General features: G+C 40.6%; 27 protein-coding genes across 45 annotated transcripts in view; 11 read left to right on the forward strand and 16 right to left on the reverse strand.

Moving 5' to 3' along the window:
- The first annotated feature begins 3132 nt into the window (after positions 1–3132).
- LOC130690551 (putative transcription factor SOX-14) lies at positions 3133–17798 on the forward strand. The gene is made up of 4 exons (XM_059496387.1): positions 3133–3586; positions 3792–4398; positions 15893–16762; positions 16840–17798. The coding sequence occupies exons 2-4, from the start codon at positions 3795–3797 to the stop codon at positions 17214–17216; spliced, it is 1851 nt and encodes a 616-aa protein (XP_059352370.1). The 5' UTR covers positions 3133–3586; positions 3792–3794; the 3' UTR covers positions 17217–17798.
- A 177-nt stretch (positions 17799–17975) lies between these two features.
- LOC130690023 (metaxin-1-like) lies at positions 17976–19811 on the reverse strand. The gene is made up of 6 exons (XM_057513025.2): positions 19602–19811; positions 19378–19524; positions 19049–19318; positions 18724–18958; positions 18513–18661; positions 17976–18439 (listed from the first exon to the last, which is right to left on the reverse strand). The coding sequence occupies exons 1-6, from the start codon at positions 19686–19688 to the stop codon at positions 18404–18406; spliced, it is 924 nt and encodes a 307-aa protein (XP_057369008.1). The 5' UTR covers positions 19689–19811; the 3' UTR covers positions 17976–18403.
- A 573-nt stretch (positions 19812–20384) lies between these two features.
- On the forward strand, positions 20385–22556 carry LOC130690300 (protein shisa-5-like). 3 transcript variants are annotated; one of them, XM_059496403.1, is made up of 8 exons: positions 20385–20719; positions 20802–20890; positions 20951–21018; positions 21203–21226; positions 21589–21716; positions 21782–21982; positions 22019–22099; positions 22177–22556. In XM_059496403.1, exons 1-8 carry the CDS (start codon positions 20653–20655, stop codon positions 22245–22247), a joined length of 729 nt encoding a protein of 242 aa, XP_059352386.1. In that variant the 5' UTR covers positions 20385–20652; the 3' UTR covers positions 22248–22556. The 3 variants fall into 3 exon arrangements, with proteins under 3 accessions (XP_059352386.1, XP_057369328.1, XP_057369390.1); XM_057513345.2 differs by having other exon boundaries at positions 20391–20719; positions 21782–22099; XM_057513407.2 differs by lacking the exon at positions 21203–21226 and having other exon boundaries at positions 20393–20719; positions 21782–22099.
- Positions 22557–25791: 3235 nt separating this feature from the next.
- Positions 25792–27328, forward strand: LOC130691567 (uncharacterized). Of its 3 annotated transcripts, none has more exons than XR_009421421.1 (6): positions 25792–26073; positions 26132–26271; positions 26343–26526; positions 26589–26683; positions 26761–26934; positions 27037–27328. XR_009421421.1 is itself a non-coding variant. In XM_057514700.2 (6 exons), the coding sequence occupies exons 1-4, from the start codon at positions 26010–26012 to the stop codon at positions 26594–26596; spliced, it is 396 nt and encodes a 131-aa protein (XP_057370683.1). In that variant the 5' UTR covers positions 25792–26009; the 3' UTR covers positions 26597–26683; positions 26774–26934; positions 27037–27328. The 3 variants fall into 3 exon arrangements, 2 of the variants coding, with proteins under 2 accessions (XP_057370683.1, XP_057370619.1); XM_057514700.2 differs by having other exon boundaries at positions 26774–26934; XM_057514636.2 differs by having other exon boundaries at positions 26845–26934.
- A 1809-nt stretch (positions 27329–29137) lies between these two features.
- On the reverse strand, positions 29138–30601 carry LOC130691170 (uncharacterized). Of its 3 annotated transcripts, none has more exons than XM_057514177.2 (7): positions 30518–30601; positions 30393–30464; positions 30195–30334; positions 29940–30123; positions 29783–29877; positions 29532–29621; positions 29138–29429 (listed from the first exon to the last, which is right to left on the reverse strand). In XM_057514177.2, the coding sequence occupies exons 1-5, from the start codon at positions 30543–30545 to the stop codon at positions 29870–29872; spliced, it is 432 nt and encodes a 143-aa protein (XP_057370160.1). In that variant the 5' UTR covers positions 30546–30601; the 3' UTR covers positions 29138–29429; positions 29532–29621; positions 29783–29869. The 3 variants fall into 3 exon arrangements, with proteins under 3 accessions (XP_057370160.1, XP_057370308.1, XP_057370095.1); XM_057514325.2 differs by having other exon boundaries at positions 29532–29692; XM_057514112.2 differs by having other exon boundaries at positions 29532–29705.
- Positions 30602–30936: 335 nt separating this feature from the next.
- LOC130689934 (RAB6-interacting golgin-like) lies at positions 30937–32459 on the forward strand. Its single transcript, XM_057512912.2, has 6 exons — positions 30937–31075; positions 31131–31300; positions 31368–31693; positions 31757–31897; positions 31959–32157; positions 32241–32459. The coding sequence occupies exons 1-6, from the start codon at positions 30997–30999 to the stop codon at positions 32274–32276; spliced, it is 951 nt and encodes a 316-aa protein (XP_057368895.1). The 5' UTR covers positions 30937–30996; the 3' UTR covers positions 32277–32459.
- A 301-nt stretch (positions 32460–32760) lies between these two features.
- LOC130691928 (uncharacterized) lies at positions 32761–33727 on the forward strand. Its single transcript, XM_057515006.2, has 2 exons — positions 32761–33250; positions 33319–33727. The coding sequence occupies exons 1-2, from the start codon at positions 33113–33115 to the stop codon at positions 33487–33489; spliced, it is 309 nt and encodes a 102-aa protein (XP_057370989.1). The 5' UTR covers positions 32761–33112; the 3' UTR covers positions 33490–33727.
- A 1236-nt stretch (positions 33728–34963) lies between these two features.
- On the reverse strand, positions 34964–42578 carry LOC130692023 (chromodomain-helicase-DNA-binding protein Mi-2 homolog). 2 transcript variants are annotated; one of them, XM_059496384.1, is made up of 10 exons: positions 42424–42578; positions 41561–42045; positions 41072–41495; positions 40733–41005; positions 38297–40668; positions 37748–38233; positions 37425–37655; positions 37086–37177; positions 35821–37022; positions 34964–35755 (listed from the first exon to the last, which is right to left on the reverse strand). In XM_059496384.1, exons 1-10 carry the CDS (start codon positions 42458–42460, stop codon positions 35325–35327), a joined length of 6033 nt encoding a protein of 2010 aa, XP_059352367.1. In that variant the 5' UTR covers positions 42461–42578; the 3' UTR covers positions 34964–35324. The 2 variants fall into 2 exon arrangements, with proteins under 2 accessions (XP_059352367.1, XP_059352368.1); XM_059496385.1 differs by having other exon boundaries at positions 41561–42135; positions 42424–42559.
- An 84-nt stretch (positions 42579–42662) lies between these two features.
- LOC130690819 (uncharacterized) lies at positions 42663–44088 on the forward strand. 2 transcript variants are annotated; one of them, XM_057513720.1, is made up of 5 exons: positions 42663–42870; positions 42988–43067; positions 43281–43525; positions 43588–43722; positions 43790–44088. In XM_057513720.1, the coding sequence occupies exons 1-5, from the start codon at positions 42836–42838 to the stop codon at positions 43922–43924; spliced, it is 630 nt and encodes a 209-aa protein (XP_057369703.1). In that variant the 5' UTR covers positions 42663–42835; the 3' UTR covers positions 43925–44088. The 2 variants fall into 2 exon arrangements, with proteins under 2 accessions (XP_057369703.1, XP_057369773.1); XM_057513790.1 differs by having other exon boundaries at positions 42663–42848.
- Position 44089: 1 nt separating this feature from the next.
- On the reverse strand, positions 44090–49111 carry LOC130687592 (protein AF-10-like). 2 transcript variants are annotated; one of them, XM_057510859.2, is made up of 9 exons: positions 48878–49111; positions 48685–48764; positions 48450–48614; positions 48192–48389; positions 47914–48129; positions 46307–47852; positions 46036–46224; positions 45670–45901; positions 44090–45596 (listed from the first exon to the last, which is right to left on the reverse strand). In XM_057510859.2, exons 1-9 carry the CDS (start codon positions 48984–48986, stop codon positions 45236–45238), a joined length of 3096 nt encoding a protein of 1031 aa, XP_057366842.1. In that variant the 5' UTR covers positions 48987–49111; the 3' UTR covers positions 44090–45235. The 2 variants fall into 2 exon arrangements, with proteins under 2 accessions (XP_057366842.1, XP_057366777.1); XM_057510794.2 differs by having other exon boundaries at positions 48450–48617.
- Positions 49112–49920: 809 nt separating this feature from the next.
- Positions 49921–56157, reverse strand: LOC130686888 (probable chitinase 10). Its single transcript, XM_059496333.1, has 26 exons — positions 56009–56157; positions 55836–55926; positions 55510–55773; positions 55397–55428; positions 55197–55328; positions 55022–55123; positions 54930–54955; positions 54796–54859; positions 54671–54733; positions 54395–54580; positions 54069–54194; positions 53625–53966; positions 53290–53542; positions 52767–52786; positions 52340–52454; positions 51943–52235; positions 51721–51852; positions 51537–51633; positions 51445–51475; positions 51272–51347; positions 51149–51199; positions 50910–51058; positions 50800–50836; positions 50606–50734; positions 50314–50547; positions 49921–50243 (listed from the first exon to the last, which is right to left on the reverse strand). Exons 2-26 carry the CDS (start codon positions 55906–55908, stop codon positions 50001–50003), a joined length of 3270 nt encoding a protein of 1089 aa, XP_059352316.1. The 5' UTR covers positions 55909–55926; positions 56009–56157; the 3' UTR covers positions 49921–50000.
- Positions 56158–58010: 1853 nt separating this feature from the next.
- On the reverse strand, positions 58011–61088 carry LOC130689105 (acidic mammalian chitinase-like). Its single transcript, XM_057512156.2, has 13 exons — positions 60945–61088; positions 60512–60596; positions 60181–60439; positions 60066–60099; positions 59868–59999; positions 59648–59775; positions 59449–59578; positions 59223–59371; positions 59090–59126; positions 58901–59026; positions 58480–58815; positions 58232–58385; positions 58011–58160 (listed from the first exon to the last, which is right to left on the reverse strand). Exons 2-13 carry the CDS (start codon positions 60585–60587, stop codon positions 58090–58092), a joined length of 1632 nt encoding a protein of 543 aa, XP_057368139.1. The 5' UTR covers positions 60588–60596; positions 60945–61088; the 3' UTR covers positions 58011–58089.
- Positions 61089–62274: 1186 nt separating this feature from the next.
- LOC130688905 (acidic mammalian chitinase-like) lies at positions 62275–64939 on the reverse strand. Of its 2 annotated transcripts, none has more exons than XM_057511949.1 (10): positions 64798–64939; positions 64440–64704; positions 64335–64368; positions 64144–64275; positions 63952–64079; positions 63763–63889; positions 63517–63702; positions 63315–63440; positions 62662–63238; positions 62275–62556 (listed from the first exon to the last, which is right to left on the reverse strand). In XM_057511949.1, the coding sequence occupies exons 1-10, from the start codon at positions 64847–64849 to the stop codon at positions 62474–62476; spliced, it is 1710 nt and encodes a 569-aa protein (XP_057367932.1). In that variant the 5' UTR covers positions 64850–64939; the 3' UTR covers positions 62275–62473. The 2 variants fall into 2 exon arrangements, with proteins under 2 accessions (XP_057367932.1, XP_059352372.1); XM_059496389.1 differs by having other exon boundaries at positions 64440–64693; positions 64790–64891.
- A 1413-nt stretch (positions 64940–66352) lies between these two features.
- On the forward strand, positions 66353–129550 carry LOC130689668 (26S proteasome regulatory subunit 6A-B). The gene is made up of 9 exons (XM_057512639.2): positions 66353–66475; positions 66560–66874; positions 66968–67168; positions 67233–67335; positions 67405–67584; positions 67643–67749; positions 67818–68045; positions 68123–68243; positions 129540–129550. Exons 1-8 carry the CDS (start codon positions 66428–66430, stop codon positions 68231–68233), a joined length of 1293 nt encoding a protein of 430 aa, XP_057368622.1. The 5' UTR covers positions 66353–66427; the 3' UTR covers positions 68234–68243; positions 129540–129550.
- LOC130689002 (repulsive guidance molecule A-like) lies at positions 82649–89265 on the reverse strand. Its single transcript, XM_057512052.2, has 3 exons — positions 89088–89265; positions 87400–88091; positions 82649–83867 (listed from the first exon to the last, which is right to left on the reverse strand). The coding sequence occupies exons 1-3, from the start codon at positions 89206–89208 to the stop codon at positions 83016–83018; spliced, it is 1665 nt and encodes a 554-aa protein (XP_057368035.1). The 5' UTR covers positions 89209–89265; the 3' UTR covers positions 82649–83015.
- On the reverse strand, positions 124013–126037 carry LOC130690202 (ubiquinone biosynthesis protein COQ4 homolog, mitochondrial-like). The gene is made up of 7 exons (XM_057513239.2): positions 125798–126037; positions 125575–125715; positions 125399–125495; positions 125236–125338; positions 125033–125162; positions 124873–124966; positions 124013–124533 (listed from the first exon to the last, which is right to left on the reverse strand). The coding sequence occupies exons 1-7, from the start codon at positions 125889–125891 to the stop codon at positions 124374–124376; spliced, it is 819 nt and encodes a 272-aa protein (XP_057369222.1). The 5' UTR covers positions 125892–126037; the 3' UTR covers positions 124013–124373.
- LOC130688328 (G-protein-signaling modulator 2-like) lies at positions 126145–130653 on the forward strand. 3 transcript variants are annotated; one of them, XM_057511340.2, is made up of 13 exons: positions 126145–126631; positions 126783–126938; positions 127035–127170; positions 127241–127383; positions 127484–127607; positions 127794–127909; positions 128045–128211; positions 128339–128436; positions 128514–128717; positions 128986–129108; positions 129271–129424; positions 129553–129764; positions 129866–130653. In XM_057511340.2, the coding sequence occupies exons 1-13, from the start codon at positions 126555–126557 to the stop codon at positions 130055–130057; spliced, it is 1902 nt and encodes a 633-aa protein (XP_057367323.1). In that variant the 5' UTR covers positions 126145–126554; the 3' UTR covers positions 130058–130653. The 3 variants fall into 3 exon arrangements, with proteins under 3 accessions (XP_057367323.1, XP_057367460.1, XP_057367392.1); XM_057511477.2 differs by lacking the exon at positions 128986–129108 and having other exon boundaries at positions 126146–126631; positions 128514–128675; XM_057511409.2 differs by lacking the exon at positions 128986–129108 and having other exon boundaries at positions 126148–126631.
- A 4899-nt stretch (positions 130654–135552) lies between these two features.
- Positions 135553–138168, reverse strand: LOC130689769 (uncharacterized). Of its 3 annotated transcripts, none has more exons than XM_059496391.1 (8): positions 137724–138168; positions 137414–137541; positions 137021–137204; positions 136895–136946; positions 136703–136829; positions 136459–136633; positions 136245–136381; positions 135553–136180 (listed from the first exon to the last, which is right to left on the reverse strand). In XM_059496391.1, exons 1-8 carry the CDS (start codon positions 137737–137739, stop codon positions 135974–135976), a joined length of 1026 nt encoding a protein of 341 aa, XP_059352374.1. In that variant the 5' UTR covers positions 137740–138168; the 3' UTR covers positions 135553–135973. The 3 variants fall into 3 exon arrangements, with proteins under 3 accessions (XP_059352374.1, XP_057368788.1, XP_059352375.1); XM_057512805.2 differs by having other exon boundaries at positions 137924–138167; XM_059496392.1 differs by lacking the exon at positions 137724–138168 and adding an exon at positions 137607–137682.
- Positions 138169–143136: 4968 nt separating this feature from the next.
- On the reverse strand, positions 143137–147682 carry LOC130688561 (carboxypeptidase D-like). 3 transcript variants are annotated; one of them, XM_057511652.2, is made up of 9 exons: positions 146972–147681; positions 146755–146888; positions 145767–145907; positions 145484–145667; positions 145153–145329; positions 144926–145044; positions 144579–144758; positions 144288–144380; positions 143137–143525 (listed from the first exon to the last, which is right to left on the reverse strand). In XM_057511652.2, exons 1-9 carry the CDS (start codon positions 147297–147299, stop codon positions 143397–143399), a joined length of 1485 nt encoding a protein of 494 aa, XP_057367635.1. In that variant the 5' UTR covers positions 147300–147681; the 3' UTR covers positions 143137–143396. The 3 variants fall into 3 exon arrangements, with proteins under 3 accessions (XP_057367635.1, XP_059352371.1, XP_057367565.1); XM_059496388.1 differs by having other exon boundaries at positions 143137–144380; positions 145484–145671; positions 145771–145907; positions 146972–147682; XM_057511582.2 differs by having other exon boundaries at positions 143137–144380; positions 146972–147680.
- Positions 147683–152221: 4539 nt separating this feature from the next.
- Positions 152222–154903, reverse strand: LOC130688809 (uncharacterized). Its single transcript, XM_057511848.2, has 3 exons — positions 154275–154903; positions 153969–154199; positions 152222–153891 (listed from the first exon to the last, which is right to left on the reverse strand). Exons 1-3 carry the CDS (start codon positions 154278–154280, stop codon positions 152377–152379), a joined length of 1752 nt encoding a protein of 583 aa, XP_057367831.1. The 5' UTR covers positions 154281–154903; the 3' UTR covers positions 152222–152376.
- A 370-nt stretch (positions 154904–155273) lies between these two features.
- Positions 155274–159020, forward strand: LOC130688181 (uncharacterized). Of its 2 annotated transcripts, none has more exons than XM_057511179.1 (13): positions 155274–155400; positions 155530–155730; positions 155795–155847; positions 155928–155990; positions 156224–156684; positions 157086–157215; positions 157278–157379; positions 157441–157671; positions 157744–157845; positions 157910–158048; positions 158108–158322; positions 158389–158529; positions 158598–159020. In XM_057511179.1, the coding sequence occupies exons 2-13, from the start codon at positions 155532–155534 to the stop codon at positions 158709–158711; spliced, it is 1950 nt and encodes a 649-aa protein (XP_057367162.1). In that variant the 5' UTR covers positions 155274–155400; positions 155530–155531; the 3' UTR covers positions 158712–159020. The 2 variants fall into 2 exon arrangements, with proteins under 2 accessions (XP_057367162.1, XP_057367223.1); XM_057511240.2 differs by having other exon boundaries at positions 155315–155400; positions 155527–155730.
- Positions 159021–159038: 18 nt separating this feature from the next.
- On the reverse strand, positions 159039–160070 carry LOC130690977 (peptidyl-prolyl cis-trans isomerase-like 3). The gene is made up of 6 exons (XM_057513902.2): positions 159911–160070; positions 159807–159842; positions 159680–159718; positions 159335–159615; positions 159224–159269; positions 159039–159159 (listed from the first exon to the last, which is right to left on the reverse strand). The coding sequence occupies exons 1-6, from the start codon at positions 159911–159913 to the stop codon at positions 159079–159081; spliced, it is 486 nt and encodes a 161-aa protein (XP_057369885.1). The 5' UTR covers positions 159914–160070; the 3' UTR covers positions 159039–159078.
- An 11846-nt stretch (positions 160071–171916) lies between these two features.
- Positions 171917–187142, forward strand: LOC130687748 (uncharacterized). Of its 2 annotated transcripts, none has more exons than XM_057510959.2 (5): positions 171917–172285; positions 179094–180214; positions 180373–180485; positions 180704–180870; positions 185013–187142. In XM_057510959.2, exons 2-5 carry the CDS (start codon positions 179159–179161, stop codon positions 186446–186448), a joined length of 2772 nt encoding a protein of 923 aa, XP_057366942.1. In that variant the 5' UTR covers positions 171917–172285; positions 179094–179158; the 3' UTR covers positions 186449–187142. The 2 variants fall into 2 exon arrangements, with proteins under 2 accessions (XP_057366942.1, XP_057366988.1); XM_057511005.2 differs by having other exon boundaries at positions 179097–180214.
- A 3929-nt stretch (positions 187143–191071) lies between these two features.
- Positions 191072–194007, reverse strand: LOC130687962 (BDNF/NT-3 growth factors receptor-like). Its single transcript, XM_057511018.2, has 11 exons — positions 193843–194007; positions 193586–193747; positions 193222–193511; positions 192998–193158; positions 192588–192903; positions 192254–192432; positions 191958–192132; positions 191749–191862; positions 191511–191669; positions 191374–191409; positions 191072–191295 (listed from the first exon to the last, which is right to left on the reverse strand). The coding sequence occupies exons 1-11, from the start codon at positions 193913–193915 to the stop codon at positions 191134–191136; spliced, it is 1827 nt and encodes a 608-aa protein (XP_057367001.2). The 5' UTR covers positions 193916–194007; the 3' UTR covers positions 191072–191133.
- LOC132088180 (NT-3 growth factor receptor-like) lies at positions 193936–199830 on the reverse strand. The gene is made up of 7 exons (XM_059496334.1): positions 199569–199830; positions 195071–195145; positions 194928–194999; positions 194781–194849; positions 194513–194709; positions 194113–194224; positions 193936–194011 (listed from the first exon to the last, which is right to left on the reverse strand). Exons 1-7 carry the CDS (start codon positions 199823–199825, stop codon positions 193936–193938), a joined length of 858 nt encoding a protein of 285 aa, XP_059352317.1. The 5' UTR covers positions 199826–199830.
- A 47306-nt stretch (positions 199831–247136) lies between these two features.
- On the reverse strand, positions 247137–249864 carry LOC130688710 (forkhead box protein D1-like). The gene has a single exon (XM_057511760.2). It carries the CDS (start codon positions 249441–249443, stop codon positions 247635–247637), a length of 1809 nt encoding a protein of 602 aa, XP_057367743.1. The 5' UTR covers positions 249444–249864; the 3' UTR covers positions 247137–247634.
- Positions 249865–276045: 26181 nt separating this feature from the next.
- LOC130685503 (gamma-butyrobetaine dioxygenase-like) overlaps positions 276046–277449 on the forward strand; it is a 1902-nt gene continuing 498 nt past the window's right edge. The window contains exons 1-6 of the mRNA XM_057508806.2: positions 276046–276420; positions 276495–276692; positions 276764–276900; positions 276990–277095; positions 277158–277360; positions 277437–277449. The exon at positions 277437–277449 is cut by the window's right edge and continues 154 nt beyond it. Coding sequence (XP_057364789.1) covers positions 276103–276420; positions 276495–276692; positions 276764–276900; positions 276990–277095; positions 277158–277360; positions 277437–277449 — 975 coding nt within the window. The 5' untranslated portion in view covers positions 276046–276102. The remainder of the gene's footprint in view (positions 276421–276494; positions 276693–276763; positions 276901–276989; positions 277096–277157; positions 277361–277436) is intronic.

Here is a 277449-nt window from a genome sequence, read left to right on the forward strand (position 1 = left end):
ATATTATAGGCGAGACCTATAGGCTCACACCTACTGCCTCGTTTGTTTCGGATTTTCTTTTTTCATCTTTCCCTTTTTCTTTTTAAATAGCCAAATGAGGAAGGATGGCAGAGATGAAGGAAGCAAACCCCCCAACAAGAATACCAAAAAAAAAAAAAATAAATAAACGTTTATAAAAAAGAGTTTCTTCCTTAACGAACCCGAATTCCAGCCTTAAGCGATTGGCGGTTGCGCATACCATGCTCATTTCTGTCCATCACGAATTAAAGTGACAAAAAAAAAAAAAAATAATAATAATAGTTTTGCTCGTTCTCTGCTGTGTCGCACCCACTGACTCGCCATCCGGCAGTGTATTTCAGGGAACTGTTCCAAAACACCCGGCATATAAAGTACAGTATATACCACCAGGTATATAACGGTCGGGAATCGTCTGAACGGATACTGGAATAAATCCCAACAGAAAAAAAAAATTCTCTCCGGCATCAAGCAAACAAGCATAACAGCGATGATCACAGATTGTATAGGTGGGGCTTCCGAATTCGTTTCAGCTACTTAATGATGACGAACGTACGGATTGTATATATACCACGCTTGTTAGACATGTACTCTCCCCTCACCGTCCGTCAGTCCATCCATCCTATTTTTCTTTCTTTTTTTTTTTTTTCCTCTGTCTCGCACCTCACCCTGTCTTTTTTTTTTTCTAGCCAATGCATTTTACAATCCCCTAGTACACACACATAGCGCCAAGCATCCGCACGGTGTCGTTTTACAGCTGCAGTCGAGTTGCTACACATTTATTTTTCTTTTTTAAATGTACGTATGTTTAAAAAAAGAATAGAGTTGAAAATGAAGTTCTGGTGTATACGAGATATAGGAGAGTGTACTAGTGTGTGTATGCAGTAGTTCTCTTAAAACATAAAAAAAAAAAAAAAGTAAGTCTAACATCCAGCAACGGGCGGTGGCCCTTATTATGCATACAGCGCACCACATATATATGTACACTGTATGGAAAGAGAGAGTGGAGGGAGCTCGCGACTCTGCACGAGACTGGCGACCGGAAGTGCCATGTTGTCCGAAACCACCCTTCCCCCCCTCGTGTTCCATGCTCCGACATCACGATGGCTGGCCCTTCCATCCTTAGTGTTATGTTCTTCTAACGTCCATTCCCAATCACAGACAACAAAAATGGCTAGTTCTACTGTTCCAAGGGGAGACGCAACCAATTCATACGAAACTGCGTGTTTAAGAAAGAGAAAAAAAAAAAAAAAAACACAAAATGAATGAATGTTTCGACTGTTGGTACACTCCAAGAATTACGTGAGGAACTCAGAGAACTCGGAATAGAAGGAAAGATGGAGGGGGGAGCTACCTTCAAACGTGTCCATGAAAAGCTGGTAACGTATATTTCTTTAAAATACAACTGGCTTCAAGTTGAGATTAAGGAAGAAGGGGGCAGGAGGGTGAATATGTAAAATTAAAACGGAACCCCGTGTGTAATGGATTGCTAATTTGTCACTGGCTCTCCGAAATGCTAGCAACGTTTTGCTTCATTCCCTTTCAAAATGTAAAGGGGATAAATAATACAAATCAACTTCGTTCACGTGCTGTATACAGCCGTATCCGTTCAAAATTTCGTATTCGGAGTGAAGTTTCAAGACCATCACGATGTAAACCAAGCGATTAAACATTTTTGCGTTCGAATCCATTTTGAAACGAACGAAATTTTTCGACATTTTTTTGCTGAAAAGTGATGGATCGAAATGAAACATCCGGACATTTTTAATTCGTACTCACATGTTTTCTTACAACATTTTATTTTTTTCTTTGTGTTTTTTCTTTTTCTTTTTGGTCGTTGTGCCTGCGGAGTATTTTCGGCTTCCACCGCGTTACCGGAGCTGCCGTTTGTCTCCATTTTTAGGTTTCGATTGGATAATACGGCCAACTCATTTCAACGCAAGAATATCATTTCAGTAACTATTAGACCTACAATGACTATTTTCTCTTTGGCCTCGAGGGTAAGAAGGATTGCGGACGCGTACCGTATGTCCGCACATCAAATATAGGCAAACCAAACTATCAGGAAAAAACAAAACAACAACAAAAAAAAACGAACAAAACAGAATAGCTTTAACCCAATACAATTGTTTCGTGTCATTTGTTTTTTTTTTTGTGAAGGTTCGTTGTTAATTTTTTTTTTTTTTTTTAATCTTCCGTATATTAAAAGTATACGGTTTCCGTCTATACACCGCGACCAGGGGCGTTCCAGTAGAGATGCAACGACGTGATGTTGAATGTCTCTTCAGGAAAGTTTTCTTCTTTCGTAGAATGGATAGACGAATATAAAAATTGGGACAATTCACTACTGCGCATTGATTGGTCATGAAATTGATCTACTCGGTATCCCCGGTAATCCGTGCGATCCGATGGATATTCATGGCCTTTCACAAACATACGTGCACTTAAAAAGAAAAGCAAAAGAAGAGAAATGATAAAACAATAATAGGCCCAACGTCATTTTAGGGAAAACATCCACACCTTGATAACCAGTTTAACATAGAAATGCGTCCATTAGCATATTGATTTAGGCGAATGGCATAAACACCAAATTGAACTCTTCGGAAGTTTGGATATCACGCCAAGTTTTTCTTTTTTCTTGTATCCCAAGTCAATTGTCCCATTTCCCTATAAAAAAAAAAAAATAACTAAAATGCCGTGAATGAAAATCCTAGCGACCGGGCCGAAAACGGCCAGTTTATTTAGAAATGGTTGAAATAAGTGGCTCAACTTATTGCGTGTATTTATCTACGAAACGAACAAGTAGCGGTGCCTCTATTGCCGAACGGCAAGAGGAAAAAGAAAAATTGAAGTCCTTCGTACGGCCGAGTTTTTCTGACGGCGACGCCACTGCGTGCGAGTGGCAGCTTGTGCACAGTGTACCGAAAGCTATGCTCGCTTAACGAAGGGAGGGTTGTGGCCTATACGCGCCGCGAGTTGCGTGACGCCAGAGGCCATGAGCCCACCCGCCCGCACGTTTCGAACCCAGCAAGAGCTGGGACCCTGGGAGGTGGAACCACTTGTTGGTCAGTCGTCCTGTAGCTCTTGGCTGTGTTGCAAGTCGTCGCGCACCTAGCTCCTTATTCGTTTCAAAAACAATTTTTTTTTAAAACCACGTCCGTTCGTCAGCTTCTCCCGCCATTCAGAAAATCGAACAAAACTGTTTCGTGATTTTTCTTTATTGTTCTGAAACAGAGGCAACTCGGTACTTTTTTCGTTCAATCGCGGACTTCGCCCACATCTTGTACTGCACGATTCGCAAGTGTTTTCTGTTTTTTGTTTGCAAAAAAAAAAAAAAAAAAACACAAATCCAGTTAATGGTTACCAGTTGGGATTTTCAAATACCCTTAGTGAAAACGATATCCATAACTGAAGAGAGGGGGAGAGAGAGAAAAAACAAAAAAAACATTAAAGAAACAAGAAATAGTATACATATCATGTGCCGGACTCGTTAGGTTACAAAAGGTGCATTCGAACCGTTCAAACCAGTTTCGACAGTTAACTAACCGTGACGATCAGATATCGACTGAAGGTACGTCGATTTGTCATCGGATTTTTGCGTTTCCTCTTACTTTCACGATCGTTTTTCCTGTTTTTCTTTCCTTTGATTGTTTGATCGCATTTAATTGAAACTGAACCCAACTTGTTTCTATTTCTTATTTTCCCACCTTCTCGTGTTCATTTGAAAAATCTTCAAATCTTTCCGGAAAAAACAAAAAAAACAAAAAAACAAGAAGAAAATGGAAGAATTCGGAGCGGCTAGCATTGTCCATTACAACAACATCCAACAACATCATTCGGCTAGCCTCAGTAATAACAACATGCAAACCGGATTCGAGTTCAATTCACCGCCTTTACCACCGTCACCTTCGTCTTCGGCAGCCATGTCAGGTGGCAATTATCTCGGCCAGTCAAGATTGGCCGTCTATTACAACAACCGGCCCGTCAACCAACAACAGCAACAACAATCGCAATTCAACGGTTACGCGATGGGAGGGCGGAATCACGTCCAACAGCCGCAACATCACCCGAATCCTCAACAGCTTCAGCTTCATCACCACCAGCAAGGACCAGCCAGTTATCTCGGTCAACATCACCAGATGATGGGCCAGGATCAGATGTGCTGGAATCAAACAGCCGGACTGATGATGCCCAACGTGGCGGCCGTCAAAGGTGGCAGTGGCAATATCAGCAGCAAGCAAGCGGCCGCCAACGAGAAGAAGGCCCGAGAGCAGCGCGTCCGTCGGCCGATGAACGCGTTCATGGTCTGGGCCAAAGTCGAGCGCAAACGGCTGGCCGACGAGAATCCCGACCTACACAACGCCGACCTCAGCAAAATGCTCGGTAAGTTTGATTTTTGGAAATCGCAAAATTGTTTTGGGTGAGAGAGTCCCGCCTTGTTATTATGTTTGTCTGCCGTTGTTCGAAGCATTTGGCACGATCGTTAGATACTTCCGATGACCGCATTCCTTTCTCCCTATTTCTCTCCTTGAATTACTCGGAGATTAGCGCACCGCAACGTCGAAACGCGCTTGTTATATCGGCAAGGTATTTTACACATTTGCCGTATGTGTGTGTTGCGTGTGTGTAAAAACTTGTAATCGCGGTCAATTTCCAATGATGGCTCACATACTCCCCAGTCCAGCGATGTGGGCTTTTCTTGTCCGTTCTAATCGCCCGTATATAAAAATCGTCCGAATTTTACAAAGTGAAACGGAAAGAAAAGATAACGCAAGATAAATCGAATGTTTTCGTTATGCCTTTTGCTTTTTTTTTTTGCGATATCGCAGAACGTAGAATTAAATAGAAAAAAAAATAGAATAGATGTATATAGATAGAAAAAGATGGGGATAATGTAGTCCTGTCACAGAGGGGGTCTCTGCCCGGCTACCTAGTCCGTAATTATCCCGTATTTGGTAGGACAGCCGGTCTCTGATGGTGGCTGGTAAGAATTTAAAAATCCCACTCATTTTTTTTTTTTCAAGAATAAATGTAAATCATTTGATTCACTTGATCTTTAAACGGGCCACACGCTGCCTTAATATCACACGTTCTCTTAGCTCTTGCCCTAACGAGCTTGGCTCGTCTACAGACCCCCAAAAAAAAAAAAAAAATTTTAAATGCTGTTGTCAAACTGAATCTTACCGGGCGCCAGTTGTTGGATGCCATGACGACATACCAGCCCGAGAAAAAAAAAGTCGTGCTCACCTGGTAAACAAATCCATTCGCGTACGTTTCTGTACACACAACTGCGTGTGTGTTACATCATATGGTGGCATCATAATTGATGGAAGGGATAAGGTAAACGAATAGCGAGTTCCATATTACACCCAACGTGCGAAAGCAAGCCAATGGCCAGAGAGCCTAAAGGTAGAAGCAAAGGGTTCGAAGAAGAAAATAGAAACATAAAACAAAAAAATCCATTAGCAACTAGAGCTTCTCTGATAATTCGTCGGCTGATTGAGCATTTTGCTGCATATCCGAAACGCGCTCGCGCGGCCGCTTAGTGCGCTATGTTCACGTTGTTTCTTTCTTTATTTATTTGGACGGGAGTAAACGAAGACTAGGGGAGAGAAAAAGAGAGAGAGCAAACCTTTCTCATGGCCTAATTCGGATGCGATATAATGTTTGGCCTGAACGTTTTTGTTTTGTTTCTTTCTTTTTGGTTATGCTGCCTATATGCCTTAGCTTCGCTCGTTGCCGTTGTTGTGAAATCGTCGAGTCACGCCGACTTGGTCAATCTGGAACAGTTATATAGGGTGGTCCTCTCGTTAAGTGTGTTTATGTGCTTTTTATTTTTACGATTGCCTGCCCAACGAGCGGACAACACAGGGCTGTAGAGGAGTTTGCAGAAGCTATAGGCAACTTGATAGCAACTATTACTGCTACGCGGCTACCATCGTGCGTATAGCTGTGTACCACATCAGTGTTTGGTACTCAACGGCACCTGTTATTCTATAAAGAGGCGCTAGTCAGGTGACAATTCCCAGTCTGTCGTCGCGCTACATCTGCGCCGATATAGAAAACGTGGGAAACAAAAAAATAAAAAAAAAAAAAAAAAAAAAAAAAACTGAACGGGACGCTCTTATTTTTCCTCCCTAATGCCTTTTTCTTTTTGAAATCTTCCCGTTTTTTTTCTTTTTGCTTTCGGGGCCAGCGACAAGACCGAAAATTACTTCAAATCGGCGCAACTATCTGCAAACATCGTCGCTCATTTTTCCATTCACCTGTTCTTTGTTCATCGTTTTGCTATGTGGCTGTCGTTTGGCGTGCTGATTCAAACTTTGTCACATGCCGTTGTTAAGTAGTTATAGAGCTAGTCTTATAGACTGTTACTGGCAATGGCTTACCCTTGTGATGTAAATAAAAACGCAAAAACATCAAGTATTAGAATTAGGTTAGAATGCGAATTATTGCCAGGGATAATTCACAACTATAGCCGGTGAATATTTGTGTGTCTGTAGAAATATACTAAGTTGCTAAGTGCGTAATGCGCCGGGCAATTTGAATGTCTAGGCGGAGAGGCCACGTATTTTCTTTTCGCCCCCGAGACACACAACTCGACGGGGGCCCACCTGCTGGGTGCCCTCTATTCTCCATTAATTCATCCGGGGGAGTGGGAGGGGTTCCATTTTTATACATATACTGTATATTTCTTTTTCTTAAAAGAAAAGCCTCGAATCATAAAAATTTTATTTAAAAAATGAGAGACGGAATCGTATTTAAGCACTGCTTCGGCACCGAGAGACATGAAGCCTGAAAGAAATGGCATTTTGAATATATTTATACAAAATGATAAAGAATAGCCGCTAATATATCGTTCTCGAATCCGCCCAAACGCTGAAATATCTTCGTGTGATATGTGCTGCATAACTGAGGCACCTGGCTCTTTGGAACTCCCTTATTTCACCTCTTTTCCTTTCTCAGCGTATCGTTCAATTTGGGTCTTTTCACACACAGCCCTTGCGCAACTAGCAGTTGTGACGATTTGAGAATTAAAAAGAAAAACAACAACAACAAGAACCCCCCTCTCTTTCACCTTATATAGCAGTTGTCTTGTACGTCTGTCCCTGTCGTTGGCCTATAATGAAACGAGCGCATATGAAGACGTCGCTCTAGTCAAACTGCACACGAGCTGACGTGAAAAGATTTTTTTTCTACACAAACAAATTGTTACTGGAAGAGAAAATTTCTGCTATAATTTCCGTCCGTCGACGTCGTCGTACCGTAAAAAAATAAAGAAATAAAACACAGAGAAAAAAATAAGGTGATGACAAAGACTCTCTTTACAAGGTAGAAGAAAATCAGAGAACCAGAGAGAGATTAGTAGGAGAGTAAAGCTCCGACTGGGACGCCTGTTTTTTTTTTTCTTCTTTGACCTGTGCGACCTCTCCAGGAGACAGAAAAAAAAAAGAGAACCTGAAGGAAGCAGAAAAAAAAAAGAAAAAGGAACGGAAGAGGTGGATGTACTGTACTATCTACAGGACTGACGATAGGTAGATGGTGGCGTTTTCTTCCCCAGCGACTGACCTGGTTCCCATCGTCGATCATTACCGTTGCCATCGAGGGCGACCATTTAGGAAACACAGGGAGAAGAGAGAGAAGGGGACTCGTCGGTTGGAACCGGTGTGAAAATTCACAACACTAATCATCCCTATGCCTTCTACCTTTTTTTCTCTCTCTTCTTTCTTCATTCTTTTTCATGCAGGATCTCCAGCAAAAAAAAAAAAAATGAAATGAGGTAAAGAAATTTGCGTAGCTCTAAGAACAGGCCATGATGACGACGGTGCATATCCGTTCCAAAATGTGTCGGGTTGGCGAAAGCAGAAAATAAACACCAGTCAGTTATTTTGCTTTTTTTTTTTTAAGAGAAGGTTCGCAGCAGTCGGATACCGTTAGGCGTAGACGCTTCTTCATGTTCTTCGGTTTTGCCTTGATCATTCGATTCGATGCTGTACTTGCTTCGCCTTCTCCGTTTTTAATTTAATGAGCGGATCTGGATCGGATTGTGGCCGCCGTAAACTAAAGCCTCCCTGCCCTTAACGAGACAAGCCTGTTCGTGTATGTAACACGCGTACAATAAGTAGGCTAGATGTACCGAGGTGAGCGAGACGAGAAGGCCGAAACTATTAAAGGGAGTGAACTCGCATCTATAAGGTAATAAACACGTCGAAAAATGCCGAGAAGAAAAACAGGCAAGAAGGTCAAATAAGATTCAAAACAAATGTTTTCAGACGCCTCGAAATAATTAACACCCGTCTACACGGCGACTTGGACGGCTCCATGCGGGACTAACTCAATTCCGATGCCGATGCGCACACGTTCTTTACATACACACCGTACAGTTTGATGCCGTCCTTGAAGGAATGTTTTAGTTCGTCTATATTTGACCACCAAAGCAGCCATTTTTTTTCGTTTTGTAATTGTTATGATCTTTTTACAAATTGAAATCACGCGTGCTTACATCTTGAATGAAAGAATGACCAACGTTCGTACTGTTAAGTCGTTCATGCGCTTCGTTCTGCCGGTATTGTATTGTTTCCACTCATTTCAGATTGGAAGGCACGTGTGGTCTCGAAGTACAACTGATAGTAGCCATGCATTTACTCGCGTGCCACCGCCAGCAATCAAATCACGCACGTTGCACAAAAATTTCGATGCAGGAAAAATAAATGTTTAAATAGACTTTGTTCTCTATTCGAAACGAATGGCCGCATTGAAACTGGAATATCAAACGGGGGTGTATATATTTAGACGTATAAATAGACATAACGTGTCCTACTTTTCTCTCCCATCCGTTCGAATTCGATCCTTATTGGTGTGCTCTCGCTTTGTTATCAACTTCTATCCCGTAAGAGACGATGATGACGTAACTCATTGTCATATTTCGATGCCGTCATCTTCGGTGTTGTAAAGCTTTTTCATTTACGCACTGGGATTATTTACGCTTAAGATATGCAAAAGGCGCTATCCCTACACGACCTAAACGCTGTTTAAAAGAAAACCGGACGGACTTGTGTCAAGCCGTACAGGATTTATTGATTCACAGGTTAATTGAATGGCTCGAACCGAAATATCGAAAGGCAAACAGGAAAAATGTGTTACGTCCTGCAACGATTAAAAGTTTGGGCTCGGGGCTTTTCGTGATTACGTCGGCCCGTGCGTCAGTGGCCGCAATGCACTCATGGGGATAGAGAGAACATCACATCTATAACGTTTAAAAGGAAAAATAAAACCTAAACGAATACGAAAGAAGAGAGCGTCGAAGTCGGGTGATACATAAATGAGGATGGCCATGGATCGGCATTTTCTACACGCTTGATTGAAATGCACTGATCTTGGCCCAGCATACCATTGCCCTGCTTGTCTGCCGATCGCTTGCTTAATGAGAGCGCACGAAGCCGCCGAACACAGTCCACACACGCACTCTTGCTATCTTTCTCTATTTCAGATATTATTTACGCAGAACGCCTTTTTTTTCACGCTGGAATCGTTGAAATATTCGACGGGACGAATATATAAAGCCTTCAAATCCAGTAAATAGATTAGATATACATTTATTAACCGAAGATAAATCGTACGCGTCGCACATCCAGCAGATGAAATTTCATCAACCCGATCAAGGCGTCGTCACGCAAAGCTTGCGGATCCACAACAGTTCCCGGCGCACTTTCTGCTACTTCCAATTCACAACCATTGCACACACGCATACATAGAAACACATTTTTTTTTTCTTTCTAAACAAGGCTCGAAACTTAGCCCGTTACAATGACGGTGGGCAATTGCTAATTGAATGTAATTGCGGTACTGGCAATCGTTAACGAAAGGCAAAAGAAATTAGAAAAAGAGAGGCTTTTTTTTTTACACCCGTATAAAAACAACACACAAGTATCTATATAACACGGATCATTAGGGAGAATTAGAACGAAACCGAGGCTGAACGCAGACGTGATTAGAGCACCGATTCGCCCGAGAAACGAAGAGTTGCCAGAGACAACACCTATACCTCTACAACTGGACGTCTACGACACCTATGTACAACTAATTTTTTAAATAATTAGACACAGAAATAGCGGCAGGATTTCATTTTTTTGTTATTTAGTTCTTTTTTTCTTTCATCGGCCATGCAAGTGTAGGTTTCATTATTCCACGCGGCGGGATAATTTCACGTCACAGCGGCGTGTACGTTCAGATGAAAAAAAAAAAAAAAGATAAGATGCGCTTATGTGAAAGGTGAAAGGGGAGAAAAAGACCTGATTTCCATTTCATTAAAGACGAGTAATTCTAATTCATTTTGTTGCTGTTCTTGTTGGTTTTCTTATGGAGCATTGTGAAACACGCAACACACGCACTCTTGTCATGCCGAATTACCGAGTTGCATAAGTCCAGTGCGTGTGTGTGTGACTGACGACTCTGTATGAGATCGGTCTACTGGTTGATTGCTACCGGGGGGAAATTAAAGCTTGGGCGGGTTTCGTGAGGGAGCCCGCACGGTAAAGGGGACAAATTGGAGCCTCATTTGCGGTCAAGTTTTTCGTGATTACAGACCAGACCACAGCACCTCACTAGGGCTACCTTTTCCCCTTCTTATTTATTTATATTTTTCTTGTAATTTTTGTGGGATTTAAATTTATTTATCTTCCTCCTTTTTTTTTTTTTTTTTTGGTATTCGAAACACGGGATTTTTCTTTTTCACGCGGCGTGTCATTTCAAGCAAGTTTTCAGGCGATTTGCCGACGGCCCATTGCTGTGGTCTTCTCCACCTTCAACAAATATCTATAGATACACATTCGCGATATGTCGGCATCAGTTTTTTATTGTCATTTTTTTTAGTTTCTAAGCAGATTTCAATGTGTGCTTGCTAAATTAGTTAGCCGTTTGAGAAATTGAGCGATTGTACTCAATCGCGCGTGAGCATCGCCTGTTGCATCTCGTTTGTTGTTTCGCCCGTTCTTCTTCATTTGTCTCTTTGAGTCCATACGTTTTCGTGCTAAGGAATATTTAAAAAAGTCAAGCAGAAGACGAAAGAGGCAGAGATAACCTCGAAATACGAGAACGAGCCAAAAATGGGAAAAGTATGGAAGAAAGAAAACATGAAAATGAAATTTTTTTAACAAATAGGAAAGAAATAAAAAGGAAAAGGAAAAGTGAGAAAAATTTACGTGGACCCAAGTATTAGTTATAAGGACACGAGTATTGATGCGATACCCCGGCTGATTGCAATCTCGAAGCCATGGCCGTAACCATAACCCAAACCAGATTGGGACGCCGATACAGACGTGCTGGTGTGGCTTAAACTTGTGTGTGATGGAGCCGGCTCCGATACTCAACAAAACATTTTCCTCTTTTTTTTTTTTTCGTTCCCTTATTGACTTCGGTCGGTTTTTTAAAAGAAAGAAACAAATAAAACGCGTGTGAGGTTGATGCGTGTGGCCTCCCTCTTTCCCCCCTTTGACTCGCAGCCGTGCCAACGGGCTTTATGAAAGAGTTCGTTCGGTATTTAGATGTGTTCTTTCCCGTTCTTTACCGGGATCCCCTGCTGGCTAAACGGTCGTAACTTTGGCCTATATATCTAACCTGATGGTTATTTCACAATGACGAACGGCGCACCGTTGCGGCCGGGAGTATCGCAACTCGTCAAAAACGAAAAAAAAAAAAAAAAGGAAAATAATAATAGTAAAATAAATTTAAAAAACTGTTTCTTTTTTTCTTTAAGAAAAGAGTAAGATAGACGTGCTCACATCAAAAATCCTCCCTACTGTCAGTTTTTTGTTGGATCGTCAAAAGGAACAAACGTCATTGGAAGAATCGGAACGACGCTGCTTGGCGCTGTTGTGCAATTTAGATGAAGGGGCTTGCTCACGCTGGCGTGAATGCCACTTAACCTTATGCGCCGCCGTGCGGTCTTCTCTCTCTTTTTCCTGTTACGTGATTATTGCGATTTCTTTTCGCCTCTTTGATGAGTTTAATTAATCAAAACGTAAGAGCGCCTTTATGTATGTGTGCTTGCGTGTCTGCGAGTTGCGGCGATTGTCGTCTTCACCATTGGCTTTCTGGGAATTTCGGGATAAAGCGCATTCCTGCCGAACCGGAATGGCAGGTTTCTACCGGTTTCCATACTCTGTGGTTGTTCTCTCTCTTTCTTTTCTTCTCCCTCCGTTCCGTCTATAGCTGCTTTCGACTCTTAAAATTTTGTGTTTTCCCGTCCGTGTGACTCCGACGGATGGTGCCGAATAGAAAGACAGAGAGCGAAGCAAAGGCATAATCAAACGGTCAGCAAGTCATATCTACTGTATATAAAAGAAAAATATAAACATACTACGGGGGACATGCCAGAAATCAAATCAAAAAAGCGTACTTATATAAGAACCACAACATGATGGAAAATAGGCAGACAAGTGTAAAGAAAATCAGACGTGAATTGAAGAGAGAAGAAGAGAGGGAAAAAAAAAACCAGTCGTGTCGAAACGATCGATCAGATGATAATCGATCAAAGTGGTCGATGACAAAACACAGCGCGCAGCTTCCCTCCTCCCACCACCATCACCAACTCACTTGATGCTAAACAAAAAATAACATTTGAGAAGAATAAAGACGTCAACGAATCAACCAAAGGAAAAAAAAGTGGGGACGACGGCTAAAGAAAACAACGTGAATCTCGGCAAGATGAGAGAAATGCGTATTCAGTGAGGAAAGCTGAAGAAGAGGACGGCGTGTGAAATTTATAGTTGCTGGAATACTGATGAAGTGATGAGCGATTATTTGTTTCTCTTTCTCGCCGCACGGCTCACCTGAAATTCTCATCGGTGGGTTCCGGGGATTCGATAAAAATCTGGGCATTTTCTTTCTTCACATTGTGTTGTAAATGTATTTCAACTAATCAGCGATTCGACAAACTTGTGATTCCAAACTCGGATACGCCGAGTTGCTTTTTGTGATACTCAGTTTCGTTTGTCTCCCTCCATTTCTCACTGGCTTTTAAGGACAGGTTTTCCATCAGGTTCTTCTACAACTCCCGTACCATTTATTAAGATACCTCGTTACACTTTATTAAGATATGACGAAGCGGCAGACCTGGCAATAAAGAAGGCAGAAATGTCATTTTCATCTCGTTGGTTGAATGAACGAGTTAATAGTCACAGTTCGGTGGTGACGCTTTTCAACTCGTATCTCGCTTTCTCTCTTTTGACAGTTTAAAAGCTTGTCAAATTTAAAAGACCTGACGAATAGAAGAGAAAACTTGTAAAACAACAAACAAATTGAGGGAATGTTCGTTGTTTTTTTTTTTTTTTTTTTGTCTTTTATTTTTTCACATTAAGAAAAAAAAAAAAAAAGGACTCGTTCTCCCCGCCAGTCAAAAGATTGGAGTTGGCCGTTCGTGACGCCGCACCCCCGCGGAACCCTTTTTGCTCTCTACTCCCGGAGACACCGGTCACGTCCAATAACAACAGCACCAACAACAAAAGAGAGGCAAACAAAACAAAAGAGAGAAAAAGAGAGAGAAAGAAAGGAAATCAAGATGAAATACAAGAGAAGGTAACCGATTTGTGAGAGGGGTGGGGAGGTTGACGGCCATCGGCAGACGACACAAGAGCTCGTTGCTGTTAGTGTCAGCTGGCCTCGAGACGGGCGCGAACTGATAACCTCGGTCGGGGTCGCGAGCTCTAACTTAAGACTCGGACGTCGTGTTGGGCAACAAGTTGACGAGCTTTAATAGTAATGGCGACATGTCGCTGAGCGAATCTTGTCTTGCCAGTTGGTGGTTATGGATGTGTCGTGCATGTGGCGGACGAAAAAGAGCGTCCATAAGTGGCGTCAATGTGGCCATCGCCATCGCCTCATTCCCGAAGATTTCAATCGCTGTCAGGTGACGGAGGAAAGGAAAATGAGGACGATGAATACCCGTAGAAAAATGGAAAAGTGAATAGGGGCAAAAGGCAGAAAAGGCAAAAAGAGAGTGGCAGAAGATGAAAGAAAAGATGAAACTCTTGAGGGCGCATGAAAAGACGGCAAATAACAACAGTGCTAGGAAAATAGACAGAACTGAAAAAAAGAGAGAAAATAAGAGAAAGAAAGAGAGAGGGAGAGAGATCTTGACTCGATGATACAATACAAAAGGCTATAGGGAAGAATAGTATTGAAAAAAAAGACCGCGTACAGAACTCCCGCTGCTGCGAGTCGCGACATCGGAACTTTGTCCCGAAAAAACTCTCTCGTTCTTTTCAATTTTGAATTTTCTATTCGAAAAAGTAAAAACACAAAAAAAAAAAAAAATTAAAATTAAAAAAAAAAGCGTACAGAAGAAAAGATGACGCTAGGCTAAAAGAAAACTAAAAAAAGAAAAAAAAACATGAAAGGAATGAAATCGGAGAAGTGAGAAATTCTAAAGAAGATCGACCTGGATTTCAAACATTTTCCCGCGCCGTGGCGGGAACGCCAACGTTAATTTTAAAGAGTCCTTCGCCTTTTTTTTATTCGGTAGTCGTCGCGTAGGGCCATTAAAAGCAATAAAACGAAATAAAAGGGTTTTCTTATAGAGCTACTTGACATTAAAGCCGCTCGTAAATGATCCAACAGCAGCCACTTGACTTTGGATGGAGCGACGCAGGGTAGGAGGGGGTAGGGCGAAGTACTACCTAATGGTGGTTTGGCTCGATGGTTGCTCAACAGTATCAAACAGTCGCGCCAAAATACCCGGTGTACGCCTTGTAAGCATCCAAACGATTCCACGTCCTACTGCCGGGGGTAGTTTCATCTGCAAAACGTGTGCAGATAGACGTACGCATATACGTACACCATCCACAGATTATTATGACTCCGGAACACGAATATAACGAGTGTAATTAACGGTTTGCGTGATAACGACTACACATACACAGCCTATCTTGCAGCCCCCCAGCCGACACATGTAGGGAGACCGAAGCGAAAAAGAAAGAGAGAGAGAGGCCTCTGATTAAAAACCATAAAGAGCCGAGAAGAGGGAGAGAGTTAAGATCGTAAAAATAATCATGAATCTCTTTGCGGACAAACAATAGGAAATCTTTTCTATATACTTTTTTTTTTCTCTTGTTGTTGTTTTTGTTTTCGTTCTCTTTTTTTCTCTCTCCTTTTTATTATTTTTATTATTTTTTTCATTAAGAAAAAGTGCAAGAACCACCCCAAGCCTTGTTTATTTCGTCGACGGGTGTCTTATTTCGAGATATAAAACTAGCGCGAAAATATTCAGACTCCTATAAAAACTCTTGCGTCTGGCATTTTTCTTTTGTGTGTGCACCACCAGTTAAGTACCAAGTAATCGAACAAGGCCAAACGAGCTTGTCAAAACGATTCAGTTCATCGCACCGAATGTTTGATTATCGTCTTGCACGACAAACTAACATGTCAAACCGAGACGCATTTGTTAAACGTTGCCTAATCTTACATTTTTTTTTTGTTCTGTAATTTGCTTTTAAAAAATAATACGATGAGGTCATGTAATCTTGTGATAAAATCAAACGTCAAAAAACGAAGAGGTCGACATTAGTAGAAAGACTCTTTGTCGCTGTAGGAACTAAGCAGAGATATTTCTCCATCGATTCCTTAAATAGCCATGAAATAGCGTCTCCGAAACAGGAGACCCTCTCGATATGTTAGGTCACTTTAGCCATGAACAAAGGTTTATCAACTAATGATTATTTGAATTCCTTTTTTTAAATATCGAAGTAATGTCTTTGTAAACGAATTTCTGTTTTTATCGTCCTATTTTTGCTCCGAATATTGTCCAGCTTGTTCCATGTCAATGTTTTTTAACATGTGCAGTCGTACGACCTTAACTTATTCTTTGTTTTCTTAATTGCAGGTAAGAAATGGAAAGGCCTGACACCGCAAGACAGACGGCCGTACGTCGAGGAAGCGGAGAGACTGCGCGTGATCCACCTGCAGGAACACCCCAACTACAAGTACCGGCCAAGGAGACGCAAGCAGGTCAAGCGCGGCGGGACGGCGACGGCCACACCGGCAGTCACGGCGGGTGGCAAGAAGAGTGTCGAAGTGGAACTGAATTCTGTTGTCGATCGACCGTCCAGCACAACGGCAAAGATACCCCATGATGTCTGTTACGGTCGGCAGCCCGTTTCCTCCGGTAGCCACGCATTCCAGCCGCATCGCGAACTGTGCAATGGTGGACTCCAGACGCCGGACTCATCCCCACAGGGCAGTCCTGAACCTTACATGGTTATCTCCAAGATAGATGCCAAAGGTCATTCCAAATCCAACACTATCCATCCGTCCAATTGCCTGGGCTCTCTCCCGACTCCCGAGATGTCTCCGATGGAGCAAGATGAGTTGCAGCATCCTGAGGAACTTCAGCGACAGCATCAGCTTCAGCAACATCAACGCCAGCAACAACAGCAATCACAACAACAGCAAAACGGGGCTGTTTTCCAACTGGTGCACAAGTTCTCGTCGGCTTCGGCCTTCCTTCGGAGCGTGTCGCACCCCTACCGTCCGACCATGATGGGCGGAGGAGTCCATCCCCACCAGCAGCAACCGGAGAACAGCGGCGGAAACCATCCGTACGGTGGTGGGACGCAATTCTTTAACTCGAGCCAAGCAAGTCAGCCGACCGGTGGCTCTTTCTACAACCCCGCCCAGTCTTACATGACCAACAACGGTTACCCCAACGAACCCTGCTCCGATTACAACCGCGATTACCATCGATGCGAAAACGGTAGGCTTAGTTTTGAAAATGAATGTTTTTTTCTTTTCGGATTGGATTTTTTATTGAAACGTTTTTCTTTTTCACAGGATCAAATAATAACCAAGGGGGAATGGGCGAACATTATCTGCCCTCTGTGGTGCCAGAAGAGTTCATTGACGGGGATATTGATCGATCAGAGTTCGACAAATACCTCAGCGGGTACGGAGCGAATCACGCGACCAGTGTCAACTGCTCTTTCTACGGAGGTGTCGGCAACGTTGGCATGGGTCACGTTAGCAATAACATGAACGACGGCCAGTCGACAGCGGAACAATTTGACGGCCACAAAGAGAACGGCGCCGGCCTTCATACTAACGACTACATTTTGATGAAATCGGAGCCAATCTACGAAACCATTCCAGCAGCAGGCTCTAGTCTCAGTTCCGCTCTGGCTGACGTGCGCTCCGTCTATTACGATTGTTGAATTCCACCGAAATCTGCCGATTGTTGAGCAAAATCCTATCTTAGTTGTACAGTACGTGCAGCTAGGCACGAAAACAGTTCAATTTATACAGTACTTCAAATTTCCTAAACCACCTTTAAAGAGGTCCTTTGACGACGTCCCAGTTGTGCGCTGTTTGAGCGCTGTAATCCGTAGTTCGAGCAAATGTATTTGTTTAATGCACTTCTGTAACTTTACGAGGATGTGTAGCCCCTATTCGAATATTTTCTAGGATATGATTATACATCATTTGAGTTTGATGGCCGCCTTTCATCTTTATTTTTCACCCATTCATTCTGTCTTGTAACGTAATAATTAAAAAAAAAAGAACAAATATTGTTCAACTGTACATTTACTTCCTGCGTTTTTCAACATCGGTTTAAGACTCGCTGTAGAATCGTCTATTTTTCATTGGATTTGATTGAAGTCTTTGGTTGGGAAAGTTTCGGCGCTGTACAAGACAATGACGCAATGGCAATAGCATGATGGACGAAAAAATTTCCCCAATAAGATTTGAAGTGCATAATAAGAAAATGAAGAAATTGATCACCAACGGATTTAGTTATCGCCGATGACAAGAGCGTTTGTCTCGGGTTATTTCATATACAAAAATGCATGCACGTTCACTTTCAAGATTACGAATAGCAACAGACGAAAATGATATAGTTTCAGCTTTACAAGAAGCAATTCCCAGTTGGTGGCAGAACAGAGCCCCTCCTCCCTCCCTCCCCTCTCCCCTGATAAAAGGTATATGTATGAGATACACGAGTCATCTTGTAATACCTGCCGTATGCTACGCATGAGAACCTCATTCGGGCTGCAATCGAGAAAATCACGCAGCCGAACCCGCATCAAGAACGCTTTTCTCTTTGCGTAGATCTACCAAAGTCCAAATGTACGTATCCTATTCATTGCGTCTGTGTTTTCTTTTCCCAAAATTTGTAGACTATTTTTTCGGAGTTTTTTGTTTTCGACCCGGTAATCGCTCCCTTATGAACGAAGATGTTTTGATTTACTTGTTGGGCTTGATGACTAAATACACACAGATTTATTCAACTGATGGCATGGAACGGCTTTTCTTTTTCATTTTAAGCTGGACTTGATCACATTTGCCTACTAAAAAAAGCTGAATGAGTACGGGCGCTAGCCCTCCTATTGGTATCGTGCAATCAGTCTTCATCTTCGCCATCGTCTGCTGGCACCACCTGAATAAAAATAAACGATAACCAATATAGCAGGTGGTTTATCGACTCTGATCAAGCTGGGATTACAAATAACCTGTATAATGCCAGTAGACATCGCATATGCTGTCATGGCGACGAGCGAAATCAGTGCAGCAATGCTTATGTTCCGCAACTTGTTTGGAAATTCGGGATCTGAATATTCACTATCCTGCTTTGTAGTTTTGCGTTCTGCCTGTTCATGATCTATGATAGAAAGATAATCTGTAAAATGAAATCACACGTATATCTTTCAGACCACAGAATACCTTTGATTTCGTTAGGGAAATATCGTTGCAAAACACGCCCCACAAAACGAGTAAGATTTGTACATGCTTTAAGATGGTTTTGAAGTGCAGCGCTTGGCAATGGAGCTTTCAATAGGGGGGCAAGATGAGCAAATACTACAGCATCTAATGATGATGGAGACTGTCCAAAGAAAAACTCTTTTTCTCCAAGCTTAGTTGCTAGGAGACACAAACATTCATCAGCTTGCCTATACACCTGGAGAAACAAAGCAAAGATTGATTATAAAAATAAAACAAAAATAAAACAAAAATAAACTATTGAAATTCTATGGCAGTGATAACTTACAGCGGTTTCAATTACAGATAAATCATCCTCTTCAGGATACAATGACATTGCTAACTGTTTAGCATTTTTTTCATATTGCCCAGGATAGTAGAAATTCAATGGGAATGGCAAGAGTTTAGCATATAGTGGGCGACTGAACTCGACAAAGTTTTTTGCATCAATCCACCACACATACTGAAGTGCTGGGACTAGTTTCTCATAGATTAGATGTGTAAAGGCAAATGCTTCAGCACATTGCTTGGGAGAGAGTTCAAAATCGGCGCTATGATTCTATTTGAAAATTTAAGAAATCATAGATTAAAATGCAATGAATATGAATAAATGCCTACATTCTTTCTGAGGTACGCAGAAATTTCTCCAAATTTTGTCAGGCACTCATTTTGATGTTGAAAAACTGGTAAAGATCCATTAGGTGTTCTAAAGGGGTTATTGGTCGATCTAGTTTTCAGTGGTGTCCCTGAGAATTTTGCGTAAGTCTATAAGGCACAATAACATATTTCTGAGGTAGAATTTGATCAAATAGTTTCTAGTTCTAACGATAGTTCTCTCTCACCATGACTTCTAAGCAATGTACGTCAACTGAGGGTAACCCCCATTCACCTTTCCAAATTTCAAGTTCCATAACTGGGTTTGAAGCCATGGAATTTTTTGGATAGAGATACTTTAAACAACAATTGTAACCAGAGTTTTTAAAACAATATCAACAGACTTAACATGTTCGATCAATTTCAGCAAGTAGAATCGTCTGCTAGCTTCACATGCGAATGTCGGGTCTGCTAGTGGTAGTCGTGTCTCATGTATTATATTCCAACAAAACGATGCCTATCCGTCGTAAAAAACTCAAAGACAAACTCTAAAATTCCTTTTCACTACATACCACCTGCTTGTTAGTTTCATTCTACCGAAAATAATTTAAAGTTATTCATCAAGTAAAGTACTGAGTTCTTGATTTGTGTTTATAACTTAATAAAAAGGCCTAACATCGCTACCGCTAAAACTTAAATTTGCTTGTTAGGTATCATTTTCAAGGTTTTGCACGCTTTTGTATGAGCGATGATTGAACGACTGTTGTATGGTTCGTTTTCAGCGGAAAATGTTATTACTGATTTATTTCTGAACGAATACACTGTACGTTGGCTAATACGTAATTACCGTGATCAAATTCCAGTGGTAAACCGCGGAAACTAAGCCCATTATCCTCCCGAGAAAATGAAAAATACATACAAATTTCTGGTTTCTGCACTGAAACCCCGCACTTTACGTACTCCTCCTTCTCAACCTTCGGAAGTCTTGCATGCGTCTTCACGTCCCTACTGGCTATTATAGTATTCGTTCTCGTCATTGGCAGAACTTGTGCACAAACTCCATAACCGTCGTTCTCTAAGAATGAAATAAGTTTAAGGAACCTAGACAGAACAGGAAATTTCATCGAAACACAAAAGAATAATATTTCGATCATCATTACTGGTTCATTCGTCATTCATTCGTTCGTCATTCGTCATTCTTGGAATCTCAATTTGTTTACAAATAGTTTTCCCCTTAGTCTGACACCGTTAGAACCAAAAAATCACGTTGGATTGCCACTCCCAGATACTTCAGTGAAAATGGCAAACCTTCGGTTTGCATCAGTGTTAGCCTTCATGATTGTATTTATAGTCTGTGTACAAAATGGTAAGTCACCCCAAGAACGGAAATCATTTACAATGAAAGCTAATTTTCATAATGTATTCTTGTACAATTATTGTGATTACAGCTGATGGCTATAAAATGTGCAAAAGAAAAAGTATATTTGGAGTCAAAAGCTATTTTACCTGCCCAGAACCAGGACAAACTCCTGACATGGTAAGCTTTTGTAACTAAAATTTCAAGCTGGTGCCTGCTATTGCATATCATTCATCCTAGGTGTTCTGTTGTGGAGATGATGATGACCTTGGAGGGGAATTTTGCTGCCGAGGACTTACTATAGACAAGTTAGTATCTGTTCCGTTTTTGTTTTTTTTTGTCTAGCAAAATTTTATGATTGGGTTTTCTTGATCAAGTCCTAAATCGTAGCTCTAATATTTCATATAATTTGTTTTCATTAAATGATGGATAATGAAAAATATATATATATATAAATACATATCTATGTGTGTATATGTGGAATGGAACAAGTGCCCTGAGGAACCCTTTGAAAAGGTTAGCTTTCAAGTTTAGATTTTATTGCTAATGGTACAAAATGTGCTAAAGATATCCTGTGTAACCTCGTGGTAGCCTTGGTGTCTGTTGGGCAGCATGCATCTTTCCTACAGCATAATTTTAATACTTCATATTAACCTTGATATTTGGTACCAACAGTTCAGCTTGGTTAACATCTAAAAGGATCTGATGTCACATACTTTTACATGTTGTTTAAATTATGCGTGTTATGCTGCAAAACAGTTTTTTTTCTCGCTATTTCCCTGTTAATAATATTTAAGATTTGTTAATTTCTTATGTTCTTCCATAAATTATATGTTACGTAACTTGGATTAAATGTGCTCACGCCTATTTTTCTTTAGTATTGGTTCCATAATTGCTACTGTCGCTGGAGTTATTGGTTTCGTGATCATTCTCCTTGTAATATGCTGCTGCATCTGTCCCTGTTGCATTCTTTATAAGCGAAGAACAGGTGGAACTGTTTACCGATGTAATGTATTCTACATTTATATTATAAGTTCTGCTACCAATGATTCATGATCTTATCTTTCCCAGCCACTGCAATACCAAATTCAACAGGGCCTTCTAATGTTAATGTCACAGTCGTTCCTGCTCCTGGCGCAGGAATGGCACAAGGCCCCCCTTCTGTAGGATTTACAGCCCAACCGGGTGGCAATCAAGGAACTGGGTATCCGATGCAACCGAATTATGCACCCCAACCTGGCTATCCCATGCAGCCTAACTATCCAACACAACCTGGTTATCCTCCTCAGCCTGGTTATCCTCCCCAACCGGGCTATCCGTCCTATCCACAAAATGCTGGTCCAGCTAACCAAACACAATTTGGTCATCCTCAACCAGGGTACTATTCAGGTAACAATAAATAGTTCAAGTCCTGATTTCTTATCGCATGTATCTGTCGCAATGGTTATTTATTTTTTAAATTACAGATCAGCCGCCCCCATATCCTGGGTCTCAAGACGCATATCAAAAACAGGCTGCTTATAATCCTGGATATTAATTTCAATTTTGTTTTGGGTTAGCGTTGTTTTAAGGGTATTACTCTATTCTAGATTGGTTACACTGTAACTGCACGATTCAAGGAAACCCTTTTTTTTTTCTCTCTAACGTGTACATTACTGAGTCTCGAAAGAATCTCCTTTTTGTTGTGCGAATTTTTTTTCTGCCGTTGTAACTTCCATTATTCGACATTTCTCTTTTCCTGCCCTTTTCTCGCTTTATTCTGGTGTTTCAAAGTGACCATTTCAGGTTTCCTTGTTTCATGTGATGTCTATACAAGATTTCGCGTATAAATTTGTTACCAATTTCGTCATGTTCAAGTTATGCTATGCATGCTCTACGGTTTTTTTTTAAGCTAGGAAGCTTTAGTTGCTAACTATTGTTCATTCTGCAAAACTTCCACGCTTTACAAATTAAAAGATAGATAGTTGGTGAATCTCTTTTAAGCCACTAAAAGCGTTCAGTCGAAAACTGAATAAATATAGATGCCAATGGTAAATGGTGGTTTCCCTATTCGCCTGGGAGTCAACTGCTACTCGAAGGCCGTGGTTTGTTTCGTTGTTAAACGTCTTTCCAATTCACAAATTTATAAGGCACATAAATAAACCAAATAATTGATATAATGCTAGCGCAATGCAGCAGAAATTTTCGGTATATTATCAGAACGGTTGACTTAATAAAAAAAAGTAACACTGTTATCGGAATCAGCATTCGATTTGAGTACAATGTAATATTCAACGAATTCCGATGAGTTCCGGTTTTCGCAGAAAATTTTTTAGGCCGGACAAAATAAAACCGACTTTTCTTGTTTTTTGCACGAATATTCGGTGTAATTAAAAAACGGCTAACATGACAAGAATACAAGTGGCTTTTCCTGAATCAGCGTTAAATTTTGATTATACTGTGTGATGTTCATCGAATTCCAAGGGATGTCATTTTTGGCCAATTTTGGCAAAAGTGGTAAGGCTATTGCCTTCTCACTTTTTCAATTCTGACAAAATTTTAGATTTCGCTTTAAATACATGGTACTGATGCAGAATTAAGCGGGCATCACGAATATGAAATGGTATCAAAAAAACAAATGGTATTCTCTGAATCAGCGTTAAAATTGAATTATACTGTGAGATTTTCATCGCTTTCCGAAAGATTTCGAATTTTTCCGATTTTGACAAAAGTGGAAAGGCCTTCTCACTTTTTCAATTTTGGCAAAAATTTTAGATTTCGCTTTAAATACATGGTTCTGATGCAGAATTGAACGGGCATCACGAGTATGAGAGTTGTTTTCTCGTGGGACTCATGGTTTTTTAATAAAACGTAAAAAAACGGTATAAGTTGGGTTAAAAAGTAAGCCCTACTTTATCTTTCGGGCTTAAAAATCTTTCCTGTTAAAAAATAATATCATTAAATCTCGATAACTACACATGATTCTCATCCAAAATTAACCAAGGAACACGGAAATGGAATTTGTTTTTACGTAGGGTATATAGTTTTGGAGTAATCTAAAATATAAAATTAGTGTGTGTGCGAATCGAAATCATTACTAGCGCGCCAGTACGCTACAGCGCAAAAAACCATCAAAAACCATAAATCTAATAAAAAACAAATTTCATTTTCGTGTTTCTTGCTAAATTTTTAATCAGATACATGTATAGTTATCTAGATTTAATAATATTATTTTTTAATAGGAAAAAATGTTATGTCCGACAATCTAAGCCCGACTTTCTGCTGTATCGCGCTAACGCTGTAGCGTACTGGCGTGTAACACTGACTAGGATACACCACGAACTCCATTTGATCCTCCAAACGTCTGTGCCAAACATCGCACGCCGAATTTTTTAAGACAAGTCTCCGACTGAATTTCTGACAAGCACTTGACCCAATTGCAAAAGCTGGGGAGAGTTCCTAGAATATATACGTAGGAATTACGAATCTATTTTGTTCAACCATGATGAACAATTTGTTGTTGAGACATGATGAACCCGAGGCCTCTCACACAATTTTGTTATCTAGGTGAGCAACACACTGTTCATTGGGAAACGCTGTGATTCTCTTGAGGCTTTATAACGTTGAAAGTTCGATGACAATTATTTTTGGAAAAAAACATATCTTTATTGCTTAACTAAACAAATGTGATGGGGCAATCCGATGGTTTTATTTCCATAGCCAATTTAAATTTTTCTGGTAACTTGTTTGGCTTTGATGGGCACTGGTTAATTGCTTCAAAAATGTGTTCGATTTAATACTGTTCTAAAATAAATAAAATGGGTTATTTTATTTTTTTTATTTACATTTGTAAAAATAATAAAAAAATTTTTGAAGCAATGGCGTCTATAAGAACCGAACACGGACAGTCGACGTATGATCTCAGTGCTATACCACAACGCCCTACCATAGCACGACACCACTATTAGTCACATATTATATAGCTCCTTATTAGAACGAAGGTCGATGAAAAATAAATTTGTTTGAGATGTGCGGTCCTGGCACAGTGGTTACCACCTTCGCTTCGCATTCTGAAGGCCCCGGGTTCAAGTCCCGACACCGCCAATTTCCCCCTCCCTTTCCCTCCAAATCTTCATTCAAGATACGCAAGATACGCAAGATTCATCGGATTACGCAAGCTTCTACAACAGATCAAGACGCAAAATTCTACGCTTCTATTCAAGAAAGAAAAAAAGAAGAGAGAAAAAAGAAGAGTGAAAAAAAGAAGAGAAAAGAAAAGAGAAAAAAGAAGAGCCATGCCTACTATAAAAGGGGCTAAATGGCACACCAAAAAAAAGCCTTGCCAGGCTAAAAATGGCAAAAAAAGCCTTGCCAGGCTAAAAATCGATCTGTAGTTGTTCACTACCTTGAAGATCGAACCACAAGCTGAAAGGTAGAGAAGAGGTGATCGTTGAACGTAGGCTGTTCGTTAGCCTCCCCACGGCCTGAAAGACGGCTCGTGGATGCAGGCAGCTTATCATCGGGATATGTGACCCAATTCGCTACCCGTAAGTTTTGTTGTTCCTTTTTGTATCTAACACCATTAGGGTTATTGTTAGTGTTGCTGTTTGCTGCTGTGTTGTTGAAGTTCAAGCATGAAAGAGTGGTTAGCTAAGTAGCAGAATGTTTGGTAATATTATTTATTGGCGAGAAGAGAACAGCAGAGAACAGATTCCAAGCTATATATAAGCTATATAACAATATAACAATATAACAAGCTATATATAAGCTGGACCCGAGTTCGAATCTAGCCATTCATTTCTTTTTTCCCTTTCCTACCGTAAGCTGGCCACGCGCTAGGTTCCACTTTCCACTGTTTTTCCCACACATTTCAATTCTGCATTCGTTACCAAACAGTGGAAAGTGGAGCTCGGTTTGGGGTATTAAAATGATTTTGTTAATTTTTTTTTTGTTAAGAAGCGCATTTTTTTCCTCTGGCAATGCAGTTTTAGGCGCTGGAGGTATTGCGCGCTGACAGGCCGTTATTATAGTAGGCCATGTGAGTATGCCATGAAAGTACCAGGGATTTTTCTGGGGATTTTATTTTTTTAAAATAGGGATTTATGTCCCCAGTCTGGCAACGTTCTAGGGATACCACTTTGCGGAAAGTGGAAACACTGATTGGATGCCATTCGCAGTTAGTTCAGTAGCGTGGATGGAGAATAACGCGTGGCTGGAGGAACAATTGAAAAATGGATAAGATAATACAACAAAAGGATGTTAAGTATAAACATTATTATATTGGTTTTCAATTATTAATTATTGTTTATTAGATCAAATTATGAAGCTGCAGGCCCAATTATTGGAACAACACAAAATATTAGATAACAGCAAAGCTAAGGATGGTAAGGCCTAATAAGTAATGATTCTATTTATTTGCTTTTATTCATTTGTGTTTTGTAGCTCAAATTTTGAGTCTACAAGCTCAGCTAGGGGAAAAGAACAAATTGGAACGGAACAGTTTTCAAACAGTGAAGGAGGTTTTTCAAAACTCTTCCCTAACTGAACGTGAGGATGAGTTGGCATTAGGCGAACACAGTCAGGTACCAAAAACTTTTCAAATAAGAATTCAAAATAAGTATAGAATTAAAAAAAAAATTTATTTATTGTTTAGTTATTCAGTCCACCACCTGACAGTGTGTTAAATTTAAATTCTGTTAGTGCTGTACTAAAAGAATCGTTAATAATAAGTCCATGCAGCGAAGGAACTGAAGAATTGTGGGACTGTATTTGGGCCGAAAATGGGTGTGGTACGGAAACCCAGAAATGGCATGAATTCAACATAAAACATGGATTAGGTACTTTTCGGTTTTTTGTCTATCGAAAAAGTATTTTTAATGCTATTATTTTGCATTCACAGAATTTTAGCAGGGGATCAAGTCAAGTCTGGAAGTGTTACAGGATGGAAGAGTCAGCCTACAGTTGAAAAAACACTGAGAGTGCATTACCATTAAGGTATGAGGTAAAGTAATAGAGTATGCACATTGTCTAATGAGAAGTACCATCTTGTGTGAATGAATCCTGTATAACAGCAATCCTTTATAGTTCTGTCACAGCTAGAAGTCTCAAATAATTCTGCTTCTCTTGCTAAAGAACAACTTGTCCTTTACGCTCAGAGTGTTGGTGAAGCTGGGTACTTAAATGGCCATAAAGATGTTTCACTTCACTGGCATTGCAGCGATTAACATCATACATGGACTCTTTAGGTATAAAAGGAATTTTCTTGAAAAATTTTTGAATTTATGATGAAGCTTTTCTCCTCCTTTTTGCCAACCATGTCTAATCTATAAAAAAAATTTATCCAATAGGAAAGGATTTTCAGCATACTGGGAACACAACTATCAACAATGCAACATTCTACGGGTGTTATTTTATCATTCAAGAGCCTTATACAATGATTTTCATCTACAATTTGTATGGCCTTTCCCAAGCTTCTGTCAGAAGTTGAATCTATGAGTCATGTAAGTCACATGAGCAACAATTGAGATGCTTAATGGTGTTGTTTTTCTTTTCTCAGTGTAGGTTAATAGTAACATTGGATCTGAAAGAATTCTTGATTGGGGCATGACACTGAATAAATTGTAATGATTGGATGGATGACATGATATTTCTATACTTCATTCGGATTCCCGAGACGGTATCTTATATTTAAAAAATTGAAGTGCATATCTGGGCTCCCTTCCTTTCCGTAGCCCCGTTTCCCCTTGACTCGTAATAAGCCCGTAGGGGGTCATGCCCCTACTGTACGGTATATATAAAAACAACATATACCGAGGTTTGGAGGGCTCTAGCCGGAAAGGGGACGTGGGGTTCCGCTTAGTCCGATGATGTGTTCACGGAGGGCGACGTGGTTACCCACAAATCCGAACTAAAGGTTAATCGCTCCTGTAAAAATGTTCCAAATCTTCAGCTCTTCTTCCGGCTTCTCTTAGCCAATCACCGGGTAATCTCCCCGATGGGTCAACAAGGCAGTGTCTCCCCCTGCCTGGGTTGACGGCAACATTTGAAAGGGCTATTGTGCCTTTTTAAAGTTGCAAAAATAATTGTAATGTGCAGAGAATTGTCAATAAAAATTTTTTTATAAAATATTTTTTGCAAAATTTGTTTCTTTCATTGTCTGTGTTAGCTGTGTTCACACATTACATTTATCAACTTCTTTTTTTTTGTTATGCTTTACTTGCTTTTGTCACCTTTGATGGTAAGCATTGTTGCCATTGGTTTATCGTTCATTTGTAAGTATTCAATTATTATTTATTACACTCTCTGAATTCTTCAACTGAGTTTCAAGGAACAACGTGTTATATCTGGATATTTTTTGAAGTAATTTTGTATTTTGTCTTACTCGTATGGGAACCGATCCCCAGACTTTCAGCGTGCAACGCCGATGCTCTAACATTGAGCCACGAGATATATCTAAATATTTTATTATCGCATATCATATGTTATCGTCTAGGATGTTTATGCAGTCTTTCACAACTATATGTTTATCTTTCTATTGCTTTCATAAGGTCCATAGCTCTGTGGTAGAGTCTTTAGCTGCGATATATGTTACCTAGGGTTCAAACCTCAGCAGATGTTTAAAAATGAAGCAGAATAAATGTAGAAAACAATGTTGCAGTATTGCATTTCAGTTTTATTCTAAGTGAGAATGCAAGTCCACAAGTGACTAGAAAAAAGCCAACATGACATCATATGATTTATGGCTCATTGGTAGAGCATCGGCGCGGAATACCCAACATCCAGGGTTCGATCCCTGGATAATAATAGAATGTTTACAGATAAACAATAAACCAATGGCAACAATGCTTACCATCAAAGGTGACAAAAGCAAGTAAAGCATAACAAAAAAAAAAGAAGTTGCTAAATGTAATGTGTGAACACAGCTAACACAGACAATGAAAGAAACAAATTTTGCAAAAAATATTTTATAAAAAAATTTTTATTGACAATTCTCTGCACATTACAATTATTTTTGCAACTTTAAAAAGGCACAATAGCCCTTTCAAATGTTGCCGTCAACCCAGGCAGGGGGAGACACTGCCTTGTTGACCCACCGGGGAGATTACCCGGTGATTGGCTAAGAGAAGCCGGAAGAAGAGCTGAAGATTTGGAACATTTTTACAGGAGCGATTAACCTTTAGTTCGGATTTGTGGGTAACCACGTCGCCCTCCGTGAACACATCATCGGACTAAGCGGAACCCCACGTCCCCTTTCCGGCTAGAGCCCTCCAAACCTCGGTATATGTTGTTTTTATATATACCGTACAGTAGGGGCATGACCCCCTACGGGCTTATTACGAGTCAAGGGGAAACGGGGCTACGGAAAGGAAGGGAGCCCAGATATGCACTTCAATTTTTTAAATATAAGATACCGTCTCGGGAATCCGAATGAAGTATAGAAATATCATGTCATCCATCCAATCATTACAATTTATTCAGTGTCATGCCCCAATCAAGAATTCTTTCAGATCCAATGTTACTATTAACCTACACTGAGAAAAGAAAAACAACACCATTAAGCATCTCAATTGTTGCTCATGTGACTTACATGACTCATAGATTCAACTTCTGACAGAAGCTTGGGAAAGGCCATACAAATTGTAGATGAAAATCATTGTATAAGGCTCTTGAATGATAAAATAACACCCGTAGAATGTTGCATTGTTGATAGTTGTGTTCCCAGTATGCTGAAAATCCTTTCCTATTGGATAAATTTTTTTTATAGATTAGACATGGTTGGCAAAAAGGAGGAGAAAAGCTTCATCATAAATTCAAAAATTTTTCAAGAAAATTCCTTTTATACCTAAAGAGTCCATGTATGATGTTAATCGCTGCAATGCCAGTGAAGTGAAACATCTTTATGGCCATTTAAGTACCCAGCTTCACCAACACTCTGAGCGTAAAGGACAAGTTGTTCTTTAGCAAGAGAAGCAGAATTATTTGAGACTTCTAGCTGTGACAGAACTATAAAGGATTGCTGTTATACAGGATTCATTCACACAAGATGGTACTTCTCATTAGACAATGTGCATACTCTATTACTTTACCTCATACCTTAATGGTAATGCACTCTCAGTGTTTTTTCAACTGTAGGCTGACTCTTCCATCCTGTAACACTTCCAGACTTGACTTGATCCCCTGCTAAAATTCTGTGAATGCAAAATAATAGCATTAAAAATACTTTTTCGATAGACAAAAAACCGAAAAGTACCTAATCCATGTTTTATGTTGAATTCATGCCATTTCTGGGTTTCCGTACCACACCCATTTTCGGCCCAAATACAGTCCCACAATTCTTCAGTTCCTTCGCTGCATGGACTTATTATTAACGATTCTTTTAGTACAGCACTAACAGAATTTAAATTTAACACACTGTCAGGTGGTGGACTGAATAACTAAACAATAAATAATTTTTTTTTTTAATTCTATACTTATTTTGAATTCTTATTTGAAAAGTTTTTGGTACCTGACTGTGTTCGCCTAATGCCAACTCATCCTCACGTTCAGTTAGGGAAGAGTTTTGAAAAACCTCCTTCACTGTTTGAAAACTGTTCCGTTCCAATTTGTTCTTTTCCCCTAGCTGAGCTTGTAGACTCAAAATTTGAGCTACAAAACACAAATGAATAAAAGCAAATAAATAGAATCATTACTTATTAGGCCTTACCATCCTTAGCTTTGCTGTTATCTAATATTTTGTGTTGTTCCAATAATTGGGCCTGCAGCTTCATAATTTGATCTAATAAACAATAATTAATAATTGAAAACCAATATAATAATGTTTATACTTACCATCCTTTTGTTGTATTATCTTATCCATTTTTCAATTGTTCCTCCAGCCACGCGTTATTATCCATCCATGCTACTGAACTAACCGCGAATGGCATCCAATGGACTGAAATTGCCTACGCCAGTAATAATGAGTCTGAGCGGTAGATGGCTACGTGTCGGAAAAAAAGAAAAAAGTGCGATTTTTTTTTTTTTCCGCCAATTTTTTTTTTTTTATGTAAAACGGATTGCCATAGGTAAGTCTGATGCAATGTATGGCAATCCGTTTAACCCCTCCAAAAAACCAATATTTTTTATTTTTATTTTGGGTAAAACGGATTGCCATAGGTTTTAACCCTATTTACTTTTCCTTTTTCTGAAAGTCATCTAGCGACCAAATTTGCAATATAAGAGCTTCTACATTTCCCGGTAGAGGCATCAATAATACGTGTCAAAATAAAACAAAAGGTAAATAAACTTTCAAGTTGCAAAATTAAAGCTAAATGGAGACACCGTGGTCAGGTTTTTCGCCCGCAGATCAAGCAAAGATCAAATCCGAATTGGATAATTTCGACGTGCTAAGTAATAATTTCTTATTGAGCTTTGAAGAATTTTTATTAATTTAAAAGACCTGTAGAGAATGGCCTGCAAGATGCCAATATCACTGACAACAAGGAAGTAAAATCATTAGCTTTTTCAAAGAAACCTAAAGTAACTTCAAAGAAAACACTACATAGTTTTTACATGAATGCCCACCATACAGATGGCCTACCGGCTGAGGCATTACTCTCAACCATAACCAAACAGGTTTTTTTTTAATGTGAACTAATGCACCATAATAAATTTGAACTAATTTATCTTCTTATACTACCAGGAAAAGGGATCTGAATCTCCAGTTCATGTAAAGCTAAGAATCTTAGAAGATAGGCCTACATCATTTGAGATAATGGAAGCAATACCACAAGAAAATGATACTTTGTTTACACAAGAACAAGCTAACCTTAAGACACAGGATGTCAACCATCAAATTGATGAGTCACCTTGCTCACAGTCACCTAATGCTGTGATACCAGTTGATTTGCTACAGAATGGGGGAAAAAAGGATCTGGTTAACCTAGATGAATTTGAAAAGAAGCAAAAACTTATTGAGGAACAAAATCGACTGAAAAAACAAATGTTGGCAAAAGCTTTGGCACTAAGGTTTGTATTTGCATTATGTTCATCAAATATACTGCATTTCATTTTTTAGCCAAAATTATCTAGGAAAATGAAGACTCAAACTGAAGCGCTGAAGTTACAAAAAATTCAAGAAGAGCTTTCTAAACTTGATGCAAATCTGAGCAATGATGTTTGCATCCTGAGAAGCCATATTGAAATGGCAAGTGCGGAGCTTGCAGAAGCTGAGTAATAAATAAAAAAATTCGGTTAAACTTGATGATACACTGTCTACTCCATGTTCAATTAGGAAGCGCTACACAAAAGCGGAGCACGAGTTCGTGGAAGCTAAGCAACTACTTTTTAGCAAAAGAGAGCGCAAAGATCTGTTGACTGAGCATCTTTGCACTATTATCGAGCAAAATGAGATGAGAAAAGCACGTCGCCTGACAGATTTAATGATTCAGCTAGACGATGAAGAATATCGAGTAGAACCATCTGTGCAACAGGTAAGACTGTCCCAGCTCGCAAGCTTAATACAATTTGTAAGTTATAGTTATGAAGAATAATACTAATTCTGCAATTCTCTTAGCCTATAGATCCAATAAAACCAAGCGAGAATGTTTGAAATTATGTATGCAGCTTTAAGAATCTCTTCTCTACCTGTGCCTTACTTAAATTGCCTTTTTAACGAATCTTTGTCTTGCATTGCAACGACCAGAGGAATCATTGTTACCTAATAACTTTTGATTATATTTACATTTTTATTGCACATCTCGTTTAATAAGATACAGAATAAACCACCAAAGAATATGTGATTTTTCCCTCGCTGAAATTATTACGAATAAGCCCCATCACTTTCCTTCTGCGAAAGAATTTGAATTGCAACTTTACAGAAGAATGCAAGAACAGTTGCTTTGCATTTGTTACTACCAAGACCTTTAATGTTAATTTCACACACAATACGTCGTATATCCGGCATATCACACGGTTTTCCTAACTTCGGCTGGATTGCTGGTTTTTTGTTCGTTTCGAATGATTAAATCTTTTCCCAAAAATTCAGTTCCAATTAGATACTGTATGGGTTGGAGAGATTGAACTGAATCTTTGCTGATCGATACATTTCTAAGGATGATGTGGTATTATGTTTACCGCGTGGAAACCATGGTGACCGATCTTCCTGCTGTCAGGTTACGGAACAATACGTTGGTAACCTAACATAGTATTCCAAGTCTGTTTTTTAATTCACGAGTTCAGTGAATATGAAAGTTCCAGAGTAATGCATTCACCCATCTCCCCAACTAGCAGTCTTTGTTTTCCATTTTGTTGATGCTAGCCAATGTCCGTGTTTCCTCGGCAACCGAGTAAGAGTGGGCAGCTATATAATGAGTGCATGAGCGCAGCAACCAATAATCTTGAATCTATCTCCGCGTTAACTGTACGGTTTGTCCAACTTTGACTGAAATGGACCACGGTAAGGATCATCATGCGAGCCATAACGTTGCCACTCAACACGGTAAAAAAAACTATGAGCCAGCGGACTCGAAGCAGCATCAGGCCGAGGAGAACCAAGTTCCCCGTTCTGGTTTCCAGCTGGGGCAGGTAAATATGAATAACAAAGAAAACTTACTTCATTTTAATACTACACAAGGTATTGTTGAACGAAACAGACGGCCACAGGATACGGAACCAATAAAGCCTCTGAACTTTCGTCATTTGGAAACACCAAAGACTTTGAAGATCTAGAAGCCGAGTCCCGCAGCAACAGCGGTCACGACAATGAGGAGCACGCCGAACGTGACCTCGAAGATGATAAAGATCACCATCATACCAAGAAGTAAGAAAGATCAGTGAATGGTGATTTTTTGCCTAATCTTTTGACACGTCTCTGGTCGTCTCTGTCACATTTCGTTGAATATTTCTGTAGTCCATAGAAAGAGTTACATAAGCTTCTTTTCCTTATTATTGTTTGAAATCACACATGATTTGACTTACCAATGTAGGTTCCAGTGAATGTTAGAAGCACTACTCTTTGTAATTTCATTCATAATTGACAAATAAAAAGAGTAAAATAACTTAGCTAGAATTGAACTTGTTTATTCACTATGAGTTAGTTGATACTCAGACAAGCGTAGGCGAGCAAGGTCAAATTCTGACAGAATTTTCACATATTACAATACATTTTTGCGAAGGACTTGTGCTCGCTATTTCCCCAGTGAAAACCATTGTCAACTATTTCGTCTGCTTGTTGTGATTTGCAGATAAAATTATGCTTTTTAGCCAAAGCCAAATTCCAACGGACAAGATTCCAACAGCCATTAGTGCCTCCTTGTGCCATACTACGCAAACCATGGTTTCCATATAATTTCTCTATGTAATACGTTGTCTCGGTCGAGTTGTTTTCCTGGTCAGCCGTCCAAATTTCTTGATTTTCGGCGAAATTTTTCTGGACATCGCACCCGTTTTCTGCAAAGACCTGGATCGTCTTCAAAATTACCTCTTCTCTATTGTTGGAAAAAAACGAAGCAAGTCTTGCATACATTTGTGGCCCTCCAAATATAACTGTTTCGTTGAGCCATAAAGTGAGCTGCTCTTCTTCTACGTTATTTCGAACGTTTAAATAACAATCAATTTCCTTTTCCTCCTGACTGCTGTTGAACGTTAATAGTGATGTATTATGTAGTTCACAAATCCGATGAGCGTTCTCGTATGTTTCTTTTTCCTTGTAAAAATCATATCGATAACCTTTGCAAAGATAGTCGACAGAGAATTCCTTGTTCGGTGGCACGTAAGGAGCTGGTCTGTAATACTCCATTAGACCGGTTTGTGTAACAATGAGAGCCGCTATGCCACCTGCAATGATGCTAAAAGTAATAACGCCTACGAGGGCACATGTCCATGACCGGTCATCCATACAGCATGCACATCGAATATCATGGAATGAAATGTTGTTATTTTTCGCCATCACGAACACGATTCAGCTTCTACGAAAAGTTTTTATCTGGGCGACGGAACAGCGCTTGTTCTTAAACAAGAATATAGGGACATCACCTGAAAGTGAGTGATTTCCAATCTAGTAAACCTGTATACTTCGTGCATTATCAGCAGATTTGGCACTGCCTAGAACATTTCTTACGCACGCTGTATCAATATGAGATTTTTCGCTCTCATTTCAATAGCACGTTTCACTAAACTAATAGCACGTTAACGACTATTAACACTTCACTGAACAAATTTTGCAAAATACGCCGTCCCAATTCCTTTAAGACAGCTAAGGTTGAAGATCCATTAGTTTTATTATTACGTTCCGCAGATATGGAGGTTATCAAGGAAGTCAACACTTTGCCAACACAATGGAACACTCATAGTGTGAAACAGAGAACATGGTTTGAATGAATCGGGACACGATGGCAAAATTTTGAAAAAATGTAGTGAAAAGAATAAAAGTCATAAATACAGAGAAAGAAGCAGCGATTACGAGTGTCAAATGAAGAGACGTTGGTGAGGGAGGAGGGCGGGGTATTCAGCAGGAAAAGACAGCACAGTCGTCAGGATAGGGCAGGAATGTTTTGAGCAGCCAATCAACTCCTTACAGAAAAATGGAAGAAAGGGGGTGAAGTGGGAGAGTGAGTTATGCAAGTTATACTATTAAAAAAAAGAACTATTGAAGAAATCTCTATTTGCTGTCAGAGCCGGGAGGAGAGGTTCCAGGGAACGCTGCCTGAGGGACACCAGCAGCTGCTGCTGCAGCAGCGGCGGCCGCGGCGGCTGTCATCGCCAAATTGCTTGCTGAAGTCTGGCCAGGCAGTGTGAATTGCGGCCGGAAATTGGCCAGGTTAAGCCCTGTGAAAGGCATCTGACCACCGGTTAAGCCGGGAGGAAAGTGGTTCCCAAAAGCAGCTTGCGCTTGCTGTTGGGCGGCTTGTTGGCTGGCAGAGGTGGCCAGGCGAGACAGAATGGATCTTTCAGACATCTGAAGACGCTGCGCCACAGGTGGAATCCTTGCCAGAGTGGCAGGGAGACGCGAAACATCGGATTTCATGTCAGAAAGAAGTTCTTCTAGTTGATTGAGAACCTTATGCAGCACCGCATTGGCTGGCTTGTTACCTAAGAACGTAATGGTAATGTTATTAAAGCCCATGTTGAAAGGAATGTTGAATGATAATTCTCACCTGCAAGACTTTCCTTCGACAGATGTTGATGGGATTCAGCCAGACATTCTACTTCAGCGAAGCGGGCATTAAGTGCCATTGCAGGATGAGTCGAATCTTGCGTCAGATTAAGGTAAGCGGCCCTTCGTAGTTGCTCTTCAATGACCAAAGCCTGCTCTAACAACTTGAAGCGACGGGCCAAAAATTTGTTTTTGATCTCCAAGAAATTGCCTTTACCGACATCCATCTTGAAGGGCTCGTTAATGATGGCATAACGAACATCGTTTTGAATATCTTGCCATCTACCATAGCCATGAGTGACGATACCAGCCAAGAGCCAATAATCGTGACGTCTGTGCCAAATCTCGTACTCTCGACCTGGAACAGCGGCTTTCTCTTCGTTCTGCCACAAAGTGTGTAATTCGGTGAATCCTCCATCAGCGATGTTGAACATGAATTTGCGCTTGCTGCGCTCTTCTTTGGCAAGCTCCCGTTCCTTTGCCTTCTCTTCCGCCGACTTCTCGTCTTTGACAACGACTACCTTTTCGATTTCCACCTCGGGTGATTCAGCTTTTTCTTCCATTTTGGGTTCTTTCTTAATCTTTTCTTCAGTTTTGCTATCTTTTTTACTTTCGTCTTCTACTTTAATGGGCTTTGTGTTTTCTTCGTCAATTTCCATAGACTCGGTCTGCTCCGATTTGGGCGCTTCATCTTCTTTCTTTTCCCTTTCGGTAACATGATTTGGCTTTTCTTCGTTTTCTTTTTTTAAATCGATTTCTTTTTTGTCCTCCGAATCTGTTTTGCCTTCTCCATCCTTTTTCTTGGATTCTTCATTTGTGGCTGTAGTTGTGGGCGATGGGCACGCTGTGGATGGTGCTGAAACGGCTGGCGTAGCAGAACTACTTTCGCCCGATGGAGCATGAGCAGTAACCATTTTATCCTCTATGGCTTTATCTTTGGCAGCCACGAGCTCGGCGGCCCGAGCCGCGACTTCTGGCATACTATAGAAGCCGTTGATGTGTTCGAATTCGTGCACTTTCTTGCGAATAAGTGACATGACACCAATACGTGTCAAAACATGCTGCCGGTTGAGGCCCTCTCGCGGTACACCATCGGCAAAAGTTTCGGCATTATCAGCACCGGGCTCACAAAGATGGCGCATAAATAGTGAAACATAAGCCTTGAAGTTGCGTTCAGACTTTCCTCGTAAATCACGCACCAACCTACACAATATAACAATGGAAATTTATGGATGATGTTATTCGTAAATCTAACGAAAAAATTACCATTGCGTGTTGAATGCATCTTGCGGAGGCATTCCATAACGCATGACTGCATTCAAGAATGCCTTGCGCTGACGAGCGTTGAACCCTAGTACCTGTAATCGTAAAATATTAAATGTAATACCATGATCAAACACAGCTTGTAAATCGTGCGAAAGTGATGGCGAGAGCCTTTAGTGTTAATTATGACTCAAATACAACACTCCATGATCTCGCCAAATTATTTTTTATAGCCCTAAAATAGCTCGGCTGCAATTTTGTTCTTAACCACAACCGAGATATTTCTTTTTTTACATTCAAGGGCAAAATATTCATGACACCTAATAAAGGATGATTTGTTACCTCCATATTACCACCAACTCTGGCTAGGAGAGGTGGCAAAGGACGATCTTTCTCATCACGACGTTCGGTACCCTTGCGGCGACGACCACGACCAGGTTCATCTCCCCTATCGTCAAAATCGTCATCTTCTTTGTCATCATCGGACGCTCCCGAAAAATCCGAGTTGTAGTCAGACACATTTTCTTGCCAAGAAGTATCGTCGCGTCCCTCGACACCGTCATTGTAGTTGACCTTCGCACAAGATGAAGATAAACAATTAACATTTGAACATAATCCAACTTTGTTAAAATATTACGACGTAAAATACTACAAGATTTACTCACCTGCTTACGGACACGTTTTCCTTTGCCAAGAGACCTTGCCAAATCTTCTTGCTGTTGTTCGTAGTGGTGACGGAGAAGTTTCTCCCAGTAAGCAGGATCGGTATTTTCTGCTTCCTGTTTAATAATTTCAGTTTCTTGTTCTTCTTCATCGTCACCTTCTTTGGTGACATAAGACGCCACCTTGAAAGAGGACAAGTATTCGTTCGCCCAATTCTCTTTTTGCTCAATGCCCTCATTGGAACGATCGATCAGGCTGCTAATGGCTTCATCGTCATAATGAATGGCTTCGTCTTCTTTGCCTTCTTCCTCCTTAAACAGTTCTTCAGTACCAAAACGAAGAATATCATCCAATTCTTGTTTAGAGAAAGTTCCCTTGGCTCCCATTCCCGGTCGCACAACCAAATGAGTCAACATCATCTTCTTCTTGGCTACTTGGGTCACTCTTTCTTCAACCGAGTTGCGAGTCACGAAGCGGTAAATCATCACCTGTTAGAAAATATGGGGTAGGATTATTTTTTTGCACATTTGACGAAGAAATAATAAAGATACCTTGTTAGCTTGTCCAATACGATGAGCTCGAGAAAAGGCCTGGATATCGTTATGAGGATTCCAGTCTGAATCGTAGATTACGACAGTATCTGCTGTTGCCAAGTTGATACCCAAGCCACCTGCTCGGGTAGATAGTAAAAAGACAAATTGAGGGGCTCCCGGAGCGTTGAAACGATCGATAGCATCTTGACGCAAAGTACCAGTGATACCACCGTCAATGCGTTCATATTTGTACTGCTCTCCCTCTAAGAAATCTTCTAAAATATCCAACATTTTGGTCATCTGCGAGAAAATAAGGACACGATGTCCTTGTTCCTTGAGTTTACGAAGCATTTTTGACAGTAGGACGAGCTTTCCAGACGCTTTGACTAACGCTGTAGTCTCATACATGCCATTTTGTAAACAGGGAGCTTCTTGCGACGCAATTGGGAAGAGATAGGGATGGTTGCAACACTTTTTCAAGTCCATCATGATGTTAAGCAACGAGACTTGTTGGCCGCCAGTACGTGAGTTAAGAGCCTCAAAGTTGCGGGTGAGAACGTATTTATAGTACTTCTTCTGCATGGGCGAAAGTTCAACTCGAACGATGAATTCGGATTTCGTTGGCATATTTTTCAATACATCAGCCTTAAGACGACGCAACATGTGTGGACCAAGCATGTCGTGCAGGCGCTTAACTTGCTCCTCCTTGGCCAGATCAGCAAATTCGTTCGTGAAGGACAGCAGATCGTTGAATTTGTCTGGACAGAGGAAGTTGAGCAAGTGGAACAACTCCTCTAAATTGTTTTGCAATGGCGTTCCAGTCAGAAGAAGCTTGTAGCGAATGTTGTAGCTGTTAAGGATGCGGAAAAACTTGGACTGATTGTTCTTCAAACGATGGGCCTCGTCGACAACTAAAACGGCCCATTCAATCGAGTTCAAAAGAGCGGCGTCGATCGATACCAATTCATAGCTGGTCAGCAGGACATGGAACTTGACAGAGTTCGTTCGAATTTTGCACGCCTTGTTGCCTCCTCGGACAGCTCCTTCTTCAAAGGAAAGTTCGTGCTCTCGAATGACAATTCGGGAGTCTTTGTCGCCCACGTAGGTGACGACATAAAAGTCAGGAGCCCATGTTTCAAATTCACGTTCCCAGTTGATGATGGTCGACAGAGGTACACTGACCAAAAAGGGTCCACGGCAATGTCCTTCTTTGTATAACGAGTAGAGGAAAGTGATGGTTTGAATAGTTTTTCCAAGACCCATTTCATCAGCCAAAATGGTGTCTGTGCCTTGGCCCCATGAATAGCGCAACCAGTTCAAGCCTTCCATTTGGTAAGGATGCAGCGCCATCCCCGATGCATCGATGTACTCGGGCTGGCGTTCCCATTTTCGGCTTAAATTGCTTGTAGGTTTCTCAGGCGGTGGGATATAGCGGCGGGGAGTTTCGCGTTCCTCCTCGACGGCTGCCTCCTTGGATTTGCCCTTTTTGTGCGATTTTCCTTTGCTCTTTTTCTTGGCCGGAGCGTCCACTCCGCAGGCAACTCGTAAATCAAAGTACTCTTCGATTCCACGTTTAAGGCCAGGTATTTCGATTTCAGTGCCCTCTTCTTCCCAGGAGGCCATGTCGTAATTCAGCTCTCTCCATTTGACCAAATAGAGGGTACGATTGTCGCGAAGAGTGCGATGATTAATAACACGGTGGACAACAAGCCATTCCGGTCTGATTCCATAACGATAAAATCGGTTTTCCAAATCCATTTCTTCAAAGCCTTCAATACGTTTCTTCTGCCATTTGCGAGACGAGTTGACTGCTTCTTTCTCTTTTTCTCCTTCACCCTTTTCTTTCTCTTTTCCTTTCCTTACTTTCTGGGCGGCTGCTTCTTCTTCAGCTTCGAGAGCTTCGTCAAGATCCACTTCTTCACAATCTAACTTCGGTGGTTCTTCCATATCAACTTTCCTTATGTAATATCGATACATGGCTCCATGGAAGACCTCCAACTGTAGCTCAGAGATCCATGAACAATGCCAATACGACTTTTCATGCCATTTGACGAAAAATTCTCGTAGACGGGGCGGTGTCTTGCGTGGGGTAGCTTCAGTTGTTTCTTCTTTTTCTTTTGCTGGTTCATCCTTGGTCTCCACCCAGCGCCAAGTAAGGATCTTACTAACCTTGTATGGTAAAGCCTTAGCGGAACAACGTGGGCACTTCCAATCACCATCCGGAATTTCCGACAATGGAGGATTGAGGCAGAATGTGTGATAGGCTGAAGTGCAAGAGTCGCAACAGAGGAGTTCACCGCCATCTTTACAGACACGACAGAATTCCATGTGTTCGTCGTCATCTGCTGCATTCCTGCCAGCTTTCTCCGTGACGGTACTAGCCGTGATTCCTATGAATAGTGAAATACGAATAATCAACCACGAAAAACTAAGGTTTTTCATTGCCAATTATACCTTCTCCTTCACAGTGAGGACATGACCACCTTCCCTCTGGAGCTTCCTCCAGTTCGGGATCGAAGCAAACCAAATGGTAGGCTCTAGGACAAGTGTCGCACAATATGATTTCTCCTCCTTGTTGGCAGACCTCACAATAATCTTGGTGGTCTGTTTCGTAGCCGTCACCTTCTTCAGATGGGAATTTAGCTGTAGTTCGAGTCTTCTTCTTTTTCTTGTTTTTGTCACCAATTTTCGTCTTGGCCTTCTTACGAGGAACAGCGGCTACTTGGCCTGTAATGAAGATATTATTAAAGACCTAATCAACTCAGTACATTTAAAACATTATGTTAGCATTACCTTTCGACTCTTCAACAACTTTTGAGGCTTCTTCAGCCTCTTTCAACATTTGCTCGAACTCGGCATCTGAGTCCTTTTCATCAGCACTAACGTCATCCGAGCTAGTTCTCTTTCGTTTGCCCAACTTAATTTTGATGGTTGGAACTTTTCCTTTTTTCCCTGCAACCGCGTTACCGCCTTTAGTTGGCTTTCTGCTACGCTTTTTGCGGCCTTTCTCAGCAAATTCGTCGTCTTCATCTTCATCATCATCGGGAAGTTCAGGCTCTTCTCGGCCCGATACAGCACTGCGTGAACTACGCAATGGACGACTCGTGCTAGCTTCAACAGCTTCTTCTTCTGCTGGTGTATCATTGCCTTCAGGAATAGAGGCTGAAAATTCTCTCCACTTTGCAGCAACAAGCATCATGAGTTTTGACATGGGGACCTTCCAACAAATTATTGGTTTAAGAATTAAAATTTAAAAACAAAATAAGACTCATTCATAAATACCTTTGGGTTTTCTTTCTGGATCAATGGTCGAACATGCTGCTGGAAGAGTTTGCAATTGTTAAGATTTTGAAATTCTGGACTTTCATAATCAATCTCAACGTCTTGAAGCCCAAAGTTTGCACAGACTTCTTCTACACTTGGCATGTCTGTAGCTGCTGCTGCGTTTTGAGCAGGGGCTGCCTTTGAAGCTTTTGGTTTCTTTTTTGAAATGGGTTCATCGACAGGCTGTTCTTCTTCTGCCTCACTGGGATCAGCACTTTCAACTTTCTTCTTCTTCTTCTTCTTTTTGCTTTTCTTATCTTCATTGCGGGATTTGTGTTTTTTGGATTTTTTCTTTTTCTTGCCACCGCCAGTGTCTGGATCAAAGTCATCATCATCATCTTTTTCAGCACCATCTGAGTCCATCATGGACTGGTCTTCGTCTTCATAGCCGCCACCTTTGACAATCTCGTCTTCTTCGCCTTCTCCGCCTTCACTGTCTTCACCTGCAAAATGACGTGAAGCCATATTCACAACCGGCAATTCTCAAATCAGCACTCACTTCAACCGCTTGATCGATTCGAGAAGTCAAAACACTAACAAATGTAAAAAAAAAACTCGAATCAAAAGTTCTTCCACAATAGTTATCAAAAATAAATAAAACGCTCGATTTCCATGCAACGTACTACGAACTTCCCCTAAGCGGCGTTTCGCATGTGAAGACGAAGAATGGCTTACAAAGGCCAGTGCACCCCAAAAACGAAGCCCTCCCTCCCTCGGAAGTTTTTTTTTTTTTTTTTTTTTTTGATCTTTTCTTTTTAACAAATGATCGATTTCAAAATTGATACTCTACCACAGTTTAAAAAACAAAACATAATCTTTACCTGCTTTATGTGTTGATTCCCGATCGAAAGAGGCCATGGAAGGGTATATTTATAAAAATCCAACGACAATCAAGTTAAAGAAAAATAAAGTGGAAAACTCGAGCGGTGTACCAGCAAACCCCACCAGAATCACAAAACAAGCACTCTCTACACCGTTCGGGGGGCAAATCGACTACTAGCGCCACGATGCGCTTAGTGGAAATGTTTCTAACTGAAAACCACTCGCAGTTCCGGTGGTCTAGAAGACGAATTGGGGGAAGGGAAATTCGTTGCTAAGCAACGATTTTACTAATAAGACTTTTTCACGTTCTTTCTTTGCTTGTAAAGGAGAATTTTGCATTTCTCTTTGCAGTTACAAGAAAAGTCCAAGCGCTTCGAATGTGACGACAGATTTCCAAAAATACGGGGAGAAATGGCTGGACCAGGTGCGCTAAAAAATACTATGAGGTAAGTAATCCATACTGGCTACTCAGTAAATCATTCTTGCATAAATTTAACGCATTTCGTTTTTAATTCTCTGCGTATTTGCATTGCTTGCGTGTTGTGGCTACATATCTTTCTTAGGGAACGAGAATTTCAAGCCGAGGCTATGAAATCGGGTCGATCGATCAAAAAAAATCACATCGTCGCTGCTGAAAGAGAAGGTACTACGTATCGTGGGATGATGAGATACCTTTCTTCCCTTTTTCCATCTCCAGCCACATTCTGACGAGACCTCATGAGGTTGAAAAGGAAGGTTCAGGAATTTCGATTGTGCGCGGTTGATAACGGACGATGATGGAGAAGAAAAAGCAGACAATAATAATGATTTTCTTTAAAGCTAAAACTTGATTTTTAAAATATACCAAATCTTATAGGATACACCGGCAGGAGACAGAGGGCCAATCGTTGTTCGTGCCAACGGCTTCCGCCAGTTCCTAAGAGAAATGATCCGGCACCTGTTCCCTACCCTCCTGCCCACGACAATTATATCGTATTTAACGCTAAACATGTGGAGGGAACTCATTCTCATGAGCCGAAATCACAAATAGTTGATTCCAAAGATGGACATGTTATGGAACTGGAGAAATCGGGGCTTATTCCTCATTATACTACTAAATCGGTTAAACATTAGCGAACTGAATTGTCAAGTAGAGAAATTGCTTCAAACTAAAATTTGATTAGACTTTCGGCCGGATACCCAATTATCTGAAAAACGACCATTCCCAACATGCGGAAACGTCAAGCGAGTGTCAAATAGAACCAAAAACAGCACAAGAGCGCCCCAAAGCAGCGCGCCCTGTCAACAAGGAGATAGCGGTCTGGCAAAACTCGCTTGATGATCCGTTCGAGTATGTCTAACACGCCTGTGTTTCATATGATATAGAGACTTCAGCAGCGCTGGATCGAGCTCGAGAAACGTCTGGGATTAATTAGCTTTTCACGGCCGGATAAACGCGAGGCTATCGAGGACGAATTGCGTAGCATTGAGCTAACTCTTCGCATGGCCGCCTCCAGTTAACCGTCTATCCAGCTTCGCTGTTAGAGCTTGAGTTGCTGGTACAACACGAGAAATATCTTCCTTCCCTGTAGCATTATTGTACCACCTGTACATTGCGTTGGTGGCGTGTTAACTAGGAATTCAACTAAAGAAGAATAAAAACATGATTCAATTAAATAAAGAAAGTGACATATAATCTTTTATAGACAAATTTTTTTTGGAGAATTTCCTTAAAAAACTTTTTACCAGAACAAAAAAGGACGCCAACATGAGAAACAACTGTCAACATTTTGCAGATTGAAAAAGAAAACGCGCAGGTTTTATGGTAGAAAAACAATGGACAAGTCAAGACAAACGTTTAACTAATATGACATGAAGCTTGAAATGGGGACAGAGAAGGTGAAGGGGACGGGACCACAGGGACAGAAAGAAAACTGAAACAAAGTAAATGATCTTACCAGAACGACTGAGAATAGACGTTCAGCAAAACCGTTCGTACGTGGCAATTGTCTAGACGATGGGAGACTGCAGTAAAAACAACAAACAAATGAACAAACGACAAGCAGAAATAGGGGGATACCACTGAGATGGACTGGTCCGTGAGACGCGACCCGTAATGCTTTTCTTGATTATACGAGAACAAAACAGTATTCTAGACATTCGGTTCACGTTTACCATGACACGGACATACACTTTTTTTTGTTTAATTTGGTGGTAAATTTTTTTTGTTAACAAAGATTGAAGCAGCATCTTTTATGGCAAGAAAGGAAATTCAGACCGGCATGCAGATTTAGTGAATAATGATGAATAGACTGATGAAACGAGATCTGTCGGTACAGTGTTTTTCTTGTTTCACTGTAGTAGAAAAACGTGAAGAGTAAATGGTGCTGTGTTTTAAAGGCGTACGGAGGAGCAAAAATCGCGATCTTTCGTTTGACGTTTTCGTTCAAAAATAGCGGTGGTCGAGAAAACAGGAAATCGAAAAATTGCAGCAGGCAGCTTTGTTGGCATATTTAATCGTCGGAGGTGGTCGAGCAAGTTTTTGCGTAAACCTATTACTGTCGTTTCTTTACCTTTCTGTTTGCAACATAACCTAATTTTTCTAGCTAGACTCGTAATACTGCAGCCAACTAAATCCCAATTAACTGAACAGATTCCTTGCGCCATTACAAGTAAATACGAACTGACGAAAAACAACGGAACGTCTAAGTCGCGCGCACTACTTTAAAAGATAGGGAGGGAAAACGAATTACTGTGATAAGAAAATTTTAACCGGAACGTATCTGAATCGGTGGTTGTGAACAAAATGGTAGAGGTAAATGGATAACCCCATCATCGGCGTTCGATGGGACTCGGTCGACTTATAGCATGACGGGAATCAGAACCCTCGCGTCTAGCATTCGTGCTGTGGTGATTTTGCGAGTTCGAAGCAGTCATTGCAATGCCCGCGTAAGATCCTGTATGATGTGTGGGTAACGAAAGAGGTGGCGATACATACGTGTATTGTGGATGTTGCTGAGACGGTGTGCTTCGTGCTACTTCCGGTCGCATTTCTGGCGTGGAAGAAGGGCTACGAAGAACTGTCAAATTTCGACCTTCCGACATGAAGCCGGATGATCCCTGAACCGGTGACATGGTGGAAGGAAGACTTATAGCTCCGCCAGATGGAACCGGATGGTAAACATGATTCATTCTAGATCAAAATAACACCGTCAGCCAATGAAGATAAGCAATATATGGAAAAAAATTTATTTGGCAAGTTTTACCTAGAAGAAACTATGACAGGACTGGGTATGACGCGATCGCTTAGATGACTCGAGCTTGCGGGACTTCTATGATTACTGTGCGTAGTAGAAAACGCGTTTCCTATGGAAGCTGGTAAATGTTCGCTTATCCCAATACCATTATCCATCTGAGGCAAGTAAGGCGTTGCACGACTGTTTCGCTCACGATCTTGTGGTGAATAACGCAATCCATGACCGACTGCATGACCAGTACCTAGGAATTCCCAAACGTTTATAGTTTTGACTCTTTTGCTTAAAAAAGTGAAGTATCCAATACGGCGGTGACGGTTAGACAATGCTGAGCTAGGGTGACCGTAAAAAATACAAACACCGAAGCACTGGGATTACCTGGTGTGGACCTATCGGGGGTAGTGCCCACGTTGCTTGTATACGTCATTTGGTTTGATTGAAGTGGCACAGACAACCTAGCATTCACTGCCAATAAATGATCCCTTCTTCGATTCAGGTTGGCAACATGATCCTCCAGCCGCATGTTTTCTTCCTTGAGATTATGCAGGCACGACAGCAAAGATGCAACTGGAATAATAATGCATATGGCACGTGACACAATGCAATGTTAAAATAAAAAATGTATCAGAATATGTAGAATGAACTTTACTGTCAAAATGCTGAGCCTGTTCCATTAAAAATTGGCTTCCTTGCTCCCACTGACGTTCCAGAAGTTCTCCAAGACTATGCGGAAAAGCTGGAACGCTATTGCCTGATTGTGTGCTCGGTTTTAACGACGGTGAAACAGTTCGAAATGGGAAAGGCACCCCTACAAAGTTGGTATTTTTGCCGAGTGGTGAGGGCTGATCAGTGACACTGTGAGCTTCTACTTCAGCAACTAGGGTGTCCGTCATCTTCTGAGCAACACTTGAATTAAGATTCAATTGATTGCCTAACATGTGAGGTGCAGTAATCCCATTCCGGAGGTAGAGGCTGTTTTCTTTGCCGATTGAGGAACCCGCAATATCCTTGTAAGGGCTGAGATCTTTCGTTCCGGCATTACCGACCGGTAGGGTTGATGCAATGGGAAAAGTAGGGAGAACTACATGTTCCGGTGCCTTACTAACGTTAACGTTTTCTCTCGCCATTTGATTGACGCATGGGCTTTCTCTTCGCAGAGCACTTTCTGTTGTTTGTGATGCAGGTTGATTTACATGAGAAGGCTGGAAAATCTCTGCTCGATTAATTGCTGCCGAAAAATTGTGTTGATCATCGTTATGCACGCCAACAGGAACACTTTTCGTCGCTTTTTTCCTCCGTTTGGGCTGTTGTTCCACTCCTGCGGAATCAGGGCTACTTGGAGGTGATTCGGGCACTACAGGAGCACTAACTTTGGGTGTACGGCCTCTCCGAGGTTTCTTGGCCGGTGTCGCAGACGAGATTGGTCTGCTTAGCTCCTTTTCGGTATTTTGGTAGATGTCGCCATAATTTAACTTTGCTTGATCAGACGGAATTTGGTTGCTACTGCCCGAGCACGCAGAAATAACCAGAGGTGAAACAGCACGTTGAGGCACCGATTGTGATGACTGCATTTGAGTGCTTTCCTGCTGGGCTGCAGTTGCACTAGAAACTATAACACTATGAAGTGTTGACGGTTGGGTTTCAGGGATGCTAGGGGACTCAACTTTAACAATTGTGGGTCCTTTGGCACACTGCTCACTAGCCGCAAATTGTTCAACAGATGATGCGAGACCTTGATCAGACATACTCGACATGGTTGATTCTGTGTCATTACCCCCTTGGCTAGTAGGGCTAGTAGAACGAATGGAAATCTTTCGACGAGACGCTCGACTTTTATCCAGTTTTATATTGATACTAGGAGTTTCTGCTGGAGCAGAGACATTACCAGAAATAATGCTGCCTGAAGGTTTTGAGCTTTCATTGTACTTGTCATTTTTTTTCGCTCCGCTCGAGTTGATATTATCAGAAATGCGAGCATTTTCTTGTTTCGCGATTTCACTTGGTTCGTGCTTTTCTAAACCAATGTTATTTTGGTCGGTCATTGACACTCGCGGGCCGGGAACTAAACCTACTCCAGCCAATACGTTAGCGAAAGGAATCACTTCACTTTTTGAGGGTTTCATTTTAGAGTCATCACTTGTACTAGGTCCCTCAACGATTACGGAGGATGATGCGGAATCACGACTATTGCCAGCCTAAGATCCAATTAAGTTTAAGTTAACGAACATTACGATAATCCCACTTTTAAAAACTAACCTTGGGAGACACTTGAGTGCTAGATTTTCTGCCAGGTTTTTTACGCTGTTTTTCCTTTGACCCGTTGCAATTACTGGTTACAGAAGGCGGTTGTCCAGTCCACGTTGACCCACTGGAAATCGGGAGGGATTTTTCTGAGAAAGCGGGATCGGTGGACGCCCCAACCGGTGGTAACGGTTTAAATGCCGGTATAGTCTTCAGGTTCGCGCCTTTTTTCTAAGCAACAAAACTAGATATAGAGCAGTTTTTTCTTTTAAGGAATGCTGCAATTCACATACCAGTTTAGAGTAATGATGTTGGCAGTACCCACAGTACTTAACATTGTCCATATAGTTGCCAGCCTCTTCACACAATAAGCCCATGGCCTGAGCACATGTCACATGAAAATGGAGCTTGCACCCTTGCTTATTGCAATTCATGCAAGCACCGATTTTAGATTTTGACTCTCGTCCTTGATTTTCACATATATAGCAGCTCTGTGAAAAAACACAATTTATGGCAGGAATAGAAGCAAAATTATGTAAATATCAACCTACCTTGTTAAACCTTTCTGGGGGAACCATGCTCAAAATTATCGGTTCCATAGTTGAAACATTACCAAACCTCACTTCTGGTATGTACAGAGCACATACAACATGCGCCCAACCTGTATTATCAGTGCGTTTAAGGGCACCATCTTTGCTGGGACACAATTCACATCTCTGCTTAAAAAGTTAATAAACAATAAACTATTACTCCCGTGCTTTTTGTTTGTTCATAACATTAACTTACCACTCTTGCAGCCCTCTCCTGAGACTCACACTTTCTGCAAAACCAAGGTCCTGAGGGTACGGCGACAATGCCATAACAAGCTACATAAACAATCAAATAGGAAAATAGTTTAATTTGAATAATCAGAATACTATCAAAGACTAATAAATACAGTAGGTTCCTCTGCTTTGTTTTGTTTGCAGGCTATAAATACCTTGGTGAACAGCAACAGTACATCCTGCTCCGTCGCAATAAACTAATGGATTTTCTGTCCAGCCCCGATCATCAGAGCACACACAACACCCACCAACCATCTCCTTCATGTTGTGCACCAGCGATTTAATTGAAATTTCATCGGAAAAACACAGTTTCAACGAAATATGTCTAAATTACGGAATCAACATTCCTTCAAGGGTGTAGACTTTTGGGGTAGTTGCAGACGCGCCATATTTATCGATACTTAGTGGAGGCGATACATGATACTAGAGTCTCAATGGCTTTCGGCCATGTTTTTTGCATTTCTATTTCTTTTTCTACTTCCAATGAAATCAAAGTGCTTGCAATAATGTAGGAGACTCATAACTGAATATGTATTAAGCAAAAAAATCCCCAAATAATTTCGTAGAATTAGCCAATAAAGTATACCAAGAGCAGTAACGCCTGCATAACAACTTGAGCTCAGCACGTTAAGCTCCATAGATGACGCTGCGGCTGTTCAGCATCAAAGCGCCAGCACGTTCCGATATTTAACTGCTTTGGTCGCCAGAGTGCTCTGGGAACTGGGTCTTGGCTAGTAAACGTCACAAATACCGGAGCGTACTGGCGATTTGATAGTGAACCGCCTCAACGCCATCTATTGAGCTTAGCATGCGGAGCTCAAGCTCTTCCGTGCAAAGAGTTACTACATTACTAATCCTGGTATACTTCATGATTAGGCCATGATTAGATTCTCACTTAATTCCATAGTGGCAACTAGGGTTCTTTTAAGGCAAGTTACGACACCGTCTCACACGACACGGTTACACTAAATTTGTTTTTCCCAAGAGAAAATAGGAAATCACGGGAGGTATGGCTGGCATATCGGGAAGGTGGTTTGGTCGGAAGACCAAAAGATCTTACTAAACTTTTCTGTAAGCTATACTTATATACAGTGTACACCAATTTTTGTTGTTTATCCAATAATTAGTATAACCTACAAGAGTTTGATTTAGGTTGACTTGTTTTCAGAAACGGGAAAAATGGGGTGTCGATAAAAACTTTAGTTTTTCATTCTATTTATGGTTAACATTAACTACTGGTGGACATTGATTGCAGTACTATACGATAGGAGTTTCAAGCTAATGTTGCACATCGCGTTGTCCGGGATAGTTCTCGCATCCAGGAACGTTGTAAGGGAAATTGCAATTATTAGTTGAGGGATCGAAAACAGTTCCTGCTCCGCATTCGTAATAGTAAATGACCCATTCGCCTCCGCTTGGTACACAAAGATAATATTTTCCACAATCGTTCGGGTCAGGAAAGTAGCCTTCTGATTGGCACGTTTGACTTGGAGGAGGAGTAACAGTCGTCGGACGGGGATCCTGCACAAAGTTATAGTACATAACACATTTGGCAAATTAGCAACCTTAAAAAACTAGAACATGTGATTACTTTAGTGGTTGAATATCCCCCGGTGGTAAACTCTCCGGTAGGTGCCGGACCACTAACGGTGGATTGTGTTGGCTCACCAGTCGGCGGAGTCGGATACACGATAGGCCCATTCAGAGTCTCGTAAATGGTTTTTATCAATATAAAAGGTGTTCCGTGACAAGTGCCATGGAAATCGTCTGTTTCCACGGACCAAACCATAGCTCCTCCCAATCCTTTGGAAGCAGTATATTGGGCCTAGAAATCGATAGCGAATCGTAATCAACCAACGTATCAACAGCTTTTTCAGTTTTACTTTGGCTTTAAGAGAATCTTGGTCATCGTAGCCCATCCATTGGTTTCCTTTGTAAGTATGGGGAGACATGTAAAAGGGATCAACGACTACAGTCCAGGTGCCTGGTTCGGTCGCAAATTTCTCACAAATCTGCAATGCATTTGTACATAGATGGTAATGCACGTCATTTATTATTGTTGGTTATTTAAAGATACCTCATTATAGCCCCATATTCCAGGCTCCCTCGTGTATCTGTGTAGCCAAAAGGGGTTGTATTAGGCATGCATATACAGTAAGTATATAGTATTATTTTTAATTAACGTACGGTCCTGCAGAAATGGGTTGATTTGCGCTGGCGTAATACCCGTTGTTGGCTGGATCGCTCAAAATAAATCCTCGCCCGTATAGACCCATGCCTAGAACAAGTTTCGTAGGGTCAGCTCCTTTTTCGAGCCAATAGTTGACGGCATAATCCTGTAATAAAAGTTTTTTATATCATTTACTTGCACGTACAATTAACTCTTTCTCCGGAAACTCGCTATCACATTTTCCTAGGACGTCTACCTGGTTCAAGGTGGCAAAATCTCCGTTATCGATGCCTGGGTTGCTGTAGAGCTATGGAAATGAAATTAAGGAAAGGGTGAAAATAATAATAAGCGATGACAAAAACCGAGACTTTCAAAATACCGGTGAGTTATGACCGGTAAAATCCTCCCACGCACCGTGAAAATCATACGCCATTATATGAATGTGATCCAGAATTCTAAAATATGTTAACATAAAATCAAGTAAAAACTTTTCATTTCAGCAAGCAAATCGAGCATCTAGGGTAGAAATTTCAGCATTAGTAATCACTTTACCTGGACATCGCTGGTACATCATATGCAGTATCTGAAAAAAGAAATAGGTAAAATACCAACAAATTCCTACGTAGATCTATGCCTATGAATACCAATAGTTGTTTTTCCGGCCGAAACTGCAGCGGTCAGTAATAGCCCGTGTGGAGCAAATGCAGTTTTCAACTCTTCAATCATGTAAATAAAATTTTCCTATTCAAAGGGAAACAGGAACATGTCAGTTATGAGGCGGTCGAATAAACTCAATTAATCAACGCATCGATCTTGCAGTATCAATACCTTATCGGCTGAAACTCCACCACGATTAGCTGGGTACTCCCAATCAAAGTCTAAACCATCAAAGTTGTACTTGAGGAGAAAGTCGACCACTGAGTTTGTAAATTTGGCTCTCTCAGCTGGACTAGATACCATCTGTGAATTTAGATAAGAAATTTTAAACCTTTGGCAAAACAATTTTTGGATCAAGTCACTATATTTTTCGTTGCTTTAATCCGTCAAAACCTTGGAGTACTTTTCCGATCCTTCGTTCCATCCTCCAATTGCCAGAATAGCTTTCAGTTCAGGATTTTGGTTTTTGAGCCCGGTAAAACGAACCATAGCGCCTTTTCCCCAGTTTTCGGGCAAGTCGTTGTAAGGATCGAGCGAAATAATTGTGTTATCATACCCAAGTCCAGCGAATCCATAAATGATGTGAGTGCAAATAAATGGATCCAAATCTTCGACATCAAATTTCCCTGCTCCCGGGCGGTAAACAGCCCAGCTTCCGTAGTAACAGACCATCTTCTTCTTTTCAACTAGTAGACATAAACGAAATGCTCTTAAATGTAATATTACCTTTGGCGATACTCGCTTTTCAGCTCTTAACCATAACCTTGGTTTGCTAATTTGTCTATGGTACCTTTCGATCTCACGGATATGGAAGCAGATAAATTTAACAAGGATATAAGCACCAAAACCGCAATTGGCAGTTTCATTTTTAAGACGAATTCACTCTTCCGGAACTCTCGATAATCCTAAAGGAAAATTTTTTTTTTATTAATTTAAGTTTTGCTTGAACCAATCGTCAGTATAGTCTAAATGGTTTTCGATTGCCTTCTCGAACCAAGTGGAACTGACTGAGATGGCGAAATCATCTATTGCAGGTAGAAGTTGTAATCAAAACAATTACATGTAGGCTACATATGTTGAGTCAATGTTTTGTAATTGATAGGATTCCTTACTTATCTGAGATGGGTGTTAGCGTTGAGAACGACCAATTTTATGTAAACTAAGACGTTATGATACTTCACAAGAAATTATACTTAAAAGTGCAAGATGATGCTTACCGTATTATGAAAAGCTCTGCCTGTCGTTTACAGGTGCAAAAAGCGGATGAGCACGTCAATTGGTAAGGTTAATAAATCGGCAGCTGTATGTCGTCGAGCAACCTTGCACTTGTACAGTCCGAAAGATACTATCAATACGTCTCCAAACAGATGTGGTTCACCTGTCTCCTTATCACTTACATTGTTGCAAGTCATTCATTTACACTTCTACTCTCTCCTAATGTACGAGATCAGTAATCTGGCTATCAAGTGTGGAAACTTTGATTCACCGTCGGTGTAATACCTCTGCGCATTAACCTATAGTTTGCACACATCGTCCACCGGCTCAAACTAATTGTTTGCAATTACCTATTTATTTTCTATTTGAAACTGGAATCATGTGATTACAAATGATAGATTTAAAAAAAAATTTAATTCGCGGCAAACCTGTTAGGTTACCGGAACTTTTATTACCGCATTTCATTATTCAAAAAGATTTCCATTCGACCAATAATAGCAAACACAGTAGGATAGATTTGAATCTAACCGGTGTATGTTTCACAGCCAGGTACCTGATTGGGATAGGTACAGGTGTTAAGATCGTCACTGAACGCCGTTCCAGTTGCACATCTTTGCGTGTAAATCGTCCAGCCACCCAGGCCATTATCAAGGCATGTATAGAAAATTCCACAGTCGTATGGATCAGGATTAAGACCTTCCGATTTGCAAAGCGTATTCGGAGGAGGTGTTCCAGCTGTCGTCCTTATCGGTGGTACAGTGGTATACGCAGATGCAGTCTATGAATTATGAGGTAAAAGTTGCTTTGATATGCGCCTGGAAATATGACTCTGTTATAGAATAAGAGGTTTGATATGTTACCGTGGTAGGGTTTCCGCAAAGGGTGGTAGTTGCAGCAGGAACAGTAGTAATAGGGGCCGCAGTCGGAGGGGTTGTGACCGGAGCTGACGTGGTGGGGGTTTTTGTTGTAACCGGTGGGGCAGTTGTAGAGACTGGTGTCGTAACTGGTGGGGCAGTTGTAGGAGCTGGAGTTGTTACAGGACCAGAAGTACTACTTGTCGTGTTCGTTGTCGGCCAATTCATAGATTCAGTGATTGTTTTAATAAGTACAAAAGGCACGTTATGACAAAGGCCTCTAAAGTCGTCCGTTTCAATCGACCACACCATAGCTCCACCCAAATTCATTGACATGGCGTACTCTGTCTATTGAAACCAGACATACAGTTATTACGAGTTAAGGCAGGGGCAGTTTTGGTTAAAGGTTGAGTCTTAAAAGACAGTTTAACCAATTTCTGAAGATCATACTTTAAGCTTAAGTGATTGTTGATCGTCATAGCCAATCCATTGGTTTGATCTGTAAGCGTACGGTGCTTGGTAATAAGGATCACGGACGACAGTCCAAGATGGATCGGCCTTAAACTTCTCGCAAATCTAACGAAACAAAGAAAACCCTGATTAAGAAGAATAATTCAAACCCCAATTCAAATAGAATTTGAGCTTTAGTTTAATAGTGCGTATATAAGTATATAAGATATTTGCTACGCTTCTTTTAAGGCATGCAACTCTAGTGACAAAATGTTTCCATTGTGAACACATTTTCAAAGCTGAATTTGTTTGTGCCTTAAAGATACCTCGTTGTAACCCCATGTTCCACTTTCTCGGGTATACGGTCCAGCTTGGATAGGTTGGGGAGCGTTAGCGTAGAAGCCGTTTTGTGTGGATGAGGCCAACGTAAATCCACGGCCATAAAGACCCATGCCCAAAATGATTTTGGAAGGTGGAGCACCATTGGAGATCCAATAGTTGACGGTCCAGTTCTAAATAGCACACAATTTCGCAAAGAAGAACAGATCTGCTTAAGTGGTGATCGACAATGTTGGGTCATTATTGTTTTTCACTGTACAAACCACGTTCAAGAGTAAATTGCTTCCGGATTCGACTGTCGGGTTAGCATAAAGTGGCGCATTGAGCTATAAATAAGAGTACAGTAATTAAGTAGAGCTTCGTGGATAACACACGTTTGCAATTGTACCCCAGTAAAAGTTTCCCAGGCGCCGTGATAATCATATGCCATCACATGAATTTGGTCCAAAACGCTATATTTCCAAATAATATAGGGCGTCAAAGCTAAATATCGCACTATTCTTACTTAATTTTTTATATTACCTTGAAACAGCGGGGATGTCATATGCCTAGAAGGCACGATAAAATAAACGATAGGTAAATGTACCACAACAATAATCGAAGTCAAAACATACCGAATCAATTGTTGATTTGCCTTGGGACACGGCTGCGGTAAGGAGAAAGCCGTATGGAAGGAACGCCGCTTTCAGTTCTCGAAGAACGTGGACAAAGTTAATCTATCATCAACCAAAAATTGCAGCTTAAAACTTATAAAATACGCTTGAACGATATCGAATATTCCTTCAATACCTTGTCTGTTATGCTGCCGCCTCTGTTTGATGGGTATTCCCAATCGAAATCGAAACCATCAAAACCATAAGTTATAAGGAATTTGACAACCGAATTCACAAAAGCTGTTCGTTTGGTCGGATCGGCTGCCATCTAGAAAGAAATGGAAAATTATAGCGATCCTGTTTCAGCAAGTATTCAATAAAGCAATGGTAATTTACCTGCGAATATTTTTCAGACCCTTCGTTCCATCCTAATCAGTTGAATTAGAACGATAAAATAAGAGGAAGACATGAATTTTGTATACGACAGCTGAAAGAAACAAACTAATTACCGCCAATTGCAATAAGTGCCTTGAGATCAGGATTCTGCTTCTTCAACCCAGTAAATCGAAGATATGCCCCTTTGCCCCAGTTTTCTTTAAGGTCGTTGTACGGATCTAGAACCTTGATAGTATTATCCGATTCTAAACCAGCAAAGCCGTAGACTATGTGGGTACAGAGAAACGGATCGATGTTCTCGACATCGAACTTGCCATTTCCTGGTCGATATACAGCCCAGCTACCATAGTAACACACCATTTTCTTCTTTTCAGCGGCTAATTTGAAACAAAAAAAAGTTTACAATTATAAACCATAGAATAACGAACATTCTATTAACCTTTCGTTATCGCAAGTGATATGACTTGATGGACCATAGCCATCAAAAACACGGCTTTCCATAGTTGCTTCATCGGTTGTACGCTTGAACACTTTTCAAACGAGAAATTCGCAAAGATAAGGAATATTATAGTGTGGGTCAAGTTCAACACCCAAATAGACTTCTTTATTTACCTTATGTGTATGCGGAAAGGATAATAATCACTTTGGTTCAAAATGCGCTCAAGGCTTTCTGTTGTCTGATTCACTGTAAGACTGAAGAAATGTCCGATGCGTCCGTTTTTATATGCACCTGAGAAAGGAAGAGTAAATAAAGGCCAAGGTTTGATTTCACACTTGTTGGGCACAACAGCTTGTGCAACATGACGAATACAGGGTGACATATCTGTAAAACACCGTATACACAAGGAGATAGAATGAGCAACGTTCAAGCACACAACATATTATACAACTCTATGATAAAGAAGACCGCTAATTTGGGATTAATTGTGTACATTAGGCAATTTTTCTGGGTTTGAAAATAATGGCTCGCATATGACTTTTGGGCGACTCTTGACCTTTTTTCTACGGTGGTGCCATTCGGTACCGCGTGAAATTCGTTCGTCAAGTACGGCTACGACGGCTAAACAGCTCACAAACTACGTGTCTTATCTCAAGACGAGATTTGCTAACTAATTTCTGTTCTCTGGCGACAGCCTTTGTCGGACAATTACCTTTCTTTTACGCAATTGCTTCGTTTGCTCAAAGCAAGGATTTACGTGAAATTAAATCCACGTTCGGAAGAGATCCGCACGCTCGGTTGTAATAAACTAAGTAGAGCTACCAAAGAGATTAGCAATATTCAAGTGCATAGCTTTTTTACGAGCAGGCAGATTTTTTTATGTTCTAAGAGAAAGTTAATAATCGGAAAATCCAACTATTCTTTCATTACATTTCAACAAATATACCATTTTGTTGTCTTTGTTTGCGCTGCTTTGTGGCACCTTTACTAAATTCTTAATCACTCAAACATATTCACGATAAAACAAGCAGCCTTTGACAAACTATACGAAACACATTCCAACGAATCTTCTCACTTACTGAAAGTGGTTTCGATGAGAATTTGCAGAATACACTTTTTTCTCACCCAACCTCTTTGCGTAAGGTCGGAAATGGATATTTCTCAGAAATTCTGTGATTTTCGTTTTTACCTTGAGAAAAAAAGTAATGTAGACTTCCCGGAGTCAGGGTAAGGAATGGGGTTAGATGTTAGGGGAGAGAACGTTTTTTTTCCGTACGGTAGAATTCTCAGCTGGATAGCCTCAAGGAGCTTGAACTTAATGATACGGAAATTTTGAAAACTAGCCAGTTACCAATATGGTCGTATTGTAGAGTATATATGCTAATTCTATTGGCACGTGTCTTTAAGTGTAGCGTAAATTCCTTTTTTTTTTTAATATTACTCAATCGCGTTATATCCTAGCTTAGTAACCTTGGACACCCGTATATTGACACCTTAAAAACGATACCCTTGGCCACTTTGCAAAGTATAGTTTACATACCGGAAACTTTCAACATCCCGTTTTCACAATTTTCACACCTCATAATGAATTCCAAGCGTTCCGACTGGTCTTTACGTAAGCGGAAACAGATATCGATATCGATGACGATTAGAAATGGGAGTCAAGGTGTCACGAAGGCGCAAAATCTTTCTTCGACCGCCATTCAAGGTTAGTTAACGACGCTCTGTTGTGTAGATTATGGTAACCTGATTTACCAACCCTGTCGCAGGAGAAGCGCAACAGTTTTACGATGCTTAAGCTTCACCTTTTGTGCAATTTTTACGACCACTCTGATAAAAGCTTTCGTTTGGCGGTTAGCGCGTTTCATCAACCATTTCAATTTAAGACAAGAAGATTATGGATCCATAAACAATCTCATTTTTCTTCTCCATGAACTCTCTATTGATAAACGTACGAGCCATTTTCTATGTGGCAACTACTGCAAGGAATTTAACCTATACTAATGTTACCAAGTTGTGACCGTGTTATGACTAGCCTCAAGTCAAATTCGAGCTTCAACAATTTGATATCGTTTGATGACACCAGACTTGTATTGTTCAACATTTTCAATCAGCAGGCTTCAGAAATTAGTATATGAGTGTGAATATAATTAACGAAACAACATAAAATGCGACTTTATGCATCCTACTACAAATTCTATAGTTTATTTGAATCATGATACCAGCGAAAACAGTTAGTTTTTTGTCAATAAATTTATCCATAATAGTTCTCGCAGCCTGGAACATTTTGTGGATAATCGCAGTTGTTTACACTTGCGCTGAAAACTATGGAAAGAATAAAAAATTGGCGTTCGTTTGTTACGAAACGTACATTAAACATAAGTGTTTTTGTTTACCTGTTCCCTGTGCACAACGCTGAGTGTAAACAATCCACCCATTAGCTGCGTAACTCACGCATTGGTAAAAAATACCACAGTCATAAGGATCGGGATTGAGGCCTTCTTTCTTGCAGACGGCATTAGGTTCCGTGGCTATAGGGGTCGTTGATGTCTGCAATTGAAAGTAAAAGTATTTTGGTTTTAAATGCTGCATTTTTGCCATTGAATTATTTTTAGTTGCATCACGGCCGAAATGATCAGTATACCACGATTGGAGGGTTAGTTGAAATATCGGCCGGTGAACATGTCGTTCGTGTACAAGTGCAGGGATTTGTAAAAGTTGACGAAGCTATTGGCGTTGGCGTTGGTGTTGGCGTTGGTGTTGACGTTGGAGGTGTTTTCGTGGTAGTTGACGAAACATCAGATGGAGGAGGTACGGGAGCACAGAGGCTGCTCGGCATAAGGTCTGTAGGTCCGTTCATTGCATCGACAATAGTTTTCGTCAGGATAAATGGTATTCCGTGACAATAACCCCTGAAATCGTCGGTTTCGATCGACCAGGTAAGAGCACCGCCCAGATTCATGGCCGCAATGTAACGCCCCTAGTTTATTATGAAAACAAAAGTGAAAAAATCATGTGGCATTCGAAACTCGATTGCGAAATTCCTGCTGCTGTAAATATTGCACCTTATTTCTTAGAGATTGTTCGTCGTCGTAGCCGATCCATAAGTTGTTCTTGTAAGCATAGGGCGTCTGATAGCATCCATCTCTAACTACCGTCCATGTGGGTTCAGCTTTGAATTTCTCGCAAATCTAATTGATTATGCAACTATTAAAATCTATGTTTCTACAGCTCCGTTTCTGTTTATTGTTTACCTCATTGTAACCCCATGTTCCAGCTTGTTGAGTGTACCTGTGTAATTTCAAAGAAAAAACGGTCGTTATCATTAAATCTAGAATTTTTCTTTGCTTTCCTGGTGAATATGTGGAATAGTTTAATTATACGTACGGTCCAGCAGGAATAGGATTGCTGGCGCTAGCATAAAAGCCATTGTTAGCTGCATTATCGAGCTGGAATCCACGGCCGTAAAGCGGCGCACCCATAATAATCTTAGAAGCCGGAACTCCGTTTGATAGCCAATAGTGAACCGTCCAATTCTAAAAGTTAATATCCGATAAAATTTTTTTTTTAAGCTTCAGATCTCGTAAAGCGCGTCAAGATTTAGAGTTTGTACCGCGTTCAAAAAACTGTTGTCCACTGTGCGGTCGTAATTTGGGTTGCCGTACAAGGGCGCGTTCAATCCAGTAAACGTTTCCCAACTTCCATGGTAATCGTAGTTCATTACGTGAACTTGGTCTAGGGTGCTGCAATAAAAATGTGTAGCGTCACATACGTGCCGTTGGTTTGTGTTTATGTTTTAATTATTTTATTACCTTGCTAACGCTGGGATGTCGTACGCAGCGTCAATTGTAGATTTGCCAGGGGAAACGGCAGCAGTTAGTAACCAACCGTACGGGGCAAATGCATTTCTCAATTCCCGAATCATGCTGATATAATTTTGCTGAAAATCAGAGGGAAAAATGCAAATTTCAGGCGGTGTTTCGCGGTGGTGTCAGAGGGAGGGAAGTTGGAGAAAAGTGTTAGAAGACTCACCTTATCAGCTGGAACACCACCTCTACTGGCGGGATACTCCCAGTCAAAATCCAAGCCGTCAAAGTTGTATTTTTGAATGAAACTAACAACTGAGTTCACAAAAGTAGCTCTTTTTGCTGGATCAGACACCATCTGAGAAAAGACGAAACCAAAAGTTGAAAATCACGAAGTACACATTTACAACTACCAAAAACTTACCTTCGAGTATTTTTCAGACCCTTCGTTCCATCCACTGAAAATATGAAACGGTTACAGACATTAATATTTTTCGTTATCAATGTGTTACGTAATTGTAATTTTCAAAATAACTAACCCAATGGCAATCAGGGCTTTCAAGTTCGGGTTTTGTCTTTTCAATCCGGTGAACCTTAGAAAAGCTCCTTTGCCGTAGTTGTCGTAGAGGTCGTTCCATGGATCCAAAGGTATCATGGTATTGTCCGTTCCCAGGCCAGTGAACCCGTAAATGATGTGAGTGCAGAGAAATGGGTCAATTTGCTCGACATCGAATTTGCCGTTACCGGGTCGATAAACGGCCCAGCTACCATAGTAACAGACCATCTTCTTACCGCCGGCTTAAAAGGAAACGCAGAAAAATCGTGTCAACTTTATTTATTTAATTCATTTATAGCCTTTTTGAAGCATACCTCTGGGTTCAACAGCTGCGCTATGCGAGAAGTGAACCACAGTTGCCAATATCCAACACGATAGCAACAATTTCATCCTTGGAGTCTGTTAACAATGACAAGATCAACATCCAGTTGCGAGTATAAACAAGGATTAATGCTGCTTTTGTTAACTTATCGTCCAACCAACTAACTACCCAAACATGCTTAAAGCAATCCCATCTTGGCATCCTAGAAGACGACAGTGCCAAAGGAAATTGTTTCACTTTCTTCAGTCTTAATGCGACACTTTGCAAGTTATTTACGTGGTAATAAGTGAAAAACGGCGATTTGTGAGAACTTAATAACTTTAAAAATATAAATGTTGGACTGGAAACAAAACCAGTTTTGGAAACCAAAGTTATCCAAAATTAGCCGTTTCGAATTTTCGTAAAATGACGTTAACGTTACTTACTGCGCAATTGGCGATAACACGCGACCAGGCGATTTCAAAATAAACAATCAGAGTAGTCAAATGGTTGATTAACTGCACGATTTCTAGTTGTAGACTGTTGATTCAACAGTGAACAACAGGCCTTTTATCTCTGCCGAGATTCTACGCCAACACACCGGTGGTTTCAACAAAAACAATGCGAAAGGTAAAGACGGGATGGGAGCGATTTCAATTCCAGCGGCTTAGTAGAGAAAAATTTTGGCTGTCCCTCCCCTTCGTTTTGTTTATTGTTTCACCTCGTTTCATCATACGTGGTGTAAAAGTACCTTTATCTCTGTCAACTAAGCAGGATGTTTAGAGGACAACTGCAATTCTTTTGCCGGCGCCCAACCTTGATGACTCTATTTTATGACTTTAATTTACGCACTCAAATGGGTCAGCTGAAGATAGTGACGTCATAATCATACGCGTAACCAACAAAATAAAAAAACAAGTGACACCTTAGCTTTTAAGAGAAAGGTCACATCTAGGCGTTCTTGCATTTGGGCGTAAAAAAACCCATAAAGTGCGTGGACTTCCCCTTAATCGACTTACAAGCATACCATACGGAAAAGTCTGATCCAATATTAATAAATTCATCTGAGATCGTCCTTGGTGACTGTGCAACGGGATTGATAATAGGCTAATAATCCATTGGTAAACATTTCGTCAAGATAAGCAATAAAAGGACGCATACGAAATCCTTAGTGGTTCAGCGGCGAATGCAGATTTATTACACAGGAGAACTATAACGTTATTATGTATCGAGATTATATGATTATGCCAATCAAACATGGCCGGTACAACAATAAACATTGCGTTCAATAATGTTGCAACGAAACATCGCAATGGGGAAAATGAATCTTTAAGCTCAAGTGCTCAAAACCGGAATATACAGTTGCGGATTGCAATAAACAAAAAGTTAATGCTAAAATTCCTGCAGATATCCACGAAATCTTTACCTCTGGACTATAGTTTATCATATAGATACGATATTTCAAGGGGAGCTACCTGTGTCGAGGTATACACTGGGTACGACCACAGCTTAATCTGAGGACGGAAAACCGTTGACGACCGCAACAGTGGAAAATCCCAAGGTAACAGGAATGTACGTCCATGATTCCCCAACTTTCAGCAGTGATGTTTGTTTCGTGCAAAAGAAATTCCACACGAAAACGCAAAATTAATGTTGCAAGACATGAACGCAGGATTTGAAAGTTACACCTTAGTGTAACAGGTTGTGCATAGTGAAACCTGCAAAAAGGTTTCACCTTTTTTATCAGGTTCTGATTGAGAAGAAACATACACAAGATTTTCAATCTGCATTTCTTTATTGGTGTACATACGAGTATGATCCGTTTCACGCATTAATCCACCACCGCTATAGGATATACGGGTGTATTTTTCTAAAAAGCATCTGCAGTATAATCATAGTTGAAAGGAATGAAGAAAACGACCATAAAAAAATATTTAGCAACAGAATGGTTGTCTTAATTGTGATTGTTCGTTGACTATTTTGTTTTCGTTACGTAGTAGAATTCACATTCGGGAACCAATTCTGGTTGGGCGCACGTGTACAAGCTTTCGCTGAAAACTAAAAAAGGTGTTCACGAATTAATGATTGTCAAGTGTTTCTTATAGGTTAATTTTAGATAATAAAAGTGTCAAGATCTGAAATTTAAAATGTAAAAATGCTTACCTGTTCCGAGGGCACAAGGTCGAACAAAATCTTGCCATCCAGTTTCTTCATAATAAACGCATTGATGAAAGACGCCGCAATCATCCGGATCAGCATTATAGCCTTGTCTTTTGCAATAGTAGCTTGGAGGGTGCGTTGATACTGTTGATGGGGTTGTTGTGGGAGTCTTAGCAGTCGTCGTTGTTGTGCTGGTAGTTGTTGTAGATGTGGTTGTGATGGGTGTAGTTGTCGTAGATTTAGTTGTCGTAGATGTAGTTGTAGTTGGCGTAGTTGTAGTTGTGGTAGCTGTAGTTGTAGTCGTGGTAGGTGTAGTTGTGGTAGGTGTAGTCGTTGTGGTAGGTGTAGTCGTTGTGGTCGGTGTAGTCGTTGTGGTAGGTGTAGTTGTAGTTGTAGTTGTGGTGGTACTTGTGGTTGTGCCAGAGCATGAAACCGGCATAAGATTATCGGGTCCATTCATTCCTTCGATAATTGCCTTGGTTAAAATGAATGGTGTTCCATGACAAAGACCGCGGAAGTCGTCCGTGTCCATCTCCCAAATAAGTGCACCGCCAAGACCCATGGCAGCGACCATTTGACCCTTTATAGGAAAATGTAAAACCATAAATATACAGTACGTGTTACGATAATTCATGTAATATAGACTAGGCTTAAACCTTTGTCTTCAGTGACTGCTTATCGTCGTATCCTATCCAGAGGCTTCCTCTGTATGCATAGGGGGTCTGGTAACAAAGATCGCGTACAACTACCCATCCAGATTCGGATGCAAACTTCTCGCAAATCTTAAGCGGAATCGCGGAAACATTTAAGTTACGCAATGCAGTGATATAAATCGCAATTGAAATATCTTTAACTTACCTCGTTATATCCCCAAGTGCCATTTTGTCTTGTATACGGGCCCTCGGGAATGGGGAGAGCGGCTGGAGCGTAGAAACCATTCACGGCGGCATTATTCAAGACGAATCCGCGACCATAAAGCGGCATACCCATGATGATTTTCGATCGAGGTACACCATTCGAGATCCAGTAGTTGATAGTCCAATCCTGATACAGAATTAAATTTGAGATTAGTTGATAGGAAAGTGTTGTCCCACTAAAACATACCGCGTTCAAAAGAGTGTCATTGCCTTTGTCAAACGTAGGATTAGAGAAGAGTGGTGAATTTAAACCAGTGTAAGGTTCCCACGCTCCATGGTAATCATATGTCATGACGTGGACTTGATCCAATAGGCTGAAATTCGAGAGGAGCATTCACTTTATGTCTGCATGCAGATAACGTATGATTGATAATACTTTGCAACTGCTGGAATGTCGTATGCAGAATCGATTGTTGATTTTCCTGGAGACACAGCAGCTGTTAATATCCAGCCATATGGAGCAAAAGCCGTTTTCAGTTCTTGAATCATGCTAACAAAGTTTTGCTGTTTGTTTCAAATTTTGGGTATTTAATTGCGTGCTAAACTCAGTACAGCTTCAATGCTTTACCTTATCGGATGGGACGCCCCCTCGGTTAGCTGGATATTCCCAATCGAAGTCTAAGCCGTCAAAGTTGTACTTTCGAATAAAGTTTACCACCGAGTTGACAAAAATGGATCTTTTGGCAGGATCAGATACCATCTAAACATTCGAAATTCTGCATTTAGTAGAGTAGCGAAGCAAATGTGTTTCCCATTTACCTTTGAGTATTTTTCAGAGCCTTCATTCCATCCACTGATATAACAAAATCAACAAGCCTGATTTAGATCCAAACTACACTTTAAGTATTTGAATGTCAAACATACCCGACTGCAACTAGTGCTTTCATCGATGGATTTTTGCTTTTCAAACCGGTGAATCTCTTCAATGCTCCTCTTCCACCTCCCTCACTAGGATCAAAATCATTCCAAGGATCGAGGCACGTGATGGTGTTATCGGCACCGAGTCCAGTGAACCCGTAAATAATGTGCGTGCAGAGATTGGTGTCAATGTTCTCAACATCAAACATTCCGTTTCCTGGTCGATATACTGCCCATGTGCCATAGTAGCACACCATCTTCTTCTGGGAATCTGATTTTCCAAAAGAAAACATGATTAGAGATCAACGTTTGAAATAGAAAATTAATCAACAATTATAGTTAAGAGGAAAAACTACCGACTTACATGCAGCAACGAAGACACTGCCAAGAACTAAACCAAAAATGAGTAACTTCATTTTTGTTCAACTCGATTGAACACTCTGAGAGATTTTTTTGCGTGTAAAATTTCGGTTTTTCTAACTGAACTGGCTGTTAATGAGCTTGTGGTACTAAAAATGTTCTCGGCTTTTTATATGCACCCTAACCATTGAGAAGGGCATGTAGTAGTTCAATAAATAGCGATTTGCCTTATCACCGTTTTAAAGTATTTCTCATGCCAGGTCCAATTATTGCGAAATTATTTTTGTTATTCAAATGGTAGCTAATGAACTATATGATACAAATATAAAATTGTTGGGAACCTTACCCTTATCGCTTTAATAAATTGACGTACAAAACGGACACGAACGGACCTGTGGTAACTTTTATGCGAGTTACTATCGTGTGTTACTGGTGGAAGTTGCGTAATTTCGGGGCTTTTTTTCGTCTAACTTAATAGGTGATTAAATAAACTCCGTTTAACGTCTCTAATTTACAGGTAGGTGCCAACTATCGCACTTAGCTTTTCGGAAGCACGCGAAAAGAACTATCCTGCTTCCGAAAGAACCCCATCCACCTATCGGTCAATAAAAGGCTCGTGATAAATCTGGTTTCGGTAATAAAAGCACAGTTCTAAAATTACGACATTTTGGGTAGTGTTACGAGTTTTATAGAATTTGAGCCTCGTTTAAATTCTTGAGAAGCGCCCTCCGCAAGTATCGTTAAGTTTTATGAGATGGCAAACAAACACCATAGAGAACTTCGCACTTTTCTCAGCCAGCTTACCTTTCACCGCCTTAAATCCAGCGTGCGGGAAAGTGCGTTTGTTGTGCAAGGAAAGATTGCATATACGTCAAATAGATGATGTATTCATTATTTCGAAAAATGAGATCTGATAATAAACGCTTTGTTCGCATGCCGAGAAGGATAGAGGATCAGGTGGTTTCAGCTACTGGGAATTCAGCACATTTTCATCGAATCCCGAATTTAACAAGCAGAGAGAGGTAAACTTCCATAAATAACCGAATGACAGTAAAATTCCGCAACGGTGACTTTTGTCGTGATTCGCAGTTGCGACAAATCAAAAGCCACATTTCCATTGACTGATGAGAGAAAGTCATAAAGAAAGCAAGTTCTTATATCGATCTCGTCTCCCCGCAATAACCTGATGCTTTTCTTTCTATAATTCCCCCGGTTTTGTCGCGAAATGTAATAAAAAATGATGCTGAATGAGTGGAAGAATCCAGGTCTTGGTGCTACTGCCATTTACCTTTGAATTTCCTTACATTTCTGAACGCCGAAGGTTGAGCACGGTGACACTTGATGACTGCCGTTTACAGTGTGACCATAATATGATGACGTCATACTCGTTTAAATCCTGGTGTTGAAGCTTGTTATTTGAAACTAGTACTTGTTTTGGATTTTATTTTGTAGCTTATCTAAGCCAAGCGTTCCACTCCGGCGCGTTCACATTTTCACGGACAGCAGCACTAAAGCCATCTAGCGGTTCCTTAGAATGCTAAAACTAAGCCATCTTTCGGAACTGGGAAAAGAGTATAAGACAGTCGACGAATCTAGTTGTGTTAGCGATTGGGTTGTTAAACTTTCAAGTCATCATGGCCGCCACGAAAACTTTGGATGACAAAACTATCTGGGAAGGAGATGTAAGTATTGGAAGAAACAATAATTTCGATTTTTAAAAAAGGCATTTTTGTAATACCAACATGTTTTTCATTACGTTTCAAAAGGAGTCCTTGGGGGAGGAGGTCCTTAAGATGTCAACTGAAGAGGTTGTCAGTCGAACCCGGCTACTGGACAACGAAGTTAAAATCATGAAAAGCGAAGTAATGAGAATCTCTCACGAACTCCAAGCGCAAAAAGAAAAAATAAAGGAAAATGCCGAAAAGATTAAAGTTAACAAGACCTTGCCTTACTTGGTTTCCAATGTGATTGAGCTACTTGATGTTGATCCCCAAGACCTCGGTGAGGAGGATGGAGCAAACGTAGATCTTGATTCACAAAGAAAAGGAAAATGTGCTGTTATCAAAACATCAACAAGACAGGTAATGTTATCCGACAGTTTACTGTTGTGCATTATCAGCAATGGATCTCCTAGATCGTAAGACATCAATTTCAATTCCAAAACTTTTTTTTAGACCTACTTCCTTCCTGTTATCGGGTTGGTGGATGCTGAGAAGCTGAAGCCAGGAGATTTGGTTGGTGTTAACAAAGATTCTTATCTTATTCTTGAAACTCTTCCAGCTGAATATGACTCAAGAGTGAAGGCAATGGAAGTGGATGAAAGACCCACAGAACAGTATTCCGATGTTGGTGGGCTGGACAAACAAATCCAAGAGGTGAACAACCAAGTAAATGTATGCTCCCATTATCAACACCCATTAAACAGTTGCACTCTCTCAGCTAATTGAAGCAGTTGTCCTTCCGATGACTCACAAGGAAAGATTTGTGAACCTTGGCATCCAGCCACCCAAAGGTGTGCTTTTGTATGGACCTCCTGGAACAGGTAACAAGGGTTTTCTAAAGTTCTTTCCTTCCTTTATTTACGTTGGCTTGCGTTATCCTTTTTATGTAGGAAAAACACTGTTGGCTCGTGCCTGTGCTGCTCAGACAAAATCTACTTTTTTGAAGCTGGCTGGTCCGCAGTTAGTTCAAATGTTTATCGGCGATGGTGCCAAGTTGGTTCGTGATGCATTCGCTTTGGCAAAGGAAAAAGCACCAGCTATTATCTTTATCGATGAACTTGATGCTATAGGTAATATTGCATTGTTTTATCGTTAATGGTTGACTTTAGTACTATTCTCTCCGAATAGGTACTAAGCGTTTCGATTCAGAGAAAGCTGGAGATCGTGAAGTGCAGCGCACAATGTTGGAATTACTTAATCAGCTAGACGGTTTTAGTTCCACAACTGATATCAAGGTAGATTAATCAATAAGTTTACCAAACTTGCTGAACCATCGAAAAATATACGTCATTTCTGTTTCTAGGTAATTGCTGCTACAAACCGAGTAGATATTTTGGATCCTGCATTGCTCCGTTCCGGTCGTTTGGATCGTAAAATTGAATTTCCACACCCAAATGAAGAAGCCCGTGCTCGCATCATGCAAATCCATTCCCGCAAAATGAACGTCTCTCCCGACGTCAACTTTGAAGAACTGTCGCGCTCTACCGAAGATTTCAATGGCGCTCAGTGTAAAGCCGTTTGCGTTGAAGCTGTAAGTCTATTATTCTTTCCCACAAAATGATCATCGTTTCGTCGTTTTTTAAACATGGTATTTCTATCTTCTATCAGGGTATGATCGCCTTACGCCGCGAGGCAACTATGGTCACCCACGAAGACTTCATGGATGCGATTGTTGAAGTCCAGGCCAAGAAGAAGGCTAATTTGAATTATTATGCTTGAATAAATCGTCCCCCTTTTGTCACCAGAAGCGTATTTTTCAGAAAAGACTAAGAGAGCATTTAACCATCACAAGCGTTCAAACCAAAGCATTGAAAGAAAAGAAAACGTGCCAGACATTCGTAAAGAAATTCACGCCAGAAAAACTATTATGTTTTTGTATTTATATTGCTGTCCCACCAGGGATTCGCTTTCAGGTTTGCATGTGATGTTTAACTAGCTTGTATTGTAGTCGAGCTACGTCAGTTGTTTCTTTAAGAGGGGTCATATTTATACAGCGAGTTCAGAATCGACTTGGTAGGTGGTCCACCCTTGACATTCGAGAAATGGAATGGAATACCAATCCATTGGCCGGCTAATCGATGTAGCAGCCACCTCTCCTATTCCTTCTCTTCCTACGCCTCTAGGCTCTTCCGTCTTTTCTAGTACTACGGATTTCTTGCTATTGTCGAGCATAACGGGCTATTGATGTTGAGGAGGGGCGATTAAAGAAACATGACGTGATCTTTCAGAAGGGAAGGGCTGCATAGGAAAGATGAATAAAGTTGGGGTTCATCTGACAATTAGTATTCAAATATTCTCAAGTTCTTTTCAGGAACTCGGAAACATTCTCAGACGCTGCCATAGGAGAGGCTCCAGACTCCCAATTATTGGGAAACAGACTCACCGGGGATAGACTGAAAGAAAATAGCGATCAAAATAGTATTCGTTCGTGAACTTGATGATGCAAAAGGGATACGTAGTGTTCGCATCGCCCTCGATAGCTATAGGACGAGTCATCTCTAAAATAACGACAAAGTTGGCACAAGCGATTGAAAATTGGCCTCGGCGTTCTCTGTTTTAACACGTGTGATGTCCTACCCCTTGAGTTTCGCCTATGTTAACGAATACCGCGAACACAAAAAACTTTAAAAAGAAAAGCGGCGACGAAAAGAAATAAATATATCAAGTGAAGAAAACCCAAATATCATCTATAAACAGAGAAAAAAAAAATAAAAATAGGAGACAAGAAGTCAGTCCAATGTCGCGGCGAGTACCAGACGATGGGACTCGGTCGTTTGGTCACGGGGCACTATATGGCAGGTTATGTTTGCTTGCTGATGTTGACTCTAGTCGCCTTATCAAGTCGCCAGGCTCTCAAGTTACCCTACACACACACCTGCAAGTTGATATACGACGCTGTTCATATAGGACGGAGAAAAAAAAAGCTGTACGTCTGGTCAGAGGCGACGTTTCTCTTTTTTTCTGTGTTTCACAACACGAACCTTCTGGTGCTGATTATTCCTCTTCTTCTTTTTTCCTTATGCATTAGCTAACTGATGCCCTTTTGTTTCGATGGAAAACAAACAACAATACTGAGCTTGTGTAAACCTATCCGTCGTATTAAATGAACAAGAGGGAAAAACAACGAAGAAAACCTTACGTTTGCATATTTATTTTTTTCTTCTTCTTTTGGCTCCGTGTTCCTGCTGCAAACGTGGTAGCCAAGCGACAATGAAAAGCTGCAAATTCTGCCAGTCTCAGCAGATAGCACATGACTTTGGCCACCCAAACTGTTTTTACTATGGCGACTATGATTCGCTCGGAGAAAGAACAAAAAACGTCAGAGCAGAACGAGTGAAATAAATCGCAAAAACGAAGGCAAAAAAGAAATGACGATGACGTTTTTGCAGCGTCTGCTGTTTTTTTTTTTCCTCTTCTACACATAATGTGTTTGGCTCACGAGAAAAAGAAAACAATAACGAAGAAGGAAAATCGTGTCCGTGCCGTATGCAATTTATTTTAAAGGCCGTCCTATTGGAGACAAGGAACTGCGCGTTTCGCGATAGGAAGAAAGAAACTTGACCAAGCTCCGGCGTTCAGTGTGTTCACGGTATAGACTACAAAAGATTTGAATTCAAAAATGGTTATAGCGGCGCCTTCAAGTTTACGTACATTTCTACATATACAGAGGGGTATAGATTCGTTCGAACGTCGCATGGGGTTGCCACCATTTGCATATGCGCCTTATGAGGAGGGCCGGACCGACGGGCACCAACCGTCGATGGAGTCGATCCATCTTCTTGTTCTGCGTCGCTCATTCATCTACCTTGTTTTTCTTCTTTAATCCACGGAACCTTTTCTTTTTTTGGGAAGATACATAAAAAAGATGTGTGTCGCAAAAGACAACGTATAGATGAGTTGGGTCGGCTGGCCGTGTTCATTGGCCAAATTACGTATCCGGGCTCCGGTCAAATTCGAGAGTCGGAAGAAACTATAACACACAAACAAAAAAAAAAACCTTCAATATTATTATTCGCAAGAAAGAGACTCTCTGTCAGAAGAACTCGTTTTCGTGTCTCACAGCAACACCCACAAAACGACTTATATCTTTCCGCTACTCAATCTCTATGAAAAATGAAGTAAGAAAGATATGAGAAAAAGGAAAAGGAAAAAGAGAAAACAGAAATTATGCTAAGGCCTTTTATAGGATAGTTCGTTTACGAGCTTCCTAATTTCCCCGAGTCAACTGTCTGATTGGAACAAGATCATTTGCAACCGATCAAAACTTTCCCCATCTTATCTAGATTGGCTGTCTCGGCTCGAGCGCTATATATGGCGAGATGAATTGCGTATGGAGGGGGAAAACGAACGACGTGCACGATAACTGTTTAACGAGTTAAGCCATGGTAAATGTACTGTAGAGAACTTCGAGATAGAGCCGCATTTCCTTCTCCCTATACGCAGTCTCACGAAAAAGGAAAAAAAACCAACAAAAACAAGCATGTCCCATAAACGGTATATTCTTAGATGGCCCAGGACGTGCAGCAAAGTATGAAAAATAAATAAGAAAATAGTTACGATTTCGTCCTACGTGTATACTATCTTTATCCTATCCGCCGGGATTTATTTACGGCGGAAATGGACATTTTGAACGGCAAAATGTCCTTGGATGCCACAGAGTCAACGGAGTCGTTGGCTGGAATAATAAGCAAAGGGCAAAGGAGAAGAAGAAGAAGAAGAAAAGGAGAAATCCTGAAAATGTAAAATAGTAAACTGCGTAGCGGCTGATGTGTATCGCATAACAGTAACCAAATAAAGAATACGACAAAACTCGAAATAGGCGACTCGTTTGCGTCGTTGGAGTCGGCGGATAACATTTACATATGTAAATAATTGGCGCACTCCTCCTTTTGATCAACGAGACCAAGATACACAACTGATATTTTGACGACTCGTCTGTTCGTTTCTTTATTTGCCTTGTCATCTCGATGACGATGTGCTCCGTAACAGACAGTTTCCAGCTCCTATTGTTGGACGATGCAGCAGCAGCCAAACTTTTATAGTTCGAGGCAGACGCGCTTCATCAGACTGATGGACGTTTCTCGGCAGAAGGACAACCTCTTTAAATAAAAAAAAACGAAAATGACAGCCACTCAATTTATAATGAAATACAGGTCTGACCGGGTATGCTGTCGTAGAGATTTTTCTAATTTGTTTGCTTTTGTATTTCTGTTTTTTTTTGCATTTCAAAATGAGTTCTACTATCTGTGAGGGAAGAAGCCACACTACGAATTAGAAAGTCTAATTTACGACAGTCTTTTCTCGTACGAGTGTGCATACAAGAAAACACGTAGGCAATCGCGCTAGCAAACATATCAATCGCGTTTGATCGATTCCCTTATTCAATCAACTTCGTTATGCTATTTATTATAAGAGAAGATAGACATTAGTTGTGTACACGCAGTCCTTATACAAACTGGTTTTACTCTGATTGTTTTTTGTTTTGAACGTTGACGACCTCCAACTGGATCGTATATAAGAGATGCTTCAATTGACATGGCGGTCGGACGTGTTTTTGGCCGATCTCTTTACAATTGCTGAATTACAAACGAGCGTTTCTAATCGATGGGCAACTCGTCAAGAAAAGGTAATCGTGGAAACAAGGATTGGCCAAACTAATCTTGGAGCATGTTCTTATAAAACGCGATTACCTTCCTCCGTTTGATTGCGTTGCTGTCGTTTCAAGTCGACATTTTCTTGCTAAGCAAACATGGACAGACACACTTTGTTGTTGAAAATAGCCGATCAGTTATTTAAATTCTAAGTAATTGCGCTAAAAAGCATCAACATTGTAGGACAAGTCGGGCTTATTTCGCGTTTTGTTGAGATTTAAATTACAACAAAATACGTACGATTTCCATTCAAAATTAAACGAGTATCATGAACATCGAATTCGTTCTCACATGAAACTTATAGCACTATTCGAATTCAATTTGTTTTCATTCTTTCCTTGACTTTCGTTGTCGCAGTCGACCATGTGATGTATATTCATATCATTATTACTATTATACTCAATACATGGGCGGCACGTACGTTTGTTGTATAGCTTTGTGAGTTCTTTTTTGTTTGTTATCGGCGTGGACTATCGGGAAACATAAACGGGACCAGCCGGCGGCACCACACTCCCCGCACATAGGGGAATAAAGAAAAAAGACGATCCGATAAGAGTCATGTCAGTTGGAGAAGATAGACGCGGTGTTCTGTCCTCTGTTCTCCTTTTCTTTCCTTCTTTCTTCCAATGCGTCTCTCTCTTACTTTTCGTTCTCGGTGTAACTGTGTAACAGACAAAATCGAAAACCAACCACTTCTCTGTGTGACCCTCCATTTTTTTTTTTTAAACGGAAAAATCTTTTTTCCGCCCCTTCTTTAGCCCTCTCCTCCCGAGAATACTAAGCAGGTGTGTCGGATGCGCGTTTCCTACCTCACAGACGTGACACTGAACCGTTCTGTAATTTGTAAACATATTTACTCATATAAAGCGGAGTGAGGGGGGAGGGGTGAACAATGTATACTTTTTAAAAGACGTGGGTTGATGGACGAACACGGCAATTTATTCCCGAATAAAAACATTTAATTTTCTTTCTCTGCCATCTCTCAGGTACGCTCCGTTTTCTGACGTTGATGGACAACCCTTTACCAGCAGCGCTCGTCATTTAACATCCAAACGTAAAGTAATGTCAAATGTTATTAAACATCTTTGAAATTAATCATTTTTTTTTCTTATCGTTTTAACTCTGTAAACAGTTTTACATCCACCTTAGATTGAAATTTTTTTCTCGAATTTTGTAAAACCTCATATTGTTTGTCCTTTCTGTATTACAATACCACCAGGTGGCATGAAGATGCGGTAGATGTGAAATGGCTCATTCCTTCCGTCTTGAAGGAAAAACGAAACGGCTGGAAAGTTTTCCTTCTTTTTTTTTTTTTTACTGTAGAGGACAAAAGAAAAGTTGGGATGGAAAGGCAAAGGAAGAAGAGATGGGAGAAAGGGGAGTAGAGGAGGGCAAAAAACAGCAGAGAATTAAATGGTTCGAAATAGTTAGCTCGGTCTAACTGCCAAGGTACTCAATTTGTTGCTGAACCGCGCTATAATTACTTCTTAGCCGCTGGGCGTCCGTTCTGTTTTGGCTGTGCCCATCGAAGCCTCAACCAGTAGATTAGGTGTAGTACAGGCTCCCTCTTTGTGTGTGTGTGTGTGTGTGTGTGTGTAGGTATATCTTTTATTTTTCTACCTGATGCAGAGTTTGTATCGTCCTTTCTTTTCTTTGGAAACTCGAAGGTAGAAGGGACACAAAAAAAAAGGAGGGAGTGAAACTGAAATAAAAATTGGAAAGGTGGGCGGGTCGATAACTCGAGGCTCATCCGCAAAAAAAAAAAAAAAAACGTCCCCCCTTTTTTTTTATTGTTACTTTTTCGCCAAAATTGCTGGTCCAGCTTGTTCAGTTCCTCCGCTTTCTATAGACATTTTCTCTTTATTTTTTCTATCCTCCTCCCCCCAATCTTCTTTCGTACGCTATTTTTATAGCCGTTTTTCTTCCGCGGACAAACTCCTCCCAAATCCGTACGGTCTACTCGCGCATATATCCAACGAATAAAAACTGCACATTACCAAATGTTTCGCCTTCACTTCTCCTCCCATTCGAAGAAAAAAAAAATATACATACAGTATATATTTTGTTTTTGTTGTTTCTTTTTCAAAACTCGCTGTGCGACTTTGTACTGAAAAAAGAAACTGATCGTGAGATCCCCCCGATGGTCAGCCAGGCGAGTTCTCGGTTCACGGTAAGTTGCACATTAGGAATTGGGAAATCTTTTTTTTTTTTTTTTTTTTCAGAATTAGGAAAAAAAAAAAAAAAAAGACCAGAAAAATAGATTTAACATTCAAGTAATTCCTGTTCATCTGAACGATGATTGTGAAGGCCGACAGGAATCGGTCAGCGTAACTCTAAAACAGCAGCCAGTTATTCGTTTCGTTTCACTGAGCGAATGAACCGACTTTGTGCGTATTTTTGTCATATCTTTTTTTAAACAAAGAACTCAAAAATATAAAAAAGATAAAATGTAAAGAACTGAGGAGAATAAGAAGAAGATTGTGTTCCTTTTCGGTGAGAAAGAGAGAAAAACGAAACGTGTGTATCCTTGTTCATCAGCCAATGACACGGCCCATAACGACAAAATGACAGGTTACCAGGCGGCTATCACCTCAAGAAGAAAAAAATGTTTAAAAAAAGAAAAGAAAAAAAAAAAACCTGCCGGGCCTCTCGTGCCTGTCATTGAAAAGACAAGAGGAAAGAGATTGTGTGTGTGTGTCGCCTTTGTATTTATAATAAGAAAATGCGGCGAGAATAAGAAAAGAGAAGAAAAGGAGGGGTGGACAGGAAAAGAAAAAAAAAAAAGTTTACTTATTTATTTATATTTAAAAAATTAAAGTCTTTTTTACCTTTTGATTCTCGACAAAAAATAAAGTCCCCCAGGTAAGTAAAAAAGCTCGTTAAGAAAATCCTGTCCCAAATCATTTTGATTTGTATGTTATCTTGTTGCGCGCACAGCCCGGGATTTCTTCTCCTTTCTTCCTCTTTCCCTCCACCTTTTCATTTGATTTATGTGAGAATATATCAACAGAACCTGTTTTGAATTTCTCTCATCTACTATCCCTCCTTCCCCCCTTTTTTTGTTGTTGTGTTTTTTTTTTTACTCTTGTCCCGGAGAGGGACTGGATCTCGTCTTCTCTTCATTTAAAATTCAGATGTTGCATTATATATCTATTTATACATAAATGTGTGTGTGTATGTATACATGTATACCTTATAAATATCTCCCCTTTATTTTTGAATTTTTTTTTTTTTATACTTCTAACCCCTTTTGCATCGCATTCCGTTTGCATCATCGATTGGCGTGACCCGGTAGTTTGCCGTCAGTGAAACTGGACGCAGGTACAATCCTGCCCGGTAGCTCCAACTGGCCAATCGGACATATTTTGAAAGAAAAAAAAAAACACACACAACTTGAACGCAGTAGCATCTGGAAAGGCAAAACACGTTTAGTTGACCGACCTCTTCTAACTGTTGAAATAAAAAGTCCTTGTCCATCCATTGTCCAAATTGGGAAATGTAATGATTGACAGGTGTGCGAGATCAGCAATCAGAGTCGTCAGGGATTAATTTTTCTGCCTCCTGTATTTTTCCAAAAATATATTCAAATTTCTTCTTGATATTTTTGGAAAGGGTGTATATATTATGCGTTGGGTAACCTCCCACTTTCTTGAATATTAGCAACTCGACCCACATATATATACACACGCACGCCAGTTGACGTATAATTTATCGACGCAGATTGCAGGGCTTTTATTTCATATTTATTTCATTTTTTTTTTATTTCTACACGGCTCTTTCTATTGCCTCTCCGTGATTCGTCCGTTTTCTCTTTCCTACCTTTTTTTTTTTTTTTTTGAACGTACATAAGTTATACACACCTCTGACTGCTTGTACACCTGGTTCTTTACAGACTATTCCCGCAGGCATGATACTACAATAACGAAATAGTAGCACGCAAATATCATCCTTTCTTAAAAACCAGGGCTTACAAACGCACAAAAGCAATAACACGGAGGGAAAAAGAGAAAAAAAATAAGTAGAATACAAATAGTTAGATTCCCTTTTGCACAGATGGCATTTTTGCAATGGACTTACGGGAGTTTTTTCTTTGTTTGTAACAGAAAAATAAAATTTCAGACGGATCTAAAACGAGACAGTGCGTTTGGTATGTATGTAAAGGAGTACAACCAGACTTGGTTTCTCGTTTTTCCCGAAAAAAAAAGGCGGTTATTTTTATTTTTTTTTTTTGTTAAATGCTCATCGTCGCAAAGCGGCTTAATTACCCGTACGATTGTTTACGAGTGAAACAAAAGACAGTAACCAGTCCATATGTACACTGTCTCCGCATTTTCTGAGACGATGGCCGAATGTTGATAGCTATACCTGTCTCGTAAGGAGAAATGCGTACAACTCTTGGTTTATTTCATTGAAAGAAGCGACACGTGAAAACGAGTCCCTCCTGTTTTCTCTCGTCTGCCCAGCGCAAAAAAAAATATTGCAGACGCATCGATCAGTTGGCCGCCTGATTGTCTGCAAAGCAACGTGTATAAATGAGTGCTATTAAAAATGAAGTGACAATCAAGCTCGTAATTCTTCGTTAACTTAAAAAATAGAAGTGGCACACAGTTGGTAACATTTTTCTAGATGCCACGGAACATGGGGAATGGGGAAAAAAAATAAAAGCAGCCCAAGGAATTTAGTGAAGCAGGTGTCAAGACTTGCTGGAACACCGTAGAGGGGAGATAAAAAAAAAATAAAAGAAAAATAAAAGAAAATAAAATAAATAGACTTTATTTCTTGACTGAAGAAAGAGAGGCTCCTAGGGAGGCTCATCGAAAAGCTGCTGGAGGACAGACAAAGAGGAAGACGTCCCGCGGCTGCTGGCGCCATCGTGTCGGCCTTTTTCACGCCTCACCCTTCAGGAAACGATATTATTCCTTCCCTCCCCTTGTTAGATTTCTAACCATCTCCAGCTCATCGCGTACAACCCCCCTCCATGTTGATCGCCTCCGAGAAGGAAAAAAAAAAAATAAATAAAAGAAATGCCAGAAGAATAGAACAATTATTTTTAGTACGTATAAGAACATATAGCTTTCATAAATCTCAATCACGTGGATGGGAATTTCATTGGCACGCACTTGCAGTGCGCAGCCACGTCACCTTGCATTTTGAATTATTTCGACATTTATAGAACTGCCATCTAGACGCAATACAATGGCAATAATACTAATGACAATGACGGCGTTGCGCAACTTCTGTTCACCCTCCCCTCTTTCTGTTTATTTTTCAGTAGTCGTCTTTTCTGTTGTTTTTTTTTTTTTCTTAAAAATACACACAGGGCACGTAAAGGCGGCGAGCGTGTGATTACGGAACAAATGAGTTTCTCTCCCGCTTTTTTGAACGGGCCGACTTCCACCATTCACAGGCTCACTCGTACAGAGAGTTCTTTAAACATACACACACAAAAAAGACGTAAACAAACCCCCCCCCCCCCCCCCCAAAAAAAAAAAAAATGGCTTACATACATCTGGCGATTATATAGCTCTTTGTATGAATGTCTTTTAAAAGTTATGTGCGGCTATGTGCCATGTACACGAGTGTATTCGCATACACGAAAAACATTGCCCGCGTTTCTTCTATTTCTTTTGTTTCACTGTCAAGAATTTATCTTTTTTTTTTTTATTTCCTCGAGGAAAAAAAAATATATATATATTTCAATGACATCCACCAGTAGGAGGGCTGCCCCTTTTTTTTTTATTAAAAATGAAAATAAATTTTCCCGCGTCGCTTTAATAGCGTAAAAAAAAAAAAGGTTTTCTTGTAATCAGTAGACTGTACAAGTGTTGAGTGCAGTGTATCGTAGGTCCCGCAAAAGAGTTACGGGAGCTTGTTCAATTGGAAAAAAAAAACATGTGGAGACGTGTGGTTGGTTATAGTTTTGCTGCGATGAAAGAGAAGAAGTCGGCCATACTTACATGTATTGCGGGAGCCCGACCACAACCTTGAGGGAAGAAACTAACATGTGGTCGAGCTCATTTAAACTCGTGTGTCTAATTCATTTTTATTGCGGTTATTACAGTGTATTTATCTATCCCTATATACGAATGCTTATAGTACAAGAAGCCCAACTGCTTTTTCTTTTGTGTGTGTGTCTTCTTAAGCTACGCAATTTTTTTTAAATTTTTTTAAAGGACTTATATATGTCCACGTTACGGATATGCCTATTGCTAGTAACGAACGGCCTATATGGAAGCATCCAACATATTGGAATAGAAAGGAGAGAAATAAAAGAAGGTTACCTGGCCCGTTTTCTTTTTCTCAGCATACCTTTTCCCAGATTCCAACAAGTTGTTGGACAAGATAAAGGAGACGTGAAGTTTAAAAAAGGATAAAAAAAAAAACAGAAACAAATGTTGCGTCCATTTTTTTTTCTTCTAGTCTTTCAAATCGAGTTTAAGTTTCTACCAAAAATGGATGGTGGCTATTGCTCAAGTGTGGATATTGCAATATGTGGGTGTTTGGTCAAAAAAAAAAAAAAAAAAAAAAAAATGGTATTTCAAACTTCTCCATTTGTGTATATCTCTTGTTCGCTTGGGAAAGAAACAAGATTTACAATGGCCATATGCGAAAGTCTATAGAGAGAAATGAACGCCCAAATGACAGGGATCCCCCCAATAGCCCAAACAGATGAATGCCGTCAGTTATTTAAACAACCATATTTCCTTTTTTTTTTTTTTTTAATTTAGTTTTCTTGGTCGCTCTATTGTTGCCATTTTCATTGCCCCTCTACCATATACTACACCGTACAACTAGTCATCAATAATGGTGACCTGTTCTATCGCTGTTTTTCATCTGAAAAGCCCCTGGTCAATGAAGAGGCCCCATCTCTCAACGTTAAAATGCGAAGGGTCAAAAGCCAGAATTTCAGTTGGTCATAGAGGCAAAAAGACATTTGGCGTGTCGGCCATTGTCGGAAGTTGTATGGCAAAAGGTAAATGGAGGCAAAACTTGGCTCGGTCATTGGTGTCATGTCAGAGGACCGAGATTACACGCTCGACAGCACCTTAAGCCAAAACGACACAAGGGTTTCACAGACCTCACCTGAGCTAAGAACAAAGCCAATCGGTGAGGTGTCCGAGTGTCTATGTTTCCCTCTCATTAGCAAAAAGAGAGATACTTGGGGAAAAAACCAACAACAACAACAATGTAATCAAACAACCGGTTTGTTTTATACGATGTTCAGGTGTACCATTACTTTGTAACCTACCCGTGAATGTGCCTCTCGATAAGAATGAACTTGTTCTTCTGGTAAGAATTTTCAAAATAATTTTCAATAAGAAGCAAAATGAATTGGACGTTAAAACACGTCGGCACTTTGGTTAATAACGCATTACACATCTGTGTGATAGTAACGTCTACTAAGAGGCTAAGACTGTTCCAGTTCAAACACTTGAAAAAAAAAAAAAAGGAAACGTGAGTTTCACAGGCGTCAATGTATTTTTCAATGCTGTAGGTATTCTAACAATCTAGATTCGTTAGATTGTCGCTGTTGCATCAACAAGTTTTGTTCTTCTTTTTTTTTTTTTTGTCGGGTGGAGGGGAGAACAGATTCTTTTTGATAGGACAGGGTTTTCTTTTACCGAAAGGGACACGATGGAAAAACTCGGACTGTGTGAAACGCGTCGAGGGTATCGAAGAGCCAACGAAAGCGTGAGGGATCATACGAGTCGGCTCATGAATGAAGATGGATGACTTCAAGTCAACGGGTTGACCTTCCTCCCTGCGCTGCTGCTGCCTCAATGAGAACGTAAAAAACACGTCCGCTTGTGTAACAAAATACACCAAAGTTTTAATTTATTTACACCAAACTCCCCTCCATTTCATGCGGCTCTGGGCCGATGGCAACACCATTTTCAGTGCCTTTTTTTTTTTTATTTTACAGTCGAAAATGATTCGTTTACGCTGTGGCAATCGAGACATTGTTATTTGTTTGTGTGTGTGGCTGTTTATACACATCAATCTTTTATTGAGAAAATTTTTTTTTTTTTCTCAAATCGGGGGGAAAATGTAGCAGTTGGAGCGCAGTGGGAAACGTTGTGAGATAAAGAAGATAACAAGTTACAAACTCAACTCGTATGGCAGGCTCGGCAGGAGTCTTTGCAACCAAAGCGATCGACTTTAGATTGGAGTTGAACGACTGAACCCCAAAAGAAGGCATCCCATTTTTTTTTTTTCTGATGTTGTATATCGATAAAAAAAAAACGAAATAGAGAGAAATGTCCGGTATAACAAAAGAGCTCAGCGTTTTAAATTCGATGTTGTTTTCTTGTGGGTTGACGCGAGGCCTCCATTCGCACGTTGATAACGGCGAACGCCGTTCAAAGTTCCAAATGGGCAACGTTTCTATGCGAATGCATCGAGTCGTGTATGAGATATAAAACAAGAAAAAAAAAAATGCGTCCCGAAAAGAGAAAAAAAACGGGCGAATATAAGCAGAAAAAAAAAAAAAGAAAGTTACGCGAGACAACGGAGAAGAAGAAGAAGAAAAAAAGGAATCGGTTGGAAAATATTTACGACCTCTGAAAACTCAGCGGGGTGTCAAATTTGAAGGTAAAAAGAAAAAAAAGACGGTTGCTATTTGCCTGTGTGACCGTGAATATTCTTTTATTATACGAGAGACGAAGAAGGAACAAAGCACGAAGATGAACAAGAAAGAAGCACAAAGTTTTTTATCTGTTTTTTTTTTGTCCTCCTTGTTATGGTCGTGTAAAAAAAAAAAAAAGACAAGAAACACATCTCTGTACTTTTTGTTGTTCTTGTTCTTGTGCTACTCTCAACAACTTCTTCCCACCCCCCGTCAAACTCTCCTGTCGATGTTTTCTTTCAAAGGGGGTGAAAGTTCATTTGGAAAGTTTTGTGATTTATCGTTTGCGCCAATCGTAATGCAAATGTCTTGAAATCAGAAAGGATAAAGTCTTTGTTAACGGTCGCACAAAAACAAAAAATTTAAATCAATGCAACCGAGGCTGTACGTGTGGCATGTTGTATAACGTAGGGTGGGCCGTTCCATCAGACCTCAAGTTACTTCTTTTTTTTGTTCCCCTACACCGAACAAGTCCAAGCACCTTCAAATATTACACCACGTACGTGTAGCTTACATGTGTACACGTCGACACCGAATTCTCTTGAAAATGGGATGGAATAAAAAATTTAAAACAAAGCGGACGGACGGGGGGGCGGGATGAAGGAAAACAAATAGAGAGGGAGGATACACGGCGTCGACTTACCAACTATACAATACCACCTCATTTAAAAAAAAAAAAAAAAAATAAAATAAAATATAAAAAAATAGTTGAAGCCTGACGTTTGTCCTCCTTCGTTCGCTTAATCAATGCCAAGACGCGGAGTAAAAAGAATAAAGAGGGGAGGGCGGATGAAATTCGAGTTGGTTCCTTTTTGGAGCGAGGGTCGACAACGATCACATTCATCCGTGGCTTGGCATTTGATTTGCCCTTCACCAAACGGCAACAAAACATTTTTTATTTTTTTTATTTAAAAGGACATTTTAATGGTATTAAAAAAAAAAAATGTAAATACGCTGTTTTGAATATTCTAAAGTTAGCCGCGTATCAACGAGATCCTTTTTTTTTTAGCAGAACAAAAAAAAAATGATGCAAGTTTGTTTAGTTTTTTTATCGTTGAAATTTTCCCAACTTGTCTTGATAGGCTTCTGTGATGGTTCGTCATCAAAAGACTCGGCGCTAAGGAGTGGAGGGGGTTATCTCTTATCTTATCATGTACGGTAGTTTAATAATACAAAAAAATTATGAAAAAAAAGGAACGTCATATAAAAAGAAATAGAAAAATTCTTGAAAATAAAAGGAAATTGAACATCCTTTTCATCGTGAAGTGTATCCATCAATTTATATCTAACGCACGTGTGCCTCTACGTAAAAAAAAAAAAATAAAATAAAATAAATCGCGTTTTCTATCATAACGCAACGTTCTCTGTAAGGAAATGAATCTCAAGAATCCGCATCTAATTATAATTTAAGAAGAAAAACAAAACACAACAGAAAGTATTAATAGCAAAAGATAACAAGAGGGGGGGGGGGGCGAAGGTTCTGAGGTGCACACCGTGAAAAGCAAGTCCACCCCATCTTTTTTGGAAGAATTTTTTGTCCGTTTCACGGTCACGTCGCATCCGAATCTCATCTGTTTACAGTTGCGCCATATTCGATGGCAGAGATCTCGCAAGAAGACAGAGCCCAGATAAAAAAGGAAGCGAAAAAAACCAAAACAAAGATCGCCTTTTTTGGAGAGGGTCAGGCGCTCCACCAACCGTCCCTTTTTTTTTTTTTTCTTTCTTCTCTTTTATCCATTGCATTCATAATAGGAAAACTAAATAAATCCAATCAACTGTTTAGTTTCAGCTATTAAAAAACATGATTTTTTGTTTTATTAATTTATTTTTTTTATTTCGATATCAACGACAACGAAAAAAAAAAAAAAAAAAAAAGATTGGCCGGCAAAATAAAACACGGTGTGTGTGAGGGGGGTGGGAACAGATTGAGAAAGGGAGGTGAACAAATTATTATTATTTTTTTTTTAATGTTTTGGTACGGACGACATTTTCATTTTGTACATACGAACTCTAATTCAGTCCAATAATTTTATATCAAATATATATATATTTATATATATATAATGCAAATCAAACGTACATATATATATACACACTCACGCACACAAAACATAAACAACTCATTTTCATGTACGATGACATTTGACGACGAACGATGACTGTACAAATCATTTGTCTTGCTACTTTGTGTTATACATTTGTTTGTTTTTGTTTTCCTGTGGTATCACCGCAATGGGTTCCATAAGCTCATCAGAGTCCAGACGAAGACAAGAGAGACTGTAACGATGGACGGCCGGCCTGGTCCGTGCGCTTCTCGGACGGCCGATGGGAAAACGCTGGACGCCGCAGACGACGACGCCGATAAAGAGAGACTTCCTCTCGATGCCGTCGACGACGAGCCGGAAGCGCCGAGGGGCCAAGTTCGATTGGCCAGCCGATAAGCCGCGTCTGGCAACAGTGAAAGGTAATCAGACTGGGCCCGGCTGGCGGCCAGAGAGAAACTCGGATCGCCCGTGGTCATCAGATCAAACATGCACGAATCCAGGTAGTAATCGGTCAGATTGTACTCGCGGCAGAGGGCCAGGGCGGCGTCACGGTGCATGCCTTTGACCATCGTCGACGGCGACTCGTTCGTCTGCGATCGGTAAAATCGTCCGCTAGATGGCTGGCTCGGATGCCGGCCCTGTCCGCTGCCCAGCAGTACAGTGGCGACGTCGATGCGCTCCGAAGCTGGACAGCCTTTGACGCAGAGTTGGAGGCCTTCCGTTCCGGCTCCCTGCTCGGCGATATCACGTGGTAGCTTAGCGGCGAACGTCAAGTAGCGGCCGACTTGGCGAACGATCAACGTAGCGCCCAGATGGCGAGCGTGAATCTCGACGTGACGACCGGGCTCCTTGTCGACAATCCTGACTGGCACCAAGTGTTCCAGGGCAGCAGATGAGAAGCTGCTACTGCCAGGCGGCAACGGTCCACCCCACTGACTTCCGTCGACAAAAGAGGCCGGAACCGAGTCGACAGCCGCCTCGTAGGTCCGTTCTGGTGCACAGTCCGAGCCTCCCTTGATGATGATGGTGATCTACAGAAATAGAACCGAAAGACAAACAACAAAAAAAAAACAAAAAAACAAACAAAAAAAAACGAGACATTTATTATTGGGGTACGTAACTCCCGCTCACGCAAATACATATTTTAAAAAAGAAAGGGAGAGAGAGGCAAACGAGCGCATTCAAACAACCAGATTTATAACGAAAGAATGCAACGCCCAGTTCAAAGAATTGCCATTTCACGGGGATGGGGAAAAATTGAATTGTCTTTTGTAAATGCTGGGGAAAAGAAGAATTTAAAATCAAAATCGTGATCAATCAAAATGCAACGATGACATTTTGATGAAAAAAAAAATCGCAAGGCCACGAAGCCAGAAGAAAATGCATTAAATCAACGCAAGTAAGAAATGCACCGCCAAACGGAATGTGCCATTTCCGTACCGCCGCGGCAGATGGAACGCATTTAGACACACCCAAAAAAAAAAAAACCGACACGTGCGCTAAAATTGACGATACGGATAATGGAATCGATACTTGATTTTTTTTTTCTTCTTCTCACACTTCTTCACTCCCCCCCCCCCCCCCCTGTTAAGGAGAGAGAGAGAGAGAGAGAGAGAAAAAAAATAAACTGACCGACCGGTTCTCGGTAAGGTAGGCGTCACTTGTTATCGGCAAAAAGGCCACGACGCAGATACAGAGGCGAACGCAGTGAAGAAATCAAAATCAACAAGGTAAGAAAAAGAGAAATGAATCCGTGGCATTGACAAAACACCCAAAGAAAAATTCTTGATTGTCTTCCCCCTATTTTTTTATTTTTTTTTTAAACATTCATCTCCTTTCGGCCATTCACGCTGTGTACGCACAGACCAGCGCTCTGTGTGTTTTGTTTTGTTTTTTTTCTAAACTCCCAAATCAATTTCCGAACTGAGAAATAAAAAAAAATATATATATATACGTTTAAACCAGAAAAACTGGTCGGTATATTTCCTTTAACCTCCTCTGCTGCGTGCGTGTTCGTTTTTTTTTGTTTTTTTTTTGTGTTCCGTCGGAATTAAATATGAAACCCTTATTTTCTCTCTTTCCAAACGGGCACGTCGAGTGACAGCTATGGCCAAGGTCGCTTCTTTTCCAACACATGGCGTTTCTTTTTCTTTCCTCTACAGAGGGCCCTTCCCATTTATGTTTTTTTTTTTCTTTTTTTCTTTAACCCGAAAGAAGAAAAAAGCAATAGAAGAAACATGGGCCAGCCTCCTCAACATCTTTTTTTTTTTCTTTCTTCTTCCTCCTCCGGTTGCCCCTGCTCCTCCTCCATACTACAGTTCATTCGCCCCATGCGAGCCAGCACAAAAGCCTTAAAAAGAGGCTCTCTTTTCTTGGTCACTGGAAAAACGAAACGAACCACACAAGGAAAAATAAAAAGAAAAAAGGAAGGGAAAACCTGTTCTTGGACTCAGACGTCTACCACCTCCATCCTAGTTTTTGTTGTATACGTGCCAAAAGGAAATATACATCGAAAAGAAAAAAAAAAAGAAAAAAAATGTGACCGATTGTAGGATCGGTCCGCTCTTGTGCGTAGAGAAAACACGACAATCGATACTCTCTCCCTCCCTTCGCCACCCTCCCTCCCTCTTTTTTGGGTCTAAAAATTAAGTAGTTGGAAATACCTTTGACCATATTAAGATTAGACTAAGCTCAGCTGTGAGGTCTCTCGTGAACCTGGCAACCCCGCTTTTTCTTTTTCATTCCCACTCCAAACATTTCACGCAATGTGACCAATAGCGTGAATGAACGCCGTTCTACTGACGTAACCGGAACACAGCTGATGGATAATTGAATGTTTTTCAATGCTTATACGTTTGTTGTTCTTGTTCTTTTGTACGCACCCGGTGCTATCTCTAAATTTGCGGCAATTAGAGGAGCAGGCAAGAACGACATGGGGATTTCCAAAATGCCGACCGATGGTGGCGAAATCAATCGGATTGTAACAACAACAACAACAAAAAACAGCAAGAAAAACCAGTTCTTCTTTTTCTTCTTCTTCCGCCAAATCAAACGAATTGAAGATAAGGAAAAGATAGGGACACACAACGAAAGAAAATAAAAATAAATAAAAAAAAAAAAGGCCTTGGTGGTACTGATTATCAATGCAATCTACGATGATATTCCTCCGGGTCGACAATCTTTTATTTATTTATTTTTTTCTTCTTCTTCTTCTTCTTCTCCAAAAGAAGAAGAAGGAGGAGGGAAGGGGATTCTGGAAGATACACGATGAATATTAATGCTCTCCGCCTGGAGGTGAGAGAGAGAGAGAGAGAGAGAGCTAGAACACGGTTTCTTATTTTACCTTCTGGGTTGTCTATAGAGGAACTCTCTCGGAGAAAGAAGGATGAAACTTAAAAGAAGAAGGAGAAGAAGAGAAAAAAAAAAATTCTTCGAAAAGATTTTGTGCCCTACGGCTAGAGAACAATAGGCCAGCTCTTTTTTTTTTTTTTTTTTTTTTTCGTGAAAGAAAAAAAAAAAAAAAACACGGAGCGAACCAGACGGAACGGGAAGCCACAACAAGCCAGAAACGTTTTTTTTTTCTTTTTCCCTTTTTCTCGTTTTTTTTTTTCTTTAAATACAAAAACCCTTTTTTTTTTCTTATTGCGATGCCTATACTAATACATTTCGTAATCCTTTTTATTTTTTTATTTTTCTTGTAGTTGTATTTTCCATTTTGTTCTAACCCGACGAGAACATCACCTGAAGGAGGCGGAGTTCCGAACGCGTTAAGCGAGTCCGGCCTTCTCCCCCCCCTTCCTTTTTTTTTCGAATTACACGCAGACCATAGCTATAAAATATAGAGGGAGAAAAGAGAAGAATACGGCGGAAAAGAATAAAAAAAAAAAAAATTAAATAAATATTTAAAAAAAAAAAAAAAAAAAAAGGAAGAGAAAAACACTGTAATTTTGGGGTCGGCCAACTACCGTTTAAACGCAAATGAATGTCTCAACCCGAGGTTTTGGCGTTTCGATCGGCCGTCTGCAATTTCGGGTTACAACAGGCAGAGATAAAAAGTGACGTGATTCCGCATCCGTTCAACTGACTAATCTCAATCGGGTTACGCAACAATCGCCTTTACAAGAAAAAAAAAAAAGGGAAAAATGTTTCGATATTATTCCCCCTTCTCTCTCTCTCCACATCTCCATTTCTAGAAAGAACTTCACCGTAGTCGAAGGAGAATGATTCCGAAAAATGTTCAGTCACGACAGGAGGGTTCCGTAAAAAAAAAGGAAACCAACACAAGCTAAAGAAATTCTATCGAGCTCGCTAGAGCAAAAAACGAAACTCTCTGTTAAACAATTTCTTCTTTTTTAAACCTTGCTTTTTTTTTCTCTCTTTCAAGTGTCAACAAAAAGGCGAGCCATTAAAAGCCCCCACGCTCCATCAACGAAACCCTCGTTTTTTTCTTCTTCTTCTTCTTCCCCCCCTTTTTCTGCTTTCCCAACACCACAACGAATAGAGGTGGTTGGTTACGTACGAGGCAACAATAGAATTCGAAAAAAAAAAGCAACATGTGTTTACCTTGGTAGTAGCTGTGGCAGCGGATCCGGGTACAACGGCTTCGTTGGTCACGGAGACGGCCAAATAAGCGTTGTCGATGAGCGGCCACGCACCGGCCACTTTGCACGTTTGAAAGTCTCCGTTAAATGTCACTAGATGCGGGTCTCCATAGAAACTGCAGTGCGTCACTTCAGGACGGCCCTGGTATGTGCACGCCGGACTGGCTTCCATCACGACGTTCGTGCCCGTAATGGGCAGACTGTTGAGCGGCTTCTCCGGGCGGACGTAGACGCGGGCCGTCGGTTCCAAACTGGTGGTGCGCTCGGCCGACGACGACGTCACTGTCTTGTCGTTCGAATAGGAATCCTCCATTTTGGCGGCGTGCAAATTCGACGACGAGTGATGATCGGGATTGCGGGAACGGCCGCTTTCTTTGATGGGAAGCGGCGCCGGTGCCGAACTGCCTCCGACGTAGGAACAATTGAAATCACCGTTCCAGTTCTGCACCAACGTGATGGTCGAATGGTAGGCCAAGTGTCCACGACACGATCGCGCCGTCGAACGAAGGCAATCGGAGTACTGGCGCAAGATGACGCAAAAGGCCGGCGAAGGACCCCGTCTCACGCCGCTCATCATGGCCGCCTGCTGGAATTGACGAGTGCAGTGATCCACCTTGCAACCGCTGTTGCCTTCAACCCCACCGCTCCACATGGCTAATTTATTGTTTTCAAATAAAAAATATTCATTAATAAAAATGAAAATGTCGGAAGAGAAATGCAAACTATTTGGGACATTCGGGCATCTTGCGAGGCACAACAGGAGGTGGGTTCAACATTCTCTCATTCCCCCCTCTTTCGGATCTATTCTTTTTCTTTCTTTTATTTTCATGCCCAAAGAGAGAGAAAAAAAATTCTCAGGTAAAATTTAGAATTACAGATGGAATTCAGTAGGGAAATCTGTAGTTAATCTCTTTTTTTTTTTTGTCTAAGGCTTCCCGTAGTGTACGCGAGAGTAGGATCAGGAATTCTGAGGGATTTTCAACTAAGAACAAAGAGGATAATGAATCCACTCTCTAGTTTTTTTTTTAAAAAGAAAACAAAAAAGTATGGATGATGAAAAAGGATTATGAAATGACAGAAACATTTGATGGGTAGAAAGCATAAAAGAAACGGGGGGACAGGTGAGAAAACAAGAGCCCCGGCCAATGATAATAACGGATTTCCTCCTTCTGGAAACCATAGTGACCACCTCAACACCTTTGCTGTCCCCCCTCCCTTTCTATCTTTTATTTGAACTATCGCGTTCCAATCTTCAAGTAAAAAGAAAAATGGGGTTTAAAAAAAAAAAAAAGGGACAACTGCAGTAGAAAAATCCTAAGGAGGAGTCTGTAGGGGGCTCTAGAAGGAGGGTGGTCAAAATCGATTTTTCTTTTTACAGAAGAAGATCTAGGGCTCTTCAGAAAACGGTGAACCCCAAAATGGACAATAACTTCAAATGACCAGGGGAGGGTACAACACAAAAAAAAAAGGGAAGATGGACAGCGAAGGGGGGGGTGGGAGGAGGAGGACAACATCTCAAATTTCCCATCGTTTTTTGTTTCTCCTTTTTTATTTCCCAGCATCCACACATTTTTCTTAAATATCTTTCACAAAGTTCTTAAAAAATGGAAATGAAGAACAAGAAAATGATTTGAAAAAAAAAAAACTTACCAATCACGATGACTAGAGCCAGGAGGAAAGAGGTTGTGTCGGGAAGACGTAGTCGTCGTCGTCTTCGGGGCCGGACGAGGAAGTGGGAAAACATTGACGGCGTTAATCGAGTCCAAGCCATTAGACGACTTGAACCGGACCGCCCATCAGCGCAACTCGACCCGGTTGTCCCGGCTGCTGCTGCTGATGCCAGGGACTTTTGGCGACTATGGCGCCATCTATTTCAATCATCCGACATATTAATAACAATCATAATAATACTCAACGAAAAAATCATTTTGCCCCATTTCAAGAGAAACCCCAAGATTTTTCCCGACATCTTGCGGCTTTCCTGCGACTTTGACACATCATCAATATCGTTCCGTCTTCTCGTGTGACACAGAAAACGACCAGACGTGGCGGGACAGACCGGGTATCCATTATGGATGTTGACAGGTTGCCAAAAAATGTTTTCGAAACCATCACGCAGCATCCGTCGTGAATCTCTTTTGCTTTTTCTCAGATTTATTTTCGGTACGAAAACAACAACAACAAAAAAGATTACGATGACGGGAAAGACAGTTTGGAATGGCATCAAAAAAAAAAAAAAAATGCAGAGAGACTGCAAACAAAGTCAGATCGTTGTTGGCAGCAAATGGAGGAATTCGCAGCCACACGTGATCGTACCAATATCCCCCCCATTAGGAAAGTCTGGTAGGAGAAAAATTGAACCATTTTTTGTTTTGTTTTAAACTCTCGCAACGAGACAGAAAAGCCAATACGTGGAAGAATAAAGAAAGAGAAAAACAAAATCGAGACTAGAAAGTTTCGCTATCTTTTTCGGTCAGAGAGAAGCGAACATTCCGTTCGTCTTACTGGTAAAACGCGTGGCCTTCATTCGCAGTGAGAAAAGACAACTCTCTCCCTGCGTGTGCGTTTTTCCCTATTTTGATTCTCAACACACACAACACGAGGAGCCCCGGTAACACACACACACACACAGGTCTCCAAAAGAAAAAAAAAAAAAAGGAAGCAAAACTTACATCGGTCTTCCATGAGTTGTTGATTCGTGCCCTTCTATCGTGAACAACGTTGAAAGTAATCCGTAACGAAATTGTTTGTATTGGTGTGCGTGGCAGTGTTCCGTCGTCAGAATTGACTACGACGAACACGAGTTGAGTGTAGAAGAAGACGAAAAAATAAACCGAATGTTTACTACTAAACAAACTTGGGCGCGAAAAAAAAAAATCAGAAAATAACAATTTTCTTTTTCAAGCGGAGAGGAAACAACACACACGTCTCACTCGTTCAAGCTTCACTCAAAGACTAATGGCCGCTTGTGGGTCGAGCGTGGGGTATACACACACAGTCAAGACTAGAGCCCCCGCAGGCCATAAAGCAAAAAAGAACTGTAGGCTCGCCGACTGGTCATGTACGCACATGGGTCATGATTTAGCCTCGAGGTGACTCCGCTAGGGGTCCAAAAGGAAAAGAGGGGCGGGCATGGGCTGTATAAAGCGCGCGGAAAACTGAAAAATAAGAAAAGGAAAAGGTTTGGTTTGAGTTTCGGATGGAATCTTTCGAATGCCCTCTGGCGGCCATGATGCCCCCCCCCCTCCCTTTTCCACCCCCTATAGTTTGCTGGCCTCTCCTTCATCGCTCGGCCAGAGAAAAAGAAACGAGGGAAACTGTTCGATTGGACAGCCCCGTTTTTCAAGGAGACTTTGGGGGGATAATAAATGGCAGGGAAGAAGAGGAACCTTCTTTCTTTCTTTTTCCTCCCCCCTTCTCTCTCTCTCTCTCTCTCTCTCTCTTCAATAGAGTTTTTTTTTTTTTTTTCTTAAAGAAGAGGAGATGGGGTGGAGAGGTGGATTTATAGAAGAACCCATCGGCAAGGCAGGTGAGAAAACGAATAACCATTTTCGTTGTACCTTGTCGGCTCGTGTTTTTTATACCTTTTTTTCTCCTCTTTTTTAGATTTAATTCTCATCAGTAAAACGGGAGAGTGGGGTGAAATGGGATTTTTTTCTTTTTAAGGGAATAATAATAAAGAGAAACGAAAAAAAAAAAAATACGGTTTCCGATTCGCCACAGAGAGCAACGCACCTTGACACCGTCGGGTTTCTGATAACGAATGATCGTTTTTCTCTATCCAGTCCTTTTTTTCCCCTCGTTTTTAAAAGAAGTGAAAAAAAGGGTATATATATATATGTTATAAATGAATTTGAAAAAAAAAAAAAAAAAAAAAAAGGAAATTTTTACAAGTGGGGGGAACTTGTTTCCAACCAATTTGCTTTTTTTCAAACCATTTTTTCCATTAGAAACTTGGCAACCCGGAACGAAATCGCCTAATCGTTTTTCATGTCGTTTTTTTTTTTCATCAAGCGAGAAGCGTATTTAGTTCTTAACTGAAAAAGGAAGAGAAAAAAAAAGAAGATAACGCACACCATGAGTGTCATATAGTCGAGTTAAGTAAGTACGCATATAGACGTACAACAAGTACGTGCTACGAGCTGGCTCCCGCTATCTCTCCCCATCATCACGAACAGCGATAATGAACACACACGCGGAGGAAAAGCCCAGGAAAACAAAAAAATAAGGTTCAGAAAGGAAAACAAATAAGTCCAGTAAACCGTCGCTTTTCCTAAGTCAATAAAGTTAAATCACACGAGTAAAAAAAAAACAAAAAAAACGCAGATTATTCATTGGGCTATCGTTTTTTTTTTTCGGATTACGAAATGATCACGTTGCAAGTGAAAGTTGCTGCGAAACCGCGTACGTGGGTGTAATGAACGGCGTTCCCGGAATGGATTGCGTTGGTTTTTACAAGCACAAAGTGCCGTCATTTTGAATTCCGAGAAATAATTAAAATCAAACCCATCGTTCATTTTCAAAAGTCATTATTGAAACGGCTTGTCTTTCACAGACCTAATAGATTTTGCTATTTCAAAAGTCCTGGAAACAAAATGTTCAACTGTGTGCGTAGGTGTTTTTCCAGAATTGCTGAACTACATCTCTTTACAAAAGGACTTTGATAGGTGTTGTCTTGAACTTCGAAGGCTCTCAAAAGAAAAGGAAGAGAAAGGCGTTTGTTGAACAACCCCAAATGATTGCCCTATCGTTTTTTTTTATGTGTCTTACAAGTTCAAGTTCTATTGTTTGCCCAGCACTTTGCAGAGCTTTCGGGAGATGCTGTTCAACTGCGGATGAATCAAACTGTCAGTCAAAAATGAAGCTCTTCTTCTTATCTTTCATTTGACTAGATCGATCGTGTTTGATTTTTGACCAAAAGAATCGACTTCGACACCAGATGTTAGTCGCGGTCCTCTTTTTTTTTTCTTCACCATTTTGTACCATGTAGACACTCCCTTTTCAAGAAAATAGAGGGGGGAACTACGATGTTCCAGACAAACTGGAAGAAGGGGGGTCTCAAAACCATTTTCTTCCGTGTGTGCAAGACGACCCTCTTCCTCACAGCACTTGTTTTTTTTTTCTTCTTCTTCTTCTTCTTTTCTTTTAACTTCTTTTTTTTTTTGCTTCCTCTCCAGACCCTCTCCCTCTTTTGTATATTGGGTTCCATGTTTCCATAGAAAATCTCGGGTCCTCGATGTTTGACACGTCCCTCCTCCCCTTCAATGAGAAGTGGAGGATGAAAGAAAAGAAAGAAAGTCGAAGGGAAAAATTTAAAAAAAAATGTCGGATAGCCAAACGGTTTTTTTTTTTTTCTGAAACATTCCGACAAGCCTTGCCACCTCGGAAAAAAACACATGTGCCCGTTTCTTGTGTGTCTAAGCTTCCCCGACTTTTTTTTTTTTTCTGTGTCTAGAATTCTGAAACTGACTTTAAAAAAAAAAAAAAATCTATAATAATAAATGTTTCAATTCGGCCCTGTTGAACAGCAATCGTTGTCCTTTTGTCTTTGCTTTTATTCACGTAGTGGGAATTACATATAGAATTTTTGTGTTAGTTAGCAATTTGCAGCGGCAGACCGCACGTCGTGCTCGAAGAAATGAAAGAAACGACAATGAAAAAAAAGTAAGAAATAAAAAGAAAAAGGGTGTATAAATGCTGATATATAAAAAAAAAAAAAAAAAGGGGGGGGGGGGGAAAGAAACGAAATTTCTTTCTTTGCGGTGGTTTATCACATGATGAAGTTACTTTAATTACACAGGAAATGCCTGCAGAGAAAGAGTGTCGCCCTGTTGCTGAGGGCTGCGGTGTCTAGTGGTTTACTAGGCGCTTAAGCTCGTAACAAAGTGGTTGATTGGGCTCTGATGTTAACGGCAGCCTAGTGCTGAAGACGAACAAATTGGAAGACCCCGACATATAGTTCTTACCTTCTTTCTTTCTCATTTTGCTTATAAACTACCCGGAGCTGGATATTTCTAATTTGCTTTAATGAGTTTTTCTTCTTTTTCTTCTTCTTTTTTTTTTTCTTCTTTCCCACTTCATTTCATGTACGGAAAAAAAATAAAATGGAGGGGGGTAAGTGCACAAGAACCGCGAGAAGGGTCTACAAAAGAAATGACCTGAGATCTTGGTCCAAACAGCACACAAAAAAAAAAGATGGCAAGAAACCCCCTCTGATGAGAATTTATGAGAGGTACACTCTCTACCTAGTCTTTTTGGAACACACACACAGACGATAGGGAACAAAAAAAAAAAATGAAGAACAAGAGAGAATATAAAAATAAAGCAATTCTTTCCCTTCTCGATCTGTCCTACACATCTCCATAAGCAATCGGAGGTCCGTCAAGGTGTGAAAAGCAATGTTTCGGAGAACCCCATACTTCTCCCCCTCCATTTGGGAGGTATACACCATGTAGGATGAAATAGTCAAGTGAAAAAAAAAAAAAATAAATAAAAAAAAAAAGAATTGTTTGAGAGATGGAGGGAGCTGTATAATGTTTCGCTCTCGATACATCAGCGTATAGGTAAAGAATAAAAGTAGTGGGGGAGCATAGGTAGAAGATTTACAAGGAATGCCATCAGAACAAATGCCGAATACGGAGAGGGAGCTGGAATAATAAGATGCAATTCCGTTTCCTGTTACGACTATTCCATCTTCAACTTGACAGCGTCAAGCGGCTGGAAAAAAACAACAGCCGTTTTTTTTTTTAAAGGGAAAGCTCATCGAGATGAAACAGATGCTTAGAATTGCTGATGATTATTCTCTTTCGTTGTTGTGTGCCCTTCACGAATTTATGTATTCTCTCGGCTGTAGCATATTTTGATGTTGTTTATCTTACCCACTTTTTTTTTTCGAATTTTGTTAAAATGCATCATTTCTGTATGCGATGAAATGCGAGGATAAAAACATATTTCAGCCGAAAATTTATTTCGTTTGTCTATAAAAGGCCGAGTTGTCCACCCATACCGACATGGTGCTTCCCTATCACGGCCGTATGATCGCAGAACGTTCATCACCAAACAAGCTTTTTATTCCCTCTGATATACACCCAACTTTTTCGTAATAATGCAATTAAAGAATATGTGTTGAACGATCAAGGTGGGTTGAATTCAAACACAAGCGTCAAAAAAGAAATGATGTAACACCAATTGAGGGGGGAGTGACGGGATGTTATAGTGTAGGTGGATAAATTTTCTTCTTTTTTGGAGGGTTGATGCTGGCCAACCGGAATTAATTCCAAGAGTTGAAGAAAAAAAACAAAAAAAAAACAGCCAAAGAGTGTTGTTCATTCACCTGGACAGACGCATTTATTCAATGCTCTGTTGCCTCGATTGGTTATTCAGATTACCAAAGCCGTTTTTTTGATCATCCATCTTTGTCCATCGTGCGACAGTTGTCGTGTTTCCCCATTTGTTTTCTTTGTTCTTTTACACGATCCTCCTATTTCTCCCTTTTTCTCTTTTAATTATTCGTGAGGTGTACAGTATAAGTTACCAAGGCCTTTGCTTTCTTTCCCTACTCGTTGATGCAGATCGATTCGTTTGCTTCCATTACTTCTTTTCGAAACGCTATTCCACTTCTTGCTGTCGGTCGTGCTATTTACAAGCGAGTCAGGCAACAGTTACAACCCGCACATCCGCAGTCGACATTACCACGAAACCCGGTAAACGAATGATGCCTTCTCCTATTGAATATCGATTGCTAAAACACAACATACTGTGGGAAAAAGATCTTCAGTCTACTTCTCGTCGTACATTTTTTGCTCAATGGCTGATGATTGAAAAATAAAAGAGACAATTTTCTTTAGTTCCAAGTCAAAGAAGTTGATGAACCGCGTGAAACATGATCTACGGGGAGGGTTTGCAATCAGCTTGTTCATGATGCTTGAGAAAAAAAAAAAAAAAAAAAAAAAGAAGAGGAGAGACTGTGATGGAAGTGGAGGGTGTCGCTTACCGATATACACACACACACACACACACATGCATATAATGTGGGTGTATATACACACCCCACACTACCCATCATGAAAGAGCCCCGTTTGAGAGAGGGGCTAGCAAGAAATTGGAGATGCCTAACCAAATGGTGGACCTGCTGGTACACGACTCTCTATGCCTTCGACCTTAATGCCTTTACCATATGGGAGCAAATGTGCAGAATGACTTGTCTGCAGACCCTCGCAGTCCAAAAAAAAAAAAAAAAAAAGAAACGAGGGCAGCGCCAAAACAAAAAAAAAAAATACCCTTCAAAACTTAAAAGGGAATAGATGCAGTCAGAAGAGTTCATCTGTTTTTATGGTCGAAACATCACCTCGTAAAAAAAAAAAAAAAAACCATCGCTGAAGCTGCGAGATCACACGCCAAAATGTGTGCATCTATATTTCTCTCTTTTTTTTTATGTGTTAAACACGAGCGTCATTGTGCCCGATCAAAGAAATTGAATTATACAGAATGTCTCGACTCGAATTGCCGACCAGATCCTGGTTGGAATGATGTAGCGATTTTCTTTTACCGTGCAGGTGTAGGTAATTCTTGTTTAAAACAAAAATGAAATATGTAGACGACTGGGACGTGATGGCGAATAAATGAGCCCGAAAAAGAAGCTTGTCGTTGATGAATGTCACACAAAACGTCGGCTCACATTTTCATAGAAAACGAGCATTGAGAGAAAGAGAGGGCGGATTTTCAGCTGAACGCAGGACCTCGTTAGTATATTAGTTTTCTCTTTGTCAAAAGAAATGTCTCCGCTTCGTGTTTGTCGATTCATTTTGTTTTCCTCTTTTCTTTCTTTCTTTCTTTTACGCATAAGATTATTTGTTATGTTTGGTGTTTTGTTCTTTTGGGCAGAGCGGCTTTGAATTCAATTTTCATTTTCTTGTTTTGAATAACTCCGAAAAAATAAAAGAATTAAAAAAAGGGAAAAAAAAAAGAGAGAGAGAGAGAGAGAAAAAAATGAGTTGGGTTGTTTAAATAGTAGCAGAACAAGCGACATGGGACACCAGGAGGATATGCGGATGGCCACGATTTTTTGATGCCGTGCGTGTGTTTCACCTTGCAGCGTATCTTGTAAGCTCATTTGTTTGCCAGTCAGTCCAGATTGAAGCATGTGTCAGTATCGCTGGCAACTCAAGAGATAGCACGCGCGCACATCCCCCTCGAAAAAAAAAAAAATCAAACTAAAAGAACACACACACATATAAGAAAGAAAAAAAAAAAAAAACTCGAAAGAAGTTGAGAAATGTTTCATGGAAAAAAGGAGGGAATTTTCCTTTTTTTTTCTTTCTTTTCCATTCAAGAATTAAAAGACACAAAAAAAATAAAAATAAAACTGGAACTATAACAGAGATCGCTGCTATAAGGGAAGGTGGGACGGAGGGTAGATTTGAATAAATTGAAAAAAAAAAAAAAAAAAAATAAGGAAAGGAAAACTCGTTTGACTCCTCCATATCTCATCATATATGGTCAAGAAAGCAAAGCGTCATTCCTCACATGTCAGACCGTGTGGCGCTGAGAGTCTGGAAACATGAAAAAATTTGGAAATAAGGAGGGAGAAAAGAAAAAAATTATTTAAATATTTAAAATAAAAAAGGGGATTGAAAAAGCAGCGACCGGTACGCGGCATTCACGAACAACAAGAACTATTTCCAAACGCAAGAGAAAGGAAAGAATAAAAAAAAAAAAAAACGAGCACAGGAAACAAGAAAGAGAGAGAGAGAGAGAGAAAAAGCACAAGCAAGTTTAAATATGTCGCTTCCTATCAGACATTCCGTTGCCATTATAAGTTGAAAATGGAAGCCGACAAGGGAAGGAATCTGATCTTGTGACGTTTTTTTCTTTTTGTCTTTTTCAAGGAAACAATTTGTGTTGTTTGTTATTGTTGTTGTCTTTCATTTTGGGATTGTGTTTCTTTGGTTCTTCTCTTGTGATTCACGATGATGTCTGGTTTTGTTCTGGCCAATGTTTTTCCTAACACTTGCTCGTCCAACAAGGAAAACAAATGACGGCACAGTCCATCACGCTTTGATTGGAATTGAGTTCTATCCTTAATGACGATTTTTTTCGTTGACCCCCTTTTAAAGAAGAAATCCACGGCTCCGTCTACGCGATGGGGTTAAGTTCCCAAATATTTTTCTTTTGAGAGACCATCATTTTTATCTAGCCCTTACACGTCGTAGAATCATCACTGTTATATACCAGTAAAATCTATTCATCAATCTCTTCTTCATTTGTTTGAAACCCGCAGCTTTTTTTTTGCCTTCGAATTTCCCTCCTTGTACGGGAAAGGGAAATGCCAAAAATGAATAGAACAATTTTCTTGTTTCATGTTTTCTAAGCGTTATTTCCAACTTCATCTTCCATGATGTTCAAAGAAGACAACAACAAAAAAAAAAATCCTTAATGGTGAAAAAAAAAAAAAGAAGCTGCTGGGCGAGCCAAAAAAAATACAAGGCCCACCAGTTGTGCAGTTCAGAATGAGGACTGGTCAGAAATTCTTGTTTTGCTGCTGTTGCTGCAAAACAACACACACACACACACACACACACACAATAAAAGACAAGGGGTAGTTGCTTTTTTTTTTTTCGACTTGCTCCCGTGTGTTAATGATTCATTGGACATTGACAAACGAGCGATTACTTGGGCTGGTGCCCTTTTCCACCCAAAAACACAAACCAAAAAAGAAAAAGAAAAATCATAAAAATCCAATTTTGCTCAGAATTCCCCCCACCATTTCTCCTTATGGGGCCAGTCAATAGAGGCAGTTTGTGCTGCTACGGTGTTGGTTGGTTAATGAATCTTTGACCTGTTTCCCTTGCTTTAAAGCATTTCATGCTCTTGTACGTAGCTCTTCCACATATGTGGCCCTGTGTGTGTGAGAGAGAGAGAGAGAGAGAGAGAGAGGATATTTATTTATATATGATTCTTTGATTACTTTCGTATCCGGCCAGTTTTTTTTTTTTTTACTGTTGAAGCCTGACGAGCTGAATATCTTAAATGAATGTTTCCCTCTTTTTTTTTTTCTGACACTTAAAAAATGGCCATTTTTTTTTTCTAGACCCCTCGAACGAAAACAAAAACTATATGTATCTTTCTGCGCGCAGTTCTCTATAGCAAATATAACTATCTCCAAAGATTATCTTTTGTGGCTAGTTTGGTCACGTATCACTCCGACAGTTATTGCCTAGCAGTTAATATCTCTTCCACGGGTTTTCTCCAAAGAAACCTCAAATGGTTAGAAACTCATTGAAAATGAAAAACACCGGGGGAGGGGAGTTTTAAAAAAAATATAAAGGAACATCCCATATCTGATTGATCAACTCAAAATCGTCACTCGTAGCGACGTTGTGTTTGTTTTACAAGTGTACAGTGGTCTGAGAAAAAGAAAAAAAAAGAACCATCTGTTTTTTTAAATCGAATTGGGAGATCTGCGTGGGTCCCGTATTCCTTTCGTGCTGGGAAAACAGTGACGTATAACTCGACCGCATTCATGCGGTAATACACGCACGTCGTCCAACGTTGACTGGCTGTCACGAATGTCTCGGTGTTATGGGCGTGCAAACAACTCAGGTTTGTTTGTCGGCTCGTTACATGTATGCCACATTTTTAAATACGTATCTATATATTTGTGCTCGTATTGTGCCCGTATATGAAACACGTAAAGGTACCGCCATCCGTTTTAGTTAAGAAATAGTATGATTTTCATAGAGCCGCTAGCAATTTAACTTTTTTTTTCGTCTCTTACGAACGCGACAAACGAAGTTTGCCCGTAAATAGCAAAACAGCCCATTTGCCTAACTCCGAACTGGGCAGACTCGTTTTCTTTTTCTTATTTTTTGAGAGGGGGGGGGGGGGGGGAGGCCTTCGTACAAAGATGGACAAACTCAAAAAAGAAAGAGGAGATACAAGCCCAAAACAAAAGAGCGCAGACATATACATCAACCATGATTCTTTTTTTTTGCCTTTCTTAAATAGTTACAACTATCGACGTGCCCATGTTTTATAAGCAAGAGTTGTTATGTTCTTATGTTTCAGGAGGTTTTGCAAGTTGTGGTTTGGAGCGCTTTAGCCTCCTAGTCAGCCATACATAATAAAAAAAAAAAAAGAACGAACACATTTTCTTCTTTTTTTTTTCTGCTTACTGGGATCTTGTTGTACAACGTTGTAAATACTATCCGTCTGTGTAGGTCGTTCTCGTCGGCCAAATTGGCGTGTCATGACGTCGCGGCCTCTTGTCGTCCCGTTCCCTAACACGATTACGACTTTAGCCTTGACGACTTTGAAAGTTTATCAATTCTCTTTCTAGCCAAATGAATAGGAAAGGCAATCAAATGAGTTGAAAGAGAAATATAGACACACGCGGGACTCGCAACCCGGCGGGTAATAACAATCGAAAGGATAATGGCGAAACGGGGAAAAAGAAAACAAACGACAACATTTAGAACTGTATAAGATGTAAAAAAAAAAAATACATAAATAAATAAAAAGCCCATGTAACGTATATAACTGCCCCGTTCGGAATAAATAAAGGAGTGTCAAACGATTTCGAGGCTCGTTTTTTTGTTGTTGTTGTTATGTCCCATGCACGCAAGTAACAAATAACAACGGCCATTTTTCGCCCATTTGATTTGATGGGATTTCCTCCTTTCCCCCCGTTTTTCAAAGAAAAAGAAAGTCGATAGGGGATGGCCAATTGCGATATTCAAATGTCCGGCTAAAAAGATATCGTGTGAACGTCGAGTTCAATCACGCAATAGGTGCGCTCACCAGATGTCGCTGCGACAAGTATCAGTTTCAAAAAGACGAACGGTTTTTAGGTGCATCGTCTTTGATTACAGTCCAACGTCCAGGACTATAACGCCGTGCATGATAAATTTTCGTTTCCTTTTTCGATTATCTCTCATTCTCTCGTTTCTTCTTCTGTATTCTACTTTGTTCTATCCCCTCCAAATCGTTTCACACCTGGAGAATACGACGTTACAATGGGCATGCGTCTTTTGTTTTTGTTTTTTTTTCTAACCTCCCCTTTCTCTTTCCTGGTCACGTCTATACCCCCCGTGTGTATAGCCTCTCTACATTCGATGTACAATAGACAGAAAAAGAAACAAAAAGGTGCTGCGTAATAAACATAACGCGAAATCAAGAGATGGAGAACTGAAGAAAGAAAAGAAAAAGAACTCGTTAGCTAGAACAAACTCAGCAGGAGGAATATCCTGTCGTTGGCTCTTGGCCGCTGAGTCCATTGAGCAAAGCGGACGAAACGGCCCGGCCGTGTGATAATGAACAACCAGCAAGGAACAAATCAAACGAGTTTCTTTCTGTTCAGTTAACGAAATAAAAGGAAACGAAAATCGTTTGTACAACTGCGGTTTTTCGTGTCTCTCTTATTTTCTCAAGATTGTAACAGAAAAATAAAAAGTTATACAGTATAAACGTGATGCTTTTCCACAGGTGTGGATTTTCTCGTTATATGGCCTTTGTTACGTGTGATGGAGCTCTCGCGCATTATAGCCTAGGTGTGTCCAGCTGTGCCACAACGGCCGACAAAGAATTTTTTTTCAAAAAAATGGGCAAGACCGGATGGTTCAAAAGAATAATAGAAACTACATTAAACAATAGATTAACACACCAAGCCGATCCCTTGGTTTCCATTCTTTTTTCTCTGAATTTTTCGTTTTCTTAGTCACCTTGAATTAACTACTGGAAGAAGAAAAAAAAAAAAAAAAAAGGCTCGGCCCGGGCTTGATCAAATAAATTGTAGACACCCTGTCATCAATGTCCTCCCCGCTTCGCTATCAATGAAAAGATATGATACGTTCGTACCCTGGAACTGCGCTGGGTCCGTCACGGTCGAGAACGATCATTCTTTGTCGCGCAAGCATGACTCTTCCTGATTTCTGTTTCTTCTCTGTTGTCTATAGCCACGGAATTAAATATAAATAATACCATCACGATGGGTATCGTGTAGACAAGTAAACAGTACAACAATGTTGGTTTCACGACTGATCCAAACGTTCCATTTTCATTTGGTTTTTTGTCTTTTTTCTTTTCATTTCGTGTGTACGGAAATAAAGTCCGCTATCAAAGAAAACAAGAGAGAGAGAGAGAGAGAGAGAGATACAGAAAGACAAATAATAATACAAGAAATCCTTCGAGCATAAAAAGGCAACGCACGTCAAGTGGAACCAAGATATTCTCATTCCCTCGTGGAAACGTAATCCTCCGTCTTCTTGTTGGGAAAACATCGCATTACAAGAAATTTTCTTCAAAAAATAACAGTCGAAGAAAAAGATAAATTGAAATCATCCGGCCGCAACGGGAAATTATTATCTGGGTAAAAACAAAAAAAAAAAAAAAAAGGGCTGGACCGGCATGGCTGTTTATCGATTTCACGATTGTTCTGATTCACTTGTGCGCCTGTCATGTTCCTATATCTATACATATGCGTGTAGTATGTATTCTTTGTAGGCGACTGCAACAGTACGTAACGTGTTACTACGTTGGAACACACACACAACAACAACAACAACAACCAAAAAAAAATTAAGGAAGAAATGACATTGGAAAATGTTGAACCATCCGGAGAAAAGAAGAAAAACGTTCGAGGAATGTTTTCCCCATCCCCTTTTGTCTTTGTATCCCTGAGCCGTGAACTACGCCGTGAATGGAATGAATGCGGAAAAAAAAAAAACACGACCGCCATACAGACATGTCTTGTTTCTCTTTTCAAAATGAAAAGACGATTGAAACGTGAGTATTTTTCGCCTTCAACTGCCAGCTTTTTCTATATGCCATTCTCGTTCTGAATGTGTGCATGCGTTTCTTGCATTCTCCCGTACAGCAGTAGACGTATTGTATAACCTATCCACACTTGTCCCTTCGTTCTATAACCAAAAACAAGAAAGAAAGAGAATCACGCGTTTTATCATTTGTTATAATCGACAAGTTCGAATTTCTTGTATGTGGCTCGACTTTCCTGCACCAGAGCTGCCCTATTATTCGTTCAGCGTGGAATTAAGAATTATTTTATATATTTTCCCTAAACTCTTCGGTATCTGCTGCTGTTGTAACGCGAGAATGTTGTGCGCACAACAACAACTCAATCCACGCAGTCGGTTTTATGCGACGTAAAAAAAAAAAAAAAAAAAAAAAAAAAAACTTGCCCTCGTCGGTGAACGACGCAGGTGTTGCATTCGTTTGCTTTAGGGACGTAATTCAATATTGAAACAGGTTGCGTGCGTGCCTTTTTTTTCTTTCCTCCTATGTGTTCGTGCGCAAAGAACCGAGATGACGAAGAGCGTGAAAACCAAAAAAATAAAAAGGGAAAACCACACTCTGTTTTTTGAAAACTAAACTTTATGAATACGTTTAAAGATGATACCCTGCCGTTCCAAAAATGACCCTGTCACGCCTTGTCGTTTTCATTTTTTAAAACATATTTTTATTTATTTATTTATTTTTTCCCTATTCAGAGTCACGTCGCAGCAGACCAACCGGAAGTGGCTATAAAAGATGGGGGTAACGAAACGGGGTCATATCATGAACCAGCCTCCGAAAAAGCTCATCTTACGAGTCGGATTATATTTTGGTAGCATCGGTTATTATTAACAAATGTGGGACGGCGGACCTATTTTGCTGATGGCGCATCTCTTCTGTACATTTTAGACGTTATAGCTATTCATCTGAAAATAAACAAGGCTGCAGAACAGTTGCAAACGGATCACGCCGGTCTATCCCCGTTTTGGGTGTGATATGCCATGGCGGGGCAGGGCGGGAGGAGGCATTACATCCTACAACGAGGGCACTTGGCAACCAGTTAATAGAGGAAGGCTATCGTTGTGCTCACATCCCGTGCGATCAGTGTTCAGCATACGGAACAGGGGAGTTCCAAAGTCCGAAAAAAAAAAAAAAACTTGTGCGAGAATGAAACGTTCGTCAGACGAAGAACGTGCGCTGATGTCCGCCCTTCTTTCGCCGTTCATTGAAATCTCATTTACGGGCCGAAAATGAGGAGACAAAACGAGACGCAAGGCCAACAGCTGCCAAACAAATCAAATGGGAATTCGATGCTTTTTTTGCTCGCTAGTTTGACGATGATTTACATTTTTTTCGGTTCGCCCTTCGCTCAAACAGGAAATAGAATGGATGGACCCACCGGGGGCTAGAATATCCCCTCCACTTTCGTAACGAGAGCAGGATTGTCTTACAATTGTCCATCCAGGGCAAAGGTGATGCATGGCCCTTGTCACAAGAACCGCCAGCGAGATACTCATCGATCATAGCCGATCCTGTCTTCGATTATTCTCCAGTAGATTTCATCCAACTTGCAGGACCACCCGTGCAGTGTCTCCCCCCTTTTTTATTTTTTCTTAGAAAACTTTCTTCTTCTTCTTTTCTCTCTCTCTTTTTTTTTTTATTATTTGTTGTTGTTGTTTGCGTTCCACTCCAGTGGTGGATGTAGGCTAGTGATTGATGCGTTTGCGCAGCTGTTTTGGAACAGTCTCAAAGCGAAATGCCCTTAACACCTCGTCGTACTTCGGCCACCTAAAACGCAGGCTACACATTCCAGTGTCATTTATTAGCTTTCAAATTAAAACTAGTAGAAGAACGAAGTTAAGCTAAGGCTTTCTGTGTCGTCTAGCAACGGTGCCGGGTCTTGACACGTCAGCGGTCATGAAGTACGTACACAAATTTTCAACGCGAACGTGCCTTTTTGTCTTACGCTACTCCTCCGACCGCTTTGACTTGGCCGGGGGTGAAAGGCGTCACCCCGTCTGGGACTTCCAACCCAAAGGAAATGTCAACCTCCAGTCAAAAGATAGAGCACATACGCGGAGGCAGCAGCCGTCTGGGCTTATTTATAGAGAGATCTACATGCGAGGTATTTTTGGGAATCATTGATAACCTGAAAAAGGACAACAAAAAGCAGCCAGACACAAAACAAACTCGGCTTGTGTTTATAGGTAAAATTTGTATTTTCAGACGTTCAGTCTCTTTGGTCCGAAAGATTTCTCACACGTCTGGCACGTCGGTTCTATCGCGACATGGCGACAATGTTCGTCTTCGCTTTGATTAACATATCAGACAGTTACGCCATTTAACAACGCCGTACGGAGAGAGGTAACCCAGCGTTGGGGCAAACGAAAAAAAAAAAAAAAAAAAAAAAAAAAAAGAATAAGACATTGTAAAGTCATTGCCGCTGGACGACGACTGTGGATTTCATAATTTATTCACAGGAAGGGGCATGCTATCGTGAATGGAGTGGGATCTTTCTAGCGCGTCACCTTGACCAGCTTAGCAACCAAACGTGGAAGAAGAAAAGACGAATGAACGAAGCTGAGGGACGCATTGGAGTAGCCATTCATTCTGCGCAGTGCACGCGGGATAATTTAGGCGAGGCGGTAATGCCCACAGTTGTGCCCCCTCACGTTGCGATGTCCATAAGAGAGCGCAGTCCTTGCCTAGCCTGTTTATTTATTCATAATTCGTTCTGTGCTTTGTCCTTTTCGCCCCCCACCAACCTATTTCTCATAACGCGTAATAAGAGATGAAGTGGATTGGTGAATTTGCAAAAGAACACCGTAACAGCGGCGGGATTGAACTAGGAGATTTACTTAGTACGTAACTGACAGAGGACCAGCCCCTCTTGTGCACATAACCAAATTTATCGTATCGTAAGATGATTTTTATCAACACTGTATAGGATTTTCCAGCCGAAATAAGAAGGAAATCCAAGAGTCTTTTAGTTCTTGAACTTTCAATCCTATTCTCGTTGCATTTAAGTTTTGGATCCTTCTGAACTTCTATAGAAACAGACGTGAATGATAGAGTAGGTGAGACCCCGTTTCTCTCGACGTGTACGTCTCTCGCTGTTTTCCATCAAAAGCTTATATTGCTTGCTCGTATAAAACGGAAAAGGATATTTTTATGACTTTAATGACCACCGTGTGAGGTTTTCTTTTTTCTTTTCCTTCGAATAGTCAACGGTTATGGTAGTAATGTCTGAATAGCGCAATAACAAAACAACTTTAGGAAAAGCCATCACCTAGCAACCCATTCTGCATGGCCTCCGCTTGGCCCATCTGTCTAAACAGGTGCGTTTTGATTAGGCAAAAGCTCCTAGAGATACATGTCATATCAGTGAAAAATAACTCTACCAGCAAAACGCACGGGAGAAGGGTCTATTTTAATCGTTAAAGTCAAGAAGAAAAAGGACAGAGAGCGAGAGAGAGACAACAAAAAAAATATAACGATCGCTCACTTGGATCAACATTTGCATAGCTTGAATTCTACACCGTTGTAGACACACACACACACACACACAGACAGCACACACAAAAAAGTGAGTGTTGACAGTTGCCTGCTTGAAAACAAACGTCCAAACAGCAAAAAGAAAAGGACGACTGAAGAGAGGAAAGCAAGATAAATAGATGGAATAAAATGTTGATTTTTTTTTTCTTGGAAAGTGCAGTCGCTTGATGCCAAAAGAATCCCGAGAAGGCAAGGTGGGAAAAAAAAGAAACATGGGTTTCAAGAGACACATATATCTAGCAGAAAAACGTCAGCAAAGAAAAAAAAAAAAAAACTCCGGAGAAGTATCCCTTTCATCCACCAGCAATATTATAGTTGGCACCTGGGTGTCACTCCAAACATTGGAAGAACCATCTGTACTTTACCACCATTTACTAAACAAAAATTCTGTACAGCGCACAAGGGCGTTGTCCACTTTGTTGGTGACAGACACTCTGTCGTCTTTGATTGTCAAAAAAAAAAAAAAAGAGATGTCTGTTAGTGGACCATGAGATTCGATAGAATTTTCAAAAGTCTTTTTTTTTTTTTTTTTTCTAGAGAACTAAGAGTTTCAAATCACCGAATTTCTTTCTGAGAACGTTCAGAGTGTCGGCACGGGTTGAGAAAGCATCACGCAACGGTGACGTTACAAAAAGTCCAAGAGGAATTCGAAAAAAGTGAGAAGAAGAGGCCGATCGTTTTATGAGGTGTCACATTCTAACACTCGGAGGAAATCGCTGCATTTTTTTTAGGGGGGTGATTTCCATTTTCTATTGTTATGTTATTGCTTTTTCCCTATCGTCTGCACCCCTTGGAAGGCATAATTATCTTGTAGTGAAAAAATCCCAAAAATGAAAAATACTTTGAAAAGTCATTGAAACATGTCCGTCCCTTGTTTGTGCGTTTCATTTTCATTTTTTTAGCGAAAAAAAAACGCATTCTTCTTGCTTTTTTCATTATGGAAACGGAATATACGTTCCAGAGATCCCAAGTGGTAGTATATGCGTATATCTATTCACTACACAAGAACAATAAGAGAAGAAGGTGGGGGGGCCTTCGCTGCAACACATGCACCAAGTGCAAGAGAAATTGGTGTTCCTCTTTTCGATTTGAACAAAAGAATAAAGGCAACGGGGAGTACAAGAAAAAAAACTTAAGGAGGGAGTAATGTTCCAGTGACCAGAAGATCCCTGAAGGGCTGTTCCATTAGCGGCTTGTCGAAGGCGGAGGAAACCAACACCTGCAACACGCTTTTTGTGTAAAAAAAAAAAGAAGAAAAAAAAGGGGGAATAAAATATTATAAGGGAAAAGAACTTGTATTTTCCCTCGGTACACGTGAAGCTTCATCGCCTCTAGCTTTCTTGGTTTCTGCTGGAACAATGTGTGAAGGGGAAACAATAACACGAAGGGGAGGATAGAAAAAAAAAAGGAGAAGCGACAACATTCACATGAATATAATATGAATCTTATTCGTTTCGAGGTGTTCGAAGAATCCTTACTATATGTATTCACCTCTCCCACCTCATTCCCCCCCCCTCCGAAAACATGTATGCATACGTATACCCTTCTACTGCGTCTATAATGTTAAGTGTGGAAATCAAAAAGGAATGAATTCCTGAATAGCTTTATTTCCCTTCGCTATCGAGCCCTGGGCCGATGAATATCCAAGAAAAAAAAAGAAATGCAAAATGATGGATTCGAAGCTGTTAGAAGTTCACAATCCTTTCCTTTTTTTTCTGGGAAAAATATCCCTGCTGGGTCTGTCTTTCTCTCGGTGTGTGTGCGTGTGATAATAACAGGAAATAAGTTGCGCATCGGCTTTAATCAAGTCAGAGTTATTTACCACCCTTTTTTTTTCCCTTTTGATAATGGGCCAGGTTATGCCTCATATATCTCTTGTGATGAACGTTTCAAACAACCCGCCACAGCCCGCGGACGAAAAAAAAAAATAGATATGATAAAACTACTGTTGCCTCCAGAAGTAATAAGAAATACACCTATTAAAAACGACCGAAAAAATAAAAAAATACGATTCACGACTATTATATGTAAAAAGGTGCCATTCTCTGCACGTGTTCCAAAAAAACAAAGATTGTTTCGGATTTTATTTTTACTGTTAGTCATTTTTTGTTCTCCTCCTTTTTGGAATTAAAAAAATAGTAAAAGAAAATAAAAAAAAGGAATAACAATGAATTTGATTCCTCGGTGGAATCCACGAGAATCGTTAAAAGTAACGTCGTAGTACTTTTTGACGGTTTACCGCACAATGTGCTTATTTTGCGCTTCCAAGTTTTTTTTTTCTTAACCGACAAATGTGATCCTCCTTTATTTTTTTATCGCCCTTGTTAGATATTTCCTTTTGAAGTTTTTTTTTTCTCCCTTAACGATCTGTATTCCCTTGGCTAAAATTGTAACACTTCCCTACCGAAAAGGGCAGTCCTTCCATCAGCTCTCGCTAAATCTTTTCCTTTTGTTTCGCTTTTTTCATTCACTCCCAAAGGATTTCGGCGGCTTGTACATCGACCGGTCACGGGACGAGGTCGAAAACGCTTTCGGTACGATTCAGAAGAGGCCGACAATGATGAAGAAAATCAAATGGCCATGATTTTCAGTCGGGTGGGAAAAAATAAAATAAAAATAAAAATTGGCCTTACCTGCTGATAGATCCAATAGCCCGTGAGAACTGGGAGTAATCCATGGCTGTTTCTATACGGCCGGTATGGGTAAATCTCTTGTCCGTTTTTTTGCCCTACCACTAATTTGCACGGCTAAAAGCCTGGATTTTTATTGTTTATTTCTGTGTGTCTAGCAGGAGCTAGTGGACGAGACTTGACATCGAGGACGCTGCCGGACAGACTGTGCCAGGTGCAAAGATACAAGGGCCGTGGTTGCGTTCACAAACGAAATAGTAAAAAGAAGAAAAAAAAAAGCAACAAACTTCATGTACATATCTTGGAATAGAAAAGAAGAGAACGAAAAAGAGAGGAAAAGAGAAAAGGCCGTTTCATTTCGATTCGGCTATTGACTCGATTGAATGGAGGAATCCTTTCTTGGTTTGGCCGGGGCCAAGTGCCTCATCTCTCTCTCTCGTTTCTTGCCTCCGACACCTATAGAAATCAAAAAGGGTCGTCTCTTGAATAGCGGGGAGCCTGATGCTTTTTTTTTTGCTGGTAAACTGCTGCAGCTGCAAAATAAAAGAGAAGGGAAACAAGAAGAAAAAGAAAAAAGAAATGCTTCATCTCCACCCTCCCCCCAATCCGGAATAAGAGTTTTGTACGCCATGAATAGCAGGAAAAGCTTAGGTTCTTATTCTTCTTTAGGTTTCTCTTTTTTTTGTATGTCCACTCTTTCACGTTCTTTGAATTTTGAATAAAAAGTCGACCCACAAGCAGTTCCAAACCATTTATAACGCAACAAGAGATGAGGAGGTCAACATTTGACATCAAGGTCGAACCCACTGTTGCCCTCCGAAAGAAACACGAAATATGGTAGATTCAATAGGTAAGCTGGCATGTGATGTAGCAGCTCTTTTGGGGCACACACAAAAGAGCAATTAGCTACAAGATTGGACATCTATTGCGTAGATATATAGCGTGGAAGGATCTACCATTAAGGAAACATGTGTTCCCCTTCAGCCAATAGCCAACCGAAGGCTATAACGCACATCGGTTGTTATTCAACGCGGAGGACATTGGAATGGGCGCCGCAAAGGTAGACACACAGCACAACCGACACTATTTGTAACTTATTGAAGGGGTGGTTGGGCATTTTTCTTTCTCGTTTAAGAAAAACTTAAGTAGACCGCTTGGCATGAGAAATGGGGGATTTTTACAATCGTTGTGGCTGTCACTTGTTTCCTAACAGTTTCATAAATAAAAGGCTTTAATGTTGTTTCTGATGACGCATTTCTTCTTCTTCTCGTTCTTTCCCTTTTCTTTTATTTTTTTAATAAGAAACGTCTCACGATTCTCCATCAGTACATAACTTACGACGCACTCCAAAAAATATGTATACACACATACACACGCCGGATGAACGCACTGAACTGGAATTACTGAGTTCCCCCCCTTAGAGCGTTAAAAAATAATCCCACCAGCTTTATTGGGTGAAGAAAAATATATTAGCACGAAAATTCCATTTCCGTCACATTTCCAAAATGAAGCATGTGATTTAACGAGGAAAAAACGTCCTCCCCCCCCCCCACTCTCCCAACGAAATCGTTCGCATTTCATTCGACCCGTGCAGCTTTCATTCAAAGTTAACTAGTTTTTTTAAAGAACACATTTCTTAAACGGGCGAATGTTTAATTAACTTTACACGGCAAATGATTTCTTCTTCGCATGACAGCAGCCGTTGTAAGATCGAGAACAAAAGCCGGCGTGAACGGAAGCGCATTGGATCTCGTCATAACAGCCGTTTTCCTTCTTCAATTCTCCCATCTTGTTAGCTGAAATCTCTTTCCCGTTCCACTGCACTACAAGCTTATGTTATCTCGAGTGTTACCAGGGATTAAAAAACAGAGTGTGCGACAGTGACAAGAGTCTTTGTTCCAGTCACGTTTCCTCGCCCAATGTGAGAACTAATTGTGAAAAATACAAGTGCATCTTTATACGCTCGAATGAGTTGTAAGCTGCGACTCCAGTTGCTACACACGCCGATCACGCGAAGGTCTCCAAGCTCTTGATTCCCGTCACGACCAATCTCTTCCCCTTATAAAATATTGACATTCGAAAGCTGTAGGCAATACGTGGCCACTGGGCAACGTGGGCCCTTCCAAGTGTCCAGTAAAGCGTATTCAAGTCGCATAATACGCTAATGTTATTCTATTTTCACAAAGGACAATGGAAAGGAAAAAGAGAAACAAACAAAACAAAAGCATCGCAGATGTTTATCATCCAGTCACACGTTAAACAATAAACAAACAAGTAAAGCCAACGAAGAAGGTAATCCTTCCAGTTGACCAGTTCGTGACAAAAGACCCTACGAAAACAACTTGCGTCAGTTAACGATGATCTAGTCAAAGATATCGTTTAGTGATGGACTCCGTGGCACTGGGAATTCAATGTGAATTCATGACGCATTCAAGCAAAAATAGTTCTCATATTCTCAGCTCATTTGTTGAGTATTCTATTTCTTTGACAATCTAGCAGGGATAGACAAAATTGAAAAAAAAAAAAATGACAAAGAGATTTCCTTTGGGTTGCCTCCGAGATTAAACGGGACAACCAATCGGAGGACGTCTTTCTTGAAACCCAAAACGTGAATGACTCGGCGAAGTTTAGAAACGGAGATCAAGACATGGGTCATGCAGGTCGGGCGGGGGGTGGGGGGGGATTATTATTTAAGCGGCCATATGCGTTGCTGGCCAAGCCCGCTTTCCTCAGCTGGATTGCCTTTTTCCAGTTAAAGCTCAGCTGTTGTTTTTCAACAATATCGTGCCGGGTCCGCCCGCCGCTGTACAAGGTGCCGTGACAATCTGAGACCCCCACTGTCGCCCTTCTAGCCACGCCTGTCCGTCTCTTTCTTTTTTCTTTTTTTGGCCAGCGTACGTGTCTCTTTTCCCGCCTAGCACGCGCTTCGACGTTCCGGGCCATTCTCTACGCGTCATTTATTCGTTGTCGTTCCTATTCCATTCCATGGCTGTACACGGCAGATACAAGATGGGGAGTGGCATGAGGGCTAGATTTAAACCAAAAAAAAAAGCGAAAAGGAGAGGCTAAAACATGTATATAGCCTCGTCAAGATCGTCCATTTAATTCATCTACAAGATAATCGAATTACGTGTTTATGTGGAGTCCCACACCCGGCATACTAAGCGGCAAGATTTTTTCTTGTCTTGGCCGCCGACCAAATTTCATTAACAGTATGATGCATCACGACTGAGGCAGTTTGGCTGGCGTTCCAGACTTGGAGTCGGTGGGGAAATGAGATCTTGTTGTATAGTAATAGACAGTCCTATACGTATATGGTAGCCCCGCAGTTATGTATGGTACGTATATATATATATATAGGCCAACAGACGAAGGAAAGACAAAAAAAAAGGGAAATAAAGATGTATCACGCTGCATTCGGTCATCCGTCATTCGATTCTCGACAGCCAGTTACACATATACAATGCATTCTGAATTACAGTTGAACGTGATTCAGAGCCTAGCCCCTGGCCAAATGGTCTGACAGTAAACTACCGGAAGAATACCAAAGTTGTGTGGAAGATTTGGCAGCGTAAAAAAAAACGAAAAAAAAACAACAAACCAAACCCTTGCCTGTCACCGACGCAATGGGAGAGCCAATGCGTATATAGCAAAATGGAAATAAAACTCTTGTCTGCACGCCAAATATTGATCAGGAAGAATGCCAGGGACGCTCCCAATAGACGAAGTTTCATCACCCAGACTGCGTGGCTCTCATTTTTCTCTCTTGCATTTCTTTCTTCGTGTTGTTTTTTCTCTCTTCTTTTCCTGTTTTTTCTTTCAATGATTTTTGTTTTGTTGTGGCACTGCATGTGTATACTTTGCGTGCCTGAACCAGCCTAAATAAACGACTAGTTTACTATCTATTCATGGGGTTATACGAGCGATTGAGCTCGCCGAGTCCCCCCCACCAGGTTTGCTGGCGTTTTGGCCGTTGTTGCATCACGCTCGCACGTGCACTGTACACACCTTGCACCTGGATTGATGGCTGCATCGTGTAGGTTATATACGCAGAGCTATATAGTGGATGTTGCGATCCCCGCGCAATAACCTCTGTTTCATTTTGGGTGCGATAAAATCACTCAGAACTTTAGCTGAAACTGGATGGCAAGTTTCCAAATTCTCGACTGAGCCCATCTGTGATGATTTCTTGATTTTTCTAGCATTTCGAATGGGTTTTGAGAGCTGTCCTTTGAACTCAACTAATTTATCAACGTGAAAACTGAAAAACACGTTGTTAACAGGCGCTGATGAACTTGCCCTATGTCTTCATTCTATTTAAATAAGAATGAAGAGGCAAAGGAAAACAGGGTTTTCTTACGGGCAATTCGCGATGTATTATATATATTTTAAAAGAGAGAACTTAAGATGGTGTGGAGGAGCGCGTGATTTCCAGACGAATTACCTCTCGACTCATTACCATTTTAACATGGACTTCCAAATCATGCGGCGCGTGTAGCGAAGTCTAACTAAAATGTATTGATCAACCAAAGAAAAAAAGTAATAATCGAAATTAGAAAATTCAAATTCGTGTCAGTCCCACTTCAATTCATCATAATACAAAAAAACATTCGACGTTCAGGTCTCTGGAACTCCGTCATCGATTTCTAGCGGGTGCATGTGTATACAGCAGTTCTGCAATGATGCGTGCTACTTTTCCATTTCCTCGACATACTTTTCTCCGTCTTTTGTGTGTGTTAAATTTCATTTCTCCATTTCATTTCAAGTGAAACGCATAAGAAGATTGCGCATCGTTTTTGTCGGTGGAGTAGCGGCATGAGAGATTGAAAAAAAAAAAAAAAACACACCGTGGTTTCTTCGTTTACAAGCCGCACTAAAAGAAAAATAAATACATAAGAATAAAAGGAGAGAGGAGCTAAGTATTGCCCGCTGGTTCAACACAAATGGCGATGATTTTATAGCCGTTGGATTGGACACTCTCGGTCGTCTTTTTCTCTCCTCAGGTGGTTTTTTTTCAAAACCTTCTCTCACACCTGAAGGACGACGAGGCCGAATAAGGTAGGCCCCTTTAGCATTGCACAGTAACAATATCTCGATTTTTTTCCCCTCTTTCCAATTCGTTTTGTCTTTTTCTCCTTCTTTCAGTAAAAACCGAAAACTAGGGCTGTGTACAACAGGGGATTCACATGGTTTTTTTCCTCTGTCTTTCTCTCTCTAGAATTGCAAATGGTCGGTCGATCAAAGGCGGAGATGGTGGACCGAGATACATCTTGTAGATGAGCTCCTCCTCTCTTTGTCGCTTTGTCGGAGGGTTTGGAAGGAAACCTTTTCTTTTGACCACCGCCTTCTCCTTTTTTTTTTCCTTTTCTTCTCCATCTTGTAGAACCAGAGTCGAGTGGTTTCCTTCCAGCATTTTAATCTGCACTCCGACACCTTTTTCTCGTCCCTATCTCTTATCCGACACGTACAGAAAATGTTTTCTTCATCTATGTCCGATGGTGTAAAACGAATATTTTTTCGGTCCAGATATTTCCAGTTTGTTGCTATGACTGTGTCTTGTGTTATACGAGAACGCCGGACCTTAATGCGTGAAAAATACATTTTTCTATTCTCAATAGCCACGACTAATTTGAAGCACATGTTAATTGTAAAAAAAAAAGGAACAATTATTTTAACGATAATGTGGTTCGTATCAGCTTGATACGTATCCTTGTCAAGCGGAAGCTTCTGAACAATAACTGCTTTCAAACAACGAAACATACGACTTACACTTACTCTTACACGGATTTTGTTAGAAATTTATGTTTGGGCAGCAATTATCCACCATTTGCATTTTTAGGTTTGTCGATGGCCGTTTGTCGCGGTTGCAGGTGCCATTCGACAGTGTCGAATCGTGACTCGACAATCAATTGACACCCGAAGCCACTATAAAGCAATTCGACGGGAGTGACCAGCATTACGATTGAACCGTTTTTCGGTTATATGACTCCTTTCGGCCATATGCTGACTAAAATGTCGTTTTCATTCCACTCCTTACGTGCTTGTAACATTGCTGTTCACCATTTCTTCTTTCTGTTCTTATTATTCTCTCATTGTCAGCGCGCGTGATGGCAGAGGTATAATCGCGCAGCACAATCTCATGGCCTGCCGCTTGAGTAAAGGAAATTGCTTTTTTCTTTTGGGGAGGGGGATTCATTGCTCAACACTCAAATCTAACACGGTTCATATAAACTTATCTGCTTGTAAACAGTGCCTGAAACTTTCAAATAACGGATCGGCATCTGATTTCCTACGCGTTTGGTATGCCAGTATCCCTTTTTATTTGCCAGTGCAAGAAACTTGTCAAAATTTTCCATCGTGTTGGTCTACCACTTTGTTCATTTCTCTGGAATACGCAGATAGGTTTGGCCTAGGAAGGCGTATAGAATAATTTTCGATTTTTCAATGCTGCTGGAACTATAAATGGGACAAACGCATGCCCACCAGCCCAAATGCGTCTAGCTACCCTTGACAACATGTAACAAAAAAAATTTGTCATTTTTATTTGTTTCATAAAATCAAGCGTTCTGCCGAGATAGGGACTAACCTTTTCGTATCTTGTGCGTTTTAATATAACTTTATCTCGATTTTTTGTTTTGTTTTTGAAGTCTCATTACCTTTCCACGCCATCTAGTGGTTATTTTTATAAGCGAATGTTAATTCAGAATTGGCTGCTAGAGTGCCTTGCTTCCTGTGATAAATTTTGTCGGGCTTATTTTGTTGGGCTTTTTTTGTCGGGCTTATTTTCAAACCCAACAATTTTACGAAAAATACTTGGAATTCAATAATAAGTTTCACGTTATACTCAAAATTAAACGCTTATTCTAGGAAAATTATTCGTTTTCTCGTCAAAGCCACGGTTTTTAAAATATATTGAATAATGTGTTGTAGCACTATTGCGCTGTATTGTACTAGCGCGCCAGCTTTTATTACCGGTTTTTGTTTGTATTCAGTAATTTCTGATCTCAAGAAAAATACAAAGACAATTTCCATGATTCTTATTCATTTGAAATCTAAACGATATCTGTTTATTATTAAATTAAAATTTTTGGATAAATACAAAATTGGTCGAAAACTCGGGCTTATTTTGTCGGGCTTATTTTCAAACCCAACAATTTGACAAAAGGAGTATACTACTTGGAATTCAATAAAAAATTACAAGCTTTACTCAAAATTAAACGCCGATTTTAGGCAAATAATTCGTTTTCTAGCCAAAGCAACTGTGTTTTAAATATATCGGATATTGTGCTATAGCATTATTGCGCCGTATTGTACTAGTGCGCCAACATTTTGTTACTGTTTCCAGTATACTCCGGTATTTGACAGTTTTATCCAGCCAAAATACTCTGGTAAATAGAGATGTTTTTTATAGAGTGGCGTTATTAAACCTGTGGACTAAAGGTTAGACGCAGCAGTAGAATCAACATAGTCTTTTCGTCAAAAAAAAAACGTTGTGTGGTTCCAGAGGCAAATGCTGGGTGTACGTGCAGAAACAATCTGATAGCCGAGATAGGAAGTCCGTGGGCTGAAATCAAAAGCTCAGTACGGCGTAACGCGTATGAATGATGGGCTTTTCCCGAACAGCTGGTTTCTTTAGTCGGCAATTTTTCCTGGCACCACACACTGTCATTCACAACTCTCTGCTACAGTCCACATTATCTACGGAGCCTATCAATGTTCATGGTTCATGTTCATGGTTTCTACATCATACAACATGTCGCTATAAATTCATCGAATAGCTTAGTTAATTTGCATCATGGCCTTATCCCGCTCTTCTCTTTAGTTACTCCTTCTTTGTTTAGTTTGTTCAGCATTTATTTTTATCAAATTTATTTTTTACAGTGCTCAACATGTCAAGAAGCGACACAGAAATATTCATGATGTAAAGAGGGGCAACTTGCCTATATCACACGATTAGGCGACAGAGAAAAGAGACACGTTAGCCTGTATACAATGCAAAATGTGCGTATAACTTGCAACATGCGTGGGTCTGAAAGCGCGACTCCATCGTTTAGAAAATTTGAGTGCGCTTCCTGTATTTTCCTTTTTCAGCAATTTCTCGAAAGACTTCCAATTCCTCTGTCGTAGCTTACATAATAAACTAACACTTGTTACATAGCTGGTGCAAACTGTGTTTGTTCCGTGAACAACCATCACTGAGGAAACTGCTCAGAAAGAGAAAAGAAGACAGCTATTTCCCAAAATAGCGTCACATCACCAGACACTGTTAAGTAACTCGATGTTTTTTTATTTTCTATTTTTCATATAGTCTGTGTTTTCTTTCGTTTATTTTTTGATGACGATGAAAAGGAATTGCTTTGATAACAATCACTTGTTATTGAAACGAATGATCACAAGCGCTATGCGAGTTAGCTTACGGAAATTGAAGTCAACGGAACTGGACGTAATGATAAGAGTCATGAAACGGAAGTTCATCTCACAAAAAAGGAAACTAGACGAAAAACATCGGATGGGATTTCTTTCAACTACGAACATCAACAAACGAGACGCAAGCGTCAAGTTTCAGAAGAAAATCTTCAGAGTTTTCACTAACAACTTTCGTATGGTTCGCATGAATGTATAGAAATAAACGGCAATCAGCACACCAAATAAGTAGAATAAAGTAGATTTAGCCGAAATTGTTGCGTAATCGCGTGTATCCTACAAGCATTTAATTCAGGCGTCACGTTTACAAATACGGACGCTTTCTTTAAAGTAGTTTGTTACTGAAATACAGTTCTCCGTAGGTACACAATGTACACGTATGGTTTTAGTGCTAGGCACGATAGAACAAGGCAAAACTTTCGTTTCTTCAAAATCTTGTATGGCCCTAATCTTGGGGTGGAAGTCTCCCGTTCCGTTTATTAATAGTGTCATAATTTGAATTTTAGACTAGCATCGAGACACGGACGGGAGACACTTCTGGGTCATTTTTGTAAAAAAGTGCTGAGAATCGCATTTTTTGGAAATAAAACTTCGGTGATTGTCCTATTATGTCAAACTATCGCACAAAAATTGTTATGGAAAAAGAACAAATATTTGAAATAAAATCAATGGGTAAACGGAGAGTAAAATGAAGTGGTATAGAACTCACACTGGGGGTAAAGCCCAAAGGCCAAACGGATTTCAACCGTGCTTCTTTGACTTTCTGTATGCTCCAGACTGGTATCCAGAAGGACTAAATAAAGTGAGAAAAACTTTGAAAAACCCGTTTGATCCAAACGCCCTTGATGTGGAACATCACGCCCACTGTATCCAATATAAAATTACACACATGCGCGTTGCTGGCGAAGGGATTCAACCACCATTTGCCAATAAATGAAAAAGAGCTGTAGTCTAGCGTACGCAAAAAAACATTCTGTTGCATACATGTGAAAGTTTTGCTATTGTAAAATATACCGGAGGCCTAGTAAAATATTGATCGGTTTCTATCTGAGAAGATGATGGATTTCTCTCTGACAAAGACATAGCCATACAAATATTTACACATGGTCGAACTGAGAAAGTGGTTTCCGTAATCCACCCATTATGTTGTCCATCCATTGCAAAATTTTCCTCCACTCGTTCATTGGATTAATTCAGAAGGGATTGATTGGGGTCTTCAAGGGTTAAACATGTTCACAAAAAATACACATATAGGCTACTGCGTATAAAAATTAATAAATAAAAGTCAGATCAGTTTTGACTTATGGTTTGCAGTTAAAGTAGAATATAAATACCATTTCGTTCCATATAACTGATTACAAGGCTACTCTATATCATCTTCCATTATTTTCTTTCTTTTCATTGTTGTCTTGGGGAACAGGAAAATCTTTCACATTTGTCTCTCTTATTTCTCTTCCACGATCAACAAAACAGCACCGTTTATTGCTTCCGGTGAAAACAGGATTTCGGAAACGTTTTCTAGTATCAGATGGTATCAGACTGCTTATTGATAAGCAAAATCAATTTAGATCCTTATGAGATGTTGTTGAAAAGCTGCTCTTATGCCATTTGCACAACGAGTAGATTCGTTCGATAATTGACTTTGCAGCTTGGAGTCAGAAGAAACTACGCATTTAGCAAATCTTTTTTTATCGGACTTTTATGGATACTAGTCTCAATTATGTCTAGAACCTACGCAATTGTAAAGTGATATAAATGATCGGATTTTAATGCACCAGGGAAACTCTTTCCTTCCTTCAGATAATTTCTACCTCCCCACATTTCTGCGTTTTAAAACGTGAATAGCGAAAGAAAGACGAAATGGAAATGACTTTAACGAGTCATTAGAGTGCAAATGGAAATGGCTACGAGTTCTGAAGGAGACATCATTGCACACGTTCGACGCCTTCGTTTTCCTTTCATGTAGTAGGCTCTCTTTCCGTTTGGCATCTCCTGTACGTACTTTCAGTTCTATTCAAGAGTTTTCTTTCGCTCTAGTCGTCACAAAACCCCCAGTAGACTATTTCGTGCATAGCCGTTGCCTTCTGTTTTATTCCTCTAACTTCTTGGTCTTTATAGATTCACGATTAACGTCCGTTGCCTGTTCAATGCAGGCATTCGTTGTCTCCTCACGAAAAGTCAACAGAAAAAAATGATTAAAATACAGGAAAACGCTTTTAGGTAGTGGAGAATGTAATATCCTCTCAGCGCACGTCGCGGAACATTAAAGTATCTACTCATATTCGTTTTCATTGTGTTGGCCATATGTGACAGTTTGTTGTATGTGTACAAGAAACGAATAAGAAGATTGTGTAGGAGGCAGAACAGATGTTAGGAAAGCAAGATCATAAAGTAGGATACAGTGCTAATAATACGAACGATGTATCACAATATTTAATAATTTTTTTTTGTGGTTGTGTTCACTCTGCCGTCCTTTTCGTTTGATGTTGTGTCACCGCTAAACACAATAGGATCCATTCTGTTGTACATAGGTTTCCAATGAGGAACACGCTTAGGATCAAAATGGAGAGAGAATCGAGTTTCGCTGTGCGCTGTGCTACTTTATATTGAACTGCTCGCTATTTTGCAACACAACGCCCAAAGGAAACTCAAGCCGGTAGAACAAGGGAGACAATAAGGATTGCGGTTGCCATTCTTCTTTTTTTTTCACGATATAACCCATTTTGTTAAAACACAATATTTGTAGCTTATGTTCTCTTCTGAGCTGTCGTATATTATTAAATTTTTCTCGTGAAAATCACGTAATTCCTTTGTGGACGCATTAGGTCGTCTGGCTCAGCTGGTATGCAATAACTGACAAAAAAATATTCTCGCATTCTTTATTAAGATGAATATGTTTTCCACGGCACGGCACTGCATCCCTTTACTATGCATTTAGGCTGGAAGATGGGTTGCCTTTTGTGGAGAAAAAAAAATAACAAATGAAAACGAAGATAAAGGGGGAAAAGGAATCGGTAGTGGGCCAATAAAATATATTTGACTGCATTTCAGACGCCACCGACGTCGGTAGTCATATTCGTATAGAGCTTTGCATATAATGAAATTTCTTGAATACATATCGGGTATTAGAATAGCTGCAGAAGCGGGGTGCGGTTCATACAGTGCGAAGTGTACGTAGGCTGCGTTATAGAGGCTAACCCCCAAATGATAAAATGACAATAAAAAGATACGTAAAACGAGAGAACAGTTTTCACATCGGCAGTTCTAAGCCTGTACTCTATTCTTCGGAAGGAGAAAACCGATCTCGGGAGTCCTCTTGCACGACCGCGTGATGGACCTGCTTCCCCAAAGTATATGAAGAGTTTGTAACGACACAGACAGGTCTAGAGCATATTTGTGTTGCAAATTATACAAAGCTGCGGCAATGCCGAATAGATACGCCAGATGGAGTGGCAAAAAAGGGAAAAAAGGGGTACTAAATCGATGCATTTCATTAAGCTTTCAAAAATGAGAAGCTTATCGATGGGAAGCCGACCGCTTCTCTCCGGCTTTGCCATCAAACATTCATTTTTTTTTTAAATAAGAATGCAAATATATCATTACGAAAAAAAAAAAAACCTTCTCATTCCTGGATAGCGCAAAAAGAACGAAAGGAAAAGAGAAACAAACGCGAAAACATTAACGGACATTAAGCTTATGATTCCTTCATTTCGTGGCTCCACCCTTGAATACATTCGAGAAATTGGATGGTGATGATAATGTGTGCTTCAGCTTGCGAGTTGCCGTATCCCTCCTACGTTATAAGCGGTCCCCTTTGTCCTTTTCTCCTTTTCCTGTCAATCTTTGGCAAATATTAGATTATCACTATGGACACATCTGTATAGCATTTGATTATTCTCCTTCCATGGAAAAGAGGCAGTGGCCAACTGCTACCATCGACAAACTGTGCCGGTAAAGGGTAAAAAAAAAGGAATAAGGCGAAGTAGTCGAGGTCATCAATGTCACAATATTTGAAGTGGGGTTCCATTCTTCGTAGCAGCTGCTGGTTTTGTCACGCCATCATCATCTTCCTTCATCTGTCATTTTTTGTATGCCTTCATATGAAGACGTAGTGAGAATATCTGCGTGCAAGTGACACAGCACGATCGAGATACAGCTGACTAAATCTTTGATCGCGGTACCCGCCCTTTGTCCCCCCCCCCCTTCTATCCATCACGTTCGCCACCGAAGCACTTGAAAATTTTAAGTCTAGCATATACTAATTGTTCTAAACCCGCCCACAAAGACATGGCGGTTAGTAAATTCGTTCGGCTGGTACTGAACTTCTCCCCTTAAAAAGTAATTATTTCATCATTTTGTTAGTCCTCTGAGTAGTGCAGTTCTGCATCGGCCGTAGAAGTGGGTCAAGAACTTACTGTGCGCACATTTAATTTCCACGGGAAACATTAACGACTTCCAAACACTTCTCGAAAAACGCCCAACCGTTAGCGAAGGAAAGTCACGTTCATTTGCAAAGGGTATCTCATGTGGTGCGTCGTATATTGAATGTTATTAGAGGAAGCTCGAGTATTATACCCCTTGCAAGGTTATTGGGAACGATCAAGGAAATTAGCCCAGAGAGTAGTATTGTAGCTGCCATTCCTCCGTCTCTCAAATAAAAGAAAATGCAAGGTTTCCAGAAAGACAGCCACCAAGTCTTGGTGAAATAACGGTTTCTGCGTCACTGGTTAATCTCCTGTTGCACGAGGGAAGCAAAGCTGTCTTGCGTTACAGGCTGTGAAGATAACAGAAAGGAACGAGAGGGAAAGAAAGACGTGCGACTCAGACGAACCTGCCGACGTTAATGCGCTGCTAACAAAAGGAAGAAAATCGCTGCACGCCATGCTTGCTGCACATCGTACGGTCAGAAAAAATGATCTTGCTTCACCCTCTGAACATATAATCCACGGCTAGTGCGTAGTGAAAAGCCGGTTGGCCGAGCATACATTCAACCAAAAGTGAGTCGATTAGACAGTGTCATTCAGTGCGTCGGGCGTTACCATTAACTCTCTCAAGGTCTGCAACTGTCCGTGGATAAGGGGAAATGAGAATCGTTCTCCCTGTCATCCCATTCCAACTTATTGTTTTCGTTTCAATTTCGCTACTGACCCTTATTGCAAAAGTCCCCCCCCCCCCCAGGATGACCAAAATCAATAGGAACGCCAAGGACAAAAAAGAGAGAGATATGCAGTTCAAAACAAAGGATATGTCGGATTATGGAGTCCCTCAGCAAATCACGAAGTTTAAGTGAAAAGCGACTAAGGTTTTCGTGCACCAACTGAAGTCATCGCATCGCTCAGATCAAAACAGAAATAACATCGCGCTTGGTATAGATTTAAATGGAATGGAGAGCGACAATTCCATTTGCAGCGCAAGAGGCGGTGGCAGATTCTTGTTGTAACCGGATACTTGGTTGATTTCGGGGGGTCGAAGAGCAGATGACGTCAAACTAAGCTCCAGAGAACATTTTGGTACCCATCTGTTCAGCTTTTTCTTCTTTTTACTATGCTTTCTTGTGTCATCCCCACTCCTTTTTTTATTCTTTTGGTAGTCGCCTAGTCTCAGGAGGATGCTGTTGCTCCCTTCCGCTTCAACCAACAAAAAAGCAGGACACTGGACTCTACTGTGATATATATCTGCCATACCATGTACAGCACTGCATATCAGGATCTCTGTCGTCATATACAACAATTTACTCCAGGGCCGGGATCGATGGTAGTTAATGAAGTCACGTTATCTTATATACACTGCGTGTGCCGGAGACCGTCGGTCGCCGGCGTCCGGCCAAAAAGCTGAGCAACGTCGAGGGGCATTTTGCGATAGAGTACAAGTCACTGGATGTAAAGAAAAGAGGTCAAGGGACATCATCCTTTATACATCATATCGTCTGTCTTGGCCATGCGATGCCATTCAATATTTCTCTAAGCTTTTACTTGTTACGAAGCAATCGTGTCTCAGAGGACATGCTAGTGAGTCCACCATGGGCGTTGTATTTACGCATCTATGGTCAAACTGAGAAAGATGGTGAAAGTCAAGAACTAGCGTAATCGGGTAAAAACGTCGTCGATAAGGGACGAAAGAGATTCACTCCATTAATTAATATTCCCTCCCAGTCGATATTATGCATCCAAATATCCGGAACAATGCGTAAAAGCATCGGAGCAATACAGGCAGTGGATCGTCGTTATCTGTGGAATACATTGGGATTCTTTATTTCCAGCAGCCTATCTGTATGATAAACGGTTACGGCTACGAATGAAAACGATAAGAAACACAGGAAAACGAGAGAAACGAACGATATAAAACGCTTCATTCTCTAGTCACTTTCAATTTCTTTTCGCAATTTCTCGTATCCAATAAAGCGTTCGTAGATCCAATAATGCAAAATGGTGTAGTCCACAACTGCCTGGCATGACAAAGAGCGTACGAATTTTTGCACAATCATGTCAATTTGGATCCGCACGCGCAAATAGAACACAGCTGATAGTGGACGGAAAATGTCCTTCACGTAACAAGATGTTACCCGGTGGTCAGTTGGCTACCTATTAGACCGACTGTCGTGGCAAACAAGATACAAGAAGAGGGCTATACCATCAACGGAAAATGAGTTAACCGTGTAAAGCCAAAGTCTAAGCACCCACGCTGCAGTTAGTGTTGAGCGAACGCACGTAAAGACAAATTGGGTGTCCACTATAACCTAAGGTTGTATTGAACTTGTCTGTCTGGGCCAACTAGTGCCACTTCAGATGGAACTTGAGTTCTGATTTCTGGAACCCTTGTTAGACTTTCTATCTAACGGTGAATTTTAAACTCTAGGTGGAATAAGGTGAAAGGTGTTGGAAGAGAAGCCCAACGGAGAAAGAAAAAGAAAGCGTCGTCGTCAACTTGATAGACGTTATTGATTTTTCGTAAGCTTGCTAGTAGTAGATCACATTTGTCCGTTGTTGTTGATGGTAGACGAGAAAAAGGCATGTGTGAATGACGCGCTTCTCCATTGTAACGTTTCGTCATTTTACGACTTCATTTACCACAATTCGTTCGTTGATGACTTGCACGGTCCTCTATTCCTGTGATATTTCAACTACGCTACAATTGGGTAGACGAACCGGATGTTGCAATAAATAAATTAATAAATAGATATCTCTCTTACGCTTTCTCCCCATGTATCTGTATGTTCATATAGGGCGCACATTCTATACATAAGTATGTATTCAATCAGCGGGTTATTGTGTTAGCCAATTCTATTCTCTTTCCTACCAAAATGAAAGCCTACGAGTGGATAGAATGTTCCATCAGATAAAATAAAAAAGACCATGAGGGAGCGAAGAAGAATCAATCGAGGAAATTAAGACGGACATGAGGACGAAAAATTATTGAGTAAAAGACGTTCCTGTTTTTTTAGCTATTTAGCTTACACTGCGATCGGCGTCGAGTCGAGTTGCGGCATCTTCAGTCCATTAGTCTCTGCATCTACGGACACGTTCTCTACAGGGCGCCGAGACTATAAAACCCCGGGGGGAGTTTCGATTTTCAATTCGTCACGCAGCTCGGTGACGTCCTGCTCCCATCGTCGTTCGTAGAAGACATTCATTAGGAAGCTGCTCCTCGTACCCACGCGGATGGCCCACGGTAAGTACTTGCTCAGATAAGTCGATCGGTTCCTGCACGAACACGATAATTGACAACGGAAAAGGAGCTCATTAGTCTGGTGAAGAGAGGACAAAAGCGGCTCAGCGTAGTACTCGACTAAAGGGAGAACAAGAGACAACAACCACACAGGGGAGACGAGAAGAGGGAAGGCAGAAGCTCTTATGACATCAATTCATTCAACCTCAAATTTTCTACGGCCTCCATCATTGTCACAGCGGTCAGATTCAATTAACAGCCTGGAAACGATATATTCACTTGTCCTTTCTTTGTCTTTGCTGTTAGTATTGTTTTTCTTCGTGTTTTTCGAGACAAAAGGAAGAGGCAATGAATTATCCCTCTGATCTACTTACTTCGGTTTCAAGCGAACGGGGCCGAACACGGCCCCTCCAATGCACATAGGCAATCCCGTTTGCAACGCTTCAACCCACTTGACTGCAACTTCACCTAAAAGCGCAAATTTGTTTTAACATTTCCGGCTATAATTGTGCAAGAATACGGACACGGAAGTACCTAACATGTTAGTCGGGCAACCAAGGAGTGTGTGGACAAGATCGTGTGTTTCTCGGTAGCGTTGCATCACGTAAGCCAAGTCAGGATCGTCAACAAAGCGGACAGGCAATCTTGTATCAGGGCTGACGTTCTGTTGAATTATACCCATTTATCTCATAAGATTTATGTTCGTAAAGATGTCACAGTCAGGAAAGTTGTCTTACATTAATTTCAAGAAATTTTGAGTACTCTCTTCCTAAAGTCCCCTCTGGGTAATGTTTGAGCTTCTCAAGTTCTATTGAGCTCGAGTTTATTGTTGGCCTATCTCTAAATGCCAACAAAAATTAGTTTCATTGTCTGAGAAAATATGTCGAAAAAACCAGTTACTTGAGGATTTCTTGACCTTCTTCGTCTTCCAGCATTTTCTTATGCATTCCTATAAGAGCAAAATGGCCAGAGCTTTCCCCATTAACAGCAATCATGTCTGTTTTTATGAAATAAAAACCTTGCTCAATGTAAAAAAAAAGAAAAAAGATTTTGTGGGGCTTTTGAATTCAGGTCACCTCCTCTTGCTGGGTCTGTGAGTGCCATAATGCTGGAACCGATGGAAAGAATAGCTCTTTGAAATATGTTGATGGGAATGTGCCCATTGTACAATGGTTCATTTTTTGTGTTTGTAGGGTCACCCTGTCTAATCCAGTTCACTTGGTGTTTTTAATATATGGAAAAACGAGGCCAAATTAGGACATACGAACGGGTAAAAATATTCGGTAATTCGAAACTTACAGATGTTGGGAAGTCGAGATGTCGTTGTGTATTGTCGCTGAAGCACGGTAAGAACAACTCGATTGTGGCAGGTGATTAAGCTTGGCGTTAGCATATTTTTATTGTGCGGTGGATTACACAAACTTCAATTGCTAGTCACAGAAACGACGTTTTCACGTGATCGTCCCAGAAATGGCCACTTTCACTAAACACAAAATACGGTAAACAAGTCAAACAAGTTTTAAGAACAATTCGAATTCCTTACTTCGTCTGCCACATTTCGCGCAATGTTGTTGTATCCAACGGTCGTTTGTATAACTTGCGCGGAAAGAAGCCAGGGCGGCAGTTGTTTTCTGCGATTGCCTTCTAATATCAGAAAACGTATTATCTTCATTTGAAACGTTTAGCTTAACCATGTTTCGTATCCTAATGTAATAACATAGTGATTTGAATTGTATGCCACTGTCATACACGGCTGGTTCATATTTTTGGTTCTTAAGTAGTAGAAAAAAGAGCAAGCAAAGCAACCAGTCGTTGTAAATCGGGCGACTGCTTTAGTCGCGCGCAACTCGGCAATCAATACTCTGTCGGGAGTTGCCCGAATTTGAACTCGACGTCTTAGGTCTTCAGTCTCTCTAGTGGTCTCTTGAAGTCGAGGCTTTCCTAGACGCTCGTCTTCTTTAGGTTAGGTTTACTGATCCAAACATAGTGGAGTGAATTGGAGGCAAATATCTCTTAGTCAGTTCAGTTTCGCTAAGTCCACACACAGTTCGGCAACATGACAGACATGGATAACAGCACTTGCCTTGAATTGGCATTAGAAGGAGAGCGTCTTTGCAAAGCTGGTGATTGCAGGTAAAAGTGATCAACCATGTGTCATATTTGAATACTTGAAGCAAATATATTCACTTGTTGGTTCGAAAACTTAAAACTGATACCAAATACTGCATTAAATGTCAGTTACTTATAATCTTAATTCCTTTGTTGAATATGGGATGTTTCACAGAGCTGGCGTTGCCTTTTTCGAAGCTGCAATCCAGGCTGGAACAGATGATTTAAGAACTCTGAGCGCAATCTATTCCCAGTTGGGCAATGCATATTTTTACTTGGGTGAATATACTAAAGCCATGCAGTATCACAAACATGATCTTACTCTAGCCAGGTAATTTTGTACCCAGTTTTTCCTTTGTCTTTTGATGATGTGAAACAAAATTTTTGTCTTCTATGACACTTTTTATTTTACCAATTTTCCTTACAGAACCATGGGAGACCGTCTGGGTGAAGCCAAAGCCAGTGGAAACCTGGGCAATACATTGAAAGTCATGGGTAGATTTGATGAAGCTGTCCTCTGTTGCAAAAGACACCTAGACATTTCCAGAGAGCTTTCCGATAAAGTAATGCATTTTCGTTATAGCACCTTAATTCGTCTCATCCTATGCAAACACGGCCGGTTTGGATTTCCAGGTTGGCGAAGGCAGAGCGCTGTACAACTTGGGGAACGTTTTCCATGCGAAGGGTAAACATCTTGGGCGACTGGGTCAACAAGATCCTGGCGAGTTTCCAGAAGACGTGAGGAATTGCCTGTTAACTGCTGTAAACTATTATGAGTAAGTTTCCCCACCCCTCTTCCTAGAAAAATCCCATCTTGGTGATGTGTTAATAACCGATCGTTTGTACATTCTTTTTTGTATTTCATCTTTTTTAAAGAGAAAATCTCGAGCTCATGAGAGAAATAGCCGATCGGGCTGCCCAAGGGCGAGCATGCGGGAATCTCGGCAACACACACTATCTTCTAGGTAGCTTTACGCAGGCCATCAAATATCATCAAGAGGTGAGCCATTTCTAGTTGCAAGGACAGCATATTTCTGGGGGTATGTTCTCTTGGAGCGGAAGCTCTGCAGTGTAAAGGTAGCTTGGAAAAATTAAAATCGATGAGTGACAAATTGTGCGTGGTGTATGTAAAAAAAGGAAAAACTTTCTTTGAAACTTTTTTGCTCCCTCTTGATTGTGGTTCTAGCGATTGAATATTGCTCGCGAGTTTGGGGACAAAGCGGCTGAAAGAAGAGCACACAGTAACCTCGGAAATGCGCACATCTTCCTTGGAGAGTTTGAGACGGCAGCCGAACATTACAAGTATGAGACTTCCTTCTGCTGATTGAAAGTTCGCTTAATTTGCGTATCAAAGATAGTGTTATGGAATATTGAAGCTTTAAAGGAATCCTTTGGAAAATCAATTTAACCCGCTCACTGTTCCCTCTTCTCCCGCAGGAAAACTCTCTTACTGGCACAAGATCTTGGAGATCGAGCCGTCGAGGCACAGGCTTGTTACAGTTTGGGGAACACGTACACGCTGCTGCGCGATTATCCCACGGCCATCGATTACCACCTGCGGCACTTGCGTATAGCTGAAGAACTCATGGATAAAGTTGGAGAAGGTAGATTTTGCATACTTTTCCCTCTTTCTTGTTTTATCGCGTGGCCTTATTGCCTTAGTTTAAATAATTCACTCTTCGTAATTGCCATTAACATTGTACATTTCTTCCGCGTGACCGCCATCAACAGGCCGTGCTTGCTGGAGCTTGGGGAACGCACACGCTGCCATGGGAAATCACGAAAAGGCTCTGCACTACGCACAGCGGCACCTTGAAATATCCCGCGAGGTGAGCGAGCATAAAGCAATCAAGCGAACTCCAAATGGAGTAATAGCATAAAATGACCATTCCTGTTTTTCTTTAAGATTGGCGATCCGACCGGCGAAGCCACTGCACAGATGAACTTGGCCGATTTGAGGCGAACTCTCGGTGTCGATAGCGACGGTGGTTGCGGTGGCATGGGAAATTCGACGAAAGGTCACGCATCCGAGGGCGACGACGACGGACTCTACGGAGCAGATAGCAAGGCAAGGCGAAGGTTAAGCATGGAACGCATGGATTTGCTCAAGGTTTGTTTTTTTTTGCTTGCTGTCGCTGTTCTTTCATTTCGCCTTTATTCTTCGCATCGCCCCACATCAGGTGGTCTCCTTTTTTTTTAAATTATTATTACGAATCGGGGCAGGCGGGAATGTTCACTTTATGGCTGTCCAAAAATTAAGCTTATTGTTTTCTTTCCTCTCGCGAGTTTGCGGCATGGCAATTGTTGTTATCTTCATTGTTGTTCATTGTTTTCCTGCATCCTTTTCATTTCGGTTGCTTACATTGTGTATAATCCAGCTGACGCCGGATGTGAAACATCTTCATGGCAAGGGACGCCGGCAACTGCATGACATGGATGCTGTGTGGCCCAGACCGCTCGCTGGCCACCCAGTGGTTAAACGTGATATGCTGCCCTCGTTTGTAAGTGAATAATCCTCTTTGATCCCGCTCTATCGGGTGCCTCTCGTCTGCCTGCTCGCTCGCTACTGTTCACGTCTTGCATGCAGTTGTTTCTTCACTATCTCCAGCAGGCCATCCTGTTGCTAACGCAACACATTTTTTGTGTGATTTCTTTTATGGCAGGCTAATGGCGATGATGCCATGGATGAGGAAGAGTCTTTTTTTAATTTGGTCACTCAGTTTCAATCAAAACGCATGGATGATCAGCGCTGCTCGCTAGCCATCATTGACAACAAGGAAAATCAACATGCAAGTACGCTACCGTCAAATATTCACGGTGAGTAAATCTAGCCGGGTAACAGCAAATGTAAGCTTTGAGTTGCAGCCAAACTTTTGGACTCCATCTTGTTTCTGTATTTGTATTTTTTCGCTTAAGATTTCCTTTTGGTTTTATTTGTTTTGCAGAGAGTCCGTCCCGATTGAAGGAGGATCTACTAGACCTGATCGCCGGCATGCAGAGCCGTCGGATGGATGAGCAGAGAGCGTCCCTACCACGTCTACCCGGCCTCAACAACGCCAATCCTGATATTTTACGCCGACTTTCTTCCGAGCCGGCCGGCGAGGATGCGGCTGCGTTGCCCGATGAGAATTTCTTCGAAATGCTGATGCGGTGTCAGGTAAGATTTATTCCGCGTTTTGATCGGCTTTTAACTTTTTAAAATAAATCTATGACTTCATATGTTTCGTTTTTTTCCTTTCGGTCTTTTCTCGATAATAGGGTACACGATTGGAAGATCAACGCAGCGCCTTGCCGGACACATCGCCTCGGAGACACAGAGGACCTACTATGCCCGACGAGGATTTTTTTTCGCTAATAATGCGATTACAATCGGGTCGACTTGAGGATCAGAGAGCAGAAGATCCCTCACCCCCCCTCGCAGCCAATGGAGCGGCTGCCACTTCATCATAGAGGAATCAGTATCCCAATTTCCTCCAAAATATTCCTCCCCGCCAACAGCCCTCATCGATGATGGAAACGTGTGTTGACATTCTCTCGCGCGCCCATAAGTTTATCGTTTCACATACCCGTTTCTCATTTTCTTTATTATTGACTTGAGTTTTAAACTCTTCCAACCTCACATCTATTACGTTCGATTTATGCTTGCAGTAGATGCCTGGAAAAGAAACAATTTGATGGTTTCTCATTTTCGAAAGAAAACGCGAGCAAACAAAAACAAGATAAATCTGAACACGGGGTTGGCTTCTTGATTGTCCGTATTTGCATGATGGCACACGAGTTCAAAGGCGTTCGCTTTAAAGCGTCGCATTTCTTGTCTTCCCCTTTTCTTTCTATTACGTTGGGAAGAGAGTTGTCTCTCCCTCAACGTGAAAGACAGTTCGAAGACAATAAATAGGCCATTTCCCGTCGTATTGATTTATTTTTATTTTATTTCTTTTTTGCAATGGGAAATCATCGCTTTTTTATAACGCAAAAAAAAATCGTTTTTCGTAGAAGTTTAGTCACGATATTTACTTGGCGACGGGTGACAGGAGGAAGAAAGAAAATATTCGATTTCCGTTTATCTTTTTTACTTGGTTATGTGGTGCTATTTCTTTGGGGATTTTTCTCTTTTCGTAAAGCGAAGTGAAAAAATTTCCTTCCCCGACGTGAAAGACATGTAAATGTCAACGCCAAAAGAGGTAAACGAGTTTTAAAAAGCACTGTGAAAAGGGAGTTAGTGTTGGAATCGAGATCGCTTTGTTCTATTTTTTGACACAAGTAAACTGAATTCTATTTGATATTCAACATCTTCCATGTGTGAACAAATTTCATCCCTTTTTTTCTGAACTTATTCGTAGCAATGGAATTTTATCCCATCTTCCAAGACTCCATTCCTGCGACATGTTCAACAGGATCTTTTTGTTTGTTTGTATGTTGATGCAACATTTAGACGGGTGCAATGTAATCCAGTCCAGCTGCGCTTTTCCCAGTCGCACTGCGTCTACTCCCCTCCCGATTTGTGTCTATTCCAGCTGTTTACATGGGATTCGAGATTCCATTCTTAAGAGGAGAGGCAGAAGGATGTAGAACAGGTAAAACAAAACAAAAGAGAAGAGAAATTTCCCAAACGAACTTGTGTGCGTCTCGGTGTGTATTCGCCGATTCGCTTATGTCATCCTTTTTTCTTTCCTACTCCCGGCCTCATCAATATTGCTTTTCCTACACTCGTTTACACATTTCGTTGAACGGAAGATTCCAGCATTTTGATGGCATACATTGCGAGCGCAACAGTTTGCGTTTTGATGATGAAATCGTATCATAACAATTGCACCAATGCCCCACTATTCTTTCCCTCTTGATCTGGTCATCAACTTCTACAGCGTTCTACTCCTTAACCATCTCCCTTCAAAGTGTTGCGCCCTTTGTAAAACATACATGTTCCCCTTTTTTCGTTTCATTTGTTTTTTGAGTTTTTTCATGCTGTCGATGATGTTGTACAAATTTATGATGGAGCTCAAAATTGTATTTACTTTCTTTTTACTTGGATAACAAAACAGTAGATATAAGTAACTTACTGCATTCTTAGTGGTTCGACGATGTTGTGTGGCGTGTTGCGTCATTCAGCTATTCCTAAAAATAGCATAAAATTTCTGGCGATTTGCTGAATTGTTTGTTGCCTAACGATCCAAGACGCGATGAATTGGTATTAGGGCGTTGGTCAAACGAGTCCCGAGTGTATTCACGTCATACAAAGGTTTGTCCTTGTACACTATTCCTTTCGCTCATTCTTGATTTGAATGGAGCAAATCGCTTATACGACCTTTAACAAATTGCGAAATATCGATATTACTAACACGGATTCCGGTGAATTCATTTTTTATTTATAATTTCTGAAATTCCAGATTCCTTTTTCACGGACTTTTGATTCCTTTTGCCAATGACGTCCAATGCTATGTATAAGCCTCTTGCAGCGTTAGTTGATTGATCCGAGTAAACAACAAAACAAGCAGACTGGATAGCTTTTCCTTCGCTTTGCTTTTTCATGGCTTCATTCGGCATGATTCGATGGCAAAATCTTGTCCGGCGCTCCAGTTCGTCGGGTTCAGACTGTACTTGCTTTTGCTCTCTCCGTTTCATCCATTTTCCTTTCAAATACTGCACCGACTGCCGTAACAGTCACGGTCTGGTTCTCCAGTTTCTCTTCACTTTTCAGTTGTGTTTCGTTCGACATCTCGCTCTTCGGATAGGATAGACCTCAACAGCGTCCAGCTCCGCCTTATTTGCTACGTCTTTAGGCGGTTGCCATCGATCTCCGATCTTCACGGAGCCTCCCTTCCAGGCTTTTATTTGATTTCTTTTTTTATTTCATTGGCTTTCTTTTGAAATTTTATTTATTCTGTTGGCACTCTTTACTTTTACTTTAAATCGTGAAACTCGATAGTCATATTATTGTTTCGCTACAACTCTTCTGATTTACTCGAACAGCCGTCATCCATTCTTTTTCCAACTGCAAAAGCCGAGCGAAGCGGATATTGGACATCGTTTGTATTTGGTTTACTGTCTGGTATTTTTCCATTTTCCTGGGAAATCGTATCACGTTTTCTGTTTGCTTTTTTTAAGCCATAAGACTTATTGGACAGAAAGATGGATTTCATAATGTTTTTATTGTGACGCACACAGCCACGTTAGACTAGCAACGTACGGAAGATGAACTGCCCGCAGACGTTCATTCTTCATTGATCCTTCCTTTCACCCTTTGGATATTCTTGTTATTACTATACTCTCATTTCTATGTTACCTCTCAGGTATATTGTCAGTCTTCCTTTTTTCATTTTTCATTTTTTTTATTTAAACACATTTATCTTGTGTCGTACACTTTCTCCGTTTCTCGTTTTCTACCTCGTCTTTGGATTTGTGTTGCACTTTTGTTGGTGCACTTTAATGATTTTTAAGATTGCTTTTCCACCGTTGGCTTTTCGCCGCCGTGAGCCTTTTTGTGTTAGACAGTGCTATTGTTGGCCGTCTACTTTTCGTGAGAGCACTTTGTATCTCTTTTGTTCTCAGTAATCATGTGACGTAATCAAAGCTTGAATTCAAGGAGCAAGAAAGCCATGATAAAGGAATCCGGGCTATTCAGTTTTGGTAAGGATTCGCAGTTTCCTCATTATTACAAGGAAAAGCAGGTCGGGTAATCCTTTCGTCCTATGGGTCCGGTATCAGCTGGCCTTGCCCTTAAATCTGGACTAATGAGAGACAATTCAGTCAACGACCGGAGCAAATTCAAACAATCCAACCATAATGGAATCTCTTCTAGTCCCCATCTTTCCGCAGCGATTTGATAAATAAGTCGATCCAATATTCTAAAAGATATTGTTAACGGCAAGATTGGTAGCAAAGGAAAAAGCGAAGAAAAACTATTTGGCCATGACAAAGGAGAGACTATGTTGAAAGCAATAATCAATAATAAATCAACGATATCAGCGCAGTTTCTTTTGTAAAATGCAACCTCATCCAATGGAAACTTTAGCCGGCCGTATAAGCACTACTTTCCTACAGGCGCTCGATACAAGAGACTAGCTCTTTGACACAGGGTCACTTTTTTCCAATAACTGCCATCCGTCTGGTATTTATCACTGCAATAACCATAAGTTCCCTTTTTACGTTCTCCAAGTGTAGTTATATTTTGTTTGTATTTTTTTTAAACTTATTGCCATCGGAATTCCATACGACCAAACACCGTGGAAAAAAAAGTGCAAGAAATCATTGGCCAGGCAACAGTAGACTACCATAACAATTGTCGCTGAAATAGCCAACAAGAAATACGCGTTCTTCTATTACCTTAAGAAGGTTTGACAATCCATTGCTCTTCGTTTTAATGGGTTAGCAAAATAAAGGAACTTGTCGAGTTATTTATTATAAGTTCCATTTAAAATTAAAACCTAAGAAGCTCATGTTCGCGTGAATTGCTGATGACCGTCACCGTGGCTCCTGTTCTTTATTATTCATCGTTTCTACATTAATTTTAATTAAAGGATCTGACGTTACGGATGCAAAGCACGTCACCGTCTACCGCACGAACGGTGTAGAGTTCGTAGACAGGGGTTGCTAATCACGATTCAGATGTCTCGACCTAGAAAAAGCGGAACATGGTCACGATTCCCGCGAGAAAAAGGAACGCTGTAACTTACCAAAGTGACTTCTATCGGTCGCCGGGAAAACTCGTTGCATGCTGAACTTCGTGAATCGACCGCACCCTTCAGTTTCCCATACCCCCTTTATAACAACGACAAAAAAAAAAGGGCATCATAGAAAATAAACAGATGCCGGTAGGCACGTAAGTGTATTAGATGCAAACTGAGTACACAACGACGTTCGTCATAAAGGGCGACGTCGTTGTCACTGCTAGGCGGCGTATTACGGTATTATTCGTAAACTAAGCGCAATTGAGGCGACCCCTACCTCAATGTTTGTCGAAGAAACAGGAACAATATGAATTAGCCATGGACGAAGGGTAGACCACACCCAATTCAGTTACGAACCCTCGCAAATGCAATGGTTATTCCATCACATATGTTCCTTTTCAGTATGAAAATATGTTTTTCTTTCTCTTTTTTCCGGATTAAACCCGCCCTTCTGGCATCCGTTATAGTTATGGCTCAAAACGGAGAAGAAAATTGAAAATGTGTGGAAAAGTCGGCTTATTTTTTTGTCGGGCTTATTTTTGGTCACTATTGCACTATAGCTTGTGGTAGCACGCCAGCACGTTACGCTTTTTCTGTTTCTTTGAGAAATTTCTAATCCCTTGACAAATATGAAGTCAATTTGGGTGGCTATTGATGATTTGGGATAAAAAACACATATTTTCATTGTTAAACGGAAGATTTTAAAAAAATTTTAAATTTTTGGAAAAGTCGGGCTTATTTTGTTGGACTTATTTTGCCGGGCTTATTTTGTCGGGCTTATTTTCGGTCACTATTGCATTATATATCGTACTAGCACGCCAGCGCGTTACGCTTTTTCTGTTTCTCTGAGAACTTTCTAATCCCATGACAAATATGTAGCCAATTTGCGTGACTATGATTTCGAATATAAGACAAAGATTTTCACTGTTAAACTGTAGATAAAATGAATTGAAAATTGGCCTTATTTTCACTCATTATTGCGCTATTTACCGTGTAGCGCGCCATCACGTTAGGATTTTTCTTTTTGAGAAATTTTTCGCCCCAACAACAAATATGAAGTTTATTTTGGTGATTATTGATTATTTCTAATAAAAAATACATATCTTCATTGCCAAACTAAAGATTAAACAAAACTTGAACATCGATGGAAAAGTCGGCTTATTTTGTAGGGCTTATTTTCGATCACTATTGCACTATATACCGTGCTATTGCGTCAGTTGTATGGCTCAATACGGAGAAAAAAAACAAAAAACAGAAGGGACAAACACGATAGTGCATTTGATCCATCCAATTAAGTGTATCCATTTCTGTATAAAACGATGTAAAAACAGTGATATCGGAAAACATGAAGGTTGTACAAAGAGAAAAAAAATTAATGGGGGGAAAGAGAAAACAAGACGAGACACATGAGCAGGTGGGAAAGTATATAGGAAACGGAAACTATCTTTTTAAGTGGTACCCAACAGTTTGAAGTTTTGAAGAAGATAATATCGACGCAATAGCCTAATTAGAAATAAAGAAAGGGACGAACGGTTCCTGTTTCTTTTAAAACACAAAATCGATTTGTTCGAATTGTTCTGTCGTTTGGCAGTGGAGTCCTCTTTTGCTGGGAAGCAAAGTTAGCGAAACCATTAACAATTGTTAATGGCTCAGTTTGGCAACGAGTTGTTTTTCTTATTCATTTGTCAAATATTTTTTTTTCTTATAGGGCAGTTCGCTCGTTGAAGACGATCACAGCTTCATTGTGGCTAACTAGTGATACACGTCCCGGCAACGTGTCATTATTGCCTGGAACAGTCGATGCCTTCGTCTTTTTCAGCGCCATCGCAGTGGCTGCATCGTGACGAAGGCCCCGGTGAGAACGTTTCACACCAATAATAGGTACAACGCTACGGCCCGACTCATTTTTCTGGTTTATAAAAGCAAAATGAGTTCCAACCAACCATTTTCATGATAAGTAGTGCCAAAATTACCTGGGTGGGAATGACAGGGCGGCCGCTTGGCTGGACAGGCCGAATAGGGGGCTTATTACGTGCCCAAGATGGCAGTGAACGTGTCTTTAGCTCGTTGAGGGATCCTTCGCAATTGGACCAGGAGCCATCCAAAACAGCTGTAGTTTTTAGGGTTATTGAAAGAAATAGATGTTATTCAATCAATTAAGAACACAATTTGGCTTTTTCATTTTACCGTTGCTCGATGTACTCAAGGAAGACGAGTTAAGGGATTCTTCGTAGAAGCTGGGAATGTCAAAGGCGATATAATTGCCACATCCAACCAATGACATATCTTCGCAACTGTGACGTTCAACTGTTGTCTGATGTTGCAAGTCGTCGTCAACAGTCAGGGCCGTCGTTGATGTGCTCTATAAAGCATTCCAAAGCGTCATAAGTAATGATCAAATAGTCTTTCAATCAAATCCAATCGCAAATACCACGTTACTAGGGGTCGTTGTCAATCGCACCAACTCGCAGGAATTCGATGCCAACTGATTCCGTGCCGCCAGAGACGGACTAGCTGGCTTCGAAGGCGAAATTGACATTGCTAACATTGACGGATAGCTGTACAATAAAACAATTTTCGATTAAAAAATAAAAGAATTTGCTATAAAAAGAAGAAATCGCACCTGCTAGTTGAAGGAGAATGAATAACGGGTGTTCGTCCTTCGTCGTTGATTGCTTTATTACAAAAAAATGCAATCAAGAAAAGGTTACGTAATCAATGGCGATAGAGATGAACTTGATTTTATTACCAAAAGCTTTCTCACGAAGACGATGGATGTGACAACAGCGCCAGGCAATGAGTACGGCAATAGAGAGCAAAAGAACTAGCACGCCGGATGAAATGCCAATAACGATCGGAATCTGGTAGACATCAACGGGCCATACGCCAATCATCCAGGTCCTGTCGAGTGGGGGAACCATGCCGTCGGGATCCTGGACATGAAAAAAAAACACATGTTCAACAATGACACATCATTTCTCATCATCTAGTCTTAACGATCGCATCCACGTGCAGTCTTATCGATCGCATTCTCAAAACATACGTGTAGTATAACATCGTTCTTCCCTTACGTCGTTCATGTTCGTCACGTACCATTGGCCTACGGTGTGTTGTTAAGGATAGGTTATTAAAGCAGATGTACCTCCGGATGCAATTGAGCGATGAAAGTCACTGATTCTTCGAATAACTTGACTCGATGGCCGTCGCTGCGGTTTGAACCGACAGGGCCGATAGGCTCGCCTGTGTAATGGACCCACGTTGAGCTTGGATCTAGAAAGAAAAGAAATGGGAGGCACAACGACGCAAAATAAAGCCATTAAAAATCCATTGTATACCAAACGCTATTGCAACGTGAACCACTGATGAACGTTTTGGATTAATTCACATGCAAAACCCCCCAATGCATGCTTAAAGAACGACACAACGATCCTGACATAAGAAGAAAACTCTACCTGTTCCACGTGTCATGTTGAAGTTTATTAGAAGGTGAGTCGAAAGAAACGCCCACCACAGACGAACCGCTTTAAGTAAACGAGCAAATTGGGGAAAAAAAGGTTACCAATTCCCCCCTTTGTGTTTTCTTCTCTTTAACACAACTTGGGAAGGGTACGAAACCGAAAGACTAGGTCTCTCAAGACAAATGAAATCGTACCTATTCTCCTTTATCGCGTTCTATCAACTAGACTAGACAGTATCCTTTTGTTTTTGAGCCAACGTCTAAACAGAATGACGTAATTTGGAGATGAAAACCTATTCTGGCAGACAGTCAAATCGAGACGGTTTCTCTTTTCGAACATCAGCACCTGTCTCTTGAGTGGCAAGGACGACCCGACTTGTGACTCGTCTGCCCACCAACTGAACTCGTCTTTCACCGCGGTCTTCCGTCTCTCTTCCACCCTCGTCTCTCTGCTAACTGTAACTCGTGCCTGAATTGTTGTTGTCGCTGTCGTCTTCCTTCCTCCCGGGTCCTCCCCCTCAAATACAACACCCTCTTTTTCTCGGCTGGTCCTCTCTCTGTCCCTTAAACCCCCGTCTATCGCGCACGGGTCAATATTATATATGTATAGTTATATGCGTGTATTATATAGTAAATCTCTAGCTATAGCCGACACACACACAAAAAAAGCTAGGCGGAGAGTTGGATGTAAACGAGGGGTGGCAAAGGAGGGGAGAATAAAAAATCAGTGCACGCTATACTGACACTGAGGGGAAAGCGAGAGACCCATCATGCATGAGATTGCATTATTGCGTGCCTAGAACGCCTCTAACCTTACAATAGATCCAGCGTTAACTATAAAAAAAACGAGAGATTAATGGCCTGTCGATCGATATGACATTACTCTACAATTCAATCATAACCAGATTGAGCTGTTGTGTCGCACACGTATCAAAAAGCGTCGTAGTCAAATGGCAGTCAACATTATTCTTTTTTCTTCTTCTTCTTTGGATGGCTTTGTAATGTATTATGTAGTGGGAGGTTTCTTTCCCCCTCTCCCTCACTCACTAACTGAATGTACGTTTTTTTTGAAGTTGCGACATAGAAATCTAGCAAACAAAACTAGACGATATGAATAAATAACAAAAGATGAGCCATCGAAGCTTATGAACTTACGTTTTAGTTTCTTTTTTCCTTTTTATGTTGAAAACACAACACGGCGGTTTAGTTTTTTTTTTTCAGGCACGCGTTATAAAACAGATGCAGTGGTGACTGGCAAACTTGGGGGATTTCTCGTGCGCTCGGCAACGGTCGGGAACTTTTACAGATGAAGGATTCTGGATCGTTGTAACGGCCGGTCGGCGCCGGGGTGGCTACTGCAAAGGAGCAAAGAGGGTGTTGATGGTTGCTAGAGTGACGGGCGTAATGGAAACCCATAATACTACGCAAGTAGAGGAGAACGAAAGAAAATGAAGAACATCGGAAAAAAAGAACGTGGAGGAATGAAAAGGAATACGAAAAAGAAAATAAATAAATGAAAGAGTCATAAAGGGATAGATCAATAAGCAGCGATGCTGACCATTTGGCCAATATTAGATGATACCAAAACGGAGAAATGAAGGGTTCTATCTATGTATATGCAGAGAAATACACTGCTGACACTGTGTACAGTACGATGTATATGATGATGTACACAGACGAGTCCTGCTGTTTTGCCCGAGGTTCTCCGCTAAGGTAGCCATCCACATAGATGCGTTATCATGAAGACCGTTATGGACAGCCCCCGTTCTATATCCGTTTGTTTCCTTCCGCTTTCATGTGGAATGTACAGATCACAACCCATCCACTACTTCACTAGCTCTCGAGGTATTTCATAACTCCGTTCATTGAATGGTCCGCTTCTTCCGATCCGTAGGGGGAAGAAGAAAACTACGCCAGATACTCTTATCACCGCTACACGTATACCTACAGCTTTTTGTGATTTTTTGTTTTATCATCTCCCTTTTTTTCTCTTTTGATGTTACACGGTAAAGCGCCTTCTATCTGCCGGACATTTCCGCTGCGTATTGAGTACAATACCTATACAACTGAATGGTGCGCTGTACGTGTAGTAGATAGGCAGGATCCTACTCCAGGGCGTGGCAGAGTCTTGTATAGCTAGCTTTGAAATAGGGGAGGAAGTAACTGATACCTTCCGGACTGCAATGCGCTGGATCTTTTTGCTGGCTGATGAGAATTTTTAACTTTTTGATTCCGCTTCAGATCTTTTCTTTTTCTTTTCTTCTTTAATTTGACTCCAACTCCCAACTTTATTTCAATTTCAATCTACTTTCCAGAAGGAAGAAACGAGTTATAAGCCTGAAGCTACAGACTCAATCAGATTATCAAAGTTTTTCGTTTCTCTCGTTCTTTCTTGAATGGGAAGGAAAAACTTTTGTGATTTTCTGTTTTCGTTTTATCCTTGAACGAACGGGCAAGATACATAGAGAGCTACAATAGCCCTCGCACGCAAATCCCATGAACCTCCATTTAATACTAAATACAAAGATTTCCTTCAAGCTATGAATATAAACACACGAACGGCCCGTAGATGGTCTGCGTCTATACAAGGATTTGCTGCGATAAAATATGGCAAAAACAAATGCGGATTTTTGGTAAAAAAAAAAATGGTGGAATACATTACCCAGCACAAAATCCGGGACGTGATGTTCAGCCATGTTGTCAAATAAATCTCGCGTCGTTTTTCTCTACTGTTTCTGTAATTCTTCTGTGTCGCCTCAATGCGACCCGTTCAAATGCGGAATCATCCGATTTGAGGGGGAGGATACTGTTATACAGTATATATTTATGCGCGTGCGGATATTTGAAAAACGAGCCAGCACTCTAGCAGCATCAGCTTGTTTTATTACACATATAAATCGTTTTTTGTTGTTGTTTTCTTTCTGTCTTTGTCTGTCATGTGTGTATTGTATACATAATTCTGCGATTTCCTTTGATGCCTTTCGTCAAAAGCCGATTACAGTGTGTACACGTGCCCGTCGGCAAAGTGAAAGTGTGTGCTACAGTTGCATGTAACTATTGACGTCAAAGTGAGAGAGGGGACGGGACAAACAGCAATTCTATATAGATGATGGTGATTCAATTGCGGTCCTATCCGTTTGAATAATTCAAACGGCCCTCCGCTCTTTTGATGTTTTACAGGCAGCTAGTGTAGCTGCACAATCACCGTCCAGGCCCGTTTTTTTTTTCAAATGTATTCACTCGAATTTGTCGCTGTCTTGCGTTTCGTCCGCCCCTATGCTGATCCCAGCATCTCGTCGTATCTATTGTCCCTTACAAAGACGAGTTTTTGTTTAGAGACCAACAGCAGCAATTCGAACATGGTATTCTGCCGATCTTTCAAACCCAAACATACAGACATTTCGAATTATAACAACACTCAAAAGCTAAAAACGACCCGCCGATTAAAAACAAATAGTAATGCACTAAGTATAGATCATAAAGAAGGACTAGGATTCCCGGTATTATATGATTGAAAGAATTCCGGATTCTTGTTGAGATGAAATTTGACTTTGCTGTGATTGCATATTTGTTCTTCGCTAAGTTTTACAACTGTTCTACGGAAGTCAAGTCAGTACTGCTGCCTCACCCATGTTTACGTATATTAATGATTTGGTTGAAAGATTTTACGTTTCGTTTTACCCAAAATGAGAAGTAAATCATTAATGCCTGTAGCCCTACAATGTTATTTGCTCACCTCGCGAAAATGCATAAACTATAGTCTAGACTAACATTAATGAAACAATAAAAATAGAATTCAGGCGGTGACACTGGCAGGCTTACCAAACAAAGAAAGCAAAGTGGATGGATTGAACGTCGGCTTCCGCACTCTTTGTAACGGTTGTAATTGTTTGCTCATTCACTTTGCTTAATTGGATTTGAAAACCGACTTGTGTGTTTGCGTTTACGGTATGTGGCTGCGTTTAGATCTGTGGGGCTTAGCCCTTTATGATGACCTAGAGACGAAGTAGAAAGCAATTAATATAAAGATGATCACGAGGTAAAGCTGGAAAATGCTTAAGGGAGGCTTACGGCGACCAAGAGCAAAAGAAAATAGTTGTTTGTGCATCTATGGTTTCTCGGTGCCACGATGAAGAAGCCCCAAAACCAATCAAAGGAACGGAAAGCAGTGCGGTACGTACAGACGGCTACGTCTATCTATTAGATCTACGAAGTTTCGCTGTTCCTCATCAAAGATTTACAATAGCTGGAATCGTTAGTGGCTGGGTATGTACGCGGTATAAACAAAACCATAGATCAATAGTCTAGCAGCAAACTTTGTTGGCATTTCTACACCAAACATTTCGGTGTATGTTTTTTTTCTGGTTTGCCTTTCAATCGCTCACAATCTCCCTCTCTCCTGCTGCGCTATTCTCCGTTGTTAGGCATGATTGACTTTAGGTCTCAGAGTCGGAAAGAAGCTTGTACAGGGGACAGGAAAAGAGAGGAGGGTAAGTTCAATGATGCCAACGTCTTCATGTCTGTGTGTGTGCCTTGGTGGAGTCTACATGTACGCCTATACCATCTCGACTTCTATGCTACTGGAATGTTCATCATTTCCATAAATCCTGACAAGAATGTCGGCAAACTTTGCGTTGAAGAGAAGAATACTTGGAAGCAAACATTGGATGCCTGTCTCTCGGCTAGGTAATCTTGTTCTTTCATCACCCGAGTGAGATGCCTGGTGCTCATCATCTTCATCAGGGCAAGCCTGGAATCGTAGGGATGTGAAAAAGAAAATAGACACAACATCTAAAAATCCTAGATACTTTTATATATAACACGAAAATGGATAACGATGCAGAATCAACATCTTTTCGAGCCTTGGCCCTTGACATCCTTTGAGAGTCAATCGTCTTCCGGATTCTTCTTTACCTTCCATCGATCTGACAACCTCTTCATTATGGCTTTCGGTTATTTAATTCTTAACATTTCTTCGGTGCATCGTTCCGTTTAAATGCCAGCCACGTTCTTCAACATATATACTGACACGTGAAATACTGATTATTTCTTAGTTGAAAACAATATCACGCGAGAGAGATTTTGGTTTATGTAATTCTGTTCTAGGAAAAATGCCCGTTCCTTATACGTTGAGGCTCCTTTGGATTATATTTCTGTTCGGCGACTTGACAAGAATTTGGGTTTGTTAAAAACTTCTTATCAGAACAAATGGGTTGCGTAACTAGGTAGAAAGAAAACTACTTAATCTTAAATTGACGTGTAACATGGTGTTATATAATCTGTAAAACACCCAAATTATTTCTGATATTGAAGCTACGATTTTACATTTCGCTTGTCGCTCTTCATTTTGCAATGATTTCCTATCGTTGTACTTCATAAACGACGTTTGTTATATCAATTTATAAGAGTTTTGTCTGTTCTCGCGATAATATATTGATTTGATTGTACATATGAATGGTATAGCCGAAACTCGGTCTAAAAGAATGTGAGTAGGAGGGCACCTTAATATAATCAATGTTTTAAATCGTGCATTTGCAATAACTTTTTACACATCCGCCAGCCAAGAGAAGTTCTAAATCCCCCTTTTCAGGCAACCGCACGGATTGTATTGATGTTTTCAGTTGGTCTTTTTTTTTCCCCTTTTTTTATCATTTCTCATATCAAAAGATCACCAGGGCAGCAAGAGGGAAAGCAGCAGACCAACCGATAACAGGAAATGGAGTGATATTCCAAGAGATCCAATAGCCGTCCGGGCGCCAATGTTGATGGCCGGCTGGAAAAAAGAGCTCGGGTAGTCCTGATTCAATCATAGCCCCGATCCACGCGCGGAGATGGATGGAAGTTGAAGTTGAAAGAAGTCGAGAATAGTCAGCAGAGGTATTCAAAGTTCCAGCAACGAGCCACAAATAGAGGCAAAAAAAAAAGCCATCCGTTTGTGGGTGGAATGCAGAAGAGTAAGCAGCCGATGTAATGAAAGAAGAAAAGAAAAGCAAAGAAAAGAGAGCAAAAAGAAGAGAGCAAAGAAAAGATTTGAAAATGTATAAGGAAAGCAGTATGGTGAGATGTTTAATAGTAATTAGTTCAGCAACAGTTTTGATAAAATAAACGTGCAGGCTAATGCCGACATAAGCCTTAAGCGCATAGCAACTTTGCCACTCAAAGGCGTCGCAAGGAAGGAAGAAGCTGTGCTTTTAACCGCGCCCGTTTTAGGCTCGTGGGCCATGTTGTACAACAGCGGTATATTATCTTCATCTCCATCGTCTTCGTCATCATCTTCGTCATCGTCGACCGTGCCGTTTGTAGCGGCAATGGAGTTAGTTGGTGAATCGTTCGTTATCGTTTCGTTTGACGTCGCGGAAATGGTCGGTGTTGAGATGCTGCTGTTATTGGGATCGACGTCGTTGGGATGTTGGGCGTTATGATTACCATCACCGGATGCTTCGTCAAAGCTTGATTCTGTCGTGTTCGTGCTGACCGTGTTAATTGCCTCCTCCACCGTGCCCGTCACCGGCGTCAGCGGGAGGAGTGTAGGAGAGGATGGCGTGCTTGAAAGACTTACCGCTAGGCGCCGTAGCGTGACGTTGAGCACCGTCGCTTCGTCCCCCATCACCTCGAACGGCTCCTCGTGCGGATGATAACCTTCAGCTGAAACCTTTCGAGCGAAAACCAAATAGAATTAGTCCCCGAGATAGAATTTCAGCTAGTGGTTTAAATCTGATATTCAAATGTCTCGTTATTGCTCTTGGGATTTTTGCTAGCGTCAATGTGTTTCTCCAACGAGCACAAGATATTTAAATTTCATCGTGTTATTGATCTAAAAATAAAATAGACGGCAGGGTTGTATTGGTACCTGGAGAATGTAGGAGCCATTGAGAAGTATCCGCCAGTATTCGCCGCCTGTCGTTGTGTTGAACCCGTGATGCCGGCCTTTGATGTGCATGTGGGCGCCACTAACTGGACGCCCGGACTCCTCGTCCATCACGAAACCCTTAACTCCACGGAGCACTTCATACATGTAAAGAATTAGAGCCTAGAAATGGGCAGAAAAAAAAGGGCAGACCTTGAAATTTAAGCACTTGTTACACAAACAAATCACGTACTGCTCACGCTGATTGCGTGTCGCTTTTCATTTTTCCTCTTGACTTTGAATCAACATTATGTTTTCTATTTATGGTTGATGACTCCACATTCTTTTACCTTTCTGTTATCCAGCCAATGCTGCCGGAGTGTGGAGGCCATGGGGTGTTTGCAACAAGAGACCTCTAGCGTGATTTCCATCGTTCCGTGGAAAATGTAATTGTAGTCTTGCATTCCTCCTATCACGATTACGTGCGTTCAAGAATAGACATCATCAAAATTATTGCAGCCGTTATGAAACGCGTCAATTTTCGAGCTCGACCAAACCAAAGAATGCGGAAACTGACCTACGAACGTGTACCATTTGGCACCGTTAACGATGCCACCCGGGAAGCTCTCCGATTTAGGTTTGCACGGCTTGCCCATCCACATAGTGGCGTGATTCTTAGCGTAAACGGAAGCTAAATGGCGGAAAACATCGTCATCGGGAGTGGGGTTTTCCTCGCGTTCGTGGACGTGCATAGCTGTCCGTCAAAGTTTCCAAACGCCGATCAAAAAAAGTGAAATGAATTGACAAAGGATTACACAACGAACGAAATAGATGTTCGTTATTAGAGTTGACTACATCCGCTCGATGCAATTGGTGGTTCAAATCGTTCGCGCTAATGACTTTATTACCTCGATTGACGTGATTCTCAAATGGATAAGAAGCGACCAAAGCTCCACCGTGTAGACCAGCCGACAGAACAAACGGCACATTCGACATCCATTGCATTACGGCTTTGGTTTCTGGCTGCAGGGGGAATTTATTGTCTTGGAAATGATCAGGAAAGTTGCGATTTAAATCGAACTCTTTTTGGTTCTTCCTGATCGGATCAAATTTTTAGGATTATGAGATTACTAGCTGAGTGATGTGAATGACGATAAAGATATCGAATGAAGTAAGAAATCGGAACTCAACTTGCCTGCCCTTGTCGTGTGAACATGTACCTTCGGTGGATTTTTCAAAACCGTCCGGGTTCATAGAGACAAGAAAATGGATCCTAGAGTAATCTAGCAGCAACGTGATCACCGGATCGTGACCGTATCCCGACACCAAGTGCTAATCAAATACGAAAGGAAACAAGACAAAGCTCGTCAATAAAAAAGGGAGACGGATGAACCATACGAAAAAAGGAAATAAACTATCCAAACCAACAACACGCAATCCGCTCAGAGCGTATGACAAAGAGCAAACAGAGCCGTTGGCAACACAAACAATGGGATATCGTGCAACGTACCTTTTGTTACGCAACGCGATGGTGTACGTTTGATCACTCTTTTTATCCCCCGCATAGCGCAAAACATACAAAGTCTACAATCGAATTGTCAAATATTAACGCAATGCCTTGAAAATACATGGAACATCTTTGACCGATTTCTTAAATCAATGTAACTTAAACATACGTGAAAAGAAAACTACTGACAACGTACGCGCTGCGCCTAACCTACGCTTCGTTGATTCCGCTGAATGCCGTGCCCATTTCTATGCAAATTGCTTTTGATTGCGTCATCGTAGCTTTTAGAAAAATTATTCAGCCTTGCCAAACAGAAGATTTACAACAATCGCTCATTGCTTTTTGAGCAGAGTGCCGGAATAGTTCCAGAATAAAGGCGCAGTTTTTCCAAAAAATTTGCTATTGACTTTCCTTTCTTTTTGTAGAAATATATGGTCGGCTTATTATTCAATTCTAAAAGTTGACTGCAATATGTCGTACAAGAAAGAGACGTAGACAATGTCTCTTATTATAAATATTCTCCCTGGGACCGGTTAAAGAGTGATGAATGATCATCGCGGAACTGGTGCATTGCATAGCATTAGCAGAGCATTTCATTCTCATCGCATTCGTTCGAGTAGAAGTTATGGAAGAAGGGGTCGAAAACATTAATAGAAAGACACAATAACTTACCAGAATGAGATGCAAAAGGATCTCTTTGCTGACGGGTTCGTTGCCATGAATGTTGCCGACGTATTTCATCTCGGGTTTGCCCGCAACGTGTCGGTCTGGCGTTGACGACACGGCCAACACCCATAATTCTCGTTCTATTAATTGTGCGACAAAAGAGATCACATTACACATCTGCATTCGAACAATTAAATTTACTGCTTAAAAGAAAAATGTGTACTTAGAACTGATTGGCCAATGGAATAGAGATGCGTTAGCCCGGGATAATGAAAAGAAACATTGCGCAAAAAATCAGTTAGCGCCACGTAGTTGTGATAAACAAAATCCAGCTGGACGGCAGGCGGCGGCGGAGTTATATTCATCTCCGTTTCCACGCTGCTATAATATTCAGAGCTAGTAAAGGCCTCTTCGTCCGTCAATATTGGCGAGCTCGAAGCAGCATCACCTCCGGCCGCTAATAACGAAAACACTAGGAATAACGACAGAATAGTTCCGGAGACGACACGCGGTGCGGAAACATTACGCAAGTGTTTCAAAAACATGTTCATTTAATATCTTCTTCTCTTTTGGGCTTTTCAAAACATGTTCCACTATATTTAATTCGTAACGTGGGCTGCCGGCCCGACGAATGATGAGCTACTGCGCGCGGATCGTCCTATCCTCCCTTGTTTGTTAAACTTGAATCTCAGCGGGGGATCTAGTGACTTTCCTTTTTTGGCTTTAGTAATTTGAATCCCTTTTTTGAAAACGTATTTTCTTACCGCTCACGGCACGCTATGTATAGGCAACGCAACAGCACACACTAACCGTGAACGCGTATGCGGGACGAGCACAGCCAGCGGGGCTGTTGAACGAAGAACGTAAAGAAAAGAACACGGGAGGGATTAGAGGTAGTGAGCAAGGCGGGAAGCGTTGTCGACCGCAGAGAGGAAACTGAGGCTCCCACAGGATCCGCTTGCCATCCAAAGTGTTGGCCCGACTCCCAGTACGCGAGAATTATTTTGATAGAAAAAGGGAGGCTAAATGGGGAGGAAAAAAAAGAGAGAGTAAAAAAAGATGGGCGGAGCTCATCTGGCTTGTCGCTTCTGCTGTGTGCGTCGCGTTTCTCTTATCACCAACTCCACTCCCCCATCGCCTCTGTTTTCTCCGTCCTTTGGCTCTATATTTTAGGTCTGGTAATGATGTCACCTAGTTGGCGATACTAGGAATATTTTTAAATCGTCAAAAGGTTTCAATTTCGGCTGATATGTCGTAAGGCGAATTTGTCATTCGTTTAATCGGGAATGACAAATTGCATTGGCAGGAAATTTGATTTGCCGGCCTAGAATTTTCTTCTAAGGTCTTGAAAAAATCGAGGTTATAAGTAAGTTCGATTTTACGTAGGCTCGTTTTGTGTGCGCTTTGTTTGAAACTGGTATGACTGCATTTCAATGGCTTGGTCGTTTCCGATGAACGGTTAATAAGAGCTATCGCACTTGACACACGAGCTTAAAATATATAATCCTCCCGACGTCGGCAAAACGGTTGTTTGTTGATATTTGTACAAGCGACTTACATCAACGGGCCACTTCAGGAACCCCATCTGTGCGGCCCAGCTTACCCTAGAAAGTATTTGTTAGCCCGTATCATCTACATTACACGGTTGGGCTGTGTGCCTTCTGCGTTACGCACATATTACATAGGTGAAGGCAAACTTGATGAAAGACGACAAGCTGTTATTGCGTTATTTCTAATCATATTGGTTACCCCATCTTTTTTTTCTACCGTTTTTTTTATTCCTTCCATATGTATCATCTTGCTGCTCCAATATTGAACAAGCGTTGAAGAAGTGCCGAACGAGAACTGCTGGGCAACGCCTTATACTTCTGGATGGTATTATACTTTCAAGACACGTTCCTAGAACATGTTTACGGTCACGCTTAAGGCCAAAAGAGAGTTTAACTCACGTTTCCCTTCTCAATTTTTGTTCTGTCTATTTCTTGCCTTCTCGATTTGTATAATTTTCCTATTTCTAGCTGGTTTGTTTGGCTCTGTTCTACCGGCCAGCAAAGTGTGTAAACATACAGTATATCCATTACAGATGATAACGCTTAGAAAGAAAATAAAATAGCTAAAAAAGAAGAGAAAAAACAAAAAGCGTTGTAAGCTTAGCTTCAGCAAATTATCTCGAGTGAGCCTTCTGTTTCTACGCTACATTATCCACACAACGCGTTGATAACGCTGACGTAAAACTTAAAGAGAAAACCAATTTTAAAAGATCATTGCTGCCAGGCCTTTTCCAGCCTTCTCAGTCGGATTAGAAAAAAATCGAATGCTAGATTGAACGTGCTAGAACTATTACTCTTTCAATCTATCGCCCACGCTTTAATGGTTGTGCAGTCTCCCAACAAGGAGGTACCGCGTGAATGTCTCGAAAATAGATGACTCCGAGGCCGAGATAGGCCGCCAAGACACGGAGCAGCGGCATGTGTGCAAAGGGCGGCTTGGGGAGTCAAAAAAGAGCAATAGAAGGCTTTGAACGATAAAAGAACGAATGCCATTAACGAGGCATCTTGCTGTTTCACCTAGATTTTTCAAACAAATGTTGCTGGCTCCAGCCATACGGGCGGCCCCAATATCGCCTTCCTAACCTACTATTACAGCAATCGTAATAAAGCAACATAATGCGTTTGTCCTAGACACAGTTTGAAGCTCTTTTGATCGTTATTCACAGTGCGAAGAACAACGGGAGGTTCAATCATGTTATTATGTGGACCCGTATACACGTAAAAAAACAACTCGCGAATCATTTCTGGGCTGGTTTTGCTGATTGAATCTCTATTCGCCAGCGACGTCTCGTGCGCTCCGAACAATTTTCTTTTGTGAGAGACGACAAAAGGAAAGGACGACGACAGCATATCAAAGACGTATATAATTAATAGACGGGACAAATGGATTCCGGCCAGGATGGAGAAATAGGTTAAACTATCGCGTATAACCATTTCATTTCTCATTCTTGGCGTACGATGTGCTCGTTGTCGTCTTCGCCTTTCTAGCTTGAACGTATGGAAGCGAATGGATGTGACGGGTGGAAGAAGAAATAATAATACATATATACGCTTGTGGAAAAATAGTAAAAGCCGTGGGACAGATGAACGCGACTGCGAGACGCAAAAGCGGGAGCGTCAAACATCTATTTTACGTGATATTTTTCCCGAAGGGGGTAAGATCGAAAGAGTAACAACAATAAAAAAAGGACCAAACTATTGTTTTCCCTAACTTGTCTCGAGATCCAAGATAATACACAAAAAGCAATGCCAGTACAAGCGAACTGTGATGCTGCGTAATAGGCCACGTCGACAACAACAACCACGAATTTCGTTTCCAATGTTCCCGGCACTCAACCGCCACACACAAATATGCTTTTTGCGTTCTTCCTGATCCCACCAAAACAACAACGGATGCAGCTATCTTTCCCCTGGCTGATATTGAGTGTACCAAAGAAAATGACGATCAAATAAGAAAAGGCAACCTAAAAAAATATTATGGAAGAAATGCGGGAGAGCAGGGATAAGAGAAGCGACTGTTGCTGTGTTGGCGTCTTAACAATTCAGGAGTTTGGAGAATGAGGAAACGTGTAGATATATTTATATCGGTTAATTCGGTGAAAGAAAATACGTGCGGAATGCGGTTACCGAGTGCTCTTTCCCTGCCCCAGAGGAAAAACAATATCGACGGTGAACGCGTTGCAGACGTACGTCGAAAAAGAAGAGCAGAGTGAATTTGTTTGGTAGTTGATTCTAACTTGGGCTCGTATTAGGATTGATTGGACTTGGGACATAGGGATTTTCTTTAGAACAGCTGATAAAAACAGTATGAGGAGGAAAAGAGGCGCAGGCCTTAATAGCTGCCCAGCAACCATTAAACAGATTGTTGTTGTGGGCGATGTTACTAAAGGAAGTGCAAGGACACTATGACATTCTTTTTCGTCCCCACTTTGCCGTTGTCAACTACACATTTTTTGCCATAAGCACGCGATAGGTGGAATACCATTCGCATTCTTGGTTAATCGCTGATTTCGCTGCTGATAAATTCGACTTCGCACATGGATATCACAGTGCTGATTATCTATCCAGTCTTGAAAATTTCTGAAAAACATGCAAGGTTACGACCTTGTAAAAAAAATAATCACGTCGTTATCAGAATTTTTTTTAGATCCAGTGGACGTGGAAGGATTGGAAATCTGGGAATCCTCAGTCATCCGGAGCTGGTTGACAAATCTTTTGGCGAATAAAGTGGGCGTGAAACTAAGGGCAATCCTTTTATCAAAAGGAAGCAGTTGTTTTCTCTCATCGGGGAGGATTAGTCACATTTGACGCATGGAATTTCTCGTTTCGTGGGAGGAGATTATTGGGCTTCTCCCAATCGTCTGTACTGCCACACGAATGTTTGCCGCAAAGAGCCACCATAGGCTGAAACCAATAGAGTCATTTTCAACACACGCCTAGTCAAACGCACTGGAAGAATGTCATGGAATTTATCGCAAGTGATGATTTGTTTATACTCAACGGATAGTTAGGTAAATCTATTAGTTATGGACAAATACGAATGTAATAGGAATAGTCCTTTATTAACATTCATCAAGTAAAAGGAGAGCGTTACGCTTATGATTTTGCATAGCGCGTTTTAAGCACCGTTTTCTTCAAGTTAGAATCCTCGTAACGCTATGTGCTGTGTCTGTTTGACCTTACTTCCGACGTGTTAGTTTTCCTGGACTATTTCAGCTTCACTTGAACCAACTCTTGAATCTGGCCAGCTGTGGCCAGCGAGGTGAACAGGCAGTCCTGGGAAGACAGCCACTTGGTTGGGAATGTTCTTTCGGCTCATGTCTTTTCTCACAACATGCCGAAGCAGCCGTGGGAAGGCTCTCCTTCCGTGTTGTCAACTCACGTTCAAATTTGAACATGTGATTAGAAGCGATTCTAGTAGATCTGCGTGACGTGCAAAAGAGCAAGAGTTCTTTAAGAGTAAAATTGTAGGACAACTGAATAAACAAGAAAAATTAAGCGCAACACTCGGGGTTCGCTGTCCTACACGTTTACTGGAGACACACACATGGAGAAGCTTTAACTCTGTGGTGATACAATTGTCGGTTCACATTTTTCTTATTGGTAAAATATAGCGGTAGAGGTAAGCGAGATTGATTTCAGCATTTTCATTGGTAATAGTCTTTACGAATTTGTGCTTTATCTGATGTCAAATTGAAAGCGCTGGCATTGTAAGTCAGGACAGTCTATGACATGCCGAAACAGATATCAAGGACGATTGTGGATATCAAGGTGATGTAGCTACACAAGGCTCTCTGATCATGCTCTTCGCTTAATTTTGCAGGTTACATTACGTGAGTAAAAGGAACGTGTAGAAATTTTCAATTTTCTGAAGCACCACCTAGTATTCTCATGATTGAAACATTTTATTGTGATCTTTTCATGAAAAAATTGCGTGTTGAATTATTGCAAGTCTTCTGCAAACGGGAACTAGGGAGAATTATTACGCCCGCGTTATGGATACAAAGTATTACTATCCGTCTTTCAAACATGGCAATAAAAGGCGTTACAAATAATGAAAAGAATAGCGCGGCGAGTGTCAGTACCAAAAGTATGACAAGATAGAACGTTGAGTTGTAGCTTCTTCCCTTTTAATGACTTTTACTGATGGTTCCATGAAAGAAAAACGATATTTCCATGATTTTTTCGACGGCAGAGGCTGACCCTCGACCTGGTTCGATTGGCTGGCGTTGGCAGCCATATCGTCACGTCCGTTTTCATGGGCTGGCTCAGTCTTCTTGGCAGTAGGAATAGATGATTTAGTTGTCTCAGTAATATACGGTTTAGACGTAGTGGTGGCAGTCATTCTCGGATGGATGGCAGGGTTGTCTAGAGCATCCGCGTTCGACAAAGGAGTTTTTGTGGTGGTCACTGGAGACGTTAGCTCCTTCTGAATCTTGGGAATCATGCACATAATAAAGTAAGGATGAACAGGAATCGGTTCGTATGGATTTCGAACCAGAACAATTTGATAGGAAGACTTTCCGTTGTCTTCGTCATTGATGCTGATAATAACTGGCAATTTTACTCCGTTTTCCGACAGGTCACCTTGAATACTTTTAACCAAGATAAAAGGCTGGAAGAAAGGAGGAAGCGACGAACTAGTGTCCATTGCAACTACCACCTGAAATTCGGCCCAGATGTTCTCCATATCGTCGTGATTTGGAGGGCCCATAAGAGGTAACAGATTGGACTGAAGCGGTACAGATTTTGGAACTATGCCGATTGGACGGTTTCTTTCACGTGAATGGACGAAAATTTCAGGCCGAACAGCTGAAAGTTCAAAACTGTCTGGCACTTGGAATAGTGGCGTTTCCGGATGTCTTTCCGTGAACTGTTCCAGAGAGCGGAGTAGAATCTTTTCGGCAGTACGAGTAAGAGGAAGCGGTGATGGCGGAGTTACAAAGTCAACAGCTGAAGGCCGTAGGAATTCCAGTGGAGGGATTGACAACATAGGCATCTGCTGTTGAACTACCGTGTTCCGAAATGACGGCTGATTCGTCTTGGAAGGAATGGCAGGCGGAACGCGCGATTGCACTTGTTGCGTAGCGAGAGAGTAAGACAACGGATGCGAATTAGGAAGGAAGCCCAAGCACACGTAGGAAGCCGCCGAAAATTCAGATTTCCGATTGTATCGAACTGCTACAAGATGTGAATTGATTGGATTGAAGAAGCCCCCTGGATAGCGTAACCGTGGAAAATTGTAGCCTACAATCCGGGCGTTGTGAGGTAGAGGTTCGGTTTTAAACTTGATAACGATGAGCTCAAATTTTTCTGGCAAAACCTGGCCGTTTGGCAAGGCCAGGACTAACTGAGAAACTTCAGGTATTTTGACGTCGTCGACCCAGAGAAAGTTCGCAGTAAGTTGTTCGTTTTTTGGTAACAGGCCCAAAATTTGATGACCTGGAGTGTTAAACGGAGCAGCCACTACACTGTAGTTCGGGATGTATGGAAGAGGTAGGTCTTCTTGGACTGCTGGAGATAACCCCTTCCTGCACGGAGTGGCTGTTGGCAAAGAAATGTCCTCCTTCAATACGTTGAAATCGTCAAATTCCTGGAATTTTTGCAAAACGAAACATCATCTAAACGTGTTCCACGGAGAACGGAAAATTCAAAAATATTTCTGTTTACGGGGTGTTTAGTCAAGCCAGTGCCTAGTGGTGACATAAATATTTTCATTGGTGCTTGGAACGATTCAGCAGGATCAAAAATGTCGAGAATCGAATCTTCATCGGGTGTTAAAACATCGTCAAGACTTCTCACAAAGAGGTCATTAAAATCATTACCGAGCCGATTGAACCAAAATGGAAATGCTGTGCTGTTTGTTACGAAGAAGGCAATCACTAATACAGCTCCGATTTTCTACGTTGCAAAACGAGCAAATTAGGAATTCATAGCGTTACAATAAAAGTAGTTGAACAGCAATCCTTGGCTTACCTTCATCTTCGGCAGTTGGCGTGTATACTGTAAAATCGGCTGGATAGAAAACTCTCTATATACCTGTTTCGCCTTCTAACAATTAAGCCTACCTTTGAAGAATTGCAAGCACTTCCAAGAACTAATACTTCATGGCCTTTTCTGCTTGATTTCATCAACGAGCAATTAATAGTCTGATTCTTCAAAACAATAAGTTAGGAACGCAGTACGAAGTTTTAATGCTAGAACTCGTAGAGACAAGGGTATTTGGATTGTTGTCCAAATATTCTAGGGCATGGTGCAAAATGAACTTATTCTAGGAAACCGTTGGCATTGCTAAATGAGGGAGTTTAGTAGCATACACATTATTGACCTTTCTGTATACCATTAGTAACAATAACAGTTGCTATAAGTATGTGTGCAATCTCAGACAGCTCATGCTTTGGAAAAGAATGGAGGGTGCTTTGCTTAATTTACCAGAATGATCTCATGAAGTTCAGAGCTGTGTTTGTATTTGGCACCCAGCATCTTGTTTTGCAGCTGATGTTCAACTCCTAAGCGTCCAAAATTAATAATGATTCCGGTTGTTGTGTTACCGAATGGATTGGAAGGAATATTTAAACATTGATGAAAGGTATCCTAATGCAAATATGAGAAATCTCGTATTTAAACTCATTAAAGGTTGTAATTTCCGATGTTAAAATAAATTTAACTAGAGAATCAGGTTGCCAAAAGTAACGAAAAAACGCAATTAAACTTCGATAGAGAAAGAAAGTAAGAGTAATAAAGCTACAAAGTACATATTCAAACAATCTGGTATCTTTTATTTTAATCAGCAGGTAGGGTGATAACAAAAAATACGTATTATGCCGACGAAAAGTTTCAAATTTGTATGGAAATCCGTAAAGCGTACGTCTCTCTAATCGTTAGATTCGTTATCGTAACCACGGTGTACCAAGGAATGTCCTGTACATTGTCCTTGTAGTGTACACCATGTCGTAACTGGAGCCGCTAAGTAAAGTTTATTTTGGTATACGTTGCAACGTCGATTTAATTTTATTAAACTGACGATTTGTCGGTCTGCATCAAGCTTTTGTGAGGTTTCATTTCTTCTTATTAACAAGTTTGATCGTTTTTAAAGTATATGGTAAGACGATATTTGCCCTATTGGTTATCATTATTGTTACTTCACTGGAAGGTTTTCCATTGTTCAAATTTATGATTGTCCCAGCATATATGAGAAGTCCTCTTTAATGTTATTGTATCCTTAAAGCAGACATGGATCGCCATAGGGGATCTGCCTATCGGAGTCTTTCGTCATCAAATTACTCATCATCTGGTTATGCTCCAAGAAATTTTGATAATAACTATCATCGCAGAGGCCAAAGCAATGAAATCCCTCATCTTGGTTGGTCAAGTGAAAGAGGTAGCCATCCTGCATCTAAGGAACATGAAAGATATTCATCGTCTGAGAGAGGTGTTTTTTTTCTTGTAAACTGTGCCATCTAAATTGTTCTACATATAACATTTATTCTATAAAGGTGCTAAGAGAAGATATGAACATTCAGGAGACCATAAAAAATCATATAGCCATGTAAGTGTCTGCTTCAGTTAAAACTTTTATTCAGTGATGTTATTATTTGAATCAAACTAACGGTAATTTTTTTTCTACAGCATGGTCATGACCAGGAACCTCAACGAAAGTATCAACGTTCTAATGGGAGCAACAGTTTTGATGTAAGTTTTACTATTTGTGTACCATTTCTGTATAGCTGATTACTTGAGATGCCAGAACTGGATGTTAATTTTGTGCAGCAAGCATAATTCTAGGGAGATATTAAAACCCACGATGTGGGAGAATTCCTTGCTAGTAAGACATATTGAATCAACCAAACCAAGGAAGAAGATTTACATGAAAGATGTCTTAAATGGCGTGTTAAAACAAACAAATCTTGCTCCCTAACCCGTAGGATCGGAGTAATCAGCTTCACCATCGCTCGCAATATGAACAAAGCTCGTCGAGTAATCGTGGCCGTAACTACACCTACGAAAACAGCCGACCAAGCAGTCATGATCATGATTCGAATCTATCTCAACGACGTGCTAATGAAAACCGCCGGTATCAGCAGCGTGGTGTTGGCTCCAGCGGTGGCCATCGAGGAAGTGGAGGTTTTATTTCATCTCGAGGAAGAGGGCGTGGACGGGGAGCTAATAGAAATCACAATGCTGGTTCGCATTCCAAAAACAAAGACTATCAAAGAGAAAAAAATGAAAATTCCCCATCCCCAAACCGGCTGTCTATAAAAGAAGAAGCTACATGTGCTAGCGACGTTCCCTCGTTTTCACCTAGTCGTCAACCACCAGAAAACAATCTTGATGCAACGTCTAACAAAGTCGCCGTGGCTCGTTCGGAGAGCGACAAATCAACGAGGTAAATCAAATGCAGAAATGATATAAGGACAAAAAGCGGAACATGAGATTCCAAGCATTTTTCCTCGACTAAAAGGAAAACTATTACGGAGGAAATCACCTGATAACTGTAAATTACAAACAATTATGAATTAACCATGCACAGAAGCAAATATCGAACCTTTCGGAATTTAACTCTACCAGACGCAATGGAGCAGCAAAATGCATCCGGGGTTCTGAACTTACTCCAAATTTTTTTTTTCTATTTTTTTCCTCACCCTTATTCGCCCTGTCACTTTGCCGCAGCTCGTGTTCATCAGCTTTTAGATTGATAATTCTAATTCGTTATGCTCGTTGTCGAGAGCAGTACGTTGTTTTCTATTGCTTTAGGCGATTTAACATAATTGTTATGAATTCTTTCAGAGAACAAGAGGGTGATGGACATGAAAAGGCGATTGAAATTAAATTGGAAAAGGACGAAGCCATTGACGTAAGTAAAAAAATGGACGAGGATCAACTTTCTAGAACAGAAGAAGCTGAAAAAAAACCCGAGGTATCATTTCTAGTTTATTGTAGTTATTTGCATTCTTATATAGAGTTAAATACTTTCTCCAGACCGAGAGATCTCCGAAACGAAAGGGTACATCTAAGGAGTTCCCAGAGCATTTCATCAGGTTGCAGTGCCCCCATTGCAACCAACGATCCGTTACATTTAGAGTAATTTATTTGAAATTAGGCGATTTCTAATATGCGTAAAATAATTCTTTTTATTTTTAAGGAATACATTCTTCATCTATCGTCACCACGACATGAAAAATCTCTTGAAAAGATTTCGCTGCAACATCGAATGTCGCTAGCCAAGTTGAGAACTCGACAGCGCAAAGAGCAGTTACAGATCGAGGCTCAAACTTCTCGCTCATCCCACAAAAGTCAGATGAACTTCTGTGCCATTTGTAAACTCTGTCACAGTGAAAGTCGTCCGAATCATGAAATCACGGAATTACATAAGGTATTCATCGATTATACATGATGCGCCGTCATGAAAGTCAATTCACCTTGTCCTGTCTGTTTCTTTTCTCAGATCATCAAGAATTTTCTAATGCCCTATTGTCCAATATGTCGAGTCAATTTTAAGTCTCGAATGCTGTATGAGAAACACGTCGCTACTTTATCGCACATTAAGGTAATTTTCGTCTTAAATTCGTCAGACCTATGTTAAATACTAACATTTTATAATGTTTTTACAGAATAAGGTTAACATGGAAAAGAGCTACGAACGCCGCCGTGAAGAAGAACGCAAACATGATAGGAACGGCTTTGAAAAGGAGGAAGTTATATTAGACTTGGAAAATTTCATGACGCTTGATGCCGTTGGCAGCGTTGACGGTATGCAAATAATGTACACAACTCTGTTACATTTGATTGACAGTTTATTTTGGGTACAGGTGACAATGATAATGGGTTGTCGTTAGAGGAAACCGCTGTCGGTCAAGAGTGTGTGAAGAAAGTCGAGGCATTTTTTTGTGACCTTTGTCAAAGATATTTAAGCCGAGTGGAACCTTTAGAGAAGGGTCTCGAGTTCCATTGTCGTACACGGTCGCATCACCGAGCCTACGAGGAACGTCAAAACAGCCACAAAGAACTCGAAGCTGGTGCCGAGGTGAGGAAAAGTTACAATATTTTGGTTAATAAAAATACATCATGACTTCGATTCTAACTTGTGTAGTCGGAAGGAGCTGTAGAAAAAGAAGGATTGAAGCGTTCAGAAAGCCAAGAACTTTTGCTAGTTGAAGCCGAAAAAGACATTGGCGAAATGTGTGATCTCATTGGCGATGAAGACCGAACCGCAGAAGAAGAGATCGGAGCCGTAAGAAACTTACCAAAATATTGATTCGGAAGACAACTAATAATGATGGTATTCTTTTTATATTTCAGTTGAGAGAGAGTAGTGGGAATGTCGAAGAACAAGCCCATAATGAAGAAAATCCTGAAAACACCCTAACAACAAGTAATGATACATGCGAACAGGACAACTCATCCATGATTTAGGAATGGATCCGTACGTGTTCTTAAGATAAATTGTTAGCATCCGCCTCGAGTTGAACTATCGATTCGAAGTCATGCAAACACATAAAAGGGCGTCACATATGTATGCCAAATGCCATTTGTTCTTATCTTCTATTTTGGTTAGAAATAAGCGCACACAGCCCAACATTACTTCGATTACATGGAAGCGAAATGGACTTAAACTCTGGTAATTAGTTTTGAGCAGTTCACTCCCTTTGTTTATGCGAAGTAATGTAACGTTGTCATTGATGTACTTTTAAATGACATTAAATTGAGAATGGAACTCTGAAACTTAGTCGTTTTCATTCTTTATAATATAAATCATTCATCCGTATACAATTCATAAGGTTTATTGTGCCATTGGATTAGCATGAATTGTCACGCTATTTAAATGTATATCTTTCAATGGGCGGTGATTTTTCGGATTAACCTGTATTCCGTCAAAAATTTGGTATAGAGAATAAACGGATAATACATCGTATTATTATTCTTACCGCCAGTTTTTCCAACTCGTCCAACACATCAAATCCATCTATAACTCTAAGGAAAACAGTAATTCAATAGACTGAAAAACAGGTTGATTATCATACTAAAACATAACTTACTTTCCAAATATTGTGTACTTTAGATCCAAATGCGGTTGTGGACCATAGGTAATAAAAAATTGACTTCCATTTGTGTTTGGTCCAGAATTTGCCATGGAAATATACCCTCGATTTTTATGTTTCAGTTCTTCTGAGAGTTCATCTTCAAATTTTCTACCCCAAATGGACATGCCTCCTTTCCCTGTGTTAGTAGGATCTCCTGTTTGCACCATGAATCCTTTAATGTTTCGATGGAAAAGGCAACCATTATAGTAATTGCTGGCACAGAGGGCTAAGAAATTCTAAACAAATAAAAATATTAAAACTTTTGGATAAGCAAAATGTCACTAAAGCAAATTTCCGTACCTCTGCTGCTCTTGGGGTTACATCACAGAACACTTCAATCTGTTTGATGTTATAAAATCATAACGCATAATGAGATTAAAAAATGCGAACCGACTTTGAAATTTTGAATCTGTAATGCCTTAAATACCTTAATATTGCCCAGATCAGTGTGAAGCGTGACAGACTGAAATGATAAATTCTAATTTAGCATTACGGCTCCAAACAAAAGGTGTACGATAGTTATGTACGAACCATTGTAGCGTTATCCTTGTTAGTATTAAATTTAACTACAGCAATATCACTTCTTCGTTTTATTGCAGTGATCTAGTGGTTTTAAAATTGCAATTTAAACAATTCTACTCATTTAAACACGGTTTTGTTTCAAACATAGACATGTTGTCTGCTTGAAGCTTGGTGGAGGATTCAGCATTGCCATTTGAACTTCTTTATACGTCGGGCTAAAAAATAAGCCCGACAAAATAAGCCCGGCTTTTCTATTTATTTTTTTTAAATTAAGATATTGCTATTAAAAATGTATGTTTTTTATTTAAAATTAAACAGGGATATCGAATATCGATTTGTTTTTGGGATTTATGGTTTATGAGTTATTCACATCCAAAGTGATTGTGATAAAGCTATTTTGATTCCGTTTTATTAAAAAACCGCTTAGTAGAAAAAAAAGTTATGTTTTATTCAGAATCAGCGCTTAATTTTGGTTATAGCAGGCTATTTTTCATCGAATTCCCAGTTAAATTTTTTTGCCCAATTTTTTGTACAAAAAGTCGGGCTTAAAAAGTCGGGCTTATTTTATTTTTGCTAAAATTTAACAGAACGAATTAAGAATAATTTCGATCAAAAATAAACGAGGAACACATATTCGGAATGTGTGTTCATCTAAAAAAGGTAAAAAGCTCCTAAAAAAGTAAGGCTCAAAAATAAACCCGACAAAAAATAAGCCCGATAAAAAAATAAGCCCGCTTTTTTCTACATATTTATTTTTATTTTTTTTTTACTTGAAAAATTGTTATAAAATAAATGCTTTTTTCTCAAAATTCAACAAGGATATCGAACATTCATTTGGTTTCTATTCCGGATTTATGGTTTATGAGTTATTCAAATCCAAAGTGGTTGTGATAAATTCATTTTGATTCCGTTTTATTAAAAAACCGTTTAATGGAAAAAAAAACTTACATTTAGTCGGGATTAGCGTTCAGTTTTGATTATAGCAGGCTTTTTTGTCAAATTTTTTATTCTAAATTTTTTAAAACAAAAAGTCGGGCTGAAAAAGTCGGGCTTAAAAAGTCGGGCTTAAAAAGTTGGACTTAAAAAGTTGGGCTTATTAAATTTTTTGCTACAATCTGTGAATACAGCAAATTACGCATGATTTCGATTCAATAAAAAGGAGGAACACATATTCGTTATCGGTATTTAATTTTGTTTTAGCGCAGAGGTACGGGGCTGAAACTACTAAAGTACTGGTTGTGTTTCGATGTTTACCAAACGTGTATGTCATACCAAATCCCCCATACCAAAGAACTGCACAGAAAACATGGATGAATAATTTCACAGTCTCACTGGAATTTATTCGACTACGTTGTCCGCCACTAGTTGATCTTTCAAACTCCAAAAACGCAAACGCATACAAGCATAGGATGCAAACCAAGAAAGGACAATCGGGAAAAGCGCGCAAAAGGCAGTCACGCCATACCAGGAAGCAGAGCCGTTTGCGAAATTTATCACCAAGGTCAATTTTCCCGAAATTCAGCCAAGATCTTACCTAAAGCGTTGGTTGTCGCTATCGCATGTTACCTTTAAGGACACGTTTGGATTTAAAAGGCATTATTGCGCTACTGGTATCTTGACATTTTGCAGATCGACTTTTTTGGTGGACATCCATCACTCACAAACATGTACTTAAGAGAATGAAGAACAATAGCGCTGATATGGTATCTTTTTTATTACTATAATTATCGTTACAAAAACGTTGAGAATCGATTTAAAAACCTTTTTCTACCATCCTTCCCCCATCAAAAAAAAAAAAATTTAAATAAAGTGCGACATGCGAAATGAAAAACGATTCTTTTAAACCGACAATGCCCAAAACCACGTAAAATAAGGTAGTTCTGCCTTTTGTTTAAATCAATTTCATTTACATTTCCTCGTCGAAATGCATACTTCGTCAGCGAACTGGCATTCTCGGTTGGTTCCTTTTGTTTGTTCTTTTCATGTAAAGCATTCAGGATTTTATGCTTATCAATGCAACAGAAGTATCAGCCAAAATCCTGAAGAGTACGCATAATTATTTCCTCTGTAGCCTAATGTAAACGATGCCAATCCAAAAGTAAAGTCAAGACATGCTATTCTACTGTAGGCATACAGCTCACTTTTGAGAGAGTTGCATGTATGTTTACATGGAAATATAAACAATAGCACTATAGACAAGACGAATTCTTTTAAAGTAATACAATTTGCGTGTACGCAACAGGACTGATGATTCTCTTTCAAAAATTCCAATAGCCCCATTAATGCATGTTCACGAAACCGGGCAATCGACACTGTGACCAGTGGCTACTTCCTGATCAATACTTGATTATTTCGTTGCGGCTATTTTCATTCCTATACATCCATTAAACGATAAAAAAAAGAGGCTCTACATTTTGGATTACCATTGTTCGTGAGCCAAATGGCCTTACGTACTACAATTTTCACATTTTCATACCGGTGAAAACCTCAGCGTACCTTTAGTTATAGGCTAATAAAAAAAAATAATAAGCATCCAAAGCCTCATGTAAAATTTTATCAATTAAAGAAAAGCAGAGAAAACCATGTTATGCCTTCCTTCATGCGTCACGTCTCACTGTTTTTTTTTCACGAATTTAGACGTGCAAGCAATGGATATTTTTTCTTGTTGTCCCGACAAATGTGTAGCTACGTGAATAACTTTAATTACAATGACTGCCAGATACGCGGCTCTCGCGGGCATTCTTCGAACGCGTATCCGTGAAACAAGTAGCACGCCACAAATCAATTACGCGTCTACTTCGCCAAGATGAGAACAGCTTTCATCCACGGATTGCCGATAGCGAAAGCTGTCTGCATCCGCCATACTTTCCTCGCAAAGATCTATGTCGACGGAGAAATTTCGTGAGTGAGACAAAGAAATGAGTAGCTCCGAGGACACTGATTATCTCTTGTTCTGATGCTTCTACCTTCGGCATTGCGAGGCCGAATCAAATAAATTGTAGATTTGCATCCATCCCTAGTATTATATAACCTTATCACCACGCAGCAGTGTCAAAGCAGCGGATAAAACAAAAGGAAAACAAAACAAAAAGCAAAGACCGGTACTCCGGTAGGCGATTTCCTTTCGTCAAACTCGGCTACTGTTTGTGAACCACTGGGGAATTGAATAGAAAAATAGTCCCTCGTAATCAACAACGGGCGGCTGTGGGGTTTTTTTTTTTTAGGGGAAAACATGATTTTATTCTTTTTATTCTCGTAGAAGCTCTATTCATCAAGTGGTCCATTGAATAACGCGGCGTATCTGTATGAGACGACGTTTTCCTTGGCCAGTTTGCGCACGAACGGAAGTAACGGTGTAAAAAGCTTTTCTTTTATTTTCTTTGGTCATTCAACTTGTTGCTCGCTGTACGATCCACATTAATTCCTCGTCATTGTCAACATCTCTACCTAACTTTTGTTCAATAGTCGGTAAGAGGTGGGACTGGTTTCTTCTTCCAACACCATGACAAGAGCGTGCGTGATAATGCTGAGACAAACAACAACGGAAGAAACGCATCGATTTGACGATTTTAAACGTTCCACACAATGAGAATCGAAATTACCAGATTAATGGAATTCGTTTCCAGGTATAACGTGCATTTGTATGGCTAGGGAACATATTTATCCCCACCCGGAGAAGACTAAACTCGTTGGAAAACCTTTTTTTTTTAAACATTGGAGCCAATAGTTCCTCGTCTATGCTAACACTTGAAAAGCGTCTGAGGTAGAGTCAATGTGAAGAATGTCTGGAATAATTGAGTGTATCTACCACTCGACTGCGTCCACTTGAAAATCGATGCAGACGATGATATAAATACAAGTCGTTCGTTCAGCACAAACCCTTTTGCACGGCCGGAAGGTTGTACTCGTAGGTGGTAGTTCACCTCTCGCTGAAAATAATCGATGTTTGCATGACGTGTTGGGAAGACTATAGTCACAATAAGAACTGAGCGCGTGTGCAGCGAGCCTTCGGTAATAAATATCCGTCAACATCAGGAGTGCTTCAGACACGTACAGTAACTTGAAAATAAACGGATTATGGCGTCGACCCCATTACGAAAACGACCCTTCTCTCTCGTACTTTGAAAACTTGGACGTAAATGATCCGCACGCGAGTGCACGAGCATTTGACCGAGTAGAGTGTATCTTTAACTATCCGTTTTCAACACCGCCTTAATGGAGTCAGCTTTTGCCCATCGTCGTGTTCCGGCTTTTCTCCTATAGGGAGGAGCTGGAAATAAGCATTTCACTGGATCGTTATTTATTTGACACTTTTGTTTCCAAGTGTCTCTCGTCTTTCATCGTCAAGCCATCTGATGCAAATCGTCCGGTGCATCCGGGCGGAAAACTAACACCATCGCGTGTAAGAAGCTGCTCTGTGCTGACGGACGGTTAGCCAGCTCATTATTATTAGATTACAGGCGAAAACACGCGTCCTCGTGCATACTACAAAGCCAAACGATTGGCGGAAAATCAAGTGCGATCGCCGATTAATGCATCTAGATAGCACATGAATCCCTCTCACTTGGCCCAGCAACGAAGGGCGAATTCTTCGATGTTTATCGATGAATAATTTTCTAACCAACAACAGGAAAAAGAATCCCCAGCGGTGATGCTTTCTTCTTCCTTTTGCTATCTAAACGATCGAAGCACCTGATGTTGCCCATCGAGGAAGGAAGGACGAAACCAAAAGAAAAAAAGATCGAGGAGCGCATGAATAGTGAGGGAGTACAAACGATAAGAACTTTGTAAGCCTCAAGATCCTATCTACGAGCTACTAACGCATCCCCAGAGGCTCAACGGGGAAAAAAAAGTGAACATACAACAATATTCAGACATTTAGCGTTTTGCCGGATCCTCTCCGGTGGCATCCGCTTGCATTTTGAAGTTGGGGAAGGCTAGTTTGAAGGACATCTGGTGCGGTCCTTCAAGTCCATTAGAAGAACCAGCTTGAAGGTCTTTTGGCTCAACAATGTGTGCGATAGGAAAACGATTGTCGCTGTTGAATCGGTCCTTTAAAAGAAATGCAGGCGTTTGCCCATTTTCAGAGAAGGAAATGAAATTGTGTTGGTGTGATACTGTGAAAACCTTGTTGGCTGTACACAAAAAATTTTATGTTTCAAAGCACGATTTAAAAGATGGTCTGTCCATATACGTCGTGTTCGGTAATCGATTCGATCAGATTCAGGATGTGCTCTTTTGCGTTTTTCTCTTTGATGACTTTTTTTTTTTTTTTACTAGTCATCTCAACAACGGTCTTCCACGTTACGATACGTGCACGGAAGCCAATAAACAAACAATGTGTTACTAGTTATGGTTCCAAAGGACAAAGACAAAAGGAAAAGAGTAAATAGTCTGACCATATTTGCTTAGTCCTTCTTCGAATTATTTTCTCTTTACACGTGCGGTACAACATGTACGTGTTATTTCTTTGAAAAAAAAAAGTACTGTACGAAAAAAGCAGAAAGGGAAAAAAAAAAAAAAAAAAAGGAGGGGAGAAACTAGCTTTTCCGGTCGAGACTGAGTTGTCCGCGCGGCCGAGGTTTAATTGGCACCCATCATTTCCGGTGATTGGGTCGGACGTGAGAGCGTACAATACAAATACAACCGACGCGCTAGGGACGGTAGGGAGGAAGGATTTGCCTTTTTATGTTTGTGGGCTTGACAGAAAATGGAAGGAAGGGGACAGGAAAAAAAAAAAGCAAAAGAAGGCGAAAGAAGGAAACGAACAAAAAGGAAGACATTCTTTATTATTATTTTTCCCTTTTCTAAATAAAAACGTTTTCTTTTTAAAAAGAAAAATAAAAACGAGGCTTATGGAAAGGTATATACACAGGAGGCGGATTTAGGAGGACTTCTCAGAGGTCTCAACCAAGTCCAACACCTCTTATTGGAAAAACGAAAAGAAGAAGAAGAATAAAAAAAAACAGTGGACAAGACATTTTGGTGTTGAAGGCAAAAAGAAAACGAAAATAAAAAAAATGGAAAGAAAAGGGAGGTGATTGTGTTTAGTGGTGGTTGTAGTATAAAGCGGTCGAGTAAAGCTGGGTGGAGTTGGTTTTCCGCGAACGGAGCCCTATATTGACTGTCAAACGAGCGACTAACCAAGAAAACGCCCATCGCTATCTCCTAAAGCCACTTCGGGCGCATTGAAATGACGGACAACATCACGCACGCCTTTCTTTTTGCCTTTTTTTTTTTTTTTTTACATACAAAATAGTTCTACTAGATATAGTTTCGAACCGCTTTGGAATGAAAAACATGAATCAGAAAAAAAAAACAAAGTTAAGGGTGGTAGTCGACAAATCACGCTCGCACAAGAAAATCCACTCGACATTATCGGTCCCTTGTCTTTGATTTTCAAAAGAACGAACATGTACGAAAAAAAACAAACAACTGATTTGTTTAACATTGCTTTTTCTTTGTACGCTGCCTAGCAAAAGCTTTGCGTGTTTGGCAACTTCTTATTAGCATTGATACATGGATTTCTCAGGTGTGTTTGTTTTATTCCAAAAGTTTTACGATGCAGAGAAAATGTGCGCGTTGTTCCTTTCCTCTGTTTTAATCTATTCAATTTTATATTTCCAAATAAGAAAAAAAAAAACTTGCGCGTAGCACTAAAAATATTAAAAAGAAAACAAACAAAAATTGAAAAGAGAAGAAAGCAAAAAGAGTAAATATAACGCACATAAGAAACGCGAGCTGTCAGCTGCTCGTTGCCGAAAATTGTTGAGAGGCTTTTCAGTTGCTCCATGGGCTATACTACTACTGCTACGTATAAATATATGGCCATCGTTCGAATTGCTATCGCATGTTGTTGTTAGCTAAGGACGAGGTGTTGCCAATGACGGGCCGTACGCCAAGTCAAAGACGCTACGGCGCCCGACAGTCTCCCTGTCTGCCGGCGTCTCCTGCCCGATATTTCGTTTCTTCATCATCATTTTTGGTGAGACGCAAGAGGCTGACATAAGGGGCCAAAAACGAACGTCAGGCCGGCGTCATGGCGTCGTGGCGTCACGATGAAAAAACCAAACAAACAAAAACAAAAACAAAAACAAAAACAAAAAAAAAAAAGGAAAAACAGATGCGAAGGCATCCGGAATGAGATAAGCTAACGTTGTTTATTATGTTGGCCGACGCCATAGTGACGGCGAAACAGAGGCTTGCTGGACCATGCCAAGTCTCTTCCTCTTTTGTTATTATGTGCTTTTGCACGTCGAAACGTTAATACGAACTTGACCTTCAAGTGACCCACCATGGCAGCGTGTATGTATCTATTTTTTTATGGCTCTTGTTCGCCTCACGCTCTGCTCCAGCGGGAGGTCTTTCCTCTTGCACAATTATGCGCGATTTCCTTTTCGGTATTGTTTTTTTTTGTTGCTATTTTGAATATTTCAATGTGTATCTTTAACTTGTTTTTAACTATCCATCTTCTTGTACTATTGATTTTTTTTGCTTTCGACTCTCTCGCAAAAGATTTCTTGTTTCCATGTATACTTGTTGAATGGCCAATCATGTTTTGACGATAGAAAAAAAAAAAGCATAGAGATTATATAAGAGAAATTCTTATTCCTATTTTCGTCTGCGTTCCATCATCGTATACCAAGGACGTAATATTACTACGCACAGACTCTATCCAGATGCGATAACTGTCGACAGATTCCCCTACATCGCTCGCTGATAGGCTCGTTTCCCTCTTCTCATATAGAGAGATGTGCCACGCGCCTGACGGGTGCGCTCGCTATAGGCCTGTGCATATCGCACTCTATAAAAGAAGGTAGAACGAAGCGTGAAGAATTCGGAATATGCAGGAAACATGGAAAAGACTAACAACCTTGACGGAGGCGAAACTTTTTCCAAACAGCAACAAACAAGAGAGAGAGAGAAAAAAGACGATTAAAAGGAATGCGGACAAGCGGATTCGTTGAGAATTTGATGACAAGCGATGTACGCACGCGAACGGTACATGCCCTTTTTATTTTTAAGATTTTCTTTTTCTCCATTCTCCGTGGAAAATTCCAGACAAGAAGTTGCGAGAAGGATTGGCCTGTCTCATTCTCAATGTTTCGTATACTAATACGGGCACCATTATTCATGGCCCTGGATTTGCCATCATCATCATTAAAGGCACGTTCACATCGTTCCCGTCCCGGGACCTTGTTGAATGTTGATACTTGGCGAGCGCGCGTCGGGAGCGAGCAAGCACGGCTACATATGCAGCTGGCAGTTCCGCAAGTTTCACATCGGTCGTTTTACATCAACAATGATTTATATTAAGGAGGCGGTAATCTATACTGAATTGTTTATACAGCAGCCAAAGCTTTCTTTTCTGTCGTTCTTCCTACTATTAGTTATTCGTTTCTTTTTTGTTTCTCTCTTTCCCTTTCTTTTTTGTTTTCTTATTTTGTCTTAGGAATGTATACAAATGCACGCGCAGAGGCCCTTACGTCAGCTCGCATCTTCTGCCAACGGAACACGGAGCTCTGCGTCCCGACTGGACGTCGCCCGTGCTCTTTCATCATCTATTCTCTCGTGCACGGCCCCCATATGTGCGCACGTTATGTCGACTCCCGCACGCATCGATCAAAATGATAATCCTGACAAAACAAAACAACAACAAGAAAATAAAAAATGTTTCAACTGGGTAGAAGAAGAAGGGAACAAACACATCAAACGCTTCTCTTTACACGAAGGAAACTGCAACGAAAATGGGAAAAAATGAATAACAATCCAACAAAACAAAAGTATAACCAAAAAAAAAAAAATTGTTGAAGGAAGAAAAACAAGAACTCGTCAGTTTAGAGAAGAGAATAACAGAGAACAACACGAAAGAAAAAAAAATCGTACGTATTTGCTGTGCGTTATGTCGATGTGTTTGATTAACTTTTCCTGTGGGGGTTGTGCCAGTGTTTGACCACGTTTGTCCAACACCCTCAATCTTTTCTTTTATGCTTCGGTCGATAGCCCTATGACTCTCTCTTCTTCTTTGTTCCTTGTATTTCTTTTTTTTGTTTTTGAGGTATTAAATGGCGAAGAGCTTGAGGATTTTGTATCTCACCGCTGGCATACAAAAACGAGCATTGCAGTACATTACGGTGGTTGTAAAGTATTTTATAGGCCTCTACGTTATTTCGTTGGGAGATGATTACGTTTTCGGCGTGGCGTACAGAGACCTAGAGAACAAGCGAGCAGTTAGTGGGAATGATGAAGAAGATGAACAAATGCTAGGTTACGTATACATACCATTATGGAATGAGACGGGCTTTACCGTGCCCTGTGCGTACATGTTTTATCCCGTCCGAGTCTTTTCTTTTCCCATGTATATTCCTCCCCTCATCATTGACGACCTTTTTATCTTGATAGATGAACCTTCATTTGTCTAGATTGCTGCTTGTATAGGAAAAAAAAAAAAGGAAGATGAAGAAAATAATAATAAAAAGAGAACGCGGAGAAAGAGAGTGTAATAGTAGACACTAAGCCGATTAGATTCTCGGATTTTTTTTTTTTGTGTCTGTATGCATAAAATACTATTTCTTCATTGTAAAGCGATGGGGAACAGGAAAACGGGTAAAGAGAGAAGAGTCCATTGAGTTTCAGGAAGGCATACCATAGAATGAAAAGAGGAGGAAGGTATATACCTTTAAAGAAGGAGATGAAGCAGACAACAGACCTAGGCCAGCACCAAATACAACAAGCATCCAATAGAAGAAGTCAGGATTTAAGAAGAAAAAAAGGGAGAGATTGTGTAAATATATATATTTAAAAAAAAAAAAGCAACAACGGTGGGTAGATGGAAAAGAAAAGAAGGGATTTACGGTGGTGAATGGATTCCGCCTCCACTGTCGTGACGTGACTAGAAAACTCCTTTGATTCTCATTTTTTTTTTTGGCATTAGTTAAAAAAAGGAGGGGGAGGGGGGAGACTACTGTGACATCCGCTTCTATTTTTTATTTATTTATTTACAAAAATTATTTCATGTTGTGTTTTGAAATCTTTGCCTTTTTCTATCGTTCTTTTCTTAAAGACACTAAAATAGAATTGACCGTGCCGACTCTGCCGGACCGCGAAGCTAAAGCCCCTCGCATTTCTTTATGTATCCATCATGGATTCCTTCGAACGCATCCGTTTTTCTATTTTCTTATTTATTTTTGTAATTTGACTTGTATCTTTTTCTCGTGCTCTTTTTTTTTCTTTCTTTATCTTTTAGTTCTCGCTCTTATTTTTGTGACACCACCGCAAGGGATTCTATATATGCGTAACAAATCGTTGCTCACTCTATTCTCCAGGAGGCTCAGGATTTACCTTTTCTTTTTCCCCTTTTTCTATCTTCTTGTTCAGCGCACATACACGCAGCCCTTAGCATTGCGTTTATATTGTACGGTAACTGTAGACACAGATTCAATCTCCTGTAGCAGGTTACAGATCGTCTAAGCCATTTGTTCGTTTTCTTTTCTATTTTTCCTTCTTTTCGCTTGGCTATCTCCTCGGAGTCAGCATTGATTCTTTTCCTGCGAGAGAGAGAAAAAAAACTAAACATAAAAGGCCTTTTTTTTTAAGCAGCGCGTGAATCGCCGCAACGCGTTCTACGCCCTACTTATACGATCGAAAATAGCGCTGCTATTCGTAGGCCTGTCACCAACCCGAGGTATAATTTCAAAAACGGATTACAAAAATAGGAAAAACGAGTGAGAACAAGATGAAACCTGTTCAATCAGCAAATTGAAGTAGTCGGAGACATTTTTACGAGTCGGCTGAGGGAAGAAATTGTTTTAAAAAAGTACATTTCCACAAGGGACCACCAATGACACACAGCAGTGAACCTTTCAACGCCGTTCCGTGCGTTTTCTTTAAACAAATGACACGCATTTGTCAGCAATCTGCCTATATTTGAAATCCATTTATAAGGGCACCGCTATATCTTCTGTCACAAATGTTTGTTTTTTTCCTTGAGATATTTTGGGTGGATGATAGCGTCAAGTCTTCGTGTAATTTTCTGCAACTTTCTCGGTCGGGTTATTGAGTTCGCCTGGCATTAAAATGAAGCTCAGCTATTGCTGTTACAATTCATGTAAATTTGACATCTGCGCATTAAACCCGATGACTTTTCCAAGCGTCGATGCCAACTTTGGAAAGGCAAAGGAAAAAAAACACGCGGGCCAAGCTTCACCGGCGTTGCTTAGTGCGTCGGAGCAAACTATTCTCAAGAGTCCCGGCGCCAGAGTAAATATGTCCTTTTTCAACTTTGATTCAGTTCTTTCATTTTTGTTTCTACCCTCCTACACTTTCGTCATTTCTTTTAAAAAGAAAATCATCTCATTTTATATGTTTTTCTGCTCACATTGACGTCCACTACTTCCATCGTGCCGGGAAAAATACATAAATAAATAAATTGTCGAGTCGTATATGTGCATCAGTCAATCCCCGTTTATTGGCCGATGCTTTTCCCAGTTCTTCGGAACGGTAACCCGAAACTTGCATTCCGGTAAAGTCCCTTCTTGACTCGGAAGCAGTCAAGTATATAGCTAGAAGACATCAAAACATGATGACGTTATTCCCAATAAAATTTAAACATCCCAGCGTCACTATGTCGCTGTGCCGCAATACGATCGCCATGCCAAAAAAATTCCGAGCACGTTCGTCCGCTACTCGCTTCATCCTGCGTGCGTGTCCTTTTGTTTATTTTGTTGTTGTTTCTTCCTTTTTTTTTTTTTATTCTTCTCCGGGCGGCTTTCCCGCCCGCTCGTGTTTTTCCACACTTTCCAGTTGACAGGAATTGCACGTTGAGTTGCTTTAACGCTGGCGCGTAGTATACCTCGCATTCTAGCCGCTTGGCCAGGTTTTTCTCGAAGGACTAGAAGGCCACTCACAACTTGCCCAGTCGCCAGTCATCGTGTAGAACTCTTGGATGATAGAGCGCACTACCCCCGCATCAGCTCAAGATCCCTAATAACACACTACTTAACGTTTCTCGAGTTTTTTATTTTCAAATTCCCCCCATTCAACCACTTGTCTCGTTTTGCATTCGGTTTTACTTAACTTTTGCACGATCGTTTCGCACAGGGACGTCGTTTTTTTTTTTTTGTACGGCTAATCATTTTATTTTGCGAGTACGGTTATTAAAATAATTAAACGAGGTGGATTCAACTGTAAAACATTGAACGATCAAGAAGATCACAGCGAGAACGACGAAGAATCGTACATCATTGAAGTGAATTACGTGCATCATGCTGAGCTGACAAAGTGAGGCTGCCGCTGACATCTCATCATCAACGGGACGTGCTCAACACTTGATCTGTCCCAGAAAGCGAGACGGGTTCTTCGCTTCGACATCTATCGAATTTCTCGGTGAGTCACTAAATCCCCGTGTCTATAGTATCGAGCGGAATCCTTCATATTCCGTCTATCACGCCTATCATTTCGTTCAAGTGTAAGAATCGATCGCTATCCCACATGTAAAAATACCTCCCCCCTTTTTCTTTTTCTTTTTTTCTTCCACGTATATCTCATACAGGATGTAACTAAAAAAAAAAAATCATTCTGTATGTTATCCATTTTCCGGACGAAAAAAAAAAAGAGTTGAACAGAAAAAGATGGGGGACCTCCTACGGTTCGAGGAATTTCTTTTTTTCCGGTTTTAGCTTGTTTTTATGCCACAATTTGGCATGGGCTAGCGTAAATAGGTCTATCCCGTATCCGCTATTCACGAGAACATCATAAGACCTTAACTTTTCCCCGCCTTCCCTATTTACTTCCTGCATAACCGACCAAGCGCAAAGAGAAAACTTACCGTGTCGCGCTATTTTTGTAATGCGATGTCACAAGCGGCTTGCGCTTCGACAAGAGGATGACTACATAACATCTTACGAAGCAACTTAAGTTTTCTGCTTTCTCTATCGCCCTAATGGTAATTGACGGAAGAATGGGCAGTCAAGTTGATTGAAAGTGTCAGTGCATCAGTTGATTGGACTGCCTATTACATAATTTAGTAATAAAAGCGGAGCTATATTGCCTACGAGAGAATGGAACAAAAGAATCTGTTGTCGTGCGGATGGGCTTTGCCAAAGCCCCGAGACCGAAGTCGATTCGATTGATTACCGAAGGCAAGCACACGTCGCGAATGAAAAGAGACAGACAAAGAACAAATCTTCTGGCTCTATTAGACAGCCAACAATAATCCATTGTATCCATCCGCTACTGTTACACAGTAAAGAACTAATCAATTGAAATGAGCCGTCCGATTCTTAAAAAGAAAAAGAAGACGATTATGACCTAAGAAATCCAAGAAGAACGAGAACGAACCAGAGTCACACGAAAGAGAAACGGGCGTACGTAACAAACAAATACTTTAACGAGAGCTATTGGTCAACATAGCAGGTGCTTTGAGCAAACCATAAGAGAGTGAATGGAGATAAAGTGGAAGGGGAAAGAGAGAGAGAGAGAGAGAAAGGATATAAGAAAGAAACCTGCTGCTGTCAGCATTTTTAGCTGTTAGCGAGCGGTCATTGTTGCCCATTTGTGTAAATATACTCGACAGTTTTTCTCCTTCCAGACCGGATGTTTCAAAGATATGGTCGAGAGAGAGAGAAAGGCAAAGAGAGAGAGAGAGAGAGAGAGAGAGATAGCCGGTTGGCTAGTAAGAGAATGTCTGTGCACATTCTCCATTTTGCTTGAAAAAAAGTTTTCTCGATTTGTTAAGTCGGTTGGTTTCGTTCGCTTCATTCAGCACCTCGTCCGTGAAAAATTGTCACATTGGACCGAATCTGATTTGGTACAAACTACGCTTGTACGTTTCTCTTTTGTTTTTTTTTTTGTGTTCTCTGATGTCTATTTTCATCCATATCCTTTTTATTTCCTTTTTCCCTCCCGCACGTCGTTTCTACTAAATAATTTTTAGCTCCAAAAAATCCCCCCCCCCCTCCCTTGTTGTCTGTCCCACATCCACCCCCGCCGGACCTTTTTTATTTTTTCTGGTTACATCGTTTCTTCCTCTTTTTTCATATATGGCCTCTCTCTCTCTCTCTCTCTCTCTCTCTCTGCCTTCCACACCTTCACGCGCGTGCACGCCGGACGTAACTGACCAGCCGCGACCAGCCGCTCCCGGTGACTAGCGGCTAGGCGATAGCCAGCGCGCGGGACGGAAGCGATGAATGGGGGGACAGGAAAGCCATTAATGCACAAAGAAAGAAAAAAAAAAGCAGGGAGAAAAATAAATAAGGAAAGAACTAATAGAACTCCTATTCCTGTGTGGGTAGAAAGAAGTCAACACCGCGTAACCAGCAGCGTCCGAAAACAGGAAACACCTGCTGGAAAAAAAAGAACGAAATAAGCAAAAACAGCGCACCCACAAACAAAACAAAACAAAAAAAAAAAAAACTTGTCCGCGTTAGCCGGCCATACTTCCGGCCGATAGTTTCACATATTTACAAGTAAGCCGTAATAAGAGGCCGACCGTATACTGCGTTGTTTAGTGAAGCGTAGGGGGGAGGGAAAGGATGGACAACGGAGAAAGGCAAAAGAAAGAAAGAACGAAAAAAATGAAGAGAATACCGCTGCCATTGTGGTGGCCTACACATTATGTGTCCTCATAAGAAAAACAAAGCGAAATAATGTAGAGGGTATTTTTTAATTTTGAAAGGAAGTATGTTGCTCTAGCACAAAATGCAAAGGAGAAAATCAAGGGATGTGGAATCCGTCGAGCACGAGTGCGCACACTCACACAAACTGCACACACACATCCCCGGCTCTTTCACTCGCTCGCTCCGGTTCACACAGACAAACGCACCACGCGCGAGCAGCCGAGCAATTGGGTAAAGAAAAAAAAAAAAGAAAAGGAAATCTAGGGGAAGGAGAAGAAAAGAAGAAAACGGATACATTATGATAATATAATATAGCGCGGTGGTAACGGCGGTGAGGGAGAAACTATGTCGGAGAGGACGAACGACGTCATTATTTTCTGTTGTCATCTTTTCAAGAATCGCATTTCACATTAGCGGTCTCGACTACGTAGACTTGGGGTGTCTTGAACTGAGGAAAAAAAAAAAACGCGAAATCCTTACAGCCCCGCGTACATTACAGCGCATTCAAAAAAATGCGGAAACGAAAAGGAAAAAGCGAAGGGCGATGTAAAAAGACGGAGATTGGGAATACGAGGCTGTTTTGACGTCATTTGGCTTCTCGATAGCAAACTCGTTGCAAATGGCTGTTTACATTAATCGATACTTGAAATGAAACGTGCACTTGGTAATGATGAGAACCGTTCGATCGTCGACCGAAAGCACGACAATGAGTGGGCGGACGCAACGAACAACTGACAGTTGCCGATGGAAAATGCTTAACTGGTTGTAGAGGATTCTCAGAAAAAATGTTTGAAATTATTCGCGCTCGATCGTACCGATGCGACGAGAACAAAAATTTACGTAACAAAACGAGGGGATTTTTCTCATTCTCCTGCCTCTTCACACCTACACAGTTTCACGCTAGCGTGCCGTGCATAAGTGTCATACATGACGAGATGTAGGAAACTTTTGGCAACACGGCAATCTCGAAAGAAAGAAAGGCAAGAAATGGGAAATTCTTTACGGATGAATGGCAAGCGCTATTCCAGAGAATGTAAAGTACATATACAGTATTTATACCAACCGTGATGTCCCGGTGTGGCTCGACGGCTATTGTGTACGGGGAAAAAAAAAACGGTTTGCATCGATTTTGAAATGCTGGACTGGAACGAGTAAAAAGAAGGAAGCCCAAAACGACAATTGAATCGAAAGGAAAAAAAAAATGCCAACAATTGATGTGCGCTGACGGAGGGGAAAGGAAGACGAGCGAAGTGGATGAACGTGAAGATCGTGTCAAAAAGAAGAGCAGGAACCGTGCGTGGTCGGGCTTGGGAACAATTGATGCAGAATCCAAAAAATGTGGCAAGGATGTACAGTATATCGTCTAAGGCAATCGACTCTGCGAGTGTGAGCCTTTGGATAAAAAAGAAAGAAAGAAAGAAAGAAAAAAGAAGAGGGGGGTAAAAAGAAAAAAAAAAATGCATGGGAAATGGAAGTATGGAAAAGAATCGAAACACGCCCGGGTCCCGAAATCTACATTATCAGTGATGTGTTGCTTTAAAAAAGATGAAGAGGCTTTGAGAATAGGAGGGCCAGAAAAGAAAAAAAAAAAAGAGAAAACGAAGCGTAACTGCATCTTCAGGCAGGATATCTAAATAAATATACACCAAGGAAGAAAATGGTGGAACAGGGTCTTTTTACAGGTATGTATCGATAGATTGCCCCATCCGTTTTCTTCTTCTTTCCACCTTTTTTTATCTGTTCATTTCAGGTTCTTCGTCCCTTCTTCTTCTTCTCCCCCCAACAACCATCGCATTATTTTTTTTTTTTTCTGGGGCTGCCTTTTGTTAAAGACTCTTTTCGTCTTCAGGGCTTGATGATGATGAGATGTTTGTTGGATAACTCCCAAAGAGAAGCGAAAAAGGGCAAGGACGAAGAGGAAAAAAGGAAAAAAAAAAAAAAAAACCGAAGGCGTACATGAGAATATAAGCAAGGCGAGAATGTAACGGAGGAGAAGGAGAAAGAGGAAAGACAAGAAAAGATGGACGATAAGATAACTGCGTGTCCCGTTTTCATACGTATTCAGCTGAAGATGAGTGGATGCACGCACCGTAGTGACCGTAGAGTAATACGCGCATAGGAAAAGTAGGCGGACAAGAAGAAGAAGAAAAAAAAAGATGAAAGACGATGAGAGAAAAAAAAAATCTCTCTCTAAAAAAAAACACCGCCAACAAACAAACAACACACACACACACTCTCAGTTGTATATAGCTATCGTTCTCTGTCTTCCTGTTGGCGGGGTATTGATTTGATTATTCAGCAGCTAAGCTTAGTTATTTATACATTTGATTTAGGTTAGCTTCTTATACAGTGACGTCTTCGAAATCCCACTCGAGTCCCCTGTGTGATCATTATGCATCCAACCAGCCACATCTTTTTTTGAATATTGAAATTGTGCATGGCCATATGACGTAGTGTGAATCGTTTTCTTCTCTCATTTCCCTGTGCTGTTTTATTGCTTTATCGGACGGACCGAGTCATTTGTTGCACAATAGGCTATAGATAGAAGATGACAGTCCTAGCGTCTCACTCTTTTGAATCAAACGGAAGACGCTGCATTACCTCATAGGGTCAGTGTGCATAAGTTTCGTCATCTGTCCGCCGCCTTCTTTCTTTCATCTTTTAAGAGGGCCACTGTAGCCACTGTCGGCCTACCAGTGGCGACTCGTTTACTCTCGAGAGTTGCATGACGTCATCCTTCTTTTTTGGCCCTACACTTCCCTAGAAGGTTAGCCGCAGAGCACGACCGAAAAGCACGCGCATGACCAAATGCAGCTCTGTCACAGTGAATGCGACCCCCAAGTTGACGACATTTGGGAACCCGGACTGCATCATACCACCCGTCGACTTTTTTTTTTTCGTTTTTTTTTCTTTTCAAAATGGAATACGCCAATGACGATAAATTACGTCGTGGCATGACCATCGAAGTTGACGTACGCAGTTCGAGACTGGTCTCTCCTTCCTTGTTGTTCTGCGAACGCGGCCATCATCATTCACGTTCTAAAGATATGTCGATGATTGTTGAGCTGGTCTAGTCAACTGGTCCTCACCATCCTGTTTCTACGCCCGTTGCTATACGAGGCAGCACCTTCGTTATCGACAAAAAATTGAGAACAACGAAATACTAAGATCGTTAAGAAAAAAAAATCAGAAAACAGGGGCGATAATCGGATAGAATCAAACGACAGTCGTTGAGGCGGGTAAAGAAACGAGTTGCCCGCTCTCGTCGAATCGTACACGCTAACAGACGGGGAAATTAAATGAAGCGTGTCGAACTCGATAGTTCTTTCGAACGCTGGTGGCCTTGATGAACCCCCAAAACAAGCAAGAGTCGATTGTGGAGCCCTACGAACGTGAACGAACGACCCCTAAAGAAACACACGGCGGTTGCCTCGAGTCGTTTCTTCTTTTTAAATGATAGCCCAAATGATCGGCTCGTTGTCTTTCGGTATTTATAGTATTTATAAAAAACTTTTATTTCTACCGGGAACGTAGGAAAAACAAAGACGAGAAACTGGAACGTTGTCTTCCCCGCAGGTGAGAAATTTTTTTTTAAAAAGGCAAGAGCGAATTTATGCAAATCGTCGCGTTACCTGTAGCTATTTTTTTTTTCTAAGCTCTGGTTCATGGATTGGCTCGTTCATCGTAAATTAAAGTAGCTCCAAAAAAAAAAAAAAAGAGAAGTCTGGGGGCCACCAGAAGCGATTGACGGCACATGACCGGGCGTTGTCCAATTGCCTATCCTTTTTCGGGATCTTTCTTCTATATACATATCGAATATAAAATGAGTTACTCGAGGAATCGATGGATCCGTAAGATCAATATCTACGCACTTGTTTTTCCTTCTCCAGTTTGCCGATTCACTCTGTTTAAAAAAAAAAAAACCATGTGTTAGGGTCACCTATAGTCGAACAAAGTCTATGCAAATTCGTGACCCACCAGAAAGTTTACTAAGAAATTTCTCATCTGATATGCGTTCAGCGTACTCGAGCAAGAAATAGTCGAATGACGAGTAAGTCGCTATGGTACAACTAGCAGTAAATCTGCTTGTACGTCACGTTTCCTTCTTCTTTGTTTAATTTGTTTTGTTTTTTTTTTTGTTTTTTTTTCGAGTGTTGCAATAGATGCGCATACCTGTTTTAGGCCTTAACCGGGTGGGCGAAAATGTCGTGAGGGTCAAGACTTGGCCGAAGATTGTTGCTGATTTTTTGGTTGTTTATTTCCAATTTCTCTTCTTTTTATCCCTCCGCTAGATCACGACTTTAACGAAAGAAAGAAAAGTATGAATAAGGAAATATTTTCCATCATGGCTTAAGACGTCCATAACAAATTGTCGGGTTAGTCGCTGATAAACACCCGTCTCCTGCAGCCCATTCCATCCACGCATTTAAGCTCCATACTTTTGTTTTTGTGTTTTTTTCCCGATAAAAAGACAACGCATTCAACTGTCGAGCTGTCGCTTATGTTGGAAACGGTTCATTAAAACTTCCTTTTTTTTTTCTTTGTTTCGTTTTGGTCCGTGACCGATTATATTTAAGCAGACAACCAGAAGCAGCGCAAACTCTTGCAGAAGTAGCCGGGATCCGAGTACAACAAGCAGGCGATGGCGCCATTTTCTAATTGCCGAAGGTGTGCCGTATGGTTCGTGTTGGCCTCGTTCGTCTGGCTTCATCTGCTCGATGCAGCGGCCCTCGAGCCGAACAACCCGCTGCGACGCGTCGGCGATGACAGCCCGATGACGTGGCGCAGAAGGCACAGTCGGGATCTTCATCATCTTCATCTTCATCACGATCGTGACTTCGGTCGTGCTGGCGCCTCGGATGACCAAAGCGGCCGCCACAGAAGATCCGAGTGGTCTTGCCCCCAGGTGAGCCATCCGTCTCGCTCGCCCGGCATTTCGTGCCAATGCGATTTGCCGCACACGCTCCGCTGCTCGGCAGTGAGCGGTGGGCACACATCTGGCTCGAATTTCGGATCGTCGGAGTCTGAGCGTCAAGTGGCGGCCGTCATCGGAGCGTTGAGGGCTCTGCCGCGCGAGCAGTCCGTCTCACTGCTCGATTTATCAATCCAAAATTTCAGCCGACTGGGCCCTTTCCTTTTTGAACGAGTCACGCTGCACGGACTTGTTATCTCTTCTGGCGAAATTCAAGATGTCTCAGCGCAAGCTTTCGCCGGCCTAGCTTCGTCACTCACCGCTCTAGGGTTACCCAATAATCGATTGGTAAACGTACCCTCGGAAGCGCTTCGTCCGCTGATTCATCTTGAACGTCTCGATCTATCCAACAATCGGATTCAATCCATTGCCGGACAACCATTTGCCGGTCTCGATAGGCTTCGTTTCCTCGACTTGAGTGGCAACGCATTGGAAACTATCGCTCCAACAGTTTTTGGCGCAGCGTCCGGTTTGCGGAGCTTGCAATTGCGATCAAATTTGTTGGAAACTTCGCAACTCGTCGCACCAGCCCTGAGCGGCCTCAAGAAATTGCAAGAACTTGATCTTGGCTACAATCGGCTACGCGGACGGCTAACCAGCACGTTTCTTCAAGGCTTAGACAACCTCATCACGCTGGAATTGACGGGCAATAATTTGACATTGTTAAAACGTGGCATGCTCTCCGGATTGAAACGGCTCCGCACTTTGCGCTTGGCTCGCAATCAGGTAAAAAAAAAAAAAAAAAGAAAGAAACATTTGCATGCCTTTTCATTCGGTGTGACACATACATGTTCACATCATGACTCACATGGCATACCCTATAATAAAACATTGTGTACTTATCGGCTATCGATCTCTATTTTTCGTGCTCCCATTCTCTCTAGATCGATGTGATTGAAGATCAATCTTTCGTTTCGCTGGCGTCGCTGACTACGCTGGACCTGAGCCATAACGGCGTCGTGGCCATTTCCGGACAGTCGCTCTCCCATCTTAACGAGTATATCTACTATTTGCCGTTGTAGCTATTTCCCTTAGATTATCTCAAAATGTGCGCTTTGCAAGTTTAGCCGCTTCTTTCTAGTGTAGTATTTAAGCGCAAAGGATTCGCAATTAATTGTTGGACCACTGATGACGTAGTAAAAGATAATTTTAACATGGGCGTATCCTATCGTACCCAAAGTCTAAATATATATCTTGCTATTTATCTATTTGAAGTTTGACGCAGTTGGACTTAAGCCACAACTACTTGCGCGCCGTGACGTCGGAACTGGTCGGCGGATTGTCCAGTCTCGAGTCACTGGACTTGACTGATAACGACATCTCTCTAGTCGAACCCGGAGCTCTGACCAACCTGCCAAAGCTCATCCATCTGTCACTGACGGGTAAGCATCATAACTTATTTGCCGTCCACTCATTTTTGGCATACTCCCACCTTCCGGTAAGGTGCAAGTGTTTTTTTTGTTAGGGCTCAGGAGCTTTCGGCATTCGTCCGTTGTCAATTCATTGAGTTGACGTCAATCATGAAAATCTTAAAGCGAATTCTAGGACAGTATTCAACAATCTCTTTTCACTAGTCCAACATTTTTTACAAGCCCCATTTTTTTTCGGGCTCTCGGAGCCGGAAGGTGATGGGCAGGATGGACGGAAGACCTGGAGGGCCAAACTATGTCTGGTTTCCCAACAGGCCCTCCTCCATAATGCAAAAAAAAAAAAGAGAAAAGGAGATGCGTCAAAACACATTCCTGGCCTCACCACTATGTGTAAACATATGCACGAATCTACCGCCGTTCGAGTATTAGAACCTTAAGGCAGCTCATGGCTGATGTATGCTGAATGCTATCTTTGAAAGCTTCTTATCTATTTTTCATGTTGGCCGTAACGTGAAACACGGGAGACCTGTGATTCGCTGGCCAGCGTTCGATGGAGAGAAAAAAAAAAGGCCAAAGCTAGGGCTTCGCTACTATACTTACACGCTCTGTCATCATCGCTTTGGCTTCTAGTTTGTCCCTCTCCTGGACATGTAGAATCAATGGCTCTGATGGCTGGCCCTTTCTTTTTTAACTGTCGCTCTACTACCTCCAATTCTTCACGCGTCAAATCCCTTCATTTATCTCTCCCCCTTTGATGTCGCGGCTAAAGAAGCCGGAGAAAAGAGAATTTTTAAAAATAAAACCGTCTTCTTTATTTTGTCCACCCTCCTGTCAGACAGGTTTATTGTGCTGGAACGATTTCATAAAAATAAGAGACGGGCTACCCACACGGCTGTACTTTCTCAAAGAACCGGAAAAAGGTGCAGGCCTGTCCTCGCTGCTTTTCAGTTTCGCTTCCTCTCTTTTCATTTTTCTTTTGTTAAACAACTTTAGTCTTGTTCAATTCAATCGTTCCTTTAAAAAAAAAAAGCTGGGCGTGCACTGATGTATTGATCATGATTGTCATCCCCCACGCGATCTGCGATAGACCGAGAAAAATGAGCGTGGATCAAGACGGTTCAATGAAAGAGGCGATCCGGTGACAAGTCGAGTGAATAACAAAACTGTGTTGACATCAAGTGTAGCAAAAATCCCCCTTCTTTCTTTTTTTAAACGCTAGAATTATTGCTGTAAGAATTGGATTTTACGATACATTCCCTCCAGACTGACGGGGAGTGCGTGACGAGCAGCGATGTAAACAAATCAGGTCCGGTCTGGTGGACTAAGAAGGAAAAAGGGATTTTGACAGTGAAATGTCGTTTTCGCACGTAGCTATTCGAATGTTCTTCAAGAGCGGAAGTTGCACTGGTCGTCAATTCTGTGTTGGAAGAACTACCTTCTTCTTTTTTTTTCCCTTTCAAAGTCCAAATCGTTTACAGTTTATTTGACTTTCTAGTCACCATAGAGCAAAAGGGGTGCTGACTGTTGAACTCAGGCTTACATTCTACAAAGTTATACTAGCCCTCGTTCTTTTCGCTTTTCTCTCGCCGAAAAAAATCAACAACAGAAAAAAAAACCAAGTTTCAATCCGCTGTTCATGCACCATCACACGCGCGCTAGGGCCTCCGCGAAGATGCCCTCCCACTTCTTTTTAGTATCATTGAATACAGTAAGAGTCCAGTTCTATACACACACACACACTACGGTCTATGTAGCGCAGTCGACCGAAGACGGAAAGACCAAAGCAACTCAATGGGCTCGCTCACAAAGTTCAATGTGAAAAAGACAGGGGTGTCAACATTCGGTCCGCAGCAAACCAAAGGGGTTCCTCTCGCTCCGTTAAAGACGTCATCAACCGCTTCACTTGCCACCATGTTCAACTTTTCCTTCTTCATGTTCCGTTCTGGTGCGGAACATCCGCTCGCTTGATTCATCTCCAGTTGGCACACATGTTCGCTTTAGTCCCGGCCGACCCATTAAGGCCAACGGCTATCGCCTTTCTTTGTTACAAAGATACACAAACGGAAATAACAGACCCAACGGGCAACCGTAAATTTTTTTTTTCATACCGTAAATATGTGACGAGATGATTTCATATTGAAAAGGAGCCAACGAGGAATTCATGTGCGCTCATGCTCGTGCTTTCGACGTGTGAGAAGGAACAACAGTTTCCTTTTCAGTAGAAAAAAGCATCAGAGGCGAACGTGCAAGTGACTTATGTGATGGCTGTTAAATTTGAAAAATGCACCGTTGGCGGACGTGCAACTCCCGCTATTGAAGCGGTCAGTAATAAAAACGAAAGAAAGCAACAGGGAAACGGATGCGATCGGATGAAACGGGTGAGTACGTTTCGACAAAACGGAGAACGAAACTGAATGCAACGGCAATCACGAAATGGTTTCACAGTTGCGCACCGAGTCTGCGCCAATGGTAGAAATCTTTTGAAACGTGACTTGAAGCGGCAAATGGAACAGAAAAAAAATTATATTTATATATTTCCTCTTCGTTTCTTTACCGCTGTCATATGTGTCGAACGTGAGTGGGAAGTAAGAAAAAAGAATAAAAATAGAAAATTGCAAGAACCTGAAGAGCGAGTGAAAGACATGGGCTTCTTTTTTTATTGTTATTTTAGTTACTTTGGCAGCGAAAACAGGAGGGGATTACGGCTAGACGAATACAAATGCAATGAAAAGAAAAAAAAAACGGAGAGAGATAGAAAATGAATAATAGATGGAAAACCATCAAAAGGGCAATAGAAAAGGTGTGACAAATGGAAAGGAAAAAGATATCCGACCTGGGTTGGATTATAGCGACGTAAAAATGGTAGAACCAAGGACGACAACAAAGACGCAAAAGCTGTGACTTTTTTCTGTGCGCAAGCAAAGGAAGGCCTCAACCAATCGCACCGAAAAGAAGAAATATGCTTAAGGTATATACATACACCTCAATAGGGAGGATAAAAAAAAAAGTAACACATAAAACAGGTATATCTTTCTCACTTCCTGTTTGTGTTGCTTGTACATTCGGTACGGGCAAGTCTGTTTTTTTTTCCAGAAAGGAAAAAAATTTGCTGAAGAAAAGAGCGTCTTAATGACTTTAATCCGACAGCAGACGATTTGTGGGGTTCTCCAGTCATCATCGTTTGGTGAATGCATCTACAAATCTCAAGAGAAACGTGATTTCTCTTCGCTTTCCTGCCATTCAGATTTATTCTTAATACTTTGAATATCTTTTCTATTTCTGCCATCCCAGTAAAATGCACGTACATTTTTTTTCTATACTAAGTACGAGGGGGGATGGGGGACCACTAGTCTTCATTGGCTCCAAAATCACACGCTTAAGTGCTTTGCCTTCGTCGGCATTCTGGAAGATCTTCCAGCCTCCACATTCGTTTGATGATAATCATGCGATATTAGCGTTTTCCTCAATCCCCCTTTTCATGATTTTCATCTGATTTTTTTTTTCCTTCAATGACTCTTAAGAGATTCTCAGATGCTGATTGAAAACACCGGAACATCCGTCACGTTCAATGGAAAAGAAAAAAGAATTAGGAGTGAGATCGTCTTATCAAACGGGAACAGATGAGGAAAACCCGAACATTTTTCTTGATTGCGAGCTCAAGTTGCGTGCCAATCGTGGGTCGGACACGGACGTCGGAGAGTCTTTGCCTCTCTGATATCCTGCCGATAGCAGAACTCCTCCCTACGTCGTTCAAGCAACTCGCCACACGATCGTTTCGTTTTGTTTTTTTCCTTTGGACTCCATTCTTTCCTTTCCGTGTAAGCAAAGAATTCCCTTCGTCACGCGATCGAAGCTCGCAGCATAGTCTTTGCCGACTTGGCACAATGATGAGGATGTTTATGGCACTTATTCCAGCTTTATACGGCCCTTCAACACGCACCGGCCATTATGCTAATGAGCGAATAATGAGGCTACAGACTGAAGGCGCGTTCCAAACGCTGCAAAGGTGACTGGGAATTCTCGCTAATCAGAAAGCTGTTCCTTTCTTCTCTTCATTTGTCTACCACTTGACTTTGCATATTTTTCTTGTACACAGTTCCTCTCTTTGCTTGAATATTCAAGGATGGTTCTTATTTGCTCTTTTATTTTTACAGACAACCCGTTAAACTGTGACTGCCATTTGGTCGATTTGGCTCGATGGTTACGCAACAGCACCGGTAACAAACCAGCCGACGATCAAAACCGAAGATCGGCCGTTTGCGCTACACCACCTTCGCTGGAAAACGGACTCTTGTTCGAGGCGGAAATAGAAACCCTGACCTGCGAAACGAATGGAAATGGACGCAGTGGTTCTCTCTCCACCGATGCCCAACAAGAAGGCGATGAAAGCAACAACTTCTTGTCCTCCCAACCGACCGAAGATTTCATCCGATTATCAACCGCTCAAGTGCAATTCGGATCTGCCGAACTGGAAGGATCGCTATTGCATACAGTGTGGAAAGTGGATTCGGCCACATTGCCATACACATGCGACGCTATCCTCGTCTATGAATTGAGCGAGGAACATGAGGCTCTGCTTGACTCGTACCCCGTTCGTTGCCATTCGGAAGAACGGCCCAACAAGCAACTACAGCTCACCGTAAAACTTAGCGACAATATGAAGACGGATGGTCAGTATCGATTGTGTCTCGTCTTGTTCGAAGGAGGTCATGACGATGAAGCTTCTCTTTTACCCGGATGTTCCCACTCGATGACCTGGCAAACGTTAAAGCATCACGACGAAGAAGCGGACGAAACGACTCATGAAAGCGGTAACGTCTTGAGTGATCATGCATCATCAGGACTGCCCGTAACGGCAATGACGACGCAGATTACCGCCTTTTACGCTAACGTCAGTTCGCCACAATCCGTTTCGGTTTACATGAGAATTCCGGACGCCTTACCGACCTGTCAGTTCACCGTGGCCGTTTTTGAGAAGCATCGATTGCTGGCGCTGAAACGACTGAACTGTTCGACCACATCGTTCACCTTTGGTCAACTGATGGACAACAGAAACAGCCAATTTGCTACCAGTGCTGTCGAGCACCCAGTCGAGGAGTATCAAGTATGCGCTACATTTGCCCAGCAAGGCCAGTTCCTTCCGCCTCCCGATGGAGAACGTCAGGCGGATGGGGATATCGTTTTGACTGCAAGCAAGGGTCGAAGTAGTAGCAGCATTGCTATATCATCTAACGCCGGAGGACCCTCGATGATCAATTCGACCGTTGTTCAGTACGAACACTGCGTCGTTGCCAAAGTGCCCAACCGGATCTGGGCCGTTGAGAACACGTTGGTCGTCATCGCCGTCACGGTGGTTTTCGTCCTAATCGCGGCCGCGCTCCTGTTACTCACCTACCTGCTGGCCAGACGGGTCTTCTTCCGGCGTTCCAAGTTGCTGTGGTGCAGCTCATCCTCCGATCCGTTGAGCTCGTCCGTGCCCAAGGCGACCAGTCGCCACATTCTGTACGTGCCGGAGAGTGACTACTTCACTGACTCGGCCTGCAGCAGTAGCGGATCAGATAACCGCGAAGAGACGTCGACTAACGTCTGATATCGAATATAAAATCAACTCTGCAACACCCGATTACGACAACAAATAAGACGGCTGGGAATGCTTAAAAGGCCATCCAGCCATCGCATCGTCAATTACGTCAAAAGCTTTAAGCCCTTTTTTCTTTCACGCCCTTCACGTCACTTTCACGGACCTTCATTGTCATTTCCCCTCAAGCGGTCATGTGTGTTTTCTATTTAGTGCCAAAGTTGAGCTTGACCCACGCGTTTTCCCCATTTTTTTTTTTCATTATATTGTTTTAAAATCAATAATTGTACCATAGAACCTTTTTGTACAGAAGGAATTTTTAATGCGATTGGAAAGGGAAGTGTCGTGCCGCCGGATCGATTGTCCGACGTTTTATCAAATTGTTTTGTCATTTTTCTTGTATCTTTTATCGTTTGTCCCATCTAATTTTCATTGTCTGCAGGAGCATTTACAGATTTATCACATCCGTCTAACCCTTTCATGTCTTTTCCTGCTGGATGAACTTTTATGATTGGTTTTTGGAAACGGGAAGGATTAATTAAAAAGCGAATCTTGCTGTTGATTTATTTCTACCCCAATTTGTACGCCCTTCTCCCCTTGTCCTCTCATCTTCTGTCAGTCTTTTCGTTAAAAACCACGTTGTGCATAATTATATACGATCACTTTTGTACAGTACAGCTCATGAATAAAGACAACACACATCCTATGCGAGACGTTCGTGATACCTTCTTTTTCTTCGTTGAATGGCATTAAGCTTTAAGGCTATCGCTTAAAGAGAAAATGGCAGAGAAAACGGGAACCCTTATGGATGTCTTTCAAAGGTTTTTATTTCGTTAAAGTTTTGTTTCTTATATGCTAGCGCAAAAAAAAAAAATGCAATTCATCAAACGTTCCACGCTCGCAAGTCGAAGCGTACCCTATGGCCATACTTCAAGCCCTTTCGTTTCTTCTAATATTTCAGGAGCTTCATCAATAATTAGTGAAGTTTAGGTCCTACGTGCAAGTGGAATTTCATAGCTTCTACATGCATATGTTGTGAATTTTTAAAAGCCTGTTCTCAAGCATAAACGTTCTCCAATTCCTGTGCCAACTCTCGACAAGTAATAGAATCTTAACGGAGTCTTTTATCGAAAAGAAGATAAAAGTGTTGATCCTTTTCAAGTTGAAAAGAGTATACACAAATATTAGCAAACATGCTTTTTTTAAGGCGGCTGCACTTCTAGTGTATGAATTTAACGCGAAAAAAATGAAGGCAATAAAACAAACAAACGAGAAGTGTAAGCGAGGCGGATCAATGAAAAGCTGCTGACGGCGAGAACCAAGGATAACGTTACCATGTGAAGCACATAGTTCAATTACAGTTGCAGACTTCACGTCAAAAAGGAAACAGAAAGAAGACGATATACTGCATGTATTCTGCAGAGAAATAAAACAGTATAGAAAAAATAAATATGGAAAAGGCAGAGCGGGCCGAAACGAAACTGCGGGGATTTCAGGAGGAAAAAGTTAACAAAGTTGACACACGTTTCGCGGTGGGATTGCTTAATCAAACAGCAATGGCTTCAGCCCATGACACACCGAAGAAGTTGGACACGCGCTTCAATCTTTTGTTTTATCTCAACTCTTCTAGCCCATGAAAAACTCATGGTAAAGACGGAAATTCGTGGCTTCGCTGACAAAACTTGGCGACCGTTTCGTACACAATGATAACGTCGTACAGGCGTCTTGACTACTGATTCCTCCGTCTTTTTTTTTCCCCTCTTTTGTTTCTTCATTACATTCACCTCTCGCTGGTACGATGTTAGGCCAAACTGTTCCACATGATGCCTTGTCCATGACTTATAGACCTGTGTGCGCAACAATAACATCAAGGCTTGTATTGATTAAGGTTGGCTTGTAACCGAAACTTCTGCACGCGTCCATGCGACCGTCTTTCTCGGAACACAACAAAGACAACAGCGTAACTACAGAGACAAGGAACGAAAGAGAGTGAAACAGGCTGAATAAGGGAGGAGGGAATGAGAAAGTGAGATGGAGAGAAACAGATATCTTTCATTTCCTCTGGAGATGTAGACTTAGTTTGATATGGACCTTTTAAAACAACCGCCACCGTTACAACATCCGCAATTTGGTGAGCGTGCCCTCAAGACCCAAATCTCGTATTAGCCAAAGCGACGTCGAGGCTGCTCACATTCCGTCATAGCCATTCTACCTAAAAAGCATCCATCATTCATAAGAATTCATGAATAGGGAAGCACGGTTCAAAGAGATAAGGGCCAATTTCCAACAACTCATAATTCTAAAGAATTTTCCCTTTTCCACTTTTCTGACGATTGAGTCTTTTTTTTTTTCACAATGGAAAAATGGTATTGAAAAATGTTCAAGGGTGCGCTCGTTACTTTGTCTTCTTTTGTTGCCCGTTAATGTTTTAACTGATATCTCAACAGCGAATTAAGCAAGGTGAAAGGCGTAGATTTTACAGCAGAAAATTTGGAACCGAGCTCAGTTGTTATTGTCTCTATACCGGAAATGTTTTTCGATGTTGACAATGAAGGATCTTTTTTTTTGTGTGTGTTTCGGACGGTTGAATTTTTAGGGATTCACCGACCGGAAAGAAGTCCGCAGACTTCTATCGCTCGCTTTCCTCATTGCGTTATTCTTTCAACAGCAGCAACAAAAAAAAACGGGGCCAAGACATCTAGACAAACAATTGCTGACCATTAGGCACTGGTGGCAAGGAAGATGTTGTTCTTTTTATCACAATACATCCGAGATATATAGATTACGCGTGGACTTTCCCACGTTCATTCCGTGACTAAGCTAATCAAAAGCAACAAACGGACGGAAGGAAAAGTTCCATAAAGCTGCGTATACGATCTTTTTTGCCGATTTGATTTCTATCTTTAATTTCTGTCTACGAAAACCCCCAAACAAAGGCAAGATGACGGTTGTAAATAAATTTGTTACTTGTTCCTTATGATTTTTGATGAGACAGCGTGCATCATCGATCCGACCATATCTTTCCAGCTGTAATAAGTTCTACAGCGACGCGGCTGACAAACAACAGTCATGACGCATCCCAATGTTAAGCTTTAACGCATAAGAACAACGATCCGAAACTATGGGCAACGCTTACCAAAAAACATGTAAAGTTTATCTGGGTTTCCAATCACATTCAGGTGAACTCTTAGAAAAGGTAAGGCGGCGATACGCGGACGTGAAAATCGTGAGGGATGTATTCGAAGCCGATTTAGGGCAACCGACTGCACACTGAAGTAACTTTACGTCGGCGTCGTAAACAGAAATTCTGCATCTCATTAGCTAGATAAGAAAAATAATTCTTCCCTCTGATTTTGGGATTCACGACACGAAAGCGAAGCAAAACGAAGGAGAATCGCTTGAGATATAGATTTCCTATATAAGGACGCATTTGAACATTGTACTTCTTGTAACCCACTTGTCCGATGAGTGAACCAACCTGTTTCATACCTGTTTTTTTTTCCTTTAGCTATAGAATTTAACTCTATTCATCGTTATTTGGTGACGGTGGATGAAAACGAATATCCTGTTTTCTATTTCCATTGCTTCTGTTTAATAACAATAGCAAGTTGTTCTTCTGGTTTGTGTATTATTCTAATTTTCTCAACAGACGTGACGTATAAGGGAAATATAATTATATATTGCGCGTATGTTACTTCTTAAACGTCAAAGCCTTTTGAAAAGCCTACCACTTGACAAAAGTAATGCACCTAATGGGCACCGTTATCACGTCATCTCTTGTTATTAGGCTATCTCAAAATGTAGTGTGTTGTCATTTATCAACAACCTTAGCGCCCGTTTTGTAAAAATTCTTTACGTCGGTGTACAGAGTACACGCTTTACAAAGGAGGGCTTACACATTGTCGACCTGACCTCATACAAACACATTGTTCTATTTCCAGAATGTACTTTGCGACCGACTGTTTGCACAGTTGAACGACGGACTTCTTGTACCGTGAAGAAAAACAAAATCTTAAGCGGCCATCGTGTAACTGCTTAAGGTTAGGGAGATTATATGCGCTTGGAAAAGCAGATGTGATTAGTAATTCTTCGCGACAACGAATCCCTATATTTGACACATTACTTATTGCATTAGTTTATATTAACCTCTCGTACGTACCTCCTATGATATTTGGTTAGTTCTTCTTCGTGGCCAAACCTGATGGTTAAACTCTCTTTTTTACTACATCTTTTGCTTGCTTGATTCTTATGGTAATTTTTTGTTTCTAGCCAAGCATCGACATTGTGTCTTTCCCGCATAACAAAGTCCGCGAACAGAAATCTTTCGTCGGCCAATAATGTTGCGGTGTCATCTGGAATAGTCATCCGAATTCCTAACGTTCTTGTTTCTTTCTCAGACATTCTGAACATGGAACGACATCTAGCAAAGGCAGTTTCTACTGGAGTCAAGATTCGAGTCGAAAAAACGCCAAGTCCTTTGACGCACATAAAAAAGCAAGGATGCTGGAAAAATGGAAGTGAAATCAATAATGATGTTTAAGTTGTATTTAGTTCCACAAATAAATATAGATTGTTTATATATACCGTACGTAACGGCAAGAAAAATCAAAATCAATTGAGACTTAGGCAATATTGTAAAGTTATGGTCCTCAAAGCAGATTCAGCAACAAAAAAAACGAAAAATTTACAGTTTACGATCACTCGATCACGTTCAAATAGAGCGCCGGATTTTTAATACAAGGTGAGCACAGCTCGAGTAATCGTTCGTTGACTGCCTTCATTGTGTTTCGCTGATTGGGTTGTGTTTGCCAGCAACTCAACATCAATTGGTACGCGTCGGGTGGTGTGGCCAGAGGACACTTGAACCATAATACATTCGACATCAAGTGCTTTCATTAAATGGTCAAAGTCAACTTGCTCAACTTTTAATTACTTACCGGTAGTATGTGGCCTCCAGTGACTTGCTGGATAACCTGTGAATAGCATCATGTTTACAGTTGCAACGGTATGTTCTCAACATTTCTATGAACTAACTATAACGTTACGGAAGCTTAAAGCTAGGGGACCGCTTTACCTCTTGATTGGAATAGCCGTACCATGGCTGTTTGCCAAATGAGAAGATTTCCCAAAGCACCACGCCAAACGACCAAACATCCGATTCCGACGTGAATTTGCGATACATAATACTCTCTGGAGGCATCCAACGCACTGGAAGTAAAGTGTGCCCACCGACCTTGGAAAACATATCACTTTGTTATTCTGACATACTACTAACCATTTTTCTTACGGCTTAAGTTGTAAGCACAACGTACCCGATAGTAATCGGAACTGTAAATATCCCTGGACATGCCGAAATCGCCTATTTTTACCACGAGATTTTTACCCACAAGGCAATTGCGAGTCGCCAAGTCTCTGTGTACGTAGTGCTGTAAATCAACGAAAGATACGCATTAATACCCTTCACCAGTTCGTCCAGTCCGCTGAAGTGATTGGCCCAGTGTGACGTATTGAAGGATATTACCATGGTCGCGAGGTATTCCATTCCCTGTGAAATATCTCTAGCCATTTGAAGCAGAGTCAGTAAGCTTAGCTTCTCGGGTGGGTCAACACCGCTGTCTTCGACAGGATGAGCCAAAATATTGATGCACGTTGGATCGTGACGTGCCTCCAAAAGGTGGGCGTCCGGCCCACGCATCCTGTCATCCGTAAGTAAGACATAGATACACAATAAATATTCATTTGTCACTAGAAATCTCGGACAGCTGAAAGCTAAGCGATGGCTAGCCACAAATTGATTTGAGTTATTCAAAGTGATACCGTAAAAATTGGTTCAAGTCTCCATTTTCCATGTATTCGAATACCATCTTCCAAGGCCTTTCATCGACGCAAGCTCCGTGAAATTGGACGATATTCTTGTGGGTCAAAGCTGCAAGTAGAACAGCTTCCCGGTCAAATTCCTTGATAGATTCATCTCCGCAAAATTTGAGGATTTTTACCTGCGCGGAAAAGGTATTGTTTTATTTTCCAAATTTTAATTAAAGAAAAAGGATCATAAAGACGGCTACTGAGTCATCACTCTTCCCCAACGTTATAAAGTTATTTGCCATGTGGTAATACTTGTTTTTCTTGCAATCGAGCGTAACATACTTACAGCAACAAGAAACTTCCCCGTTTCCGCGTTTTCTGGCGGACAGTACGTCGACAAGTGAACTTTTCCGAAAACACCTTCGCCCAAGTCCTTTAGTGAATGCAAACACGACGACGCAATGACTTTGTACTCGGGTTTTCTGTTCTGAACGAGTAGTGGCATAGAGACTTGGTCCCTATCTTCTTTCGAATCGTTAGTTGAAGACGAATGATGCGCTTCGTAGTGAGGATTTTCTGTCATTGTCGAGTGAACTGGAATGGTCTCTCTTCGGAAAACTGTCGCACTTGTTGGGCTGTTTTGCTCCACCACATTGCGTCGCCTAAACACAGTACAGACATTCACTCCATACTATTTAAAGTCGATCGATACAAGCGCAAATAAGATTGGTTGAACATTTTTAGTAAGCTACTTACCTCGAAAATAAATTCAGCAGATAAAACATTTTGCTATATTGTCCCATTTCATTGTCAGGAAGAGGGATTTTCTTGCATAATCGAATTTTCATCCAGATAATTAACAAAGAAATTATAGTGAGGCCCATGATAAAAGTGATGGTCGCCATGGTAATCCTAATCTGTAATGGTTCATTATTTTTTAGCCTTAGCTCTTGGTTTATTAAACATTTCATTTTTTTTACGGTGTGAGACTGATGTTCCCGAATATCCTCTTCTGAAAAAGATGATTCCTTCGATTTTATGTTTGAATGGAACACATCAGTCGTAGGTGGAACTGGCAAGAAAGGCGGAGGTAAATGTGGGGGTAAACCAGGTATCCCAGTCTCGAAGTTCGCAAATTGCACCGAAGATGCGCTCTGTTGCTGGTGGAAGCGAACTACCGTGGTTTGATTGGCAGAGCCATGAACATTGGAAACGGAAAGGGTGTAGTTGCCTTCTCTGTTCAAACCAGTTGTTTCAAATGTCAAACAACCTGCAGAAGATACGTTACACCATTAGGAACAACAGCTGCATATACATTGGAGAAACATCCGCATTCCTTCTCACCTCTCAACGGGTTATCTGACACGTCTGTGATATCGTTTGAATACAGGAGCTTTTCGTTGTTGAAGAACCATGTTCGATTCGGAGTTGGATAGCCTTTGATCTCGTAGTAGATACACCAGTGAAACTGCTGACGTTTTTCAAATTTCACGATAATCGGAGGCGCTGAAAAAGAAACGTATAAAAGGGCAATTAAAAATAAGGCCACCATTGTGCCATGGAAACCGTGAGTGGAAAAGTATTGTTAGGTCGGTGCTTACAGTTCACAACGAGTACAAAATCACGAGACACTCTGCCAACAACATTTTCCGCCGAACAGGTAATAATACCCATATCGTCTCCTTGAACGCTTTCTATTGCCAACGATTGCTTCGATTCTGAATCAGCGAGCTTAACTCTGGACAAAAGGTGACCTGTGTTCCACGCAACCTATTCACGTCAAAATGAGAAAAGGGATGAAAAAGAAAACCATTTTACGTAACCTTTATCTAAAAGAGGACTATAGCAACCTTGCTAGCTAGGTAGATTACTTTGAACACTGTACCTTCGGTGGTGGTTTTCCCACAGCCATACATCCAACGGCGAAAGAATCTCTTTCGTTCAATTGGATGTCGCTTTTGTTCAAGAAGATTTCAGGGACATCTGTATACGAAAATAGTTACCATTATGGATCCCAATCTCCACAAACTTGATAAAGGAATTATAAGAAAAAAAACTCGAATCATCAACAATTTGGCAAAACACGATTTCTATCTCTACTTTGTAAGGGCACTTCCGTTTTCCTGGTAGACATTGATTTGCCGCTGACGAACAACTAAAGGGCAGCAAGTTCACGCACATTTTGATTCACGTAATTTTAACAACGCAGAATTGATAGGAATAATGCGTAGTTGCATGCGCAAGATGTATAGGCCAAAAAAAAACACTTACCACACTCGGTGAAAATGAATTCTAGTAGAGGGTGAAAATTGCCATCAGAGTCATTACACGTAAGGTTTTGAAGGGAGAATGATACGATTCGAGGCCACTGTGACCCAAATGAAGTTCTAGGTTCAACAAAATTTCGGATGGTTTCCGGAATCCATTTATTTTCGCATGCGCATACCAAAGGGTTTTTGTCTAGATTGCTAATGAAAAAAATATACAGTTAAGTGCGCTTTCCTCATACAGCAAAATCCTTTTAACCGAATTAACTTACATTTCAGGGCTTTTTAGGGAATGAAATAATTTCCACGGAATTACAGTCAGCTGATTGTTCCGAAAATTTCTTGAAAAAGAAAAAAAAAGAGACACTTACACTAAAGAAGTCGAAAAATACGGAGAATGATCACCGATTCAGACTTACATTTTGTTTAAGTGTGGATTCATTTCAAACGCGTCTGGACTAATGTACTGAAGTCCACAATCAACGATTGCTCTAAACATAAGCGTTTCAAATATTTTTAAATAACCAACGACGGCGAAACTAGTTTAACAATATTTGCTCACAGCTCTTTAAGTTGACCGTAATGATGCAACGCCTTTTTCTCGAGAGACGTTAGGTTCATCTGATTCCGAATGTATCTACAATAGGGTAGAACAATTAGAAAAAAAACAACAGGCACACACCAATGTCACACACTGGCGGAAGTCCGAGGTATATTACGTTGCCTGTACAACAGTTAATGCAAGGCACAACGCACCGATGAAAAGATATGTTGTCAAAGAATTTAGTCACCATGACAGGCGATATAGATCCTTCTAAATACTTGTTTACAGTAAGCGTAAAATAGTCTTATCTTCCACATACTTAAACCAAACAATAAAGTTCCTTAGGAAAACTTATACGGCGTGCAAACTTACATGGAAGTAACGTTTAATCGCTCGAACAAGTTCGCGTCATCGTCGAAAAAACGGGAAATTGAACCTGCTTCGTCACAAGTAATTGACGTAGCCGTACACCAACAAAGTTTACAAACTGTTTCGGATGTAACCATGAAACAATTGATAAGCACCACGACCAACCGAATGACAAATCTACTAGATTTCATATTCGGTTCGATGTTCTAGAGCGATTTTGCCGAAATGCAGCGTCCCCAAGACGACTGTAACCACCGCTATCCTTGGCTCAGTGTACGCGAATGATTGATCGACAAGCTTTATATGTTCCGGGTAGTGTATGACCGTATGTGTACCGAGTGTGCCCTATTTCCATTGAACAAATGCCTCGAGACACATCGGAGTGCACGTCTATAAGTTGAACGTTGAGGAGGCTCTCCACTTGTACTTGGCCGGAAGCTGAGATTCGTCTGTCAAAGGAACCATATTGCCTCTACGATTCAGAATCGGTCATTTTATAGGATAAACGATTCGAATAAGAGTCCCTTGAGAAAGAAAAAGGAACTGCTTATACGTAACACTTTACGTCGCACGGTGTTGGCAGTTTAACTTTGACACGGGTATGCAAACGACCAAAATATAGGTAATAATTAATGAATTTAAATAAATGAATGAAGTTTTAGTTTCTCGTCATAGAAACTAAAAGTTTTCTGCAAATATTATAATAGTTTTTGTTCTCGTTCAGAGTAATTGACACGAGAAAGGCGACTTAGGCGAATAATATATTTTATTTTGCTCTTTTCTTTTTTTAACCTAACTTACTTTGCTCTTAACTCGTTTTTTGCTTACTTTTTTCCGCCGACACACTTTGTGTATTTTTACTTCAATAATTAATAGGTTCTAAAGTGGCATGCGCATCATGAAGTTTTATTCATGCGACTGATTTAGCTAGACCCGAATAAGCCAACATCACAAGAAAGGAGAAAGGGCGCACGTCTTTTGCATGAAACTACTTAAGGGCACTATTTACAAAATTTCACATCGAATTAAGTTTCATCCCTAGTCTTTTCTGTAGCGTAGCCGAGGGCGACGCTCTTTTCACATTTCATACACGAAAATTTTTATGTATGAATGTGTGCGCATGTTGAACAAGTTCAAAATTGTCGGTGGCATCTAGCAACTTTTTAAATAGTTCCATCATGCGAGTTAGAACTGTTGACATCTCTCGCCAACAAGTGAGACTACAGCGGGAGGAGCAAACAGATCAAACACAAAACGGAACGTAATTTGAATTTTCTAGATGAGCAAAGCAGGAAAGTTAGGTATGCTGTAAAATGCTAATAATAACTCTATATGCTCCATAATAACGAATAAAGCGGGCGACATTGATTACACAAGGAATTTCACAAGGGATGCCATGATGGAACTAGATGAGCTTCTTGAATTTATAAGGAACAAATTAAATTAAAACTTGGAAATATACACCGATTCACTGATTACTATTAAAACTATCTCAAATCCCGCTTTACAAGTTAGTTGCAGAAGATTGTCTTTTGTTGGTTTTTTCTAAAATAAGATGATGGAGCGATGAAATAAAGCGACGACACTTTTTCGTGGTTTTTAAAAAGAAACCTGTTGTTACATTTCATTAAACAAGCTCTTGAACGAATAAATTCCAAATCCATAGAACTTCGGAGCCCCAGGCTACATGTAAGCAATAAATTATGTTTCGGTTGTGCACATACGACAAGCTAGCTAGGCCTATACTAGATTTATGTATAGCGTACAGTAGTAGGGCCTTCATGTACTAGTACAGGCTATCATTAAGCTGATTCCCTGCCTAAAGCTTATTCTGCGTTCTCCGCGTTCGATCTCTGCGGGTTTTTTTTCAACTATCTCCCTGAATATCGTTACGTTGGAAGCTAATATGATTGGCACACTGGAAAAGAGAATCAAGTCTGCCTCTGTTTCCACTGAACTTGATGTTAAAGAAACAAAGCCGAGGCTATGAAATTCTATCCCAGCTCAGCATTGATCAGAGACGAAATGCGTCGCTACGTCGACGACAATGCTTTTTTTGGCTTAATTGGATTATACAATTTATTCGGTGAAAATGAATAAAATAATGTTGGCACTGCACTCGTTTAGGAGAGAAACCGTAATTCTCTGTATACGTTACGTCTTTAGATGATAGCCTAGCGTGTAAAAAAACGGGAAAAAATAAATAAAGAAATAACAAAATCTTGTATTGAACTAAGTTATTATTTTATTGGATTAGTCGTGAAAATCTCGTTTTAGTAACTCTATTATAGTTTGTGTGCGTCTTTCGTCCGTAAAAGTACATTCGCTTTTCTGTGTGTGTGTTTTTCAAAACTTAACGTCCCAAAGAAAACAATTTGATATGGGTAGTTTCCCATATGTTTGTTTGCAGATCATGAATGTTGTTGCCCTTTTGTTCCTACAGGAAGTTCTCGTTCTCGTACAGCAGCTAACCTACATAAGCATGTTTCAACGACAAACCCTTTGTTCCGTTGAGCTCGTTGACCGTAAAACGCTCATAAAGCAACAACCGCCTTAAAGAAAATTTGCGCAGATTTCTCCAGCCTATAAAGAATTTGAAGCAGTCAAAACGTATTGTCCCACAACTGTACTTGTTCTTCAACAGAACATTATATCAGTTGCTGTATTTTTGTCGTTACACACAAAAGCTTTTTTTTTACTACTAAAACACTTGGTGTTTGACAAGAGTTCTATTGACATTTTTGCGTGTAGGGTGAAAGCGTTAATATTATCGATTAGTTTGACGAACTTTTGCGTATTCAGTACGTATAGGTATAAACATAGTCTATAAAATACAATCGATTGATTTATATGGCGTATAGAGCATATTGCCTTGCACTAGTGCATATGCATACGGGTTTGATTGCTGCATTATGTGGATTAAATTTCTGTTCGTTCACTGTCTCCCAGGTTACCCATGACAACTCAATCAACAGGTGTGCAGGTAGAACGGTCAAGGGAGACTCAAATAAACCCCATCTTTAAATAGTACTAACCGATCAACCAAGGCAAAGACGCTATACTTGACTAGTTACTATCATCTTCTAGATGTTGGACTGAAACAAGAGACTTGTTTAGTGCTTTAAAACTAGACATGCTATAATTGGATAATAATCAATAAATCATTAGAAACTGATTTCCTCGCTAGGCAGGTTGTCAATGCCCCGAACAGGTGACATTAATTAACCAAAACTTTAGTTATCACGTACTGGAGCTCTTGGGCAATGAGCTCATCACTTATCGGACAAAAATAGATTTTTGTTGAGAAAATTGTTTGCCTGTCAAGGTTGTGTGAAATCTTTGGGCTTAGTTTTGTATTACCTTATCCTTTGCTTGTAGAACCCCATATGTACATGTTTCGTTTTAAATTTACAGCAATCGAAAGTGGAAAATTCTTCCTTTTCCAACTAGAGCAAAAGTCTAACTAAAAAACGCTGGAGCGCTAACCCAGGAGGGTATGAGAAATACCGAAACTACCTGTAAGGATTCTATATTAAAACTGTCCGTAGATAGAGTAAGTATTTCCATAGCTACTACGGGCATGTTCGATTGCCCACTGTCCCGGCCGTTTATATTGCTATAACTACGATGTTTTTGTTTTGTGTAGGACTATATAGAGCCTGTAAAATTTTGTCGGAAACAATATAGATTTGCCTTATACACTACTAAGCTCATTGGCATGTGCGTCAATTTCAAGCCTTCATATTTAGTTTTACGTCGTTAGACCACTGAAAAATTTTATGTGCTTGAGGCGCTTAAACCTATACGAGACAAATCAGAATTAACATCTTTGTATAGGGACAAAACAGAAAACTATTATGGAAATATATCGTCAGCAAAATTGAACAAACGCATAGACTGTAGTTGCTCTCTTTATTCAGATGCATATCTCATTACGCTACGCGTGTGACAGGTTTGTAATATATTGAGATCTATTTTGCTTAAGCTTGAGCAAATTTATTTCAGTAATCTGCAGTGAAATACTTATTAGAGAAAATTAGGGTAATGCGATCGTCCTGATCCGTTCTCCAACTGTCATTTGGATCTGAAAGACTGATCTACATGCCACCAGGAACATGCAACAACAATTGAAACGTTGAATACTTACATAGCTTGAAACTTGCTTTTTTGGTGGCCGAAAGTCGTGATGTCAAAGACACTTTCTAGCGTGTCTCTTGTCTCACACACGATGAAATGATTTTCTTTGCAGTGACACGATCCACAACTCGACTGATCGTAATCGACTTCATCCAAGTGATATTCTAATAGTGTTGGAGGTTCTTGAAGATGATGCATTTGGGATGATATTGTTACTATCGAGAGAAGGACGAGATAGAAGCCTAATGGAAGAAAAAGAACTGCCATTGCTCCAAGCTCAGTCACAAACCTTTAGAAAAACAGAATCGCTACGATTTTTTAAGTTCTTTTCAATGTTTCACTAATGTCATTCCATAAGTATCAACACATTGCTCTTATAATTGAATTTCTTTTGCTGTTTTTCGCCCCAAACTTAAAACCAATAAATTTTGGGCTATACAAAAATATGGTTCAGTGACCTTACGACGAACACGTTCAGGATTAATGGATTGGAAGTGTATTGGGAAGTAGGTGGAAGCCAACTGAAATGTTGAAGAGGCAGAATGGGCTCCTATGTTTCTTTATAGTGTGCGCCTCCGAACTTGCGCACTGAAAGTTTCGTTGTATAAACTTGTGAAATGTCTGGTGTGATACATTGCCCTTTCATCTCTTTTTTGTGATTACTTCGTATACTAATATAATGTCTATTATTTCGCAAAAGGACAGATAATGTGTTGCGAAAATGTTAGGAAAGAGCACCACTAAAATGGCCGACAAACTTTCTTGGTTGCATGTTGATACTTTTTGCGCGTTTGGGTCGTGTCCTACAGGAATAGCTATTTTATACATCCAAAACTTTTTACGCTGCATGCGATTTAACGGGCAACGATTAAACTTTTAAAAGTAGTTAGTAATTGGATCATGTAAACGCCCAACTTCTCGTTTTTAAAGATAGTTTTTGCAATTATAAAACATGCGCTTATTAAGGTTCCAGTACTAGCGCTAAAAATGTTAGAAGAAGAATCTAACTCGTATCGTATTCATATGCCCATCAACATGTTAATTAACGAATAAAATTACACTGCAAGCATAATTGACATCTTAAATGAGGTAAGAAATATCATGGCAACGATTAGTCACTTAAAAAACTAAAGGTTTACGAAATCGCACAAATGAACCGCTCAATAAATTGTGCTGCTTGCTTCCAGGAAAAGTCCATTGCTTTGCAGTTTGCTTCACAGAGTTTAATGTTAATTTGTTTTGTTACTATTTCTTTTTATTGCCATCCTAAAGACACTCAGCTGGAAAATGAAATGAAAAAAAAAAAAAAAATGAAAAGACTGATAGGTCTCCAAATGGCAAGGATGGCTTGAGTCATTGGTTCCAGATGCCAGGCATTTATTAAGAAAAAGTGTTATATGTACATTGAAAGTAGAATCAGTTCTGTATATAACATGATGCATCGTAGGAGGGACCATGGCAAAGCTATCTGATAAATCTCCAACGGCTAAATGTTCTTACACTCGCTGTCAAGTCTTTTTTATCGGTTCGTCTAAAAACCGGCTTTAATTTTATTGTTGAAGCATAGCTTTAGCTTGCAGTCTAACACCCTGTTTGTTTTACTAGATAAAAAATATTTTAGGTTTATTCTTTATCGTTTTTGATTCCTGCGGGGGGCGGAGTGGACCGTTCGACGGAAGCGGTAGCGAAATGTTGTTAAAAGATATTTGAAACTACCAATGTTTTAGTTTTTTCCTGCGGTTTATGTATTGCGTACCTATTATATGATGAATATAGCGTATAAATGTGTTGGCGGTAGTACCTTCTTTTATCCGAGGCTGTTTAAACAAGTGACAGCTGCTCCAAATATTGATCGAAAAACTGCGACGACTATGATAAACAATGAAGAAAATGAAATCAGATAAAGCACTTGATCATCAGATAAGAAGTGAAACCACAATATTACTTTTATTCGATTAACTTGTGTAGACACAGTAAAAATTTTGGGACCCAACCTCCTTTGTCTTGTATGTATAATGAGTAACAACTAATGTCATCGAAGTAAAATGGTGATTGCATGGATTCACCACGACCTTCCTATACCTTGGCCAAACCGCCGAAGCTCTACAAGACGTCATTAAACATTCATTTGTTTTACAGACGAAGCTCTAACTGCTCTTTTTACTGCCTACAAAGAAAAAACAATATAATTCCGATTGTTAGTTTAAAAGTCCACCAAGTTAATACCATTTGCCCGTGCTGAGAAGGGTCTTAACCGCCTTCATCGTATTCGGGATGTTCGCGCGTCATTGACCAACTGTAAGTGGGTGTACCCAAAACCGTATACAGTTATTACTTTCCAAACTGTCGCCACAGCTTGTTCACAGTGATATAGACAGCGAGCGTGAATAGGATGAGAGCGAACAATAATTACAATGCACCACTATGTCAGTTAACCGTTCGGACCATTCGACTGTTGGCTTCCAACTGTGATCTTTCGTGTAGGTAATCAGCAGCTGTTGGGCAAAAACAGCTGGACGTGTTCTTTTGTTGAACCTATAGACAAGACAATTGCGAGAATTCGTGCTTCGATCCACTCATGCAACACTGCTCACATTTGAACAACAAAATAACTAATTATTGAAATCCTTACTTGACTCCCACTCACGCAAAGTTTGCAATGTCAAGTTGGCGGGAGTCACAAGAGGACCCACCGAGCATTGCGCCAGCAGATGCATGAATCTTCTCGCATTATTGAAATGAATGTGATGTGAATCAGTCAGAGTCACGTAGCATAATTAACTGGGGCCAATGTTTCCCCCAATATTTATGAAGCAGCTGGTTAATCATTATCACGAAAGTCATATCTATGCATAAACTATGCCCACGGTAGTGGAAACCTCCAAATTCCACCGTCCGTCACCGTATTGACAATTCCACGGCCTACTTATGAATCCGTGCCAATAAAGCATCCGTTCACAGGCATTAGACGAAGAAAAATGTTCAGTAGGTAAAAGCTGCTTTAAACGAACAGAATAATTACAAATCACGTTTCGGTGAACAATTTTATTCGTAAATCTAACTGATATTTCTTTTTTTCAGGATAGAGATATGGCCTACGAAATTTATGTATGTATTCGTATTTGGTTACTGAAGCACAATTCTTTTCTGTAACGAAAGGGAAAAAACAAATTAAAAAGGTTTGAAAATATGATTATATTTTGACGGTGAAGAAAGTAGTAATTTTATTCTATTTAGCGCCAGTACGTATACGTACAGTTGGCGATAGCAAGTGTTATTCTCTTTTCTTGATGTGAGTGACTGTGCCACACTTCATGACGTTGTTAATTATTTATAAATTAATTTCTAGATGGATTCTGTCTAGTCTGCGATATAGGTGCTAAAAATGCAATAACTGTGCTCATAAAAACTTATATTCAGAAACTAGTCAACAAGGTCTTTCAACGAGCTTACCGAATGCCATAGGCTTTGATGATATCGCTAGAGCTGTGCCATCTCGTAACTACTTATGACGGGTAAATAAAAGCGTGTTCAAGTTGGTTATCAATAGAGTAGCAAGAAAAACCTGATCTTCTGCGTTGTTGATTACGCTGCAGTATTTTTTGTAATCTAAACTCCTAATGCGCTTGCCAAAGAGCTATGCATAAGTTCACTGATAGAAAATATGAAGCTTCTGTTACATAATTCCACGTAAAAAGAACGTAAGAAGAACATAACTTAAAAAGACACCAAATGTAAGTAAAATAAATAAATTTTTTCCTGTAAAAATCTGACTTAAAAATAAGCCAGACAAAACAAGCTTGGCAAAATAAGCCCAACTTTTCAGGATTTTTTTCCTTCTCAAACATAGATAAAATTATATGATTTAGGTTCAAAATTTAACGAGAATCAAGAAATTGAAATTTGTTTCTAGATTGAGTTTATAGTTTTTGAAATAAATGGAATAAATGAAACGGTAAATTTTTGCTTTACAGCACCATTTTTTTCCCTTTATTTAACAAACAGCTGGTTTGAAAAGAAAACAAATACATTTTTCGAAATCAGTGTTAAATTTTGCACTATAATAGGGTGATTTTTATTGAATTCCGGAAAATGTTCATTTTTGCGGATTTTGACAAAAATGAGAAGGCTATAGCCTTCCCACTTTTTCATTTTTGACAAAATTTTAGATATAGTTTAAAATAAATGATTTCGATTCAAAATTGACCAAGAATCATGAAAATCAACTTTGTTTTCATATTGGACTTATAGTTTTTAAAATATACGAAATAAATGAATTTTTTCGTACAAAAATCTGACTTAAAAATAAGCCCGCACGACAAAATAAGGCCGACTTTAAGAAAAAAAATTTTCACAAAACATAGATAAAACTATACGATCTAGATTCAAAATTGAATGAGAATCTCGAAAAGGAAGATTGTTTTTAGAGTGAATTTATAGTTTTTGAAATAAACGGAATAAATGAAGTGACAAAAGTTTGCTTTACAGCGTCATTTTTTCTGTTCATTTCACAAGCAGTTCATTTAATAAAAAACAAATGCTTTTTTTGAAATCATCGTTTAATTTTGCATTATTTCAGCCGATTTTTATCAAATTCGAGAGAAGCATCGTTAAAATCGTGTCGGGGGCGTATCATCTAATTTAGACGGAATCCCTATCGGGAAACTATTTTTTTCAGTGGCCGATAGATGGCATGTGTCATCGTTGAGTTGGAAATTATTGATTAAGATTGAAAAACGGAGAATAAGTTTGCGCATACAAATTATGAAGGTTATTTAATTGTTAAGGAACCAAACAACAGTGCCATTATTCCTCATTATTTATGCACCAATGGGTTATTACATAAAGAGCAAAAATTTACAAGGCAACATTGGAGATGTGTACGACAGCGCATCAGTGCTATCTAGGCAGGTCCCTAATAAAAGGTGATTCGTCTCGTATTTAAATTATTACAACAAACGCGATTATCGAATGGGTTACAGAAAACCTTTTCATGAGTTCGCCGAAGTCCACAAATTAGCGTGGTACTGGCCTCCTTGATCCCCCTCTGGTTGTGCCTTGAATATAACAAGACGATGGCCAGCATCTGTGGTGGTCCGACAGCGGTCTTATTGTGCTAACAAGTTGCATCGGTCATTATTCCGGGAAGAGTAAACTTGCTAGAAAGTATTTCGTCAGCATTAACTTCAAAGAATTTTCTTCTTCTTTTTCCAGTTTGTTTGTCGTTTTCCCATTCTTCGGACTTTTCTTTCTTCACGCCCAATTTGCTTAGTGGTGGGTCGTTTATTTCTTTAAAGATTAAGCACACACACGTAAGTTTACGTAAGTTTTATTAAACGGTGTGTTTTTCTTGTTTTACATCTAGCGGCTTTTAAACGGAAACATGACGTAACAAACCTTTGAGTGCAGTCTGTTTAGGAAAACTACGCTTGAGTAGTTGGAGCTTAGGAAATGCATTATTTTCACATTCCTAGGTAACCTCTATGAGCATTTTGTAACTTGCTTACCAATGCATCTTCCAGCCAGTGTATGTGAATCTCACTAGGTGTCAGACTTTCCTTCTTTTGAAACTAACTCTCTTTTCTTCAAATTTAAAAAAATTGGGAAGTTTTTAACACGGACAAAACATGTAGCAAAACAAATGTTTGACAAGGACCTAGTTATGCGGATGAAAACGCCCCGCCTCAGTTAGTTTATTCCGGCACCTAACTATATAGTATGTAATTGAAGGCAATGTTCTGCAAACATAAATAATTGAAAATGTCACCCTGTTTGGTCAACACCCTCTTCGAATTCGTGAGTTGTGTGCAGGATAGAGGACGATGAACATGAGAAAAATGTGTTTTAAAGACTTGGTGGAAAACTATTAATAATGTGTACATGTAAATTTTGGCTTATAAGAATGTGTGTCGTCTTTCTTTTGTTCGTTTCATCCAACGTTACGTATCCCAATTGGAACTAACAGCAATGCTGCAGCCGCCACGGAAAATCACACGACAATCAAAAATTTTTCAGTAATGGATTCAAAATGCGTAAACATCGGAATCTCAAATAGAATTTTCTTCTCAACTAACACTATGCAAAAAAAATCTAATGGGGACCATAGTTATCCATAATCACAGCACACAAATAATATGCCCCACTATTTCATCTGTGGCAGACTGCGCATGTCAAAGATGTCATCGAGGAAGAAAAGTGCTCGTACATACCGCAGTGGTACTGCTGGCAAGAGAAATGCCGCATCAGATGTACTTTGGCTGATATCAGCTACCACAATGGAAAGAATGGAACAAGGCTTCGAAGAATGTGAAGAGGTGTTGTCAATCACACGACCCTACATTGCCCCCTGTCTAGCTGTGTGAGGTCTCCATTAAGTTCGTGCCAATCACAACTTTTGAGCTCTTCATATGTGAGCGCGCGGGAAGCGGCTTCGCTCCATCACGTAGAAACTGCTGTGAAAGACGTGGGATGTAGCACTTCGTAAATAGTTTTTGGGACTAAATAGAATAGAAAGAAATATTAGTTTTACCAGCAGTTACATCGAATAGGGAACAAGTTTTTCTTCTCCAAATTTTAAACTAACCAATTCCTATTCATACAGGATATGTTATACATTTTAAATGTATACGAATGCAGAGGCTTATCATTTATAAATCAGTTTGAAACACGCGCCCCGCCCGGTATGTACGTTGTGAATCTTTCTTTTTTTTTTTCTTTTTTTTACAGGGGCGGGCTGCCAGGTGTTTCCAGCCACTAGCTAGCTCCCAGCTGACGAAATATTCAATAACAGTCACCATAAATAATAAAAAAAAACCTGAGATTTCCAAGAGAATGTGAGCAAGAGAATTCATTGTTTGAAAACTCGATTTCAGACAATATATCCATGACACAAATAAATATTTTCTCGGCATGCGCCTTGCCTAATATGAGAGCCATAGGCAAGAAAGATTCCATCCTCGAAATGAATGTGACATAAAAGAATGACATAGCAAACGTCATTTACATAAATAGCAGCCGTGTAAGCGAACCGTTTGCCATTGCGATGTGGTATGTAGATGCATATTAATCGCCAGTTTTGACGATCCCATTTGTGCCTATAAGATGTTATAGCTGTGTGTACACAATGTCCTTTTAAAATGTTAAATCAACATCAAGTGATCGATGTAAAGGGCGAATTGAGACAGAAGCTTCGGATGTGACATCATTACTACCTGAATTCCCGAACGGGGAAAAAACGAACAAAAAAAATGCTGCAGAAAAACAAGTGAGTCGGGCGGAATGTGGAGTTGGAGCCATCACATAGATGTGCATTTAAGTCACAAAAAAATACATGTTTTTGTGCGTCCACGTGTGAAAACCGCATCTATTCGAATATTACCCGAAGGCGTGGGGAGTTATCGAATCGGTGCATTAGTCCCGCCGAGCTGTACAAGTTTTCACGCAGTTTTGGCTTTTTTTTGTCCTTTTCTTTGAAAATTTGGAATAGATTTCGCGCATATGAAGGTTGTTACCCACCGTCCTTCTCTATACGTGACGTACACGCAGTAGCCTCGCTAGAAAAGCCTTAACTTCCAGCAGTTTCTCTCTCCACGGAGAACATTTTGTTCAATTGTAGAAAATACTTACCAAATGAATGGCATTTGTTTAACAATCATGCATCGTGAGGATGACAAACCGAACTAGTGAAAGACACCAGGTGTTGACCGGGTAATATCCTGCGTGGGCTTCTTTAAGTAAATGTTAAACGAAAGCAATTTATACGCACAGGCTTGTTGGATTTATACATATATATTTAGGAATTTTTTTTTACAAATCTTATATTTGCCCGTACGTATGTAATTAAACGAAACAAAGGTAAAAAGTTTCTAGAAATGCATGAATGCAGAGTTAATGTAAAATGTATAGGGGGCTCAAGAGGAAATGAAAGTGAAAGCATCTACATGTAAACTTTCGTGCATAGTTGCAGTATAACTGCTGTTAGATGCACACAACAAAACAAAACATGCCGCGTAGAGCAGATTGCTACCAGGCTGCTCAATTAAAGGTGTTGGGAGGCGGTGTCCGTCTTTCTTTACAATGTTGTTCCGCACTCACAGAGACACCTTTATTTTCATTCATTACAGATCGTGGGGCAGGTTGGTAAGTTTGTGGGTGGAAGAAATGAGACAAAGACCAGCAATAAGAGTAACGAAAGGGTATACGCGTTTGAATGAAGAAAATGACGCTTTAAGTGGGTGTAGGAGGAGTCGGAAGGCACGATTGAAAAAAAAAATCATAATAATAATTTTAAGAGCGGGGTAAAAAGAATGAGTTACCTTTGGGGTTTATATGCTGCAAGACATTCATGTAATGGAACACGGCGGTCTCTTTGCTGCTAGAACCCAGTGAATTAATCATAGCAACGAAATAGGTTTTCCATTCTTTTCTTTTTTCGGTGGGCCAGCTACGCATGTGCAGATGGGTACATACCGAATCATCAGCAACATTTAATTACGTCAAAGACAACAACAGTTCGGCCTTCTTTTACTTTTTCTTTTGTTGTTTAAATGTTTGTCCCCGACTAGATTCATAATACACAGCAGACCCAGCAGGTATGTACATATAAACACTCTGAGAAACTACTAAATTAAACTTTAGCGAAGGTAAAACAAAAACACAAAGGCACAAAAAGCTATTAAAGAAACCAAAGCGCAAAAAAAAAGAAGCAATAACAGGGAAGTTACGATGGTTGCTGCCGAGAAGTTGAACGAAGAGAAAATACAATCCCAAGGAAGGCTATACTTTGAATCCAATTTCATACCGAAATGAAACGAGAGTCATTATTGATATAAATGATTCGGAATCAAGACAATGTCGAGAAACCTCACGGCTGCACATAGTAGCCAACAACAATCGGCGTTACATGGAGGTTTGTATTTAGCCTCTTGTAAGAAATACCTGTAATTCAAGCACCCATGCACACACACACGCAGCCATTTCATCTCCCGAGTATATAGGTACATATAAAATGGGGCGAAAAGAAAGGGCTTTTCATTCAAATTGTGCTGTCCAGTTGCCCGGCATTGTATCATCATTGTATCATCATTATATAGTACTGTAGGTATATCTTTTGAGTTTCTTTCTTTGTGTGTTCTCTTGTTATTATTTTTTTAATATCCACTATGGGCTACGTGAATTACGCCGTCGCCTCTTTGCAACACCTGTGGCCGCTAACCCTTTTCTTCTGTCTGCGCTATACGGCACCGATTTATTTATCATTCAGAGAGCGCCTTTGCCGGCTAATCCGAGAGTCTACCTTGATGATTACCACCGGCTATTATTTCGGCTTCTTTCCGTCCGTCAGCCGCATGTAAGCAGGCCTGCGGGTCTATTCTCTAACAAATCAACCACTATAGTCTGTATACGTTTGTTGGTTTCTTACATGGTGTTCAACTGTCTGTGCAAGCAAACGTCTTGTGTATACACACACACACCATTCTGCTTCGCCTGATGTGTACCACCTTGTTTTATTTGTTTCTTTTCGTGTTACTTCACGCTCATTGGTGCGGTAATTAGTAGTTATGGCCATCCAACAGTCATACCAAGACAATGAATGGGTAGTTTCGCTATTGACTCCAGGGCCGCTCTCCTGCTTACGGTGTATTTATTTATCATCATCCTCTAGAACTTCACGAATTGTGGGAAGAGACAGCATAGTGTTGGGTAACCGCACTTTTTTTTTTTTTTGGCCAGGATCAAAACCCTCGTAATGCCCCGACTTATAACTACACAGAAAAGGAGCCTCTTTTTTGCCGTCACACTATTTACACACGCTCAATATTCATTGCATCCGTCAAGAGGGTTTCTGCGTTACGTTGCTTGATTCGGCCGCAAGCATCGTGTGAATGGAACCGAACAATGAGTACACGGGTTCGGTTATTAGCGGTATGAATTTCGTTCAGGTAGGAAACAAAAATTGAAAGAGGATGCATTCGTTACCAGCGTGAAAAGCTATCCCAGCAAATGATCGTCGATCAGAAATTCACAACGAAGACAGATTTGAAGAATTGAAAATTCACATTGCCTTGGCAGTAGATGTTGTTCGGCTAAGACGCTATGGTGGAAACAAACACAGCAGTATCAAACAGAAAGATCCTCAAACTCCGCCTTCTGAGGTAGGCCATTGGACGATGGAAACTCCTCCTGCTGCCATGTCATATTCTTATCTCAACAAATACTTGCACACGTGTGCAAATGCTTTTCAAAAGAGAGACCTGACGGTAGATACCACCCAAATCGGCGACGTATTTCTTATTCCATTTTTTGTTTTCTTCTTCGCTTTAATTACACCAATGCCGAGCGAGGGGAAAAACCACCTGAAATAGTTCGTCAAAAATTACACACACCTACACCTACACACACACAAAACAGTTACAACTGTGTACCTATGTCGAGTTCATGGCTAATATTACTGCTGCATTGTTACGTACGTCCATTGTGAACGGTCACAATGTTTCAAATTCAATAATGAATGGATAGCGCGTTCAAATTCGGCGAAAAATGTTTGCTATATAGCGGGGGTTGGTTCGGCTAGCTGTCATACTGGTTATTTCTACAGTTAAGTGACACCACCACTGGTGGTCCCGACGTAACAAATCGGCATCAGAGATTGTTTTTGTTGTTGTTTGACTCTTTTCTCTCTTCCTGATGATGATGAAGGATCCACGGCTTTGGTCAAGTCATTGTTCATCCCTTTGCTTTTCGGCTTTTGTTATTCAATCTTCCCTTGTATAGATCTCGCATTAGCATCGGCCCCACGGTTTAACACCAGTTCCAGGATTTCAGACTCCGACGCCATTGTTGCACTAACACTGCCGACTGCGATTGTTTGTTCCGCCACAGTGTTGTCATGCTTCGACAAACACGCGTATACCGTAGTCTTCACAAAATCATCTACGGAAAAAATAAATACAAAATTGTTGGCACCCTTGGCTTTTCAACCCTTTCTTTTTCGCGGAATTAGGCGTGCATTATCGGCCTTCAACGAAGAGAACCACCAGCCGTGAACGCACGACAAAACTCGGGAGGCGCCATCCAGACTCCGTCCCTCTCCTTTTTTAAGTATTCTGAATTTAACAATGCTATATACAACACTTGGAGAAACGGTCGGTTTTCTTTTTATTAGCCTTTATTCAACAATCGTAGACTTGGCAAACAATTGGTAAAAACCAGCATGAGAACGCAAATCAAAGTTTTTTCAGTTTATTTTATTTTTAGCCGTAAAGACAGCAGCTAACAGATGATGCGCATACTTGCTGTTAGTGACGTGGCAATGAACATGAAAACGAGGAAAGAGATAACATTTTGAAATTCAGCAAACGTCCCAACACAATAGCTCAGAGAGTGGGCGACAGCAAAGCATCATTTGTTCAGGTCGACCCCCTACCGAGCATCTTCATTCCAATGAAGGAACTTTAAATATTTGTAGCGATGGTGGTCCGATATGAAGGACCATCTGTTCTTCAAGTGACATGCCATTCTCTGCGATTTGCATAGCCAGAAAACGACGCTATTTTCTCGCCCGCTTGAGATTCATCCAAACTCTCTAATCTAGCGCTGCGGGTTTTTTTTTTTAGAGAATCCCTCGTCGATGGTAAAATCTCTGCGGAGCTATACGGGTACGTACATCTTTATCAAACAAAATTGACCACAAAAATTTGTCAGATGATTCTTCTTTCATCCGAGATCGAATGCTCGGTAGCGCTACTATTGATTTTTGTAAAGCAAAGATTTGAAGGCTGTCAGTAATCTTGCCAATCGGCTAAGTAGATGCGCATCTATATTCTTCGTCCATGGGAATAGCTTCAGCAAAAGAGGAATCTAAATACCTTGTACATTCCGAAAGAAAATAGCTCTATGCACTCGCATTTTCCTTTCTTGTGTGCCTGTATGTGAATTTGGGGGACGTCCTGTGGGACTTCAAAAGTTCCTGCGCAGGTGTTCAAATACCTGGACAGTTAAAAGGGCTGGTTGGCTAGCAGCTCATGAAAAAATTGCCAGCCCGTATTTCCCTATTGGGTGTGATATAGAGGACAACGAAAATGAAAAGAAAACTGAAATAGACTTGCATATTGACAATGACTGAATGATGGGCTCGCTATACGGGCTGTTAATTCGCTCGTTGATCCCATTATTAGATCTTAGCCATCGGAATACAGGCATACGTTTTGTTTCTCTTCTAGTTTCACACTCTTTCAAAAAACACACGTGATTTAGTTGTGGAACATGGCCAATGTGGTCAAAAGGTCGATTACTGACGGAGAAAATTGCTCTTCCCATGACGGCCAGATCGTCTGTTTAGATGACCGCTTATGGTATAAAGCCTGTTACGTCTGATGCGTCGGTACGTCGTTAAAAAAATCAAAACCGAAAAAAAAAATTCTATCGTCCTGGAGGATATCAAAACGTCGACTATGGGTAACAAAAATAGATTGGCTCGAAGATGAGCTGTTGTTTGTAATGTGTATAATAACACGATTTCGAGACAAGAGTCAACATGAAATTGTAAACGAGCTGAGCTGTTATTTCGGCTACAGCCGAACAGGTATGAAACATCTCAAACTAGTCAAACAAGAAAGTGGCTGCTGGCCGTGGCAAAAGATAGAGAGAGAGAGAGAGAGAGAGAGATGAAACCCTATTTAGAACACACTGGCGGTGAAGTTCTTTCAACAACCCGATAGCTATAAGCTTTATGTTGAACATGTGTCGGCTCTTGTATTACCATCCTCCGCCGAATCGCCCCGGCAATCCATTAATCTGTCCGCCGGGGAGAAATGGTTATTTTGCAACTGCTTCAACATCTTTTTTTTTTTTTTTTTTAATGATTCCCTTGGAAACTTGCCACAGAGTGTTAGAAACACCGCTATAGCCTTTTGGGACAGCAATTCGTTTTCTTTGACGTTTTCTTCGTTGACATTTAGTTCCAAAAGTAGCGTTTGATGTGTGTGCTTTTTTGTTAAATGAAAGATTTAATCTTCAGATCCTTGTTCTTTGTTTTAAATTTATTTATTCATCACAATTGTTGCAGCTTTTGGGGAAATGGGACCGTAGGACTGCATATAATCCATACAATACAATGTATATACTATACCTATTGAAAATTGATGAAGCGAATCAGAATGGGAAGAAAAGAAAAGCTAACTAACCAAATCAGAAAAATCCGTTCTGTGTGATCAAACAAGAAGAAATAAAAAAGTGTTTTAGTTTTTATAGACTTTTATGGATCTTAGAACCTTTTGCCCTTTTTTTTTTTTTTTAATATGCGTTGTCGACGTTTGTTTCATCCGTGGATGGTTTGAATGTTGATTCGATTTCAAAAAGAGCTCGGCAGAGGCGTTGAAGAGGACGGCATCCCGCCGAGAGTGACCCGCGGATCTCACCCGAACACTATACAGCAAAAAGAGGCAAACGAAAACACAGAGGGAAAGATCCAAGTCGGCGATGCAAAAGAGAATCAAGGTGTTGGGAAATAAATCGAGAACAAGATGGGGGAGGAGAAGATCGCAGGGCGCTGCTGGGCAAGCAGAACGTGGAGGCTGGAACATGGAAAGAGATGGTGTGTTAGGTGCAAAGAAGAAGGAACGATGTATAACGAGAACAGGAAAAAAAAGAGGTGGGGTTGAACCGGTTGGGAGTCCTGAACAAGAAGAATAGGGGAAAAAACAAGAACGACTCCCCGCTCGGAAGAAGTGGGTGTAATGCAAAGAAGTTTTTTAGGAAAAAAAAAAAAAAAGATGGGAGAATCTCGAATCCTCCAACACAAGAAACCTTTTTTTTTTTCTTTCTCATTTTTTCTTTTTCTTTTTTGGGAGGAGTTAGCGTATGGACCAACGGATAACAAAGACCCCCTCGATATGCTTTTCTTCTTCTGAGAAATCTTTGGTTCGTTGTTCGATTGGAGGGTGTTTCTATCCCTTTTTTTGTGGGGTACCCTATGTGTTCTGTGTGTCTGTGTATGTATATATGCGTGTATGTGTGTGTTGTTTTGTTTTATAGCGCAGTCCAGCAGTCCTCCCATTTTTCCGAACCCCCGTCTTGACTTTTCTTTTATTTCGGTGGATGCGCTTTGAAGATAAAAGAAACTATGAGTCAACCTTTTTTTTTTTCTCCCTTTCTTCTTTTCTCCATCTGTGTTTCTTTCTTTTTTTCTTGTGTTCCTCCTCTGGAGCAGAACCGCCACTAACACTGCGGCTATATACCCCCTCCAGGTTGTCCCAAGTGGCCCCACGCCGTCTGGGAAAATCGAACGTATACATTCTGGCACACCACACACACACATACTGATAAGTTCACCTTTTATTTTGTTGGAAAAGATTCTTCATGGTGTTTTTTTTTCTTTTTGGTACGTGTCTTCCACTTTATTTTCCCTTTTTTTCCTCATTGTAGGGGTGTTTCTTCAAATCGAAAGCCCCTCGTACAGTGAAAGAAATCGAGTTACCAGACTAGAAGGTAGTGCTACGTACTATGTCAGGTTGATAATGCATACACAAAGTAACACACACAGTTTTATTTTTTTTTATTCAACTGGTTTACAAAAGACTTGTATAGTTTGGGATTTTCTCTTGCTGACTGCGGTTTTTGTTGTCTTGTCCAAACGCATTCCTTTTCTTCATTCTCCCGCAGTGACACGGAACTCACAAAACGAAAGGAGAAATTGATTGACTCGTAAAACTGCACAACAATGGGCAGCCATCCCCTTTTCAAAAAGAAATAAAAGAACAACAGACAAATAGGGAAAATTCAATATTTGATTTGCGTATATTTGCGCACAGCTACGGAGAGAGAGTCTCGCAGCTGGAACCAAAGACCCAACGAACAAAATGCGGCTCATTCGCAATCGAATTCTTCGGGTCCCTTTAACGCCTCCTCCATCCATCTCTCTCTATCTTTAGAAATAAATTTTTTTTTTTTTTTTTTCAATCGTAATCCTTTTTGAGGATCATGTTTCTCTAACCAACGAAATTCTACGTATCCATCCATAAGGTATATGGATAAAAAGTTTCAAGAAAACAGGCGGGGTTGAAGAAAAACGAAAGATATAGAAGTGCAATGGATAGGTGGGTAGGTCATAAAATTTGTGTGTTAGAATAGAATAACAGGTCTTGTGACAAGATCGAAATGAGTCGAGAGAACACGAAAGGGCAAAGAGAAAGGAAAAAAATAAATAAGAGACGGTCTTACACTCTCCATCTCTTTGTTAATTACGTCGAGTACTATACACAAAGAAGAAGTTGACCTGCTATACAAGACTATCTTTTTCTTCTTCATTTTCAAAACGGAGAGTTAAAAAAAAGGTTCAGCTGCAAATTGGATGACCTTTTCTTTTTCTCATCCTTTTTAGACTTTGTAGCAACACAATAAGAACAAGGCAGCAAATATAACAAGTTTAAAGTATGTTAATAGCTTAAACACAATCTGAAGTTGTAGAGTGAGAAAAAGACGGACTACCCGAAAATAGAAAAGAAACAGGTTGTAATAACAGACACATTTTTTCTTTCTACTGGTGGGGGGATAGAAAAGACATTGGCTATGAAAAAAATAAATACCGGCGAGAAGAAGTCAAAGGAGGGAAGTAAGAAAAAGAAAAATGCAGGCTAACTCTGGCAGACTGCTTGGCATCGAGAGCTGCTTCAGGCATTTTCTCGGGGAAATTACCCCTCTCGGGGCGAGAAGTTTTTTGGGGAACCGGCGGATGGTAATTTTCGGGCCTTCCTATATCATAAAAGAAGAACTACGGAACACAACATCAGAAAGAAAAATTGGAACCGCATGAAGTAGAAATAGGTTTCGTGAAAGGAAATAAGGAAAAGAAGAAATGTTAGGTAACCGAGAAATTCTTATCGGAGGGCGGTCTTGTGTGAGATTGTATATGTATTCTCCGATTTCCACCTGGTTTTCTAGCTTTTTTTTTTCTCCACATCCTCCCATAAACAACAGCAAAGAAAAGCTACGTTTCTAAAGGGGAGAACGTGTGTTGTCAAGACTTGTGTTTGTTATTCCAATCGAATAAAAATAGAACAGAAACCTAGCTAATCAAAATGCAGATTCATTTTAATCGTTTCTTTAAAAATAAAAACACACATTTCTTTTGGCAAAATAAAATTAGGAAGTCTCTTATCGATGACAAGTACCGTGAAACTGTTTTATTCTTTTGCCAACGAATAATAAACGATATTTTAACTACCTGTTCAAACATGGTTGTCAGGTCCTGTTCATTGTTGAATGGCCCGAATTTCTATGCTTGACCTCCTCCTTCTACTCCTGGCATTTTTTTTTATTCTCTTCTTTGAACCATCAAGTGTTTGTCCAGCACTGATTGCACACAGACAAGCATTGTTCGAGAAACATAGAGAAGGCCCATGGAAACGACGCTCGGGTTGACCACAGCAGGAACATGTACACTCATATACCTTCGCACACAACACACATTCGTTGGCTTATATTTTTTTTTTTGGCCACACTCCGAGTCCAGGTTATTGTATATGAGTGAAGACCCTCTGGTATGAAGCCAAATAGGAATGAATAGAAAAAGAAAATACCCGTAAAAAGCGAGAGACACCATCAATAGAATGTCTATAGAAAAGGGAACAAAAAAAATGTATCTTTCCTTCTATATACACAAATAAAAAAAAAGTATATATATATATATATATATATATATATATATATATGTATATACAGTGTATGTATGGAAGAATTCATCTTCCTATTTTTCGGCTCTGCTGGGGATCACCCAACTATTCTCTGCTCGGTCGTGCTGCTTTTCCCCTTCTTCTTCCACTCTGTGTGCCACGCTTCTTTTCAAAGAAAATTTCCAATAAATTTGTGCTGGAAAATGCTTCTTTTCAAAAGAAATAGGCTGTGCGTATAGTGTATCGTAAAAAAGAAAAAAAAAATGGATGCATACAATTGTTATACTATTTGGCCAAGCAGGAAGATTTGTTTCCCTCATTGTTACCATATATAGAGAAGGAGAAAATAGTAGAATAAACGAGAAGGGTTAGCTTAGCCAGCGCATTACTCCGAGACTTGTGCTGTACAAAAGGAGATAAGAAAAGAATAGAGAGCAAAGAAAAAAAAAATGTAAATGGGTCTCGCTCTATAGACATCATCAATGACAAATAAGGTAACCCACGAGTCTATTTCTTTCTAGCCCTACGCAGCACATTAGCCCGAGATGCGATATATGCATCAAGAACCAATCTAGCAGGCCATTCTGTATCATCGGAATACCAAAAATGCTCCAGTCATTCTTGCTTATGGGTTAGAAAGAAGAAAAAAAAATCCTCAATTATTCAAACGAATTGCTGACTGAGACTTACGGTCGTCCGGGGGGGAAAAAAGGTGGAAATCAAGAAAGAGTTGATGGAGTACAGGCAATAAGCATTATGGCCATGCCCAATAAAGGTGCTCATCTAGTGAATCGGAGCTGTATGTATATACAGGAATTGTTGGAAACGAAGAAGAAGGAAACGGAGAAATGATGTATATTTTGGTCTCAGATGGAAAAGAAAAGGAGGGAGGAATAAATACAACAACAATAACGAGAAATATCATAGCAATTATTTAGCTGACATCTTTTCCTCTGATGTAAAAAATTGCGGCACGGCCATTTCGTTCATTCGTTCGTTCATTTCCCTTTTCTTTTTTTTTTTTTTTTCTGTAATTCTACTTCTTCTCCAATGGCGAAGCACGTTTTAGTTTGCTGCTCTCCCACGCTCTACAGCACTCGTTTCTCCGATGTTATTCTTCACATAAATCAAAAAAGATCACTAATAGCCGAAAGGCGCAATGCTTTCTGTCGTTTTTCTGTCCGTTTTTTTTTTCACGGGCCGGCGGAATGGCAGCCAAAAGGCAGGAAATGGAGGCGGAGCGTGTATAGAAAAGTCCAACGAACGCACAGAAAAACAAAAAAAAAACAAATGCTTCGAGCACATTACATAGACCAGAAACACACATTTTGAATATGCTTTAACCTAGGAGAATGAAACCGTCCGCCTACGAGTGCACAAGGCCATAAATACCACCGGGGTTATATCGGTCGGCATGATGGTTTAATCGCTCTCTTTTATAGGTGGACAATCATCTAAAAAAAAAAAATCATCTAAAAAAAACTCTGTGAATAGAACGATGAAAGATGTAGCATTTTCTTTTTACGACTAGTACCTCTTCACCTGGTCGTATTTGTATTGGTAGAACGTAGCACGTATAGGTACGGCCAGTGAGAAAACGGGTTGCCCCCCTACTGCTGAAAAAATAAACGGTTACATGTGACCATAATATATCTCTAACATGAGCCGGTTATTGTCTTACAATTCTACCTCTCTCCTTTAACTCTCATCCTTGTGATGTTCCTGTAAAAAAAAAAAAAAAAAGAAAACCACCAACGCCATCACATTCCTCCGGCCCTTGTAAACTGAGGCTAAGTGTCTTCAACGGGGGGTCCGCTCTCCAGCTCCGGTGGCGGTCCCCTTATAACAACACCTTGTGTTTCTACACTCTTACACACTCTCTGGGGCTACTTTTTTTTTCTTCTTTTCCTCAGTTCATAATTGAGATTATGACGCAATCAAAATCATCGCCTGAAGTGCGATCGAGTAACTTGTCGTCGAGCCGCTTGCTTAAACACGAACACGTAAAGTATACAGTAACACACTGTCAGGTTTGTTGTTCGAAGTTCCAAAAGGAAAAATTATTCATCTTCTCCAATAAAGTGGCAGATAAGAAATGACGGTAGGACCTTAAAAATTGTGAACAAGAGTTTCTTTAATTACGTATGTATAAAATCTTGTTTTTCTTCACGCTTCATTATGTGAAAAGCAACGCAGTTTTTTCACCTTTCCTTGGATGGATTCCTTGGAAATCGTTTGGAAGAAGAGAACATTTTTTTTTTCTATAGACGTTGTGCTATTGTTACTGGACAAAAGGAGTCTGAAGCTTTGCTGATCAGCGGGGAATGACCAGCAACTTGGCTGTTGGACGGGCACGCGTGATCCAGCTCAATTTATTGTGTACTAGGCTAAGTATTTTTCAATCATCATCATCACCATTTTTTTTTTTTTACTCTTCTCCAATCACTGTTATTTTTCTTTCTGTTCTCTCAGTCAGTTGTTTATTTCTGTCGCCGCTATTGTTCCGTCCATTTCTAGGTAATATTCTTACCATAGAAAAAAGAAATCGAATAACAATGCGGATGGAAACACACGCAGCGATTAACAATCAAATGCCCTGCGCGTCCTGCGATTTACACCGCTAAACATATGAGTACCCTCTTTTGTTTGCAGATGACCTATCAGTTCTCGATTCTTTCTCGCTGTTGCTTTTGATTCCTAATGGTTTCTGTACACAATGTATCGTGTGTATAAGTAAAAATGGGCTGTGCGTATGAGCGGCCGATTAGTCACGGACATCAATGTTATGTGTTAGTTCCATAGGAGAGGGAGCCTAATGTCCGGAGTCGCGATGACGACCTCCCATCAAACGTCATCTTTTCACAAGTATGGACCGAACGTTTGCCAACGGAATATTTAAACACAACTGCGTGTTTATTCGTGGATTTTTTTCTTTAGTGTTGTGGATGAAGTATTTCTTCTGTTTTCCGATTGACGTGCATAGAAAAAGGTCGCGTGACCCTCTCAATCGAGCGGTTGAAAAGAGAACAAGAGAGAACCAATGGCAGATTTGCTTGACTAGCCACCTGGAACTGATGGCTACTATAGTCAAGTGAGTACGTGTCTCGTGACTAGAAGAAAAACACATCAGATTGATGGACGACAACAACACGACAACAAAAAAACGAAAGAAAAAAAAGGAGAAAATAGAAAACCCAATGTTCGATTTAGTCCATTTGCTGTTTTCACGCTGATTAGATACGCCCTTTTTTTTACTGTATGTCTATACCTTCTGTCGATTTTCCCTGCAGCGAAATAAACAAGTTGGGTATCGATGACTCGGTCAACCGACGTGCGCTGTGCATACATCAGGGCGTGAGAGAGAACTCAACATCAAAATCGACCTGATTTTTTTTTTCCTTCTCTATTTCCATGTCGTTGACATGCGTTGATAACAGGATCGCTAGCTTCAGAATCGCAATTACAAAAAAAAAAAAAAAAAAGGGAGAGCATACAAAACGACAACAGCCACTCTGATGAACTATTCACTCATTGGTCACGCTTGCCAATGGGGTACAGTCGAGACGCTCTTGAGCCAACGGATATTGCTATTCATATGTACTTCGCACGAATAGTAGAATTAATACAATGTAGTGTTTTCTTTAGACTCTGGCAGTTACTCCGGTGCTGGAGGGTGATTGTTTCCGGCCAAATATACACATCAAGTATGATGGCCGTCTGAATGCTTAATCGCCCATTAACTTCCATTCTACGTTGAATTTTGATAATGTTTGTTGAAAACTAACGTTGCGGTTTGAGGCATTCATCATTTGCGCGTTAAGGATGCTTGAGTTTCGTAGCTGAAGTGTATTAACGATGTTGATGGTACTTGACAAGCAATTAGGTTTAAACAAAAGCTTGAATAGTCTTCTCTTGAATACGTATAGAGTCTTGCGTTTTAATAGGGAAACATTGGGACAGTTGAAGTTAGAAATGTGACTTGTAGACAGCCTTAAAAGGCCGGTCGTGTTTGCGTTTGATGCCAAGAGGAAAACGACGTAATAACAAGGATGGGCTTTCACGAGCTGTCATCAGTACTTTGCCCGGCCTTTGATTTATGCGGGGCAAGACTGTTAACACGTTTTGGTTTTTTTTTTTGTCGTGTTGTTTTCCCAACTTTGCGTTTGTATTTATTTTAAACGAAATGCACGTTTAGAAACTTGGCTGTGTATCTATGTGTACATACGCTCAGACAAGATAACTATGGCTGACATCTCGTCCAACGAATGATATGTTACTTGTCTTTTATGGCCCAAGCCGCAATATAGCAAAGATAAAAAAAAAAGAGAGAAACATCAACAACAACGAAAAAAGAAAATATAACAGACGGAAATAACCGTATATTCCACTGTACGCGAGCGAAGGGCTTCGTCTCAACTTGCCCTGTAATTTGAATCGATCCCGACTTCACCTTTCTTGTTCCCCCCTTCGTCCTTCTGTTGGCCCGTCTTTATTTTTATTTTCACCGCTTCGTCCTGAGTACGTAACGCGTGCAATTCCCTCTACCAGCGTGGATTGATCTGGCATCACGCCTTGTTTTTATTTATTTAATTCCAAGCGCAATTCACGATTTGACCTTGCCCGACATCAGAAGTCTTCTATCAAACTATCCCAAGTAGTTTCCGTTCTACAAGTTGGATGTTGTACAGCACATCAGTCTTGATGATTGTTTGCCCATCAAAACGCGCTGTTTATACCAATGTGCCGCGTAATACTAAACACGAAAGATGTGGTGCACTATCTACACGTTGTCGTTATGTGTATCATCCGCATTTGCACCCTCCTCTTTCTCATATCATTACAAAAGCACGGTTGGAGGCTACATAGGGACAGGAGAGGGGATCAGATAGGGAGGGAAGTTGATGTTTAAATATACAGTCCAACGAAGAGTGGAAGAAAAAGGAAAGGTAATACAGCACTTTCTATTATTATTCCTCGGTTGTTGATGGAGCTCCGTACATGCAGTACACACTCTATATAAGATGTACCTACAACTATAGACAGGCGAACGTCAAAGGAGGTGTGTGACTGTTTGTTGCCCTGTGATTTCGAAACGGCGGCCGCTCTTTTTTGAAAACTTTTTTTTTTCATCCGACCCTTCCGCCAAATCGAGAGAAGGGAGGCAGGAAAAAAAAAGGAACACAATCAAATAAATCCATTTTCACGGATGATGCGATGTACCTGGTCTGTGTGCATGCACGGCTACTTAACTACATGTAAAAAATGCGTTGTTTAGAAAGCTTATTGGAAAAAGAGTTGTCGGATGGGTTTCCACACAATCGAGACGAGAGAGATGCTCTAAAAATATGCACATCATTAAGGGTGCGGATCAGTGCGTCCGGCTATTTGCCAACACGCTCAAGTCTGTGCTCGGCCATCACTCTCGGGGATTTCCAGCTTTTTCTTTTACAACAACAGCGACGAAGGAACAATCTCTTCCTGATTCCTTTTTACCATCGCTATACGATGGATGTGCAGCCGCCGACGGATTGCTGGTTTTATTGCATGATAAATGAATTGCTTCTCTAATATATACCGTGCGCATATTGCTAGGCCTAAAAGTGTGAATTGAGATAAAAACATTGGCTATCGATAGAAGATATACAAGTGCAAATGGAACTGGATGTCAAAGCCTGTGGATTACGTAGGCCTTTGCGTTGATCCTCTAACACGTCAGGTGTGCACGAAGTCTGTCGAGCCATTTCCAAGTATGATGGATCAATTTATGATTCAATACCTTGTACGTGAAATACATATACCAGTGAATGTAACATCGGATAGGCCTACACCCTTACGTATACACTTCCTGATTGTTTCTTTGCATGTGCAGGGGAGGGGACGAGCGTCCTCACTTACGAATGATCCACATCGTAAATAGAGACCGGTAGGCCTTAACTATTGAGAAGCTGATGAACTGTTTCCGCTTTAGTACTTAAAAACATATATATTTTTTTTTACTTGTGTATATAGCTTTCTTTTGTTTTTATGCAATAAAGAGGAGCGTTGGGGCTGCTGTCATTTGTAAAATGGATTTCTTGCGCAGAGTGAATCTATATACCACTTGTCCACCTGCGTGATTGATCTACTCGGATATGCAAAAGGTGGGGGGGGGATAACCACCGGTAAGTCAATTCCACGATTTCTTTGTATGTATACTGAAAAAAAGTCACACGGAAACATTTTTTTTTCCAGGGTATATGTTTTGATTGTCAAATAGCGTCAGGTGATGAATTTCTTTTACACACATTGGCTTTGGCTGCGGTATGACACTTGGTCGACGCCCAATTGAATGATATCCTTTTCGTTATGTTCATTAATCCATGCCCGATGGACAAATTTCAAAACAACAACACAAACAGCCATTTCTTTCTTCGGATATCCAACGAACGAAGAAATCCGAAACCAGAATTTTTCAGATGAAATCGCCAACTCATCAAAGTTGGATCATCGGATCAACCGCCTTGCAGTTGGAGTAGAGGAGCGATCCGTGTATTGAACATATACACGTTATATAGTTACCCTTGTGTATATACATTATATATATATATATATATATACATATATTTACTAGTCAGGTGAACTGGGGCTCCGATTATCGGCAACACTTTGAAGAGGGCCCCCAAAAAAGGAGGCTGCCCTGCCCACTATTGTTGCATGCACGATTGCTAGAGTATATCGTATAGCTTGTCCCCTCGTTTCTTTTTTTTTTTTTTCTTTTTTGGCGGCATGTTACCTTCCCACCTGAAAAACACGGAGCACCGACCAACCGAGAAAATGGAGGGATAACGAGAACGATACGCGGCAATGTCAATATCTTTGAGGAAAGAAGAAAAGGAAACGAAATTCATTTTCTTTCTTATTCGGTTGTTTTTTTTTGTATCAAGTAGAAGAAAGAAAGAAAAAAAAATCAAACGTATAAACGTGAAGAATAGAAGGAGGAGAAGGCGGAGTCGTGGTCCAGCACATAGAAGAAGAAGAAAGAAAAGAGAGAAAAGCTTGGAAAGGTTTCGATTATTTTTGCTTCGCCCTGCAAACAGCAGGGGATTACATCTGTCATGGCGGCCCGATGCTACGCGGATGACACAGGGCTGGATGACCTCCTTTAGCTTTTACAATCATCCATCACATTTTCCCCTCCCTTCGCCTCTCTCGATTCTCGTCTCTCCTCGCTCCGTGATATTCTCCCCGTTAGCCGATTAGTTTATTTCTTAATATTTTTCTTTATACTAGACTTTCTGCAATTCCTTCCGTACATTCGACAGCTCCAAATGAACGAAACGTTGCAACAAAAATCGCCATATTTTAATAACTAGCGCATATGTTTCATGACTCCTCTTCCAAACCCCCCGCTAAAAATAAAAAGGGTACAAAAGAAACCGCTTGTTTAACCAAGGCCATCAACTCTCTCGGTATCGCAGTTAGCATGCATAGACTTGACCTTTGATTGTTCTTCCCTTCTTGAGCTGCTGATTCCCGACCGTCACGGTAATAAGAGGAAGATCGGTGCACACAGCAGACGCCAATCACGTCTAGACGTTACACGGACGCATTCAAAGTATCCCGCTCGTCTTATTTGATCGTCTCGTCGGAATGGATGGTGGCCTTCGACCAGGCGTCAACATTTTATAAATGGAAACAACGACAACAAAACAAACCCGTGTTTTCATTCTCAAACACAATCAAAAGACGGAACGGTTGGAAATGAGACCGTTCGGCGTATTGCGCCAACTCTCAAGTTCAGTTTAAAAAACATGCGATCTTGTTAGGGGTGAGCGAGAAGTGAACGACCGACATGGCCGGCAAATCAGTTGGTAGTCAAACGTTTCAACACAATGTGTGTATGTGTGTGTGTGTGTGTGTGTTTACGTGCGAGTGTAGGTAACATTTTTGCGCCGAATTCACGTTGTAGCCAAATCCATCAGTCTGGCTGTCTGCCGAAAGAAAACACATTCGTATAGGTCCATGAAGTGCGGCCAATCTGAAAATAGCCAACGGCCGTTTTGGTACATACGATAGATGTTAAATTTGTAATCGTTTCGATCGACTCTTCTATAGAGAACGAGCTACCTGATGAAGCTGCATCCGTCATTTTCTTAACTGCCAAATGTACGCGTTGTGACAAGTAAATTCGTTTGAAAACATGAAAAATTGAATTTATGCGCGTGCGTTCGTGAATAGTTTCAAGGCCCGGCAGCGAATGAAAACTCTTGAATCAACAACGATAGAACCGTTTGAATTTCCGCGTTGTTAGAATTGCAATCGGCCAGTGCGAAATCGATATCAAACACAGAGAACAATAACGTATAAAACAAAAGAAGAAAAAGAACACATTCCGTAAACAAAACCCCAAACGAGTGGGCGGTTTGAAGATAAAAAAAAAAAATAAAACAAAGTAAGAGGTGAAAAAAGAAACAAAACTTTTTATAAGAATGAGAAGGCAAAGAAAAATAGAAGGGAAAAAAAGAACACGTGTCGGCAACTATTGACTGAGCTCATTAACAGGTGGGAAGCAAAGGCCCACCACCCGTCGATTCTGGCAGCCCATTCCCGTCAGAGTGCCGATGATTTCCGACGGACCATACATATATTATATGTATAACAAAAAAAAAAACAAAAAAACACCTGAATACATATCTATACGTGTGTATACTATCTGCTCTATAGCTGTTTCAAATCTCTGTTCCTATATAGACTCTCTTTTTCATTCCCGGAGAAGGAAAAACATATCACACTTCATTACGCGCATCGCATCTCTTTCTTTTTATGCTGATGATCAAACTCCACACGCTTCCTTTCGGCATTGGCCCACCTTTGATTTATTCCAGAGCGAAGGGAAGCCAACCAAAAAGAAAGAAGATGCTGGCCGATGCAACGGACGGGGGGTAGGAGGGACTGTGCATCGAAGAGAACTGGATATAGTGAACGCTGTCCTGTGATGTAGTTTACGACAAAAAAAAAAAAAAAAGAATGAACATAGTCAAAAAGGCTATATAATTTTCTTTCTTTATTTTGAAAAAAAAAATGGAATTTTGGTTATTCATGTTTATAAAGGGGATATACTGGATCGACGTAGATACGGTGTTTCTAGGATTTGATTTTTCCGCGCCCATTTTCAAACATTTTAACAACTCGGCGTTCATCATTTCACGCCATTTTTGATTCATCAGGTGATTTAACGACTGGCATACCAACAAACGCCAAGATTCAAGAAAGAGCTAAAAAAGATCTTCCGATATGGATAACGCCATATTGCAGATGTTTTCGGCAATTTCCGTCTAGACGCCGAATGCTGTAAACTTATGAAAAAATAAAGAGATTCTCACCTGATGATATAGCCATTACTGATAGTATCCCGAAAACAACGAAAAACAACAAAGTTATGGCCAAGATTTGCTCTCACCTTATAAAACCTTTCATTTTCTTTTTCCCAACTAAACAAAAATGCCAATAAAACAAAACAACAGAATCTAGTGGATCTTAATGTAAAAAAGAAACCTACAGTACGTTATCCAGAAATGAAACAAAACATTACAATGTCACGGTGTCGTCATCATCGTCCGCAAAAGTCAAACTGTTGGCCGGCAGCTGCTGGTTTTGCATCCGCCCTACAGTTGCAACTGCTGTTTTTGCTCCCGTACATTTAAATCACTGCAGCCTAAGCTATTTTGATAAGATGTATTATTATTATGCACGAGCGATGCGGACATACATTTACAAAAAAGAATAGCGGAATAAGTTATAGACCTGTGGACGTGTCTCATTAACGGTCGCAGCTGCACGCCGGATCGGCGCGTCGCAGCGGGTTCCGGATGCCGACGTACAAGAAGGCAGTCCGCCTTTTTGGCTTGTGGTTGTAATGTCGTACATATTTATTTATACATACTATAAAGTCATAAGGTATTACATGTTGGCAGGTTGCCCCCGCATTGGCGACCCAACGGCCAAACAAGAGCCAGACTGAAAACGCAGCTCGGGAGCCCCCGTCTTATTATTTATTTATTTTTTTTGTAGTTGCTGCCAGTTGCGGGATGCGGGAAATGCAGCGGCGTTTTATGTGCGTCGGGCCGTTTGCGCGCTCACGCACGTTCGAACGGTGCGTTCAGCGGCGGCAGGCTGACAGCGATCTTATCAACACCCGGCACGGTGCACTTTATTACCAAACGCACCAAATGGTCGGCCCTTTTTTTTTTTTTAGCCTATATTCATACTAAGACTTATATAACACGTCGAGTGGCATGGATAAAGAAAGATTTTTTATGTTTGATAAGAAAATCTGGAAAAGATCTTTCGAATAATATATTTCTCTTATTGTACAATGTTGGCGCGGCGCGATGATGATTTCTCTTCTTTTTTTCTTTTCGCTTTCCAATTTTTGTTGGTTGCATTTTCTATTTTTTTTTTTTTTTATCTACAACTGGAAAATGAAAAAAAAAAAAAAAAAATAAGAAACAGGTTCTCGTGCTGACCGCGAGGCAATTCTTTTTCAATGTTTTTGGATCTTTTTTTTTATTTTGTTTTCAAAACGTTCAGGTGGATTGTGCAGAACGTGCCCGACTACTTCTGTTATTGTACTGGACTTTTCCCTTTGAAGATAAATGAAGGAACGAGCCCATCACACTTGAAGGAATTCATCGGGACGGAGATGGGTCGATCGACAGAACAATGCAACTGGACTCGATCTCCTGCTGGGAGACAAGTCGATAATGAAAGGCTATTTCATACTCCCCCCCCCCCCCCTCCTCCAAAAAAAATAAAAGAAAGAAAGAAAGCTGCGATGAGAGAAGCAATAATAACAAACCCCTTTGTCTAACTTCATCACGAACCGATGTCAATACATAACAAAATAAAAGGCGAAAATTTCGAACTCAATACCCCCTGATCTTGTAAAAGCCCAGCTTGTCGGCTGGCTGCTAATATTCTACATTGATTCTTATCAGGTTGGTGGATTTTCAAAATATCATTATCATCGTGCGATTGTATCCACCAACAACAGCTGCAGCAGCACAACTCGTGCCGTCTATGGACACGTCAGACCCCCAATTCCATCACACGTTTAACATTTTATCGTTCATCGGGAATCCATCGCGTCCGATAGCGATCGGGAAAAAGAGGAGAGCACTTAAAAAGGCGGCCTTCCATACACAACAGACACTTGTGGAGATTAGAACTCGATCAAAGACACGTGTCAATCTCGTGATGGCCTTTAGAAAAATGTCGATGGAATGTATTGATCATACAGACGTAAGGAATGCACCTACACACCTGGCCAGTTGTTTATACAAGTGCGGTTCCTTTTTACCGAGGAAGCCCGGCCATCAGTTTGGTTGACGTCGGACACGTGATATTGACTTACTCCTTCCGACGAGCCGACTTCAAAGAACGGGCCTCCTCCTAAATAAGAAGTCAATATTACAAGAAAATGAAAGAGAATTTGGGAGGACAGTTGTGCATGTGTGGCAGGTTATCAATTGATTTTCAATACGCTGCCTCGTCGTCTGAAGATGGTTCGACTTCTACTTGATTTACTCCTCGTTCTTGCAAAGGCCATCGAAGTCCTGAAAATAAAGGCCGTCATAGACAGAAGCGATTGAAACAAATGACTGCGAACATTTCAAAGCCCACTGAAAAAAAAGGCCAGCAAAAAGAGAATAAATGTGTGTCAGCTAAAAAAAACAAAACAAAAGGTAAGATCCTTCTGGGCACTTGTTTAATGGCTTTTCATTCTTTTCTATAGCTCTTTTCAAAAAGAAGGGCTTGTATGTATATATACACACACTGGCCCAGCAGCAAGCCTAAGGTATCAAAAGATGTGTGTAATACATTTAAAGGGGAGGCTGTTGGCACAAGGTAAATAGTTCAATTTCTCCGAACGTGAATAGGGCAAGAAAAAAAAAAGAAAAAAGAGAAGGAATTTAACTGGCTGTTTAATGACGTGTTAGAACAGCGGGACGTATAGTCGAAGCTAATGATTGTTGCTCCCTTTTGTCTTCCCTCTTTTTTTTTTGTTGTGTTGGTTAGTCTGCACGTATTCATCGCTGTATAGCGTTAGATGTTTTCCACCGTTTTTACAACTGGGTACGATTTTTTTTGTTCTTTTCATTTTCTTTAAAAAGAAGAAGAAAAAAAAAATGAAAAGACAGAGAGGGGATTGCTACCTGTTGCTTAGACAAAGTCGACGCTACGACGTATACATCTACGATGGCTAACAAGACAATAGCATTTGAAGAGTCATTACCGTTGATCACACGGCCTGTCACTAGGGCTAAAATAAATGAACCCAACGCCTTCTAATATTTCGAAGTTTTGGAAAAAATAAATAAATAGAAGACAAAAAATGTGAAAGAAAAGTAAATTAAAAGTAGAAAATAGTCTTGTCACACTGCCCTTCATTAATCAGCCACAAGCAGTTTCCTAAAATGACAATCATTTTTAACATGGAATCGATAGTACTTTCTACATTTTCATCCTACAGTTCCTTCTCGTTTATTCACAAAGTTGAAGGACAACAAGTTTTCCACGATACATACAAACAACGACGCAGATGCAGGTGCTGTTGGGGCTGCCATCCGACAAGTTGGACCGGAATGACAGCCGCTTTCCGGTTGGCGAGTTCTCACCTTCTTGCAATCACCATACGTGTACATCGCTAGTTATAGACAACAGGTACACCCTATTAATTCCCATACAAAGAGGCTCTAACACACACACACACACACACACACACACACACACATAAAAGAGTCTTCCAGGCCTATGTATATGTCTCATGGTGATTGTGTTGTGTGTTTGAGCGACGTTCTTGCTTCTTCCGGATCATCTCTCGATGACGAATGGACATTGCGTGTGACTAACCACATACTCACTCTCTCACAAACACACTTGAAGTAGGTAGATTTACATTTTCTCCTGGTGTTCCCGTTCACAGCGTAGTGTGTATAGCTGACGTGTCCGGCCATGTATGGATCATAACGAAGTGTATGCAAATATAACTCCCAGACTTTGACATCGGCAGTAGAAAACAAAATTCCCTTGATGTATAAAGACTAAAGACAATCCCAGCTGCCGTATATGTCGATTGAATCGCCAGCAAACAATTTGCTTATTGTGCGTACGTCTAAATTGATTTTTCTTCTTTTCATTTGATGATGCCGCACAAACAGAAAAACAAAGCAAAGTGAAGAAAAGCGAAAAGAGAAAACACTATTGGCTGATTTATTACGTTGTCTTTTTTTGCTATACATGGAGATACCAATACAAAGCAGACGTCTGTGTAAAGAAACCCTCAGGAAAATAAATAAAGTAAAAGAATGGGCACAACCAGAAAAAGGAAGACCAACTACCTTAAGAATAAAGCACAGCGTAGGCCTAAACGTCTGTATACACACATTTGTATATACGTAGAACTGTATGTATAAAGGCATTCAAGCAAAAGGCGTCTATAGTTTATGGAGACGATCGTTGATTATTACTCCAATCGATATAGGGACGGGGTGGTAAAGCCTTTGCGTTTTTTTTCTTATAGTTTTACACTATTTTATGACGCCGGAGCCTCTAAAAGCTGAAAGGTTTCTCCAATTTCTGTTTGGCAGTTTTTTTTTACACCGCGCGCGCGCGATCTTTTTCTCTCTCTCTCCATTTCTTATATTTCTTATTTCATATTTTTTTTTTGTCGGCAGACTCGGTCACTCGGGGGTTATCAAATTTATTTATTTTTTTTTTTTAACCCCCCCGTTTTTTTTTTCCATATTCATTTGACGCGGTGGTTCCTCTCTGATTTCTACCGACCACAAACGTCTACAATGTTGGAGCTATCGGGTCTGTGTGTTTTTTGTTTCAGCCTCTCTTGAGATTGTTCTTTTCTTTTATGTTCGTGTGCTTTAATGAGATTGCCCCTCTTCCTCTTCTCTGTGTGTGTTAGTTTTCAAGTATTTTTTTCTTTTGGGTAGAGAGCCACAAACTTTATTCTCGTGCGTGATGCGCTTTTGTGTTTTTTTCTCTTCGAGTTTAAAAGAGAAAGAAAAGAGGCGGCGACGGCGGTATAGTCTGCCGGGTCAATATTGCTTATACTTGCTGACCGTGTGTAGCCACAGCATCCAAAATGGCTAGAGCGTTGTGTGAGTTTCTAAATTTATGTATAGGCAGTATCTATTGTCTTTTATGTTTATCTGTTTGAATTGGACTCTGACCGCATCTTCTTCGTATACCATCGTCGAGCAAAGCACGGACCGTTCAACTGACATAACCAAAGAAGAAAAAAAAAAAACATAAAAATAAAACAGTCAAGAAAGTAAAACAAAACGCCTTTAGTTATTTGACTATATGAGTGGGTTGTTTGAGAAGAAAAGAAAAAATAATTTCGTGCCAGAGACGACCATGCTGCGTTTGCTTTTCTTCTCTTCTTAAATACGATGTTAACACGCAGACTTTACACATAGGATTCCTTTTTTTTTTTTGTTCTTTCATCGCTTTAATTTTCCTTTGGATGGTAGCTGAAAGTGTCGAAACAGACGCGAGGAATACATGCACAACTCACCATGTGATTGCATGCCACATTGTCGTTATCAAGGCAAATATAATCAGATGAGTTTGGACCTACAACGTAACATACATTTAGACACAAAAGAGTAGCTACTGTTCGCCAATAATGGTATTGAGCCCACAGGGCTCAACAGCTATATCCAATAATATAGCTCACTGTTTAATTCCCCTCTACACACATACACACACAGACACACACACAAAAAAAAGAACATTCTGTATATACACACAAAAGCCGGCAATGTGTTCGTGTTTCAGTGGTTATCTATTTTTTTTTCTTTCTTTTCTGAAATGTTTATTTGTGTGTCTGTGAAGACCGCGAGCGCTCACGCAACACCGTTCATTACACATTTTTTTTTCTTTTTTTCTTTTTTTTTTCCCGATCGAAATGAGAATGGAAAGGGTAAAAAAAAAAAAAAAAAGAAACAAGTGAGAAAATTGTTCTGGCCAGACGTCGTATTTGGGAAACAAAAAAATTCGGGAGCTGGCTTTTCAATATGTATGTATATCAGCCAAAGCAACGGTGTTTGGGCGCAGCCGGCGTTTTCTTTTGATTCTTCGTGTCTACCTATACGTGTGTATACAACACGGGGTGATTCACTGCTCAAATGCTCGTCTTGTCCCGCGCGCAAAGAGCAGCTAATTTAGCCGCGGGACTCACTCATCTCGTTTCCTCTCCATCCAGTCCATTTTGACGAAGCCGCCAACTGCTCGAACCTAATCAAAAAGGTTTGAACCAATTTCAAAATACATGAATAAAACATGTACGATCTGCGATGCAATCTTGTACATGTATACAGTCTTATTTTTTCATCCAGTCACACTTGTCTCCATCCGGATGGATTTGTTTAAAAAAAAAAGCCGACAAAAGACGCATCAATCTAAAGCTCAATGTTTTGTTTTTTGTTCTTTTCTAGTTAGATCTATTACCACTGGATTCATAACAAAAATTGAAATGAACACATCACCGAAATGTACATCAAACCAACTTGTTTTCGTTTCTTTGACAGCCCATCACTGTGCGCATTTCCGCTTTTATTTCATATTCTTATTTCCTCTTTTCTAAGTAATTTTTTGTTTTTTTACTTGTGCTCGTTCTTATGTGTTTCTTCACACTTATTCAAAAAGGAGGGCGGAGAGGGGGGAGCTTTTGCGGTAAATAAATTAGACGGCGGCTCTCGCAACGGTGGCTACGTGTACACCATTTACACGTATGTAGGCCGACAAACATCCGGCATCCGTCGTCACTTTTGCCCTTCTGTTTTTTTTTTCTTAGACCTCCGTATCTTTTTCTTTTTTCCATTAGCAATAATACAGTAGCAATTTGTATAGGGACGCACATAGTCAGTTGCTAATGGCTTTAAGACATTGTCTCTTCATCCACGGTTATTTGTTGTGTCTTTTCCAAACTTGTCAAAGTGTGTAATTTATAATTTTACACGCAGAAGCAATTGAAATGTATCGTGTCCGTCGTTTTTGTTTCTCTTAACGTTCGGTTAAACTTTCTTTTCTTATTTTTATCCGAAGAGAACATGCGCGAAATTGTTTGATTTGTAACCAAGTTTGAAACGTCACGAGATTGAGGTCAATCATAAACTTGCTCTACATTTCGCATGCAAAACAAAAAAAATCTTTACCTAAAAAGGCCGGCTAGAATTGAAGACTCTTTGGTTATAGAGTTACGTCTGACAGCACGTTACATCCTTTTTACGAAGGCGGGATATTTCAAAAAGAAAAGAAAAAAAAAACAATCGAGGGGAAGGCTAAATAGATGTAGGAGGAACCGTAAGGATGTAACGAGAATGAAAAATTCTCTTGTTGCGCACATCCAAAGGGCCTTTTTTTTTTTTTTATCTGTTATACGTCACAACTCAAATATTTGATGGAGGGCGCCCGTTTGTCCCGGAGCTGTGCGCTGTTTGAGTGTGGGCCCAGGGTGTATAAATGATGCCGACTCAAATGAAAGGGAGAAGAGCAATCGACTTAGGGTTTCTTACGCCAATAACACCAGCACAAACACACACACATATATATAAATGCATCTGGGCAGAAACAAAAAAAAAAAAAAAAAGGTAAAGAAAAGAAAAGAATCGCTTCTGGGTCTATATCTATTACAAGGCGGTCGGTAATTTATTTATTTTTTTTTTTCTTCCATGTTTTTCTTTTTTCTATCTCGGTTAGGGTAATTTCATTTCCCCCCTGTTTTCTTTTACCCAGTCACTTGTCAGCAAAAAAAAAAATACACCCCTTATAGGTGCATAAATACGATTGCCGTAACATGATGTTGCCGCTCCGTTGCAGCACCAATTGGCCAGTTTTTCTTGCCTTTTTCCTGGTTCCTATTGTAGCCGGTGATTACTTGAACACACATAAGAACAGACAATGTATTGTTTTCTTTCCCTCTTTTAAATTTTTTTTATTTATTTATTTTTCTTTTGTTGGCTTTACTGTTGGAGGGGGTTGTCTGGCTGTTACATTTGGCTCTTTTTCGCCGAGTCATCGGCAAAAACTGTCGGGTTTATTTCCACATTGTTTGAGAGGGGATGAAACGGGCCAGCATTATTTGTGGGTTGATGCGCGGCGCTCCTGTATGTCGACCCTGCAAAGCGGCCTCGATGGCTCGTCCCCTGTAATCGTTCTATATTACAATGCTCGACGTGCCGATATAGTGTCGATTTTTCGTCACCATCATCATCGTCATCATCATCATCACTATTAGTGGGCGGGTGTATATAGCCAAGTAGGAGGAGAGAAAAGGTCGGTGAAGTTGAAAGAGAAGTTTAGCCGAAACGATGCACTAGTAGGACTTTTTTTTGTAAGTCGGCTTGCGCTCACACACGCACTCGCATGCACGCCACCAAACATGAAAAATAATTTTTCTTCTTCGGTCGTGACATTTTTTTTTTTTTTAAATCGCGGTCTCTTTCGCTTATCTCAGCGGTCTCTCTCCGAACTCGAAAAACGGTGTTATTACAAGCAGGTGATGATACGTAAAAAAAGAAAAGAAAAATCTGATGGTGTTCCGTTAATACCTGCCATCTCTTAAACACAGAAAAAAAAAAATGTCCTCACAAAATAAACAAAATCAAATAGAAAAAAAAAAAAAAAAAAACAAAGATAAGAAAAGGACACATCAAATAAAAACTGGAACTTGTTTTCTGTTGTGCCAATACCGCCGTTGACCGAACATTTGACCATATGGTCGGTGAATTTTTTTTTTACGACGTCTGATTGGACGCGCTTTCTATATCTCCTTGGCCTTCCCTCAAAACGAAATGGACCCTTCCCTCTTCTGCTCAATTTGCCTATTTTTTTTTTTTTACAAATGTGTTTTGTTTTTTTTTTTGCTTTCTTCTTTGACAGGCAAGAAGAGAGTTCAGACCGTGTGCCAAATAGAAGGCAGGCTTGTTGATGTCAATAGCCAGTTATTATCACCCAGCGAGTCGGTGCCAAGCGCGGACATCGATAAAGGTCAGCAATTTGCCAGCGCCTGGGCCTTATTTAGGAAAAATAAACAGCTCCATTTTTTCTTTCTTGTTTTTTTTTTGTTTTTTTTTTCATGGCGGTTTCTGTCGTTTGACAATTGAAGAGGGGCAAAGGAAAAAAACAAAACAAAAAGGTATATAGAAGGTAAAAGGAGGGAGGAAATGCCGACCTTTTTTCTTACTGGGGCAAGGATACCAAGTCTTTTCGAGTGGAACCAATGGAATCGCACCGAAAAAACAAGACGAATAAATAAAATTGAAGTTACCGACAATTGCACAGGCGAGCGGCATCGATGTTTCTCTCAATCGAAAGGCCACGAAAGTCGAAACCTTTCAACCTGTACAGCCTATAGACGTGTTTGGCTGTGTGCTATCGAGCGACTTGGATTCATAGACGGCCGACAGTTTTGAAAAAAAAAAAAAAAAAAGGCCAAACGAGAAAGAAAAAACAACAGTCAAGGATAACAAAACAATCGACGAGACCATTACGGTGGGTATAATGACAGAACTCGTCGTCCGACACGTCTATTTAAAAAGGGGGATAAAAAAAAAAAAAAAACGCCCATCGGTGACCTTTTTCAACTTTGTTTTGATTGTTTCATTTTTTGCTTTTTCTACGTGTCTTTTGGAGGTTGTAACTCGTCCAGACAGGCTTTAGTTTGTGTAGCCGTAGATCGACGTGGAATAAATGGCAAATCTTTGATGGCTTTATTCGCCCGAACATCGAGAAATGTTGCAGATGGAATTGGTAATAAAGGGCGGGAGGGGTTTCGATTAGAGAGTTTCGTCCCATAACGATTGACAGCTCGAATTGAAAAAGACGACCGCAGGAAAGACCATCTATCGCCATAAGTGCTCGATATTTCAATTTTCTCCAAATATGGCCAAAAAATCATTTTGCTTTAGGGTTGATATCGCCTTCAGGTGAAAAGTGGCACAAAATGAAACGGAATCGTTTTCTTTCTTTCCCTTCCTGTTTCTCTGTTTCGTCTATTCCGCCTTTGTTTCTTTTGTGTCTGCCTATTTCCCTTCTTTTTATTCACCTTTCATTATGCGCAGCCTTAGCTTACATATCCTTCGCCATATTATCTTTTTGTTTTTTGTTTTTTTACATTTTTCTCTTGTTTTTCTTCTTTCATTTCGGTTCACTGCGCGTAAGACGGGTAGCAGGGCAGCACATCCGGGGTGATCCACTCACCCAAATAAGGAGCCCTCCTTTTTTTTTTCTTTAATACGTCTCTTATAAAACACTCCCATGTAGAGTGGAGAGACCCACCTCTTCGCATCGTGCTCGCAGTGCTGTAATAATTACAAACATTACCTGTAAGCTTTAGCACCGTGTTCTTCTCTCTTAAAAAGTCGAGGCATTCGATAATGAACTGCTCGTCTTATAATAACAACACACGAAAATTGGGGAGAAGGAGAGAGAACAAGAAAAAAAAAAAAGACAATCATTGTATTGCATAAGAATTTCAAACGATAAATCGTCGACTAACTTTGTTGGGCAAATGCGTGGCCAGCAGCAGGGGCAAAATAATAATAAAAAATAGAACTCGATGAAGTAACACCATTACAACACGACAGGCTGTCTTAAAAATTCCTTCGTTGAATATTTTCGTGAGATGGAGGGGGGGGGGGGGGGAGAAAGAAAAATTAAAACGACCGGTAGTCGAAGCAGGTGTGATTATGTCTATCGCAGCAGCCCGTTTAGAAATGCACGTTTTTGAAATCCTATTTTTAGAGACTCTAGTGTCTTGTGAACGCTCTTTTCTTTTAATACTCGAGATTCTTCCGCGAACAGCACATCGATGGGGTGCTGCACCTGAATGACGCGATATGCATCTATAATAACATTACACAAGTTGAGACAAAGTTTGACCTCTGCAGCTCGATTGCTCCTGCTGGTCCTGTATGTAATGGCCTGATAAATATAAAAAAAAAAAAACTTGTCCAACAGTTGGGGGAAGAAAAACACACGGAGCTTTTTTTTTTTTTTTAAATAAAAAAGGTGAAGAAGAATTAAGCCCTCCCTCTGGCGCTGTTGGTCCGAACGATAGCGCCCGACCAGCTCACAGCAGCTACCTATCTATCCCGGTGGGTCATAAAAACATATTTATATTTATAAGTGAGGAGGGTCGCGCTCTGCTCCTTCTCTTCGGGGGCCTTCTTTTAATCACGAACACCTGCACACACACACACACACGTATCTTATACCTATGTAACGTTTCGTTTTCAAAATAGCGCAGGAGCTGTAGAGAAAAATCAGGGCTAACTCAAACTCGATAGCAGCTCACATCCAAGGCCTATGCACGATATATTTCAACAGCGAATAATAATGCTTGCAGCTATTTGATATATTTATATATATGTATATACATAAATACGCCCTTTTTTTTTCTTTCACGCTTTGCATTATAGAATTTCAAAGGAAAAAAAAAATTACATAATAATGAATTTTTCTTTTTTCGTTTCATTTATTTTAATCACGTGATGATGGGATTTGGGCTCCTGTTTTTTGGTAGGGAGGGCTCTCCCACGACCTGCGTGTTACAGACCCTATCAAAACAGTCGCATTGTTTTAGTTATTCAACACTGATTTCCTTTATATTTTAATTGAGTGAATTTCAATTGGAAATCTGAAAACGCACAGACGAAAAGTTCGATTATTACATGTGGTTGTTGAGGTTGAACAGAGCTGCGGGCTCTGAAGCGAACGTCAAGATGAAACAAACAGGTGAATTCGTCGACCTAGCGTAATTTCTTTTCATTTTTGGCTCTTGAGCAATAGCAATAATAATGAAGGCAAACACGAAAAAGAGACCTTCCATACACGATCTACATATTTTGCCTACCTGTGCCTATGGCCGACACGTATAGAACCAAAAAACAAGTTGAAAAGAGGAGTGAAGTAGGGCTGGAAAGGACCCCGCTGGAAAATGAAAGCCCATCAGACTCAAGAGGTGAAAAGCAAAAAGATTAGAATTAAAATATATCAAAGAGAAAGAGAAGGCGAGACCCACCACGACGGGACGATTGCTGGTACACGTCGAGAGACAGCTCAACACGTTCAGAGCTAAAGAAATGTGTATACAGCATTCGCTTTTCTTCTTCTTCTGGCGTGTCGGACTATGCTAATGACAGAGCTAGAGCTGCCGGAAAAAAAAAAAAGAAATGCTCAGTGAAGAACAAATGCCAGAATCCTCCCTTTTTTTTCATATTTTCTTTAACTCCCATCTCTCACCCCCACTGGAACCTTTCTCTTCAACTAAGACACGTTTTTAACTTTACCGGCAGCAGTGCATTCACACCTTCAAACAATGGCTCCAAACATCAATTGGTATCTGCATATTAGATACAAAAAAACAAAACAAAAAAAAACAACCTACCCCCTCATCTTTAAAGAAAAATTAGAAATAAATTGTAAAAAGAAAAAGAGAAAACTGATCTACGCGTGACACATCTTCCCCTCGAAATTCTCCATTAATCCTCTGTCGTTTACGTAACACAAAAAAAAAGTAAAAATCACGACACCGCGATAAATGTCAAACGTGTTGCACATCACGTAATACTTTGAAGAGGTAGGAGCAGAAACGAAGTGAGCAAAGTGGTTCAAAAGACGAGAATGTGGCACAAGTTGGTAGCCACCTTTTTCTTTTTCATTCGTGATTTGAATGACGGGATCTTGTTGCTTTTGCGTGCCGCGAAAGCAAAAAAAATAAAATAATAAAATACGAAAATAAGGGAACACAAAACAAAAGGAAGATTTGAAAAGAAAAGAAAAGTGTCGGAGAAAACGTGCGGGACGTCAGGCAATCAACGGAAGAGATAGCGAACAGGTGAAACGGCGCTGTTGCCAATCAAATAAGGTGTGCCAAAATGCCACATTGTTGTTTTGTCTTTTCATTTCTTTTCTTTCTTCTTCTTTTTTTTTTCATTTTACCTTTTTTCTTTTGGGTTTTTTTTTTGGTGTGTGCGTGTGCACCTCTTTCCTCTCGGGCATTCCAGTATCCACCTAATTAAATCGCGGCATTTGCTCACACACACACACACACAGGACGCGTTATAAGGAAAACGACCACAAGAGAGAGAGGAAGAAAAAAAAAGAAGAAAAATGAAAATACGAAGAGATGGGGGGGGGGGGGGGGGGGGAGAGAATTTCGAAAAAAAAAAAGTTTCATTTTCTTGTTGTTTCTTTATTTTTCTACCTTCTTTTTTTTTTCTACCTTTGTTCGTTTTCCGATTCTCGGGAGTGGAGAGGATCTAATAGCACTTCTGAATCCCCCCTGGTCGATAAAGGGCCAACCGAAATAACAATAGACAGTGGGAAGGGTAAGAAAAACAGAAAGATGAAAGTAGAAAGAAAAAAAAAAAAAAGACGCAGTGTTCATTAAAAAAAAAAAAAAAAAAAAAAAAGGCTGAGCTATGAATTGGCAGGCCGGCATCTCTTCGTTGGTCAAACACAGCGTGGTATGCCTCTTGTATGCTACCTGTCCAGGCCTGCAGTAGATACACCGAGCGTGTATAGGCCTAACTCTGAAAGCTCTTTTCTTAAAAGAAAAAAGCCAATACAAAACGAGTCCTTAAAAGAACGCGAAATCAAACGAAAGGAAAAATATACATCTTTCCCATCTTTACTTACCTACCCCCACCGAAATGTGGCTGTACAGAGAACTGGGACACAATCAGCGAGAGCTGGAACGTCAGAAGTGCCATAGGTACATGTGTGCTGTGTCTTGTCAGATAGAAGGGGAAGGTCTCCTGAACCAGGTATGGAAGACACTAAATCAGCTGAACGTATATGTACGTATGTTTTGTTTTGTTTTTTTTCTTTCTTTTTGGCCCAAAGGCTTCGCGACCGTGGTGCGAGGAATTTGTAAGCCATCAGCCGAAGGTGTTGATTACAGGGGACCGGTCCACCGCGCGCCAAACCCCAAAAAGAAATCAATTGTAAATATGATTTAAAAAAAAAATAGAGAAAACGGAGGAGAACGTCAAAGACACACATGCGCTGTTAGGCAAAAAACCAGCTCGAAAAAAAAAAGGAAAAAGGAAAAAGACAAACGTTTCTTGGGGTCCTACCCTAAGACGCATTGTCGATGGCAGATTGGCTACTACCCACCTGTGCCTCATCCACCTCTGGGCAAACAGGTGAAAAACCGGCAAAAATTCTTTCGTAATAAGATAAGAAAAAAAAAAATAAAAGGGGCAAGGTGAGGGGGGGGGGGGGGGAGGGGTGATAGAGAATAGGCCTACGTGTTACTTGGCCCTCTTCAACTATTTCCCGATTTTTTTAATTTATACTGTACGTTTCTCCCAATTTCTTTTTTTTTTTTTTTTTTTTTTTTGTTGAAACTCATTTTCATCTGACATGCGAGTGCGTGCCCCGCGCGGCTTTTGCTGAACTGGTCAAACGTCCCAAAACACTTGGTTATTGCTGTACCCCCGCATTCCCCCATTTATTTTTATGGTTTATGACGGAACGGTAGCACAGAAAATCAACTTTAAAGCGCGCGCTGTGTAGACACCCAACGGACACACCTGTGCTTATCTGTCGTATCATTCTCGTCTCGTCTTCTCTTATTTATTTATTTTTTTTTTTTTTTCTTCCACCGGATGTTAAAAGAAAATGCGAGATTGCTGCCTCTTGGTGCACGGTCGTAAAAATTCCGAAAATAAGAGAGGAAGAGAGAGAGAACGGCGCTGCGGCCAACGTTTCTCTTGCGGGGACAAAGATAGAAAGGAATAAAAAACCAAAACAACGAGAAAAACTAAAAGGGAAGGGGTTAGAAAAACAAAGCAAACAGCAAATTCACGCTCCATGTTTCTGCTGTGTGTATTACGCACAAAAAAAAAAAAAACATCCGGCTGTTTTTCTTACACACACACACAAACACACATAGAAGTGCCTTTAAGGGACGATTCGGGTGCAATAACGGGTCAGCCCATCATGGACGAAAAACAAAAATGAAAAATAAAACAATACAAAAGTAAAATGAAAAATTGAGAAATAAAGAAAATACCGACGCGCACGCAGCGGCCAAGTAAACACTTTTTTGTTGAAAAATGCGCAATCAAAGAGGCGGCGAAAGGAAGGCGCGAGCGCAAACGAGGACCTCCCGCCGTTCATGTGTCTGGTAAAGAAAACGAGCAAAAAAAAAAAAAAAAATAAATAAATTTAAAACTAAATGCATTAAAAAACAAAAACATTTTTGTTTTGCGTCCGCGTCCGAATGGCTCGTCACAAATCAAAAAGAAAAGTATCTATATACACAGACGCATATAAAAGAGGGCATCATATTCTGGGTTAAGCGCGCTCTCCATCCTCTCTCTCTGCGTGGGTATAGTCCACCCAGGGATGTTAGCGAAGAACAAAAAAAAAAAAAAAAAAAAGGAAGGTTACGATTGCATAGATGGGCGTGAGAAATGCCATTGTCCTTTTTCAGCAGATTCAGCCCGTGAATGCACGTCGTCGCATTATCAACACCTTTCTATTCATTTTTTTTTCTTCTTTCTCGCTCTTCTTCTTTTGGCGTGTATTTATTTATTTATTTTTTTTTTTTTTGCTCGTTGTTTCCCATCTCATTTGGAAATTTCATTTTTATTGATGGCCAAACGCCGACGCGGCGGATTTGGAGGAGAAGAAGAAATAAATAAATAATAAAAAAAAATATATATATATATATACATATAGGAAAGCTCAACAGCGCAATCAAGGTGATATTCCCTTGCACCTCTCCATCTGTGCCGTTGATACGGCGATCACGAACCAAGTTTAAAAGCTGTAGACTATACAACTATGACACACGCAAACACACATTACACGTAGATGATAGAAAAATGCAAGGAATCTGAATAGAGGTCATGTTATAATAAATTTCGTTGTGACCTATTGCCAACGTCCCGTTGCGAACAAAATTTTTTGATGGCCCTTCATCGTGTCTTTGTGTGTAGCGTTGCATCATAACACGGTAGATTGCGAAAGAAAACAAAAAAAAAAAAAATGAAAACATCTATTCGTTCGATCGTGTCTCCCGCGTCTTTCCTCCCTTTTTTGGCCAAGGTTCGCGACTTCCCCATATCACATTGGTCATCAAAAAATAAAAAACTAAATTCTTCGGAAAAGCTAAAATAGAATGGGGAGACCAATCGTTCTAGTGAAAAAAAAAATAACAAGAAATAAAAACCTGAAAAAAAAGAAAAAGAAAATAAACTTGGGTTGTTTTTTTATTGCCATTTCATCAAGTCAACGGAGGGGAGTCAAAGGTGTCGGCCTCCTTGAGGGTAGGAAAAAGAATACAGAGAAAAAGCATCTAAAGAAGAAGAAGAAGAAGAAGAAGAAAAATGGGTATAAAACCGTTACATACATTTTTTTTTTTTGCCCGTTTTATTTGTTTTTATGTGTTGGGGTTCGTTTTGACAAAGAGCGTTGCAAACTTTGGGCGCAGGACGAACATTAGCCCAATGCCGCAGCGAGCCTGATGCGTGTGTAATGAAGTCTGTAACCAAGCAAATAAAAAGAAAGGGGGAAACAAGAAAAGCCTAAAAAAAAAGGAGGAATCATATAGTAACAACCCACACCGTTACGTATATACAGCCTTACGAAAGAGGATTTACTTCAAATAAAAACAACGAAACGACCGGAGAAAATTGATCGTTATCATTTTTTTTTTTTTTTTTTTTTTCTTTTTACTTTCCCCCGTCCACATAATAAAAATGGCTTTCGCTGGAGTTTTAGTTGAGAATTTAGCCACCATTTGCGATAGATGGACAAGCTGTGGTGGAGGAATGTGCATAACCAGTTGCAGGCAAGAAAGTCAAATGCATTTTGTTTCACTCAGTCGACCAAGAAAAACAAATGGATGCAACTCGGTCTTCTTTACCTTATTCAACTGCGTCTATGGCCTTTGATTGAACGCATCAGTCAACGTTAATAACCAACTAAGCAATACAAACAGAACGCATTGCGTCTCTTGTTTTCTGCCAATCAAGCATAGAAAAAAAGAAAGAAAAATGATCAGGAAGGGTGAGGTTCGATGGCCATCGGCATCTGATCCCTTTCCACACACACAAAAGAAATGGAAACAACGCGCTTGGAAAATCCAGTGCAAAGAAGCCGAAGCACACCTGTTCCTCCACACCTTCATCCAATTCTCCCCCTTAAAAAAAAAGAAAAAGAAAATGTGTACCTTTTCTTTCTTTTGATTTTTTGTACTCCCCCTGATCGCTTTTTGCTCCCTGAGTGCGCGTACGTCCTACCGCCGAAGCTGGAACATTCCACAAATGGCGATAAGCATTCTCGTAAATCGTACGGAAAAATTCTATTCTTTCTCTCGTGTCTGTTTAGCACACAACCAAAGCGCTCAAAACACACCCTGAGACTATCGTATAGACATTTTTTTTTTTTTTACGGTAGGTCTATATGTGTCCTAGTATACGTGGCGTAAGGCTTATTTTATATGACACCTATACAACGTCACGCCGCCATTGCGCTCGCAATGTCACTGAATATTGTTACAAAAAAAAAAAAAATCGATTGCGGCTTATGTGTATCCGCAGAGTGTTTGATGCGTGACGAGCAAATTGCCTACGCCTTGTATGTTTCCACAAAAGGCCTCCCTCCCCCCCGTCTATCCATTTGGATGTTTTAGTTGTGATTTGCCTTCAGCCGTTGCAAACTGCTGGCAAGTCTCTGAACAAAAAAAAAAAAAAAATGTCCAATGTTTGTCCTCTGGCGTTACGCATTACTTTACACAGGGCGGCCTGCGTTAATGGTCGTGTCGAAAGATGAGCTTTCTTCGGTGTTCAGGCCTTCTTCTTTCAACCATTTTACATTGAACGATGCGTGTTGAAAAACATAGCAACGCGAGGCAAAAATCCCCCGCTAAAAAAGAGAGAGGAGCAAACAACACAAGTCCATATCGGTTGTGTTGATGCTGCGGCACAAGTTTTTATAGACAGCCAACTTCTTTTTCAATTCCTATATTCCAATTGGTCACGCTATCTTTTGTAATTGTACACAGTGTTATAGCCCCCCCCCCCCTGCATATATACAACTCTGGTTTATAGGTGATCGCTTTGCTATTGACAACAAAGAAAAATGGGGGTCCAACTGATCGGCTCGACATGCCCCGGCCTCTTTGAGGCTTTACACGTCGGCAGAAGACTGTCACACAGAAAAAAAAAAAAAGCCGAAGAATTGAAAAAAAAAAAAAAAAACGAACATAACAAAAGAAATAAGAAGATAAATATTATGAGAGAAATCAATGGAGCTTGCTCGATCTTGTGAACCCCACATTTCAACATGAATTTCGGAGGGGGTTGTTCAAAAAATAAGAATTGTTGATTCGTCGTTGCGTTTCAGATGCTCCTTTCTTTTTCTATACGAGGCTGGTCCTTTTCATGTTTTTATCCTCTTGATATAGGATAATGGAGTCTCACTGCTGGAACGATGTGCCAACACCAGTTTGTTCAACTGGGCAGCTAAAAAAACGTTAGTATCAATAGACCCATAGAAACCCACTTGACCATTATTGGAACATTGTGTGGCTCGCGCCAGTCAAAGTCCCGTCTTGTCCTTTCATTTTAAGATGATGTTTTCGGCCGTGTTGGTCCATACCTAATCGCCTTTCTAAACACAGTACGGCGACCTTAGTATACGATGTGTACTATACAGATTCTTACCCATTGCACATTTAATGGTTGTTCACGTCATGTGCTCTGTGTACATATGTTGGCTTATACTACCAAATCGTTCGGAAACAGCGTGAAAAACTTGCAACGCAGATGGGTGGACTAAAGAAAACAAAAATTCCGGACGTTATGAAGGACGTAAAGCCTCGAAGGGCTTTCCTGGTTTAGTTGTTGCCAAAAACCGCATAACGATACACCACCACCCCACAAAAAAAACAAAACAACAACAACAAACACCCAGCAGATACGAAACGCAAGATGTAACATACGGAATTAACCGACAGAGAAACATGGCATCTGGAATTCCAATATTGAAACAACACACACACACACACACAATTTCGTGCGGTGTAGTGGCCAGTTTTGTGTTCGGTGTCTCGGTACAGTTATTCTTTTACACCGGAGTTTGTACACTAAGGTAAGCACAAGGATCTATAAAAGAAAAAGAAAAAAAAAACAAAACAAGCGATACATACACACGCGGAAAGAATGTAATTGGAAACGAAGCAAACGAAAGGGAAAAAAAAAAAAGACAAAACTATTTATGATGGGGGGTGAGAAAAAGACTCTTCGAAATATATGTAAAAAAAAAAAAAAAAAAAAAAAAAACCCCCCAAAAAAATGAAGGGGGAAAAAGAACAAAATTTGTGTTGGCAGACAGCCTGGCGGCGGAACAACACTCATTTAAAGCTCCTTCGGCGGCTTATTTCCTGAATACAGACACACACACACACACACGAGTGTATAGATAGATACACACACATATATGTACGGGGTCTCTCTTTTTTTTTCCGTTCTTTTGGGCCTCTTCTTTGAAAACCATCGGCACCCTTTTCTTCATCTCTTAGCACCCTTCCTCCCCAGCCATTTAAAACATAGCAGAGAAAGAGATTTTCCTCACCAACAGCAGACGTTGAGGCGGCGGGCAAGTCATAAAAATCGAAACAAAAAAAAAAAAAGAAAATTTAAAAAAAAATAGCTGCGGAACAGAGAGAAACGCACGAGGGGCACGCGCTTTTATATTTTTCTTCTTCTTCAAACGCCTGGAACAGCGCACGGAAAAAAAAATAAACGTATACATCTATCGAAAAGCGAAGAGAAAAAAAAAGAACATTCTACCTGAAAGAAAATTGAATTGAACCGAAATGAAATTGGATGGGACAAAGTTCATTAATTATTCGTTTGAGGGCTAGAAGAAAAAAAAAAAAAAATAGGTTGATTCGATTATTCTCAATCGTCGGATAGTGTAAATGAGAAAAACAAAAACAAAAAAATAAGGCAGCGAACGGGCTTTAATCGGCCGTCGTATAATCAGGGCGTGATGGATCTAACGAAAAGGAAGATGATTATTACAACGTGGATTTGATCCCATCGGTTTGTTCAGTCGTGCTCCCAATTGTTGCATATAGGCACTTTGACCAGCGATGGCTCGAAGGCCTCGCCTTTTCTCGTGATCGATAAGAACTGTCTAAATCTTTGACAGTTTAAAGATTTCTTTGAATAACATTGTCCGTTATTTTCAATGCTCGGCCAACTGGTTTTTTTTTTTTTTTTTCATTTCCTTTCAAGATAGAAGAAAACATTGTTCACGTGCTTGGCTGTTTGGACGTTGCATTGGCTCAAAGTGGGTCCACTATTCGAACGCGAGAGAAAGAGAGGAGATTTCAAAAATAAATGTACAAGGGCAAAAATTCCAAGGTGTTGTCCTGTTGATGAATCGCTGCTGTTTGTTGTGGCTACCGCCGCCGTAGTTTTTTCTTTTTTCTTTTTAGAGATGGGGGGGGGGGGATATGTTTGATGTGATGACGATGGCCGCTTGATGGTGGCTGGACTCCAAGGTGAAGGGCTCACACAACCAGCAGCAACAAGCCAACAACCGACTAAGTATGTTTAAGCTACTCAACATCATCAAATCAGCCATGCAAACCATTCTTCTATAACCGGTCATCCGTCTATCGTGTGTAGGTATATCTCGTGCGCCGGCCGACTATATCCTCGAAATGAAATGAATCAAACTAATCACGCCAACGGGTTTCCCCCCCCCTGTTTTGTTTTCGTAGCTTCGCCGGTGTATTTGTTTGTGTCCATCCAGCGTGATGAAGACTGATGACACGACACTAGAAAAGAAATTTAAGCGGCATCTTTTTTTTTTTTTTTTTTTTTTTTTTTGTATTTTTCTTTACATGTGGCACAGGATCTAACGGGGGCCCAGCTTTACGCAGCGAAGAGACGAAAGGAAAAAAAAAAAAAAAAAAAGGAGAATAAAAGCCGCCGGTTATTTATTCAAATGGATGGCCTACAACGTTTGTCGTTTCCATCAACGTTCGTGATTCGATTTCTTTCTTTTGGGCCTCGTACCTTTGTCACTTGCGTTAGCCATTTATGCTGAAAGTCGAGTCCGTTTTCTGTTTAAAGTCCATTGCGCTGTTTTTGCGTGTGTTTTTTTTTTTCCCAACTGTTCGTGTTCATCAGCGAAATGGATCCAACAGCCGTGAAGCTTTGCCAGCAGGCATGTATATAGGGCAACTGAGAAAATCTAAAAACGAAAACAATAGACTAACTCATTTTATTCAGAGCACTCTGCAATCCATTATTGCGTGATGCCTCTCGTTCACGCACCGAGACGCACGGCACCAAGTATAAAAACAAACCCCCACTCCCCCCCCCCCCCAAAAAAAAAACGAATGAGGCAAATCACGGCAATAAGCGGAAACGAAAAGAGAAATGAATGGAAAGTAGATAGTCCCTTCTCTCTCTGTCCGTCTGCGTACAGAACAATGCCGGCTTGGCTAACTCACATGTATAATGAATCACATCGTTCAGAAATGGCATCAGCATGCAGCCAAACAAAATGCAAAGAAGTGGGAGCTTGCAACGTCAACAAGGAGCTGACCAAAGAGCACCCAACCATCTTCCTTTTTTTCTTGTCTGTTTTTGTTTTTTTTTGTCCTTGTACCTTTTGTTGTGGGTTGGCGTTAGGTTAAGCAGCAGAATAATGAATCGCTTCAAAACGAGGCAATGGCGTACTCACAGATTTTGTACCGTCTTAAGTTCAACACGCGTACATCTAATTGCCTTTTCGAAAATTCTGGTTTTCTCAAAAATGAACAAAAAAAAAATTTCAATTGTTTGATTTTTTGATTTTTATTGTTTTGCATTTCGATCTTGCTCGCTCAAACTTTCTTTTATACAGCATAGGCCTACATATACACACATACGTACGAATTACGATTTGACAGGCAGAATTTGAGGTAACCGGCCCAGTGCAATTCCGGTTAATACAAAATGAACAAAAAAAAAAAAAAAAAAATAATCGAAATGAAAAATGAAAAAAAAAACAAAAAAACAACGGTCACAGAAATCAGCAGAATGTTATATTGAGAAAATAAATGAGTTTAAGCGTTTAGCTTAAATGTTATTTTTTTTTTTTTTTTTTTTTTTTAAATGTTCTTTTTCTTTCCGGACAGATCATTTTGTTTGCTCACTTCATTACCAATACCCGCTCTCATTTTCATTCAAAATTTACATATACACTTATATCTCTCTGTTCATAGTTGTTTTTTTTTGTTTGTTTTAAATACAATGTAGGCATCATATAGACTTGATTGTTAGGCATTTTTGTTTTGCGACGACAGTAAGTCCCGGCTACGGAAGTCAAATGGATCTCAAGTTAGGACTGAAGCGAAAGACGCCGTCTTTACTTTTCGACGAGTCGGCGTCGGGGCTTGGGCTTAAAAAAACACCGGCGTGGTGTAGGTGGTGGTAGTGATGAAGATGCTGAGGCACTGGCCCGTGCTGATTCAACGGGGACGAAGGTTGCGGCCGCTGAACGGATGGGGACAGCGGGCTTGGCTGCAGTTTGTCCCGGCTGCAGTCGGCCGCCGTCAGAAAGGGATGCTGATGAACGGCGGGCAGTTGTGTGACTGGCGCTGGTTGAGGGCTTTTCGATGAGACATCCGGCGACAGAGACGACGGCCTGCAGTCCTCTTTAGCGGGCGCGTCGCCGCGATTACTGTGCCGGGCCAGCCCTAAAAAAGCAGCCGAGGCGGCGGCGGCGGCTGCTGCGGACATGTCGTGAAACTGTTGGTGATGCTGTTGCATGCTGGCCATTCCGTAAGGAAAGGCACCAGACGGCGCCATCCCAGCGTAGGCCATGTACGATGGAATCGGCATCAACAGATGAGGCGATGGCTGCTGTTGAGGTGAACTTCCTAACCGGCCATCAGCCGGGCACGGTTTGGTTAACGTGGAAGCTGGTGGAAGTAGCGGAGTGGTCGCAGCCGATCGCGCGGCCTCTTCTTCAGCATCTTCAGCTTCGATGTCGACTTCTGATTCATCATCAGACGGTGAGGACGATGAAGAGGACGAACAATCCGCTGCCGAATCGCCATCGAGGAGCAACACGTCACTGTTGACTTGATGGTTCTTCTTCTTTTGTTTGGCCACTGGTTGCTCATCGTCGGACGAATCTGAATCGTCAGCGATGAGGCTAGCGATAGTGAACGACCTCTTGGGTTTCACGTTTCCACCGGACACGCAATCCGCTCCGACCGGCGAACATAGGCTCGTCGTATGACTGGTGAATTTACCTAGCGGCGACGGTTGCTGCTGCTGCTGGTGTTGGATGACGGATCCGAAGCCGCCGGTGCCGTGATTATAGGCCTGGTAGGAAGGCGGAGATCCCATCGCCGGTGTAGGTCCGTGAGGATGGAATCCGTGGACACGCTGCTGGGCGGCAGCGGCCGCGGCGGCCATCATCGCCGGAGTAGGGTGGCTGGCCGCAGCTGCAGCCACAGCCGCTGCCATGGCGGCCTGGTTGTAGGCGAAGCCCATTCCGTAAGGGATGGCCGGATAGGCCGTCATGGGACCGCAGGCCGACATGACGGCTGCCACCTGGGCCTGAGCGGCCGGTACTGGCAAATTGGACGCGTTGTGTTGAGGCTGTTGTTGCTGGACGGCCGCCGGTAGTGGAGAAGGTCCCCTAGGTGCCGGTCCTGATGCCGTCGGTGTCGATGATGGCTGATGTGGTCCAGCTGACGCATTAGCGGCTGCCGATTGCTGCTGCATCATTCGGTTCATGCTGGACAGAGCGGCCAACTCCGTCTCCAACAGGTCCTTGTCGGCTTTGTGCAACTTGAAACGCTTGCGACGACGCAAAAGTGAGCCGTTCTCGAACATGTTGATGGCGTGCGGGTGAAGGGTCCAGTAGGCGCCTTTGCCGGGCCGGTCGGGGCGTCGCGGCACTTTGAGGAAGCAGTCGTTGAACGACAGGTTGTGACGCAACGAATTCTGCCAGCGCTGCGTGTTCTTCCTGTAGTAAGGGAACCGCTCCATGATGTAGCGGTAGATGTCGGCCAGCGGCAGCATCCGCTCCGAAGACGATAAAATGGCCATCGCCGTCAGGGCGATGTAGGAATATGGTGGCTTCTGGTCGCCGTAGCTCTCGCGACATGGACGAGGCATTCTGACGGACGAGTTGATCGTTCAAACAAAAATTTCCAAAGAGATTGAATCGAATCTCGTCTCTCTGGCCTTGCACTAATCGCTTTGCGACTAATCGAAATTTGATTCAGTTTAATAAACAGCGCATTGGAAATCGAAAGAAAAACGTCACTGCGCTCACTCGAACAAGTTCGTTATTCAGTTCACTGGTTTTCTTTTTTTTTCAATTAAACGATGTAAACAGACGAATGAGAATTGCACACGACGACAACCCGAGGATCGCTCAGAAAAAATGTCGAAATTCAAACAAGATGGGACGACTTGACGAGACGTTGTGCCTGCAGCACGGTCGCTGATAGAATGTTTACTTCCAACGGCCAACTGGCTCCAATATAGCCAGGCTTCTTTTTTTTTTTTCTTTTTTTAACTGACGCGATGGGAGGTGGTACGCAGCAACGAATGTGAGTCCTCTATGTCTATACCTTTGACTACCCGTGAACGAGAGCCCGCCTCTTGGAAACGCGAGTCCTCCTCCAGCCGATTGGTCGGTCGATGAGAGCCAATGGTAAACGTCTGTACACTCTGTTTGTAGCACCTTTTTTACAAGGTAAAAAAGAGGAGGGTGGGCTAAGAGCCTTCCTCCCCACTTCTTTTTATTTTATTTTTTTTTTTCTCGATATAGTTTACTATATGTGTGTGTGCGATTGTAAAAACGCGTCTAACTTGATAATCAGCCCATTTAAATGCGCAGTCTACACAAGCGCCCGTTATAGAGGAACCCAAATAAAAAATATATCCCGAAAAAAACAAAACAAAAGCAGAACGTGATTCCTTCAACTAACACAGAAGAGAAGTAAGGAGAAAAGGAATATAAATCTGTAAACTAGATCAAACTAAACGTAGCGCATTATTGCCTATAAAAGCCAGAAAAGGAAAAGACAACAACGAAAAGATAAGGAACAAGACAGGTGATCGCCCGTACTCAAATCGTGCCATCACGCGGGACTTGAGCGTGTAAACCGTTGAAAAACAAAAAGGAAGATTTCTTTTGCGTTAGGGAACTAACACTCTCGTGTAGAGAAAAGGCGAGTTTAACGATCACGAGGCCTTTCGAATTTGAACGCGTGAATCGGTGACCAGCTCTTCGGTCAGCTGACTGGTCTTATAAATGGCGGCATTTCAATTGCCGCGCATTTTGAATTGTATAGTTTCGATTCCCACACACGATACCTTCACCAACGGTTAACAAGAAACGTAAAACAATTACGCGTATGGGTACATATACATTTATATATTCGGTATATTATCACGCACGCACATCTATATCCGTATGAACAAAGGGGAAAAACAAAAGACAAGAGATTTTCCGTGTCATCGGCAATCATAAAAAAATAAAAACAATTTGAATAAGCCGAAAGTGACAATTTAGCTTCTTCGGGCAGCCATGCACATCAAGGAGCTTTTGGTTTAAAAAAAAAAAAAAAAACACAACAAAACAAAAAAAAATCAGCTGCACTGTATTATAGTGGTTTTTGGGAGGCCTTTTGAAATGCGTGCGGTGACGCTTACCTCTTGTGTATATATCAAATCCCCAATAGAAATCCATCAAGGTAAAGAGATGTAAAAAAAAAAAAAATCTGAAAAAAAAGGAAAGAATAGAATAAGAAAGAGGAAAAAAAAAGGGGGAAATTTATACCGCGCGGTTATATTATTGTACGCAGCTCGTTGCCGAAGAAGTTGAGGCTCTTGGGGTTCTATCTCTCCCCCCCCCCCCTCCTTTTTTTTTCTATTATTCTCTATACACCTAATGCACCGAAGAGAAAGAAAAAAAGGATTCCTTTTTAAAACGCTTAGTTTTTTTTTTCGCTCTGTTTCTCTCGCCCTTTTTCTCTTTTTTTTTTTTTTCTTTCAACCCCCCTCCAAAGTTCCAATTATATAGACAGGTTGGTTCTTTATACTCGTATTGATTCCTAGTGGATATAGGCCTCTTCAATGGAAAGAGGAAAGGTGGTGGGCCTGCAGAGGTCAATACGTCCATTTTGATTCTTTCAATGTAAACGAAAAAAAAAAAATAAAATAAATCTATACTCTATACGCGTGTACGTTATGGAACAATACAGACCTTGTCAAATGTATTTAGTTGCTCTGAATTTCAAAAGACTTCTCCGCTGTGTAATAGGTATACGTGTAAATTCATGGAGGCCTTTTGTTTCTCTGATTCGTTCTACTTTTAATTTTTTTTTTTTTTTACCTTCACCTTCACCACCCCCTTACGACCCGACTGACAGGTCTCCAATCACGTTTCACACCTCGGCCTGGCAGAATCCCTCTGACCCTTTGCCGCTAATGACCTGGTACACAACAACCGCACTCGACGGGGGGTTGCGCGCGCTCCCCTTCAAGAACATCGGTCGCAAAGAGACCACGCAGTCCGATCCAAGTAGAGTATATTCTCCAATATATTGGACAGATAAGACAAAAAAAAAAAAAAAAGAAACAACAGAGGACCGTGGTCTTTTTTGACCAACCGCATCTTTCCCTTTTCTTTTTTTTTTCTGAGAAGGTAAGAAAACAGAAATCGATTGTTTCTCAACTGTGTTTGAAAGAAAGGATGTAGAACTGCCCCATACGCATATATTTGATGTATATATGGCTCTAGGGTCAGCTCAGGTCAGCGGCTCCGTCCAGTCTGTCAGAGTTAGAAAAAAAAACCCAGAGGAGAATCACCTTTCTTTCCCTTTCCTTTCCCTCCTCCCATCACGATCCGAAAAAAAAAACTAAACACATTACCTTTTTTTGCTTGTTATACATTTCTTCTCGCCTTCTATTTCAACTTGTGTTAGCCAAAAAGGGTCAGCGGGAGACCTTGTTCTTGCTTGTATAAATGTATGTATATGAGCGAACCCCCCTTTGCGTTATATTTTTACCCCCTTCGCCACAATAACCCCCCTCGTTCTACTGTATTTCTGTACATAATCATAATGTATGCAGTGCTTATTCTATCGCCTCTGTTGTAGTCAAGGATAGATGGAAAGGGAAAAAAAAAAAAAAAAATGAAATACAACACAAAAAATGAAAAGGGAGGTCTTGGATGGTTTGGAATCAGCATCCCCCGCTGATTGCAAGGTATAGATCAGCGTAGGACAGGTCCTCCCACGCCGTGTATCCTTTATAGATAACCAGGCCGTGCGCCTAGAATAATAAAAAAAAAAACTGATACGTTGCACAAAAGAAGGGGTTGCGATGATATTCCATCAACCAGTTTTGTCAATTATTGGGTAATTATCATTTACAATTACGAAACATTGTCGATGGAAATCGGCGTGTAACGAGTACATACACACTGCCAGGGGTGTGTCTTATTGTTATTCAAGCCTGATGATCATTTTTTTTTTCCCTTTCTCTTCTTAACATAGACGAGCCCAACCCGAAATGCGCCATCGATTGATAACCAGCTGCGTTTCTCTTTTCTCTCTGCGCAAAAAAACATCTAGCAACAAATACTATACAATCATTCATTTATATTTATGCATATCTCTTATAGAGCATGTGCACGCTAGACCTCCGTTAACCATCAAGCAACAACCGATTGAATTCCACAGAAGGAAAAAAAAAAAAAAAAAGAAAAGAAAAATGGTATTATTACTATTATTATTCTAGCCGGATGCGATATTGTTTGCCGGCAGTGTTCGGCATTTATTATTCGAAGAATAACAGCAAACACACTTTCTCAAAAGAAAGAGCAACGATGGGTGATGGCACCACCGTGATGATGCAGATCATCCGTCCGAAGCAGAAAGAAAAACACTTGCATTTCATTAAAAAAAAATTTTTAAATTGGATTAATGTCAACAACACTATTGAAAAAAAAAAAAACATTTAGCAAATCGTCCTAATCAGTTGGGGCCACGTGTTTTTTTGTATTTCAATTGTCATCGTTCAATTGTGATACGGCCGTTGTTGTACACGAAGGTCTACAAACAAAAGAGGAATCGAGAAATGAATACAACAATCGATTGCTTCGTGACGTGCGGATCAACATTCAATATTCGTGCTTATACTTCAAATATGCTCCTAGTCATCTCGTATAGATTTTCTTTTCTTTTTATTCATTTTCTTTTCTACTTGCAGCATTTTATTTTTTCATTTCCTATCGATCGGCCTATTGGGAGGGTCGTTTTCTCTCCCTTTTTCTTTTTCTCCCTTTTTTTTTTTTACCTTTTCGGGGAGGGACGAGGGGGGTTGAACTCTTGGCCCAAGGTATAAGACCTTGTGACTCGACGCAGGGGGTCTGGGCCCAGGTGTGAAACGTTTGGGAATCTCTGGGATGATGGTATACATATATATATGCTGTGCAGAGCTAGCTAGCTATACATATATATATATATATATGCATGTGTGGCATGGGGGGCAATGGGACGAACATCAGGTGTCGTTTCTTGCCTCTCTTAACCTGTAAAATAACATACCCCCTCTTGTTCTTTGGCACTTCTTCAAAGACAGTGGGGGCGAGAACGAGAGAAACACAGTCAGAATGAATATAAGCCTACTGGCCAGATTTATCTCTCACATAGTTTTCTATATGTACGTGTGCATATTCACTCGGCTTCGAAACTCCCACCCCGCTCTTCTTTTTTTTTCTTCTTCTTCTTCTTCTTGCCCGCAAACCCCTCCTCCCTTGATGGAAATGAGAAGGGCACCGAAGAAGAACCAAGATTTTTTTTTTTTTTTTTTTAAAGACAATTCCCTCGCGCGTTTTTTTTTCTTTTCTTTTCCAGTTCACTATATATCTAGAAGAAGGTGGAAAACTATTGAAAGGTTTTCAAACACTTTTTGATTTTCAGATATTTTCTTTTTCCTTTCAAAAAAAAAAAAGAAAAAGAAAAAAACTTTCTTGTTCTTCTGGTCGACTTCTTGGAAAAAGAAAGGCTACACACGGATTGTAACAATAGTAACAATAGGAAGACTTGGCATTTTCTTTTCTCTGTTCTCCAATCTTGCTAGTTGGCTTTTTTTTTTTTCAAAATCAAATCCGTTCTCTCGATCGCTGTGGCTCTACTCAGCATCCCTTGTGCAACAACGATGAGTGAGCAAACGTCTTTTGCCGTGGCAGCCACAAGACACAACAACATTTAACAAACTACCAGTAAAGAAAAACAAAAACAAAATTCTTTTTTTTTTTTAAATATTTTTCTACTTTGGTCTTCAAAGAGTCGTTACAAAGCCATTAAGAGTGGCCATCGGAGAACGTAGTTCTTGCAACCATTTTCCGCGTCCAAGATGGATCGGCGTGTCTGAGTACCTCCTCTACAAAAAAAAATAAAATAAAATAAAGAACATGTACGTGAATTTCATACCGAAGTAGAACAACTTCGGAGAAAAAGAATGAAACTTACCGATCTACACACAAAGGTAATCACACCATGAAAATGTGAATGAAACTTGAGCAATGAAATCGTTTGACTTTGCGCAGTGCAAGTCCTTAAAATGAATACGGCATGTAGTATAACCTTTGCTGTAAAGCATCATCTCTGTACGTGTGTTATCCTTTTGACGAGGATGCTAGAGGTGTACATCAATTCATCATTCAATCAAAGATTTCAAACGGTGCGAGAATACCCACCGAGTTCTTTTTCGATTTTTAGTAATCTCCTTCTTCTTATGCATAACTGTTTTCCAGCCCTTCTTCTGTAGAAGATTTCTTTGCGCCATTGCGGTGGAAATTCTCTTTTCTCCTTCATTTTATTTTATTTTGAAATGTTGAACTAGGAGCGAAAGGCCTCCCACGCCTCGGCCCCCAATGTCTGATTGAATGAATACATTTGAATCGAGTTAACGTCGGCGTAACAATATTTCATCCGGCAGCAGTTACGTCTCTGTTGCGTTCTCTTTTTCTTCTTTTTTTTTTTTCAGAACGGAAATCTTGACAGACACATGTATACAGTGAAAATAAATAAAAGAAACACGCCAAGACACGAGAAAGATAGACGTGCTGCATAAAGCCATCAGAAACTTGACTTTTGAAAGACGCGCAAAGAAGCAAAACAAATGATCCAACATTTTATATGACCGATCCAAGCGGAGTATCCTTGCAGCCTTTTGCGCGGTATGAATCATTTTTGAATGCGAAAAAAAAGAAAAAGAAAAAGAGCGTGAGATTAAACAACGGGACATGCAACTAGAGATAAACATAACAGGCCAAACATTTCTGTTGGCTGTGGTTGTCTCCATTGCGCGCTGCTTTGGCAGCGAACGAGCGTGAGTCACGTCAAACGACCATTTTATTTTTTTCGACTGTAATTCTCTTTGAAATCTCGCAGCCGCAAAACATGGGCTGAACGGGTTTTTCCCGCTTTCTCGTGTTGAAGATTGTCGCTTCACCTAATGGAGCTCAGCCATTGCCACAGCAATGGCTGAGCTCCATCTGCAAGCGCCCAACACGCGACAATAAAGTCTCAATTTCTCTTTGCCTTCAATATGCAAAGAAGCGACTGATATGCCATGACTCTTCAGGTGACACAGTGTCTGCACACGTACGACACATCCATCGGGCATTCATCTTTCACCTTTTTATTTAAAAGAAAAAAAAAAATTCAGAATGTCATATCCCGTGCGTTGCGGATGTAAAAGAAAAACTAGACAGCCAGTAACACAACAGTGGAGACTTGTTGTGTCTACATAGAGAGAAAGATGCGTGCGTGCAGCGAGTCAATGTGTGTGTGTGTGTGTATTTTTGTGAGTTGGCGTTTGCTTGAATATAACCAAAGTGGCAGGTCACGACCGAACATCATCCGTCTTGTGATATGGCTACAAGACATTTCGGAAAAAAAGGACTTGCCCGTGTGTGGGAGAGCAGCATCGAATGGCCGTCACTTGGCCGCACCAGCCCCTTATTTGAATAAAAGAAAAAAAGAGAGAGAAGAAGAAGAAGAGACTTTTTGGCTACGAGAATAGATGATGGTGATTGGCAGGTTTGTGTTTGCAACGTCAAGGCAACAACGAGCAACACGCCGGGACGTCCGCTCTCATCCTCGACCAATAACCAGCACCCATTCTTTTCTGTATTCCCTTCCGCAAGGAGGAAAGAGGAGGTGGAAAACATTCGGTCCTCTCTCACTTTTTCATGTGTTGTCTCGAGATTTTTCTGTGTATTTTTTTTCCCTCCCTCATTTCTATATATACATATACACATACACAGACAGTGGTTCTATAAATACATAAGGACGGAAAAGAGCCAACCAATCCGTGAAAGCTCCTCAATGTCGGCGGTTACTGAGAGACGTACACACAGGCACGTTATTTTTTTTTTGTTTGTCTGTGCGTACGTTCAACTTTCTGTTACGCTGGGTCTGCTTTTGTGTCGATCTATAGACACGTTGTTTTTCTTTGACTGGTACTGCCAGTTGAATAATCAGCCGACATGCCATCCATCCAGCATGCACCCGCACCTATACAAAAGAAATCGGCATCGCAAGTTGAACGAAAGAAAAAAAAAATTGCTGTTCATTTCCAAAAGTTCAGACAAATAGTTCAGCAATTCTTATTCGGTGTCTGAGAATTAGAGAGTTGCATAAGAAAACTATAATGTCCTGGCCATTGGCAATATACGCATTTTGAAACGTATTGCCATATTATACAAGACGCGTTTTGTTTTTCATCTTAGTCTCAGTTGAAAAATATGGAAAACAAAAAATGTATTGCAGTTAGAAATAATATAGGCAGGAGAACGCACAAATCACTGGTATACGGATACTTTTGTGAACTATTATACGTATAGAAAGCAACAGGCAATGATGACGCGGACTGATTGCTCCCAATGATTGCCTCATCTGTAATCGTGACGCTGTTTTTTTCTTCGATTTGTTGTTTTTTTTTTTATGTTGTTGTTCTATAGCATTTTCTTTTTCTTCTTTTTGATTTCTTTCATTAACACAAGACGGCCCGTAATTAGCGTGTTGTATGCATATATAGGCTTTCCCCCTTCTATTCGAATTGGGGGAATCGTCGCGGGTGGCTTGTCATTTCTCTTAATGGTCGTGAAATTTCAAATCAGCCCGTAATAACAACCGCGCCGGACGAAAACAAAACGCCGAGAGCGTTATTTACCCATTCCACTATATACGTCTATTTTCTGTTTGTCCAATTCGTCACGGCCTCGAATTGTTTATGTAGTTCTCTCTCTCTGTTGTCTCTATATGTGCTGGGTGCGTAGACCTATAGAAAGGGGGAAGTCGTGGCTAAACGGCATCTAATGACCGGCTATTCCAGTCTCTCTGTGAACGCTTGTCGGTCTGAAAAAAAAAGCTAATCACACGTAATCACCTGCCGGTCGTCCCATTGGCCAAAAAAAAAAAAAAAAAAAAAGAAAGAAACAGTCGGTGTAATCATTTCTTTTCTTTATCTTTCTCTCTTACTTAACCCCTTCCTTCCCGATGGATGAATGGTACACATAATCATGTCCTTTCTTTGTGTCTCTTTTAATTGTCTATAAGTACGTCTGCCCGTGTGTCTGTGTCCAGACACAAACACGTCAGGTCGTGAAAACTTAGATGGCAACAGGTGGCTGTATGTGAAAGCGGACGAAGGAAAGTTGGGGCCCAGCTCTTATACACGAATGTCTACCAGGAAGAATTCTCGAAATCGTGAAATAAATATTTTTGGGGAGGCGAAACGAACGTTTTTAGTCGTCATCGTGCACGTAAGAAATGGAATTGCAATTTCACGGAAGATCATCCAAAGAATTTTTCGGATCTTCTGGTTTTTGTTGAGTTGAACAAAATATAGAGGGGGGCTTTTGTGAACGTAGGCCAATGACTTTGCTGCATCAACAGAATGAGGCGATACTTCTTCTTCATTATCATGAAATAATCGAATTCCCCCCTTCGATCTGTTTTTTTAAGCATTTTTCGCTTTTGTTCGCTGCTGCATTTTTTTTTCTCTTTCCGAATGCGTTTCTATTATGCATAGGGGGGAGACAAGGCGAAGGGGGGGGGGGAGCGATGAAGAACTGCGGGAAAGAAAAATATTTGAATTTAAAAATCTATTCTCCCCCTTCATGTTTCTTCACACAAACACAAAATCTTAACTGATATATACACACCGTCAAGATATTTCTACCATCTCCCCCCCCCCTTCTTCTGCCAATGGTCCAATGTTTAAAAAAGGTGTTTGGGGGGTGTGAATGGCAGAAAGGAGGGGGTCTCCGTTCTAGAATAACATGCCCCGCGTGAAATGCCCATATAGAATATCCATAAACATATATTAAGAGTTTAGTGTAGTACAACCCAAAACCCAAATGTCGAAGCTTGTTTCAGGTGTAGGGGATGATGCATTTTGGCGCTGTGTGTAGGAAAGAAGAAAAAAAAATTGTGGAATGTCTTGGAGGGAGGAAAATTGGTCATCAGGTCTTGTTGTGAGCGGCATGTGAGCAGGGAGAAAGAGGGGGAGGGAGTACAGGCAAGGATAGCTTTTTGGTCCAGGCAAAAAAAAAAAAGAAGTGTGAATTCTCACACCCACAAAACGAGAAGAGAGGGCCAGCGCGAGCCGCGCATTTGCTGGCCAGCACACGAAGAGGGAAAAACAAAACAACCAGACGTAGAGTGAGAGAAAAAAAAAAACAAAAATCCTCTTCAAACATGATGGATCTCGAGTGTTTGTTAGCATTTTAATTAAGCGTTGATAACAAATCGTTGGAAGCAGTGGGGAAGACACGTGACGGCGCTGCTTTTCTGCCGTTCATTTATGTATAGAGGCCGTGCGAGAGGGGCGCGGGGTGCCCCCTTGTGCCACGCTCTTCTGCAGTGTCAGAGCACAAGGGCCAGAAAAAAAGAAAAAAGGAATCATATAATAAAGCATACACAACCACCATCCAAAGAGGAAGACAAGACAAAAAACCTCAAACGCGGGATCGACGTCATGCAAACAAAGTCATTGATCATCTGTGTTGAAGGTGTGAGGCATCTTTTCCTTTCCAACACTTCTTTTTTTCTTTCCCTCAACTCCACTCAGTCCGACCGTCTGTCTCCCAATAGGGTAGCAAAGATGCGCATGAATAATATTTGCTGCTGAGATTTTTTGTTTCTCTTTCCCCCTAACGCACGTATAGAACGGTAAGACACATTGGCTTGTAAGAAAAAAACGAAATGAGTGGCGGCAGCAATCGAGAAACACGCATCGTCATCATCGGCCGTTCTTGCTCAATCTATATGCAGTTCGAATTGAGAAGGAAGAATATTCCCCGAATCTATGGATGACCTTTTCCAATCTTTGGTTTTATTTCTTCGAAAGAATTCTTCGTTCCGGACAGAATAGGCTGGGATTCCGGTTCATTCCAGACGTAAGTGCATCGTTTTGAATCAACTTTTTGTGTTGAAAAATCGCAAGATGGGAAGTTAGAACAGTTACACAGTTTTATGTTGTTGTTCTCTCTTAGCTGGACGGAATGGACGGTGTGAGGTGAGCATCAAACCAGCCGGAAAATTGCCTTCCTTCATCCGGAACGCGACAAAGATTTGCTTGACTTGGCCAGGATTAGCAAGCATCCATCATATTTTTATATCAATAAAACTGCTTTCTTGGATAGACAAAAGATGCATTTACCTAAAACAATAGCGCTTTAAAAAAACTTTAAACCTCAAACACAATCACAACCAGATTTCCTGATGATGTCCTGAAATCCAAATCGGCTGGCAATTTGAACGAATAAACAATAACTATTATAGTAGACGCACCGGTAGAACAAAGACGGCCGGAAAAGAGTTTTAACGTACATCCCTTCGGTTGTATACAATAGTATATCCGCATCGATTGTGTGTGCCGCACTGCGAGTCCGTGGTGAAAGAGAGCGATAGAACGTGGCTGATGATTATGAAGGTTATGTAATACGCAAGGGGCGCGATCCCGGCTCATCAAACCATAACCATCCTCTTGTTGTCACCTCATTTTTTTGTTGTTGTTGTTCTCGCTCTTCTCGTTTTGTTGTTGTTTAATATCATAGCTTCCAGCCTTTCCATTGTTGGCATTGTCTCTCTATCGGCTATAGGCTGCACGACAGTGACTACGTGTGCATGGGAAGAGGAAACATGAAATGTTGGGCGATGACTAGGAGGGAAGTTCTTTCGCTTGTCTCTTTGGTCGGTTCTTTTCTTCGCGGGCGGAAGTTCACTTAGATTCCCCCCTCCGCCGTCTTTCTTCTTTATTTTATTTACCATTCACAATTGAACGTTGAAATAATTTACATTTGCCTGTTGGGAACAAGAAGCTTAGGAAGAAAACCCGACTTCCTCAATGACAACATCGACGGTAGTGACTTTCATGGACGGACATGTCGACCCAGTTCTGTATAATTTGCCATCACTCCTACCACCGATGTCCAAAGTGTCACTTCACTCAATTATACAGTCAGATAGATAGAATCATTAAAAAAAAAAAGGAAATAAACGAATGGCGGTTTTTGATGTGTGTATGAATAACATTAACTTTTAATCACGTAGTCAAAGAGTGTCGAGTGTATAACCCTGTCATTATGGCAACAACGGTAGCGGCTTGGTGACCATTGGTTTTGTCACTCCACTTCCTGGACATGTGCGACAAAAGCAAAAAAAAAAAAAAACAAATTTTTAACAAACCCATCAGTTGGAGAGGTGAAACGCCTACAATTCTACACACACGCATCAAATGTAATCATAGAAGCCGCTACAGGGCAAAAAAAAAAAAGGAGAAGCCGACACTTTGGGTGGGATTACATTTCATTCTTCCCTCTGCGCGTCGTGTTGTCATTGTTGAAATTGTCCTTATTGTTTTTCTTTTCTTGTCTGTTTTGTGAAATAGAAAAGAGAAATGAATATACACCTATAAGAGGGAAGAGAAACTATAAAAAACAAAAGAAGACTAAGACAATTTACTCGCTGTCTTTTTCTTGTGTGTGTGTGTGTATCTCCTTGTTATTATTATGTTTCAGCGGTGCCACGGCTGTTTCTAGCTCTGAACACCTGTTTTTTTTTTTTTTTTGTTTTAGAATAATCATTTGCGGTTTTTTTTTTTTTTGTGTTGTTCTTTATTGTTTAAAGCTCCGCCAATTGGTTTCTGTAATCACCATATATTCTTCTGTTTTTTGTTTTTGTTTCTCTTATCTTTTTTTCTTGTTTCGTTTGTGTCGGTATAACTGCCGGTCGGGACGAGCTGGGGAAAATAGCCGGGAGTCGGGGAGCTCGACCATATTATACACTTTCCCTGCGGCCAATTCAAATTACAACCCCGACAATGATGTGAGGGATCATCAAAATACGCAATCAACAGCACGGATCGGCGTAAACCAAAGAAAGTATCAGCACTTTGGAGCTTATTGAATTAGTTGATGATTGTTTATACACACACACACACACACCTTTTCTTTCAGGCTATGCGCAGTAGCTGCCGTACGAAACTGAAAAAACGAACGAATATTGTGCCCATAACTGCCGCCTTGTTCTATTTCGAGGGGCGGTCTGGGATTTGTCTGGCGACTCTTTTTTTTTTTTTTTTTTTTGATGGGATTCATGGGAATCTGATTTTCTATTCCATACGCTGGACTTGTTTGTTGGTCTACAACAAACCGTTTGGCTTATACGACCAGGACGAGCCAGGATAGAAATCACTGTTATTATAAAAGCTAAAGCTTTTCGCTAGCAGCTGTATATAGTTGAACGTCATCTTTTTTCTTTTTATCGGAATATTTATCGACTTCGCTCGGATGCAATGAAATTACCGGCAGGGCTCACCAATCGTCGAAGCGCACAGGGGAAAATGTGTTATTATTATACATTCAAAGCCCAGTCAACATGGTTTTGGATTGGAGCAGCCGCCCGGGAAGTGTGAAGCCACGGATGCATCCGGGAATTCACGAAAAAAGAAAGAAAAATACAATCAAAACAGATTGAACACGAAGAATACTCTCGGAAATAAGCAAAAGAAATAAAAGACGCGAGGTGAAAACTACTCAATTTGCATATGACTTGCTATTGCTATCTGCTGCTGCGACCGACTCGATTTACTGCCGTCCAAGAATGCAATCACGTATATATATTTTTTTTTTATATTGCCGCAACGCGTCGCTCCTGATAAACATGGCGGTCCAGGGTTTATACCGATAAAAAATAAATCCGCTAGCAGCTTCCTACACGTGCACGGATGATCAATGATGCGTTCGTGAATGAAACCGTCCGGCGCATCGCACATATACATCTGTATTATTATCACGACGGCTTACTTGTAAGAATCCAATAGAGCATACACTTATAGCAGTGAGCATATATACAATAAAGATCTACATTTTGCTCCCACATATTTATCATCCACGTTTCATTCTCTTTTTTTTTTTTTAGTTGAAACAGAGAGAAGAAGAAAATAAAAACGGCTGAAGAGGAAGCCTTCGAGATAAAACGTTTCCTACCGCCGACACCAATTTATCGCCCAGTCACTATATCACATCTTTATTCTCGATTTGTAACGAACAGAAAAAAGAAAAGAACTTACCTTTTATTTTAAATGGGATTCTAATGAGATTTTGTTTTCTGTGTTTTGTCTTACATCTTTACCGGTACCAGCGTATTCATCATGTACTGGACTTTACGAGTTGCTTTATTCCTTCGAAAACTTGAAAACTATCCACACCTTTTTTTATCCCCCCCCCCCTCCCCGTTATAAGGAAAAGAAGAGGCTAGCGGCTGGTGTTACTTAAACTATATGGCGAATGGTCGTACACAAAACTGCAAATGAAAGACAAATTAGCGATTCGCTCTGATGCAATTATCTCTTTTCTTTTTTCTTGAATTTTTAAATGCTTTTTTTCTTCTGCGCACATCGGCATTACCTGGAGCGAGGACAATGTCATTATTGCGTCACGTTTGGTGCCAGAGCAAGTTGTATAAATGCGAACAATTGCGCAGAGTGCACTAACAATTAGTCTGCTCTCATTTCTAAAGTAATGTGCTCGCGGTACTCATGTTCAAATATTAGTTATGCGTTCTATGCAAAAATTCGCTAACATCCGGAGGCCATGGCTGATGTCATTTGCTTTTAGCATAGCAACTCGCCGCACATAGAGAGAAAGCCCACACAGTATGCTGCTCACACACACACACACGGACGGGAGCATTAATGATATAGAAAGATTCATTAATGCGAACTTGATTCGTTGGGATGAAAAGGTAAACCGCTTCCCGCTGAGTTTGTGTACGTTGAGGCGGCGCGCACGCAAGCGCGCACACACACAAAAGCCATTTTCAATCATAAAAATGAATGAGAAAAAAAAGAAGAAAGAAAAAGAGAGAAGAAGAAAAAAAGAATCACATAATGCAGTGGCTTTAAAGGGTTGTCAAGCTGAACAAAAACACAACGATGTAAAAAGAAGAAAAAAAGCCGCCTAGTTGGATTATTTTTGCCTGATTGCAGAATGAATTATGGAGAAGTTTTCTTTTTTGTCAGTTGGAGTTATTATATCAAAAAAAAAAAAATTGAGAATGGAAGAAAGGACGATTCCTTGACTCATTTTTTCTTTTTTTTTTTTTTTGGCGGTTGTGCAGAGAAGGGGGGAAATCTAACCCCCTCCTTCACAGTCATAAATATGAAAGATTCACTGCTGCATTCCAGGTGCAAATTGCTCGGCTGTTCAATCTAGTGCTCAGGCGCGCGCGCCTTGCGGCTTCCAAAACTTCTCATTTTTCCAACTTTTTGATTTCTTTTCCCTTCGTTTTTCTGATTCGAGTGTCTCATATTTTTCACTCTCTACTACACCTACACTAGTCTAAAATAGGAAATAAAAAAATGAATCAAGTTTGCGTCATCTGAATTAATCGTTACATAATGAACTTTGCGGGCTGATGTTTCAAAACGATGTAAAACATAAGGACAGTGGTGGTGGCGGCAAATGCTGGAAAAAAAAAGGCCCTGGACACACACTATCTCATTTAGCGCATCAATTGTCTTCTTTTTCTTCGTAAAGAAATATTTTTGTTTTTCACAATTCCCATTTTTGTTTTACAGTTTTAATTGCGCCCAAACTCATTTCCTTCCTCGGTTTTGACTTCCCGAGTCTTAACTGCACAGGCAGAAGAGAATGCACGTAGCGCAAACGCGTTGATGAAAAACAGGTATTTTTTGAATGCAGCAGTTTTTCTTGGTTCTCCGTCTTCTTTCCATCGTGTGCCGCGTGAACGTTGGGAGATTGAAACAGACGTTAAAGTGCGGCTAATATTGATTACAACGATCATGAATGTATAATTAAGTGTGCGCGCCGAGCATCCACCCTTCCCCTGTTAGAGGAACGCATACAGGTAGGGGGTAGAAAAAACGAGAAACACACTAAACAGTCAAACATATCGAGAAAAACACAAGAGAATAATAAAAATAAAAGAGAAAAAAAAAAATACTGAAAATGGACATCATTCATATACCTACCTTCTTGTACATACTTGAATAGCGTAGTCGTATATAATAGCTTTTAAAGCATCTTCTTCTCTATGATGCCGTTTACAAGAATTTGTCACCTCGGTCAAAACGGGTAAAGCGAACATAAACATTGCACTTTTAATTACCACCTATAATATATTTAAATGTCTTTTATTTCCCTCAAATGTTCGAGAAAAAGAACGAGATTGACGACATGTTTTTATTTTTTATCGCTTAACATTCAACCATGGGGGGACGTTAACACGGGGAACTACATTTTTTGTTTTGCCCTCCGAATGTTGTGCGGACTTGTTGGCTTTGTTGGCGACTTAGAGCAGCGCCATTTTCAGCCTGCACAACGCGAATCGAATCGATTCAACTCTTTTTTTTTTTCGTGCCACGTATCAAATACCGATGCGAATGCACAAAGCAATAACCATATGCATATTATATGTGATGGGGGCTGCTGCCATTGACGTGCGTCTCTATGTGTGGGGTGATGGCCGTAAGAGTTAGACGTGTTTCTTTCTTTCTTTTCATGTTGTTGTTGTTGTTGTACACAAATGCCGACAACAATTTCAAACAGAAACGAAAAGAAAAAATGAGAGCTATATAAGGGAAAACCTGAGGCAATAACAGATGATGGGAGTCGGAGAAAGACGTCCGTTGCGCATATAAAAAACATTCCCAGCATCGAAAAGAAAACGAAAAAAATCCGAAATCACGAGGTGTTACTCTGTTTAATTGCCATCACACGTATTAGGACAAGAAAAAGATTGCTATTGTATCATTATTTATTCAGTTGCCGTGGCGATTATTCGGCCACTTTTATACCAAGTTTAATCCACTTATACGTAAGGCTTTTGAATAAATCAGTTCCCTTTTTTTTTCTTATTTTCTGAAAATTGCCTCAACATAGAAAGAAAATATTTGTTTTTTTTTATGCATACACTTTTGCTCTTCATTCTCCATCAGTGGGAGAGAGCCTAACTCGTCGGTTAGATATCGTTCCTTATATCTATTCGAAATTAGATACGGCGATGCGAGAGACCACTGCCAAGTTCTTTCGTTTCATACAGGCCTTTGGTGAGCTTGTTAATTTCGGTGGTCTCCAGCGCACAACATATACTTTCGCCATTCTTATTCATACGATGTTATGGGAAGAGAAAAAGACAATATCTCTTTGCCTATTATCACCCGGAATCCTTGACTCATTCTTTTCTTCGAGAAATAATGAAACACCTATTTTCTTTTTCTCTTTAAAGTTGGCTTTGTTGTCGTTGGCTTGTTCATTAGAAAAACTATATAACCAACTTGAAGCCACACCTATTCTTCTTAGATGTATATACATATGCCCTGCTTTATAGTCTCATTCAGAAGGACTATACACCAATGGTTTTTCATTTGATTTTCTCAAGCCTCTCTTGCTTTTTATCTTCATCGTTTCGTGAGAAAACACAAAACAAAAAACCCTGTCGTGGCCGATCGGTTGTTAGGATGCTCCGCTTCACTTGCCAGACGCTCGTTGACATTTGACGATTCATTCCCGGCGCCTCAAGTTTTTTGTTTTTTAGAATCTTCCTTGTGCTTCGAAAAGAAACGACAAACGCAGACCGTGGCGAAAATGTTTAGTTTTCTTTCTCGCCCCACCTAATTACGAATGAGGCGCCAGTACTTCCGGAGCTGTTTTTCTTCGATAACAAAAACGAGCTTCATTGATTGAAAAGCAGTGAGACAGGACCTCCCTGGCCGTTGTCGCCATCGTCGCGTCGCAAGAGCCTCAATGAACTTGATTTTTTTCGTTTGAACACGTCTGTATCTATTCATCTTTTCCTCTTTAGGACGTTCATTGTTTTCGAACCCAGGCTATTATCTCGCCACGGTTAGACGATTTCAATTCCCCGAAAAAGGCATCAGCACTTTGACTTTAAAAACTAAAACATATTTGACATACGCACAAGAGCTGATATAGTCTTATAGTGTCGTTTAATTTTCATTCAGTTTTCCTTTTTCTCTTGTACAACAGTTTGTCAATGGAAGACGTGACAATCTAAAGACAATTGAATAATCCTCGAACGACAACAATAGACCACCTATACAGCAACACGTTTAATTTCCACCAATCCACCGACTTCTTTCTCTGTAAAAATCCAGTCTTCGTCCTTTATTACTTTGCCAGCAATCGTGAGCGAGTTGGATACCGACTAAAGCTAAAACACTAAGAAAAAAGAGTGAAAGACTACGGCTAAGAATCAAATCGGGGGAGAGTTCACAACGAACAGTGCAAATGCGCCTTGCTTGATCTGCTGCAGTTCTTATCGTGCATCAAATCCTAAATAACAATAGCGTGGAAGACCTTACCTGATGCTACGGACGAAGAGAAATATATATATATATATAAAAGATCAAATTCCATGTTTAACCTCCACGCGTTAATTCTTGCGTCCCATCTGAAAAATAAGAATGGGCTGCCTGGCTTTCGCGTCGGGATCCGTCCAATGAAACACGGAGCCACTGACGTGGAAGATGCGAGGACCCCCACGCGTTCCGTACACATCGATCGTTCGGCTTCTTTCTTGGTGTTCATAGCGTATAATTACCATTGCCTTTCATTAAATTGAAGGAGCCTCTATCATTGGTATGGATGATTGAAATGGAAAAGAAAAAGTTAAACTGATAAGATATGTAAGACACACACGGGGGTGCTGTTCCTCTCCTTTCTTCTATCGTCAGGGCGTGCTACTATGCCACCATAACGTCCATGTTTTGAACCTTTTCTTCCCCAATCCTTTTGTCCGGTAGCCTTTTTTTTCCTATTCCACCTGTGGTACTCTAGCAGGCCACCAGCGCACGTATATTCAACCCCATGGGGTTCAACACACAGACACACAGAGTTTCTAATTACACGCTCCGAACCAATTAAGGTGAATATGTTTTCAAAGTTGAGGTTCTTGCTTGCCACTTACACACACACATTGACGAAAAAAGCGTTGGTCCGTATATAAAGAATCATAATATAAGACGAGAGGTGAAAAAAAGGCTGGAACAAGGGCATAAAGATGCTAGTGATGCTTAGTGATTATAAACAATAATAATAATAAAGAATAGAATGAGATACAGCGGCGGCGAACCCCCCCCCCCCCTACAAAACACAACCCGCATTAGTTGAAACGATCACACAACTTTCTAGCCAATCGAATGCCCTGCCCGTCTGATTCATTTTTTTCGGCCGTTTTCTCTATACGCAACAACTAAGAAAAAGGGTCGGGCCATCAACCAGATGGCTTCAATCTCATTATAAAAAAAAAGAACAAGAAGTTTTTAATCTATTTTGGTTGCGCGATGTGTTTATGCATCATCAGATGTACGCGTATCTTTGTAGCAAACGCGGCGAACAATCGTATATATATATATATATGTAACAGCCGACAAGCAGCGACTCGCCAACTGGCCAATGGGCGTTACCCGATTCCATTTTAGGAAGATAGCCATTCAAATATATATGAGAGCGGTCTACACACATAATATGCAGGATACTCTCCTTATCATTTTTCCCGATAAACATCTTACATGTTGAAGAGGAAGTTTTTCATTCCTCAAAGCTATATAGCATCATACGAATCGATTAAGCAGCAGTACAAAAAAGAAGGTGTGCGGGGTGGGGGGATCGTATCAATTACATTACCATATATTCGAATCAGGAAACCCCACACACCTTTACACGGCTGCTGCTGCTGCTGCCGCTCTTTCTCTCTCTCTCTCTCCGTTTCTTCAACACGTTTAAACGATGATAATAATCCTAACACGGCCATCCGTTATGTAAGTATCTTCTCCCGCGTTCAAAGCGCTACAAGACAACGCAGCGCGCAAGGCTTAATGTTCGTGTTGCCGACGACTGAGTGTGTGTATATTATAGCTACACACCGATTTAAGCAGCAGCCCGGCCAATGTTGTTGAGGAGAAGACCCACACTGTTATCCTATTTGGTAATGTTGGGATTACAATTGATTTTCTCTCCCGGCGTTATGTACAAGAAAGGGTGCCTTCTGACAAGGTGAATCTCATTTTAATTGAAGGCAGCAGTTCGTTCATTGTCTTTTTTTTTTTTTTTTTTTTTTTGTTCTTTTCTGGCCGTGGCATAATGAAGTCTCCGCGGCCGCCCGGACGACGAATGAGCTTGAAATTATACACAGAGGCAAGTCAATGGCGGGCCTTAATCAATGGACACACACATACAGAGAGAAAGGACGACGCTTGGTTTCTCGTTGTTTTGCCTTGTTTCCTTTATACGTGATCCGAACTGCGCCTTCCGAGTGGAGCGCTACATAGCATCCACATCAGGTTGCCACCCATTAGCATATAATGTATTGAAATTACAGGCGCCAAAGTCCCGCGATTGGTCATCCATCATCTAAAGTGATCGACCCAGCGGTACACATTTCCCCCATCAGCGGTGCGCAACAACAACAACCAACAACAGGCTCCTCGAGAACGAAAAAAAAAATAAATAGAAATTATTTATTAAAGAATAAGAGAAAGAAAAAAACATGGAGAGGTGAGAGAAAGGGCCAACATATACACATTTGATCTCAAAATGTGTATACATACACACACACACACACACAATAACAACAACAAGAAAAACGAATTATTAATTTATGGTCGAATGCAACAAAAAGGGTCGACGGCGGCGAGCGTGCTGTGTGTGCGTTGCCTACCGCAGCGTTTTTCCGTGTGTTCACGCCTGGTGTGTGTCTGTCCGTGTGTCGGTGTGTGTGCCAGTGTGTGTGTGTGTGTGTTTGAGGAGGCGAGAATATATACATACATCAAAGGTGGGCCGGAGGAAGCGTGTAATCAACCAAATTGCAAGGTAGTTTTTTCCATTCTTGTTTTTGTTATTTCTCCGGCCAGTTGAATATGGAGAAGAAGAAAAAAAGATGGAAGGAGACTGGCCATTATAAAAATTGAAGAAACAACATGGAACAGGCGAATCAGCAACACCAGAAAAAATAAGAGAAGAAATGCGGGGGGGGGGGGGGGGGAAATGGCTTGTTTCACGTTTCGTTGTTTGGTTGATTCCAAACGAAGAATTTTTCTTTTTCTTTTCTTTTTATGACATTTGTAGAAGCCGCGCGTTATAGGAGGAGTGGTCACGTGGTCGCGGCGGGCGGATTTCGGCCTCTTTTGACTCGGCTCTCAAATGGTTATATAGCGTGCAAGAAATCAACTTTGGACCTCTTCACCTTTTTTCCCTTATCTTTTCTAGGATTCTGACTGACTCGATCTCGCGCTCATTTCACCTAGCCGCTGCCTCACTTGTTTGAACCTACACACACAAACACCAACACCCTCCCTCTCTCGCCTAACGCAAAGCATTTCAACCTATGAGTGTGGAGTGGTTCTCTTGTATTTTTCCATCTCTCTCTGTGGGCTCATCATCATCACAATCTCTTCTCAGCTTCGGCAGTCGATTCGTGTAGATCCTTTTCCTCATCTTTTTTTTTCCCTTTTTCCCTCTATTCTCCACCTCCTCCGCAATAGGTAACCGTCATCATATTCATCCCGGCTATTCATTATTCTATTAAACGTACCAACACCGCCGCCGCCGCTGCCTACACAGGTTACCTACAACTGCCGCCGCCGCAATGGAAAACAAAAACAAAAGAAAACAAAAACAAAAACTGTGTCGTTACATAATAATATAGGTGCTGGGCCTATAACATGAAAGAAAGGAATACTTGGATAAGAGAAAAAGAAAACACAACGAGGCGTTGTTTTTGTTTTTGTTTTCCTATTTCGACTAATTGCGATTCTTGTTTTGAGTTTTTGTCGTTGGGAATTTCTTTCGAATTGGTGGGTTTGTATAGGGGCGCTAGAAAAATTCACGGCCGAACGGAGTCAAGACGATGGCTGGGAAATTCACAGCTCTAATGCCGCCGCCGCGTTTCGTATAACTATTTTTGCTAGATAATGACACATATTTCTACTGTATATGATCGTGCGTCTCTATGCGTAGATATAAAGACATTCGTAAGACATGTTGCCATCACGGTGGCAACCTCTCTGCAGGTGTCAATCTCGAATGAATGATATTGCGGCTTGCCACTGACAACGTGTCTGACACATACGCACACATTTACACAACTGTTGCCTCTCTGATTGTCGGGCTGTCATTAACTTGAGCCGCCGCCGACAGACCCCATTTCCACAAACGCAGGCTATGTAGGTGACATTCTCTCGCAAGAAGTAGCGGGGGACAACTTTACCGGTATAAAAATGTGTACTAGAGTTTTTCATTGAAAAATGAGATGTGAATGGCAAAGCATTTCATCTAAACGCTGTTGATGAAAGCCATCAGTTTTAGGTTGGCAGATGATTACATTTCGCTATTCCGCTTTGAAACGTTGAATATATACAGAGTTCATTGTGTCCCCCGTCTCTCTCCTTCAGTTGATTCGATTGGGGTGAAAGAAAATGTATTCCCATCAGCTGGCTAATGTATTTTTAAATATTTCATAGCTCGTCGGACTGACCGCGTAACGAATCTTAAACGAGCCGCAGTTATATTTCTCTAGAACAACCTTTCTCTTCTCTATTTATTATGAGCTTCACGAATTGGAAAGGAAAAAAAATCCGATCGCGTGAACAGTTTGAATTGTGTTGTATTATCGAATAGCTGGCGCGAGGTGGATTGCCAGTTTGCCACCATCCCACCCAACATTTTTTATTTACTTCGGCTACATGGTCGGCATTCTTGATGCTATCCCAAACTTGAAGAATCTCAAACGCAAGGCCCCAACGGCCATCGTGCTATACGATTGTAGGTACAGCATAATTGTAAAATGCGAGTCCAAAGAGGATGCGCCATCCCAGCAGTAAAAAATAACACAAAAACTAACCAAAGAAAATGGACTATTTTCTCGAAATCTTCTTAAAAAAAAAAACTCTTCACGCTCCGATATATATGAGGAGGAGGACGAATAATCATTCGTAAACATATAACTGTTCAAAGAAAAAAACACCCCCAACATTAGTTTTTAAACGCGAAGCGTATATGGCGCATCAACGGGCGCCTAACGAAGGCGGCAGGTGCGCAAATGGGAAGTTAAAAGCGCACAGAGAGAGAGAACGAGAGAAAAAGAAAGATAGCACGGATTGGAATGCTTGGGAAAATGATAATGGCCCTCTGCGTCCGCCCATTTGATAAAATAATAACATAAATATAATTCTTGGAAATAATAAAAAGGAAATTCGTATGGAATAGTCGTGCGTGTTGTTTCTTTCTCTTTACTTCTTTTTTCTTCAGAATCGTCCGCTTCTTTCTATCTCTCTTTTGGAAAAAAAAAAATAATCATAAGAAACAAGACTGAAGGATATATCTGAAAGACCCCCCGCAAAGGTATTCACACTTGAGCGTGCGACGGCGTGTCTCTGTTGTCTACCTATAACAGGCCAACAAATATTTGAACCTTTCGTTTTCTGGTTCTCAATTTTTTCTGTATAGTTGTTTTCTTTTTCCTGGAGATATACCGATGATTTCCCTTATGCTTCGTTCGGCAATTTCTAATATATGTATAGTAGCCTAAAGCAGCGTTTTCTCTTAAAGGGGGGAAGAAAAACTGGGGAACAAAAGAGGAAAAATACGAAACAGTTCGATATCTATGGTATAGATATTATATATATATAGGCCTATGCATTTTAAGTAGCTAAGAAAAAGGGAGAAGGGCGAAAAAGAAAAAAATCAAGCCCCTCTGGTGAATTGAAGCCAAACTGACATATTCATTGTGATCAGAAGGTGTCGGCCCCGTGTTTCTTATTTTTCTTTTCTTCCCCCCCCCCCCCCCCCTCCTTTATTTAAACATTTTTGAATGTGTTTCGTTTAAGTTTCGGAAGGTGCCGAGATTCAATCAACTGGGGTGTGATGTATCTGACACTGTTTGGTTATATATGATTTTTGGTTTCAGCCCTCTCCTTTCCATAATAACAGCAGTCAGCAGCCCAAAGATCCCCCTTTTTTCTGTTTTATTATGATTTTTAAGTTTTCTTTAGCTTTAAAAAAAATTCGTTTTTACCCCCCTTTTCTTAAGTTTGGTTAGGGATTGTTTTTTTTTCTCTTATTCTGACCGTTATGGTGTTGATGGGGCGATCCTCTACAACGGAACGGGCGCTTGTATATACATACATCATAACACACCGGGTATATGCTTTTTGCCCCCCCCCCCCCCCCTTGATGGGTTATACGACCGGTGTAAATAGTTAGAAAACAAAAAAAAAATTACTAAAATAAAAAAAAGAAGAATACCGACCCCCAAAGCAATCAAATGAGGCAGAAAAATCGACACAGCGAACCAGTTCATATAGAAGAGTGAGAAGGGAGGGTGTACCACGTCTTAAGGTGATTCCTCCTCGATTCATTTAAGGTATAAGGTTTTTTTTTAGCCGCTCTGGTTGTAGTCATATAATGAAAAGAACGAGAGACCAAAAAGGGGCCCACAGAGGTCAGGACCACTTTCTGTATTCTTCCGTGTCTATATGGATCGATGTGACCATGTATTCGGCGAGATATACTTTAACATTGGTGCATGTTAACACTATATAGACCTCGTGTTATTCCATCTTCTTTTTTTTTCTCCTTCTAATGGGAGGGGGTCAAAAAATCAAGCGACGGCACCAGCGAATGGGCCGACCTCCTCCCCCCTATTTTTTTTCATTTCATTTTTTTTTCTCCAACGAAACCGTTTGATTTGTGATGGTATAACCTGCGGCCGAGGCGCGAGGCATGTCGAATGCGAGGTATCCCTCTGATTAACCGCGATAGTGGACCGACGGAGGGGGGTGTTTTTTTTTTCCTTTCTATTTCTTAAGTTGGTGGACGACATGATACAAATCAGCTCGCGTTCTCTTTATTTCTCTTTCGAGTTGGCCTAACGCAGTTATTTTTTTCAAAAGACCCCTCCTTCTCACTCTCCTATACTGTATATAGAACATAATCGATAAGCGCATTGTTTCTTGTACTTCAGGTGGGCCCACACATACCACCACCGTTGAATACCCCCCTCCTAACCACCTACAATGTTTGATGATGTTTAATTGAAGAGCTTCTCGCTCGCTTTCTCCGTCCCCCCAGTGATTAAGAAATGCTCGATTGCCTTCATCCAATGCAGTTCGATCACCGATTGCCGTATCGTGGTTATGCCACTTTTTGAAATAATACAAACCGACACGAATAGAAGTATTTTTCCAAATGGCTTTCATTCTTCGAACCCCTCTTTTTAATTTATCTAAGTATTGCTCGCCATGGTTCATTTAGTTTGATTGCGTATGGTGCGTGCAGTACATCGAGGACGATGCTCCATTCAACTGCTGCACGTCAGTCTTTACGGGTTCCATAAAAAAAAACACGCGACGTTTTCGTTTGGTTATCTTTTTTCCCTTTTAATTGACCGGCACTTAGTTTTTCTTACTCTTCTAATGTGGAAAAGTTTTGTTTCCTGCCAATACTATATCGAAATACAGCAATATATTCCGGTGTTAAAAAGTAGTAAAAATCCTGACATTTTTATATCGTCTCTAGAGTATGAACCCGCCAATGATGTAAGACGTCACAAGTCTTCTTTGTTAATGACGGTAGTGAACGCAAAATTCAAGAATTTCTAAGAAAATTTAATAAATTTTCGTATAATAAAATTACAGCAAACAGACTAAGATCGTGGCAAATTGATTTCTGCTAGTTTGGGGATGAAAATAGTCATTTAACAATAAGCTGCGACGTTCTCTATTTCGGATATTTGTTTTAAAGCTAGGTAATTGCAAGGTTTGTAATTTTGTAAAATACAAAATGGATGGAAAAGTCGGGCTTATTTTGTCAGGTTTATTTTGTCGGGCTTATTTCCAAGCCTAACAATTTAACGAAAAAAGTATATCACTTGGAATTCTGTAACAAATTAATTCTTTATACTCAAAAGTTAAACGCTAATTTCTAAAATATTGTCTTGTTTTATTGAGTCAACCGTTTTTGAGATATACGGTATATTTGTGCTTCATCGCGCTAGCGCTGTAGCATACTGGCGCGCTATAGCGTACTGGCGCTCTGTGGGAATTTTCCCTCAAAAATCTAGAAAATTTTACGCTCACTGAAATTATTTTAAAATCGTTAAAATATACACAAAACTGAACTATGATTCCGGGAAAATTGTTCTTTTCTTCACTAAGTCAACCGTTCTGAAATACACCGAATATTTGTGCTGCATCAAGGAACGCTGTCCTGTACTGGCGCGCTAGCCGAAACATCAAAGTTATTCGTTACATTTCATCAATGACTGACCTGACGATAAAACAAATTAATGCTTCAAAATTGGCTTTCAATTAATAAAATAATTTGTGATTTTCGACCAATTCCAAAAGATATCGTTTTTTGCAAATTTTTAGAAAAATGAGAAGGGTATAGTCTTCCCACTTTTTCATTTTTCCCAAAAATTTAGTTCTAGTAAAATTTACTAAATTTAGACTCGTATTCGAACGGGAATGACGACAGAGGATTTTTTTTTTTGACATAGGATTTGAATTTCCTTAAACAAACGTAAAAACCCAGTTTAAAAACTAGCGCGCCAGTACATAATAGCGCTAGCGTGATGCAGCAGAAATATTCGGTGTATTTCCAAAAGGTTCACTTAGTGAAAAAGATAACTATTTTATCGGAATATCCACTCAATTTTGAGTACATCCTGCGATATTCAACCAATTCCGATGAGTGCCGGTTTTTATAGAAAAAATTTTAAGCCCGACTAAATAATAAGCCCGACTTTTCTTATTTTTTGCACAAATATTCGGTGTAATCCAAACACGGCTAATTTGAAAAGAAAACGAGTAGCTTTTTTGAATCGGAGTTTAATTTTTATTATACTGTGTGATTTTCATCGAATTCACAGTTAGGTCAATTTTGGGCGATTTTGACAAAAGTGTTAAGGCTATTGCCTTTGCACTTGAGGTTCCCTAGAGGTGCTTCATACGCCATCTAGAAGCTATACGGCGATATCTGATCAAACCAAAACAAAAGTGATGGCGGTCTTTGGAACGAAAACTCATTTGAGATAATAGCAATATTTTTTATCGCAATAGGTGAACATCTTATCTCACCGTTCACCTCAGTTACATATGTTCACGCATCGTATATTGTAGCTACATCGATAATTTAACACCTTGTATTTTAACTTCAATTTTGGCAATCTTTTCAAATTTATAGCTAGATTGGTCGATGGCTGCAAAATATTTCATTCGCAATATCACTGCCTGTCTCTCTAGAGCGACAATCAGCTCTCACAATACTATGAAGCAATTTTCTTTGATTACAAATTTTTTATTGACCAACAGACGAGTGTTCACTGCATGCCCTGCCGGAATTGAAGAAAAATGTAATCGCCTTATTGTTCAATGGAAAGAAAACTTAATTGATGAGTATCCACTTGTTTGGCTGAGAGATAACTGCCAATGTTCTGCTTGCTTTGATCAGTCATCTCAATCAAGAACAATAAATTTTTCCCATTTCCAACTAAACCAAACAATGAGGCATTTGGTAAATCTTCAGATTTTAACTGTAGTGAAATTTAACATATTTAGATACTGACACATTTTTTTTTCTATTACAAGACCATTCACAATAATAATCTGGAGGTACACTGGGAAGATGGTCATAAAAGTGCATATGACTTCAAATGGTTGAGACAACGGAGTTTCCATCATACAGAACAGCAAAATTGGCTTAAATCTAATAAAGCACCGTACAATACTTGGGATGCAGATTGTTTTAAGAAAATTCCAGTTTTTGATTTCAAAGCTGTCATGCAGGTGACATCCCATTTATGTTACCTCTATGTTCTATATAAGAGGTATAGCTGTTTTGTTTATTTTCACGACAGGAGGACAATATTTTACTAGACTGGCTGGAGACTCTAGGTGTTTGGGGTGTGTGCCTTATTAAGAATGCTCCCCATGGTTTAGGACAAGTGGGATCACTTGCGAGACGAGTTGCATTCGTCAGGAAAACTCACTACGGGTAAGTGCCAATTGATATTCATTTTGGTACGACCTGAATGTCTGTTCCATATTTTGCTACAAATCTTTATATACTTTTCATTGTACCAGTGAAGAATTCAGTGTCCAAGCCAAAGCTGATGCCACTAATGTTGCATACACTCAAGGACATTTACAACTGCACACTGATTTACCGTATTATGAATACAAACCAGGGGTAAGTTCGTGACGTTAAGCTTACGGTTCAATTTGGCTAAACGATTTTATTTTTATGTTTAGATAAATCTGTTGCATTGTCACATACAATACAGCGGTAACGGTGGAGACAGTCTTCTGACAGATGGATTCAAAATAGCTGAAAAACTTCGAGAAAAAGATCCTGAAACGTACAAATGTTTGGTGGAAACTAAAGTGACATGGTCAGATATAGGTCAGGAAAATGGCAATCATTTTCACAAAATTCACCATGCACCAGTGATATGGTATTAAGACTTCTGTTAGATTTAATTTTACATAATCTAGACAATTATTTATTTATTTTTTTGCATATCTACCCAGTGAATCAGATGAC

Source organism: Daphnia carinata, chromosome 7 (assembly GCF_022539665.2).
Source record: "Daphnia carinata strain CSIRO-1 chromosome 7, CSIRO_AGI_Dcar_HiC_V3, whole genome shotgun sequence".
Taxonomy (NCBI): Eukaryota; Metazoa; Arthropoda; class Branchiopoda; order Diplostraca; family Daphniidae; genus Daphnia; species Daphnia carinata.

Coding starts and splice junctions, on each gene's coding strand:
- LOC130688328 (XM_057511340.2), top strand. CDS start 126,555: ATGACAGACATGGATAACAGCACTTGCCTTGAATTGGCATTAGAAGGA. Junction 127,608..127,793: donor CCATCAAATATCATCAAGAG/GTGAGCCATTTC, acceptor TTGTGGTTCTAG/CGATTGAATATTGCTCGCGA. Junction 127,910..128,044: donor ACGGCAGCCGAACATTACAA/GTATGAGACTTC, acceptor CTTCTCCCGCAG/GAAAACTCTCTTACTGGCAC.
- LOC130689934 (XM_057512912.2), top strand. CDS start 30,997: ATGGAGACACCGTGGTCAGGTTTTTCGCCCGCAGATCAAGCAAAGATC. Junction 31,076..31,130: donor GGATAATTTCGACGTGCTAA/GTAATAATTTCT, acceptor AAAGACCTGTAG/AGAATGGCCTGCAAGATGCC. Junction 32,158..32,240: donor TAGAACCATCTGTGCAACAG/GTAAGACTGTCC, acceptor CAATTCTCTTAG/CCTATAGATCCAATAAAACC.
- LOC130688181 (XM_057511179.1), top strand. CDS start 155,532: ATGGATCGCCATAGGGGATCTGCCTATCGGAGTCTTTCGTCATCAAAT. Junction 156,685..157,085: donor GAGAGCGACAAATCAACGAG/GTAAATCAAATG, acceptor GAATTCTTTCAG/AGAACAAGAGGGTGATGGAC. Junction 157,672..157,743: donor AAATCACGGAATTACATAAG/GTATTCATCGAT, acceptor TTCTTTTCTCAG/ATCATCAAGAATTTTCTAAT.
- LOC130687592 (XM_057510794.2), bottom strand. CDS start 48,986: ATGAAGGAGATGGTTGGTGGGTGTTGTGTGTGCTCTGATGATCGGGGC. Junction 48,130..48,191: donor AACATCATTACTCTAAACTG/GTATGTGAATTG, acceptor TTTGTTGCTTAG/AAAAAAGGCGCGAACCTGAA. Junction 46,225..46,306: donor ACAGGCTCAGCATTTTGACA/GTAAAGTTCATT, acceptor TTATTATTCCAG/TTGCATCTTTGCTGTCGTGC.
- LOC130691567 (XM_057514700.2), top strand. CDS start 26,010: ATGAAGCTGCAGGCCCAATTATTGGAACAACACAAAATATTAGATAAC. Junction 26,074..26,131: donor TAACAGCAAAGCTAAGGATG/GTAAGGCCTAAT, acceptor TGTGTTTTGTAG/CTCAAATTTTGAGTCTACAA. Junction 26,272..26,342: donor CATTAGGCGAACACAGTCAG/GTACCAAAAACT, acceptor TTTATTGTTTAG/TTATTCAGTCCACCACCTGA.
- LOC130689002 (XM_057512052.2), bottom strand. CDS start 89,208: ATGGCTTGGACTCGATTAACGCCGTCAATGTTTTCCCACTTCCTCGTC. Junction 88,092..89,087: donor GGCTCTAGTCATCGTGATTG/GTAAGTTTTTTT, acceptor ACAATAAATTAG/CCATGTGGAGCGGTGGGGTT. Junction 83,868..87,399: donor CTGCCACAGCTACTACCAAG/GTAAACACATGT, acceptor CTATTTCTGTAG/ATCACCATCATCATCAAGGG.
- LOC130692023 (XM_059496384.1), bottom strand. CDS start 42,460: ATGGCCTCTTTCGATCGGGAATCAACACATAAAGCAG. Junction 41,006..41,071: donor AGTTGTTGAAGAGTCGAAAG/GTAATGCTAACA, acceptor TCTTCATTACAG/GCCAAGTAGCCGCTGTTCCT. Junction 37,178..37,424: donor GAGTTGGTGGTAATATGGAG/GTAACAAATCAT, acceptor TTACGATTACAG/GTACTAGGGTTCAACGCTCG.
- LOC130687748 (XM_057510959.2), top strand. CDS start 179,159: ATGGCGCCATTTTCTAATTGCCGAAGGTGTGCCGTATGGTTCGTGTTG. Junction 180,215..180,372: donor TGCGCTTGGCTCGCAATCAG/GTAAAAAAAAAA, acceptor CATTCTCTCTAG/ATCGATGTGATTGAAGATCA. Junction 180,486..180,703: donor TCGCTCTCCCATCTTAACGA/GTATATCTACTA, acceptor ATCTATTTGAAG/TTTGACGCAGTTGGACTTAA.
- LOC130691170 (XM_057514177.2), bottom strand. CDS start 30,545: ATGGATAAGATAATACAACAAAAGGATG. Junction 30,335..30,392: donor TAACAGCAAAGCTAAGGATG/GTAAGGCCTAAT, acceptor TGTGTTTTGTAG/CTCAAATTTTGAGTCTACAA. Junction 30,124..30,194: donor CATTAGGCGAACACAGTCAG/GTACCAAAAACT, acceptor TTTATTGTTTAG/TTATTCAGTCCACCACCTGA.
- LOC130690819 (XM_057513720.1), top strand. CDS start 42,836: ATGGCTGGACCAGGTGCGCTAAAAAATACTATGAG. Junction 43,526..43,587: donor CTCATTATACTACTAAATCG/GTTAAACATTAG, acceptor AAATTTGATTAG/ACTTTCGGCCGGATACCCAA. Junction 43,723..43,789: donor CTGTCAACAAGGAGATAGCG/GTCTGGCAAAAC, acceptor CATATGATATAG/AGACTTCAGCAGCGCTGGAT.
- LOC130688905 (XM_057511949.1), bottom strand. CDS start 64,849: ATGAAGTTACTCATTTTTGGTTTAGTTCTTGGCAGTGTCTTCGTTGCT. Junction 64,369..64,439: donor AAAGCACTAGTTGCAGTCGG/GTATGTTTGACA, acceptor TTGTTATATCAG/TGGATGGAATGAAGGCTCTG. Junction 63,703..63,762: donor ATGACACTCTTTTGAACGCG/GTATGTTTTAGT, acceptor ATTCTGTATCAG/GATTGGACTATCAACTACTG.
- LOC130686888 (XM_059496333.1), bottom strand. CDS start 55,908: ATGAAGCAACTATGGAAAGCCGTGTTTTTGATGGCTATGGTCCATCAA. Junction 52,236..52,339: donor CATATCCGTGAGATCGAAAG/GTACCATAGACA, acceptor TATGTCTACTAG/TTGAAAAGAAGAAGATGGTC. Junction 51,853..51,942: donor GATCGGAAAAGTACTCCAAG/GTTTTGACGGAT, acceptor CTAAATTCACAG/ATGGTATCTAGTCCAGCTGA.
- LOC130689105 (XM_057512156.2), bottom strand. CDS start 60,587: ATGAAATTGTTGCTATCGTGTTGGATATTGGCAACTGTGGTTCACTTC. Junction 59,579..59,647: donor GACATCCCAGCGTTAGCAAG/GTAATAAAATAA, acceptor TTTTTATTGCAG/CACCCTAGACCAAGTTCACG. Junction 59,127..59,222: donor AATCCTATTCCTGCTGGACC/GTACGTATAATT, acceptor GAAATTACACAG/GTACACTCAACAAGCTGGAA.
- LOC130689668 (XM_057512639.2), top strand. CDS start 66,428: ATGGCCGCCACGAAAACTTTGGATGACAAAACTATCTGGGAAGGAGAT. Junction 67,585..67,642: donor CGATGAACTTGATGCTATAG/GTAATATTGCAT, acceptor CTCTCCGAATAG/GTACTAAGCGTTTCGATTCA. Junction 68,046..68,122: donor AAGCCGTTTGCGTTGAAGCT/GTAAGTCTATTA, acceptor ATCTTCTATCAG/GGTATGATCGCCTTACGCCG.
- LOC130690551 (XM_059496387.1), top strand. CDS start 3,795: ATGGAAGAATTCGGAGCGGCTAGCATTGTCCATTACAACAACATCCAA. Junction 4,399..15,892: donor CGACCTCAGCAAAATGCTCG/GTAAGTTTGATT, acceptor TCTTAATTGCAG/GTAAGAAATGGAAAGGCCTG. Junction 16,763..16,839: donor TTACCATCGATGCGAAAACG/GTAGGCTTAGTT, acceptor TCTTTTTCACAG/GATCAAATAATAACCAAGGG.
- LOC130688809 (XM_057511848.2), bottom strand. Junction 153,892..153,968: donor CTGGCTTGACTAAACACCCC/GTAAACAGAAAT, acceptor CAAAAATTCCAG/GAATTTGACGATTTCAACGT.
- LOC130688561 (XM_059496388.1), bottom strand. CDS start 147,299: ATGAACATGTTTTTGAAACACTTGCGTAATGTTTCCGCACCGCGTGTC. Junction 145,672..145,770: donor TGTTCACACGACAAGGGCAG/GCAAGTTGAGTT, acceptor TGATCCGATCAG/GAAGAACCAAAAAGAGTTCG. Junction 144,381..144,578: donor ATGGCTCCTACATTCTCCAG/GTACCAATACAA, acceptor TTCGCTCGAAAG/GTTTCAGCTGAAGGTTATCA.
- LOC130688710 (XM_057511760.2), bottom strand. CDS start 249,443: ATGCCTCGTCCATGTCGCGAGAGCTACGGCGACCAGAAGCCACCATAT.
- LOC130690023 (XM_057513025.2), bottom strand. CDS start 19,688: ATGGCTTCAAACCCAGTTATGGAACTTGAAATTTGGAAAGGTGAATGG. Junction 18,959..19,048: donor TATCTGTAATTGAAACCGCT/GTAAGTTATCAC, acceptor TTGTTTCTCCAG/GTGTATAGGCAAGCTGATGA. Junction 18,662..18,723: donor TTTCCCTAACGAAATCAAAG/GTATTCTGTGGT, acceptor TTTCTATCATAG/ATCATGAACAGGCAGAACGC.
- LOC130690300 (XM_057513345.2), top strand. CDS start 20,653: ATGGCAAACCTTCGGTTTGCATCAGTGTTAGCCTTCATGATTGTATTT. Junction 20,891..20,950: donor CAGGACAAACTCCTGACATG/GTAAGCTTTTGT, acceptor CATTCATCCTAG/GTGTTCTGTTGTGGAGATGA. Junction 21,019..21,202: donor CGAGGACTTACTATAGACAA/GTTAGTATCTGT, acceptor GAATGGAACAAG/TGCCCTGAGGAACCCTTTGA.
- LOC130690977 (XM_057513902.2), bottom strand. Junction 159,719..159,806: donor CTGATCTGGGCAATATTAAG/GTATTTAAGGCA, acceptor AACATCAAACAG/ATTGAAGTGTTCTGTGATGT. Junction 159,160..159,223: donor ACGAGTTGGAAAAACTGGCG/GTAAGAATAATA, acceptor GACGGAATACAG/GTTAATCCGAAAAATCACCG.
- LOC130691928 (XM_057515006.2), top strand. CDS start 33,113: ATGGACCACGGTAAGGATCATCATGCGAGCCATAACGTTGCCACTCAA. Junction 33,251..33,318: donor CTGGTTTCCAGCTGGGGCAG/GTAAATATGAAT, acceptor TGAACGAAACAG/ACGGCCACAGGATACGGAAC.
- LOC130689769 (XM_059496391.1), bottom strand. Junction 136,382..136,458: donor CTTGAGTACATCGAGCAACG/GTAAAATGAAAA, acceptor TAAAAACTACAG/CTGTTTTGGATGGCTCCTGG. Junction 136,181..136,244: donor GCCCTGTCATTCCCACCCAG/GTAATTTTGGCA, acceptor TTTATAAACCAG/AAAAATGAGTCGGGCCGTAG.
- LOC130687962 (XM_057511018.2), bottom strand. CDS start 193,915: ATGGGTATTATTACCTGTTCGGCGGAAAATGTTGTTGGCAGAGTGTCT. Junction 192,133..192,253: donor GACTTGAACCAATTTTTACG/GTATCACTTTGA, acceptor TACGGATGACAG/GATGCGTGGGCCGGACGCCC. Junction 191,670..191,748: donor ACAGTTCCGATTACTATCGG/GTACGTTGTGCT, acceptor ATGTTTTCCAAG/GTCGGTGGGCACACTTTACT.
- LOC130690202 (XM_057513239.2), bottom strand. CDS start 125,891: ATGCTAACGCCAAGCTTAATCACCTGCCACAATCGAGTTGTTCTTACC. Junction 125,716..125,797: donor ATCTCGACTTCCCAACATCT/GTAAGTTTCGAA, acceptor AAAAACACCAAG/TGAACTGGATTAGACAGGGT. Junction 125,163..125,235: donor CAAAATTTCTTGAAATTAAT/GTAAGACAACTT, acceptor ATAATTCAACAG/AACGTCAGCCCTGATACAAG.
- LOC132088180 (XM_059496334.1), bottom strand. CDS start 199,825: ATGGCAGTTCTTTTTCTTCCATTAGGCTTCTATCTCGTCCTTCTCTCG. Junction 194,710..194,780: donor TCCCTAAAAAGCCCTGAAAT/GTAAGTTAATTC, acceptor TTTTTTCATTAG/CAATCTAGACAAAAACCCTT. Junction 194,012..194,112: donor CCGAAGGTACAGTGTTCAAA/GTAATCTACCTA, acceptor TGACGTGAATAG/GTTGCGTGGAACACAGGTCA.